Source organism: Anas platyrhynchos, chromosome 1 (assembly GCF_047663525.1).
Source record: "Anas platyrhynchos isolate ZD024472 breed Pekin duck chromosome 1, IASCAAS_PekinDuck_T2T, whole genome shotgun sequence".
NCBI classification, from domain to species: domain Eukaryota; kingdom Metazoa; phylum Chordata; class Aves; order Anseriformes; family Anatidae; genus Anas; species Anas platyrhynchos.
Window position 1 is genome coordinate 152,052,150 of NC_092587.1, and position 225,722 is coordinate 152,277,871.

Sequence of the window (225,722 nt, forward strand, 5' to 3'; positions counted from 1 at the left end):
AGAGACGGAGGGGAAACATAATAAGCGAGCAGATGGGAGGAATAAGCCGCTGCGACTCCATACGTAAAATGGCCATGGAGGCGGTGAGAAATGAAACTAAAAAACAACTGTTTTCTATTTACAAATTTAAATAAACAGAACAGCCTTCCCCGCGGTGTTTGTCTAAGTGCAGCAGCATTGCTGCTGTGTAGGTCATGAAAAGGTTGGTGCATAGTTTAAAACTTCCCATTCTGTTAATTTCTTAAAGAACAGTCGTTCATAGTCTGAGCACAAAAGCTCATGATTTAATGAGGAACAGAAACAAAATCTCTGATTGTTGGTGTTTCAAACTTCATTGGAGTCCTCTGGCAACCACAAGTTGATCCTCTGCAGCTTCAATACCCTTTAGCCCTCCATATAAGAGTACATGCTGAATAGAGGACAATGCCTGGTTGTTATGTTTATTTACCCTTACTACAAGCTGGGTTAACCTCTTCAAAACAGCTTTACTAAGCCCGTTAACCACACGGCCCACATGACCTGTAGCCGTATCCCTAATGTGATGTAAATCTGACTCGAGACCATATGCACAAGTTCTGCTGCATTGTGCCTCCGAAAACTACAAGTTTATTGCCGGCCAGCCCTGCCCGGGCTCCGCGCTTCCAGGAGGCAGCGGTCTCAATAGCCACCACTCGAAAACCAGAGGAAAGTCAAGAGTCTCTCATTGTTGGGGCAATATTTTTAATGGCTGTTGCACATATACAGAAGGGGGGCGACGAGAAGCCCGGACAGGGTAATGATTTTCATCGCAATTATTTCAGCTGGTGCATAATTATTCAGGGCTTTGCCCTTTCTGGCGGGACTTCTGCACAGGGACGGGAAGAAGCGAGGGCTGAAGAGGCGACTGACCCGGTTTCCACGTGTTATTTTAACGGAGCTCGCTGCTTACGGTGTGCTGTTATCCTTTCATGAAGTCATAATCCCAAATCTGCAGTAATTATTGTGATGTCGCTTGGTCCGTGATGTAACTTCATCGCAGGCTATGAGTACAGGAGCGAGCGGTGCTTCGAGTCGGGAATACTTTTCATAATTAGCAATTCTGGCAAGCAAATTATGACAGATCTGCAAAATGTAAATGAATTTCTGCTTAAGCGTGATGTATTTAACTTTTTTTTTTTTTTTTTTCTTCCCCCCAAGTATTATAGTCATCTTTTAAAACAGCTACTGTGGCCCCATGGTGAGAGCTTCATTTACCAGATCATTTTTTCTTGATGGCTGTGGCAAGCGTAACAATGTTCTGTGCCTGCTTCAGTAATGGCATGTCTATCATGCTCCCGTGGAAAGTAAACGCTCCCTGGAAAAGAGAGAATATAAACTTCCTGGAGGGACCTTTGGAAATCATAGCTTGTCTTTTTCTTAAAAAACACATCCGCTAGGCCAGATGCTGAGATCCCCCAGGCAGCTGGAACAAGTTTTAGGAGAGAAACTAAACACAGCGAGGCAAACGCATTTAAAAAGAAATGCGGTGGGGGCCCAATACTCTAAAGATGAAGCAGAAAAAAGGGGAGAGAGAGAAGCAAAAGCAGGGGGTGCTTCAGCCCACACAGCCTCTCCAGACTCCAGCACCACCCCGAGAGCTGGGCTGCGTGCAGGGTGCCAAGGGGGGGAAGGCACAAAATGCTCTGTGGATGGAGGGCACAGCCACGTAGTGAAGGGGAAGAACCATCATCTTCCTCAGTAAAACAGACACAGGGCTCTAGAGGGAGGTAGGGGGGGATTTCTGCATTTGGGGTGTGCGGAGGTGGTGCTGCTGTGCCTCCCTGTTAGGTCTCCCCTGCCTGTGCCCAGAGCAAGGGGCTGGGATGAAAGCTGGAAAAAAAAACAAACAACAACAATTGCAGTAATATCACAGTGAGTGCCATAATACTGCCTACATCTCCTCTGGAAACAACGGAAGGCCCACCTGAATGCTGCATGTAGGGAATTTCCCAGAACCGACCCCAGACTAGCCCGTACACCTCAGCAGCAGTGATTGGAGAGCCAGGGCAGATCTGAGCTTCACTTCATAATTCCAGGGACTTTGTATCAGTACCGTGCTGACAACTTTAACATAATTAACTATAAATTGCAGTTAAACAGAAGAACACGTATTAAGTAGGGCCAAACCTGAGTTGTTACCTTGGATGCTTTAATCTACACTTGTGTTGAAGAGACAGGACCTTGAGGGTAAAACACTGTGCATCAGGATATGCTGAAGTTCAGTGGGGAAAAAAAATCTTATTTGTAATGCTGACAGTACTTTCACACATTCTTGGAAAAATAAACCCAAAGTTATAATTCTGAAGAATTTAGGGCTGAGGGCCCGGCTCCAGCGTTGCATCCCTGTGATGTGCACAGGGTGCGCAGCTCTTGGTGTGCTGCTACCACTGACACGGGACCCCTGGCCGGTCCTAGATTTGACAGCGAGCGAGGCAAGGCAAGGAGAGGGAAGAAAGATAGCGGCGGGTGTGCATGTGCATGCCTAGGAAGAGCAATGCAGAGTGGAGCGAGTGGCTTATTGTTGTCTATTTTTCTTGGAAGGATTGATAATAATTAAATAGAGGAATCTAATAAGCAAAGTGAAAGTATTGCCCATTTACAGAAACGTTTATGAAATGCGTTGCTCCAGTGGCATATTTAGTTTGACTGAAGCAGTGTTAATTAAATACTAAATCACATTGCAGAACAACTAAAACAAAAATCCATCGTACACAGTAATCTAATACAAATCAGTATCATTGCATGTAAAGGCAGGCTGTATTAAACCCATTAACAACCTAATAGTTAAAACTCTCATTTTATTCTACATAGGATTTCATACTTCAGCTTGCAGTATTTTAGGGGGGGGTAGAGAATAATGAGACTGACAGACAGTTGGTCGTAGATGTTTCAAATTGAATTTCTTGTTTACAGAGCAACCATTCAAACCTACATTAATAACAAAACCAATATTAATATTAATAATAATAGTTATATTAGTAGTAATAATAATAATGAAAATAATCCACGTCATGCCTTTTCAACAAAGGCAACACCTCATCCATTTTCACTTACATTTTTAAACATTTGCAAAAAATGCAGCCTCAAATTGTTCCATTTATCAACGGTTGTGAAAACAAATTAGGATCTAAATAAATATTTTATGACATTATTCTCCAGAATAACTCAGGACCGTACCATGGTCTAAAACTACTGGTTGGTGCAAGATATATTTTTTCACTGCAAGAAAAATGCACTTTAATTGTGCGTATTTTTCTATGAGCATTCAGTCACATAATAGATGTTTAAGAGCAAAATTCACACGTGGGGTGATGGTGACAAGAAGAGATATGCTAAGGTCTGGAAGTGTCCTTCCTAGCCTTGTGGAATGGCCGAGTTAGGAGCACAGCTGTCCGAAGTAATGTTGCAAACCGTCTGCAGGAAGAGATGGGCACCTAGCAGTGGCACTCCTGATGGCTGGAGGACTGAACCATGCTCTGGAGGTCCTGTACACCCCCCTGCCTGTGTACAGGATGCCCCGAAGCTAGGCACCTTTGCAGGTGCCCAAGTTGAGCAAGATGAATCTAGGTCAGAGGTTTTTTTTTTTTTTTTTTTTAAGGCAGAAATTAATTAAACAATATGCCTGTCCCCTGCTCATTACAATAACCTGTTTAGAAAGGAAAATGAGATAGCAGTGTGTGGACACGTGAACACTGAACTGCTTCAGATACGTGGTGCGTTCTCTTGTCAGCGTGCAGCTGCAGTTTCGGTTTGTTACCAATCTGAATTCGCAAAGGAAAAAAAAAATGTTTATTTTCTAACAGCAACGAGCAGCACAAAGAAGTTGGCTTCTCTGCCTGTTCACTCCAAGGCTTAATTTCTCCCTGCTAATTTACAGTGTTGAGCTGAAGTCCAGAAAAAGAAACCAATTTTAATGCCATTGAATATACCCTATTCACTGCCTCTCTTTCCACCCACAGGTTTCAACAGATAGGAAATACCAGTAATTACAGCTTTGTCCCCATGCTCTCTTTTCCAGCTCTGGTAGATGAAATTTGCCCGTAACATTCTTTTGATTTTCACCCACACTAATATAAAGAAAACGAGACTTTCTATAAACACCATTTACTTTGATAGTGCCAATCTGGGGATCGATTTAGTCATAGATCTAAATTTTCTTTTTGGCTAATTTTCTCAATGGCATCACGCTTCCAGCCGGCACCTGGACTTCCACTGGTTAAACTCTTTGTTGCACCGGGCGAGGAGCTGGCGGTGTGAAATGCAGGTGCAGGACCAGGCTTCATATTGGTGTTTGCATGGCCTCAGCACCATCACTGTGTGCATCCATCAGGGAGGGCAATTGGGAAAAAGCAAGGAAGGCAAAAGTGGGCAGTCCTGGGAGCCCTTCCCAGGTGAGGAGGGTCTCACAGGTATACCCCTGTGGACAGCCCGGGGATGGTGCCCAGAAATATTATGTAGTAAAGCCCGTTCACTCCTCTTCTCCCTGCCTGCTCATCCAACAGGCCTGTTGGGGCCTCAGAGGCCTCCAAGGCCTCACTGCTCCGCCGCCATCTTTTGATGTGGCCGGTGCCACGTCACTTGCTGCATCCCATGGGGACTGCACTCTATCTGAATGCAATACGTTCGCCATAGCATCCAGCCCTCTGTTATTTCAGTAGTAACACTCTTAAAAACATTACAGCTATTTCTGCAAGGTGCCAGCAATGATAGCCTTGGAAAAAAAGTGGGCATGGTCAGCCCCCAGAGGCACAATAACCCAGCCCACAGGTGAAAGAGGTGGTAATGCAGGGTTGACAGACAACAGTCACGTTCACAGGCATAGGTTTATGAAAAGCTGAAGGTGTAGGCTTATGAAAAGGGGTTAAATTATGCATTAGGGACTAAATAATGAGATAAATTTCCAGATGACTGTGGAGAAGCTGAAGAGATTTTGAACCAAACCTTGCAACACATGGGTTTGGCAGAGCTTGTGCTTGCACCTGAAGAACCTCCTTTTGGGTTATTGTAGCCACTACCAAAACCAACTCGGGTCTAACAAAGCTCAGTGTATGACTGGGGAGCTCTTTACTGGCAACTTAGAAGACAACCCTGGCCATGCATTGCCATGAATCATGGACACAGCTCTTGAATGTGTCACATCTATACATCATTTCTAGAGATTTCCCTCACCTATTGGAAACAAGCATCACGTAGAAGAAAGAGTTTCAGCACTGATCTGCTAAATGCCATGGCCCAGGGATGAACACATCACATCAGTGCAGTGGTTCCTGAAACACAAAGACCTTCTCTTTGTGCGTGTATGTGTGTGTGTAAAGGCATCCAGGGACTTCTGCCCTGTGAAACTTTTTGGGGTAGTTAAGAGCTTGATAAATCTATACTGCCATCTTGTAAAAGTAGCATAAAGTTTATGGCAAGAAGCATTTTCTCTTCCTAGGAAATAAATGGCCAGAATTCAGAGTTAGTGATTTCTGTATCTGCTAGGGATCAACACATCCAAGGGGGACTAGGAAAGGGGAAGAAACTACAGAGCCAACTCTCTTGCTAGCATTTATCATGCATGGAAGAATTGTGCTAACTTTGTGTGGACAGGATCTCCAGTGAGAGATCCTTTCATGTTTTTTCAGGCCAGGGGAAGTAAAGTCTCATACTTCTTCACCTCTCTTGAAACCTTTTCATCTAATATGCAATGTTACGTGGCTCATGTTGTTTTGCTCCCTCCACCTTTTGCTTCCTTGGGTACCACCGGGTAAACCAGAGAAGCAAGCTGGCTAAAACTATCAGGGTACACAGCACTTCAGGGACCGCACAGCTATTTGGCACACTTGTCTCTGAGCAGTGGCTTGGATGAAAGACAATGAGTTAATTAAAGTGAAATAATAATTGTTCTGGGACATGTGGGACAGCGATCAGACAAGCAAGTCCCCCTCTGCTGACAAGATGGAAGAATTAGAGGTACTCCCACACCTGGGAATGCTTGTGGTGTTTTCCTCAGCATTTGTTCTTTCTGTGCCTCTATGCACGTCCATCTGGATGGCTGTGATGAGCTCTCTGTGAGGGCCATTGCAGACCCTCAGTTCTTACACCACTGGCAAATATTAATAACTTGCATCAGAGCTGAATGTCGGGATCAGCTTTCCTAAGGGGTAGCAAGTACAGAAATTTCAAAGTACCAAAAAAGTCCTAAAAGCTCCAGAAGGTCCACTGGCTTCCTGTTCGGTTACAGATGTGACTCCAAACGTGAGTGCTGGTTGTGAGGACTCTGTGCTCCGTTTTGTGAACCACTTCCATTGCTATTAATTACCTTGACCTTTGCTAATGAACCTGTGATTTGATGCCCTATTCTACCAGATCTCATTGTACATGTAGGTAAAGCTTTGGTATGGAGGGAACTCTGGTACTCTGGCCTGTGGAATAAAAAGGAGAAGAAGGCCAAGGCCACTTTCCATGAAATTGTACTACTGACAAGAAAGCACCAGCTGCTGAATTTTGAATTAATTGTAGGTCTAAGATGGAATTTTGAATGCCTGTGGAATTGCCAGCAGATCTCTGCATCTAGTTAGGTGACTTGCTCAGAAGACGAGCAGACCCTTGAGTGAGGGGAAGTCCTCACCCTACCTGAATGCTTCCTGAGATGATGTGCACCTAGGGCCTAGCAGAGGTGGGCAAAGGGGGACCAGGGAGCTCTGGTAACACCGGCCAGAGATTGTGTGTGAACACAGCCATTGTCCAAACAAATAATTGTGGAAGTCCCCTTCCCACCCCTGTGACCTGTGGGAGCACTTTCGGGCAGATGTCAGGCTCAGTGGAAAAGAGCAGAAAGGGCAATGCCAGGTGGCCAAACCTTGTATGCCTCTGGCAAGGGGAGATGGAGAACTCGTACAGACAAACATCCTGAAGTCCACAGATGCAAGAAACATCTCTGAACCACAGTTATCTGACAAAGATTTGCTCTTTTCCTTGTAATTCAGTGGATCTTCCACTTATAAATCCCCAAAATCTAGCTATGTCTTTTTGGAGACCACAGAAATAAGTGGAATAAGCCCACTAAAATTTACCCAGTTCTGAGGCTATTATCTCTAATCCTGCACAACGTTAAACTGTCCTAAGCAAATGAGAGTGTTGTGTTCTGGAAGAATGGCAGATTTGCTCTTCTGAGGAGGGAAGGAAGCAGGTGGATGGCAAAAGGTCCTCCTAAAAAGCATGGCATTCAGGAAGATAATTCCCCCAGGGATTAAATGAAAACACACATTCTTTAAGCGCCCCCCTGCAGAGGAAATGTGGAAATCTCTGCTTTGGGGCTTAAAAAGAAGGCTTGGGTTTGCTTACAGGTATATGAACAAAAGAAAAGGGAGCCCAGCTCGCAGCAAGTGGAGCTGGGTCTGTGCCTGGGGGAGGAGTGATTAGCCTAACCACAAAGGAATGACTTTCCCTTGAAACAGAAGGTTGAGACCATATTTTTGGGGAAGTCAAGAGTAGGAAATAAGCTAACAGCTGTGATGGTGCTGAATGCAGGTTTAATTAATTTTTTTTTTTCTTCCGCAAGTTGTAGCCAAAGAGCCATCAGAGAGAGCTGGGTCATAATTCCACCTTTTTTTTTTTTTTTTTTTTTTTTTTTGGGTGAACTTCCAAAGGTTAGTGAGCTGCTAGAAGATATTCATTGATATCTGGGTCAACTGAGCATGATTTTTAGGCTATAACAAGATAATGTCTCCCACTCCTCTCTGCTCTCTGCTGTCCTGCCTCCAAATCTGATCATCTTTTGGCCTTCTCCTAGCATTTTTGCAGTAGGTAGGAAATGGCAAAATAGTGCAGTCACACAGGACAAACAGAAGACTCCACACAAGCAGAGCTGTTCTGGTTACATATTTCCATATCCTCTCCTTTGCTCTCTTTGATGCTCACCCCTTTTCTGCCGCAACATTTTGTGAGGAAATGCACTTAGAAATAAAATATTTGGGAAAAATAAATGATCCCTGGAAAGGTTTGTCAAAAATTTCTTTTTGGCAAGAGGAAATGCTCAGGGAGTCTCTGTGACCTATTGAAGCAAGGGGTGGACGGGGAGGAAATTCTGCAATGTATGTATGTACACCAGCAAGTTTCTGCAGCCATCTTGTTGATGTGAAGAAAACTTTAAATATCACCACCTTTTGTTTCTTCTCACCTGTGCAAACTTCCACCAGAGTGGAAGCAGTTAGCTGGTTCAGAGGATGTGTTGCTTTGTAATGCCAGACACAGGCAGCAGACTGTTTGTGTGAGATAGGATTCTGCCTCTTGGAGAGGATGAAAGGACACAAAGGGTCGAGAAAAAAAGAGCAACAGCAAGATGAAATAGAGATTAATTTTTACCTCAAATAAACCCCTAGCAGCAGTACAAGAACTCTGACAGAAAAGTCCTCCCTAGAGCTCAACAGGTAGGCAGGACTTTGTGATCCCTCCAGTCCACCGTGGGGCAGGAGAGATGAAGGACAGGGACCTACAAGGTCCTTTCCTTCAGTCTTGAATCGTGTAATCTCCTTTGCCTGACATTACCGTTCCCAGCCCACAGACAAGGGTCTGCTTTGCCCTCTCTGTCTCCCCTTGTGTGAGCCAGGCAAGCTGTTTTTCCATTTTATGGCTTGGCCCAAACTGCCTGCACTACTGGGGACAGCCATTTAGGCCAGGATGGGCCAGAGGATCCTGCTCTGTCCAGCCACAGAAATTACTTCAAGGTCTCCACCTTGCACTGAGCAAACAGCCTGTTTAAGATCCCTGAACGAATGGCTGACACAAGGGTTATGTTTTCTCTAGGTTCCCTCTCGCTGTGGTTGTTGCCTTCCTGTGTGCTCCTGTAGAGTAGGAAAGAAAAAAATTAAAGAAACAGAAGAGAGTCCTAGGAATATTCGTGCTTGGTTTCCATCCTCCACCTCTGAAATGGATAGGGAATGGAAGAAGCCTAGAGAGCACACTGATGGAGATGCTGCTGCCAAGGAAATCTTTATTTTATAGCACAAAAACAGCTTGCTGGACACACATCATATCCAGACAGTGAGCAACATGGTTATTACACAGAAAAATGAAAAGTAACTAATATTAAGACTTCAGTATCCTCAGATGCCCTTAATTAAGTCATTTAAAATTAACTTGAGGCTTACAGTCATTGAAGCAATTTGTTAAATACAGCCTAGAAAATCTAATCTGGAGGTAGGTGCCTACAGGACACACGAAAAGCATTCGATCCTGAAGGGGAAGATGGCCATAAAATACAACGCAGGCAAGAAAAGTAATAACAGCGAAGCTTATCCTGTCAACAGGAACGGAATCACCATTATTTTTGTATTCTGCATTTTTTCTAATTTCAGGTTCATTTGCTGACTAGGGTTGAACAGCTATCCCGCACTGCGAGTCTCTATTTCAATTGCCTGAGCTCTTGCAGAAGGCTGCTCCAGCCCCGTGAGAGCGGCAGCCAGCACAGAGAGGAGTGGCGAGGCAGCGAGGCTGCTGCTGCTGAAATTAACCGAAACAACATTTTTGGCTGCTCAGGCCTCTGAATTCCCTCAGTAAGCCTCAGAAAGTGCCATCTGGTCTGAACATGACACCCCGTGTCAGGCCCTGCTTTGGAAACTGAGTGGGGCGGCCTGTGGGTGCTTGCTTCACCTCATAAGCACGGCCAGGGAGGGTGCCTCGTGGCCTCTGTGCTCTGCTTAGCGTTCAGCAGATTTTGGCACCGTGACAAGCTTTTGGCACCGTGACCCTCAGCAGGGTCACGTCCTGGAGGATGGGACCTGCTCCTGGATGGACAGGGATGGAGGTGCACAGCCACCGTCCTCCTGTGCCTGGCTGACGGGGAAGCGACATGGCGGAGAGCGTCGCGGCCCTTCTGCCCTGGTGTGCTGAGCACAGGTCTCTGACGGGTGGAGGAAAGCAGATTTAAGATCAACTGAAGGCAAGAAAGTGTTTTGCATGAGTTTCTGCCCTGCTTAGGAGCTTTTGTGGCCCCGCACAGTTAAAAGCTGTCTCCCGCTCACCCCACCTGGCACAACTCCCTCAGGACTGATCCAGCATAGGAACCGGTACAGCACAAGCAATTAGCTGATACGACCCCTTCTGCTCTGTGGGAAGGGCTCAAAACTTGCCCCCAGATGGGTCCTTCTGAGAGAGAAGCCTTCAGCTGCGGCACAAAGCACACTTCTAACATCTTTTTCAAATAATAATGTTGTACAGAGAAACTTTAAGCATTAATACGGGCTCTATCACTGTTTATTTATCAATTTCTCTCTGCACTTAGGAAAGGTGGCAATGTCACACAAATCACCAAATCCTCCCGTGCTGCCTGCTTTATGCAGCCGACAGCAAACCTGGAGCCAGGGACATCCATCCCCGTGCCACCAGCATTTCCCCAGCTGGGATCCCGGCCTCCCCACTTCCAGCCTGTCCTGGCTGAGGGGAGCAGGGCCGGATCCACGCAGAGCCCCCAAACACAGAGAGTTGTGTATTGAGGCGACACACCACAACGTGCCACTGGTCCCCATGGGTTTCTGGGGTCCCTGACTGCCCTGCTGGCAAGAGGGGGATGCTGTGGGGAGACAGAGACCTCCCCGGGCCCCGGTGGGAGCTGGATGCGGCCCAAGCGCGAGGGCGCATCGTCTCCAAGATACAGTGGCTTGGGGTAGCTTGTCCCAGACAAAGAGCATTATAAGGGAGCCACTGCTGGAAATTTCCATTCCTTTGTCGGGTGGATGCTGTGTAAATAAATGCATTCCTAAGATTTTTCATAATCCCGGAAAGGTCTGTAAAAGAAGCTCTGCAGCCTGTCAAATCGCTAGCGTTCATATATATTATTCCTCAGCCGCCGAGCACACGATATACAATGGCAGAGAACATAATACAAGAAACGTATGCCAAAGGCTTTCTTAGAAGAAGTCTGTGCATTCGCATACGGTGCGTTCAGATATTTCTCCTGCTTTACTCGTTGGGATCTAAAATATTCAACCCATAATATGGCTTGGGTTTGTGAATTACCGACCTTAACTCTAAATAATCCTTACCTGACAGGCAACTTTGGTGGCAGTGTTTAGCTCCCTATTCCCTGGTCTGATGTGCAGGTGCTTTGAAAACATTTATAAATTAGTACACGGTGTAAATGTGTAAGCAACCTTTTACTTGACACTTCTGTTCTTCCTTCTGTCTGAATCTTATTTTAAAAAGGGATGATTCAGCAAGATCCGGTTACAGTAATGATACTGTGCCTGATGTATTTACAAATTAAGTGGCTCAAGAATGCACTTCTAAAGTCCCACTTACTTGTCATATGCAAACAGATAGAGCAGGTATATTCATGTATCTGATGTATTGGTACTGTAAACACGGGGGCTACATACACAGTAAAGAGCAGCACTTTCACTGATAGAAGCAAGATCTTTTTCTTGAAATAAGCCAGCAGCTTCTCCCACTAACTCTGCTCCCTTGGACTCAGTTAATCTGGATTTATAAACTCAATTCTCATTTAATGCATCTCAAATACTTCAGAAATTTAGTCTTTTAGTCTACCAAAACAATGTTTATTACATTTCTTCTGCATTTTTGAACACACTCTGACATTTATGTTATACTTACATTTTCCCAACAGCTACCCCTGCTTTCTTTATGATAAAGTTTTTAGTCTTGGAAATCACATCCCCTAATAACACAATTTTACCAGAACAATACTGAAATGATACAGAAATAATACTTTTCATTTTCAGATCTCAAAGTTCCAGACAAAAAAAAAAGAACATTTAATAAGTAATTTTATAAAATACAAAATGTACTTTCTCAACTTTTGTCTTTTATTTGTCCAAAATACATCAGTACCATTCCCTTCCTGCATATGCTATTTTTCAGTTACAAAAAAAATAAATCCAAACAAAACAGCCTAGAAGCCAAACCAAAACAACCCCCCAGATAGGACTTTCTCTGTAATGTAAGCCCAAGTAATTTTGGCCAGCAAAGTCTCTAATTCCCTTCTGTTTGGACACTGTCACAGCATCTCCAATTCTGTCATGCTCATCTGAGAGTCAATTTTTTACTAACTTCAGTACTCACATTTGGGGGCTGCTCTGCCAAAGCATTTCAGCTTCCAGGATGAAGGCTTCAGCCTTCTCTCAAAGAAAGATTATTATGGTAATTGTCTCTCTCAAACTGGAACAGATTATAAAAGCTTATTACTACTGTACTTTAATATAAAATACTGTCGACCAAGGGCAACAAACTTTTAAACCAATTAACAGCAAACTGTGATCCCAGAGACTGAAGACCAGTAACGTATCTACCATGCAAACAGCCACACAAACCCCTCACATTTATTTTTTCCAGGCTTTCAACTTTGATTAATAACATGGCAGAAGCACGCAAGCCTCAACCATATTAACCGCAGCTACATTTTCAGTCTCAATGACACGAACATTTTAATAAAATAAAAGGAAAAGGAAAACAGAAGAGGTGTTTCATTAGGACACGAGGATTACTAAAACCACTGCGTGGAGTATTTGTCAGGAGGTGGCATGGGAAGAGTTATTACTTACATTTTAGCATGTCTCTAGGATGCAGAGCCAGAGGCTCCCTTAGTGAGATGTGTTTGCTTTGGAAAAATATTAAGTAATCAGCCTGCCCAAGCTCTTCTTACTGACACATTTATAATACCAAAATGCAAGCCCAGCTAAGAAGTTTGCAGGGAACACCGCAAGGAAAACTATTTTTCCAAATTTATTATGAAGCCCAGCAATACTGAAGCAATGCAATATCCAGAAGTTCACAGAGTAGCTTGCCGGTCTTTTTTTCCTGATAGATGACTACATGTAAAAATATATGAAGCATTTAACTTGGTTGGTTAAAAAAATGCTCCAAGCCACTAACCCCCACAAATCTGTACTTGTGCCCGATTGTAGACGCTTACAGCCTATTTAAAAAGAGCTTATTAAAAAACAAAAAATAAATAAATGGGTGATATAATCAAGAATTATGTTAATAAGATGACAGCTTCAAAATAAATCTAAATAATACAGAATGCTTAAATTTTAAACATCTGTGGCTTCAATACTGTGTGATACCGGGACTTGTTCAAATGATGGGGGTATTCCTTAGATGAGACTCTGGCATTAAATTCACAGTTCAGTGAAAAGTATTTAACAAATCATTGTGAAGTTGAATATTAAAGTTGAATTAAAAGTATTTTACGGGCAATAAAAAACAGCAATATTTGGCTGCGTATGTCACTTGGCTTTTTTCATTCTGCATCTACCTGCCTACACACTTGCTCTTGCAGTGCCTTTATAAGGATGCCTTTTGTAACAGATTCGAGCTTTGTAAAGCAGAATAATGTACAAAACTGGTTTTCTATTTCCAAATAACCAACAGGAAGACCTTTCGAAATTGAGATACAGAACAAAGAGATACAGGCATATAACATAATAACGGTGACCCTGAAATAACTGCTCAGGATGGCACCCAAATACGATAGTAATGGGTGTATTAGAAACACCTCGGTACCTCAGACGGACTCGCACAGAGAAGGGCAGACCCACAGCAAACACCTTGCCACACTTTTATCCCAAGATGAAAGCAACATTTCTGCTTTGACCATTTTTAGAATTTGTAGCACACAACATCTGGGGCAGCCGAGAAGCAGGGGAAGGGGGACAGGGCACGCTCCAGCCCAGTGCTACCCACCAGCAAGCAAAGAAACGCGCAGAAGACCTCTAAGCAACACTGGAGAAAGCGAGAACCTATGCACAGCTTTATGTATGAGCTTCGTAACCAAAGATAATTTTTCCCACTTGAATCACGGGCACGCACGTGTAAACCATTTCTGCTCGCCCGCGCTACCTGTTCTGACATCGGGACTTTGCTTTTTGGCTCTCCCGGGTTTGGCTGTCACTAAGACAAACATATTTCGCCACAACTTTTTTTCGCTCAAAAAGAGGCAAACTGGATTACAGCAAATAACCTTTAAGATAATTAACTGACAATGCCGCAACTAGCATAAAATCTTCCTTCAGGCGACCCCTAATTTAAGTATTACTGGCACAAAGTGGAGACAGATTGTGCATCACCACCGCAATATTTACATAGCAGAAACCCACAGAGCAGGAAACGTGAGACTCAATGATGCACTAAATTAGGAACAATCATATTCTAGTGTTAATTTGCTTTCCACTCCATCCAAATTTCAGGTCCAGCAATTGGTACAAATGCACATAAAACATTCCCATTTTTAATGATTAAAACCCCACAATCTGCAAGCAGTTCTGCTCAGAAGTAAATCCACTCGCTGCTGGGGACGTTTGCAGGATCAACCCCCCAAAAGTGAAGCAGTTTTACCAACGCAGAGATTTTCTGACAACCACGTCTTCCTCATCTGTTTCTCCCTTTCCATAAATGATGTCTGCACAAGCAGTTTGAGTCTTCTGCCAGGCTACCTGCCTCTTGCTTGCAAGTACTTTCCTTTGACTGTCAGACCGTGATTCTGCGACACATCTGAAGTAGTTTTAACTCTCTGATGCTGTAGATATATGCATGTACTCAAAAGGCTCTGTACTAAAAGAATTAGAATTAAAACGTGGAGAAAAAAGGACAGCCAGGCTATTTGTAAACACGCCGGAAAGTGTCACATTTATCATAAATATGCACTCTGTAGTCTAGATCCGGATCCAGATTTCACGAACATGACTCAAACGCAGCACGCTTTGTAAGATAAACGCAAACAGCCATCACCGATCTCTCTAAATTATAGATATTATTCAAATTTGGTTTCCACGACATTATATTAACAAAATATTTACCTTTCCTAATCGCTGATGCTCTTCAAAAGCAGAAATCAATTCCTGCGCCCACTTTACTTTTTCAGGGCTGGGAGAGAACTGTTCCTGGACAACAGCAATTTGGTTAGGGTGAATCACCTGCTTACCTACAAAGAAGATTAATAACACCAGAATCATGCATCGACAAACAGATGTTCAAACAAAATGTTCCAACCACTTGAGGCTCTCCTATGCCTCACAGACTTTCTGCTATTTAACTAATTATTTCACTCATTTTCTTTTATTATTTCACTGGACAACACGCAGATAGCCCTTTGCCAGATTTTTGAAGAAGAAAAATATCTTGAGCAATACTTGCGTTCGCTAGCGTTTAAAGGAACCCAAAACTCTTTCTCCTTCCTCCCTATTTCAGTCCATGCATCTTCCATTGCTCATCTCAGGTGGAATTGTTTGTCCGGGGCAGTCGGTAATGTCTGAGTATAACGCACCTCTGAATTTTAGCTACAGAAATAGCAGCTCCAGCCAATCATAAATAAGTTGCGTTAAAATATGTTTGGAAAATGAGATTTGCAGAACTGAAAAGTTACCGGTCACATCAGGATCGTCCTTAGCATTGGCTTAGCATCATGAAATCCCCAACACTGCTCACATTTCTGTTGTTGCAGCTGTTTGCAGGTGCAAGTAGGTCGGGATATTTGTTTAGTCACCGATATATTAAACAACTGCCAGAGGTGCCCTGAAGTGTTACGAAGCACTTTTTTTTTTTTTTTAATCCTTTCTTGTATGAACACACATTAAGAAAATAAAAATAGGTGTTGCCTTTTTTACTAGAGATTTTCAAATGTGAATAGACAGCCACATAATCCGTTCTAATCTGTTATTGTCCTTAGCTACATTAAAACAAATACATATCTAATTTGTTTGACAGTTTTAAAAGTGTGGCACTTGACATTATTAGTCCATTGCTAAGGGAATTTCACAGACGGCGTGATTGCTGCACAATTACCCGCGCCGTGCCGTAAGAGTGTTTTAATAAAGCGAGGCTGCCGTAACTCCCAGCTCCTCAAAACCTCGCCGCCACACGAATTAATCCCCTCTACGCCACACAGCAGAACTAGTCCCAGCGACGAGCCTGATCCCGTGAACCTCTCGTGCCTCCCAGCCCCACATCACCAGCCGCAGCGGTCCCACAGAGCCCGGGCACCACGGGCACGGGCGAGGGGCTGGCAGCTGCCCCTGCTCCTCCGCTGGCCCTAGCCTGGTGCCCAGGGACCCCAGGGGACCCAGGGGACCTTGCGTGGGCATATAGTGGGTGATGGGCACTCGTGGGGTGACCCAGGGTGCCCACAAGTGCCCATGGGGTGCAGCAGAGCCCGGCGAGGCTTCCTGCATGGTACAGGACGGTTTGGGATTGTACTTGTTGGGAGTAAGCTAGAAACAGGCACACTGCTACGTGTAATAGGTCTCACGCCTCGCCACACATTTGCGCCTATTTTAAACGACAGAGTGACTGGGGGAAAAAAAAATCGGTCACCGGGATTACTTTTATCGGACTGCACCAGCTCTCGGAGATAAATGTGCATTACAACGGAGTTTGTGAGCGCGGGAGCACGATCCGCTTGGTTTTGGTAAACGAATAGTAACGTTTAATGCTGCTGCATTTCTTTAAAAAAGCCCCAGACAGTTCCATTTTTTTTTTAGTTCCCATTAAGCAATTGTTCATTTATGATCTTCAGGGCACCCAGAAATTCCGTCTGAAATTTCAATGCGGAAAATACTTTAAAATAGTTTTAAAACAGCAAAAAACTTAAAACTCCATAAGATCTGTAGTTTTTCAAAGCAATTACATTCAGACAAATTCCCTTAACTAATATGTTTTACATTAATTCCAATCAAAGCTATTTTATTCAATTTTATTAAATGTCACCATTAATAAGCTTACGATGCTCCTAATTTTTAATATGACCTATTATAAACTAATACTAAAACTGAAGTACGCACAAGTAATTCCTGCAAAACCCTGTAAAGCCTGACCTTCTGGGAAAAATAAAGAATATTTTTAAAATTATACTTAATCTCTAATTATGACAAAAATAAAAATATGCATATGTGAGTTTTTAAAGTGTAAAACATTCCTGTAAAAAGATTTTCTTTTGATACAAGTATCTGTAGCTGGAAACTACACTATGTATCATTAAAACATTACTGAACAATTTACAGAGCATAAAATCGAACCTTTGATTTACGGCACTCAGTTGATTTTTGTCACAGATTATGTATCCAAATAACTGTATAATAGACGTAATGCCATGCAGGAATGAAGCAAATATTTTAAGCGGAATTGTTGTTATTGACAAGTTACTGAGAGAGTGCAAAATTGGAAGACATTAAAATTTATTACCATGAAATCCTTTTTACAGTACCACTTGATATATCGTGCTTTAAGTCAATACCTGTCAAGTCTTTTAGGTAACTGTATGACGGTGTCATTTTAGTCTTCTACAAAAGACTGCAACAAGAGAGGAAACCTATGCTGTTTCGTATTTATATCTGGCTTCCCAGCATGTAGCACAGGACTTTCTATAATGACAAAGTCAGCTGTTGAAGCTTATCGCAAGGTTTCCTAAATTTTTTACATAAATTTTCCTAAATCTGATGACCATTTACGCAGGCTGCACACTGCCTTTTAAGTTCACAGTTTATGGCATTATAAAATATCTTGCCAGGTATGCGTGTGTGCATGTGTACATGTGTATTAATATATATACAAAAGTTGAACTACTTTGGGTAAATTACATTTGAAAACATTCAGTTTTATGCAAACACACTCACCGAAGAAAAAACAGACTGTTCGAAAGGCAGCTGGGAAAGAAAACACTGACAGAGGAACCAAATAGATGGTAAATTCTGGATTACATTATTTAGCTTGTTTCAACATCAGCAAACAGACTCGATTACCTTACAGACGATTTTATTGGTCTAAGCCCAAATGCAAGAAAATCTAAGGATGTAACTTTGCTGAATACTATGGCGTTTATTATTAGTTTTGAGGGTGGTGGATTTCTCCCTACGCATGTGTGTGTTTTGCCAGTTAGCAGGGCAATTGGCCAGCCTTAGCTCATTTTAGTCCTGTTGATTTCAGTAATTTTGATTAAATTTTGATTAAAAGTAGCAAGATGTGATCTTAGATATTTTAAAATAACAAGAATCTTGCATTTACAATTTGTTATTAAGGCAAAATTGCAGGATTTTAGTATCACATTATTAGACAACTGTCAGTGACAAATAGGATCTATTTTATAGAAGGACATGGATTAAATTAGGGGCCATTCATGAATTTCTGTGATGAATATTAAATTGTAAATATTAAAATGGTTCAATTATACAGTTTTTGAACAAAATGTTTTTCCTTTAAGTTTTGAAATGGCATTTTATTTTAACTAAACCAAGAAAAAAGGAAAGATTAAGTAAATAGAAAGCAAAAAAAAAACAAAAAAAACCCAAACAAACAAACAAAAAAAAACAACAAAAAAAACAAGTGAAACATTTTGAATTGTCCTTTGGATAGACTAATATAAAACTCTGTTTTGTTTTGACTTGAACAGATTTTTTTTTTTTTTTTAATTTTTTTTTTTTGGCCACCAAATCAGAAAACTTGATGCTGACCCATCTCTAATTATGACTGGAGTGTTTGTCAGGCTGCTTGCTGCATTTCTGAGACGTGTTGATTACGGTTGCAGGGAGGCAGAAGGCAAAGAGCTGTGAGTTTGTGCTAATGCAGTCGGTAGATTTTACACATTTTTACTTCCCATACAGGCATACAGAAAGGCAAGACACCTTTATGGTCAAGTTAGAAATTAACTTGATGCCCTAAATTGCCACATGTGACCTTTTTATTTGTCTCCTACCTGGGCCCTATCCTGATGTGAAACAACTTCCTACAGAAAGTCAGTGGAGTCTGAAACACCACCGATGCTGTTTATGCTTTGCATTTCTGAATTTTCCAAACTGGCAGCCTGAGCAAAGTATCTCAATGAACATTAAGCATTCAAAAATTGTGCTCTAAAGGTGCTGGGCATCTGCAACTCCATCTTCTGTCAACAGGAGGTTCAGATGCTTAAATTTTTCAAAAATCAAGCCCTTCCTTAAGCTGGAAAATATTGGTCTCGATTACGTAGCCATCAGCAGGTGCTACCATTCAGGAGCTCCATTATTTCCCCCACTTCAATAGCGGACGAATCAAGGGTGGAAGTCCACACGGACAGAGATAATGCTCCGTAGCTGTGAGGAGCTCCCAGCTCTGCCTCTGAAACAAGATCTGCTTTTGCAACTGCTGAAGCTCAGCAGACGGGAAGGCAGAGTTTGTGCTGAGGAGAATCGATGGCTATTCTTTTACTGCCAGGTCCAGATCACGTAAAAGAACTCTTGCTGTATTTGATTACTTGACTGCTTTAAGATATCATATGCCATTAGCTGTAAAAATACAGTTTGCTAGACAACATCATCAGGACCTATTCCTTTGCTAACAAAAACCTGAGCGGCTATACCATTACTGTACATACATCCCCAACGACAGTCAGAGACAAATAATGTAAAACGTCAGTGCTGCATCCCAGAATTCTATAATGCATGTGTCAAATGGCTGATTTCTATTGCAAAAACACAATCTTTGGTGGCTGCACTATCCCACCAGGGTGTCCGAGTGATCTGGTACACCAATCACAGGGTAACAGTCCGCATTACAGGGCTCTGTTGCAAGGAGCCTGCTGGTCTTGCTGTCTGCCAATACCCGTAGGTGTCACCAGCACTTACTGGGAGGGGAGCCAGGAGATGAAAAACAAATCAAAGAAAATAATAAGAAAATAACTTTCCCGTAGCAATTAGTGTGCAAGGTTTGCTTAACAACTCCTTCACCTAAAAAGTACTTTTTAGCAACTGCTGTTTAAAAAATAGGCAAAACAGATCCAAATATTTTAAAAAGTGACTGAAGAGTGGCTGTTGCAAAGTACAGTATCACATCTCCCATGCTCAGTGATGGGAGAAATCATATCCTGCACATCCCCTGCCCCAACTTCTCTTCAAAACACATCCACACGCTTCAAGGGATGTAAGCTTTAAATAGCAGCCTGTGACTTCTCAGGCAAAATTTCCAGGCACAATGTTACAGCTGCTAATAAACGTAGGTGAGTTTGATTTTTTTTTTTCAATAACTGGCCTGAAATAAAAAAAAATCAAGTTATTTGCAAAAGTAACAGTAAGAGTAGCGATCTGCTTAAATTGAAGAATATAGGCATTATTTTGCAACATCGGCAGAAGCCCATACCGGTGAAACCCATCGAGGCACCTTCTCTTGACTGCCTGCGGAGTCCGTCTTCATCTCGGAAATCGATGTAAACAAGGTCTATTGCTTGGAGGCCAAATGCCTTTGCTGTGACTATTATCTTTTGCCTGGCATAGAGAATATCATGAGTTTCCTTACTGCTAGTTGCACCTATGAAAAGAATGAAAACAAACAGAAAAGAAATATTTTTTTTTCTTATATATTTTCTTATATACTTCCTAGTTAAAAAAAATATAGAAAGAAAGAAAGAAAGAAAGAAAGAAAGAAAGAAAGAAAGAAAGAAAGAAAGAAAGAAAAAAGTTTGAGATTTCATTTAACTGATTTAGAAAACAAAGTGGGATGCAAGGCTGTATTGTCAGAATGATACTCTTGGGAAAAAAAAATAAGCTGCTTTAGCAAAAGAAATAAATCTCTCTACGCTAGCTTATAAAATTCAGATTTTGATTCATTTCAAATCAGAAGTTGTAAGCTTGAAGTCAATGGAAGTTTTGGCTGGTAAGGACAGTTGAGTTGGGACTAACATGAAGTAATTATCTGATTGCATTATTGTATGTACAGCGAGAAACATTACAGCACGAGAAGCCTTATACAAATCGACACACTGGCTCCAACTAAATGGTTAAAAAATTCACACTGAGAGCAGAATTGCACTTTCCTTGGTTGTGATTCTTGTCACAACGGATGTCCTAAGCTGAATATTTAAGCTTTAGTATTTGGATGAAAAATGATAGTAGACAACTTCTGAGAAGAACCAAAAGTATTCACAAGACTTCATGTGTTCGCAGTGCACCAGCTAAGCTGCATTCTCACATGAAGGCTGGTGTGAAAAAATAATAATATGTTCCCTTTCCTTAGGGTCACTATTTAGACACAGATTTCCAATTTGTAAGGAATAATTTAACAAATCAATGCTAATTTTTTACATTTACATATTTATTTTTAATTTAAACGTCAATACCTCTGAACTATTATCTTTAAACTAAATCAGATTAATAAGGAGATAAATGGCTTTGAATAAAAATGATTCTGAAATACTTTTCATTTTTGAGGAAGATGAATAATGTTTTCACATGAATATATGATAGAGATTGCTGTATTGACATAAAACATATTTAAATTTATCATTGTAAAATCTGACAGGAGAGTATTTGTGGAAGATGTCAAAATCCTGAATGATAATTGATTGTAAAACAGAGATAAAGCAGACATCAGAATTTTATGAATTTATTACTTCTTAGTTCTTAGAAGTGTATTTCTTATGGGCACTACATTTTAAAATAATTTCAGTGACTCGTTTTTTTTTTTTTTTCCCCATTAATTTTTGCTACTGCATGGCAAGAAGCGTAAGAAAGCGTCAGTGCCCTGTAATACACAGGAATCACGTTTTAATTTCCCAGTCATACATCCCACGTTGAAAAATATAAGGAGAAAAGGGAACATGTAAAATGCAGAATCAGGTGTTTTCAGCACTTTACTTATAGCTGTCAGTACAGCAATGGGGATAAATCACATCAGGCTTCTCCAATGCAAATGCCATTAACCCTTATAGTAAGCAGACAGGTAACAACCTATGCTGGCACGGAAATCCTCTCCTCCAAAGACGACTGCGTCCAAATGAAAGCCAACCTGGGATCCTGCTTTCAATGCTTCTTCACAGACAGCCTTCAAATGAGAGCATATCATTAATTTCTACAGAAATGCAGGAAGCAGAGAGACTAAGAGGATATTACATCAACTCAGTACTACCCAAATCTAGCAATCCTTCAGCTAAAATTGCTCCTATTAAGCAAAGCCATTGTAGGTACTCGGCTGTGCAAAATGCTTTAAAATGACTCAGCAGAACAGCAAACGTTATCTTGCCCTGAGCACCGATATGCTTGCGCTGTGGAAACGCAGGACATCATAGCAGATTCCCTGCCTCTTGGCCAGAGCTTACCATAATGCCCTTGGTATTACTGCAATTGCTGTCTCAGATATGCATGCAACAATATGGGACAAAACACTCCTCAAATGCTGCTTGAAAGCAAACAAAAAAGTATTAGCTTTGAGTGGTTTGACATGTAGCATCCCTGCCCGAGGAAAAAAGAAAGAAGGATCAGAATCTCTGTTATTACAGTAATAATTCAAATGGTTTAAAACCATGGTGGGTACCTAACTGGATAAATTGCCAATTTAAAGCCCTCTACAACAACTAACTAAAAAGTGGGTATGGAGGTAAAAATGCAACAAGTACTGCAGATTATGATTAAAGTAAAAGCAAGCAGAATTTTGGTACCGTGGCTTTATATAATGATGTGTGTTTCCAGAATATTACTATTTTATACTGATTTTTGTAATATTAATATTTGTTGAGGAAAAGGTATGCAGAAAGGGGCAGATGTAATTACAAACTCTGCTAGTGGGTGTTCTTATGTGGCAGCCGGTGGGGCACAAAATTATTATTAAGCAGAACGCTTTAAAAGGCAACTCCGCTGCCAACATCAAGGACTGCAGCACTAAAAAAATTCCCCTATAAAATACTGCAAGCGAATAAAAACCCCAGCCAGTTGCAAAGGCAAGTTAATTCTGCGTATGCGCCCCGAACGGGAGCGTGCCTGTCTGGTGATGCTTTATTACGTGTGGAGAGGTACGTGGCTGCGCCAAACCAGCAGGCTGGGGCTGCCGGCAGCTCTCGAGTTGCTTCTGCCCCGCGTGTCCTCAGCTGGCCCCAAACCTTCCCCGTCAAGCTTTGGGGGGAGCCCCACGTCTCCCTGCGAGTGCAGGGGCTCTGCCACTTTGTCACCGTGCTGCCTGTCCTTGCTGAAAAGCCTGGGCTGGGTATGAAAGGCTGGCGGGTAATCTGTGTTAAAAAGCACCATAAAAATAAGGTTTGGTTTAAAATTACTCTGCGGATATTTGATATTTTTTAAAGTTAATTGTGCTTCTAACCTCGGCGCTAAACACCCCATCACACACACAAAAAGCCGTAACGTGAAATTTGCTGGAAGTGTTGTCGGTAGAAAACATTATAGAGATACCGCTTCAGCAGAAGTGAAAGGAGGATCGTTCTTTTTTCTAATTAAATGTTGTATCAAAGTGAAGTTCGACAGCTACTAAGTAGTCTTTTAGTGCAACAGTGTGAGTACTACAGTCCTTTAGGGAAGCAGATTTCCACTCTAAGTCTGTCAAAAATGCTGCTAGTAATGCAGAAGGGTTTCGTTAGTCAGCATGGACTATCTGGAACTGTTCTTCCACAGAAATATTTTGGATTTAGAAAGGCCTTTGCTGTACAAACATGAGAGTTAAGCATACGGATGTTTTAGGGGACTGAAAAATGTGTTCGGTATTTTTTTAATCTCTCTACCTTCAAGAAATTGTGCCAGGAGTATGGAGGGCTCAGCTTATCCCAGGTGGCTGAGGTGGGCAAAATACGAACACTTCAACCGCATCCAGACCTGCTTACCTTAAAATTGAGCAACCCCACTGCAGTTTCCACAAAAGGGATAAAATTCATTGGTTCTACAAGTGTTCGGCCTTTCAAGTGGTGCACGAATCTGTCTGCGAACTGAAACTAGACAGCATGAGGCACACGAGAAAAAAGTACACACACGCACACGCAGCACTTTAAATCTTTCACCTGGCTGCAACACTCCTCCCCCCCCAAAAAAAAAAGAAAAACAAGAAACCAAAACCAAAACAAGACAGAATAAAAAAACAGACACACACACACAAAAAAAACCCACAAAACTCGTAACTAAAAATAAGGCAGAAAGCTCTGGTGCAGGCCTGCGGCTGCGCACCTCAAGGATTCAGGGCTCGCTTGTGGATGGTGGGTGCGTGCCCCTGGCCTGGGCTGTGCTGGGTGCCCAACCTCTGTGTCCGCCTTGCCTTGGGTGGGGCACCAGTACCGGTACTGGAACCAGTACAGGCACCAGCACCAGCACCGCCACAGCGTGCCGCCGCCCAGGCATCCGCGTTACTCGTTACGGCACCGCTACCCTTTGTTCAGTAGGCTTTTCTTCATAATTTTTAGCTTACCTAGGAAGGCCTCAAAAAGGAAGTTTAATTCTTTGAAGACCAAAGCTTTCCAATTTTTTCCATGAGACCAGTTCACAGCTAGCTCTGAGCTGCCAGTGGGGTAGCCCAAATTCCAAAATCTATCATCTGGAAACATACAAAAGCTCTTGCACAGATTTTTCCCCTTTCAAAAGGGGGAAAAAAAAGGGGAAAAAAAAAACCCTCAGCCCTATATTGTAAATCTATTATGTCGGTCTAGATCTAGCAATTTGCGCGGATATAAACACATTGCAGGTATGGCAAAAATATTGTTGTAAATAAAGACAAAAATAACATATGCATATATTTTAAATTTAAGGAATATTCGACTATTAATGGATATCAAAGGAAAGGGAATTTTAATCATCTCTCCATTCAGTCTCAGTTGGGTAAATCATATCTAAGAGATTTGCATAAATATAAACCATCAAAGACTTTTCATCTTCAAAGGGGGTTTCAAGACCCTATAAGCTTTGTACTGTAATCATCGCAGGTCACAACCCTGCAGGAATAAGGCTGCTATGGCAACATAAAAAACTAATGCTTAAGGCTTAGCATAATATTCTGACTAATAGAAAGGAAACTCATTTTAAAAGCTGGCAGCCTATTTACCAGAAGCTGGATTAGAGGTGTTATTTCCCCTTTTAGCTTCCCCCCACCGCCCCTCCCCAAAAGAAGGAAAATCTAATCACTGAGATCTTTAAAAAGCTTTCGAGCAATTTGCAGTAACTTTACAATTAGGCCAAAATAAATCACAGCTTTCTCCGACGAAGAATTCTGCCCTTCCCGTCCCTGCTTTGCATCACCACCGGGGCCCTCTCTGCAACTTTTCCTTGGAGAAGAGAATTCCACCCCAAAATGTGCTAGCAAGAAAAAAATCAGTGCAATTCACACGTGCAAGTATATGGTTGGGCAGGTACCGGGACAGCACAACACAGTAAACTTTATACAGGCAAACACAGAAAATGAGGTAATAAAATTACATCAGGGTATATCCTAAAGACTCCTATCTGTTTTTTATTTTTTTTCAGTGAAAAAAAAAGTAAAAAAGTGTTACTGTGTTTATATTTTAGGTGTAAGCTAAAGCAGCGGAGCTCTTCTTTTATTTTAAAAGATTTTAAAAGTCACACTCCTGAGATTTTTGATGACTTTTGTTTTTTCATTTTTCAGGTAAACAAAAAATAAAGAAAGTTTAATTAAACATTGCCTCCCTTCCTCTTCCTTTTAAAAATTTGCAATAAGCACCGCTACAAAAGGTAACTAGTGGAGAAGTTTCAATTAATTTTTTTCAAAAGGAGACGATTAAATGTTTCCGGCCTGGTAAAGTGTTCATTTCAGGGAGAAGGGGGGAAAGAAGAAGGCGGAGGGAAGAAAACAAAGCTCGGGGAGGGGATGAAGTAGCAGGCCCCCGCAATTCTTTCAGTTCCCGTGCACACCCAATAGTGTGTTGGGAAGAATGCACACTGTTCGGGATTTGTGGGAGAATTGTCCCGCCACAAAGGAGGGAGAGTTACGCTTGTTATAGTCCAATAAGCCATGCCAGTCAAACAAGTACCCACACTAGGGACAAAAGGAGAGCAAGAGATTCTCACACAAAAGAAAACAAGTAAGCCCATCTTTTAGTTGTGCATCAGCCTCCAGGTTTTATGCTCCGCATAAATAAAAATGAGGGGGGAAAAATAAACAGCTTCTCTTAGGCTGGGAGCCTGGAAAAAAAAAAAAAAAAAAAAAAAAAAAAAGCAGGCAGGAGCGAAGCCGCGGGATTTCTGAAACGAGCCAGCGTCATTAAGCGGAGCACGCTCTTTGTGCTCGAGGGCTCGGCCGGGCGGGAGGGGAGCATGGTGCCGACAGCGGGCATTGAGCCGGCGGCAACGACGGCCGGCCCTGAGCCCCGAGGAGGGCTGGAAGGGGCTGGGGGACCCAGGGGTCCCACCTTCACCCCAGCCCAGAGCCCGCCTCATGGCAGCGAGCACCCTGCCATTTCGAGGGCCCCGCCGTTGCGAGGGCCCTGCCATTTTGGCAGCGTGAATTTTCGCGCGTGACGAGCTACACCCGAGGCTTGCAGGGCTGGTTGAGTCAAAAGTTGGGCCGTGGGGACACTGCTGATGGCGGGGCTGATGTGTTTGCCTGGGGTGCCATCGTGTATTGCCTTCAGAATGAAACAGAGGCTCAGGATCGTGCCGTGAAGAAGCCCTGATGCATCTCGCGGCCTTCCGGCTGCTCGGTCAGCGCCTGGCAAAAACAGCGGGCCCAAGCACGCGACGTTGCTCCTTTACGGGCACTGTGCAGAAATAATGGCATAGCCAAACAAATGTCCCCCTTCTTGACAATTAAAACAATTACAGCGTAATTAGGCCTATTTCAAAGTTTTCTTAAGTAATTTGACATGCCAGCCATTTACATTTCAGGTTTTTATTGGCTGAAAAGTCAGTCATGAAACACAAACACACCTGTCAGCAATTAAAAAGGAAGAAATAGAGAACTGCTCAGGAAATAATATCTGTGCTAATTAAAAACACTAGTTAAAAGCTTCCTGTTTGTTCCTCCAGTTGCCCCAAGGAGTGACCTTCCCCCCCCCAGCCCACTTTTTCACATGTTGCTAACATGTTTTCCCCGTCTCCCGCTTACCAGGCATGTGGCTAAGGCACACGGCCACAGACAAGCATTTCGCGTGGCAGAATATCTAGACAAGAGTCAAGAGACCAATGCATCCATTTTTGGTAACATAGTCTCTCATCAATATTGACTCCTCATTGACTGCAGGAGAAATAAACCCCATGTGCTTTGCGAAGGCAAGATGCTCCACAAACACTTTTTGTTATAGCACATCTTACACACATTTAAACAGATCCATTTCCCAGTTACCTTACCCAAGCAACAACGTTACAGGATATTTGAGTCGCATCAGAGTCCTCCACCTCTACACCTGGCTGAACTCAGCCCAACAGCTTCAGTAAAAAGCTACTACATTGCTGGTACACAGATATTACTCACCCATCTTATTTCTTCGACATTTTCAACCTTTGGCAGCATCATGCTTGAAGGGAGGGTCTTGGACTGCAAAAGCGTCTCTAGATCTTCCTCTGCGAGGCCACTGGACACGGAGTTTATCCTAACACACTTCTCAGCATGGCCAAAGTCAAACTCTTCAAGTGTTTTCACAACTGTCAGTCTTGCTTCTCTCTGCAGTAAATATATATATATATATATATATATAAAGGCACCAAAAAAAAAAAAAGCGTATTTTCTATCAACTGAAAAGCATGCTGAGCAGAAAACTTGTAGAAGTGATGTGGAGAAAAAGCTAGACAGCCAGTATATTTCTCTCCCCAACATGTCTGTCACTTGTGGTCTTTTATTAAAGCAGTCATCACCAGCACCTCGCAATTCTGCCTTTCTCGTTTCTTTATAACTAGCAAATAAAGTTTTCATGTCTAAATATTTCTCCACCACCACTTGTAGAAAACATGAGTTCTGTGCCCACTGCTACTGACCATGTCTAACAAACACAAATCTGTATACTAACCATAATGTGTCACACTGTCTGTACTCACAAAAATGGAATTTTAATACATTTGCATAAAGCAATTCATTTCTGTAATTCATCTTCGTATTGCCTGTGCTCAAATAGCATGGATGTCAGTCTGTATAGGTGTACATCTACTTCTCTGGCTTTGCTACATCATTTTTCTTTTTCTCCATATAGACAGAGCATATTAAAGCTCATAACAGAGTTCGCAACTTGTCTGTGAAAACAATGCCAAAATAGTTTGCAGACTTTTGTGAACCACCTAAAAAGATATTCTCCTGCTGGCACAAAATAAAATATCCAAAGATGCTTGCGTGGCCTCTCACTATTTTTTGTGAATGTAGATTTGAAAGTCTGTTGAATATTTGATTTGCATTAAGAATACCTGGGTGCTTTTCTGAAATGCAACGCTTTTATTGGCCTCAAGAAGAGGAGGGGCAGGGGCAGGAGAGCACTCGGGCTCCCCACTTCCTGCCCATTTCAGTTTCAGCAACAAATTCCTCCCACTTGCCAACAGCCCCTAACAAATTCTCATTGTCAAAATGAACACTTATCAAAAGTAATTTCATTTGTGAAGAGCTTTTATGATCCTAATAAAACTTTAAAGCTCCTGAGTCGCAAATGTTAAGAAACAACTTTAACAATATGCAGTCGCTGGAGAGAGATACTTTGCAAGAAAACAGGCAAACTCGGAGGGGAAAAAAATCATCAAAGTTAATATCCAGGCTAATACCAATCAGTGAGACAGCAGATGATGGTAGAGTTAAACCAGACGGCTACAGATCTGTGCCTGTGGAGGGGCCAAAGAGGTTTCCAGAGGTGGTGGAAGCGAGGCAGTGGGAGGAACAGTGGTGTGTGGGTGTTGGGTCAGGGACCAGTGTCAGCCTGCCCCAAGCTCGAGGGGCTTGGGCTGTCCACAGCAAGGGTATGGAGAGTCAATGGCAAGCACTGCTCTAACTGGGTAAAGGGAAGGAAAAGTCAATGAAATCTTCAGCTTGGGGCTGCTCTTCATGCTTCTCCGAAGGTTTGGCCCTCAATTGGAGACATGCAAACAGCACATGCATGTACGCATCCCCGTGCTGCCATAAAGGGTTGTGTTTGGAAGTAATTTCTGTAAAATACAGCCCAAAATGTCATAATTGCTGTGAGTGGGCCATCAGGAAATGCATATATGTGCAAAGATGCCTGCAGTTCACTGCAACCAGGTGCAGTTCATCCGAATGCCATGAACCAGCATGATGCCATTGCTGCTTAGCACAAGTCCACCTCCTTGTCCTTCTCAGGTCAGCGGTGGCTGGTTCCTAGGCTGGGCCAAAAGTTTCTGGATGTGCTGCGGAGCAGTGGCTGAAGCACTCTCTCCAAACCAATTTATGCTTTTAATTAAAGCCAGATTATCACCGTTTCAGCACACACTGATCCAATTTGCAAAATAAAGATCTCCCAAAATTATCCACTAAGGCAGCATCCAATTCCAACTGAAGGCACATCTCTAGAAAACTTGCAGTCTAATTCATTATGATTTTTTCAGATTATAATAATGAGCAGTAGACCATCTCATTAGCTATTTTTCTCCTCAGGCTGCAAACTCCCTTCCCAAAAAAGACAGATCGTGTCTTTCTAGGTATATTTCCATACAAAGCACTTATTAACAGGCTGTTGCTGTTATCAATTTACATAAACTAAATGTGCAGCCCTCTGGTACGTATCCCAAAAATAACCAACAACTTCACTGAATTTATACCAACCAACAAACATGGGGAGGGGGTTGTTGTTTTTTCCCATATTTTAATAGAAAATATGTTGCTATGTTAGTTAACACACCCATGCCATCTGTTGGGTTGAGAATTGATGCAGCTTCTTAGAGCCACTACGTTTTAGATCTGTCTGCCTAGATACCCCAGGAACGGAAACGTCTCCTTTCCATGATAAACTATTTCTAGTCGCTATAGTTTTTGAATCAGGATTCAATCGATATTTTCTAATTGTGGGACAGGCTGATAGGACCTGGTTGCCAAAGTCAGACCTCTCAAGGGGCCTGACTCTGTGCCTGTCCTTCCTACAATATAGGGAATATCCAACAATATAACAAGGAATATTCTTACAATATTGAGAATATTCAACTGATGTTAGTGTGGTATATCAGGTCCTTACCCAAGCTTCCAGTAAAACACATCATGGGTTTAAAAAAAATTACTGAAACCTCTGACTAAATTAAATAAAATAAATACATTTTCCATGGATGAAAAGGAGATACCCTTCTGCTTCATCATGCAATGAAATGTAGATGCTATTGTAATTGTAGGATGCACATGAAAGCCAGGATTTAAGGTAGTTAACCTACTTCAACACAATAGTAAAGAAAAAAGCTGTAGTTGATACAATAACATTTTTGTTGCGGTAGGCATGAGAATAAATGTATTTTCCTAACTGTGTGTAAGGTCCCTGATAAGACTGGTCAAATTTTTAAAGAACAGTAAAAGAAATAATTTACACCATTCTTCACCCTACAGCATGGGCAACACTCTGTCCTGAATGGATAAAGAAATAAGCCTGACAGACAAATGGGTCCACCCTAGGACAGTTGGGAACTGTGGCACCCCATTAGGTGCTGCAGGGGTTGGGCTCTTTATCAAGCTGAACAAGGGAGGAAGACAACTGAACTTCTATGGGAAGCAGTGATGCCATTAAATTACATTCCATTATTATATATCGTATGCTAACATTATTAAAAACTGCTAAATATGCTACTCATGCTGGAAAACCCATTGGAAACAAACATTGTTCATTGTGGCTCATTTTGTATCTCATAGGAGGATGTGGGAAGATTTTCCTTCACGCGTGCAGCTACGCCAACTGGGGAAGACAGAAGCTTTGGTGATGCAACATTGCAGACGAATCAACCACCACTAGGACACACAGACACCAAAATTAAAGATGGGAATACGTGTGTAGCCGGCTCAATTGGCACCCATTAAACCTAATCACTACCCATCCTCACGAGTTGCTAGCTTTGAATTATCAAATCTGCAAAGAAAACAACATCCGTCCACTTTTACACTCCAGTGGAAGAGGTGGTCCCTCGCGGCGGGGCTGCGCAGTCTCGCCATCTGGAGAATAAATCGAGTGTGAAGTACAGTATAGTTTGGGACCAAGCTCCGTGGCGGCAGCCCAGCAGCGAGTTCATTAGTTCCAAACTTGCAGGGATTAGTGCGGTGTCGGGGCTAGTGTCGGGTGGGAGCAGGCAGGCAGAGCGCGAGACTCGGGGAAGGAGGTGGCGACGAAGAAGGAGCCCCTCGGGCATGCTAATGAAACAACGAGGTACAAGCACACCTAAATAGGTGCCTTAGGTTACAGCATCAGTATCTTCCCCTGGCATCCGAATCAGTACCTTTCCTTCTTTTTTATTTTTCGTTCTTTAAGTTACAGTCAACACGCCGAAATTTCCGCTCTGAGACAGAAGGGATGGCACAGGAGCGGAAGCTCAGCCACCCACTCACCACGGACATGCTGCTAATAAAGAAATAGTGAAACAAAGACATTCAGAATAATACAGTTTTTGGTGCTGGAACAGCAGAGAAAAATTACATTTCCTTCTCTCTTTTCAAAGTGGTAAGACATCCCACAAAACAGTTTTTGAGCATGGTGATTCCCAGAACTGCCTGATTTTGGGGAGAGTGGGGAAGAAGCGTACACACACAAATATCCCTTCTTCCCCTTGAGTTGTATCTATTTCACTTCATGTTTCTTGCATGTTCTTACCCTTTTCTTTCTCAAGACCTCCAGGTCCTAATGTAAAGATAGTAGGTATACTTAAAGGTATGCATATGTATGGTCCTCATCCTGTTAACATCTTTTCGTAATAACTCTTCATATAGAAATGTAAATACATGATGCACTACAATGGCAGTCCAGAATATATCATCCCCATGGCCATAATAAGTTTGCATGTCTCAAATGGCAGAGGAAAAATTAATTACTATAATCACAATTCAAGTTATTTTTTGTGACAGGTCTGACATGATAAAAACATACAATTATGTGTTAATGTTACTTCCCTGGAGTGGTTTGTTTACGGAGCTTGACATGGCTGAATCTTTTGTCACTTATATTAGTGCGTACACTACAAATGCATCTCTCAAACAAGATTCTGCAAAAGTGCACATATATGCCCACAAAGGATTTTAGGGCAAAATCGAGTTTTACAGAGGGAAAACCTGGCATATATTTACATTCTTGGTCTCCATCAGTGAAGTGATGCCATACAGAATGATATTTCATTTAGTTTCAAATTCACAAATCAGTTTGGCAAGAGAAAATAAAAATTGCATTTGTTTTTAAGGAAACAAAGAAAACTGTAAATGCAGAGCAGAATGTTGCTGAGAACAGGAGGTACTTGATTCATAGCTGTTTGCTACATTATATCTATTAGGTACTTGTAAGAATAAATCTTTAAAATGGCAAATAGTTATTTCTAGCTAGTCTTGTGAGACTGGAAAAAAAAATGTTGTAAAAATATGTACATTGCAAATCCTCCAGGAAGCTGTTACTGAATCACTTCTTATGGCACCTTCCAGAATGGAGTATTAGTTGAGTTTTCAAAGAGTTAAGAAGTAAGTTTTAAAACACATTTTATTTTGGTTCAACAGGGAACACTCCAAAACCAACATGTAACCCTAAAGGAAACAAGGGGCAGGAGTGTGGGGAGGAATAAGACCCCCATGGTGTGTTTTTCCCCTCTGCAGTTTAAGCATACACACACTTTAGCACGCTGCAAGGGTCTGATTTTTCTGCTACTCTTTCCTGAAATCTTTGAATTCTTTCTTTAAAAATTATTTGGTCTATTCAAGCCTTTTCTTTTTTGCACAATCCTTTTTCACTTTTCTGAAAGAGAGACTCTTCGTAACATAATGAGTCATCTAACTCGGTGCATCTCCAGCATCTGCTGCTTTTCTCTCTGCTCTGCTAATTGTCTTTACATGCGGTACATGGTCTATCAACACTGAAATGAAGCAAACTACTTCAGCAGCCAGTGTTAGAAACCAAGCTGCAATTTAATTATGCTCTGCTGAGGAATATTAACTCCTTTCCCCGTTTTCCTAGAAGTTTTATTTAAGGTCTGGGAATGCATCACTGCACCTATCACCAAAATTTCTCCTGTATTTTCTGGAAGACAAGATCTCTTTAAGCTGTTTATGAATATCTGGGAGCTGCTTGCTGCCACACAGCCTTAGCAAGCCTCTCCCCTCCTCCCTCTACCAGCGTGGACAATGTGGATCCTTAAGATCCATCATCTGATGTCCGATGTCATCAGAGTTGGACAACTTCCACAGGCGATGACTGGGCGATGGCGTGGCTCCAGATGCCAGGAAGGTGGGGAACCAGAGGACCAGACCCTGAGCTCCCCCCAGCCAGCAGCCTCAGACCCAGGGCTGGTGACTCCCCGTAGAGCTTTACAGATGCGAGCAGTGCATTTCTGCTGCGCCGGGGTATCCGGGATGCATACGTTAGTGCAAGAGCAAGATATTTTTACAAGATGTGGCTAAGATATTTTTGGAGTTGCATGTATCTCGCAGAAGTTTAACTAGAGGCTGCTAGAATGAATTGGCGCGTAGAAATACTCATGTAATCTGAGGGCTTAGCATAAATCTGTTTGTAGTAAAAATAATACAGCATGCTGTGTGTGTATACATAGATACAGAGACAGACTTATACCTTAAGACTATGTGTACAGAGAAGGTTTTTTTAATGACAGTACCATATACAACAGCTCCAATAAAAGAAAATTTTGTGCGTGTACGTAGGCAGCTATTCTTCTGTCTGCCAACTTTTATAAACACTTACAAAAGATATGTAAACAACCTTTCAATTAAGACAAATCAAGCTAACACTAATTTAAGCTGGCTGCGAGATGTAGTCTCTTTACTTTTTTTTCCCCTGGCTTTCTGAGGATTCTTTTTGTTTTGTGACAGATTAGCATCACAAACGAAAATTCTTTAGAAGCATTAGTGTTAATTAGTCTTCCTGGACCATCCAAATGAGCTATTGCATGATGAAATGAGACCACAAAATATCCAATCTGAAGTAATCAATGAAAAAAAAAAAAAAGCTATGTGCTTCTTTCATCCAGCACATGAACTTAATTGTATGTTACAGCTATTTTTTCTTGAAAAATATTTGAGTTTAAGATGCATTTTCTTGGTAATAAATAATTGTGAAAAAATGTTTACATTTAAGTGTCAATTTTTGTAATTTTATAAATGTACCTTTTTGCTGATGCTGATAATGAAATACAAAACTGTCCACCAAAAATATGTAACTTTAGCAAATTATCAGTTCCTGTTCAGCCACTGATTTCAGGAGAGGTGATTCTAAGTGAGATATGCATCAAACGTTTTGAAGATCAACAGATGTGCACCATCAGAAGTGTCATTTAATTATGGCTACAATTATTTAATAAATTATTCTGAAAAAAAATGTTAAGCCAAATAAGGCAAATATCAAAAAAGAAGAATGTTAAAGGCAAGCTAAGGGAAAATAAAAGCTTATCAGAAAGAAAACAACTGAGAGCTTGCACCCAGAGAAAGGTGGGGAAAAGTCTTCTAGATTAAAAGGTAGTCCTCAAACTGTAGGATTATTCTTGAGCAGAAAGAAAGGAAGGCCAAAGGCTTATGCCTGCTTGGATAGAAAGAGCCAGCGTCCATCCCGAGGTGCTCAGAGCCCCTTAGGAACATAGAAGGCATTAAGAAAAAATCAGGTAAACTGCACTATGGCTTCTCCGTCCTTCCTCTCTCCGTCCTTCATCTTCTTGAAGAGACGTTAATGATCTGTCCACAGTCTCAATAAAAGGAAGGGCTTTAGAGAGAAAATATGGAACTTTTTTTTTTTTTTTTTTTTTTTTTTTTTAATGCAAATACTGATTAACAGCTCTTATCTTACTTATCTGTATTAGTAAGCTCAAAAGTTAGTATTGTTCATGTGATCAGAATCCTACAGAGCTCCTGAAGTCCAAGAGTTTACAAGTCATGACCACAGTAAAATCACGCTTCTGCAAAAAAACTGTGATCATTTTCGAATTCCACCTTAAAGTTGAAGGTTGTCACTTCGTAGATGTGTGTCCATGCAATGCATTTAGCACGGGATTTATGACACCAAATGCTCTGCAGGTGTCATACGCTATGCAACGCGCCCCCAGGAGGCCCTCCCACCAGGTGAGCTCTTGCACCATCAAAAAGATTCAAAATTGAATCTGAATTCAAAATTCAAAAGAGGAGTCTTTAAACCACATTTCACGGACAGGTTTTTAAAGCAGAGGTTACCTGCACTCCCTTGTGAGACCATGTGAATTGATTCAACTTCTGTTTATGGACACCCTGAGAAAATCGACACCATCAGGTAACTTAGCTCCCAACTCCACCTGAAGGCCTTGGGCCCCAGCTGTCTGAAAGACAGAGCTACTCGTTTATATCCATCCTCTCCTCTGGAGCAGCAAACCATGTAGTTTCTCCCAACCAAAATGTGGTTTCACAGATGGGTCTCTGCAGGGATCGTGCCCCAAAAGAAGTATGGGCAGGACTACACCAAGATCAGTTAATCCTGAGACAGTGCTCCAGCAAGGCCTGCACACCTCCAACCACTCACATGTGCCACCTTATCATGCAAGACATATCCTCAGCTAAACAATAAAATAATACCATGCTGATACGGCCCACTGCTCCTGCTATTTCAGCTGCTGGAACTGAGGGAAAAACACAGAATAGTGATTACACTGTAGGTCCCTCAAAGTCGGCCTGCTCTAGAGGGTTGTCCCTACACAAGGTGGCCCCTCAGCCCCACCAGGCGAGGGCACCGGGGATCGCTCCTCGGACCAGGTGCGTTTAGCATTGTAAAGTAGCCTGTAATTGCAGTAATTACTTCCATGGGAGAATAATGTTAGGAGAGCATGAACACAATTTTAGATGTCTTTAAGTTTAGAAGCTTGAAAGAAGTGGATGCCAGAAGCACTGAATAGATAGCTCTCCATGGGGTTGTTCAGCACAGGAAACTTTGATCTCACAAGCTTCGCACTAAATCGACACAACTCTTGCCTTCCCACAAAGCAAACCTGTTTTATACACATATTTCTCAGCCAGTACTTACCTTAACGAACACCCACCTCACTATCCTGGATTTTACCAGAGTTCCTTCCCCTTTCCCTACTCGAAGGGCTGCCTTCACTTGGACAGGTGTCCGCGGTGAGTCAAGGAGCCCCAAAAGCCCACTCCACCCCAAAGGCAGATTTTAGCACCTCCTGTAGGCAGCATTTTCTCAGATGCTCCTAATGACGTGAGGAAGCCAGTTACAGCTTGCTGTTCGCTCTTGGCAGCGTCCCCGAAGGATGGGCAGCAGTACAAAAGCAACTGCACCCCCTTCTTCTCACCCACACCCCCGAAGTGGGAGAGGGGAAGCAGCGCCAGAATGCCACATCCCGCACGTCCCTGACTCGGCAGCGACTAGCTGAGACAGAGACTGAGCCCTCGTATATAAAATCAGATTAATTCTATGACTCATGTATTCACGGCAAGGAGTGGGGACCTTTTAGGAATGACTTCAGTTGTTTTCTGTGGTCTGAACCCAATCTGAGGATGCGAATTTGTCCCTGCCTAGACCTATGATCAGTGTTAAGGAAACTGTGATTTTTTTTCTCCTGTTTGAAAGAGGCACCTGAGGAGGTGGTTATTTTCTAGGTCAAATCTCCCCTGTGCTAATCCTATGGTCACAGTATTTGTACATCACTAATAGATGAATTGTACATTACTGGTGCAATATAATACACATCTTCATAGGCACGTAGAGAAGAAACCTTAATTATTTATTGGTGTTCTTCGAAACCTTTTTAAGTTCCTCATTTAGATATTCCTGATTGCAGCGGAACAAATTACTGGAACTTGTGGCATTTCTTTTCCCTCACTGCATTTTTTTTTTTTCTCATGAAATCAATTATTTTTAATGCTGGGCTGGCTGAGAAGGTGCTCCACAGTGGGGCTTCTGGAATATCTGCAAAATTTAAAGTAAGGTTGGTGCATATTTCCCAATCAAAGTATAAGATAAATCAATTTGTGTTTACTTCTGCAAGATCTGAGCAGCCCCTACCCTCTCCTGCTTGTTCCTACCCCATGCCTCATTTGTCCCCCACACAAAAGCTTTCAATGCAGCTGCTTCTAAAACCAAGAAGCAAACGATCACAGAGCAATCACATTCAAAAAACTTGTTTTTACTTTATTTCTGGGTAGGGAAGTAGGATTTTTTTTTAAGACCAGGCAATTTCAGCATTACCACTTACAGCATGGCCATACAAACAATTGCATTGCTGCAAGCAAGGGGATTGCAAAGGATGACAATAAGCAGCCAGGAGAGGCAACATGGAAAGAGGAACTTCTGCTGTTTTTATTTTATTTATTTATTTATTTATTTTCCTGCAGCACAGCTGTCCCTGGAGAACCAGAGCCAGCCAGCTCAGCACCCACGATTTCACTTCTTTCCTGCTAATGAGGAGGGTAGCAAGTAGGATTCAAGCAAGTGTCTGCACCCCATAGCAGTCATCACTAAGAGCCCCCGTTCTTATATCCACACTTAATTATCCATACCGTTACCTCAGCAGAGCTGATGGGACCCTCTGGAAGCAGGGCACATTGATTACTTGGCTACCACAACTCTTCCCTTATGTTCGGTTGCTCCCTCCATAACCTCTTTTCCAGGCTTGAGCACGAGGGCTCCTTCACCTGTGTTTCCAACACCTACTGATAGATCCATCCAAGTCCAAGTCCCACATGGATTTAACCTACTTCAAGCGGTCTGTCAGGCTTGGAGCTCAAATCCTTGGTCTGGCTTATCACATATTTATTTTCTCACTTTTTGGACAACGATTCTGTCAAATGCAATGCCAATACAAGACTAATAAAATAGGCTCAGACCATTTTAAATACACATAATAAATGTTGGGGCCAGCCCGGACCCTGCCTTGGTACCGATTTAGCTGTGAATTTACTTAGCACCAATAACATGAAGTTAATGCAAAACTTTGGTAGGTTTCTGCAGCATGGGCACACAAACGGGCTTGTTGTCCCTCTTGAGGCCACTGGACTACTCCAAAGCTAAGGGTGCTGTACTAGGTACATCAGTACCAGGAAAGTGTTGCAAAAGGTGTGTCTCACCAAAGTCTCTTTCTTTTCTGGTTCCTCATTTGAACTATCATCCTCCCACATGGGCTTCAGACCCCTGGCATTCTCTTCAAAATGATTCACAAGGTTTTAAAGTCCCCTCTGCAATTTGTCGTAAATCTTCAGGTATATTAAAGCTTTCTACTTCCTTTTTATTTTCTTGAAAAATGTTAAGTTGCTCTATTTTAAAATTATTGGTGTTCATCACTTCATTATATTTATTAATATCATATTTTTTTAAAATCCTGTGTCACTTCATGCTCTCAGCATCACCTTTTCCAATACAATCCTCATTTCCAACTGAGTGATTTGATCTTTGCTTTAAGATAATTTTTCATCTGTTGCTTACTTGGCTTAATTTCTTCCTGACCAGGTTTCACAGCTTCAGATTCTGTGTTGGCAGTTTCTTGGCCAGTTTTCATTTCCTGTTGACCAGATAAAATCTCTGCCAGTATGGAAGCTAAGTCCTCTATCGCTGCCCAAGCAAGAATCAGGCGTGCTGAATCTACACTCAGTATACACTTAACGTAAATCTACAGTTAATACAAAGCTAATCCTCTTTGGAATTACCATCCACCCCACCATAAGCTTTGCCACATTTTGTGAGTGCTTATGAATATTAATTAATTATTCTAGCCCACTTGCATGCATGTTTGTAAATAGACAGCTATTAGGATAATTAAAATAGCAAGACAACAGTATCAAAATGGCTTCAGTCTACTTGATCACCATCAGTGATGTAAAAACGTATTTTTAAGAACACTGCTTCTGCCTGTGCTTCTCAGGACAGGTGACTGCTCAACCCCATTACACTTTCTGGCTATTAAAGCTTAACACCTATAGGCAGAATTGCCGCAGACCTTGGGCAGGTTGAGCCCCGTTGCCCTACACCCCATTCAGCTTAACACAACCCCCTGATCTATCCACAAAGTTCAGCTCAGCATTTTTATCCTGAACAATGGGGAAGCAAGGAGAATAAACGGATAGTTTTAACCTTTGTTTTGCCTACATAGTCCTCGTCCACCAGTGGTTTGCAGCATTGGAGAGAAACCTCTTGTATGCGATTGCTTTCCCAACACCGTCCCCCTGCTGACAAGGCTATGATGAGTTACGGGCACTGCTTGCTGGTATCCTAACCTGGGTTTTAAACAGAGCTTTCTCTTGGGAGATGCCCTTTCTATTATCCGTATAACTCCTTTTGCTCCATCTCTCCATGCCTTACGATGCTGTGGCACGCTCTCTGGGCTGACCACGGGACAAAATTCGTACAACGTCTTCTTCTGCAGTCCTGTCTCCCAAGGATCTCCAGCTCCCGTCAAGCTGCGGTTGCACTTTTTGCACTGCTACTAGTCAAACAAGTTATTGAAATGTTTTTGTTTGTTTTTTTGCTGTTTCCCTCCCTCGCCTTCAGTCGATGTTTGTAAAGCATTTAACACTACACCAGGCGGGTTAATTTACTGCACTGGTAAAACAGGCTATTTGGAGTGTCTTGCAACACTGACATGTTTTCAGCTTGAAAATCAGATGTCTCCATCCCAAAGGAAAGAATTCCTGCCAAAGCTTTGTTTATATCGATGCCAGGTGCAATCTGGCCCAACAGTGGTAATGACATATGAACACTAAACAGTTTGTAAAAAGCATGCTTCAAAATGAAATCTGAATCCTATATATAAAGACCCAGGTAAGGGTCTTACTATGAATTTGCCTGGTGTAGGAAAGTATTTCTTTGTAGAAACATTAATTTGGCTTCTGGGCTCCCTTTAGTGTTATTAGTGGCTTCTGATTTCAATTTTTTCATTACAGATTGTTTTTCTTTTGCTTCTGGTAGAGTTCTCAAAGCCACAGGTTTATTGTGTGGAAATATTTTAACAAAAATTACTGTAATTACTGTGTTTAATACTTTATTTTGAACATGGCTCTTGCACGTATGATTAACAAAGGAAACCTTTCCTCTTTTTGCCTCTGTAGAGAGCAACCCTGATTTGGTGCAAATTAGAAGGACTGCAAAGCAACGTGCCCTGCAGCACCTCTTGAAACAGAGTAGCCAGGACTGAATTGCATGATTTTTTCAGACCTCTCCTTTTCAGACAAAGTTCAAAATCGGCTTTCATCCCCAAAGGAGATTTTTTGGTTACTGCTGGCTCCACAGAGGGAAAAAAATTGTTAAACCTGTATGAGAGTCGCGACCCTTAGATTAAGCAACTCCCTGCCCATAACGTGAGAGCATCAGAAACCCTGGTAGGCTGTAACTTGCATATGCTCACCAGAGCTCTGTGATGGCAACATCCGCGTTGCCACTTTTAAACCTAAAAGTCAGGCAAAACTGGGGAAAACAACAGCGTGGAAGGCAGCATTTCACATGGAGGGGTTTTAAGAACATGCCCAGATTTTGTTTGCAAATATGTATAAAATCGACACTCCCAGCAAATCAGCAGCCATTTACACGAAGATCTAGCCCTTGAAATCAATGATATTTATAAGTGATCAGGTTCTTAATCCTTTCAGAGGGGCAACGCTAACCAAAACCCGTGGCTGCTGGTCAGTGCTCGTGCTGTAATGCTCATCATGGGCTACGCTTCAGATAGACACCGAGCACGTCATTTGCCCACAGAGCATCCTGTAACATCGCAGGCTATTTTAAAAATGCGTGGAGAAGGCCAACAATAAGGGACCACTTGACAAAAAGCTATTCATGTGCGCAACCCATTGCCTCACCACATACCTAAGCGGGAGCCACTCGGGTTGAGTTTTGTCTTCAGCAGAGGGAAATTTTCAGGATGCCTTTCCCATGTGTTTGGAGCGAAATCCTGAGACAAGTATGCCTTTAAAATGAGAGCTAAACCAGTGAATACTGTAACTCAAACTTCAGAAATCATGATTCTTGAATCGGTGCCTCAGCAGAAAAGGAAGGACTCAGATTTGCAGATGGCAAGTCGCTTGCTGCAATCTGAAAGGGTCTATACTATAATGGCAAAAAATATGACTATATACACTTTCTTCCTCTGTCCATCTGCCACTGTTATAGTCTAGTGTGGGGGTGATTTTATTTAAATTTGGACTGTTTGCAGGCTGATTTCTCATTTCTGCAATCATTAGGTTTGTTACAAAAAGAGTAAATAGATTTAAAAAAAAAATAAAAACAACTGCTGCCTTGGTGCTGTGTGACTTAAATAGTGAAATCATTGCAATAGACTCCCACTGAAGAAATCTACATACATCTGCTGCTGGTCTGCACGGCATCTCATCCTGTGATTGTGTATGTGCATCTATGTATGGAGTGCTTGGAAATCTTCACAATGCTTGTAGCTGTTTTCTGAAATGGGAGATGCAGAAGAGCAGTAACGACCAGAAAGACCAAGAAGAAAAGAATTAATAACAGAAAAGGAATAATGAAAATGGATATTTAATTTGTTAATATTTAAAGGTCATATGAAGAGTCATGTTGTTTTACTCTCTTATTATTCACCTTCACCCAGGCAAACTGCATCGTAGCTTGCCACGGTTTCCCCCGCACTCATTTTGCAAGAAAAAAATGTCAGTGGGCAGAGGTGTATGTTTATCAAGATGCAGAGGCATTGGAAAGTCATCAGGAACTGTGACTGCACTTCTCCCCTTACTCAAGACTTGCCAAGAACAGGACTTGTAGATGGATATTTGGTTTTGCAGAGGGATGAGAAGCCCTTGTGCCTTCCCCTTGCATGTCCCGGGTCCTGCGTGGCGAAGCCTCTGCTGGGAGCAGTGCTTCTCACAGACAAAATCTCCAGGTCCAGGCTGGTCCTGCATGCTGTCCCTGCACCTTTAGGCTCTCAGCGGCACTGAGGCACCACGGAGATGTCCCCACCACCCCACAGGGTCACCCCCTGTTGTGCCCCCTCCCCGAGGCAAGCTAGCGGCTGCGGGGAACAGCAGCAGCTGGCGAAAACAGCCAGCTCTGCCAGGCTGGCGGCAAAGGAATAAAACAGATTACAACAAATGATGGAAATTGCCTCCTTAATATTTTACATTTTTTAAAACGGCCTGTGATGTTACAGGAGGCACAGTGGTTTTAGGGCCTGTGGGCGGCTGGCTCAGGGGCTCTGAAAAATTAATAATCCGAAGGCAGACTTTTAAAGGGTTCGTTTTCAATAGCTTGTTCTGTGAAAATTAGAAGGTATCAAATAAAATTATTAGCAAACATGGATTCCTCTCTCTTTTGCTTTGTAGAGAGAGTGACAGCGTTCATGCTGGAAACTCAGGCTCACCAGGAAAACAAAGATTTTTGATCTCTGTTTTCTGCACCCTGGAAAAAAAATGAGGCAACTACCAAGCAGGTTTAATTCTGCTTTTAATTGCACAGTAACTACACTAGTGAAGGGCGAAGAAGAGTCTGGCTCATTGTTTGGCAGCAGCTTGCAAGGCATATATCTGGGTGTAAGTTATCTGCCCAGCCTAAATACTAAGCCCTAGTCACCTTCTGGATGGCCCATCTTATATATACATCTTTTTCCTTTAAAATTTAAAAGGAACTTTGATTTGTTTTTAGTTTGCATTCAGTATTTTCCCTCCCTCAAAATGTAATTGATGTAACACAGCATTCATGTTGTTCTGAAGTCAATGAAAACAGTGCTAAGGAGGGACGGAGAGCATTATTTGCTATGGATCTGTAAATATATAAATATTTATGTATTTCTTTAATTGACAAAATGAAAAGGCAGGTGATATTATGTTACATAGCTCTAGAATTAGAATCTGAGCCTAGAACTTATGTAAAAAATAAATGGGTTTTAAGCAAGATTTAAACAATCCAGCACCTTTGTCACTTTTTACTGTGTCAAGTGGGCACAGACTGCAGTGATCCCAAGAAGGAGGCTTTTCACATTCATTTCTACCAGTAGCAACCCAAGACGCGGGAGGGTGAAGAACAAGGGTCATATTTATAATCTGGAATGCTGTAAAATATCTCTCTTCAAGTTTTCAGCTGAACTGAGATATTTATCTTAACGAGATCTAATTAGACCTAATTTCCATAGCATATCAATTATTTTCCTCATTAGAGTAGCTAATGCCATGTTCAGATATCATGGCAATCAAGCTTGTGATTTCTGGAAAAACTGGTTAGAAGGCTTAGTATTAAGCGCGTTTCCAACTGTGAAATTTATCCTTCCGAGCAATGCCTCCCAGTTTACTCACTTTGTTCCAGGATTCTCCGCAGCATATGGCCACTGGAACCCATTAAATAACAAGAAGTAAGACAAAGTCAGCGATGAGTCAAAAATAGCTGCACTAGTGAATCGCCTTTCAAAATTCTGTCTTTAACAAGAAAAATAATGAAGAGTAAGACATGCAATTAGAAGAAATTAAGGTCAATTTTCAAGCCGGGTTGCCTACACGGTGGTTTCTAAATCCACGTTGGGCACCTCAAATAAAAGCAGTCTGATTGAACACCTGCAGCTCCTGGCAATGCACTCAGGCATACAAGGCAGCCAGGCAATTCTTGTACACAAAGTCTCTACTTCTCATTTTTATTTTCCCAATTACCTAAAACTCCTAAAACTCCAGGCCCTAATCACCAGATCGACATGTTCCTTTCTCCTCCTAAGGAAGACACCCAGTGCATGGCCATGTGTGTGCCATATACTTGTTGGACAAGTACCATTTGCTCAGCATGGGGTGAAAACACTTTCTTAGTACAATATATTTGGGCAAAACCCTCCTCTCTGCTTTTTACCACTGCAGACTTCCCTAGCCAAGAGGTGGGATTCCTGTCAACCAGCCTGAGTCATCTAAAAGTCAGGTGTCCACTCCACGTTTTTTCTAGGGTCTTGCCACAGTCAACAGGGATGGGTTGGTCTATCTGGAAGGAGATTTACCTTACTCTAGAACATAATTTGTTCTTTGGAGGCATCCAGCTCCCTTGGGTGCCTCAGCAGCTGGTTCAGATGAAGTGCCTTCTTCCTAGAGATGAGATGAACCTCAGCCCAGTGTGGTGCCATCTCCTGGATGAGACACATGACATTTTGCTGCTATGAAAGGCCCAACATGTGTCGCTAGAAGACTACCACGCTAACAATGAACCTGCAGGACAAGCTGAATCTGTGGATGTATGCTGCAAGAGTGAGAGCAGGAGGAAGCTTTCATTTACACCCATGCCTTAACCAAACACAAGGCAACCACATTTACCTACTCTCCTTTAAAATACACCCAAGTGCTCCAAACGGGTGCATTTCAAATGAGGCAGAGCAAACAAGCAAGCTTCTGAATAAACTGATTTTTTTATATAATGCATTTTGTAGTTTTGTTGTTATTACTTTTTTTTTTTTTTTTTTTTTTTTTACTCTTGTATCCAGCTCCCTTCATTTGCAAGTAAAAAGATGCTTCATCTGGTCATCTGAATAGTATATTCAAACAAAATATCCCAGGAAATAAACAGTTATGCTCTTCTGACCTGTGTTACAAAAAACTACATGTTACGTAGATGCCACAAGCCACAAATACTGCGATCATTTCTGCCCCTACACAGTTACCTTATACATAAAAAAAATCTTTAAATTTTCTGGACATATTCAGGTATAACACAGCTCGGAATTTGGCCACACAACTCCTAATTGCTTTAAAACTATATGGATGGTAACGGTGCCAGAAGACAATTTAGTTTGCTCTCGTTCATACTGAGCTGAAGTTGTTTGGTTTTCTTAAAAGAAATAAAACTGATAATTGTCACTACAGTAAGTAAATATGTCTGAATACACGCAGAAAGCAGATCTATTGGGTAAGAAGGTTACAGAATCTCATTTTGTGGTCCATCTGCTCCCTCTTTGCTTCCCAAGCCAACAGACACTAATCTGGGATGAAGAAACTGACAGGACATGGGGGAGGAGTAGACGGTCACGATTACGAATAATTTCAGGCTTTTTGATACACATTCTCATGCCATTATGATATTACAAAATGAAATTAATGCAATGGAGTCAGGAGGACAATTCAAACAATTACGCATTATGACAGAATTTTATTGTTCAAGGTTTCCCCTTAATTTCAGTGCAATTCATATATTTTACCTCTGATCCCAATTCAATTGAAATTGATGTTGAAGGGGAGAAAGGTACATTGCTGTAAAAGACTGTTAAGCAGACTGTGAGCAGAAATAAAAGGTAAAATAATCAGATTGAGCTAAGAGAAGTATCCAGGTTACTCCCTCCTTTTTTTTTTTTTTTTTTTTTTCCTTTTTGTTCTAATTTGCATCTGAGCTGATGGTCTTGAGGAAAATATGAGCATCACCCCAATGAAAATTTTCTAGCAACCCTAGTGTGAAAAAAAAAATCAAAAGCTGTGCAGCACTATGAGAAGTAATACAAAAGAGCTGAAGATAAAAACAAAATTCAAAGCCACAGCTCATCAGCGAGAAAGACAAAGCAGAAGCGGCAGTGTGGCTAACCAGGGATGGCAAATGGGAAAGAGATGCACGGTGTGACATAGCGCGGGTGAAGAGACAGCCAACGGAGCTCCCTGTGCGGCCCTGCCACAATGGTACTGCCAGTATCTGGTTATTTTTAATTCTGGGCTCTTTCTCATTAAAAGGACCGTAAGAAAGAGAAATATGTTTGTGTGGAAGCAAGAAGGACCAAGGTTAAAAAAAAAAAAGGAGAGGAAAAGAGATAAATGCGTATTGTTTGGCTGAACTGTGATTAAGATGTGAGGCATCTACAAATAATTTAAGCATGTTAACACTGCATTGGAAGTGGCAAATTACTGGATGCAGTAAAAAAGAAGCACCACTAGCATTTTGGATAAGTACCAGAAAGAAGTTACAAGAAGTAAAGCCATTGCCAGTGGGAGAATGTGTCCCACAGTTAAAGCACCTAATCCCAGGCTAAAATCATTTTGTCCACAGACACAGTGTAAGGTCTCTTTATCAAGGGAAAGCTGTCTGTACCTTCTGGAAGGATAACTTTAGCCTAGGTCAAAGACTGGGAACAGGCACAATAACAACTGGACTTCCCCCATGAGCTTTTTCTTGCATCTTTTCTCACCCCCTTTCCACACCCAGTGCTCCAAAGCTATGGTCCCTGGACGTCCTTTGGGCCTCATGCAGGCCCACGGTGATTCATGAGGAAATTTGCTTAGGTTTGACCCTTCCTTGCCTACCACAGAATACCTGATCTGCCTCAGTATCTCCTCAGATGCTACAGCACAGGCTGCCCACACCAAATGTTAATATGGTGCCGTGGATCACTGAGCCAGCAGCTCCAGCTGAACATGAGGGACAAGGCCTGGCAGCAGCCAGGTTCCTGGGGAACACCAGCATTTGTCCAGGGCACTGAATGCCCTTGGCTTGTGGAGGCAGTATCTACACAGGGATGACTGGGAGCAGCTCAAGGCATTGCTGTGGACGTTTCTCGGGGCTACGTTGGGACACTGGAGCAGCAGACAGTCAAGAGAAAGCTCTGAGCTAAGCCTACCAAAGGGTCAAGGGCAATGGTGGCTCCCTGACAGCCCTGGCGCAGGGTCTGAGCTTTCCTTTCCTGCTCCTGCTCCATGGTGGGCCTTTCTCCTCACTGTTTTGCCCTCCCTGGGGTTAACGGTGATGAATCATGTGGTGTTGATTTTGTGAGACCCAAGACTTCCATATCGCAAAGCACATACATGTATGTTCCCTTCCACCTGTAACTGGAAGGAGTGGCAGTATCTGCGTTTAACAGCCCTTGACTGGAATCTGTCACAAATACCACGAAGCTCTACTGCTTTTTGGACTGCTGTACATTTCCACAACAGTGTGAGGGAAAAGAACCTAGCTATGCACTGGGTGAAACAGCGCTGCTTCTGACTCGCTTGGAAGATGCCACTTGATAATTTTTCTTATTTGAAGCATCTTGGCATCTGCGGCCAAAGCCAGACAACTCAAGGACACAGCTGGTCCTACAGGCTCTAGAGAAAGCCTGGGAACAAAAACAGGGCTGCAGTGGTGAGAGAAGACTCAGCAGAGTGGATGTGCAAAATCAGACTTGGCAGAGAGAGCCACCGCAAGCATGGAGCACAGCCAGGCTTCAGTGGGCGCCTCAGTGGAAAACCTAAGTGCCTTTGTCCAGGACATGATCACCAGAGGTCAGCAGACGGATAACACAGGAACAACTTTCCCCTCCACAAAACCCCATGTCCAGCTTTTAGAGCCCACCTCGGTGCAGGAAAGCCCAACACAAGCAAAGACAGCTTTGACAACCCTTGTGCCCATCACCCATGGGATGCTTTGCTGGCTCTCACGTTGCAGCCCTGCATGGTGGCCATGGCATTCGCAGTCCCAATCTCACTTGTAGGGTCTTTGCTTTGACCAGACGTGTGCCCCACGTGGCATAAACACTGCATCATGAGCCCTGCCCTGCTTTGCAGATGTACCTGGCCTGGACCTGCTCCTGCCAAATCAGTGGCACATCTCATCAGGCAGTGCTGGCCTAGGACCAAATGGCTTGGGGAGAGCTTGCTACCCAGAGTGATGAGACCTGGCATGCAGCATGCAGATGGAAAGGGTTAAACCTCTGTCATTTGCTGTTTGCTTTCATTGACTACAAATCCCTTTATGGGGAAAATAAAAAAACATCATGTCTTGTGCTAGATCAGAGAATTGGAAGATCATGAGAAATACTTTACTCTTTAAGTCCCTATAAGCACTAAACAAAAATAAAAGTTCTGGAAAAATTCAGATTCTACTTCTCTGCACTTTCATCTCAGGACCCACCTTTTGATACAGCCACGCATTACAACTAAATATTGGGTGACTTGTGGCAATTCCTTTCCTTTCACGTTTATGCATCTACTTGTGTATCGTTGTTTAGATGCAGGCATCTATGCCAAACGTGAGATGCGTGGCTTCTAAAATCCAGGCAAGTTAACGCACGAGAAGGAATTGCTTCTCATAGTAAATTAACACATGCAGCAACTTCTCGGGAAGGACGCAATGCCAGCCAAAATAGCATAGGTGGCTGGGCTGAAGGAGCTAAGCAATCCACTGGGCAGGCCTAGAAGAAACCGCTGCCAACCATACATGTAAGAGAAAATATTCACTGTTGTGAAACACTCACTGAATACGGTAATGAGCAGAAGTAACATGCAAATACGGCTGTTCGGATTAATGAATTAAAACCAACAACAATTTCTATTGGTTCATAAAGAAGGCAAGCTAAAAAGGGGTTTTCTGCAGATAGATCAAAACACGTTTTGTAAAGGAGAAACCAGATAATATATACTTTATCGGGTCCAATGTATTCAGGGACAGTCTGATTTAGGAGATTTAATGGCACTATTCCTGCTTTGCACAAGTGTCAGAGAAGCACCAGCCCCCCTTGGTTCCAGCCCCTATGGGGCAAGTGCCGTGCCCTGCACAGCGCCAGACCCTCACCCTTCCCACCAAACCAGCGCTTGCTTCCCGATGGCTCCGTCTCCAAAAGGTGTAAACAGGCCTTCATTTGAGCTCGTCACAGATTCAGATTTATTCTTTTATCTTCGGTAATTTGGAGATTTTTTTTCCCCCCACAGATAGTTTATGTGTTCCACTCGCTGCTATTCGATAGAGAAAGTCTCTTGGGCTTTTTGCCCTTTGTATTTCCTCTCTTCTTTCATGTGGAGAAGACTGCCAACGTGGGATTTGCAAACTGCTGCCAATATGGGATTTGTGCTGCTGCGGCTGCCAATCTTTAATTTAGCATATGTATAAAGCTAATTTTTGGACACGATGCTAGTGCCTGGCATCTCTGCAGGAATCAGCCAGGTTGTAATGTTTGTATTGTACTGCACTATAAAAAACAATAAAAAGAAAATATAAAAGAGAAAGCCTTTTATCTCTAGCTTTATAGATACAGATATGGTCTAAATACTTGTATTCTCCCTCTGCATCTAAAATTCGCTTCCCCCGCTCGGTGCTGCAGTCCTTTCTTTTAGATTTGCTGTGTGTGTTGCCTGCAGTAAGAGCCAATGATAGGCTTCTGCTCCCTACTGAGCATATCTTCATATTAAAATGTATAAATGCAACTCTTTAGCAAGAGAAAAAAAAAAAAAAGACTAGTTTTCCTTTAATTATATTTAAACTGCACAGCCACATGTGCGAAGTAATACTTTCTCCTCATTTTTTTTTTTTTTTAATTTTAATGCAGAGAGTCAGAGAGAGAAATCTAATCGTTCGGGAAGCATTTTTCTTACAGAAAGCATAAGCTCGAATACCCTCCTTTGGCAAGGACATCTGCTGTTCGGGAGGAGGTTCCTGCAGTGAATCCTCTAAGATGCAGCGGGGCCCTTCTGGCCCCTGGTTGGGATCAGGAGTGAGCCGGACCCCGGCTCCGGGAGCACCCCATGCAGAGGACCCTGTGCCCAAATGGGGGAGCCCCTCGGCCGAGCCCCAGAAGAAGGGAACAGGGTGGGTGGAGGAGAAGAGCTTCACGCTGTAGCAGGACAAAGGCCACACCACCAGGAGGTCCCAGTGGTCCTAAACATAACTGGGGTTTTGGGGAGAGTCCCCAGGGCCAGCTCGTGGCTCTTCCTTATGGAGGGGATTTACCCGAGGTGGTATCTGAACCATTGCACTTGAAGGGTGGACATTCACCCGAAGAAGCACAGGCATGAGGGGAACAGTGATTTGGAAGAGGATGGAAGACCACAATAATGATGAACCGAACTAGTGGCTTAAAGCTGGGCCCGCTGAGTGCACCGAGTCTGAGCAGCTGTCCCCAGATACCAGGGAAAAAGTCACCACGGGCACAGAGAAATACCAGAATGGCACATTTGCTTTTTCCAGATATTTAATCTTCTGCCAGGCTGTGGAAACTATTTTGATTTTATTATTCTATCAATAATTTATCGGATTATTCATTTTCTTAATTTCTTTTTCCATGGTACCTATTAGGGGAAGGAGAACAGCACCGTGCTGTCCTGGCATCACCTATTTGTTTTAATTACGGCAGTGCCGTGTGCTGTAAGGAGACGGGGTTATTGTCACCACTGCTCCCGAAGGCCTCTCTCCCCAGGTGGATGATGAATGAGTGAGGCACACAGGTGATGTGTTCGCTGTAACGAGAGGGACAAAACCACGAGAGGCACAAAATCACTGCTGGGCAAAAAACAAATCGAGAGTATTTATACGTATATATTAAAAACAAATAAACAGAAAAAACAAGGGCCTAATGCTAACAGACAGCCATGCAGGAAACTCAGGGGTTGGTTTCTAACCCTGCCCCCCAGCCCCGGGCAGGATCATCACTCAGCAGCAGCCCCGGCTGCCTTGTGAAAGGCAGGGGCTGCCAGGCTCTGGCAGGAGACCCCTCCGGCCCGCCTTGGCTTAGAGGGATGACGGGCTTGGCACAGAGCATCACGCCACAGGAGGGGACCTCTTCCCAGCTTTATCCCCTCCATCCTCGAGGCCCTGAGCCGCTGCCAAGTTCTCCTGCCCACGGAGGGCTGTCTCGGGCTCCCCCCGGGGCTCATCCGCCGGGCGGAGGGGCTGTTGTTGAGAAACACAGGATGCGCTTTCGCAGAGCGTGCCGAGCCCGGACCACCCTCACTGAGCTTCCCGCTCCTGCTGGCCCGGAGAACGAGCGCCGGGGCTGGGAACGGGCTCAAGAATAGCACCATTGACGAGAGGCAGGAGCACAAAATGTATTTATCTTGCCCGAGGAGTTCATGAGGGGGGTATCGTGCAAAGCCCTCTGGAAATGAAAAATGTGCTGGCAGGCACCTTGGCAAGCTCCTCTCTTGGGGAGTGCTGAATGAAGGCTGGTGATGGCACCGGGGAGCAGCTCTTGACAGCTAAGGTCCCATTTCCACCACGAGCAGCCGCCGTGCTTGGGATCAGCCATCTGACTTGACAGCACACAGGACTGCCCTCTGCTACGAGCCAGTGGCACCCGAGGCTATTGTAGAAGCAGAGAATGCAGCTAAGGACACTTCAGACCCATCTACCAGGGTAAAACCCACTCCAGGTTTTGTTTCACCCACACTTGGCCCTACCCTTCTGATTAAACCCCATGATTCATTACTTCTTCCTGAGACAGCCAGCGCCCACGCGCCGTGTCTGCCCAAAGGAGGTACCACACAAGCTCGTGCAGGCTTCTCCATCGTGCACTTTCCATCCCTAAAACACAGGCATTACCCCTAGGATAGAAGCCCTGTCCCTGTGGGACCAGCCAAGGCCTGCCACCAAGTATCGCTGCTACCACATAGTTAAAATACTTGACAGCCCCAACCGGGAATAAATCTGAACCTCGGGACAAGCTCTGAAACCGTCCGCCATGCTACAAAACCTATTCAGCAGCCTACACAAAACCCAACCACACCAAAACAACAACAAAGAGCTTTTCGGGAGGTCTCGGTATGACCTCATCATTGACCTGCTGATTCACCATTCAGTTCGGCAAAGGATTCATACGACACTAGTCTTTCCCAATCATGTGAGAAGGGTACCAAATAAAATGGAGTCACTGGTGTGAAACATGAAATTATCCTCTCACATTTCATCTGTCAATTATTTCACATCAGCAGTCAAGGAAAACAGATGTAATGAACAGCTCATCATTCAAAACAATCACCCACTAAACCCAATTCCCTCGCTAAATACATTCAGGGAGACCTCCGAAATGGTTGGATTTACACGCAGGGAAGCTAGCTCGCTGGCCTATTTTCTATTCTGAGCTCCACCAGCCTGACCACATCCCAGCACGATATGTCCTTGAGCCGCACGCCTCTCCCCACCTCGCTCTCAGAACAAGGCACCTTGCTATTTAAGGCTGCACGTCTGTGTAGTCTTTCCCTTGGAAGAATCAGCTCCTGGCAAGGATGTCTGCCCAGAAAGGTTTGTGCTCGCTGAAGCTGCTCACCTCTGAGAGTCCACTACAGGGCTGCACCAGGAGGCAGCTGCCTGCTGTCCCCATACAGCAGCACATCCCAATTCCCCCTGCTTGCCATGGGCATCCGCCTCTCCTGGTATGCCAGCCCTCAACGAGAAGTGTGCAGGGCAAGGAAACAGCCAGGGGAGGAGACCATCACAGCACCAGGACTGCATCAAGGTAGATTCAGACCAACAGGGAAACTGAGGGCACACCAGGCTTGAATAATACAGCTTCATTTCAAAAAAGACTGGGATTCCTAAAAAAAATCCACACTTAAGAGGCAGGACACCCTATTTTTTTTCCCGTCCATTATTTTTAAGCCTTACCTCTTCACAACCTCTGCCACCCCTCCCCATGTCTGACTTTAGGACTCCTACACTGCTGCTGCTGCCTGTGTCTCAGCATAAGAAACACCACAGAAATGGACACGGATGAGATAATTATCACCGAAGGCCGCTATTTAAAAATGTGTTGCTGTGACTAACGGGGGAAGAAAAAAGGGCATTTATTATTTTGCAGAATCCGGCACACTTCTCTATAAAAGGCATCGGAGAATTAAACGCAGAGTTTTTTTTTTTTCTTTCTAGCCCTTCTCCAGTGCGGATATCAGCAGCCACATGCTCCACCGTACACGGAGGACTGCTTGGGAATGGGCAGGCACACAATGGTGACGTTTCCCATCTAATTACACAAACATGCCAACAAACTGCGGAGCCGCGGTGGTCTGATTCCTCGCTGATACTTCAGTTGTTCAGCTGCCGCAGCCAGAGCCACGGCGAATCCCGAATTAAACACCGCTTCTCAGTGATTCTGACGACCGCAGTCAAGCATATCTTGATGAAATTAGAGATGCAGAAAATATTTTCTGACAAGAGTGCACGCACAGCGCAGCCAGAAGTGCATCCAGGTCTGTGAGAACGGCTCGTGCAGCGAGAGGGAGACTGGGGAGATGTTGAAAGTTGGACTCTCCGATTTTGGCAGGAAGAGGCGAGTTTTATTAGCAATCCATGCCACAAACAGAACTTTCCAACTATTAACAGTTTTTAGTTGCCAAAAGAAAATCACCATTTCTAATTGCTTCTCAGCTTTTACATTTTATAAGGGGGGAAAAAAAAAAAAAAAAAAGAAAAAAAAAAGAGGGAAGCAAGCAAATTTACATCTCCATTATGTAAAATATTACTTAGTGGAGAACCCAGTAGCGTTCCAGTTTAACAAAATCTTCACAAATGTAAACACTTTACAGCATTCTGCCAACACCATACTAGAAACGTGCAGGGAAATTTTGCAAAACATGGATAGCTAAAAAAGAATTTGTTAAAAAAAGGCTGGTTATTCGTACTGTAGATGTGTATTGTCTGGCATGTGGGGTATTAAAAGTCTAAGGGCAGGTCATTTCCTTACAGAAACATGTTGTGTTCTGGTTTTGCTTTGAATTCAACAGAGTGTGGATTTGAAATTAACAGTGCAGGAGACAGGAGGATTAGTCCCAATGTGTCAAGCACAGAACCCACCTGATTTACTACGAGACAAGTCGCACATACCCTGGTTTCACTGGTTTTATTGTATTTCCTCCTACAGCAGAAGGAGAACACAGCCTTTCAAAGGAAAATCTGGCTCTGCGAGTGACCACAGTCACTGAGCAGAGGAAAATTTCTAGAAAGCAGTACTTGGAGTGCCTCAGACTTAGAGGTTTAGACAGGCTAAATGAGACTTTTAAAGCAGTTTGTCTAAACCCCGTTGAAAATACCCTCGTCTTTTTAGAAGATGCTCAAAGGCTCGCTATGACACAGCATTTAAAAACAAGCAGCTTGCTGCTTCGCAGGGAAATGCCCATTAGCCATAGCAGGGAGACCGGCCCCTGCGGAAGGGCCCAGATGGGGACTTGGGTCCCATGGCCAGCGATGTCACACAGCCAGAGACGCCGTGCTTGTCACTAAAACCAAGCCAGCTGTTCCCAGCCACGAGTTTATATGTCTATCCGGTGCAAAGGAGTCTTCACCCAGTGCTCTAAGCAGACCACACATTTCAGCCTTTCAGTTTCATTACAAAAGCATTGAGGAGGTGCTCCAGAGGTGAGCGGGGACGTTTCCTACCCTGGCTTGTCAGAATATGGCTAGTACATGGACCAGCCTGCAGGTGATGGGGTCTGGAAAATGACATAAAATAAATTGATATAAATATCCCTCACTGGAGCCATGGATGTTGGAGAGAAGACAACAGAGAGCTGACCAGTGCTGGATTTGTAATGGTTTGAAGCTCACACTGATGACGAAGCTAAGAGGCAACGCTGCATATGATGAGCACAAGGAGGGAAGGAAAAGCAAGGCTACAAACTCCCAGGACTACAAACCACGAGCTGAAGCACACTGCTGCAGACAGCCAAGCTTTCTTGGTTGTCTCTGTGGCTGGGCAGAGAGACACGTGTCAGTGAGGGCTACCCCACAGACCTCTTGGGGTACTGGAAGATGCCTGCAGCGTTACTACGTGGTAGCCACTGGTCTCTGTGCTCTTCCCTCTCCACAAAAGAGACCAGAAGTGAAACATGGTTCATGTGAAACAGATGAGGGGGAAGCATACTGTCCTTGTGTGAGGAGCACCAGGCCCTGGGCCGAGCAGAGGACCCAGCCTCAGGGGCAGGCCCCCTTTCCTCCGGTCCAGCACAGCTCCTGCACGCAGCCTGGGTCCCTGGAGGAGCAGGGAGGGGATGAAAACCAGCCTTTGTCTCTTCCTCCTGCGAGATGGTGGAGCTGGCCCTGCACGTGCATGAGAGCATCCTGAAGCCAGCCCGCGGGAGGTGCAGCAACCATGACAGCCTCTGCACGACGTGCACCGCCGGGCGCCCGCTGGGCCGGCGTGGCTCTGCACCCACCCCTACTGCTAGCCCCCTCGCAGTGCAACAATTTACCCTTGAATAAATTAGCAATAATTGGAAATCCACTTCACTGGACCTTACGCAGCATGACTAATGTGACTCACTTTTTAGCTCTGTTCCTTTTGTGTAGCTACTCAGCAAAGAGGGTGCCTGAGAAAAGAGAAGGACCAGTAAACTTTATGCTGTGGAAAAAGAAATGACAGTCTCTGAAGAGTGATATAAAGGTTTAATGGGTGCTTTGGATGCACAAGAAGCAACTGTTTTAAAAGTAGCATGGGGCACAATGCTTCAATTGATGGCTTTTTTGCCTTTGCATCCTTGTCTTTTTACCTTTAGCTGGTGCATGTTAATTTTGGTGGCCCAGGGATAAGGCTCAGAAAAGTACATCACTGCAACAAAGGGAACACAAATCTGCAGAGCACAAATAATTTGGAAAAAAACAACACACTTGTGCTATTTACTGGAAACATTGCAGGGATTGGATGGTCTGAGAGTCATCCGGATATCAGCCTTTGTCTTCGCCTAGATCTCTTATGAAAATGTGGTTAAGCCATTTAAATCCATCCTTTGTGGAAAAAAAAATACTAGTATTAATGGATATTTAGAATGTAAACACTTACAGCGAATTTAAAAATAAAAAGCTAACATGACAGAAATGCAATTTTTAAAAAGTGAGAGTGCAAACATCGGTAATTCTGGAGCATCACATACATTTATTTTTTTTTCATGACCCCATTCAAGCTCGCTGTATTGAGCTAATTGCCAGGCTATTTTTTTTTTTTCATAAAATAAAAGGAATACTCAGTACATAAATCCCTGCGTAAGCTCCGTAATGCAGCACAGCTACAACATTTAGACAAACTGTGCACTTACAGTAACTTGCAAACTGATAGATGAAGCAAGCCCTGTGAATTACCACGCCGAACCGTGATGCAATCAGAGTGGGTATATTAATGCCCCACGCAAACGCTATATTTAAATATTCATCTCTTGGTACCTGCCAACAGGTATTTTCCATTCTAGAGGGAGTATTTTTCTCTTGATTTATGCACATAAATCCTATAACATGAAGTCTGGATACATATGAAGAGGGAGGGAAAAGATGTAACTGATTTCTTCTAAGTCAATAGTAACACGAGTGTTTCATCATTTCTGTGCAGGATTCTTAAGCAGAAGTCATGGTGCATGAAACAATCCCAATTTCCAAGGAAAAAAAAATTATAGCCTTTCATTCTCGTAGCAGCATGTAACTAAGGTTTAGATGAGTGAACAGATGCATGCAAAAATCAGCCATGAGAATGGAAAACATTCATTTTCACAATCTGCTAAATCTGCTAGGTATGCATGAACGAGAGCCAAAGAGATCTCCAGCAGAACGCAATGTCACAGTCTTGGCACAACAGGGAACTTTCTCAGTTGCTCTTCGTGCCAATACTGGCACTTGCATTGTACAGCTGTGTTTAGAGATCACTGAAATATACTGGAATACCAAAGAGTTAATAATATGACTTCTAGTAAAATGTATTCTCTCCATTTCCCACTTTTCCAGGAAATTAGATATGATTTTTTCTCATTATTGCAACCACTGCTTTCCGTGAGCTAACAAGTTCAATGGAGAGATTTTCAGAGTGCATTTACCCCTGCTACAATGTAAGTCCCTTATCAAACCCTTTCAGTGAAAACTCCATGGTGTTGCCTTCACAGCACTTACATGACCCAAGCTCAGTGACCTCATGCAATGCTGAAAAAGATCCCAAATTTGGTATGATTTTTTAGATTACTGTTCTTCTAAACTCGAGAAGAAATGAGCACATAATTAGACTGGGTAGATTAGATTGAATTAAAGAGTATAGTCAAATCTTCTCTTAAGTAGTAGTTTGTCGGAAATAGGGCTTCTGACTTTTCAAGGGTGAATTATATGTCTTATTCTGTTGAAATGTAGATCTTATCAATTTAACTTCACAGCTGGTGCCCGGTCTCCAAAAGCCTGACTCTCTAAAGGCCAAAGAAAGCGACTGGATTGAGCACCACCCTGCCTCATTTTAGCACTTTGAATACAAGGGAGGTGGGCCAGAAAAAGATATACCAAAAAGCAGGAAGGGAGGAAACTGTTCCCTTGCACAGCAGGCTTCGTGTGGCAGCTCCTTTGTGCCTGCTCTTGGTGTGGGAGGCTCGGACCCTCCCGTTCCCCCGGGCACTGGGGAGCTCATGAGACAGGCGCTCCTCAAGCCAAAACCCGGTGCAGCAAACGAGCTCCCGGCTTTAATGTGCTGGATGGCATGCTCACTTCTCACATTTTGTGTACTGCCACGCTGCCCTGTGCCCAGGCTAGCACTTATTTCTGAAGAGAAGGCACCTTTAATCTCCTTCCCCAGATTACTTGGGAGCACTGTTTGGTTTTAGCAGCACCTTCAGGCTGGAGACTTTTTTCCTAAGCAACAGGAGAGGTTTTCTGCAGAGGTAGCACAGCTTTCTGGTCTCCCGACCGGATTCTTTTGCAAAAATCTGGCAGCTTCATAAGGGGAATTTCATAGCCTTTTGGGATCTTGGATCAATTTTAATGGGAAAAAGCACTAATGGGACTGGTCACATGGCTCCTGGAACCACATGGAGAGTCAAGGAAGTCTCTGTGCTCCAAGGCTGCCGCTCAAGCACTTGCATTTATATTTCTTGGCAAAAACCACATTTATGCACTCAGTTGATTTCCAGAACAGGGTGAATACCAGATGCCCTTCTTTGCACCATGCAGCTCACTCACTGGGATGTCTACATGAAAGACACTGTGATGATGGGGTTTATTTTAAGGAGGTGGTTGATTGGTAGCCCACAGTGTTGCCCTTTTCATGCCACACTCTGGAAGGAAGAAAAAATAACTATTAAAGGAGATGTGGAAGCGCCAAGGCGCTCTATGAAGTATACCTTCGCTGTGATCTATGACCTGGAATCGGTCCCCAGAGGCAGGGAGGTAGATGCTGCCAGGACGGCCCTCGGACTGCTTACAAACTCTGCTGGAGTCCTGACATGAGGAGGAGGGAAATGAAAGGAGTAGTTTAGAAAAAAATACTTTTGTTTAGGCCAGATCTATGACCTGTAAAGCTGTCTCAAAAGGGGTACACAGCCTCTATCCTTCCTTCAGAGGCTCCATCAAAAGGAATGCCTGGAATCTGCAGCTCCTTGCAGCGTAATGTTTCCCTGCATCCTCTTTCCTCTTTGTTAAGCTCCAGAAATGTGTGTTACAATTTTATCTTTCTCAATGATAAATTTGCCCTTTACTGGATTCTCTCTCTCTTCCCTTTTAAGAAATTTCCTGGGCACTTACTCAGCGCCAGAAGAATGGAGGATTTATGTGTAATAGGTCAGATCCAACACTAGCGTCTTCTTTTCTGGCTTGTCCTATAGTTGACAATAATGATTTTTAACAGTGCTTTGGGGAACAAGTACTCTGCATTTAGAGAATCCTAGTGATTTCTGCAAGTTTCAATATTGTAATGAAAACACAGTGCCTTATCTGATTTTCCTTCCATGGTGAATAGGATGAAAAAACACAGATAAACAATCCTGCTACATCACGGGTTACAGAAAGCCCTCCTGTAAGTGAAAAACATGTAATTCACATTCTGCGATAGCTTACTCTAGCCACCTGAAAAAAAAAAAAAAAAAAAAAAAAAAAAAAGCAAAAATTTGAACTAGTTCACTGAATTACTGCAAAGCAGGCTCTTTACTGTCCATGCTGTGACGCTACCTTGGCGTGCCTATTGGTTGCAGGCACAAGACTGACAAATGCTGGGCAGACAGTTTGCACGGTTCAGTGGGTCCGCAGGAGAGAATGTGGTGAGCAACTTGGGTAAGCTTTGAGAGCGCGAGTCAAAGAAACGTGTAAAGTGCCAAAAGGGAACCAGCAGAACATTACACTTGTGTGAAATGGGAGTAATCTCATTACCAGAGGTGATAACCATTGCACCCCTGATGGAAATGCGTAATTACTGAAAACAGCTAATCAACTGCAAGAGCAGCAGGGTAGCCAGAAGCTCCTATCTGTACCATCTACTGTGCTTAACCCAGTTGAGCTGCTCCTCCTCCTCCACCTTCTACAAAAGGATCAGTAACACACACTGCATATACAGACCCTCATATGTGGGTCAGTACAGCTAAGAAAGTTACACAATGCTTTGAAACTACAATCCCAAATAAAGGATGTATCACTTCTGGGTCTTTTCCTTCCTAATTCTATAGGATGCTCAAGCATGCCATACCCACAGCTGCTCATTTCACAGCTACATCTGTAGATAAACAAGGGTTTGGAGTAACAGTTTGACACCCAACTCCTCTTGAAAAAAAAACAACACAACACAACAGTGACAGCAAGTTCTTTACCATTAATCCCTGACTTTCAGAAACATAGCCTTTGATTCACTAACTATACATGGCTACGGGGTACAAGTTGTAAATTCCAGGCTAACAGTAAAATAAGTTGAATTGTTTATAGGAGCTGGAGCAGCTGCTGGATGGGCTACTCGAGTATGTGTGTGTGTAGGTGGCTGGCCACAAGTGTATGTATATATATGCATATGTAACTGTGCATATACACATGCCTTTGGGGAATACTTGCTCAGCCTCACCAACAGTGGAAACTGCAGATGTGGAGCCACAGCATCCTGGCTTCAATGGGCTATTGGATTTGGCAATGAACCCAGGGTTTTTTCTTGTCCCATTCTTTGCAATCTCTGAAATATCCAGGCGCTTCAAATTAAAGGAGTTCTGTTGTTTTGTTTTTTAAACTTCAACAGGTAAGGAAAGAGCAAAGAAGAAAAAAAAAAATCAAACAACTGTCATCATTATAAGTAGAATATTTAATTTTATATTTAAAACTAGAAAAAAAGTAAAAAAAAAAAAAAGAAGAAGAAGAAAAAAAAAGGATTAAAGGATTGTTTTAAGGTTTTTAAACAGACTGAGCTGGTAACAGAGGTTTCAGGTGGTTAAGGAAAATGCACAAATGCAAATTTCCCTAGTAGTGTAGCAGTACCTTCAATGGCACCAACTTCAAGCCTGTTGAGGATGTGATTTCTTGATTAGATTAGTAAACTAGGACTAGAACCACAAAGGGACACAAGCATTGTGATGTATGGGGAAAAAAAAAAAAAAAGAAAAAAGTAAAAAAAAAAGAAAAAAAAAGCCATAGGCTAAAATGTATAAGCTCTCCTTGGAGCACAGACAGAAATCTAGGTCTCTCTTCTCCTAGTTTCATGCACTAATCACTGAGCTAGAAAGTCAGCTTCAGGCCTAGATTGGCTCTCTGGCCCAGTTTATGTCTATTTATTTAAAGCAAGGTGGAATAATTTCCATAAGCAGGGTGAAGATGTCTCCACCACAGAGGTACGTGCACATAGGTGGCACATCACTGTTCTGTTGAGCAAGCAGGGACAACGTAGACCTCTGCTCCATGCTTCCTGGACAAGTTTTCTAACCTTTAGGCAAACCATGCCATCACACAGACTAATTCAGGTTGGACAACCTCGTCCAGCCACCTGCTCAAAGCAGGGCTAACTTCAGCTCTACACCACGCTGCTTAAGGCCTCATCCAGCCAAGGTGTGAAAACCCACGTGGAGGGAGGAGGCAACACTGCTGTGGAAAAACTGTCCCAGCCCAACACAGGGACTTTGATTTTACTTTGGTTCTTGCCCACTCCTTTTTCCAGACGGCTGAAGACCCTCTAAGGTGCAGTCCTACTACTTGCTTAAAGTTAAAATAAAAGGCTTCCACTGGTCTCCCTTCATCCAAACTGCCAGACATCTCTGCCAGTCATCTCAGTCTTGCTTCATTGCCTTCCTTATTTCCTTCAAGATTTTGAACTCCAGCATCCCACAGCTCCTTCAGTCAGGGCTGACATTGACTGACTGTTCATTGTTGCTCTGGAGTCCAGCAAAACATCTCCCCTAGTTAGCTTGTTCAGCACTTGCATCAAAAAATTGTTTTCCATGCGCTCCAGAAATGCATATTGCTTGTGCCCCTTGATGGTCCTCTCAGTGGCATGGTTAAAATCCTCCATGAGAATCAGAACTAATTTGAGAATTTCTTCTGTTGTTTAAAAAAATTTTTGTCCATGGCCTCTCTCCTTGACCAGGCACCACCGTGACATTCCTCCATTCTGGATTCCTCTCTGACCCTGATCTATTAGCTCCCAGTGAGACTGTTACCCACGGACATGACCATTATTTCTTCTTTCCTCCCCGAGCCATTTTTAAAATAAAAAGGTAATGGTTGCTGTGCTTTGCATGTGTCTCTTGTCAGAGTTTGCTAGGCAACTTTTGATCTCATCTACTCAGGGGCCTCAGACAGAAGGCATTTTTCTGATAGCCTTGGCATGAGAGAGGCAACAAGCTGCCAGAAGTGGAGAGAGGCATTTATGAGCATGCACAAAAGCAGACTTTTAAGCACTTAGAGCACATGCAGGGATTAGTACTGTGGCTGGGAATCACATTTTCAGACACAGGTATCTATGTTCAGCTTGAGGCAACTAAAATTTTAATGCTTGGAAAGTATAGTACACTCCTGTGCTAAGGACACTTCAGAACACCTGACACCGTGAAGCTGTATAATGAAACAAGAACAAAGTCTCTTGCTCATTAAGTCTATGGATTCTAGCTGGGTAAATGAGAAAAGAAGGCAGAACAGGCTGCAGTCATGGTATCACGATAACTACAGACAAACAAATCAAAAGAAGATGGGTAAGTGTGTGGGTTGAAGATAGGATGAGGACACCTCTGCATGACCAATGTTATGACCTTCTACGACAAAATGACTGGCTACATGGACAAAGAGAGAAAATCAGGTATAATACACTGTGACTTTAGAAGGCATGGCATTTTCATCTGGAAGCAGAGCAAATATGGACTATAAGAATGGAATATTAAATGGGTTGAAAACTGTCTGGGCAGTTGAGCTTGAAGGATAGTTACCCATGGCTCAGTGCCCGGTTGGCAGCTGGTAGCAAGTGGAGAACCCCAGGATTTGATACTGTGGCCAATTTTATTCAGCATTTTCTTCATCAACCTCAGTGATGACACAGAATGAACCCTCAGCAAATTGTCCAATGACACTGAACTAGAGGTACGTGACTGGTAGACCTTCAACCAGAGGCACCATGAGAAACCCAAAGACCGGGCCAACAGGCACTCCAGAAAGTTCAGCAAGAAAAAGTGAGAAGTTGTGCAGTGGGAGTAGGATAACCCCGTATACCTGCCTGGCTAGGGGGTGACAGGCTGCAGAGCTTGGCTACTGAAACACGCCTGGGACTTGTGTGGGTAGCGGCATGAATGAGGGCCAGCAAGGTAAGAGTCTGCTCTCACTGAAAGCAAGGCTGCAAACTGAATGCTAGACTACATTAGGAGGACCATGACCAGAAAACTAAGGAGGTTGTTGTTCCTTTATGCTCAGCCCTGCTGGGGTCACACCTGGAGTAGCATGTTCAGCTTCAGCAAACTCCTTTCAGAGAGGTGTAGGGAAAGCAGAGAGGGCTCAGCCAAGTGCTTCAAAGATGTGAGAAAGCTTTTGACACTGCTGCACGTAAAATCCTCAAAGGAAATATGCTCCTGTGGAAACCTACCTTCAGCTACCAAGCAGCTGGCCTGGTAGGGAGAATGGGCATGGTTTCACTATTTTCAATTTGAGTAGTGTAAGAGCAATTGGATTTACAGCATGTTCAGAGATCTGTAATTTGGAGGGAGATGCAAAGACATTCTCAAATTGAATAGATCATCAGACATGAAAATAAAAGAACAGTATCACATATGAAACAGAGACATAGAGACAGAAACAGCTGAAAATGCACTAGTGGGAAGTTGAAGTGAACAGGTGCCACCAACGCAGTGTTACTACATAAAAGATAAAGCTTTTTGTAGAAACATATCAGAAGAAGCATCATACAGTATAAGACAGGAAGTAATTGCTAAGTTCTATGTTGCATGTATAAGAATTCAGTTGAAATACTCAGTTTTGGGAAACAGAAATAAGAAAAGATTGGTCAGAGTACACAAACTTACAGCAAGATCAATAACACTTTCAGGCACCTCCCGTTAGAAAAAAAGATGAAGGATATTCATATATCACTTTCACTAAAAAGTAAAATATGTTATAGATATTAAAAACATTTAAATACACAGAACAATGTTTTATAGGAGAGGGTTACAGATTTCTTGTTGTCTTCCTGTATGGGGTCACGGACAACAAAATCCATCACATTTGCTGAAAACAGCATTGATGTTAAATTATTAGCAAACCTAGAACAGACATTAGAGGGACCAGAGACATCTCTGGGCAGTCTCTACAACAGGTTACAGAAGCTTCCAATGTAGTCATTTCGAAAGGTTTCATCTTGCTTCAGATCAGGGGACTGAAGTAGATGGCAAGAGCTCCTCCAGCTCAACTCCTCTGTTATTACTGAATACCCCCCATAAATGATCCCAAATGAAGGTATTAGACTCCCCTGCCAGTTATGTTTACTACTAGAAGAAAAAAGACACAGTTCAATAAATGCTCTGCCTCTCTCAAGGAATCAGGCTTGATACCACAGATTTACTACATGCCATGCCTGTAACTTTGCTAAGCATTTCCAGAATTCTGAGTCTTAAAGGGTCAGAGACTAACGAGTTGGGAACGGCATGTATGTAACCTACCCATTTATGAAGCACCATAAGTCCTCTTTTCTAGAGCATCAAGAGTCTAAAAAAGGCCCACAGCAGCCCCTTGTGAAACCCCAGGTAAGACTTCTTTGAGCTGACCTCAGAAACCACTGCTTTGTGCCACTGTCCCTCAGCAGGGCCTTGTTTGCTTCACCAGCATTTCCTCAGAGCCCTTCCTTCACTTATCAGCTCCTGGACTGCACTGGAAAAGAGCCTCCTTACCTCCAGCTCCAGCTGCAGCGTGCTACATCCAGCTTGCAGAGATGTCCTCTGTGACTACCTGGTCTTCAGCGCTCAGAGAGATGTTTTAAATTTGCACAAATACATTATTATTGTTTTTTTTACCCCAGTCGGTATGGCAGGAGGCTGCTTGCCAAGACAATATGGTCTGGAAAGGTGACCGTGTGGGTCTGCTCTCTCTTGGCAGCACTGAGAGAGCTCAGAGCTCCAACAGTGACAAGAAGGGAGGTCTCTCAGAGTCCTCTTTGACCCACTGGGTGTGCTTATGGAAAAGCATCGTCACTCTTCCTACAGGGAACATCACCCTTGGGAGGGTGTGAGCCACACAGTGCTCTGCCATTTGACACCAAGTACACTTGTATGAAGACGTGGACATAGGAAGAGGTGACACCTGCTGACCAGGGACTGAGACGGCCATCGCAGGCTAAAAGCCAGTCAATCTTTCTGCTAGTGTCTGTCAAGGCAAATCAAGTGCTACTCAGAGGTTGCTCAGCATGTCAATTCCCACCAGCTACAAAATCAAGCATGTGTGTGAAGGGAATAGAAAAATACAGCATTTCAAAAGCACCAAATTAAGGATCAACTCCTAAAACCATGTATTAGGTTTGCAAAGCCACAGTTCAATCTCAGATACTAAAAGTCCAGTCTAACAGAGACAGGTCCAGTTCTGCTTTACTTGAGCCAAGACATTTGGAGGTTGGAAGGCAAAGTTAGAACAAATTGTTTCAGTTCAGCTCTCATTAGTAATTAATGATATATATAATGATATATATATATAATGATATATATATATATTTGTTAAGGAAGAAATTTGTTAGACAAGATGACAGCCAACAGCTACTGTTACAGTAAAACCTGTACTGGATCAACAACACTGATTACGATGTGTATATCAAGTGGATTCCTCAATACCCCACTCAACAAAATACACTTTCACTATTTCTGTGCTGCAGTTGTGACTAGGGACTCAGATTCTAAACACACAGCTTTTAAAATAATGAAAAGTAGATGTGCGCTCTGTAATTCTAAGTAATTAAAAGTTTGCTCTTCTACTGTGATAGAGATTTTTAATTGAAATTTGATGTGTCATATACCATTGTCTTCAGCCTATCTAGTGCACTGATACCTAAAAAAAGATACTGCTAGACAGCAAGTTCAGTCACCCACTCCTCTTCTGCACTACCGCCTACAGCAGTTGTTCCATAACTGTCCTTCAAGGAGATCTTGTAAGGATGTAAGGAGAGCATCAGGATATCCGTGTAACAGCTTTATGGGCCTATTAAATAAAGGGATAAGTGTTTCTTCTGCGTTACTGCTGGCTCTGGGCTCTTACAGCATCCATCTGGAATGCAAAGACCTCAGGACAGGATAAAGCCTTCGTGGTTATTCCACGCTCATGTGTGATAACTGCAAGTTAGTCACAAGGCGTGTATGTATAGATCAACACGTGGGCTAACACGTGAGCTACCGATTGTAGAGCCTTTTCCTATCCAGTGTATCTCTTTGTATTTGAGGCAGAACATGGACACTCCCAGATTTCATTTCTCATGCATATTTCACTTCATTTTTTTCCCTACTGCAGTATTTGTGCCATTTATCTTGTCCTATATTCACTTTCCTTTTTTTTCCTACTTTTGGGAAAAGCATCTAATATCCCTGTAGCATTAGTTTTTCTTTGTTAATGTCAAAAAATGTTAATCCGTGAAGACTTGCTTCCTAGATAATGTTAATTCAGCTGCCAGTTTTATAATAGGATTATGCTTTCCAGGATTTAAAAATCCCACTTGTTAGCTACAAAACAGACTTCTACTAACAGCTATAAAATCTAATTTAATCCCTATTGGCATTAACTAAATAGCTGAGGTATAATTTCTGTCTAGCTACACTTAACACCCTGCTATTGCCATAAATATATAAAATTCCCTTTGAAGTTATAAAAGAAACTGTTCAGTAGGATAAACAGGGTCTCATGAGTCCAATCATATGCTATCTCCAAGGCATAACAAATGTTGTTTACATATTGTAAGGATTTTGCGGACAGTTTATTTAAATAGATTCACCCATGTTTACATGCATTAATTTGCCCTTTTTCTCAAGAAAATGCATACTAAATTATGATCTAAATTTATTCTATTAAAAAAATAATTGGTTAATGAGTGGAAGATTGGGTCCCTGTGGAATCAAAGTTTTAAATGTAACCAAATAACCTGACTAAGCTGGAAGAAAATACCAATTTGTTCAACATAACCCTTCATAATGCACAATTGTATTGTGAAACCTTAGAAGATGAAGTTATCTCAAGCTTGGCATAGGAGCAGCTATTCTGAGGCAATCTCATTAGACACTGCAAAAAGTAAGGAGGGAAGAATGAGCTAGCAGTGTTTTATAATGATCCTAAAATAACAGCCATGCTCTTCCCAACCACTTGCTCCCAAATGAGGGACAACACCAGGTTTTACGATCTTCTGGAGCCCAGTGATCAGAAATGAAGACAAATATTTGCAGTTCTTTCCCCCCAGCCTTGAAGAGACAGTAACTGGGAAGTACATTGTTCTGGAGAGGGCAGTCCTAACGCACTGCTGTGAAAAAAAGGCTGCAAAAAGTGCTATTACAATGATACACAGTAGATGTATCAAGTGATGCAGCCATTTAGGAGTTGAAACAGAAACCTCAGAGCAACCGAGCTCCTTTAAAGACAGAAATCGCCATCAAACACAGAAAACAGTAGGATTTTACTTATCCTTTCAGAAATGGTGCAAAGTGCTAATCAGACTCCACAGTCAACTTATCGCTTTGTTTATTGATAAACAAGTGAATTCGTGGTTCTGGATGCTCTCCAGTTCCAGTAAGTCAGAGGTACGGCCTCGTAGCTATTTCACGTGCCAGCCCGTGCCATGGAAGTGCATTCTTTTGCAGTATAAAACCTTCTTTAATGCAAAGTCTATTCACAATTCAAAGAAAGTCATTCACACAATATTTAAAAACCAGGGCTTTAAGCAATTGTAATCTTGTGTCGTGTTCTGCTGAACAGAGATAAGTTACCCTACTCTAAACTGAAGGGATGTCATGGCATATGCTTAGTACACAGTGGAAATAAAAGGCTGGTTCTCTGCTTATTTTGGGAGTAGACTGTCCTGCAATGAACAAAACACAAGTGCATACCAGTGCAGCAGCCCCTGGCTTTGATTTCACAGAGCATTTGAGGAATCATCAACAGCTGAAAGAAAGGGGCTAACTTTTGAAAGTTGCTTAGGAAAAGAGAAATGTGACAAGGCTAACCAAAAGCACACAGGGATACTGGGGAAGCTTAGGAGGTGGGGAGACCTTCGGCTTGATGTGTAGTGGTGTACATGAGGAAGAAGCTCAAACTCCTGAAGGGTTTAATCCTGAATTACTCATTTAGACTCAAATGTCCTTATTCATTGAGTAATATTATCTGAATAAAGACTGCCTTGACTCTGACTATATAGATACTTAGCAGAAAAATTTATGTTTTGCTTACCTCCAGTACCATTGCAGTCCTCTCAACATAACTTTATGTATACAAACAAAAGTCTGCCCAAATTTGATCCGACGGATTTCCATGTTACACATGTATACACAACCTTTTGTACTGGCTTGATTTTCTGTAGCACACTTGAAAACCAGTGGCTCCCTTTGAACAGTGCTTAGATGCTCACTGGCTGTGCAGGCAGGTCTCTCCTCTTATGAATACACATGAAATACTGCAAAACCGTCCAGAAATGCTACAGAAATATGTAGCAATACACGAGCTCCAGCCCTGCAATTAGCTAGCCTTCAGTACCCAGGTGTGCTGCTGTGCCTGAAGACACAGTACAGTACACATGAAGACTTAAAGTGCCACGAATTCCAAGTCCATGCAAGCGCTGTGTACTCTAAAACATTTTCCCAAGTCTGTTAATAAATCCCTGCCTGAAATTCCTGTTAATCCTGAGCCAAGACATTTTCCCTACGTTTATAGACACCACTGTGTCAGCAGTAATAGTTATATCAGAACGTGTCCAAGTCAGACTTAATTGGATACGTCTGAATCAGTGGAAAAGAAATAACTGGCAATTCAAAGGCTCAGCTCGAAGAGACACAGGCACCATTGAGCTCATTAAGAAGAAAATTGCTGAATATTGTGATAGTACTTATGAATCCTCATATCTTTATAGAAGGAAGATGATTGGCTTGTAGAATAAAACAATAGGAACAAGAACTTTTATTGTCAAGCTACCACTCAGGAGTGGCAGTTCTTCCAGGACCGTGGTGGGATTAATAAGGGCGTGAAAACACTTTACAACTTCCATAAAAATGTATATTCATCAGAACTCTTCAAGGATCAAAAAGGCCTTGCAGAGTTTGACTGTACAGTTCAGCTTCCCTACTATAAACCAGAGAGACTTCTGGACTCCCCAATTCCTACAGCAGAAATTTCCCATGCTACTGAGACTTTTAATAATGGCAAGCCACCAGGGAAAGCAGCATTCCCATTTTAATTTTGAGCATCTTTTGAAGACAAGTCACCCTACTATGCGCCTGTGTACATTTAATCATTCTCTACACACTTTATCAGCAAGCCTTCTCCCTGTAGGAGGAATACAATTAGGTACAGTACTAATTTATTATAAATAAAGCAAAGACCTGGTAAAATAACCTAGTTATCAATGTTTCATGCAACTGTGCCTATGAAGTACTAGCTAACATTCTCACCATGAGCCTGGAGAAATACCTGCGGCATTGATAAATCCTAACCAACTTGGCTTTATTAAAAAAAAGGAAAAAAAAAAGATTATCCTTGCATAACACAGGAAAACTGTTGATTTTAATTGAAGTAGCTAGAGATTTATGGAAGCCAACCGCAGCTTTTTTCCACTGATACTGCAAAAGCCTTCAATAAGATCAATAAGGAAACACATTTCGCTAAGGAAAGCCTAGGATTTTTTTTTTCGTGTACCATGCTGACCCACTTCATGTATTTATCTCCACCCTCAAATTTAGTTGAAGTGTTATTTTGCATGCAAGAGCCTCTTCTCATCAGTGATAAGGAATAAAAAGGTCAGAAGGCCTCAGATTAGGGGGAAAATGGTAGGCAAGGATGCTCTCTCTCCGGCGTGCTGTTTGTTCTGACCCCAGGATCAGATCTCTGGCGCGATGGAGGAGGCATTCTCATGGGGAGAAATCTCCATAAAATCAGCGTGCATGCGGATGATCTGCTCTTAACTGTAATGAACCCGGAGTCATCTCTTACGTGTGCGTTATTCATAACGGAACAGTCTGAAGAGTGGTCAGGCTTTAATGCTATTTTTAAAAACAGATGATTCAAAAGAATTAATTGTTTTTCTTTCCTTTTTTTTTTTTTTTTTTTTTCTTTTTTTTTTCTTCCATGACACAGCACAGCGATGATCTTTTAAGTGGCTGCTACAAGGTATTAACTAGGAGCAAATTTATGCTATGACCCTAAGAGGCCGTGCTGCTGATAAGCCAAAGTAGGTCCGTCCCTACCCATCTTACCAGCCAAACTGAGCTTCCCCTCACTGCTGAGGGCTGCAGGGAGAGCAGAAAGGCTCAGGGACTGCTGCTTGCCCTCTGAAGGCAGGGATGAGAGGAAAGGACAGAGCTGAGGCTTCCTCTTCCCCAGCTTCTGATGCTCAAGCGCTGGAGGAGAGAGCAGCTTCCTTCAAAAAGAGACAAAGTGAAATGATCGTGACTCACAGCAGAAAGGGCTGGAGAGCTTAAACCCTCATCAGTCCTCCATCGTTTTACCGTGCAGCCCTGAATATTAATAACTTTTATTGGATGAAGACAAACTCTTCAGCTCCAGAGGAACAACAACTTCTTAATTTTAACTGAAGTGCTTCGTGTTGGAGGACTCCGCAGCAGCTTCCCAGCCATACATATACTTCAAGGGATTGCTTTTACACCTCTGATATAAAAAAAACATGAGCAATTTAACTTTTTGAATGCCATTTTTTATTAGAGAAAAAGTGACAAATAAATGCTTGTTCATGGCTGGTAGGATTTAATTCCCTGGCATGAAGTTTAGGTGGGGCAATTAGGTCTAACACCACTACTGGGATAACATCCTGGCAAATATGAATGAAAACTAACATTGAGAGGAAAACTACTTATTAAATGATAAAGCCAGAGGCTGCTGAGCCATCACCCAGAGGCTGGAGGAAGGGAGGTCTTTGGGGCACAAAAGGCACAGGGGCACAGGCCAGGTTACAGAGAAGATGCTTTAACCAAAGGAGGGTATTTTCCTGATGGCTGCTCCCTAATCATTGAACTGCTCAGGATGCCACTGTCTCAATACGAGCAAAGACTCACATATGGCTTTACTTTCTGTGCAGATAATCAAGCTGCGATTTTGATACCCAACAGGTATGGAGAAAGAACCTGAACCCAGCAACCCAGGAACAGAAAAAAATGCCACAGTTCCCAGCACTGCTGAAACCATTAGTTTTTCTTTCCTGCAACACCTTTCTACCTGATGACGTGGAATATGCTCTCGGCTAAATACACATTCTTGGGACTCTGGGATGCCTCAGAAATGTATTTTCAGGGACCATGAGATCAAGACTGATGTTTAAACTGGTCTCATCACTTTGAGCAGAAGGACAGAGAGAGGTATTGCCTTGCTAAGGAAGAAACAGGTGTGATAGTACAGAAACATTGTAGTTCAACATATTCAGACAAGAACCCTTCAGTTCTCATTCAGAAATTACTTTTAGTTTTAAAACTTATTTGCTCTACAGTATTTTACAGAAGCCGCAATTGGAATGAAGTTTTCTGGATTTTACATAAAATAAGTATTTTGACAGACTTTAAGTAAGTATTTTGTAAGAACAATTCCCTCATAGTGAAAATTGGACATGGGGGGAAACATGGGGTTTTGTTTTGATTCCTAATCATAACACTGGCATTCCCCAGTGAAAGAAAAGTGAATTGTAGCCCCTTAAAAATTTTCCTGAGATGATTTTCAAGGGTCATTTTTGGCAGAAGGGGCTGTGCCTTGGCTGGCCTGAAGGAGCACGAGAAATAGTAAGAGTAAGCCTACAGAGTAAGGCTCTGTATATCTCAGTTATTCAATTGATCTCAGTGAAGATAAAGCCAGTAATAGCATTGGTCTAGAGGCATCAAAATGCTCCAAAACTTATCAACAGCTCAGAAAGAGCCATGAACAGTCAAGTAGCAGCTCCGACTGACCCAGCAGCTGACATTCCCTGGATGCTCTGAAGAAGAGCAGCACCAAAGACAAGATCCTGCTGAAAAAAATGCTGCTCTAGAAAACATTTGCGTAAGGGTGGCAACCTGAACCCTGCAGAACTAACAAGGAAAGGTTGGCTCACTCTGCCTTTGGAAAATTAAAGCACTGGCACGGAAATCTTCCTTTCTGCACCAGGAGGAAACTTTTCCACTTGATAACAGGTTCACCTGGCATGGAAGCACTGTGAGTAAGGCAGCTCTGCAGAGAAAGCTACACCAGGGAGTGATCACTTGGCTGAGAGCCCTCGAGATATTTTCTCACAGCTCAGCTGCTACACAGAGACCTTTCAATGGCATAACATACAATTCAACCTACTGGCTTGTATGACATGGTCAAGTACCTGATACAGCCATCTATTCTGTCTTTTTTTTTTTTTTTTTTTATTGTAACTATAATAGAAGAATATTCAGGCCTTCTCCTGCAAAGAACTAAAATGGGTATCTACCATTTTGTACCATTTCGCCATAAGTCTCTACAGTGTGATGCACTTGCAATATATCAATGCTGCAATCTGTATTATCTCTAATTTAATAGTTTTAGGGTTTGTATTTGAACTGCTCAATAATATTGCCCACTGAGCCATTTCTTTAAAATGGACAGCAACACTGGAGAAACTTTATGCACACATTAGTGGGGATGAGCTCCGATATTCAGCTGTGAACAATAGCTCAGGGACAGTAATTTCCCTTTAGCAGTATTCAAGTTATTCTCCCACCAAACTCTCAACCAAAAAACAACCATATCTTGTAGAAATTCCCAACATCCTACAAAGCCAGACACCTGGGGAGGCAGCTGCCAGTCCACACCATGTGATGTTACACATCTGAACCTCTAAAACCATTGTATGGAGCACCATGCCAGGATTTGAAGTCAACATGGGCTAAGTTTAGCAAGGCTAAAGCTAACTTTGCAAAAGAAGGCCAAAATTTTCAGCAACACTGGGATATTTTCTTATCAAGTTTCTTATTGAAAATTTTTAAGACCTCCTTACAGCCCTGTCTAGTCCAAAAGGCCTTGCAAACATCCCACATGTTCTACTCACAGCAGATCAACTCTCACTCTCCTTCCAGGCTTAGTACTCTTCACACTATAACTTTGCGTTTTAGCCATTTCTTCACCTTGTTTACCCTTAAAAGTTGACAATTTTTCTCTTTGGGAGTTTCTTGTTGCAAGATGGAAGGGTTTCTGCTGCTTGGACTTGATGCAAGTGAAGGTCTGTGTAAGCAGATAAATTTGATGCAAGATACTGTGAATCTTCAACCAGGTTCTGATTTCCCAAAAACCCAACATTTCACCAGCAAGAAAATCCATAAGTAGAATTTCTATTGATATAAAACATGGCAATAAATAGCAACATTCATCAGTAGTATTTGTTGTAAGAATAATGAATTAAAGGACAAACTCAATGTTGCTGTGTTTCCTGGTGTTTTGTCCTCAGTTTCAAATGACCCGTTTGCAATGGGCCAGTGAATACTGTATTTCAGTGCATATTCTTGACATATCTTTCACACGAAGTCTCCAAACACCTCAGAAACATTAATAAATTAAGCAGCAAGAGCAGTAATAATTTCAGCTTTACATTCACAGAACCTAATCCTCAAAGTCTTCCTGAGTATCTCTGGCAGATCTAAAAATGAAATTCAGTCTTCCAATCAGTTTGGATTATACTTTGCTACTAGATCATACAATCACACAGACTAATTCAGGCTGGAAGGGACCTCAGGAGACCACCTTGTCCATCCTCCTGCTCAAAGCAGGGCTAACTTCAGCCCTATACCAGTCTGCTTAGGGCCTTTCAACGTGTGAATACCCACACATGTGGAGGGAAGAGGCAGCACTGTTCTGGAAACCCTCTTCAAGTGTTTGACTACCTGCAGAGGGAAGAACATTTTCCTATATTTCCCCAGTTTGGTGTCATCATGAACGCGATGAGAGTGCACTCCCTCCCATCAATGAGGTTGTTAATGAAGAACATAGACAGTACTGGTCCCAGAGTGGGCAATGCAAAATACATGCAACATGCACCACCTATGTACAGCCAAACTGCCACCCACCCTACAGTGTTTCCACCCACTCCATTTCTCCTCAGGCTGACTACCAGGATATTATCATAAAACCCATCAAAAGCCTTGCTAAAGTTAAGGTAGACATCCATTTCTCTCTAATACTCAAAGATGTTAAATCATTTATTCAGAGAAAGCAATCGGGTTTGTTAAGCCATGATTTGTTCCTGATCAGTCCATTCTGGCTATGGCCTTGGGCACTCTGAAATATCTCCCATGAAAACCAGCGCTATCACTTTCCCAACCACGACTGTGAGGCTGATGGGCCTCTGGTTCCTCCTTCCTAACCTTTCTGCAGATGGCTGCAGCATTATTTGCCTTTCTCCAGGCACCAGGAACCTCCCACAGTCACCAAGGCCTTTCAAAGATGAGAGACAGCAGCTTCAGGGTGACACAAGCCAGATCCCTCAGTAGCTTCCAGTGCGGCCTGTCTGGTCCTATGGACCATCTTATTCAACTGGACACTGAATTCATCCTCCTCTATTGTGGCTCCTTTCTCCTTCCCCAAGCTTTGATTTTTGGAAATGCTCTTTGAGGCCTTGGAGCAGACTGAAGGTCTGAAGGTTTCATGGAGGAGTGGGTTCATACTATCCCAGTCTTTCTTCTCCTCTTCTCCTTTTTGCTACTTGACATAGTTGTGGTAGCCATTCTTGGTCAGGCCTCACCAGTTTAGATCCCTGCCAAGCTTTGACCTTCCTCCTTCTGTCCCTATGTGCCCATACAGCACTTCTGTGTCGCTTGTTGGTAGCCTGCCTCCACTTCTACCTCCTGTCTGCTTCTTGTTTGCATTTAAGCTCAGTCAGGGGCTCATCTGTCATCTCCAGTTTGTATTACACAATTTTCTCCTAATTTTTTTGAAATCTTATACCCAGTGGCACAACTCTCCTTCACTTCAACAGAGCTAGAATTTTAACACCCTTTACAAACTGCTACTATCAACTTTGTCACCTTGATCATAGAAATTTTGGTTTGCTGTCATCCTGTGTAACAAATAGATGCTTCTGCTTTAAATGATTTGTTTTATACAATTAAGCTGAACCTAAAAATGCGATATTTTAACACGCAATTGTGTCTTGTGTCATCTAACAGCAGCAGCCTCCCAGGTATGAACTAAACAATACTAATTCACTGTGACAGCAAATATAATTATAGTCTCCCACACAGAATTTTAGCAACTGGAAAATGTTTTCCAACTGTCTTCAACAGTATGCATGAACATTCAGCTATGCTATTTTCACTTTTCAGAACTAAAATAAATATCCGAAAACTCCATAAACTTTTTCTTTCTGACATACAAGTAAAGACCTGAAGGTTAACGAGAGCACTATTAAATAGAGTCCTTCTGGAAAGCATTAAATCCCCCCCAAAAAACAGAAAACAATAAAATTTCATACACAGTTTTGAGATTACATGGGAAAATTTTCAAACCTATTTTCATAACTTCCTGGACAACACATTCATACTCAAACCCTAAACAGTACTTGCTGTTGTTTGAGGCACTGTGAAATGAACAGGAAAGCTTATAAATATGAAGATGATGTTATGGCCAACTGATGTTCCAGTTCAGAAATATTTTTCACTATGAAACATTCAAACCAGTTTCTGGTATACATGCTTTAAGATGTGAAACATTTTAAAAAGGAAATGGTTACTCTGAGATATTAAAAACAAAAATTGCTAGCAAGCATATCTGAACACGTATTTAGTTCATTCTCTCTTTCAGAACTTAACATCAACAAAAACTTAGCACTGGTACATGTATACATCCATTTCTCACTCTGCTCTCTGACTGCTTTCTTGTGGCACCTTCAATCTAAAATGCCCTCCAAATGCTGGTGCACTTGGGTTCTAACTACTCCTTCCTTCAGAAACATCCCTACTGGCATTTCTTCTGAAAATCTCAACAAGTAAATCTTTCTAAACACCCACAGGCTCAAGCCCAAACCCATACTCTTTTGCTCACAATCTGAAGATGCTTTTGTTTCAACCACAAAATCCCAACTTGGTGACGGTGAACTAACTCCACAAAGCCTATCATTTTGACTTTACTTTGTGTATCTTAAGATTTATCTCTGTCTCTCTGGTTGCCACTTCCCCAAGGCAAAGGTGATGTTTTTCCACCCATTCTGTTTAGCGCTGATTGTATTGCACAGATAATTTTTAATTACCTTTCTGTTCAGAGCCACGCCATCTTCACAGTCCAGCACCGCACAATCGACGTTTAGCGATGGGATTTTTCGTATCTTCTTTTCATCATCCGCAGGTACGTACAGCACAGCTCGCCTGGGAACATACTTGTGAGATGATGCAAAGTGGTAACTGAGCTTGGGAACACCAGCTGGCAGAGGAGAATTCAGCCTGTGAAGGATATGGTGAAATCAGACTCTTGGCTACAGTGCTTCAAGGAATAATTGACTATATTTTAAAAAGAGAAACTTTCCTACATTACTAGTGTCAGTTTGGTTTTATTTCTCAGGAAGATCTAAGGTAGGGAGATATCAGTATTTCAGTTAATTACAGTATAAAGCCCCCAAATCACTATGTTCAACAGAAGTTGCAAACTTTAACACCCAGAACTGAAGAAATGCCAGGTCTGAGATTATCCATGTAGGCTTAATTACGCTGCCTGTTCTGTGCACTGTGACAAACACTAAATACAGAAAGGCTTTTGGTTTTTCTCCCCTTCTGTCACAACTCTTCTGTAGGCTGGAGGCTATGCTGGGGAACAGATCAGGGCTGCTTTAGCAAGGAGGCTGCTATCTGCCACGTGTGCTCCAGAAGCTAGATGGCATGCTGTGAATGAAGCAGGGGTGTTGGTTAAAACAAACACCGCTTTGCAAGGTTGGTTTTGCAACCTTAGCATTATTTCAACAGCCGTATTTGCATGCAAATTTTAAATAAGCAAAATGGTTGGAGAGGGAAACAAGAGAACAGCCAGAAATGGAAACCCCATGTAATGTGCAACCTCACTAATCCCAATGTGTCCTCTGTGAAGCCTTCAGACCCACAGCACAGCCCTTGATTGACAGAGCTCCTGAGCTCACCAGCATCATCAGCAGGCTGTTGGCCATGGCAGCTTTTAGCATTTATAAACGCTTCATGCACTACACTTGGGTGCAAGTGTGAGGCCGTGGCACCACAGGGCTTGAGTGGGTTGCATCATTATGGTCTAGAGTCATCAGGTTTGCTGAGGTCTCCACCCTGCACTGGTGGCTCCTGGCGAGGGAGCAGCCAACCCACCTCAGATGCAGGGCTGGTGGGCCGGGAGGCAGTGGGGCTGCCGGGGGAGGCTGCCCTCGAGTGCAGTAGGGAGCTCGCCTTGCTCCATAATTACAAGCACAGAGAAATAAATTGCAGACGGTGCCACTGTGTTTCTTGGCCTTCCAAAAAAAGCCCTTGCCTGTTCCTGTTCCCACCCATTTCACGGTGTACCCCCCAGGCCTATTCTGCTACTTCAAAAATGAGGACAAAATAATACAATTTTCCTTCGTATCCAGAGCACAAGTCACTTCCACCACAAAATAATCTCACCACATAACACCATTACGCATTATCATGTATATTATTCAGCACTTTGAATAATGCAAAGCTTTTCTAGCACCGCACTGAATATGTCATTATCACATCATGTCAGGGACCCATGCATTCTCCCATGCCCCTCTTAATAATATTGCCCAAGTTGCTACATTTGGATGACACACGGCTACGTGCGCACATAGCTTTCCTTCACAGTGGGCACGACTAACCCTCTCTCACGCCTGGAAACGAGTTCAGTCAATCGAAATTGGAGCCAACGTGATGTGCTGCTGACTGACCGCTTTGATACTTGCTTTTCTAAGCTAACCTCGCTGAAGCATCCGCTCTTCCCCTAGGCCTGGCACTCTGAAAGATGAGTATAGGTCTTGGGTTAAAAATTTGAAGGCATCTTTTATCACATTTTAACTCAGTAAACTAAGCAGAAAAGGACAACTATTCAACCATCTCCTGTGCCAGGTCCCTGCAATGTCCTGGGTGGACCCATTTTATGAGCCCACAAAAACCAAACACCTTTGTAGTATGTCTGGTAATGCTTAATTCACCCTAAGCAATGGTGCAGCTTTGCTGTTAAAGAGAAACGATGCACTATTTATTACAAACAGCAGTGCTACCCTTGCTAATAAATCCTCATCTCCAACTGTGGCAGCTCCAAGACTTGGGCAGTGGAGGTCCTGACACTGAATACGAGGAGCCTTGTGCTGAGTCTCTCCTAAGCACCATCCTTGCCCCTCTCCCACAAAACACTTCACGTTCCCTGCCATGTATTGAAGTGGGGATGATAACACAACTTGAGGCAACTCAAGTGGCTGCTAGTTAAATCCACTTAATCCCATTTTCTTGTAGCAGTACTCTGGGAGAGCAAGGAGGAGGTGGAAGAGTGGTTTATCTCAAATGGAAAGAGGAGGGTCTTTCTTCAGTGTGACACAGAGGTCAGCAAAGAAGTCCGCAGTCCTTCACTAAACATAGATGAGGGGACAAAAGTGATTAGTTTCCATTCTTTTTCTCTGATGGCTTCAACCCTGTAGTGCTGGAAGCACAAAGGAGCCAAAGAGCTCAGTCCATTAATAGTTAACTACGGCCTACAGACAAGCAGCCGTTGGAGCACTCTCACTGTCTGCCTCCCACCAACCCAAACTTGATGAAAGTGGCTAAAACCATCATCTCAGAGCACACCGAGGGGACATATCTCCTGTCACACACACATTTCCCAGGATTTCTGTTGGACCATCCAGTTTCCCCTTCACTGCTGCAAGCCCCATGGAGGCCACTCTGCTCTGAGCACCATGCACAATGGCACAGAGCATCACGTAGGTGAAACCCTCAGTGTCCACAGAGCAGGTTCAGTCAGGTGTCACCTTTAAGGTCTGTGATCTTCTATTTAGATGGGGCAGCAGTGTGGCCTCCCCTCAAGAACTGGTAGATTTAATCCACGATGCTACCACCTGGTGACTGCTGGTATCTCCTTCTCAGCTTTGCAGCCCCATGGGCCCAAAATTCAGGATTCTCAGGACACAGATTATTATAAAAATACGTCAATTTGTCAAATTATTAGTCTTATGAAACATTTTAGCAAAGAAGTACTAATTTTTTCAAGAGGTGTGACCAAAAATGAAGAGTACAGGAGGAATTGCTGTCAGCTGCCCAGCACAGCATCTTCTCCTTTCGAAACAAAGAGCTCTAGAAATGTGTAGTGAGTGTAAAACAAAGGCTCTTCATCAAGGATACCTAGGTGTGGCTGCAACAAACATTTTCAGGTGCTATTATTTTCCCAAATATTATTTTAAAACCCTGTTCTCACTGCACATTTGCCTTGCCTAGTCATATCTTGTGGTCTACAATGAATGAATTGTGGAATAAGAAGCACCTGTATTAAGAAGTCCATTTGCCCATGGACCTTTTGGAAACCGAGAGTGGCAAAACTCAGCATACTAACAGCTATTCTGGTAGAAAACATTATCAGGATTATTCTGACGACTTCTTTTATTTTGAAAGAGTGAAAACATCCCCAGTGTGGTTACTTTTTTTTTTTTTTTTTTGCAAGGGGGGGAGTGTCAGGGAACAGCATTGCAATCTCAGTTATATCATTAGCCCCATGCTGTAAAGAGGAAGAAAATCTTGCATATGTTTCCTGACTGCAAGTATTTTAATGATTCAAACTAGCTTGACTGTGCCTAAAACTAAACACATGGACATAAGCCAAGTGAATTTGCTAAGACAACGTTTCTTCCTTTAAGCACTGCACGTTAAAATGAGGACTAGGCTATTGGGTAATGCTCATTAAATTGTTTTACTGCAGCTTCTCATTCACAGCATCCAGCAGCATGCCGAATGTTTGTGGGTCCTGGAACTGAAAGTAAATTTCTTCAGCAAACAGAGCACTCTACTAAAGTCTTCATCAAATATGTAATAGTCGCTAGCAAATTAAAGTTACTCTCGATCCTCTGAGAACAGTTTCACCTAAGAGCAAACAGCTCATCCTCAGGAAGGAGAAAACAAAACCGTTCCGATTCCTAAGAGGTGCTGCACTTTGCAATGGCAGCCCTACAGCAGGACAGCAACCAGTGAAACTACTGAAAATTACAGAGATTTCCCTGATGCATACTGCATTTTCACATTCCAGCATTGCTCATGCTCACACATTTACTGAACTGTACGCACCTGTGCCGTCTCGTTGGAGCCAACAACCTATAGCTCAGGAAGTAAAGTGCTCCCATCAGTTATTTTCAGGATCAGCACTTTAACTTGAGCCTCTGCTCTATGTTCGTTTGCTAGATCGAGTCATCCTAGAAGAGACCCTACACCATCACGTGCCCAACACATGGAAAAATATCCGTCACTTGATAGGCCAAATCTCTACTTCTAAAACCCTTGGCACAGTGTTGCCAAAAAGTTTCTAAAGATCGTACTTAGGCATTTGAACGAAAACCATGAAAAAAGCAGGGAAATTTCCACACTGTGCATTTTTGAGCTGTAACTGGTAAGTAACTGCAATCCCAGATATCCAGCAGGGTGGGGTGGCAGAAGGACAGAAGTGACCCAAGATCTAAGACCCCACTAAACACAACACAGCTAACATTTCAAAATCTCCTCTGAGCTAATTGTCTGATGTGTGAGAAAATAAAAATAAAGATAAGAAATTAAATATAATGGCTTTACTACGTCTGATTTACTAGGGAGTAGCTCCCAAACACGCACAAATAATTGACCAAAGACAAAGGCAAGTTGTGGGGAAATTACAAAGCACCCCAATTTGCATAGTAATTCTTTCTAATTAAGGAAAGAAGCTAGAAGTTGTTTGTTATAAACATCAGCAGGCCTTGTGCAAATACGACCAGCTCACAACCGAGCTAAGCATTCGTCAAATCAAAGCGACTTTCCCGAGAGTTTTATTGGTACAGCTGCAGCGCATGCATTTTATCACACATGCTAATAATCCTGGTTATGGCACTAACATTTTAATCATTTGTTCTGTGGGCTTGTTTCTCAAACAATTAGCACTAATGAATGGCCAAAATACCTCGGATCATATATGTCTAATTGCAGTCAAGAGCAGTTATTGTCTGCATGTACATTTCAATTCACCTCTGGGGATAATGTTTGTTAATTGTATTTCTTTATATAGCAAGTGAAAAAAGGCTGTTCACTCCAAAAGGGACTAAGTGTTCTCTTCTTTCCCTTTGTTCCCACAAGAAGCTAAAGTCACTTCAAGAGGCACTTAATCCCATCATCCATGGTTACAATTGCCTTACAGCATCAATCAAAAAGAATCTGAAGTAAAATGATGCAGCTATATTGTGTAATTAAAAGCAATTCAGGTAGTTATTGCTTGGGGCATTTTCCAGGTCCAAATACTTCAAATGGCACCGCGGGGATTCTAAATACTGTAGTGTTTTAAATTTGGTCAACGACAATATCTCACAGAGAAAGGGGAGGAATATGCAAAAAAAAAATCTCCTAGTGTGTATTGTAAAGCAGAAGAAAAGAGGAGGAACAGCTAACGTTTGAAGTGACAAAATCTACAAGTCTCCATATAAAAGGGAAATAAAAATATCAAGAAGAGAGAAAAGGGGAGGAAAAAGAAAAGGACCGCACTTTTAAAGAAAAACAAATTCCCCGCAATTGTTGAAAAGTTAACATGTGAAAAAATGCTAACGTTTTCTCGGGCGGAAAACAAAAGATGGTTTCACCAGCTTTGCGGCCAGAATACGGGGCTCCGAAAGCCTGGCGCTTTCCTAGGGGAAAGAAATTCAAGGTAAACTGGTAAGTTTTGCTTTTTTTTGGGAAAAAAAAAAAAAAGGCTTATGTTGAAAAAGAAGACATATGATATTTACTTCTGAATAAAGCCAGAACTTCGCTAAGGTGCTTTACCCAACAACTGCTACTAACAGTGATCCAATTATGCTAAAATAAAAACTGCGGCTTTTCAACATATCAAATGCTCTGCTTTACATTTTGATTTCTTCCTTTGTTCCCAAACCACTAAGGTCATTTCCCTGATGCTCCAAAGAAAAGAAAAAAAAATAAAAAAATTGAGAAATCCTTCAAACCTAAAAATCCACTTTCTCCCTCCTTAGCGGCAAGGCAGCAGCCCCTTGCTCCGGCAGACTTGGGCGAGCAGGTCTCGTGGTATAGGGCTTTTGAAAAGCAGCTTTGCTGATGAGTCAAAGCGCCTTGAAAGAGGCATTGTCTGCTTTTAAAGTCCCCAACAAGGCCGATATGATCTCACAGCGATGTACCGCCGAGATTAATGCCCCTGAAGCTGATGGAGTTATACAGGTGTGAGATGCCAGGAGCCACGACGGGAGCAGGATCCCCTCTCTCAGCTCTCCAGAAGGAGAAAAAAACAAACCTGGGCATTTGCACAAAGTCATGAGGGATCCACTGATGGGGAAGGGGGGCAGAGAAGTGCTGAGAAACCCTCAGAAAGGACAAGTCGTACCCTCTGCAATGCGTGCTCCAGCTCTCCGAAGGGGCCGACTGGGTCGGGGAGCGGCTGCTGCAGGAGAGCCCAGAGCAGGCAGAGGTGCAGAGGGGGATTGCCAAGGACCCTGGGCCAGCGCTCGCTCCAGCTGGCAGGACACAGCTTTATACCCCCAAAACAGGGACAAATAACACAGGGAAGGAGAGCCCCAATGATAAAAAAAAGAACACAACTGTGACACGGAGAAGAGTCAGTAGAGGAAAGCAGTGCAGTGCTTAAACATTGAGTATCACAGCAAAAGTTGCTGGTGAGTCGTTTTAGGGAAAATGTGTGTCTTCAGCTGCTCCTTATAATTTTTCGTATCTCCAGTAAACCAATGTAAGCCCTGTAACTGGAAACCAGAGCCTTTCTGGGGCACAGATCGAGAGCAAACCAGTAACTTACTGACAAAGGCTTAAAATCACGGACCCCTAAGCCATAAAATGATGAAAGGCTATCACAGGTTAAATAGTTAACCAAACTTTCTCCTCCCACCAGCACTAAACGTAAAAAAAAAAATTAAAAAAAATGACCTTTTATTTACCCCACCGTGTTCTTTCAACCACGTTTGACCCCGTTGTTTTGGTTCACTCAGAGCTCCACCATGGCTTGAATCACTGTGACTGGAGATGGGGCTTTTCTTCTCAGTTCAGAATAGCCAAATTGGGGGGGGGGGGGGGGAGGACGGGGAGGACCTTTATCGGCTTCTCCGATTACTGGTGTCTGGCGTTTTCACAGCAGCAAACATAGTTTGGGCTTCAGGAAGATGCGAGTGTGACCGCTCTTCGATTTAATAGGGGAATTTAAAAAAAGAGATTTAAATAATGGGCCAGGGCCACGAGGGCTGCTTGCTCCTCATGGCAACAGGCTGCTGACAGCGGAAAGCCCGTCTGTGCCTGCGTGCGTTTGCCATCACCCAAGGTTAATTGGTGTCCTGTCTTGGGGAGCTTGAACACACGTGATGATGCCCCGTGCACGGCCTGCTCCCTCCTCACGGCGTGGTGGCCTCGGGGCGGCCTGTCACACCAACACGGCACAGCTGGGCCATGCCGCCAGCCCCGCTTCGACTGGGCATCAGATCTGGGCATCATCAGCCAAGTTCCCGGCTCCAGGGGACACCTAACGCTGTCCTTCCAGACCCAAACCTCGGACAGGCCATGGAAAAATTCTGTGTTTGTCCGCGACACATTCAACCAGGCCTCACTCACCAAAGGAAGGTGTAACCAAGATAACAATTCGCTTCCCTGTTTTCCTACAGATAGAGACATTCTGAAGTCTTAAAGTCTTAAATTCTATAGGTACGCTTTAAATGGTTTAATATATTTAATTAATGTTATCTCTCTCTCTCTCTCTCTTTTTTTTTTTTTTATCCACATTTTTAGTAAACAACAACACTCCAAAGAGATTTTCGAAAATTTTGTTTAGCCATATGACGTCCTGACAGAAGCTCTTGTATTACATTTTTTTAACAGAGTTGCAACTAGGAGCTGCAAAATAAAATTACAGCAATTCTTAAATAACAAAAAGATCCCACAATAAAACTGACGATTCAGTACTACACCAAGAGGCTCAGAAAGGACTGCACATAAAATTGCTCTTTTGAAGTTGCGCGTTGCAAAGTAAAAAAAGATTACTTGGGATGCATGGCGTTGATTTATGATTTGTTTTGGTTTATCGCTGGTGTGTACAAACCAAAGCACACCAAGTATGCTCAGGGCTGTGCAACATCAAGGAAAAAACACAGATTTTGAGGTTGAGCATCCTCCAGTTTAGGAGGATCACCAATAAGCTGTAAGAGGGCACACGAGGTAGAATTTTGCCTTAGGAAGTAAATACAAAAAAAGTGCAAATCAATAATGGTGGCACTTTTATATGAATCAGGTAGCCTCTGCAGAAAGGTTGAATTTTGAAGAGGTGCTCACTTTGTATGGTCACCACCGAAACACTTTTGCCTCTGAGGGAAACAATTTGAACTCTCCGCTCCAGCCCATCCTGGGCCACTTTCTTTGTCATCAGTTCTGTCAAAACGCTTCCACATGCACACGTTGTGCACCCAGCCACATCCCTGTACACACACAAATTGATACAAATGTTTGGATAGAATTTGTTTCTCCCTCGATATGCTTCTCCCCACTTTTCTCCACAGTTCCCCTCTATTCCCCCGTGCCGCCGCTGACCCAGCTGCGTGCACGTGTGGAAAGAGCTGCGTGGCCAAGAGCAAGATCAGGATTCAAGAATTAAGTGCTAATTACTCTGATTACTGTCTGAGGCCCAAACAGCTAAAGCCTCCGAACAGTAAAGGACTTGCTAACGAATTCCATGTAAAATAAGAAATATGTGCTTGACAAAATCAACCTCAACGAAGCCCAGCTCCTGCCTGGTGAGTGATGGTGCAGCTGCTCGCACCAAAGCCTGGGCAGGTCAGAAATGCATATATGCACAGTGTGAGATACAAGGAAGATCAGACCAGCCCTAAAGTTAGTTCTGATTCATGATGTACTTATGGTAAAACTACACTGAAGATGTGCCTGATATTATTTAAATGAAGCAAAGGAGTGGAGAAAAATGAGTACCGATATACTGGTGTGGACGAAGCCATAGGAAGGAAGAAAATTTCCCCTCTCTTGGTGTCTTTCAGGATTTGTGATGCTTTATTACCAGTTTTATTCTAATTTCTGCTGTGGTGGGGAGATTTTGCAAAATGAGGTTTCCTTTGTACTTCTGAGAATTTTTTGCTAAATGGGCCATATTTTATGTTGGCTTGCAATTTACGGCATTCCACACTTGCCAAACACCAACAGCTCAGTGATTCCTGTACAGTTACTTAGAAGGGTATGCAAATTACGCTACTAAATAAAGCGCAGACATTTTTACTACTTAGGGAAAACAAAACAATATTGCGGTCTTCTCTGCACTTTCGGATCGCTCCTGAAAACCTGCTCAAGCATGTGCTTCACCCAGAGAAATCAAAAGGACTAGGCAAACACCTACAATTAACCATGTGCTTAAGTGCCTGCAGGACTGGGGATTAATTCTGAAACTCTTCCATTTCCCTGTGTTCTTAGGCTACATGTAGACTAGACTCATAATTTCTTTTTTCTTTTTTTCTTTTTTTTTTTTTTTGGCTCAGAGACTTTGCAAAATTGAGACTTGCACATGCAATCCAGCTGGTGAACATCTTTTTAACAACATAAAGGCACTTGTTTTCAAATGGGGAAATAAACTGCATATTATTTTCAGAGTACGATGAGAAGCAAAAGTATGATCTATGTTTAGCCAAGCATTTCAGATTGAAGAACTATTTTCTATTAAAGTGAACTTATTTAGTGTGATTCTGTGCCAGACAGCTGAGCAGTGAAGAAAAATTCCGCAAGCAATTAGTAAATATGAAATTGCTGAAGAACAGTCTGTGTAACCATAAATCTAAAATACATCGCAGTTACATCCAAAAGAAAAAGGCAATTACATCAAAGCTGGTGTAGTATGACAGGAGAAAGAACGAACACACACTGCTGTTAGTTCAACAGCAAATGTGGCTATACTAATTGGAAAACAATCCCTGTCTGCTTTTGGATATCAGTGTGGTGCAAATTTTAAAATATTTCCAAAACAGACGATAAAGAAGAACACCTGCAAATATTGCGGTGTTCCAGGCAATACTTTAGAAATGTCTACAGGCAGAAATACCACACTGCAGTACGGCGCAGGATGGCACAAACAAGCATCTGTGTTTATTTTTTAACTAGTCAGATTTATAAGAGCAATGAAATCCCTACATAAGCATTTTATATTGACCTGATATGGACTTACTGTTTTAACCAGCTTTTTAACTAACTCCACAAGTTAATAAAGGCAACTACATGAATCCTTACGGCCTATACATTAAGATAAGAAAAACATTCATTAAGCAATATCCAGACTGTTTTAATTACAGAAATATCACTCTTATTTGTAGTATAATGTTCGTTAAGTACAGTATAACATTTTCTTAAAATGCCCCAGAGGCAGTTAAACTCTTGATTAGCTATAAAAAAAAAAAAATCTCGCTTAACTTCAATCACGGGAGTTAATGTCTACTGCAATGAAATTCCAGTACTTTTAATCATACAAAAATGTCATATGTAAATCTTATTAACCATGAAAACATTATATAAGATCAAATGAATTTTCTATGCCTCTATCACTATTAAATTAAAAAAAAATGTGGGAATCTTTCTATGACAGTTATGGTAGCAATAATAAGCCCAACCCTATTGCCTTTGAGAATGAAACCAGCTGAAAAACAGATCCTATTTTATTAATTACAAAAGATAGAAGGGGTGGCCCCAAAATTCTGACTTCTAGGTTTTCATGCCTTTAACTATGTCCCTGTTCGATTATCTAAAATTAAAATGTACAAAATTAGTAGCAGCAGTGGGACAAAGCACCCTTTCAGAGACCGCAAAACTTCTTCAATCTCCAGTAAATAAACGCCTGGCAAAGCCTTATTATCCAATGTCTTGTTCTTCTGTGTATGTTTGTACGCTACAAGAATTAAAATCGTTACTGTTTTTGTACAGATTACAACGAAAAGTCAACACCTACATTTTCTTCAGTATTTATCCCACATCTGCCCATTAATCCGTATGCCTCTTGAAAAATCCATTCATTCTTTGTTTGCTAACAACATCAAGAATTTAAAAAATCAAGAACAAAGTGATGTCACATTGTGAGACTGCGTTAAAAAACCCAACACCTTTAAAATGCACGACGAAGTATTATTTTCTGGTTCTTCTGTCCTTAGCTTTGTATTTTCAAGCTTTTCATTACCAAAGTCAAAGCCAGCTATTTCCTTTAAAAGTTAAAAAAAATAATAAACAAAGCTGGCATTTTAGGAAGTTGGGCTTGCAGGAAATATTGGGAAACTAATAATGAAAAAGTTGACTGTCACCAATTTAACTTGATCTTCCCCATAGCCAGCCGAAAGATGTTTTATTACATGTAAATAGGCACAACAACACCTAACTCAGAAGCACCCCTCCAAAATTGTCTCCTTGGTAAGGTCAGGACACTGGAGATACTAAATTTAGTGCCCACCAGTCTCTTTGGGCTCAGTCCCCTCCAGCCACTGAGCCCCCTTTCACACCAATGCCCAGAAAGGGACGAAGCCCCCTCACTCTACTGAGCTGGGGGGTTGGATCTTGCTGTCCCAAGGGATGTGTATTTGGGGTGTGTGCTCAGAGCCCTAGGTTCACCCTCTACAGGGGGATTCAGCCATAACCCCCTCCCCACCACATGTGGGTCACCAAGGGCCTTGGAGGTGACTACACTGGCATGAGATGGACCCCACTGGGGGCTGCTGACAGCAGGGAACTGGTCTGAAATAACACGTTGGTCATATCATCACAGCCTGTCTTACCAAGGATGAACGTTGCTGTGTAGGCAAGCTCAAAGGCTGTAAAAGTGCCAGGCCTAACAGGGTGGATAACATGAATGTGCGAGGGAGGAAATAGGGACCAAAAAACTAAATGCAGAAAGAAGTCTGCTCTAGAATTATATATATATATATATATATATATATATATATATATATATATATATATATATATATATATATAAGCTACTTTTATTTAATTATCTCTAAACATTTTCACAGAACTCTTCAGATAAGCTTTGCCACACCTTGGAAGACTTAAACCGGCCATAAAACCATGACCCCAGCCCCCACTGCAGATCCCCTACACGGAAACCCCATCCCATCTGATGGTCAGTCAGTCACTGGCCACAGGCCGGAGTTTAACAGATCATCATCATCAAGAGCAGAGGAGAGATGAGGTGAAAAATCAAGTTTTCTGCAGAGCACCGTGGTTTTATTTTCACAAAAGAGAAGTCCAAGGAGAAGCTAGAAGCCCCTGCCGGGGCACTGGAAGCACCTGGAGGGCCTGGCTTCGTGCGAGTGCAAGTGCAAGCGCTGACATTACAGGCTCTAGGGGGGCTTCTTATCTGTATTTCACAGGTGACATTGCTCATGAGGCCACGGTTGCCACAGCATATATTTACAGGGGTCACTGAATGCACAAAAAAGGCAGCTGAAACTTTGGCAACACTCGTGAGTCAAAGCTGCTCTCCTCCACGATGGCCTTGCCTCACCAGATGACCCTACAAAACACTGTGGCTTTGTTCTGTGTGGATTCCCTACACATTACACACCACCATCACCAGCCCCCCTGCCTTAACCTCAAACTTGAGAGAACAGCCCTGTCCCAGGCTGCTGGCTGTCAGGGGCAGAGCAGGGCCTGGCTGCAAGAAAAAGGACGGGATGGAAAGGCGAAGCCACAGCAGTGAGGATTTTGCTCCCCAAATTCATGACACAGGCTCATCAGTACTTATTTAGTGACAGGCACAGAAGAAAACCATACTGCCTGCCTTGCAGCCTGCACAAATAAAGGAAATTGCTTTTGGTTCCTAACGTTGATATATAATGGAGAAACAAAAGTCCTGGAAATAAAGCCTATAAGGAGAAACTGGATTAGGCCTACTTGCATTTAACAGTTTTTATGATGTTTTAAATGAGCAGCTCTGTTCCTCTAAGTAATGTAGCACTGAACATCTGTATAAAAACTGAACAACATACAGACTCTTTGAACTCACTGATATATAACCTCATGGAAAAACTCCCCGTGAAAACATGTAGGGGCATCACGGTGTTTTCCTTTAGAGGTCCTCTTTAATGACCTCTGTCATGAATACAGCTCAGACTTACGGAAATTAGATAATTATGTAACATATGCCTTCTATCCTGTACTGGAAAAAAAAGGAAAAAAATATTCCATTCCCAAATCTGTCAGCTTTTTTTGATTGGGCTTCATCTGAGATATACTTTACTACAAACATTTTTATATTGAAATTATATTGATATACAGTTTAATTCTGCAGATCACATCAGTTATCTGTAGTAATATTAAGAAACAAAGGAGGCAGAAAACAGTCCTACACGTACTGAAATGTGCTGTGGATCACATTGAAATGTTCTTGCTAAATATGTCTCTCAAAATTGATATTATATATATGCAATTTGGACACTTTGAAACACCAGTTTTAGTCTCATATCACCCCTTGTTTGTCATCATCTGTTTCCTTGCTGATAGGAGGAATGTCACGGAGTTTCAATTTTTATCTTCCTGAATAACATTTTAGTAGCACTAATGTCTCTGTAACAGCAAGGTTTGTTGTCAGAGATTAGCATCTGATGCACTGCAAAAAAAATTGTGGCGTATCCACTCACTTCTACAGAACACTTCCAGAAAGCAAAGGATTTCCTCCTTTTGGGGTCACTTGAGTTTAAAGGAGAAAATGCAAAATAACAATCTCACTTGCTCTGGGTGCAAGAAAAAAAAACAAAAACAAAAACAAAAAAAAACAACACACTACTTCTTAAGAGTCTTTTTAAAAAAGTATAAAGATGTAATTAACAATAAACCTAGAAACTGCATTCCTGACAATATGAGAAAGCGGAAAGACAGTATGGTATCCAGTCTTAAAGATAAGGTTGTCTTCTGGCTTGTAACCACGACAGTCAGCGTGAATATTTATTTACATGTGTGCATGCCTATGCTTATATATATGTGTGCCTTTATACATATATACACACACATACATATATGTATATATAATTTACTTATTTATGCACATATAAACCCGCACATAAGTACATACATACATATACCAAATATGACACAGTACAACAGTAGCATGTATCAATGGAAAGCGGCAAAAAGAATTCATCTTCCATAAAGCAAAGACATAATAAAAGCGATCTTCCACAGATTTTAGCCTCAAATACTCCTCACACTTTGCTGGAATAAGCTGCTTTCCCCCGCATCTCAGGCGATGTCATTAGTCTGGGAATTCTCCAAGGAAATATTCAGTCCCACCAGGCCCCCACGCCCTAGGTGGAAGGCTGTCCCACCACTAGTTAGCGATGGCAATAGCTTGTTTTCACCGTGCTTCTGCACACTGTGCATCCACACGCTGCAGGCATCCCACCTACCTTGCAAATACAGGTGTGGCCCTGCAGATCTACAGCTGCTGGGGGCTGAGGACGTGTATCAATCAGCTGAAGCAGCTCTGCCCTTAGCGTTGCTGCTTTCCATCTCTGCAAAATCCCCGCCAGAAGAAAGCAAGCAACCAGGTACTTCAAACGTGACCCTGCTTCATTTCCACCTCTCAGAGCTCAATGTTTTCAGACATAAAAAAGTAAGATGACCTCATATCCTCCCTTGTCCCTGCTCAGATCATTTTGGCAGGCAGGGAAGAAATTCAGGGGCTGTTTTAGGTGGGAAGAAAGATCACTTTTTGGCTAAAATAGCCAGATGATGGTGCTCGGGCCAAGGGAATGGGGAATTTTTGCTGGCTAAGCTCATGCTCAATGTTTGGGAAGCCCTGCTGGCAAGCTGTCCCACTCCCCATGGCGTTGGCATGTCCCTGTCCACCAGACAGAGTACTCTGTGGGACACCAAACCAGACCTGAGTCCCCTGAAGAAACAGCGAGGAGAGACATGGCCCTGGGAAGACTTCCACAAGTCTCACATACCCCTCTTAGTTACCTGAACCTGAAGAGATACACGTTAAGTGTGTGTTGTGTAGCTAAAAGGTAATTACCACCACTGCCGGTGCTACTGCTGTATTTAAATCATTTATTTCACTACCTCCTACAGCCATTACTTCCTCAGAAGTAATATATGGCTATGTCTTTGGGTCTTTTAAAGGTATGTTGCCTCCGTTCCTGCCCAAGGCAGTCATAATGTAAAGTGTTATTCCACCATGATAAGAGTCATGCTTGCTAACTTGAGTGTTTCAAGGATGCTGTTAGGTTTTGATCCACAAAAAGGATACTATAAATACTAGTTGTTAAATTTTATGCATTTTTAGATATACTAGTCTTGAAATATTCGGCCTTATTATTTTACAACCCCTGCAAAAATGCTATTTATTAAAAAAAAATAATATATATATATATATATAAAAAATAAAAAAGTGAACAGAAAACAGATTCTACACCAGGATGGACTGAATCATGGAGACTGAAGATACAGGAGTATGTTGACTACTCTGTTGTTCAACTACACATATGTATGTCCTAATTCAAAATATAATCTGCCTACTGTATACACTCTTCCTATTGCTTGCAAGCCAGCACCCAACAAACCAATGTTTAGTCCAGCACTAGGAGTATTAGGGCAGCTTTGGATGCAGGGAGGAGGAAGGGCTTTTGTAAGACTCTCCACATTTGAGAACTGGTAAGAAAGAAGATTGAAAAGCATCTACATGCTTTATTCTCTAAAAAGAGAATAAAAGGGCAATCAGAGGCTGCAGGAAGCTAGGCCAAACTCTGGCCCAAACAGTAAGGAGACAGGTGACAAATGTGTAGGCTGCCTGGGAGGTGGCCCCAGGGGTAGGGATGGGCTTTGTGAAAGAGGTGAGGTCCTAACCTAGCCACCAGGGAAGAAGACCTGGGAGGAGTGCTGCAGGAGAGACAGAGTAGGATAGGAGGTGTGACTGTGAAATGCAGAAACCAAACCATCAACCAGGGATGCAGAGAGGGAGCCAGGGTGGGCACACACTGAGAAAGCCAGAAGGAAATAAGGTCCAAAGCTTATTTAAAGGAGTAAGGTAAGGACAAAATTAAAAAAAAAAGACAAAGTCAGCAGGGATTTTGGTAAGGGGAGCATCAATGGGTCCTGAAGACCCATTGAAGACCTTCAAATCAGGTCCTGAAGAACCTCTTAACAGCACCAGAGGTAAGAGAGCATGTACAAAGTCAGGGCAGCCCTGGCACAAGTCTTTGAGGATGAAGCAGCAGAAGGGGGAGGCTAGGATGGAGGCTATACGGGAGGAGGATGAAGCAGAAAGGAGACAGCATGATCTTGGTTCGGCCAAGTAGCAGAGCACAACATGAAGGGCCTGAGCACTCCGGTAACATCACTTGACCAAGCACGTTTCCAGTCAAAGCCCGGGGACGAAGCTGTTTAAACCAGGCAGAACAAATGGCGCTTCGGCATGCAGAGTGGAAACGAGACGGGGACTTCAGCGCCGAGCCCAGAAGAAGTTCTGAAATCCTCTAGCTGTGAGCTGTCACCTCACTTCACAGAGAAAGCAGACAAACATTTTTACTTGCCATGCACGCTGATCTCCTGCAAACGAGAGATCATTTCAACTGAGGCCTCTGCGTTGTTCTGCCAGCACTTAACGTTGCATAGAAATGAAGTAACTTCATCTCCCCATGATGCAGCGCAAGTGACTGAACTTCCCTTCAGTAGCCAGAACTACATCCATTAAATGTGTGAAATGCTAAAGGTAACGGTGTCCAACAATAGACAATGAGGCAAAAGGAATTTAGACCGTCCTCAGGAACCGGTTTGCCAAAATTACGGGTGGATGATAGGGGAAAAGGACAATTAATACAGGGACAGATGGCTACGCAAAAACAAAAGCCATTATCTGAAAACCTGGCTAAGGAAAGCTTAGCAACTGATTGTTTAACAGAAGCAATTAAGGCACTCCATTAAAAATTGTAATATCAATAGTTTTTGAATTCTAGTGAATAAGAAAATGGAGGGCTTGCCGCCATTTGTGGCAGTAGCAAGTACTCGCTCTGCTCATGTTAAATAGCGAGGGCCACTTATCCTACACATTATGGGCATTTACTACCCCTGCTGGGAAGTGGGCTAAAAAACGCAAGCCAACTCCAGACCAACAATAAAAGCTGTCATTGGCAGTGCTTTCTGGAGTGACCAAACCTGTGTCACTTCGGCCACAGAGCAGGACTTGGAAGCAGGAAGGAGCCCAAGAGGCACAAGGGAGATGTGTCTGCGTCCTCTGGTGGCTCGCGGTCCCATTGCCTGGTGGCCGAACCGAGGCACAGGCTTCAAAGAAATGCCCACACCTCTGCCCCTGGCTCTCCCAAGGCAGAGTTTTGGGGAACAAAAAACCCAGCCAGCTGCAGGCAGCACAAAGCAATGTCTGGAAGTGCCTGCCGTCCCAGGACCTGAGGAGCAGCTGGACCCAACAAATCGGCTTTCCTCAAGCAACGCCGAGCTCTTCTTCCCTACGTTGCCGGTACCTCAATTATGTGAGCAAGTGGCACGCGTTGCCTCAACGCGCCGCGGCTCCGTGGTGGCACCATCGGTTTGCAATTAGGGTTTCTTTAGGAATGGAAACAGCTTCTTAATTTTTTTATTAAAAAAAAAAAAAAGTTAATAATTGCAGGAACACTGACAGTGTTGCTATAGTTACGACTATATCAGCCTTTCAGTTACAACTCCCTGTTTTCAAGGGTCAATAACTCAGTTGTCAAAAATCCCACTGGGCAGGAGCCTGACACGCATTTCAGACACACGTTAAACAAATGCACAAATAAAAATGGGCTGTTTCATACTTATGAGCGTTTTGATTTAGACCCGTAATTCCAGATGCTACGTTGGGCACCTAAGCCAGGCAGCGGGCTTTTTTCCTTTTCCCATCCTCTTTGGCAGGCCGATGGCCTTTGATGCGCCCTGTGTTTTTGGCTGCGTCCAGGGGGAAAGGCAGAAGAGCCACGGCTTCCTCCTCCAGCCACCTCACCCCCGTTAGGACGGCAGCGGTTCTGTCCGTGCCCACTGCGCTCCCAACAAAACTTCCCCAGGATTTTTTAGGCACAAAAGCTTCATGCGCATGTGCAGCAGCTGGATTACCACAATAGACCATAACGGCCCTAAGAGCCGTTACGGTATATCAAGTGAGTAAACCGAAAACTAAGAAGGATTTACACAATGACCATAGTGGCTCCCTGGGAGCCGTTACGGTCTATCAGGTCAAAAATCCACTTTTTAAAGAGCGCCTAAGTATGTGTATACCCAACAGGGCCTGGAGTCTCCGGAGCGACTATCAGACACGTTTTCAAAATGAGCCAGGAAAGAGAAAGGAGATTACACCAAACAACGTGAAGACAGAAAGTTTTACAACGAGTAAGTGACACACCACGCAAATTCTAAAGACCTGTACTTAAAGGGAAAAAACGGCATGGTTAGTTGAGAAATTGGACATAAGGCAATTTCTTAATTTTCAAATTAGATCCTTTTTTTTTTTTTTTTTTTTAATGAGAATTAAACAAAAAAAAGGATTTTTCCCACAACAACTAATCAGCGCTTTAAATAAAAGTCAGGTTTCACGCAGTACAAAAATAAGAAAATCACAGCTGGCTTCTGAGTTGCAGCTCTGCCGCACTTCAAATCTCCAGCAACAACACAAGTTGGTAATACAGCTCGGCTTTTTGCATTTCTTTACCTCTATCCCATTGCACCACAAAAGGAACGAGTTAGTCAAGCCAGCGTTTTTCTACGTAAAAGCCAACTCTATTTCCCCAAAACAAATCTGCAATAAATCATCAGCCTACTTACTTTTTTATTCTTCCCCTTCCTTTACACGCAATATTTGTTCCTGCAGCAAACCTGTAAGAGAACACTTTCTCTCTATGACCTGAGATAACGGTAATGTTGAAAGAATGGCCTCACTTGTCAAAGATTAGAGGGCTGTCTGCAGCCTACACTCCTCTTTACTAGAGCCAAATAGGCCCAATAAATGCTAATACTCAGCATGACGCATCAAGAACGTTAAGCCTCAACACTGACTAAGAAGAAAGTATCACAAATTTACTGAAATTATCTATACCACAATAGAGAAGAGAAGGAATTAATCAAAGTCTCTCTCTTAATGCAATGCTTGATTGAACTATCCCAATCCCTTTTTAAATAGGATAACCTAGTGGCAAGTGACCCCGATGACACATCCTAGAGAGGTACACAAGTACCACTTGTTCGATTTTTTTTCTTTTATGACCTCATTAAGAAGGATTTTGAAGATTGTTCCTGAATATGAGAACAAAGTGTCTGGAGATATCTCTTAGCTTTTTAGGTCTTTAGCCTTTTGCTGGCTTTTGAATGGGTGTTTTAAACTAAGTACATGCACAAGCAAAAAGCAAAAAAAAAAAAAAAAAAAAAAAAACCAAGTTAAAAATCAAATCTACTAAAGCTACCTTCTCTTAAATGCGAAGACTTGCTGAGTCTCCAAGAAACGGGAAAGTTTTGCCAAGACCAACTCATGATCGCATCTCCCCCCTCCCCGCTCCCTCGCTCCTTCCCTGTTATAGACCCCATTAATTAGATTTGGCGGCAGTTTTCCCTTCCTTATCAGGGAAGACGCAGTCTGCCAAATCTGCTAGTGTGAAAATACTCCACCGCCAGTAACATTTTTCCCTAAGTGTTTGTTGATTCCACGCTTGGATTTAATATAGAGGATTATATTTTATAACCAGAAACAAACAAACAGATTTATAACTGAAGACTGAAAGGCAAACAGCAAAAAAAAGCAAGCCAAGTACTGAACCTAAATGTAGCATTTTTATTGACTTCTTAGAAACCAAATAACCTGGCATATTAGTGTGTGCATTCTGCAACAGACATTCAGCCCCATTGTACTACTTAGAAGAGAATAAAAAGAAACCCTACTGTTTGAAATCCAGCGGAACATCCCCACAACAGAGCACAACTGTTCCCTCATGCATGAATGGGAAGGAGATGAAAGAAAAGATGGACTTCTGAGGTACAGCAAAAAACAAAGACAACAAAAGTGCTGATCATGAGGGAATGACACAACTCATTGCTGCAAAGAGGATGAGAGAAAGGAGCTCAAACAATGGTGCAGACAGCTAAGTGACATGTAGAAGAATTGAAAAATCTACAGAAGTGTCTTTTCTTTCCACACTTGACGAGAAACAATTAAATGTTGGTACATCTGTCATAAAAAAGATAATTGAAACCTGTTACCATCATTATAGACGGTAACTTAACTACCCAAACTGTAACTGTCCAATTAAATGTTGCCCCCTCTGTTATCTACACCACTTGCTAAAATGAAAAAAAAAACACAAAAAACACAAAACAACTTTAATTCCTGTGAGGGTTTACCACCGCTATATCTCTTACAAGCCTCACAGCTGAACGGGCGCATTTCCCAGGGCACCGATGTGAATTTGCACGCGCGCAGATGGGGGCAGGCACGGCCACGAGCGCGTACGCGGGCTCCCACGCGTGAGCGCCCGCATTCATGGACGCGCTCTCCAATTCACGCACGTGAATTTGGCGACCAGAAGAGGGTTTTGACAATGAATCCGAAAACCGGAGCGATTGCCAGAAGCCTCGTTAGGTGTTTGCTGCCCTGAACGTCCACCAGCCCGCAAAAATAACGCCGTGCTGAAGCGCTGTGCCGACTGCTGCTCCTTGCTTGGTAACACGCAACATCCCACAAAACCGAAAAGCAGTTATTGACCCTGTCAGAATACCTGATTAATGGATAAACGCTGTAATTGATTAGCAGAGAAGTGTGAATTAAAACAGAATACAGCATCAATAACGAGCCGCTGACAAAAGGTAGCCGACATAAAATGTAAAACGATAGCCTGCGGCAATATCTCATCAAAGACATGCATTTCTTAAAAACAGAAGAAAACACCACCCCCGAAAAAAAAAGAACAAGCGCAGTGTCCTGTTCTCCGCATTCTTTAGCCTTTTCTCTTGGTAATGATTAAACCACCAGCAAAATGTTATGGGAACTACTCGTGAAGCCACCTTCATACATCAAGCCAGGCAAGGCAGTTAAATGGCTCCATTGTGCCCCTAGGGAAACCCGCTGCTCCTCGGTCCACCCGGGAGTCGTGGCCGGTCCCAAGGCCCACAGGAGCGCCCTGTGTGGACATGGAGCAGCCCCAGCATGGCCCCACACGGGGCAGCATCCTGCGGAGGTGTCCATCGCTCTGCTCAACCCACCTTCCTTTCCCTGAAAGGCCTCGGGTGGCCAAATGGCCCTACTCCTGGTCATTCCTCGTTCTGGTTTAATCTGGTGTTATATGGAATAGGCAAACGCACGGAGATGTGCACCCAGGCGACATTTCTCCACTGTAGGAAGACAAGTTTAGCAAAGCAGGCTAGGAAGCAATAAAACACGACTTTTTGTGGCACCTGTGCTGGTCTCCCCGTTGTGTAGGCACCGCACATTGCTCTGTGCATTAGGCAAATCAACACACCTGACGTGACACCATCAGACGTATCTGAGCTGCCCCAGTGCAAGCAGAAGGAAAAATTAGCTTGAGCAGAGCACTTAATGCAATTACGCTGCTCCTACTTCCTGAGCCAGCTCACTCAGAAGTAATTCAAGTATTTCTACATGACATCGCGCTGTATCCAGCCAGCACGGCCTCCGATGAAAGTGGTTGTTGCTATAGGGTAAGTCTCTTGCAAGTCTCCCTGTGTCCTTTTCCTCCTTTACTCTGAAAAACAAAAGCTGTTACACTGAAGATACCTGCTTGTCCCTTCCATATGGAAGATACAAATCAAGAAATGCAAGAATGGCATTGCCAGCTTGTAGTAATTCTCTCCAGGTTGTCTTTTATTAGATTTTGTCAATGTGATGCTTGATCTACATTCCTCTGCAAAACACCCTGTACTTCTATTGCAGCTCTACATGCTCATGGGTATTCAGAGACACAGTCCTCTGGAAATCCACATCTTCTGGGATCATTCAATCTTCTTTTCCATCCGCTAACCATGAGATTTCTTTTGGCTGCAGAATTTTTCTGCTTTGGGACAGCTGCCATTGGCAGGTACCACTGCCTTTTCAGGGGCATCACTACTTTTTCAGGGTATAACTTCCAGGGTTATCCACTCAGAAGTAGACTACATCTCACCTCAAACTGGTAACCTAAAACAGGACTTGTGCAAGTGATACCTACTACTGACCAAGAGAAACAGATGCTTCCAAAGAACAAGTCATCTAGCAAGCAGGCTCAGTGTCTTTGGGTTGGAGGACCTGCCATCCAGATGTGTCTCTCCCATGAGAGGCTGACTCTTGAAGTTACTTAAGTAATATGAACTGTAAAAGATAAGAGCTACAACACAAGAACTATGCCCAACCAAATTAAGGTAATTGTAATTAAGGATGCTTTTAACCCTTCCTATTGTATTGCAGGGGCAAGCATAGATCTTTCAGTCTTACAAACAGCCATGGACATTTCTGTCTTGCTCAGCTTCAACAGGAGGAACAGGGGATCTCAGAGCAAATGGCTGGACAGCAAGGGCATTTTTGGAGTCGTGCATTTGATCCTGCTCAGGCTGATGGTGGGACTCAGCCCAGCTCTTGCTGGACAGGTGGGGTAGCACTAGAACATCAAATAGTTGGTGGGCACCAAAGCACTCCCATTGTAAAAAATAAACAAGGGGAGATGCTGACAGACCAGTTATTCCCTGTAAATAATAGTTTTACCTACCTGTCTTCAGAGCCTGCTGGCTGGGGGAGACCTGCCAACAGCCCCGGTACAGAAGCTTGCAAACAAGAATGGGGGAGCCCACACCATCTGCAGCTGTGTAGAAAACAGCAACTTCCTACTGCTTATTATCAAGCCATAACAGTTTTCAAAAATGAAACCTCTTCTCCTTCCCTTAGATGTTTTTTATATTGTACTGTAAAATATGAAATTTGTTTTTAACCTGAAAGCATAAAACATACTTACAGCAGCCCAACAGAGAAGCCTACCAAAAAAATAAAAAATAAAAATTGAAAAGAGACAAAGTTGCACAATTTCAATGGCAGCAGGATTAGGCCCTTTAGCTTTTTTTTTTTTTTTTTTTTTTTTTTTTTGAGGGACCAGGAGAGCCGAAGCTGTAGCAGCTGAATGTTCAGCTTGATCCCCAGAACTTTTAAAGAAGACATTCTTCTCCAAAGCTATTGTCTGAGTTGGAGACAAAACAAGTATCTGCCTTTTCAGCTGCTGAACTTAGCCAAAAAGCCATTTGTGACTCCTGCAGAGTGGTGGCTTTATAGGTCAGGGCAAACTCCATAAAGATTTCTCTCTTTTTCACTGCCTTTTGGAAGATCTGGTTTGAATCCAGAAACTTATCTCAGAAATAAGAAAAATTTACTTTGGTGTGTTACAAAACAGTCTGCAGGATCTCTCAGCCTCTTGTTTTAACCAAGCTTTCTGATTCAGAGTTATATTTTACTAGTCAGCATACACACCTACACTGGTCATTGCTTCCTCGGACACTGCTCTTCATGAATTTTTGGTTGTTCGGGTCATCAGGTTATCTTGATGTATGGGTCAAATACAAGTTTTGGTTTTCTTTCAGTCCCCTAGCGTCACGGACCTGTAGCTTTACCAAAAACATTAATACTAGTTAGGAGGTGCTAAATTCTTCTTCCTAATAAAATTCAGTCCAATTGGCCCAGATGAGAGGGGTGCAGGGAACTATAAAAGAAACAGCAGTATAAGTACTGCCTTGCTCCCTTTGTGCATCCAGCTACTGGGGCAAATTCAGTCTCCTAGAATACACATTGCGGGGTTTAACTAAAATACGCAGAGTGAAGGGTGTGTGAATGGTGACCTCAGGATCTGGGGGACTGGATCCTAATCTTAGAATACTTGCCCTCCCCCAACAAACATAACTGGAACTATTTGCTAAAAGCAAGGAAACAAGAAAGGAGTAAACTCTACATAATGAAACAGCATAAAAGGAAATGCAGTCAGATAGACACATACATAAAAAAAGGATTTGAAAATATTTATGGAAGAATACCAGAGCCATACAGCTAGTACCAGAGTGGAAAAGAAAAATGAAGACTTTAACAAAGCAGAACATTTTAGAAAGCCACATCCCAATCACTGCTGATAAAATTGAACTGCTCTCATAAAAACCTTATTTTCCAGCACTGAATAGCAAAATAACTAAATGTATAAATGCCATCAGCTAACTTTTAGTACCCATTTAAAGAGAAGCATCTTATTTGAACAAATTTTCCTCCTATGATAATACATGGCAAAATCAGTGATAATTGCAAGGCTTTAAAGTAATGGTATATCTAAAGCCTGCTAAAACCAGAAAAAATCTCTGAGGTGTGCATGAGTCGATCAGCTATTTTGGCAAGCAGAGAGTCTGGCTGTCCTATCTCCAGTATGAGTAGATTAAAAAGTTTTCTTGATTTCCTTTTTGCAAGGCAAAAAATACATGCTTTGTTTCACTCCAAGAAGCATTTTTGAGTGTATTATTTTCTGTCCAAAACTTAATAGGTTGCACTACATTTGATATATACTCTAATTTCTTTAAAACACTGAACATTACCTAAAGATGCTGTCTAACATTAATTCACACAGACAACTGATGACATGAAAGAATAGCTCCTGAGATAATGACAAGTCATCCATTTACATCCATTTACAGCCACTTCCAGCAGTAGGATGCTTCACAATTTTATTTTATTTTATTTTTTAATTTGGGGTGGGTAAATTAGGGTAGGTAAATCCTGCAAAATGAGTTCTGCTTCTTTTGAAACATCCAAAGCTCTCCATTCACCAACTGAAGTCAAGCAGAAGTGAAGATGACCTTTTGGAAGCAGGATTTTCTGTTTCTACAAGATTGCTGTGGATGAAATCTTGCCCCTGCTGAAGTTGCCAACAAAACCTTCGCTGCACCAAGGAAACCATCAGCCAGTTTAAAAAACTGATAGCATGTTCGTTAGTTAACCCAAGGTTACAGGGATCTTTTCTACGTAATATTAAGGAAATACATTCTGAAGAAGTATATATAACCTGAATGTATGAGACTAAGCTAGTAAGATTAGCTAATAAGTTTAGCTAATAAGCTAAACTGAGGAGCATGTCTACCCACAATGTTTATCCTTTGCAATTTATATGTTTCAGGTAGCATGAGCCATAGCCACTGAGCTTACTGCAGCAGTTCTAGCTTACCGATCTACACAGCTCAGCAACACCAAACACTGCTAACACAGAAATCAGTCATTCACATAATGGTGAACACAATGAACGGTTTCTTAAATAAAATCACTTTTTTACAGATCTCAGTTTTTACCATGTACCACATAATCCTAATAACATCACTAACCTTATCAAACATTGCTCTGGCACCCTCAGGCAAAGTGGCCCAGCTACAGCACAAATCTAGCTAATGAGACAAAATTAAGTTTTCTGAAACTCGTAAAACATTCCTTCTTTACCTTCAGCTCAACCAATTTCACACTATACAATTTGGTTCATGAAAAACTTTCCTCCAGTACATACACACACAAAGAATTAATACACCAGTTTCCAAAAACACTAAAAATTTGGACACAACCCAGAATAATGACCAGTATTTTTGTGGATTTTTTTTTATTATACAGATAAGATGGCGTTCTGCCCAGTGGAGTTTATAGCAAACTCAGATGTTATAATTTTATCCTGGCAAATCTCTTTAGTGTGTACTCAGTATCAACATCAGATACACTGAGTTAAGAATCTTGTCCAGAGTTGTTTATGTTTGGTTTGTGGCTTGTTTGTTTTTAACACACTGTGGGCCTTTTACTTTTGTACGACAAGATTTGTATCTGTATAAAGTTTGTTCCCAAAACAACCAAGTAGGAAACTTGATGACTTTGTTCTATTTCCCTCCAAAAAATGCTTCTAGGAGAGTTTTTCTCACTGTGTTACTTCATTCACTTTTGTCAAACTCAATTCACTTTTACTTATTTGCCTCTGAAGAAATGCCAAAGGCGAAAAAGAGTTCAAGAAGTCTTAATAATTTCCTGTTACGATTCGATTCTCAAACGATTTTCATATTTTGCTTGCAAATCAAAAATTCAAGCTTCCAGGGTGCAAGGCAACTGTTCAGTCCTCATTCAAACTCTCCTGCAGTCACAGGGTTGAGGTCGGATGGGTATTAGTGAGTGCCATATACTCCTTAACTTCCACTCAGCGTTACCAGCTTTGAGATATACAGGGGATTGCTCTTACAGACAGTTTCAAGTTAATAGTATTTTTTATCTTGTATCTTCAGGACAGCATGCTCACATTTTTTGATGACTTGTGGTCATCTATCTACTTGTCATAATTAATATGGAAGAGCTAAGTGACTGGCACATGAGCAACAGAAACCTTTCTTATGTTTCTGTAGAGAAAATGAACTACATGGTACTCCAAATATAACTGTGCTTTTTAAATTAAAGAGACATAAAAAGACATAAAAATATCAAGTTGAAAAGAAATACAAAGATTTTAGTAAAAAACAGAGGGGTTGCAGACTGCTTCCTCTAAAAAGATGTGAAATCAGGGACTCTTCACCCCTCTGAATATGCCATATACAACCTTGTGGTTCAGGAGTGATAATTTTTTTCCTACCGTTTCTACCTTTTTCTACCCCAAACGTACCAGATTATGACCTTATACCCTCATTTGTACTGGGTGCTTCCTCACAATTTCCAAGCAGTTTGGGGCAGGCACTCTCCGAGCCCCGTGCGGCATGGCCGGCCCAGGCCCTGAGGCCTGCAGCCACGCTGAGCCACTGTGGGCTGCGAGAGGCTGCCAAGGAGCCTCCCCTCCTCACATCACCCCCGATCCTGGCACTGACAGACCCCAGAGATCCTCGCCAGCATCTCCCCCGTGCCAGTGCCGGGGACCCACGGCCAGCAGATCCGGGATCTGCCGCCCCGGCAGGGATGCGGGACGCCTGCCCCGGCGCTCCGGCACGCTTATTTTCTTCCGCGTGCGTGCCTAGATGCCAGCTCCGGGATACATAAAACCGGGTTACATCAAACAGACCAACCGCCGTCGTCTCCCTGCTATTACCCCGGCACAAGTTCCTACAAAAGGCTGCTGCCGAGGGCTCGGCTGACAGGCGGAACAATAGCGGCCACAAAGGCCTTTTCTGTCCCCGCCGATGACATAAATCTGGTGCCGTGGTGCCGGCGCTGCTTCAGCTCGCTTTTTTTTATTATTATTATTATTTATTTATTTAATAAGCCACTGTCATCCATCTCTGGAAGGTGGCTTCCAAACTCCAAATTAATCAAGCCACTGAATGCGAATTTCCATATTGCTCTGCCAAAGGTCTTCTCCACATCAATTGCTATGAGAAGGCCCCCGTTGTGCTTTGGTGTATTGTGTGCGGTGCTACTGCTGCCGCTAAAAGCCACTCTGTTTTTAATAAACATGCATTGTTCTTTTTGTAGTAAATCCAGAAAATAATGCCCAACTGGGAGTTTTGGTGAAGGCTTTTTTGTAGTTTAAGTGGAGCAGCGGATGAATTTTCATGTCTGTTAGCACCGTGATGGCTCCATTTGTTACTGCTCGGAATGTGCTACATTTTTCAAAAATACAAATTAAAAAGATGCTGAGAGGATGTTTCCGTGTTTATCTTGGAAAACCCTACCCTCAGGCCACCGATGCAGGGTGCCTGCACTCTTGCTGTCGGCGTTGCTCCACCAGAGGCCGAGCTCCAGGTGCCCATGCTCAGCCATGTACCCCATGTTCACAGAGCCGTGTTTAAGAGCACTTGGGGTGAATTACCTTGCCACGACTCCACTCAGTGAAAAAAAATGTCACTTGCTTAACACAGACAGGATTTTACTGTTTGCCACTATAAATTCTGCTCCCATTGAAGCCAATGGCAATGCTTCCACTGGATTTAGTTTCAACCAAGGCTGGGAGTTTTGTGCTGCAAAATACAACCTGGTATGTCCTCAGCTCTGACACCTCTCTTCATGTTTCATGAAGGCTTATGCCAAACCACTGCTAGGGCAACATCTCTGAAGAGGTCCCTTGCCCAGGATAAATATGGGTATCTTTTATCGGGGTGGTAATTTCCATTGTTTAAGTGTCATTGACAGAACATAGGGGCCATGTCTAACTTTTTTAATATCTACACTCCATGATGGGTTTCACTTTTTTAAACTTGAGTTGCCTAAAATTCAAGTCTCAAGCCCATGCAAGTAACCCATTTCCTTTAAGCAGTCAGTGGAGACAGAGGCAGCTCCCCACAGGACAGCTCATCACAGCTGTCTAGGATCCCTGTTTTAGGGATGGGCTGAACTACCTTGTCAAGAAAAAAAAAAAAAAAAAATATTTTTAATAAATAATTACGACCCTGTGTGAACTATATCACCTCTTCCGCAGAAGAGATTCCTGTCTCTTCCAGAGAGAGGGCAAACAGAAGAGTGGCAGTCCCAAGAGGGCAGGAGAAAAATGAGAAAGATGGCTCCTGGATGAGGTGGTTACCAGAAGGACCTTCTGCACCACATGTGGATGCACTCTGGCCCCAGGGATGGGCTTGTTTCACGCTCCAGCCACCCGAGGAAAGCTCTTCAGGGGTGTAACAGGACAGGAAAACCAGAGGTAGGTCAGCATCGCCACAGGAGCAGAAGGGAGATGCTATGCTGCTTTGATCTGCTCTACTTGAACATATATTCAGTGCTTCCCAAGTCTTACAGACATGGGAACTGATCTTATCTCCCCCACAACAAGCTATTTCAGTTCTTAAAGACGGGAGGAAGTCTCCTCTATTTTACTTTAATTTTTTGATTTAAAAGTGTTTATAGGAAGTTTTCACTGAAAACTGAAGAAAATGAAGAAACACCTTTTCTTCACAATGAATGATCTTATGGAAGCAAAGCCTGTGAAAAGCTTTAAGCAGTGCAATTAAAAATTCCCTCTACACTCAGCTAGTCATCCTCCTCTTTTACATAAAGTTTTAGTAGTTTTCCACAATAAAAAGAAATCCCTGAACAGCTGGGCTGCAAGACAAACAAACAGAAAACTGATAATATGAATAGAGTTTGAGGGACAATAATAAGCACAATAAAAACCACTGGAGAACCAAGAGATGAGACAATTGCATGATCAGAACACAGAAAGGTGTGTTCACTGTGTTCTGTGCATTTCCATCACGGGAAATATCAAGGGAATTTGTCAGCCAGATATTCTTTCTTGACTAAACTTTTCAATCCAAAAATACTATAGCTCTGCTCAGAACAGAAACTACAAAGTGTCCTGCATTTGTGAACAGGAGCAGGGCTTGGAGAGGAAACACCTGGGTCACACCCTGCACTTTCAGGACTGCTTTTGCTTTTTATCCTATGACTCCTTTTCAGGGAAGAATTGACCCTTCTGTGAAAGCAGAGGGAAGGGAAACTGTCCAGCAGCCTGAGTGAATGGTCTGGAAGAAGATTCAGGACAAGCCCCAGGTGCAGGAGGCAACTCCAGGACAGAGCAAGTGTCAAAGCAGATCGCAGGACATGGAAGAAAACAATGAGCAAGGTCTTACTACTGAGTAGCATCTCCAACTTGAACAACTGAAATTACACGGCTTGTACTTTTAACATCACCCAATGCTCTCAAGATGGACACATCAAAACGTGAATAATGAGGGAAAAAAAAAAAAAAAGCAAACATGAAAAATCCCTTGGCAAAATCCCACACGAGAAAGATGATTTTATTTTTACATTTCACTGCTTCAGTAGCTTTGTGAGGAATTATTTAGCGTTCAATTCTTAATCCATATTGAAGGCGACCATAAAAATATGTGCCTGAAAATACGCTATAAATAGTTCTGGTCTTAAAATAGTAAAGTACCAAAATTAAAAAATAAATAAATAAAATTGTTAATTACTACTGCTAACTGTGCTACAGCCTTACTGATGAAGAGAAACGCGTTCCGGCTCCTAAAATGCCTGTCTCAAAGACCATCAGGGTTAGTTTCTGAGTGGCACGTTTTTAAAACATTTAATCAGTGATCTGAATATGTGTCAACACTTTCTGGTAGCGTGCTATAAAACGTGAACCTTGTCAACAGAAACATAAAAAGGCGACACACTTGGGACACGGAGCTTTTATGCTGACACACTGTAATAATATCATTTTAAAATTTATCATCTGTTTAGCCACCAGCAACAATTAATCTTTTTGACTAATCGTACAATGTTTTAAATAACACCTCCGAGAGAAAAACATGTTCCATTTTTACTTTCATTGCCTTCCCGATCTCGCCGCTTTAAAATACTTACAAAGCAACACACAATAAATTTTGCCACGAGGCTAAAAACGTTAGCAAATAACATGTTTCCCCCTCCTCAGTTAATAAAATTACTTAACACCAAGGCTGCACGTGAAAAGAAAACCCCAGGAGTAATGCGAGCATCAGCAGGTTCATTTCTGTCACATTTCTGTCACGTTAAATGACATTTTATTCCCAAATCACTTAACCTTTGACTTTTATAACTAAACATGCAGACCCTGAATTGCTACCTTGGCGGGGACCGGCGAGCGACACAGATCTGAGCGCTGACGCCAAGGCAGCAGCTGAGGGGAAGGAAAGCCTTTGGTTTGCGAGATCCAACATTTCTACACAAAACTTGTGTGGATAAAAAAAAAAAAAAAAAAGGAAAAAAAAAAAAAAGCAAAAGGGGCTGCCCTGCATTTCCTTGCCGTTTCCACCCATGTGCCCCTGGTGCAAAGCACAGCCCCACAGCTGGCAAAGAAGTTAATCACTGGGCAGAGGTGAGCCAAAGCACTTTGTAATTAAGGCTAAACTTGTATTAAGGCTAAACTTGTATCACTTCATAATTCAGGCTAAACCCTGTGAAGCCCTGCAATGAGATGGGGGAGCGAGGGGTGCAGCTGGTGGCCACCCGGCCTACTGCCATGCTGTACCAGGTGAGCCCTGGAGAACAGCCCTCCACCAGGCTTTGGCACTCCGGGCTTCTCTTCCAAAAATGCTGGGCAACATAGTTACGTGGAATTATGTTAAGGTAACTCAGGCTTTTTTGTGTCCTAAAATCATCACAGATGGTTCCACATGTGTGTCCAAGCTGGCAGTGATGACCAGCAAGGCGAAGACATCTCCTGCTTTACCTCAGAGCCTGATGCCTCTGGCTGGGCGCGGAGCAGCGGGGAGCAGCAGGGGACAGCCCAGTGGTTACCAGGTGTAAATCACTCTCACCTTCCTTGCACCCTGGCTGAGGGCTTCGTCCTGCAAAGCTCTGGTCTACATGCCCTGGTGTGAGGTGGGTGTCCACCTGAGGGCCAGGGGAGGCACCAGGATGCCAGCTGTGGCTGGGTGTAGTCTCCAAACACACTGAAGTCATATCCTGAATTAATGCCTAGCATGGAAGTCTAGGAATGGGCTAAAAACAATTCTCAGGTGCACTCGTTATCAGAAAAGGTAATGATGGTCAGCCAAGGAAACCAACTCTTAAAATCTGTTTAATGAGAGGGAGCTTTTCACGGCATGGAGTGGGGACGCAGGCTTCCTGCAAAGCAATGTTCAGTTTACAGCCTGCTTGTAATTATTTACAGCATCACTCCACATCATGGAAGTTGCAGTGTAAAAGGCAGAGACACAGGTAAGGGCATCAAAAAATGGAAATAGAAGAAAAAGCACACAGAAATGGCGAGACGGATGAATGGATGGATGGAGAATGACATTTTGCCCCCTCTTTTCATGGCTGAAGCATCAAAATACTACCGCCATCTGTTGTACTCGCAGATACCCTCACGTCTCGCTGAATAGAAAAGAGAGTGTTCAGCTGCAGTTGTGAAGAATACGCAGGGGAAGTTGACCATTTGCAACAAATACCTTCAGGAACGCTGGCCCTGGACCATAGGAAGTCATTTGTTCCCCACGCTGGACTACCGTTTGCAGTTTACTTTACAAATTGCAGAAGCATGGCAAGACTTCTGCAGCGCGGTGACTAATGTTAAAACAAATATAATTCCACTATGACAAGGAAGGTGTTCACAAGCTGCAGGAAGCAGTTTAAAATAAATTGATGTAGGTTTTGAATTGTCCACAAGTTGGGTTTAGCTTCCTTCCATTTACCTTTTACTGCATTAACATTTCTTTTGTGATGGCTGCTGCTGGGAACCTATTGTAAGTTTGGGCAATTAGGATTTTTGTTCCATCTGTCCCTCCCCTCAGTCAATACTGTAGCATCAAAAGAGGCCAATTCAGTGTAGGCTGGCTCCGGCTCTAAAGCCAACTAAAAGAGATGTTAGAAATCACTACTGCTCTGTGTGGAAAGGATGGGGGGAAAAAAAGCTATAATCATAAAAATGCTGTTTCAGGCTTGTTGAGTTCTTAAAATAATCTGACTTAAACCTCCTACACAATGCTCACAAGTCAGAGCATGGTAATATACTTCAATGTAGGTTGGCTCTCTCTCTAAATCCAAACTAAAATAGATGTTCAAAATCATTACTGCACGATGTCAAATACTGACTAGGACTGTAATCAGAGGGCTGAGGCTTCAGGTTTCAACGGTTCTTAAAATAATCAGCCTTAAACCTTCTGCATGAATCAAAGCCTGGTCATTTGTATTTTTGTAAGGCTGAGGATTCCACAGCCTCAGGCTTCTCTCTCGGATAAAAAAAAAAAAAACAGCTTTTTTTTTTTTCCCCACTGGGATAACTTGTGCATGGCAGACATCGGCAGGTAGGAAGGCGGTGGAAGCGGAGTACCTCATTTTTATCAGGAGGTTAACGCCACGCAGAGCGGGGGTATGGCCTCGGAGCACAACCAAAGTGCCTTGGCTTCGCTGGGTTTTCACCTGAGCACAGCAGATGTGTATTAGCTACCCAAATTCAGACCTGCTCTGCCAAGTGCAGGCAGTCCTTATATCACACGACAGAGCACCGTGTTAATGCAGGGAGGTGAGGTTTGCTCCTTGCCTAAAGTGTGAGCTGTTATTCCCCTATTTGCACGCGTGTAAACCATGGGCTAGATGATAAAATAAAAAACACACCGAAACAAGCAGAATGCAGGCTGCATGTGACAGGGAGCTTGCTCTTCTTCCACTCAGCCAAGAGCTCCTTCTGTGGGACCAATTAGTTCTTCCTCTCTCTAATCCCACCCTGCCTCCTTATTTAATATAGGTTTTCTGTGGGTGCAGGTTATCCAGAGACTTATTTTCATAAGTACTTTGAACAGGGAACAAGTTATCTGGGATGCAGTATAGACATGAAAATAAAGTATTCTTCCTATTCTTTTGTAAATGTCCAGGAAAGAATATGCTTGACATCATATAACACCATCCAGACAGGGGTGGGAAGAGACAGGGAGCGCTGCTGATGCTCCTGGCACGCCAACTCCTTCATTAAAGCTAAATCCATCCCATCAAAAGAAAATGGGCACCGATAACCGTACCCATAGGGGCATTTGCCTCCTCTAGTTTTGTCAACACTCGGTAAGCTAACTGTGCCCTTGGGATTTATCAGATTTATAAAATGCGGTTGGCTGTCTGTCGTATGAGCTTCATTTCTGGGAGTCCTCAAACTCCTTGCCAGTTTTTGAGAGTGTAAAACTCAAGGTGGGCTGATTGCAGAGAAAAGTGTGGAAATCTGGGAAGCCCACAGTGCAAAAGCAGAATCCTATTAGCATTATTGTTATTATACACGTTAAAGTCCAATGTTTGTTAATGTTTCAGTTGGGGATTCATTAACAGCTCCTCCAAAAAGCAGTTTACAGACCCAGATGCTCTATCAGGCGCAGGACTGGCACAGGACAACTAAGCACGGTTACAGCACCCATTAGGGCTCGCAGTCAGTGCCACGCACAGCTCGGCCCCAAACAAACTTTGCTCAGCTTTTGCATGCTGCAATCAATGTATGTACGGAGCAGAAGGCAGCATGTGGTTAGTGTTATCGGGGGGACTGAAATACAGCAGCTCTTGGGAAGTCACTGAAATTTTGAGCACGGCATTAGTGGGAGATTTGTGCAGAAGCTCCAGAGATGTGTCTGAGATGCCCAAGTTTGTCGACATTTAAGAAGAGCTGCAGGTTTCCCCCCAGCTTGTTGTGCCCCTGCGATGACAGGGCAAGGCACCTGGACAGAGGTGCTGTGAAGCCTTGCGATAGCCCCAGGCTCGCAAGGCAATAAGCAGCCTGTGGCTACCGAGCAGGGATGGGGCTGTATTAGCACAGCTGGCAGCTGGTGTAAAACCCCCGGACCATAAATTCAGCTTTGGAGAAAATATCAGAGGAAGCCTGGCTCAAGGCAAGCGTGGTCACAGGATAAAAGAGAAGAGATGGTCCTGAGCCAGTTTGCACTGGCAGCCTCTCCTGGATCAAGCCTTAGGCTGTGTCTGTTTGAAAGGGGAAAGAAAAAAAAAAAGCTATTAAAGAGTTAATCCTAAAGAAAAGGTTCCAAGTGCTAGGGGAAAGTCGCCACTGGTTACCCAAGTGATTTAAAGTACTTCAGGATATCTACAAGGGTTGATCTTTCATGTATCCATGCCACCTACTTTCCAAGTAACTTCCTAAACAAAAAGGTGGTAAGCTTGGCTCAGTAAGATAAAAGGTTTTTAAACTTTCCAAAACCCGGAGTTTTTCTGCGAGAAAGAAGCCCAGAAAGGAAACGTGCAAAGTTAAGTAGCATCCACCCACATAAAACAAGCGGGTCTGTGCAGAAGAAACCATGCCATAAACCTTGGAGTTTTACAAGCAAGTTTTATATTAATTCTTTAGAAACCCTTTGTGCTTATGGTTTCAGACAGAGTATAAAAGTACCACATAAATATCAGCACAATATAGGGGGCAGCTGTTAGGTACTTTAACCATTCCCAATCAATTATAATAAACAGGACTAGCACGCTCAATCGCATCAGAGCCCAGCGAAGTAGCCTTCCACCTCTGTCTTCTTCATGCCATATAAACCTAAATGTAGAATAAATTACGTGTAAAATGGAAGAATATGGAGTATGGGATATTCGTTCTGGGTCATTTTAGATAGGCAGGGTTGGATGGTGATACTAAAAACACTTCCTTTAAACAATGACATGAAGAGATTTTTCCTTTTTTGACTGTCTGCAGAAGAGCAGGGGAATGAACCAAAATGCTCCACTCAAAGCTGAGGGGAACCCAAAATATTTATCCCATATAAATTGTGGGAAGCTGCAGATTTGTGACTAGCAGACAAGATCTGCTTGTTTGGCTTACAGCAGCTGGAACCACAAGAAATGCAGTCCTCAGAGCCTTCTGAGATTGCAGCAGGTGACAACAAAGCCTTTTCTCTGGGCAGGACGCAGGGCACAGGCAGTGCGTTCCTAGGACAGGACAGATGGACATACAGGAATCTCCTGGTAGACATGTGCATGGCTCATTGAGCAGAAAGTTGCTTCTGAAACAGAGAAACAGGCAAGCAGCTTCTCACGTGCAGACATCAGCCACCTACCCTCGTTGCTCTGGGGATACCAGTGCTCGTGCTTTTGTCCAGACTCCCAGTGCTATTCCAAAATAACCTAAATGGTGTGAGGACCAGAGGCAATTCTCATGCTGATTGCTCATTCATATGACGGATCTGGCTGTGGACATCTGCACTCCTAGCACTCCTAGCTCTGGGGCCTTGCTGCAGTTCTTCTCCTTTGTGAATCCCACAGGCCTTGCTGCAGTCACAGTCCTGTGCCCAGGATATTCTGACTCGTGTCACAGCGTTCGAAGCCTTGGGAATGTTTTTACTTACTGCAGTAAGTAATTTCTGGGCACAGAAGTGGTAACTCAATACAGACGTCATTCCACGCATTGGAGTACTTTATACTTGGAAGAAAGAAAATCAAAAGAGATCATGGAAAAATTACTTTTCCTGTAGCTCACCTCTCTGTAGGTTAGCTTCCCCTTAGCACTGCTTTGTGGTTCCTCCTCAGAAGAGGATGCTCTACCAGAAGAGACACCAGCAGTGTCTTCTGGTATTTAACCATACAGGAACTTGACCTGTTGCTGATCCCAGCTCTACCAACGATAAGCTGAGGAAAGGGCATTTAGAAGGAGAGGACAAGATATAACACGAGGTAGAAGATAACATGGCCTATGACAATCAGGGCATTTTTGGGCCCTGGCAATGCTGTGACCACTGAGCCCTGTATTTGCCTCTCAGTGTGTCAGGGTCAAAGTGTGGGAGAGAACCTGCTCTGGCACCACGTGCTACGTGACAGAATATGATACAGAACCACAAATTTTAGGGGACAAAAAAAAGTCCTTCTGGAAGACCTTCCCTATTTTGTCAGAGGGCCGATCCTCTCCCACAGCAGCAAAACAAAGACTGCAAGATCTGGGTCTGTTTTGGAGAATTATTTCTGGTAATGGCACATCGTGAGGGAGACAAGGCATCCCAACAGATTTTACTGCTAAATACTTGTTGCATGCTTGCAATTGGCACTTAAACTCAAGGTTAGACCTGACATCCAAAAAATTAACACTCGATAAGCATTACCTGTTATTTGTATCTACCTTTATAGGTAACTACCCATTCTGTGAAATTAGTGTGTGTTAAGAGTCACATCACTCCCTGGGACAGTTTACCAAACTCATAAAATCAATAGCAGCAGATTTACCGGTGAGTTTTCTTTTTTCCACACAATATCCTGTCAGAACCTAGCAATGTGGATGTCCTTTTCCCACTGGCATTTTTCTCACAACAAACACAGCAAATGCAATCAACATAAAACATCGTTTCATAAGGCAGCTGTGAAAGGAGAGCTACAATGGAAAGCCTTAAATGACCCATGGTACTATTTCATTAGCATCTGAGCTACAATATAAAGCTACAATATATTTCCAAATCACAGTGTTTTAATAAAGTTATAAAGTTAAATGGAGGAATAAAAGCCTGAGCTTTATGAAACCCCCCAAAAGCAATGAAACGCTTGAAACAGGGACGAATCGTTCCAGAAGCAAGCAAATCCTCATCTACTGGAGTTTACAGCTGACTTCTGGTAATGCACACGTTTTACAACATACCGATATCTATCTCCAGCACTCATTTTGCTACCATTTTGCAGCACAAGGATCCACACAACCTGAAATGCTGCCACAATGTTCACAGGCAGCCTGTCATTCGTATTTTGAAGACAACGTGAGAGGAGAAGATTCCACAGATAATTTAAAACAGGGAGCAGCAGAACCAGTGGTTTCTGGTTTCCAGTTGCAAATAAAATTTTCTGGGAAAATTTACTTTAAAGCAGCCCTAAATGAAAATCTATATAATTAAGGAAAAGACCATTGCTTCAAACAGATTGACTGTCTTCAACAAATTTCTCTCTTTCTAGCTACTCAGATATGCTATATTTCCTCATTATCACCTTTTAAGGGCCATCTGGGCCCCATTCCTCACCATCAGGGGGCAATTCCATTTGCATTGTTCATAGGCTTAGTCATGATCAAGTAGTCTGGTGGTAAAGTTCATTAGAAATTAGAAGAAAAGCATTAAACCTCACACAGTAAACCAAGTATCTGATACCTACATACCCACAGGAGAGATAAGCATTTAATGCATATTCTCACACGACTTAACAAGTCTTCAATGAGCATTTTTTTCCAAACTGCTTAAAGAATCGTTTAGCTTGGTCCCTGAGCAGGTACATAATGAACATTCAATTCAGTCTCTGCACACTTCAAAATATTTCTCAGTTGAAGAGAAACAAATAATAAAATCATAACCGATTAAGCAAAATCGTAAGCCATTTACATCTTTAAATCTGAAAAAAAAAGTGTAACAATAGTGATACTATTATTTCTTTGCTTGTTCAGACATGGTTCACTAGGTATCCCATATCAAGTACAAGAGTTTTCTAGTAATTGAATTAAATACACAAATACAGACAAATAGACATACACTGTGTTGTTAAAATGACAGAAGCATCGTTGTGGATAGACATATGAGAAAAGTTGCCCTATTGCTGTATGGTGACACAGATCCTGATCCATTTTCTGACAGGTCAGTATAAACACGCATGGGGGAGCTGAGGAGAAAACCGAGCAAGTGCCTGGCCTTGTCCATGAACCCTGCAGGACAGGTCAGCGTTATAAATATGGCCTTTTTAAAAGGTTTGAAAACAGCACTCACAGGAGTCAAGGCAGCCCAGGAAATGTAATTCAGAGAAATTACGGCCCTAAGGAAGGCACTGCTATGACTTCTGGCCTATGACTACGGCTGTGACTTCCGTATGACTTGGCACGGCTACGAAGGCCCTGACTACGGCCTATGACTTCCAAACGCAGCTCGCTGCTTTAAAACGGAGGTGCAGCCAAATGCCTCTCTGATATGGACCTACCCTCCCCACAGTCTGTGCTTTGGGCCACGGAGGAGCATTTCATGTGCTGAAATATTAAAGATGAATTACCATTGCTTGTCTCTGAAAACCCTGAGTAGCGCCTGAGCTCCTGGCTAGCTGCAGAGACTCACATGAGCAAAATTTGGGGATTAAGGGTATGATCAGGCCGGGGACACTACCTGCTTTCTCTCCATGTTTTTTGATCTTGGAAAGTTTTCGATCCATTTTCAGATAGTTTGAGAAAAATGGAAACGATCAAGCTAATAACGAAACACTTGATACGCTATTACTTGAACTCTAAAAACGCTTGCCTAGCTGCATGAAGGTTGTGGCATTACTGAGGTAACGTGGCGCGTTACATGCCTGCCAGACTTCTCTTTGGTGAAAATATTTAGTGTCTGCATATCACCAACCATACCGAGAAGCTGTAGTCAGATCTTAATTGCTGAATTTATCTTCTGAGCATTGCAGGCTTCTTAGCATGTCGTGTCAGTTAGAGATGAGCTTAGGCCCCGAAATTCTGGAGTAATTCATTTTGATTTTTCAGTGATGCCCACGAAACAGTTGGGATAATTTTAAGTTTATTTCCTCAAGGAGCTTTTGTGGCAGGGCTCCTCATCAGGTGTCCAGCCCACCTTTGCCCAAGGAGGACCCCGGTAGACAGCCCCATGGAGACCAGCCAGTTCAGCAGGTGGCTCTGGGACGCCCTTGTTATATGCAAGACCTCGAAGCTTTAAATCCTCCTTTCTGATTTAAGGCAGGATGAATAGAACACCTGACTTTTTATTTTACATTGGTGTAAATAAAACTTCACAGACACTTTAACAACTTGATTTTGTTGTGACTTTTTCAGAGGATGTTTTGGTTTGGGGCAGAAGGATGCAAAGGAGACGTGCTGGCTCCAAAGGTACTTTGAATTGGACAAAGGCCAGGGTGGACAAAGCACAACTTGGAGGAGATGAATGGAGCTTTGGTTGCAAGCTCCTCTGAACACTTGCTCTTCTTGTTAAGTACTGAACAAAGGAAAGACAACTTTGTCGGGAAAATCTGCAATTGAGTTTTGCTTAAAGATTATAATGGCATCACTATCCAGTTTCTCAAACGTTGTCAGTACTCCAGAAAATTGGCAATGATTTCTAACTGGTCCCTGGTGTATGACAACCCTACAGATTTCTGCACAGAGCTCACAGACAAAAAGCACGGGCTTTTTGCATGCAAAGGGGCAATTATAGTTTAGGATCAAGCCTCTGTGCAATTAAGTGAATCTTAGGACACGACTGGATGGAGATACCATTGCACTTTCTCCTCCCTTGGTATCACATAAATCAGACTTCCTATATTATTTCAGAAAACCTGACACACAAACATTTCTGTCATCCAGAAATAAATTTATTAGATGTCTGCAGAAGACACAATCTTTTCACATTCCAGGCTACTTACTTGGTATAAATTTGGCAGGACCAGAGGTTTTCTGTAAAAAACATCTGCCCCCACTCAGATGGGTGCTACAGCCACAAAGTATCACGGGCAACAAATCTAGAAGAGCTGAAAGGTTGTTAATGAGGATGACCAGTGTCTCTGATTTTATGGGCTGCCTTTGCTACAAAAGACAAAGGGCACATTATCACGCTCCACACAAAAGAATGTGATACAGCTCTTGTGCAGGGCAAAACCTTCTGCAGCGCGGTGTGGAGTACAGTTAGAAGCTCACACACAATACACAGACATCTTTGACAGACAAAACTCAAAATCTTACTGTCCTGAACTGGAATTGGAGACGTGCTGCAGAAAACTGGTGATGATATTTGACTAAGATGTGGAGACAGGCTTCTTTGAGACCTACCCAGCACAAATCCTCAGGGAAATCCCCTAAATGCAAAGGGCTGGACTTCCCCTGGGAGGACTTGCCTTCTTGGCCCCTGGGTGCACCACCACCACCAGAGGCACTTTGCCCTCCTGGAGGTGCCCACAAACCCTCTGCCTTGGCTGGGGGAAGGTTCAAAGACTTCGTGCCCATACAGTTGCCAAATGTCGAGGTATTTCAGACTGAAATAAACTGTATTCATCAGGTCAGGCATCTCTCCTTGATCACTGTAGGCTGTCAGTCTACCCAGAAAGCGCAGACATGGGCATGTCCCCGTCCTCTGCCAGCACTGGTGGTGACCCAGGGCTGATTTTGTCCCCAGACTGAGAGAGCATGCAAAGTGTCTTCAGGTGCCTCCAACAAACACCTGCAGCATGACCAACATGCAGGCAACGAGCTTGGGCTTCGCAAAAGCGGTTTTGCCATTTTCCATTACAAATATATGCAAGGCACCAGGTTTCCCCAACAGCTGTGCTTGTTACTAGACCAGCCTACACCTGCTTTTAAATATTCCTTTACTATTTTCACTGAACAGTGAAACTCCAGTAAAAATACAAGCCCTGAATGGATCTATAAAGCCAGCAAATGCAGTAAAATGTCACTGCCATGTCACAGAATTGCTTTACTACTTAACACTGCACAAGGAGCGTGTTTTCATAGTTGTGTTGAGTTTTAGCTACCTGGCTCCTACTGACTTTAATGGGAATCACACAGCTAAAACTCCATGTACCACTTCGATACTTCAAAGTAATTTTTCAGTCCCCTGGAGAAGGTCATAGAAATATTAAAAACTAAAGCATTCTCCAAGGATCTCAGATTAAAGACTTGCATCAGACTTTATAAAAGTGATTGGTCAAATATATAATGTACTCTTAATGTTCTAGCTCCTGGTTTGTTTTCTTTATAAAAAACCTTTGTGATGCTTTCCACAAAAGGCAATATAAGCGTACAGAACAGCACAGCGAGGCATAGCATGAACAAGAGGACACACAGACAAGCTGCCTGATGTATGTTCATAGCAGTAAAGAATTATTATTATTATTATTTTTAATATTGTGAGCAAATTAAGGGTAATTTTTAATTAAGACATTAAGACAACAACTCCAACTATACCATTTAATTACAAGCAGTTCTGTGGCACAAATATTCCTACTCCCTTTGACATGATTCCTGACCTCTTTGGTCCCCGTAACATACAACCTGGCCTTAAAAATCTGTTTTCACATGATTTCCCCAAAAATGGTTGGCATAACTGCTCTCCCAGATGCAAGCAGCCATCTCCTTTCCTCTATAGCTAGCTACCAGCAATGTGCAACCTTCATGCCTCTCAGAGCTCTGACATCTTCATAACCCCACTAGTCTTGCCCCTACGCTCTCCACTATACACACTATGAGCAAAAGAGTTGAAAGAGATGATGAAGAGATGAATTAGTGAGAACCATGAATTCAGGAACTTTGTATTAAATTTGTATTTGGGTTGTCAAGGGCACAAGCAGCTGCCAATGTTATAAACTAATCGTTCTTTTGGTGGTATTACTCCCCAGAAATTGTATTTATACATAAAATAATCTAGTAATACAATAACCTTAATAAAAACAAAATGCTTAAAAGAATGCTTAAAAGAACGAGCATAATCTTGCAAGGAAACTTCATTTATGCTGACCTAGACGTCCTGTTTAAATGTTAAGTCTGCAAAAGCCAAATTAGGAAAAAGCAAATGCACATAAAAAAGGAACATTTTAAACTTGCAGCAAGTGCCTGCCATACTGCAAAGTAACACCTTCAGACTTCGCCTGAAAGCAAACTGTGAAGCTCACTAGCCACATCAATTCTCCCAAAATATTACATCCTACATAAAAGAACAGTCAAGGCATGTGGACTAAAACCATATTTTCTACCAGACAATCCCAGATACAGTCTCACAGAAGCTGCGAACCAAAATAAGTACTCTATAAGCAAGTGCAAATACACAAACACAACTAAAAATGGATGGGCATATCCCTCCAACTCATACACACACTTAAGAAGCAGAAGAGGCATGTAGATACATACAGTAGTTTTCTGTAAACCCTGGATTTTTATGTGCCTTTCCATCATGCCTGCATACTCTTGCCAAGTTACTGAACAATTCGGCCTCTCACTAAAGGCCTGAGTGCTGATGATGCTTAGTAAGTGTTACCATCGTAGCCAAATCGCATGAAGAGTGACTGTGGCAATATCATCACACGATAGGTGTCCGAAAACAAAACAGGTCGCATTTTGCTTCTTTTTCCTTTTGACACAGGAAAGGCAAATTGATGCATAATTAACAATTGGCTGATGCAAATTCTTTTACATCTTTTAATTGGTGTTAATTAGATTAGAACTAAATTTTCTTTTATCTTGCCATTCTAATGCGAACTAATCTTCTCAGCAGCATGTCAAAGTTTCCCTTTTAATTAAACTTTTCAGCTGGGAACTTCAGCAGTGCTCAGAGAGCAAAACATATTATTTAAGGAGCACGAATTGTGCTGGATTTTATGAATGGCACATCAAAAATGTAAAGCTATGATTAAAAAGCATCGACACAAGGTCAGAAATTTGATTTTTGTAAAGGCAACAGTAAGCTTTTGAGGCGGCGCTGAGCATCTGACTGTGGCAGTCTCCAGCCGCTGATCTCAACCCAAATACACACTTTTTTACAATGGAAAACTACCCCAAATGTGAAACATCTTCTGTGAATTAACCTCCCCCTTCCATACTGCTTCCCCCCAAATATTGCAGCTCCTCTAAAATTGTTAACGTGCAGAATAAACCACAAAATACATTTAATATCTTTTATGGGAAGTTGACCTGAAATAAAATTTTATGTAGTTAAGGACTTTTGATAGTTCTTTGGCCAACTTTTTTCTCTCTCTATGGGGCAACGGTGATTGAAACCTGATGTCTACTGCACAAAAAGGCTATAAAATGTTTTATGCAGAAGTAAAACAGTAGCCATTAAGTTTTGCTATGATGTTTGAGTAGATATGCAGCATGAAAACATGATAAAACAGCCATAAACTGATTGTGATCAAATGCAATTACAATGACTTGTCTCAAATGAACGACATGTACTAAATGCAGTTACAGTTTCTTGCAAAATTACTTTGGGCAAAGGCCCAAGAAAACACTATATCCTCTTTGCGAGAGGCAGTTTGCCAGAGAAATTGCAAACATGCAAGCTTTAATATCTCGGGCCAAACAGCACTTGGGAACTCATTATGAGGAGGTTAAAAAGGCTCCCTTGCGAAGGACAGCTTCTTTCTGATGGCAGCAACATCCCGAGGAGTCCAGTACTGGGGGGTAGAGAAGGCATGATCTGAGGGAATAGAAGATCCCATGATGGTCACCACCCAACTTTCCTTATCGAGTTTTGACTACGTGACAAAGGTAAGCTGCAGGAAAAAAAAAAAAAAAAGCAACTCCTTTGGCAGTCTTAAAGTTTCACATAACGCATTGGAGAGGGATGGTGAAAATGGGGACACTAGCCCAGTCACGTGCATTTTTTTGCTAAGATGGTCCTTCTGTGCTAGAAACTATTAGGCTAAAAGCTGATGTATTTCAAATCACAGAATCACAGAATCATTTGGGTTGGAAAAGACCTCTAAGATCACCTAGTCCAACCTTTAACCTAGTACTGAAGTCCATCACCAAACCATGCTACCAAGTCCTACTTCTACGTGTTTCTTGAAGACCTCCAGGGATGGTGACTCAGATGAAGTGGGATCTTTTTCAAAGGTGTGCCAGAACTGAGATTTTGGGAGTTTCACCCTTTTGATTACGTTTTCTAATTTTTCATTAGGTAACCTGTTTTAACTTCTACTCACCAAAATAATTTATGTGTTGTGCCCAGCCAGGCCAGACACCTGGATGCCATGAGACAAGACAGCCTCAGATGTCACAAGTGTGAAGAGCATCAGGTCGTCCTGCCTCTAACAAGATTTAAGGAAGATCGTATAGAGATATTCCAAGTAATCTAAGTGCCAACACCAAACACAGGATATCGAGGTGTCAATAGTGGTAATCTCCTCCTGGGTGAAACTGCCCTGAAGTCTTGTGAAAAGGAAAAACAGGGCAGCGTCACGTTCTGTGTCCACCTGGAAACCAAGGGACTCTGAATTGGGAGCTTCCAGTGGAATGAATACAAGGCATTTTGCTTTATATGCGAAGGATAAAACAGAGTTGGAGATACAGATGTAAACTGTACTTTAATTAATATAAAAGAGATTAAAAAAAAAAACAAGCTGTCACTTCCATCGTCTAAGAAACTCATTTCAGGGGGACCTTGGAGGTGCAGAAGTACCTCCTGAAGTTACTCATCAGTCCTCAAATGGGTTAGCAAAACGTAGGCGCTTGTGGACCCTGGAGCAAGGTGAGGAGAGAAGTGACCCTCCTCAGAGTAGGGGCAGGCCCACCGTAACCTTGTGATCCACTTAATGGAGGCATATGGCGCCTGCTGCTAACTGCTGACACAGCTGCTGCCAAGCAGAATTAGCTACCAGAGGAAAAACCAAAATAAAAATTGAAATTGTAACCAGACAGAAATGCCCCTTCCAAAGACAGAAAGACCCTTCCTAACTACAGCTCTCTCAGCACATCCAAAACATGTCACAGACACAAACATCACCAGAAGAAGTGATGAAACAAACAGTAACTACCTCAAGCTCCCTGCCCCAGAAAGCCAACAAATCCCCCTCCTAAAAACCAGAACCTGCTCCTGCCTTAGTAAATCATAAACCGAAATCAAACGTCGAAGCAGTGCCACGACTTCCCCAAGAGGCTGTAGGACCTCGTCAGCTGTGTTACAAGGAGGAAGGGAAACGTGAAGGTGATGGTGGTCGCATCCATCAGGTGGTGGACTGAGGGACAGTAGGACGGTGCTGAGAACTCCTCCGTGTTAGCTGCTTAATATTAATTATCTGTTTGGCCACCACCAGCACCAGTCAGTAATTGCTAACAGCAATTAAATGCAACTGAAATGTAACAAGGGAAATGCCTATGCCAAGACAGAGCACCCTCAGAATAAATGCCTTTGACAGCGATGTGCTGCACTGAAAACTACACTATACAACAAAATGGGATCATTTAGCCAGGTAATACACACATTTTTAATAGGAATACAATACATTCTCTTCATTTTAGACACAAATTTGCTTTATATGTGTCTGTCTAACCCAGTTTTTAATACCTATGTGGATCAGCACAAACTCCAGGCATGTGCTGTGCTGGAGCTAGCAAGACACCTGCTTTTGAGGAAACGACAAAATCTCTGTAAGCCTTACCCCTGCAGCATGCATTCCTCTGAACCTTGTACTTCGACTGTTTGGTCCTTGAATACTGCCCGTGTTTCACAGTCAGAGCCCTTTCATTTTAGTCGAAGGTATCCCTTAAAACCTTACACCACGCATTTGGCCAGCGGTGTCCCATTATCTGATTAGTTATTACTTATCCGATTCCATGCAGATTCCGGGGAACTAGGGAGAAGAAAAATCTCCTTTTGCTTTTCCAGAGCTGAAGTTTCCTTTGAAGTGTGCTAACATGGTGAGGCATGGTTCTCGGGGTTTTTCAGTGTAACCGAAATTCAGCACTGCCAAACTTGTGCTCCTCAGGTAAGTGCAGATCAGTCTTGAACTGAACAACCCGGGTTGTTTATTTCCCATGAACTGGTCCTCAGCGGTGGTGTGGATGGGGAATAAGGCAAAATATTCTAAGGCAAGCGTTCATGTCCATTGAGGGGCCCACAGAGAGGCAGGCTTGTCTGGTTAGATAAATATTATGCATCGCTTCATCACTTTGAGTCTCAGCAGCAGCAGCTACCACAATTCTCCAGTATTTAATGCTGGCTGAGCTCATTTGAAACCTCCCAGGACAAACACCTCCTCGCAAACTTTATGCGTAAGAGAGAGATTTCCTTTGCCACTAGAGACTCCTCAGCTTCCTACAGCATAGAAGGGAAGGCAATTTCAGCCTCAGATAGGAATAATATCTCCCTTGCAAACAGCAATATCCTTCCACTGAGACAGCATACGCTGCTATGTTTAGCATAGTGGGTTTTTTTATTCGTGGTGCTAACAGCTAGGGCTGTACAAGGCACCAGGACCACACGAAGGAGACACGGTGTTCTTCAGTAACAGAAAAAGGATTAGATGTTTGCTTTCCCAGTGTTTAACAGTGCACAAACATTACAATTCCTTCACAAAGTGGAAATAAAAAACTAGGAACCCTGTCTGACTTCAGGCTCCATACGGGAAGCTCCCACTTGTTGGGATTTTTTGCGAGCAGGGGCTCTACCTGCACAAAGCTGACGTGACCAAGCAGGCAGTATGTGGTGATGTCCAAAAATAACCCTCAGGAGGCTGGCAATCAGTGCTCAGCCGAAGGGAAGAACAGCAGCAGTTCAAGGATTTTGTTGGGCTATATGGTATCTACAGTAAACCTGTGCTACAGCATGGACCACGCAGCATCCCTTCTCCCCTGATTTCCAAAAAACGAGGAATTGGTAACAGCCTGCAGCCAACATGTAAATTAAGGCAAGTGTCAGACACATAGATGGACAATCATAGAATCACAGAATGGCTTGGGTTGGAAGGGACCTAAAAGATCATCTAACTCCAACCCCACTGACACAGAAAAGGATGCCACCCACTAGGTCAGGTTGGCCAAAGCCCCATCCAGCCTGGCCTTGAACACCTCCAGGGATGGGGCATCCACAGCTTCTCTGGGCAAAATAATAATTATATTTAAACTCTTTGAGAGGAATGATCACTTGAAAATAAAAATTGAAAAGCAATCACCAGAGAAACATCTGAATCTAGGTATAGTAATTTGATCATTTCTCTCCTGAAACCTCTGGGACAAGCTCTGCTTCTTGAAGAAAACCCGTTAGTTTTCTCTTCTTAAATAGCTGGCCATTACAATCTTGGACGTGCCGCTAAAGTCCAGATGTAAAATCTTTAAATGAAAATGTTGCCATTGTCAGGCATCAGAAACCTCCCTTGCTGTTACTCCCAGCAAACGGAAGATTTGGTGAGACTGAAACTTACAGGGCAATAGTGCAAATCCTGCGCAGAAGCTTTATAGTATCGGTGTGCACCACAATTCTGTTTTACTGAGAGAAACTTTTGCTAATCCTCTGCAGTCAGAGAAGGAAGGCACAGGCTGCTCTGCACGGACACCTCCACTACAAGGTATCTGCTGGGGAGTCTCTCAGCGCCTGCTTAGCCCTCACCAATCTAACTTCTCCAAACGAAATGATCTTTGGCACGTGCGAGTAAATTGCGGCAGCACAGACATATCTGGACAGTAATTAATCACTTAGAATGCTCAATGTGTTTGGATATAAAATTAAGAAAGTAGGGTTGTTAAAAAATGACAGATTTAAGCACCATCTGGGCTCTGTGGTCACAGTGGCGCGAATTCCAAAGGAAGGCTTAACAGTGCATGATCCGAGAATCCCATCTGTCTCAGCTGAAACGAAACAAATAAATAAATAAACCCGCATCCTCATTTGCAAGGTTTTCCCAAGTTTCCCAATTTAAAAATCGACTTGCCACGGGAAAGCATACGTAATTAAATGTGCTACATCTTCAAAACACTTCTTGCGTCTTTCTCGGTTACATAAATTATTACTGCATTATGCTCCTATGGAAAAAAAAATAATAAATTTATATAGATACATCTATATAGATAGAACACCTTTAGATGGCATTTCCTAGTAAGAGTGTGCATTCATAAAATACAGTGTTAGTATAGAATTGATGTGATACAACTCCTCACCTGCCTGGTCTGATTTGGGGAAGTCCAAACCCCTTTCTGGCACCCACAGTCTCCTTCCCCAAACCACCACTCACCTGCACTAGGGATGAAGGTCAGTCTTCTTGTGTTTGCACAGACCTCCACACAGACACCTCGCTTTGCCTCCCTCCCAGGTCAGAAGTCTGTCATAAAAAAAGTCACCTGCAACTAGTTAACCCTCAGGATATCTTCGGTAACACTTGTTTGGCACAGAATAGGTGAATAAATAAATCTTCCAAGACGAACACCAAGTGGCATATGAACACAACTAAGTCCTCTGAAAAGGTCAGCCAGGTGAGTGTTAAGTTTAGGGGTGAACCTCAGGAATACTCCGGCCAAGTCCCTAGATCTCCCACAGCCCACCCATGCCTCAGGTGGGCAGCAGGTTTGAGCACCGTGGTTGTGCAGAGGATGCCTGAAATGACCTAATGCCCCTTCAGGATGGTGCTTTGCGGGTCAAGGTGCCTTGTTTTGCTCTATGGAAAGATGGATTTTCCATCCTTTGCCCTCAGCATGTTAGTAAAAAATCCTCACCCTCCCCTGCTCTGCGTGCAGCTCACCTAAAGGAGCAGAAGACCACAGCTCAGCTCCTGTCCAAGTCCCTTGCTGTCCCGTCCTGCCCCAAAGCCACGCACTTGCTTCTCCTGCAGGTGAAGGCAATTCTTTGCATTGACTGTATCAAACATATATACATTTTTTCTGTGTTCATAACATTTATATAATCTCTCACTTACAATTGCTTTTAAACCAGTGTCTCCAAGCCTGCCTATATTCACCTTTTTTAGATCTTGTGTAGTTTGAGGGGCTTTCCCTTCAGAAAAGTCACGTAGCTCTTGCACATATTATTGAGAGCTCACCGAGAAGATGCATTTGATGAGCATCCACATAGCTCCACATACAAAACTGCCCTTGGTTAAAGTAAGTGGACTGTGCTGTTTTCCATGAAATATAAATCTTACACAGGATTTTCCTTACATAGCATAAATGATAGGGAAAAAAAAGGGGAAAAGGTGATTATTCTTAAATATTCCTTCAGTAGGGGTTTAGCAGGGATGTGGACTCTGTGTAATGATGGCAATCACAGTAGAGGTGCAGGAACCTGGAAAACTCATGTGTTAGAGCGAGTGTGTACAACATCAAACCACCTTCGGGCCAGATGCTGGCCTGGGAAGGTCTCAGCACCTCCAATGGTTGGGCTCTGGGGCCATGCGAAGCAAAGCTGGTGAGGACTGCCTACCGCTTTGCCCTCCTTATGGAGGTATTTCCACCAACAAAAATATATTTTCTTAGCAAGAGCTACACCTATTTATGAAATCCGTAGCGATTAGGCTAAAGATCTCTTCATTCTCTCAGCAGATGTTGCATAAAGATGAACGTGCTTCCCCACACCGGGCATTTCACTTTTTATCTATAAATAAAACAGCACCTAGTTAACAATTTTTCTTTGTTCCTCACTTTCATGGACTTTAAAGTAAGATGAAAATATCTCTTTTTATGCATAGGATTTCTCAGTGGTGTAAAAACTCTGCACTGTAAAAACAGGCACAAAGCTTTTAAAACAAGCTGAATTGCGGAAAATTACTGGATAGCCTATTAAGCACAACATTTTCACAACACAGTAAAATGAGCTGTACTATAACTAACACACCGTTGATCCCTCTATAATTTAGTCTTTATCAGCCTGCTTCTTTCATTATTAAGAAATGCAGACTAGATATTGAGTTTATAGTTGTAAAACCGGCACAGTTTCCCTTCAAGAGGGCTTTTGTATCTGTTGGGTGAGAAAATAATATTTTCAACCTAATCCTACTCACTGCAGACCTTCTTCAGGACGTGATCCTCAGAAAGGTAAAATGTTTCCAACTTCTGTCACTGCGGTAAGGGCAAGCAGTGCTCAGCGGTCACCAGAAGGAAGCCAAATGGCCTACAGGCCTCCTTGATTAGCCTGCACTTCTTTTTTTTTTATTATTTTATTATGCATTTGGAATATTATCTTCTAGGTTTTCAGAATAGCTGTGTAAACTGAAGTTTAAAAACAATAACTAGTGGTTATTGAGACGTATTTCTGAAGACTAATAAAACACGGGAGCTAAGTCTACAGATGACCCTGAATGCAAATGAGTGGAAGATGAGAACAAATGTCAGTGAATAAAAAAGTGCAGTGGAATGAAAGCTGTTCAGCAAGCAGCAAAAGCTGCCCATTTCTGAGCGCTGGGGGAGGCAGGTGGGTCTCCTCCAGCAGGTGGTGCCCTCATCAGGTGCTCTTGGGGCACCCTGTCCCCCCCAATTTCTGCTGCTGGCAGGGCACAGCCAGAGCAGGGTGGGATGCTGTGGTGGTGGGAAGCTCCCAGGGGCTCCCACACGTCTGAGGGATGCTGAAGGCATGCGGGAGGCAGGTTTGGGCACCGGAGGCGCTGTCCTTTCATCCACGTGCTCCTGCCTCCCACCCCACAAACACCTTCCTGCACACCTTGCGGCATCACTCATTTTCACTCCATATTTACCCCAATTTCACGGCACTGGCGGCAGGTAAAAATGAGCTTCCTGAATGCAGCACTGCTACCGATCGCATCAATGCCCAGGAAGAATTTGTTTTGTGCTTTCCCTGTGTGTCACCTCAACAAATCCGATGCGGTGGCTTGAGCACCGGCTACGAAAGGGACTCACTCCTTTTGCCATCCTTGGCTTGCCACTGTTTTGCAGTCCTTGGGCAAACTGCAGCCTGCCTGCGACTTGCAGTTTTTTGACTTACAAACGGGGATGAAATGCCTGCCTGCCTTGTGGTGTTATGCAGCTCTAGGAGGAATTGTAAATACTTTGAGACTGTTGGATGAAAGGAGTAAAAACACAATTAGCATAGCTAAAGCAAAGCACATAAATGTTTTTCTTATGGGGAATGCTTCCCATTTCACATAAATTTTATATGCAAATTAACCCAGGGTTACTCTAGCCACATGAAAAAAATCAGACCTCATTAAATGTTCCTTTTACATTTAACGCTGAGATGTGATGGGTGATGTTTCTGAAGATTTCAGCAAGGCTGTAAGAAGTGAACTTGGGAGAGGAGAACATGAAATAAAAGCCTTCCCTTTGCACGGGACCCCATTACGGTGAAATCGCATTAAAGAGCAGCACGTGCTGGTGCTAACTTCCCCTCTCAGGGGCAAATAATTTTGGAGATATCAAAACCTGGCTGCAGTGATCTGGCTGACGGTAGCTGTGTAAAATTCACCACGACGTCGTTCCGGAGGCGAACCTTCCCAGAAGCAGCGCAGCCACCGGCGGGATGAAGATGAAGAGAAACCTGACCAGAAATACATCTTAAGTAAACAAAAGCTTTTGTGGTGCCACTGAAAGGCCCATAAAAGTAAACTACAACATAGGAAAAGCCTTTTAAACCGCCAAAACAGCGAGGCAGAGGTCAGGGAGCCCGGCAGGTCAGCGGAGCCCTTCTTGCCGCTTTGGGGTCGCCCTCCCCTCGGGCCGGCCGGCCAGCCCGCCGCAGCAGCCCCGCACAAACACCCGGGCTGCCCTTCTGCCTCGACAAAACTTTGGTTTGCTGATTGGGCCCGAAACAAAAGAAAGACAGCGGGACACGATTTATAAGGGGGCAGGGTAGGCTGACATGCTATTGTGCTCCCGAGGTATCCACAAGCTGTTAATTCCATTTTAACATTGTTAATAAGACTGTTAACACATCTGACTTTGTTTCCAGACTTTGAAAACATCAACAAACTATTAAAAAAAAACAAAAAAAAAAACACAACAAGAACACAAAACCACAGCCACACGGCAGAAGCAAAACACGATCGAGTCGAACGGCATCCAACACCTTCGCGCTACGCCTCTGCCTGCTCGGAGCTGGCACCCAGGAGAGGGACGGACAGAGCGGCTGACCGACGGACGGACGGACGGACGCCTGCTGAATTCCTCACACGGCACTGTCTGGAGAATGACATTTTCCAGGTTCAACCTGAAAGTGCTCGTTTCCAGCCCTGCACGCCGCTTTTAGGAGGAAGCGAAGTGCAGCCGCCCCCCCGCCGCACACCTCTCCCTCTCGCCCGCTCGCCCCCGTGCACACGCACCGGCAAATGTGCAGATTTAATCAGTGAGGAATGTTCTAAATGAATAATTGGGTCTGACAGATTTATTGCAGTTAATTTCGCAATAGAATGGAAAAATGTTTGGATCCCAGCCTTTAAAGTATTAGGAAAACAATTAATCCATCACATAACGGAAATTCCTGTATTACACCCTCACGTCCAATTAAATAATGTCAAGTAATTTTACATTGTAAAATACTGAAAATTGAAGCTCAAAACGTTGGGGGAATATGCTTTAATTTTTCAGGAACCTCTAAAAAAATTACATCAAATTAAAATCAGATGCTTTGAGAAAAGCTCTTTTGCCTTGTTTTGTGTTAAGGAGGAGGGTTAGTAGAAAAAAAATTAAAAAAAAAAAAGCAATGACAAAAAATAGCTTCACTCCAAAACCTCGAATTCCCTTCTTCTCTCCAGCCTTCACATCCCGACCATCGTCTTAGCAAGGCTATCCCAAAGAGAATCAAAAGTGCTACGATGAAGTGTGCAACTTCAGGAAATATTTCACGCTAGATAGCAAGTCCGTGTATTTTTCACCAGGCAGAGGCTCTCATCCCGGAGTACTTACTCAGGCACAATTGTCAGAGGCTTCAAGCCGTGTTTTGCTTGAATAACGTCCTGTAGGATCAAGTCCACAGTTTATGAACAAACGACAGCAAACTTCTGAGACTGAAAGTAATCACGATTCGTTTGTCTTTGTTTACAGCCAAAAGCTGCTAATGCTGTAAAATTGCTTAATGTCACACTCCATCTCCTTTTTATTAAAGGTAAGTTAAGAAAGCCTGCAAGTCAAATAACTTTTCCAGAATAACAAAAACACCAACTTACAAATGTACTGCCTTGCCCCTGAAATTTGAGACTTGGCAAATTCATCCAGTTCAGATGTGGGACAAAAGGTTCCCGAAGCGTGTTACAGTACAGCCCCGCGCACGCTACCAAATATTTCTGCTCTTTCTAAAACAGCGCGGGTTGGGACTACAGTCTGCAGTTTAATGACCGAACTGAAAGCAGTGGCGAAATTTTACCATTGCAAAGAGTTAAGAGGAGCACACTCAGCTATTTTTGCTGCTGACAGTCCTGCAGGAGGGAAGGTGGAGAGTTCAGAGACAAAAAGGGATCTGAGCACGTGTCCACGCAGCAAAGAAGTTACAGGTTCCAAAAAAGGAGTAAATACAAAACAGTGTGAAACATCACCGTGGCAATGGCAAAAACCACAAACTTAAACCTCAGGTTGTGTGGAAGGGCAATAAATATTGCAGTGCCTTACTCACACCTTCATTATAGCACCATCGTCAGCACTGGACATACAAGAACGGGGACTGCTGTACTAATTGCAGGCAGTGCATGAGAAAAGTGGAATATGTGGCTAGCACTGCTCAGTTTGTTTTTCCAACTACAACACCGTGCTTATTTTGCTGCTTTCTTACAATCTTACGCTCTGGATACACACATCACAACCCAACTATTTCTGTTGCCATAACAACATCATAAATTTGGTCTTCGATGTCCTTTTTTAATAAAATCATTTTGGAACTGCGGCGCTTTCGAAGCTGGTACAGTTCCTCCATTTAGGCAGCTCACACCTTTCACAAGGACCCGATTTGTTTCTGTTTCCCTAAAAATCTCACAATTTGAAAACGGCGTGTCCCCCCCCCCATGCTCCTTCTTGGCATTGGAAATAGGCCTGTTGCTATAAACAGCCTTTCCTGAGGATTTTGGAGAGGATTTTAAAGAAACAGGCAACCTAAAGCAGCCAGCGGACCACCTCCTATGGCTTGCGAAAAGGAGCAAAGCGCTGTGCGTGCAGCCCCCTGTGTGAAGGACGGCAAAGTTTGCTCCACATATTCACTTGCAAAGCATCTGGGAGCAGCCGGCGTGCTTGAGGATGTCCCAAATTAAACACAACCAAAAACTAGATGCTACCTAGCTGTCTGGAGAGCCTCGTCCCTTATGAGCGGCTCGTGCAGCAATACGCGGTGGCTGCACATCGGCATCTCTGCTATTGCTGTTTCCAGTGTGCTTTCTCAGATCATCTCACCATCGCTGGAAAAAAAAAAAAAAAAAAAAAAAAAAAGCAAAATCTGGCTCTTTACCATTAAATAAATTGGATTCGCACCACAAACAGCAAAACAATGGACAACAGGATGTGACTAACGAATGCCGAGGGAAGAGTCAAGCCACACTCCCTTTGCATATGCAGTGAAACAGAAGTCATTGGGTGTTTTTTTTTGTTGTTGTTGTTGTTTTTTTTTCCTATTTAACATATCTGTGCATTTCAATAAGTTCAGAGAAACAATGAGTGGCTTTCAAAAGTTGCAAATTACTGCGAATACATCGCAAAAGGACAAAACGGGGGACGGACAGCCCATAACATTGGAAGATGTTGAAAAGTATTTATCTTTTTTTTTTCTTAAGGAAAAGATCGGTGAGAAATCACGACCCTAGGGGGCAAATGGTCCTGAGTGGGGAAGGCACCGAGCTGGTGACCCACTCAAGAAACTTCTCAAGAGAAGTGGTTGAAGTGTGTGTTTTTAGAGTGTGTTTTTAAAGTGTGTTTTTAAAGAGAATAAATCCACTCATAGCCAGGGACGTAATCCTGCCGCTGATGTTCACTGATGATACTCGGCCAAACGCCATCCAGCCAAACGTAAATATCTATTTCTTCACGGCGGACAGCACGAAGACACCTACGTGCATACAATGACAGTGAAAACGGGGAAAAGAAGAAGAAAAAATAAAACACAAATCCTGCTTTTTCCCCTTTTACCGGCGGCATTTCGATCGCGAGGGGATCGCCGCCCTCGCCCCACGGCGCCAGTCCGGGGGCTTCTCCTCCCGCCGCGTGGAAGAAAACCACAACACAACCAACCCAAAGCCATCGAACCCAACCCAGAGGAACCCAAACCCACCCCAAATAAACCCGCTGTCCCCTCCCCGCGGCGAGGAGCCCCCTCAGCCCGCTCCCGAGCGCGACGCCCCCAGGCCCCGCCGAGCCCAGCGGCGGGCGGCAGCGACACCCGCCGGCGGGCAGGGACGGGCAGGGACACCAGGGACACGGGCAGGGACAGGCAGGGGGACTGGCAGGAAGGGTTTTGGGGCCAGCAGAGGCTTTGGGGCCGTCAGGGTGCGGGATGGGGCCTGTGGGGAGGCCGTGGTCCCCTCAGGCTCTGGGTCTCATCCGTCACCCCGTTCCCCGCTGGCGGTGGCTGCCGTGAGGCGACGTCCCGCGTGAGGGAGGGCTGCAAGATGCTGTCCCTCCGGACCGGGGCTGTTATTAATATTTCAACGCTCTGTGTTTTTTTTTTTTCCTTCCTTTTTTTTTTTTTTGTCAGCCCGCTAATGAAGCTGTTGCTGCTGCTGGGGAAACGAGGAGGCGATGCGCGGCGAGGGAGGTGCGCGCACCGATAACTCCCTTCCCAATTTGTTTTCCCCCGAAGAAAACAGGAAAATATTCCTGGCGGAGGAATTGGGGAGCAGCTTTCCCCGTCCGTGCCCTCACCCCATGGGTTCCTGAGGCTGCCCAGCCCCGGGCCAGCCCGCAGCACCTTCTAGCACCTTCTGTCAGAGGATTTCAAAGGGCTGCACGAGCTCTAATTAATTACCCGTGCTCCACACGCGTGCAAACGGAGATGCGGGGATCCATTTTACAGATGGAGACCTGCTTGTACAAGGGGGCCGGGCAAGACACCCCCACCGGTGGGTGAGCCAGGAATTAAAAAATATTAATTTTCTGACTCTGGGTTCCCATGCTTTAAATACAAAACCCATCGATCACTTCCCCGTTCCATCACACCGACAGAGGCGGGCTGATCATGAAATTAATTCCCTATCGCCTCACATTCAGCCCAGAGACACGTACAGCCACACAAAGGCACGTAACACGGTGCCCTCCTCGCATTCACGTGCATACCTGTTGGTACGGTCTCCTATCCCCAGATGCTTTACAGAGTCAAAACAAGACAAAGACAGAATTAAAAAACAGTAGAGAGGGAAACTAATTTGAAAAATATGGGCAGGCTCAGAGCTGCTCGACCGAGCCTTTGAACAGATGAAGAGCCAGTTTGGTAGACAGAAAGAAGAGGGATGTCCCTGGAGTTAGGAACTACAAAGGAGGAGGCTCCGGCATCAATGCAGGCCAGAGTGCAGGAGGCAGAGACGGGAGACAAATATTTATGTGAGAGCAGGGATCACGGCGATGGATGGGGACCAGATTTTCCAGGGCAACTGAAGATACAGACAGGCACCTGGCAGGATTTTCAAGAGCAAGATAGGTACCTAAATCCCTCCAATTTCAGTGGATGCTGGGATGTCTAACCTGCTTATGCTCTTTTGAAAATCCAATTAAGTGCCAGCTGCATGTTTAGGAACCTAAACACATTTGAAAATTTATTGTAAGGCTCCAGAACAAATAAATTTGAAGAGCAAAGCACTGTCATGCCAATGTCAGGAATTACAAAACAGAGTGCGGTTCCTTCCCTGCCCAAAAATGAGTTGGTTACCCAGTGACGTTCAGAGAAACAATTTTGCATTTGCCTTCTGAGGTTTGCACATTGAGCCCTCCTTGTTTCCATCTCCTCTCCTCTTCTTTCGTAATAAACCCGTTCATGTAAAAAGGATGCCCCAGCAGGACTCCTGACCCACCTGAGCGAGTCGCCGTGCTGCCGGCGGACGGGTAGGTGCTGGAGCACGACACGAGCCAGCGGAGCTGTCTGGAGACGCTGCTGGGACGGCGATGGATGTGTGGCTGCATACGCTGGGAGGCAGGGGACAGCAGGCAGGCACCTGGGAGCCGGTCTGCCATCCTGCTCAGGTGCTAAGCGATGTGGCCAGAGGCACCAGACAGTGGCCTCTTGCTTTCAGGCGGTGCTTTGGGACAACTTGGGAAAGACAGCGTCTTGTTATGAAATAGCTGTGTATTACACACACACCATGAAGAGTTACATTAGAGAGCACTAATGACAGGGATTATTTTTTTCCCTGAATTGTCTGTTTTTTAAGGTTATTCTGCCAGCGTAGATTTGCCTGTACATTTTGATGCTTTCATTCATGTTTTTTAGAAAACTGTTAAAATAGGACTGCTGACGGAGTGCCAGACTTTCCCAGGAGTTCACTTTAAATATGTAGGTAGCAGATGTCTCTTGATCACTGATGAACTTTAAAGCCCACAGAATAAAATCTCAACAAACAACAGTGTAAAGAGAGCAAGCTTCTGAAAGGCTCTTCAGAAAATAGTATTTCTAAAGAATTTTAACGCTAACAGCTAAACTGACACAGCAAAACCATTGTGTTTCGCCAGTTTTGTTTTGCTATATACAGCTGTGTTTTCACAGATGCAAAACCATGTGTCTTCAGCAAAAGGTCTACTCTTCCCTTCAGATGTGAATGAAGATCAAAGGTTCAAACACAGAAATACAAGATCCTTTTCCCTTTGGAACATGTTTTTATTTTTTTCAGTGGCTCTAAACCAGAATTTCCATCTGTTGTCCTTATGCAACGTACAGGTTAACCTTAGCAGTAGGGTCTGCGATGCCGTTATCTCAACTGAGAAGTGCGGAGATGAATCACCCTTGCATGTATGCTCTGAACATCTCACCAAGAAGCAAAAGCGGAGCTGCATCAGACAACAAGCCGTCATTTCACGGAGACGAGGGCTGAAACAGACTCGTTTCTTCCTTCCTTTACAGCACAAAACACACGTTTCCTGAATGGTATGTGGCCACTGCCACGCTGCAAATTCTCCACTCCCATTCTCTGCTGTAACAAACTGGTGTAATTCCTTTGGAGTATATGGCTCTGGTTCAATTTACAGCATGCTTAGGCCGGCAGCTTTTAGACAGCGTTGTTTTACATTTTGTCTCCCTGTTTCTCTCCTCATCAGGCAGACAGTCCGTGCATTCATGTTTTCACAGCTGGCTGCAAAAGTGCAGGTATGGTGGTGGAGGCACCGAAGCTGGTCACTGCTAGTTATACAACCGCGATCTGTGGGTGACTCGCCCGTGTTTCGAGGCTCTTTAAAAGCGAAGTAACCGAGGCGGCTATACCAAATGCCACCCGCCTCGTGTGCCTGGCAGAAGACCCACCGTGCCCGAGAGGGCCAAAGCAGGGGCAGGGCGAGAAGTTGGGCAGGACGCCGACCACACAGAGGGTCAGGAGCCCGGTAGGGCCCAGCGCGCAGGCCGGGCCGGGTTGACTAGGCGGCCGGGGGGCGGGTTGACCAGGCGGCCGGGGCCGCGTTGACAGGGCCACCCCGGGCCCTGCCTGCTCCGCCGGGGCAGCGCTGCCACCTGGCGGCCGGCACGGAGCCGGGACCGCAGGGCAAGGGCCTGGCAAGGCGAGGCCTCGTCCTCCTGCAGGCCGCCCCGCATCCTCACGCGTTTGCTCCTTAGAGAAACAGCATAAGCGGGCAACACCAGCAATGGCACAGGGCACGGTTCAGCACCGTGTTCTCACACGACCTCTGCAAACCAGCAAGACGCAAGCCTTCGTTCTGCAGCTACAGAGTGTCGCCGTGACTTACTGCTGCTGCTCACAAGCAACCACAAAGAGCACTGCGAAGATGGCACTCACTAGAGCTGGTTGATTTTTTGTATTAAAGAGTGAATAAACAAACCATAGTCAAAGCCTTGACATTTCATTATTCCAGTCAAAATTGGAAGGCGGGGAATATGGCATAGCCTGGTCTACGGTTTTCATTTTACTGTCCCTATTTTTGCAAAAGCAAAAACAAAGGAGGAAGAGAAAGTGAGGAATGGAAGCAAAACAAAATAAAACATTGTTCATTTGTCTTTAAACGAGAAATATCAAGTGTGAAAAAAGTATTGTTTCCCAAAACTCTGGATATTTGCCTTTACATCTTGCAACCAGCTCTATGTTAACCTGAGCAGAAGCTTAGTAGAGATGTAGCCCATCAAGCAGTGGAGGAATTTACTCTTCCCAGAGAAGATAAAAATATAAAAAAAATAAAAGAACACAACACTTTTACTAAAATGATTAGGCATCTGTTGCCATTGACTGAGTACCAGTGTGGGAAGAAAGCCTTTGTAGTTTAGCGAGGGAGCACAGGAACATGAAATGCCTTCTAGGGAGCTGCGCTGAGCAGCAGCCGTGACGCCTGTGCCAGCAGGACACGCGCTGCTCCCGGTGATTTCAGGCTGCAGGCAGATGTCCTCTTCTGAACGCAACCTGTGCTGGTACCAACCTGGGGTGCTGGGGATCACCCAGCAGCCAGATGCAATCGTCTCCGCAGCCCTGCCGGTGGGAAGGGGTTGCACGAGTGCCCCCAGCCCTGTTCCAGGCAAAATGAGCCCCATTAGCGCCTATCGAGCTTCTCCGAGGCAGGCCTCTAGGAGCAATCGCCTCTCCTGGAGCGGCAGCGAGACGGGAGCAGTGCCACTGTCAGCCAGCACAGCTGGTTCCAAAATGCACATCTACGACCTTCCTCCAGCTACCCACAAGAGCTAGAGCACAGAGCCGTTTCGGGACGGCACTTCCAGCTAGCAGGCGGGAGCCACGCATCGCGCCCCCGTGCCATGCTTCTGCATTGCCCAACCACGGTTTTGTGCACTTCCTCTGTAATTAGAATTCAGCCGTGAATTCCCTTCCCTTGCACTGATTAATTTTCATTTCAGAACCAATTAGTGAAGGCTAAACTTTAGGGCTCGTCCAAGGGAAACTGTTGCACAGCCTAGCACCAGAAGGAATGACTCCATTTATTCTATTTCAAACAGAAAGCTTTAATGCCTCTTTGTTGTGCGAGCAACCCCGATCAGAGAAGTGACAACTCATCTTCACAACGACAATAATGTGCGCGCCCACTAGCTGAACACAAGGTTGTAATGTAACATGATTAAACAGCCTTTTTTTTTGCCGTAGAAAGATGTAAACAATTGCTAGAATCATGAGACCTGAGTTTTTTTGCAATTGCAGATTTCCTCTGTGCTAATTTGTTAGTCCAACACTTCTGGTGTTCCAATAGCAGGGGGTCTGCATTAGCAACGTTGGTCTTTTTGTTAACAAAACCCTCAAACCTTCACATTTGGTTCGATCTGCACCCGAGCACCGGAGGGGGATGCCTGCGTTTCACCTCTGCTTCAGGCTGAAGTCCTGGGAGCGTTCAGTAGTAAGAGGTGATTTCAGAGAACAAGGATCTCCTCCAGACTAAAACTACCAGGGCCTTTAAGGATGTTCCTCTTCACATTTCTTTAAACTTAGCAGAGAAGACCGTGAGACTTTTGTATTATGTCTCTGCCATGCTCATTGAAGTCACCCAAATTTAGGCAAGTTCAAAAACTCTGCAAAGCTGCAGTGCAACACAGGCAGGGAAGATTTGTTTCATCTTTGATGGTACTAATCTAGATGTTTTGCCGTGCTGCTCCCCCTCACAGCCCTTGTTCAGACCAGGCCACGCAGCATCCCAGACCCTCAAGGGAGCTACAGGGGGGTTTCTTGTGTGTTCCCACAAACAGTCCCCCAAAACAGAGGGTAATGAGAAGCCCTTGGGGGATAATGGGGCTGGAACAAGGCAGTGAGGACAGGACAAAGCTGTTCCCCATCTCTTCCGCTGTGAGGACAAGGCTCCCACCTGCTGCAGCGACCCAGAAGATGCCGGTAGCGCCACGCACTACCCAAATGCTTCCAAATGCCCCAAAATGCTTCCAAAAGCCCCAAATGCTTTTGGAAGTAAGAGCTTAAATACGTGACTGTAATAAAGGGCTACAAGCTCTGAATCTCAAGCACTTTCCTGAAACCCGAAGTAAGGTTCCTAAATCTAAGAAAAGCCTGTGATTTAAGGCATGATATTTTTGCAGTATTACTCCTGGTCCAGGTTTAGCTGGCTCCCTGCATCTTCCAAGTATTTCCAGCTCTCCTCGAGTGGAGCTGCAGCCCCGATGCTCTGTGGGACTCTAGGAGTTTATATTTGGCACAGAATTAAAATTACTTGGACACACAAAAGAGTGCAGGTGAAAATGACTTGCGTGCTCAAAGCTTCTGTTTTGGTTTGGTTTGGGTTTTGGTGGTGCTGTTTTTTTCCCCACATAAAAGCCGTAAGTGAAATAAATGGTATAATTATTCCTTACACTGCTCAACTCCCTAGCACTTCTAATAATAGCAGAGGAAGCCTATTTATCTAACCTAGCGTTGTTTTTCTGCTCTGATGGCCAGGTGCCTCACAGTTGAGTGCCGAAGCACAGATCTCTACTTCTTCAACCGTAAGCTGACAACTGAGCACCCGCATTTATGGGACATTCGTGATCCTCAGCTCGCTGTGCCTCAGCTCCCTGTTCGTAAAACAGCAGCAATACCAGCCCTTTTCATCGTGAGGGCTTTCTGAAGATAAATTAATTAATGTTTGTTAAGCATTCAGATATTTATAGCAATAAGTGCCATAGAAAAGCTCATGAGGAAATTAACAATTCTGTCTTCACAGCAGGGTTTCAATAGTGTGCAGTAAATAAGGCCTAGGGCTACACATTGAAAAATTAGGAGAAAACAAAATATTGAATAACTGCTCATTAACTCAGCATCGTCCATCCTGTTCAGTAGCTAAGGCAGGGGTCCTGTGAAAAAAACTGCGTATGATCCTGAAATTAAAGACGATGCCCTCATGCGAACACGTAAAGGGGCTGAACTTGGATTGCATCAGCTATCTTAATTCTGACATTTCCTAACCTGGGCATTTTGGCTTTAGTAAGGCTGCTTAGTAAGCAGCTGCCTGTCTTTGCAGTCTCCCATTATGAGAAAAGAATTATAAGAATGCAGCGTGGATGGAGATCTATAGGCTGAATGAATGTCGTTATCATAAAAGAAAACAAAGTTAATCATCAAAATAAATGAATTCAAAGAGAACTGGAGCCGAATTTTGCTCCAGTTCTTTACAGGGCAAGAAAATACCAGTGGGTCTACATTAATAATATGCAATAATATGCAACTAATGGGAATTTTCAGGGGAAGAGGGGTCAAAGAGTGTATTTACCCACTTAAACAAGATGCAGTCATCAACACACGACAATACAGCCTTCAGCTCAATTGCTCTCTCCATCACAACATTTGGATGTGCAAGCTGGAAACCCAGTGCCTTAGGAACCACAAGGTGTTAAACTCGGTTTTAAACAAACACCCAGAGTACTCAGAGCTTAACAATTCCTCATCTGCAAAATTTCATGGAGAAAGAGAGTGGAATATCAAGGATGTGTTAGGAGCAGGGCAGGAGCATTTCGAGCCTTGGTGAGCATGGGAGGATGGCACGAAAGGGGCCGCCTGGCAGCACCCCTCCAGCAGCCTTCCTCAGAGAGGGCAACTCATGGGGAGACCCAGCAGCAAAGCTCCCTGCCTGCCAGCGCAGACAGGCAGCACCAAGCCTTTTGGGTGACCGTAGCAGCATCCAAAGTGGCCATAGATTAATATGTGACACCTTTGTAGTTAAAATAAAAAAAAAAAGCATTTTTAAATAAATCAAATATATAGCCTAAAAAAAAAACCAACAACAAAACAGCTACAAAAGTAATGTGTATTCAACTACTCGCAAAGTCCTGTATACTTTTCACCCAAAATTTAATATCATGATCATCTATTTTTAAAAAATTAAAAGGGATGGTTTAGGGGGGAAAAAAAATAAAAAGAAAAATCCATCAAAATGTTAGGCGCTGAGTTGCTTAAAAAAAGGCTAGGGTAGATCACAACTTGTCTTGATACAAGAAAACAAACTCTAAAAATAAAGTTTGTAGTAACAAAGATAAGAAAAGAAGGGGCAACAGGAAACTTTTTCATTTCTCAGCCACTGAGGATCTGAATTCATTAATGGAGGTTTTATATTTTTAGTGTCTACTTCTTCCTTCCACTGCAAAACAAAAGCAAATGGTGGGGGAACCAAAAGATACTTGGCATGACTATAAAATGTTGGATCTGCCTGAAACATGCACTTTTTCTTTGAAGGGTAGCTTTCTAGCTTGAATAAATAAACCCGAGGGGAAAAATCTTGAGGCTATTTTAAAACTGTGCGGCAACATCCACACTCGGACAACAAACAACACATCCACAACAGACGACAACATTTGCCTGGTGGGGAGGTTTTCACGGTGAAAAGTTTCTCTAGAGATTATTTACCGTACTAATTTAAGGTCCTGTTTTGTGGTTCTTCCTCCTCCTCAAAGAAAAATAGAAATCCCATTGACTTCAGAGCAAGCACATGGGTTGCTAATGATGAGCCGGCTGGGATGCAGATTCAAACGATACACTTTTTCCATCCATTGTGCTCCTATTAAACTACCTCTACAGAATTACACTAATTGCGGACTTAATAAAATGCCTACTTTCAATTAATTAGCTCATATTCCTCGTTTCAGATTAGCCCTTAAAAATAATTAGGTATTAAATTCGAGACCACAAGCACCAGATTCAGAAGCCGGGCTGGAGCACGCGTTTCCTTGTGTACGCTGGCAGGCGCACGCTGGCTGCATGCGCAGTGCTGCCGTCCATGGCTTTTCAGGGGATTATTATTTTGGTGGTGTTGTCAGTAGGTTTTTTGTGGTGTGACCACAAACTTAGCAGCCGTAACTGGGCTTTGAAAGCAAAGGGGAAAATCCCGGGGCGGCTGGAGGCAATGGGAATTCTGCATTGCCTTCAGCCAGCCCACGGTTTCCCTCCAAGGCTTTTTGCTTTACGCAGCTCCTGGTGGCACCAGCCACAGTTCACGACCACCAGACCGTCACAAAAGCCAAGACAGCGAAAACCATGTTCGAGATTTGTTCAACCAGGCTGCAGCCTTAACTGGTGTGACCGGCCAGCTTTTCTCTGCCCTTGCACCCATTTGTAAGCTCGGCTCCATGCTTTACAAACCCGCACCTGGAAGCCAGCGCTTGCAGCCGGCTGCCGGGACCGCGAAGCACGACTTTCAGAGGCACAGTCAGCACCGGCACACCATTGTCTGGGGCTGGTGGCGAACTGGCAGGAGTGTCACATAAAATGCTGCGAAGAGTACGGCGTGCAAGGGGGAAAACTTGACTTAGGTTGCTTTGCAACACATGCACACGCGCGTGCGCGCGCACGCAGACACAGCCTGCTCTGCGCTCAGAAAATGGACAGACTGAGGAGCATCTGTGCTGGGGGGGGCCGTGGAACAAATAAGTAATTGCTGTTTTTACTAAGTAAAGCAGAAAATTACAGCATATCAACAGCCAAGCCTGTTTGTTGCCTGGGAAGAACCATTTGTGTTCCAGTTCGGGCTTTTTACTCATTTGAAGTCTGTGCCTCCAAAGCACATTAAAAGCATTTTAATTATTGTTATGAGTTTATGTCCTCGTATAGATTTAAAGTCTATAAACATTACAGGGGGGGCAAAATAAATAAATCCAAGCACATTTTCCGTATTTTCAACAGCGAAATCTGGAGGAAGGAGCAGCTTTAAATTATCACCTTAGAAAACCTGTAATTCTTTTCAGAGAGCCCATCCTGTATTAAAAATCCGTCTTAGTCTACCAGAAAAGCGTGTGGCTATATGCATGTTTTCCTAGCTACATTCAGCTCTCTTCAAAAAGACATCCTCCAGAATAGCACTCTTTAGGGACAGTGTTTCAGGGTTGACAAGAACATTAAACCATATTATAATTATCTCTTCAATGAAAACACGGCTTTGTAGTGGAGGCAACGCACCGTTCTCAAGGCGAGTGTTATTAGGCTGGATGTGTTTTCTTGGAAGGAGATTCATGGAAAGAAAAAAGCTTTATAATTTACTGCAAGGAAAAAAAACACAGAGTACATGTCATGCATAGCAAAAGGGATTTTACAAAGAAGCTACTAAGTTGAGTGCCTCACTTATCTTCGAGAATGCTTGTCCATAGTAAGCGTGGGGATCGGTTTAACACAAGCTACAATATACATATAACATACATTCAATTTGCTGTGACCATTCAGAGGGATAACTGCAAAAAATTGTCTTTAAAGTACGGGAAACATAAAGCAATCGCCTCCTATGCCATAAATGAGTCCTGTCTCATTCTTTCAGAGGTCACCACTGAACAGCACGCATTCTTATTGCACTACAGATAATAAAATCTTTTTCTTAACACGAACACAAAGATTTCCTAACCCTTTTTTCCACATTTTATATATACCATTATACTATTTTCTATGACGTTATTTATACTATTTTCTCAATTGAATCTGCAAATTAGAGCGCACCAGTACTGAAATGGTGAGCAAAGTTGCAAACTCCACCAAGAAAATCCTAACACCTTCTTAAACGACCATATTTAACAGGCATATGTAAACACATATTTTTCACACGTGCACATTTGATTTCTTCTTTTAAAAAATGGTATTACGGATTTACAACAATACTTGTGCAACACCCTGAATTATTTTAAAATAGGAATTTTCTCCTTGCTTGCAAAAACGAGGCTGCAACTTTTTTCTTTATGTTAGGAAATAGATGAACATTTCTGATCTGAACCTTAAAAAGGAATGAAATGCAGGAAAGAAACAAATGATGTTAGCCAACAGTTTAGGAACACTCTGGACGTGGCAAACGCTGACAATATTATGAAAAACACAGCGTGCTAATGGAAAATTGCAAAGCTGTGGCATTTCAGTTGTGCGCATGCAAGCACAGGCGCACGCAGGCGTAATCACAAAAGACAACAGCCCCAATAAACAGCTACCAAAAATATACCCCGTTGGCCTAATACTAGACACAACAGCTTGAGCATTCTTATAAAAAAAAAAAAAAAGTCAGAAACTCACCAAATCCTGGTTTTAAAAGCAATGATAGGTATCCAGAGAGAGCGCATTCTGAACAGTCAATTACTTTCACATTTTGTCCCAGGACTTTAAAAGTTAAAGGCATAGTTCTGCCAATTGTGAGATGCCCCATCCAGCACAGACCACCCACAACTACTGATTTTCCATCTGGTGAACAAAACAGACATCTCCCTAATTATTTTTAAAAAGGTTTTTTTTCCTAACATACTTCCTTTATTTGTCTGTGACCTGGAACTTAATGGAAAACCTGGTAGATGCCAACCTCATTTCTTGTAATGAAGCATCTTATTTTCCCTACTTTAAGCATGCTTATTTAGAGGCTGTTCAATAGAAACTTATTGCCTAAGCCGATCTTTGATAGGACCTAAATTGCAAAATAGTTTGAAATTAGAACAACTTTATATCTAACCCTAAATAGTCTACTTAAACATTAACCATTCGAAGTTCTTCCCTTAAACCAGTATATTAAAACAGAATGCAACTGGGTTTACAGTCTCTTACGCTGGGTTCCCATATTGCCAGTGTCAAAATTTATGCCTTTTTTCAGCAATATGGCTGCCATTGCCAGCACCACACTTATAAATGCCAACTGTAATTAAAATCTGGCACCTTATACAAGCATTAAGCTCGCTTAAAGATTTGAAAAAAAAAATCTTTATTTTAAAATATTCCTTGCAGTGTATGCAGGCGTTAAAAAAAAATAATAATAATAAAAAATTAAAAAAAAGTTCTCTGCTCTCATGGTGAAAGACGAGGGAGGCAGACGACCACAGAGGGGAACGGAGGCCAGGCTGCACCCACAGCATTTTTGTATTGATTGTGGTATTGAGGCAAGTGCCTGTCACTGGGCTTCTTCCTTCTTATGTGGCCTTTGCCCCGACATCGCCGTGCCTCCAGCAGTGGGCAGAGGCTCCCCGCTAGGAAAACCTTCTGCTGCGTACCCCAGCAGGGGAGGAGTGACCGAGGGGAGGCTGAGGACATGCAAGAAGACACGGAGTTGTCTTGGGGAAGGACTGTAGGTTCAAAGGGGGAATGGGGAGGACTGAAAATTTCATTTTCCCCACTTCCCCGAGTCCACATCTCTGGCTGAATGTCCGGATCCTTATGTCAAGCACGCACTTACGTTCATTTTCAGTCATAGGTACCTCAGTTATTGATGATTTGCAGCAGGATCAAGTCTTTTAGGCCCTTATTTCAAGATGACGAGTTAAACCACCAAGCAGGAAAGCTTGAGTTAAATAATTAATTTGAATCTTGTTTTCCCGTTTATACATTTTAGTTATTTTCTTGAAGAAAGGTTAATTCTCAGTTTGTAGCCACCAAAGTATGTTGCTTTGTAACTAAATATAGCTTTTACACTAAATTTGGCACTTCTTATTGCTAGCCAGAAGGACAGAGTAGCTCTACTGATATCTATTTAAGCTTTTCTATACCTCATTATACATTTTTTCAGATTTTTTTGTTGTTTGTTAGAAAATCATGGATGGCATGATTCCTATTTACTAGCTGATCCCTTTGTGCTCACGTATGATTTACGTTTGAATGTAAACTGGAATGCAACTTAACGTGTAGAGACAAGGTTTATCAGTTGCATTGCACTGTTGTAAACAGGTTAGCCTTAATGAGGAAAAATATATATTGTGCTTTGATTTTGCAGTCGAGCTATTAAAATAATTCAGCATTAGCTGGAATTAGCACCAATCTAGCAATTGGTCATAACATCCTTCCATACTGTAGTATTACCAAATCTAATCCTCTCATAATTACCTTTTATTCACAGATTGGTAGAGAAGAACAAGCTTTTCTGCTTCTTTCAACTCCCAGTTGGTCAAGTTTGAATGAATTAATCATTTAATTGAGCTAATTGAATATACTGGAGAAAATATTCTCTTGGTACTTGCCCAAGAGACAACGGATCTCAAAAACCACCTCAGTACTTCAAACATCTCAAGTATCCAGAGTTTAGGCAGTGACCTTTGGCAATTCAATGGCCTGACTTGGGAGCAAGAATGTACCATTTTACTTTGATTTTTTTTTAATGATTTAAGCAGATTATCATAAGCTTATGGCACCATTTTAATAGATACAGTTTTAAGAAGAATAATTTCAAAAACTGTTTTTGTTATTTATTTCTTGATTGTTAGGTTTCACCCATCTCATTGACTCCAGGCTCAGCTCTTTGCTTATCATTTAGTTCCAGATATTTTAATGGAGAAAAGTGGCAGCATCACCCCTACTACCAGCTGCAAAAACTCATCTCAAGTATTTTATATAAAACTGCCAGAAAATACATATTTTTATCAGTTGTGGAACTGGCAGAAAGTGGTCTGAAACAGCAACTGGCACTGTAGTTTTAAAATTCTCTGACGTCCTTCTCTTCTGACCTAACCTTCCTTCACGGCTGTAGAGTGCAGATGCTCCCCATGCTTTGCAATGGATGCATCAGGAAGGTGGTGAATGTTCTAGCCCCTGAAGCCCAGGCCTCCAAACATCTTTGAGGCCTACAGTACCATAGAGGCCCACGCTGTTGCTAGCCTTCTCCAGAAGTTCACATTTGGTTTGAAACTATTTAATTTTGCCACTAGTATTCCTTAATGATTAAGTGATTAAACCCCACAGCTGCCCCAAGAAATGCAGCCTATATGGTAGCGTGTTTGTTTTCTGGTTTATCTTGTTCAGAAGCATCAGTGCTGAGCTCCTGCAGGGCGATCACCAGCTAATAGCATGCCACAATACCACAATACTGACCTTAAAGACAAGTTGACTTTACTGAACTCTTTACCATTTCAGACATACTCAAAGGGAATCTTTCTTGCCTGTGTAAGTACAACAGTAACTTCAATTTTGGTTTTGGAATTCAAAATCTGGAAATGCCAAGTCACTCTCCCCACTCCTAGCATGCCTTTGTGCAAGCACTGTTTTTTTCCTTTCTTTTTGATTTTTAGTATGTGGAACAGGCTTTTTTATCCATTCCAAATGTTTTAAATCACTCAATCTGGACAAGCTTTTCTCTGTTTTAAGATTCCATATCAAAATGAAGAAATTAGGAATTTCCACACCATGTTTTGATATGTAATTTTCATTTCTTTCCAGCAGTCCTGTGAATATGGGTTATCATGAGGCAGGGCAGGAGCTCCAGGCTTGAGAACATTCAGATGGGAAGGAAGAAGCACTATGTATGCTCCTATGTATTTGTCAGAAGAAGTAAAGTATGTGGGTGGAAAGGAATGCCTTTAATTTTTAGCCCTAGAAAGCTCTACAGTGTCAAAAGCTCTGTGCAGGGTTTTGTACTTTCAGACAGACGCGATCCATTGCAACCAAACTTCTAGAGAGCTGAACAGCTTATGTGGACTCTGTCTTGGTGGGAAGAAAGAAAGTTTTCCTCTGAAAACGAGTTTCTTCCTCTGTCAGTATGGAGATGGGGGAAGAACACCAATTCCAGTGGTAACTTTTCAGAGGAGAGCCACAGCCTTCACCTTGTGACGGGCACCGTTTAGTACCCCTGTGCTCCCAAGCAGAACTTGATGTGCTACAGAAGTGAGGAAAATAATTAGTGTAAACTGGTGAGCTGACAACAGAAAAGGCAAATTCTCATTGATGCTGAAACATCTTGATGTACTTAGGGCATGACAAAAGTAAACAAACACATAGGATGAGAGGGGTTCTCAGATTAAACGAGTACCGCGGGTGAGAAAATGCAGTTAACCAGCAGCAAAAAACAAAGAGGAGGGGGGAAAAAAGCAAGAGCTGAGACCAACAGGCCACTGCAACACAGAGAAAGAGATGGTTGGAGATTTTTGCCATCAGTCTGACTTTTGCAGAGCGGTGACTGGCACCACCAAAATTTGGCTGACCAGCTTCCAAATGGCCTGTGAATGTGCCTGCACAACAGCCCCGATGGGGTGATGGATATAGAAGTGGGTGAAAGAGCTTAAGGGAAGAAGAGTCCTGAAAAAGATGAGTATTCCCCTGAAGATGAGGTTTGCTGATCCAACACCATTAGCTTTCAGAAAAATTACAAGAAACAACTGCAGAAGTCCCTTGAAAAGACAAAACTGTACTCCTAGGGAAGAACCAACTCTGGAGGGAAACACAGAATTACACTGACCAGGCTCAATTAGATGCAGTGCCCTTACTTCATCTTGGGATAACGTGTCCTGCAACAGGCCACCACAGGAGATGATTCCTGTAGTACTAGAAACAGCAGAGCCACAAAACATAAGAAAACAAAACCTCTCATCATAGATGTCATTGTATATTTTCACTATTTATGGGTACGATGAGATGTGTCTACCTCAGCAATAAGTCAAAGTACGGCACAGAAGGAACAAGCAACGGTTATGGAGAAAATCTTGCCACATGACCTCTTCAGTACGAAACCTCTGGTGAAGCACTGGGAAAGCCCAGCAGCTTGGGTCCTGGAAAGAGATGGTTGATGAGGCAGAGGGTTCATCATCCAACACTGATAAAGTGTGATGCCATGTGTCTTTTCCTGTCAGTTAAGCTGGAGTAAGATTTACTTCATATTTTGAAATCTGTTGGAGGAGAGAGGAGCTCCAGGTCACCGGCCCATACTCTGGGCTCCCTATTTCATTTGATTTTTGCAGGTAAGCAGCAACTGCGATTTCTTACCATTCAACAGATGTTTGCTGGTCACTGAAATCACCAAAAAGGTCAAAAACCTCAATGTGCTTACAAATTAAACTGCCTTCTTATACCCTTGTCTGGTTGAGATGGAGTTATGTGGAAAAACACTGAATTTCCATCGTTGCTGTAGCAGCTGTGCCACAAGCAGAAGACATCAGTCTTCGGGGTGCCCATCTGCAGCCTTTTACAAGCCCTAAAAACCTCACACTGTACATAAGCTTTAGAAAAAATGAAGATGAATTATATGTTTTATTTTGCTCAATGTCTGTTTGAGATATATTCTACTTCTAATACTACTTTAAAGCTGCTTATATGAGCTTATTCCTCTTCTCTCGGCACAGCACACCTAGAATGATTAGAATCTGAATACACCTTGTTATATTCCGTAATTTCCCTATTTATCTGAAATGATGTGTTCCTTCAGCAAGGAGAAATGCCAGCATGTCAGAACCTTCCTGCCCAAGCAAAATACGAGGTATTACATCGCATTATATCAAACTTTGGGAACTAGTGTCTTCCTTTCAGGAAAACAAATGCACGTCGCCCTCCACCGTTAAAGGGAACACATGGGTTCCAACTGGCTGCTATTAAACTTCACATCTTAAAACCTGCAACCAGACATGTGGTAGAAGCTGAATTACACGGTACTTCTGGACTTGCTGTGTGTACTCCAGGAGGACGGGCTGAAAACGCAGTCTCAACAGTTCGACTTCGAAACGAAAGAAAACTAACAAAAGACAAAAAGGGGGCACCATTGTGAGAATGAGTTTTTTGCCTGCTATATTTCATTTCTCTGTGTTTAACGACCTGTCTATAGTAAGAGCACTGAGACCAGACAAGAATATAAGTGCATCATATTAGTGAGATAAATCTCGGGACACAAACCAACACGAGCCTTTCCTTTATGTTCCGAGCAATAAAGCTGCTGCGGGGTGAGGAGGGAGCAGGCAGCAAAGTGAGGGGGCGAGAAGGGAACCAGCCATTAACTTATCAATTCCAGGCCTTGGCTTTCTAATTGACAACCTCAGGGCTACTTTCATCACTTGTCGACTTCAAACCCACACTCAATTTTTCCTTTAGATAATGATGCAACTGTAGCATAACGGTGTTTCTGACATATTGCAGCATGTAGCGCTAGGAAGATTTCCTCGGTAGCTTAGTTTAACAGGAAAGGAAAAAAAAAAAAACACACAAGAACAACTGTTAAATGTTTTTCACATCTATCAACTTCTCAAAGAATCGGTAAGAAGACAGATTTTATACTTCCAGTAGCTGAAGCGAGCATTTTGTATAGGCTCAAGCCAAAGTGCCTCAGAGAGCTTCAGTGTGTTATAGATTCAACGAGAAATAAGCTGATGCTTAATATAATAAACCACAAAGTATTTAAAGCCTGAATAAAAAAGAACCCACAAAAACTAGAAATACGCTACGGATCAGAGAGCTTAAATTAAAAATACCACAAAAATTATACCACTGTCGAAACGCCACCTAGAAATATGTTTTTCTCAAAGAAAATACAGAATTAACAGCGTTGCAGGAGTGCTGTTACAGGCATGTCCTTACAGACAGCTGGAAAACCCTGACTCGAGTCCTCCTGCAGGAATCAAAGCGGTCCACTGAAGGCAGCCAGTCCCTTTGTGAAGGGTAAGGTCCGATCCTAAGTAGGTTTCTCATATTTTGATGACAAAGAAAAAAACAAACAACAACAACTAAATTTTGTCAAGTAACAGCATGTCCACAGCCAACAAAGCCCCTGGCTCTAACATAAACAGCCACATAACTGCCTTTTAATAGTGGATATAAAGGTTTGAGTCCTGCAATCAACTCTGCAAAGGCCCCGGGGTCATACTAAACTCCGCGCAGTATCTGGGGCCCCGAGCACGTCAATCGAGGCAACAAAAGCAGCGTAAGAAAACAGAATAATACAAACACACCTCCAAATATCAGCTGCTTCTCGGGATCCCAAAAACTGGGTATGGAGGGGTGGCAGCTCGGACACGATGCCATATCGCCCCTTGCTGCTGAAAGTAACACACACAAACACGTAGATGCTGAATGTGTGCTGATTAGCAAAACAAAGGTGCTGCCGGCAGATGTGACACGCAGTCAGCTCTTGTCTTCGTTGGAATTTAGGTTCTGATTGTGCAAATTGGCACCCACATAATTGCAGTCAAGGAACTTTAATGAGGCCGTGAGTAGTTCAGCTTGCATTGGCTGGAGGAGACGAGTTCAGCCCCAGCAATTTAGGGTTATAGATATGGATGGCTAGTTCCATAGCATAGCACTTGGCAAGTTTTTAGCCTTGACCCTAACTGAGCGAACGACAAAACGAACCAACCAAAGTCCTCCGCCATCACAACCAACATCCCCAGGCATTAATTGCTCTGCTTTTGTCACACACACTTGAAGCATACCAGGGCAGCACATGGGCAAAACAGAGCCTGTTGTGAGGACCAAGATCGGGCTTCACAGTTCCCTTGGGCTGCCGCGCTAGCGCCTCTTGGGGTTTCTAGATCCATACAACGTGTTCTTCATCCTGCAGGATGCATTCATTGCCTCTTGGGCACTGTAGCGATTCATTTTGTGCAGATTTGATGTGCTGGCGTTATCAGCCGCTTTGGTGAAGACCTCCTTGCATTCCAAGTGTCGGGCACGCTGCCGCTGCTGCTCCTTGAACAATAAGGAAGTGAGAGCTCTTCCTACAAAGTGCCTGACCCACAGCATGGGCAAAGTTGACTGCCCTACAAAGTTGCAAAATATTATTAAAAAGTCAAGGGAAATGTATTTTATGGCCAAATTAGCAGCTCAGCAAAGGGTTGGCTGTAGTGGGAATGCCAGTAAGCCCAAGAGCTGGGCACAACAACCGATGGAGTTTTTACTACAATTGTTCCCCATTATATTTTGGGGCAAAAGATGTACGAACCCAACAAGTATGAAAATTCAGGTACCAACTCTTAGAGGCAGGTGTTTTTCAGTTTTTTAAAGCCAATACCAGCCACCTTTGCAATTTTGACACTACAGCCAGCAGTACTAACGGGTTACCTTTCAGAGTGTGGAGTATAAGTTTTACAAGCCTGTTTTGCCTTCCCGCAGGCGCTTTGAGCTTATAAATGGCACCTTTCAGTGTCCTGAATTATGAAGGGCAGCTAGTCCTGAATTCTCCTGTCGCTTAATGATCTCACATAAAATGAGGTCCACAAAACTTTTATTACCACTGCAGTTCAAATTCACAGGTGAAGAACCACCAGGGAAAGGATGCGGACGTGTCTCTTGCTGTTGCTCCCCTAATTTTCCAGGTGCAGGAAGGCTCCCCTCTCAGGCTTCAGCAGTCAGTTAACTCTCAAAGCGTAGCCTGACTGAAATAAAAAGCCTTGAGTCTGTTACCCCAAAAAGCACTGGAGAATACGAGGGGAAGACACTCAAGACTGAAACACACTAGCATCAAGTTTAGGTTAAACACATGGATGTAAAAACTAATCTGCCCCTCCAAAAACTATTTAAGCATTTACTTACGACCTTTTGCTTTCCACATAGTTTTATTCACTCGTTGCCATTTAGTGTATCTGACACTCAAGAACTGTAATAATATTTAATTAAAACTTGAATTGGTTCCTCCCCTGTTCTCGAATTAACACCCGACGTTTGGAAAACACGCTGGACCTCAGCAGTCAGACTGAAAATTCAAAAGAAAGCCCTTCCAAAAAAATAAAGGACTTTGTTTGCTACAAATTACTTCTGCATTTATATAAAGATTTAACGATTCATGGCATGCCAAATTCAGTGCTAATGAGTTTTGGGTTGTGTTTTTCATTTTTGTTTGAATTTTTTTTTTCTCCTGCTAAAAACAATTACTAGAGGCCATTCAAATGCCACTGCATAAACCAGGAAACCTAGTAAAACTGTAGGTAAAATTGGCATTTTGTTTCAAGCGTGGCTCAGGAGTCCAATTCGCTTGTTGGCGAGCTGCATCTTTCGAACAGCTCTGGCATCTCCTCCAAAAAAGAAGCAGGGTAAGATGCTTTTCAAAGAACACATCCGCAACACTCTTTAATTAAAAGCAAAAATTAAAGAGCGAAACCTCACCATTTAATTCCAGCATCCCAAGGATGAAGGATCTTAGCCTTTCTGCCTCCCTCTCCACTTTCCAGCGAAAAGTAGATAAATTAGCAGAAACGTAAGCTCTTCACTCTCAGTACCTCTTCAGAGAATAGACGTGCCCATGGGAGCTTAAAGGCCTTCCTGGAGAGCGTTATTAATCTTGCTCCTACCAGTGTTAGTATTTTTAAAGCCTATTACAACACTATCTAGTCATACCAGTGCAAGCCTTGCTTTTTCGTGACCTGGTTTCAAGAAACAAAAAGTCAGTGGAAATTATACCCAATTACGTTTCATCGTTCAGCATACAGACCCCTGTCCACCTGCGGTAGGAAATATATATCCGAGACGGGCATTCCCCACCAAACGGTGCCATCCACCACACGTTGGTGCTTCGGTCTAGCGGAGGTGCCGTCTTTAGCTGGCTTTGTTCAGCCCCTCTATCTCTGCCCATGGGCCTAATCACCCTTTCAGAAACCTCCAAATAATTCAAACCTGATTTCGCACGGGGTGTACCATTCCTGCCCGGCTGCGGAGGAGCTGCTCCCTGTTGACACCACTGCAAGTGAAGTCACAATCAATCCCTTTGACTTCGGCCTTCCAAGTAACACATGCACTACTCCAAAGGCTTTCCGATGACTTTTTAAGTGAAAACATCCAGGATGCTGTGGGTTTGAACACATCAGCATTGCTATTTCCTAGCAGCTGATAAGACGAACGTTAATTATTATCGCCAGGAAATAGAAAGCTTTCTGTGATGAGCCAGTCTTGTTATTCATATAGTCAATATTTCATCTCCTTTCTCTGAATAGCATTCACCAACTTAAAAAAAATCAAAACAATAAAAAAAATAACACAGAAAACCCACCCCCACCCAACAGGGTGAGCAAACGGGAGATATTCACGCTACCCAACCCCGCTCTCCAGTTCACCCCCAAAATCCCGTTGACAATTTCAAGAGCGGGGAGTGAAACCCCTTTATTGCCGAGCCCGCAGCAGATAAAGCAGTAATTGTAGTTATACAGTATTGGAAGTGTAGCTACAACATAGCGTGACAGCTTGTTAGTGTTGAAAATATATAAGCTCTTTGTAATTGTGCCTTTGGAATGCCATCTGTCTTGAATTAACATCCACCTGGGATCATGTTTCGATGACCAATATGGACAGATTACTGGAACTTTAAAACCTCGCTTTCTTTGTAATTGACATTTAAACTGTTTGAAGTTTCTCATTAAGTCCTTTTTTACAAATTAGGTGCAGATGTATAAAGCTAAATGTACAGTACTAAGGGAAATTAGGTCACCTGAAAGCTCAATAATAAAATGTATCTATTAACTGTTTAAATGCAGCGAGTACATTAAAATTTAGAGATCAGCTTTATGCTCCAAATTCTTCAAAGTTGCATCATTTCCCTTTCATCGCTGCAGAGCCCCTCATGCCAACCATTTTTAATTAAAATGGCAGAGCAGAAAGCGGGTTGGACAGCAGGTCAACCCGGGCCCACAAAACTGGGAAGGCAAGGCCGGCAGCCCCAGCGGTGCCCATTTCACGGGGACAGGTGAATCCTATTGACACCAGGGAGCCTTAAAGGGCACCGGGAGAAGCGAGGGGCGATTGGGTGTGTATGGCCAAAGGCCCGTTAGCCCCCTCTCCTAGCCAGAGGTCTCTCGGGATGAATCAGGAGGCAGCCTACATGAAATGCACAGCTGCAAACCCTCCTGGCACCACAACCAGCGCGTCCTTTCCTGATGTCATGCCAAGCGGCGTAACCTAGCTCGGCCCCCTCCTCAGGATGGAGATGTGAGGGAAGAAACCTTCTTCTTCTAAAAGCTGGTAAGCAAGGTGAGTACGCTGTGAACCAGACCCTTTATGCGTGCTTAGACTAACTTACTTCCCCTCAAGCGTACTGTCCTCAGTAACACTAGCTATTACAAGGGTTTTAAGAGCTTTTCTTCTTGCGTCCCCTTACGACCCTGCTCTGGGAAGCTACCAGAGCTCTCCACAAAGGAAGCGTGAACTTTCAGCTGGCTACATTGCTGCTGCTTCCAGTGAGCAGCCAAGCAACTTTCCTGTCATGCCGGCTGTGTACCTGCGTGAGGTGGGCAAGCGTGTTGTGAACGGTGCCAGAACAGGCCAGATCCCAGATCCCACATCCCTTATATACAGGGTCTTTCTCCGTGCTCAGCTGCACTTCTGTTCAAGGGGGGGATTCAGAGAGAAGCGATGGGCGTTTTTAAAAGGAAGAAAAATGAAACCTGCCTGTTTGCAAGCAGACCGCAACAGCTGGGAGAGAACAAACAGACCAACACGTTACAGCCAGGTGACGTCCTCCAGGAGGGGACAGCACAACTGGCTTGGAAAGGAGAACAAGACAGAGGAGTAACTCGTTTGCCACTCACACCTTAGGAGAGAGACAGAGAAGTGTCCCTGGAACTCATTCCGTTTTGCTCAGACACTTCATGACTGATGGCTTCCGTCTCACCAACACATCCCAAAGGCAGGTAGAGGGCCAGGCAGGACCTCTCTGGGCTGTGCTAGCTTTGCACCGCCTCGTTGGGGTGCCAGTGGCGATTAGCTGGATACGCTTGGCTTTGCACCCTGCTTCTCATTAGCATTAATTAGCCAGCATCATACCTCTGCTGCTGCCAGGACGAGAACTGGCTCAGGCAGCAGTTTCACAGCCCTTAATGCTGGATAAGGAATTGCCAAGGTACGCACCGGGGTGTTCACGTCAGCCCTGTGTCTTTCTGCCACCCCAAGCCTTGATGTTAGAGAGCTCCATCAGGTCTGTCCCCAGGCAGAGGATCACAACAACAGGGACTCGATTAGTGGTGTTGGAGGCGTCCCTCCCCTCCCCGATGTGAGCCACGATCAGGTTCTGCCCGGGCAGCAACAAGACAACACTGCTTTAGGTGAACCAAAGTGCCCTTGAGGTAAAGCAGATGCTGTGGATGTTTCTCAACAACTCTGCCTGACAAAGTGTTTTTACCACTAGAAAGTCATGCTTTCAAATAAAATTCACCTCAAGGCCATCCTCCTCAAAAACACACTTAAAAACGGGTAGAACATGAAGTGATATTTTTTTGGATAAAGGTTCAGGAAAGAAATCCCTCGCAGACTTAACACTTTATTGATATTCTTGGTCATAGCTCTACACACGCACAGTGCCACCAGCTGCCAGTAAGGACCCTGACTCAGGTCTTTCCATTTAAATGTTGCAACAAAGAATAAAATTATTTCACGAGTAACAAAGGGGAACCCTTTAATTTGCTAGAACAATTTCAGCTCCCATTGCATTAGCACCCTCCAGTGTCCGATCCATGAAAAGCATCATCACTGCTAATCTGCCAAGGAGCCACAAGCTTCGTCTTGTGAAACCTGGGATGAAGCAGCAGCGGGCTCCTGGGAGGCAAGGTGAGAAGACACTCCCAGTGCTGGAAATACTTTTTATTCCGAGGGTAGACCTGGTAGGTGACCAACGTACAATCCCAAAGTGATGTGGGCTTATTACTAATGCTGCATTATCTCCATGTAGGTGTTCAGTAAGCCTCACCACTCCACAGAAATCCATCACGCCCACTTTAGTGACACAGCGACTGAAGCAGCCCTCCACGAGTGGCACTCCTGAGGCTCCTGTGTTCGTAACAGCTGTGCTTGTGCCCGCATCCTTGTATGACATGCTGCACGTGTCCACGCAGGATACTCCACGCTCTGTGGCACTCCACCAAGATGTGAGCTCAGCGATGCCGCTTTCACTTGACCTCGCACAGGCACATGAACATAATTCTGCCTCAAATATGCCGTGTAAAGAAATGCACGTAAAAAAACCTCTGGTACACAGGTGAAGGATGCAGTTGGGTAGCTGAGGGCAACCAGGTGATCGTGCTTACATGCGCAGTGCTCTTCTTCCACATCGCAAGTATCAAGCACAGAGAGAACCCTTCACACGGGCCTGTGGCGAAGAAAGTTTTCATAGTCGATGCTTTACTGCAACACTGTCTGTAGAAGCACATTGAACGTCTTTAGGAAAACGAGAACAGCTGTGTTTGTTATTCCAAAACAGCTGGAAGGAGGTTTTTATTGAAGTTTTCCCCAAGAAGAAAAGGATCTTTCCAGGGCAGGGAAGCCCAACAGGCTCTGAAACATCACGGGTGAGCAAAGCCAGATCACACCAGGGTTTCATCTCCCTGACAGAGGCAGAAACGCTCCAACCGCATCCTCAGGCAGCTCAGGCTGGTGGCTTCGCAGGGACGGTGCCACCCTCGTGAAGGGAGGGAGGCGGCAGCTGGACAGGCAGCTGTCCCACGACAGAGGCACCTGCTGCGGTGAGGGCACCAAGTGCAGCAGGACGCATGTGGCAGGGTCTGCACCGTGATTTTACGGGCTGAGGCACGGCACAGCGCAGCCCAACCGCCCCGGAGCTCCTCAGGAGCACCAGCAGCCTGCCCGGCCGGCCAGCCCGCAGCTCGGCTCATCCCCACCCCTGCCATGGGCAGGGACACCTCCCCCCAGCCCAGGCTGCCCACAGCCCCATCCAGCCTGGCCTTGAGCACCTCCAGGGCTGGGGCAGCCACAGCTTCTCTGGGCAGCCTGTGCCAGGCCCTCACCGCCCCCCCGCCCCCTGCCCCATTCCCGGCCCCGCCTCACTCACAGCCGCCTCAGCGCCCGCCTCGCCGCAACCGCCGCAACCGCCGCCATCGCCGCCTGGCCCCGCCCCGCCGCCGCCCATTGGCCGGCCGGCGCCGCCGCGCCGCGCCGATTGGTCGGCGGCAGGGGGAGGAGGAGGGAGGGGGCGTGGCCAGCGCCACGTGGGGGCGGGGGGGACGCCCCCCACGTGGCGGGGACGGAGGGGGCGGGACGGGGGCGGGAGGCGCGGAGGGGGCGGGGCGCGCTCTGCGGCCGTTACTGGCCGTTGGTGGCTGTTGGGGGCCGTTAGTGACCGTTGGGGGGGCGGCTCCGGCTGCTCCCGCCCCTCAGCGACCGGGGCAGTGACTGGGAGCGGGAGGGGGCTGAGCGGGGGCTGAGCTTATGGGCTCAGCCAGTCACACAGTCAGTCAGTCGGTCACAGTCACACAGTCTGTCAGTGTCAGTCAGTCTGTCAGGCAGTCACCCGGTCACCCAGTTGGTCACCTAGTCAGTCAGTCACTCAGTTTCCCAGTCAGTCACCCAGTCTGTCACACGGTCACCCAGTCAGTCAGTCGGTCAGTCACACAGTTGGTCAGTCGGTCAGTCAGTCACCCAGTCAATAAATCAGTCTGTCAGTCAGTCACCCAGTCAGTCACCCAGTAGGTCACCCAGTCACACAGCCAGTCAGTCACCCAGTCAGTTGCTCAGTCACCCAGTAGGTCACCCAGTCGGTCACCCAGTCCCCCAGCCCATGGAGCAGCCTTTTTATTTTCCAGCATCATTCAGTTTCACCATCCAGCTTGGTTCTGTCCCTGGAGAAGCCTGGCCTGCTCATTGCCAAACGGCGTGCCCCTCAGACCTGTGGATGGCCACAGAGACAGTTAAATCTCATCGCCTCCTTTTTCACTCTGTGTTTTGGGAACGGCACTATTCACCTGTCTTGCCCTTTAGAAGTGGGAAGACTCCTAAAGATGCTCTTTTCCATGAATTGCGTTAGGAAATGGGTTGCAACGTTGTCCAAGATGCTCAGAAGGCATTTGTGAGCCTACCCACACCGACATCCTCCCGAATTAGGCATCCAAGTGCTCATGGGGACGTGGGCTGGACAGAAGCAGTACCTCTGGGGGCAAGTTTGGGAAAGACCCTGGGGCTGTAACTACATGAAGAGTACGTGAAGAAAAGTGTCCTTGAGTGCAACTGAGGCTGGCGGTCAACATTAGCATCTTCTGACAAAAATAAATAAGCTTTTATTGGAGCCTGTGTGGAGTCCAAGTAGAAAAGACTGCATGAAGGCTGCTCCCTGCCTGCGTGGCTGGCTGGGACCTGTCCCCTCTCGGGGCCACAGCACCCGTGGCTCCAAAATGTGTACGGGCACTGGCAGCTGGGGAACATCTCGCCATAGGGTACGTCTGTGCTCATCACTATTTTGAAAGGCTGAGGGATGAAGAAGCTCTGGGAGACGCAAGGGATGGAATCGGTGCGTGACACCAACAGAGGGAAGAGGAAAGTTAAGAAAGGGAGAAGCATCTGGAAAGAAAGAAGGGCCAGTAGTTGAGGTAAAGCTGCTGGGAGGTGAAGCTGCTAGAGCAGGCCCAGTGATAAGTCAATGTCCTGGTTTCAGTTAGCACAGAATTAATTTTCTTCCTAGTAGCTGGTGGAATGCTGTGTTTTGGCTTAGGATGAGAAGAGTGCTGATAACACCCCGATGCTTTAATTGTTGCAGAGCAGTGCTTATACTAAGCCAAGGACATCTCAGCCTTTTGCTCTGTCCTGCCAACGGGCAGGCTGGGGGTGCAGTAAGAGCTGGGAGGGGACAGACCCAGGACAGGTGACCCAAACTAGCCAAAGGGGTATTCCATACCATCTGACGTCATGCTAAACAATATATAGGGGTGGCTAGCTGGGGGGGAAGGGGCCGGACTGCTCGGGGTTAGGCTGGGCATCGGTCAGCGAGTGGTGAGCAATTGCATTGTGCATCACTTGTTTGTACATACTATTATTACTTTCCTATTATCATCATTGTATTATTATTGTTATTATTTTTATTATTATTTTGTTATTATTATTTTCCTGTCTTATTAAACTGTCTTTATCTCAACTCACGGGCTTCACTTTCCATTTCTCTCCCCCGTCCCAGAGAGGGAGGGGGGAGGGTGAGCGAACGGCTGCGTGGTGTTTAGCTGCCGGCCGGGTTAAACCACAACAGTCAAAGAAAACGCTAGATAAAAGCTGTCGAGGTATATTCAGAAAAGCCCAATGTTTGCATGCTAGGAAGCGGCACACACCCTACATGCTCCGTGCACTGCCTGGGAGAAAGAAACTGAGGGGAAGGGAAGGAGGAACAAGTGGAAAACAGCTCGTAGGAGTTTGCGTGGGGAAGATGTGCTTGCCTTGCAAGAAGTGACGTGGTTTCAGTGCCCATTTCCTTCTTCCTTCCTTGCACATCCCCGTGCTCTAGGACACGAGGAGGGAAGTGCGATGCGTGTATAGATGAGGAAGGAGACGAGAAAGCAGACTCTCCTTTTTAATGTTGTTATTTTGACACATTTCAAACCTCAAAACCTTCTGTGCATCTCACAGAGGATTACATGTAAATGCCTGTTGGTATTTATATGCCCCACGGCTTTATTTCGAAGTCCGTTTAATAGCGTTTTCACCTTGAAGGAGGTTCATTAAACTTGCTTTGCTGCAGTTTGCCATCCAGGAGATAATCTGCAGGCTGTTGCCACCCTAATGCTAGGATGGCTCGTGTGCCATTAAAATGGCTCAGAAGTGCCCGTCTATAGATCCTCAGCGCAATACATTGTGGCAGCGTACAGTATAGATCCCTTAATCCATAGACTATTATTAAAATAGTGGATTAAGGAGTTGGTTGGGATCAGACCCTGCTGTATATGTAACAAAACAGTTTAGCTGAGATTAGTATTTATTACTGGACAGAAAAATTGATTGAAGGATGCGTAGACGCTGATAATATCACAGCCTGGGAGACACTGATGGATTTGATTATTGTTTTTTTGCCATACGAGTCCTTGTTAAGACCTGAGAATAAAATGTTCACTTTTAGTGAAGATGTAACAATTGAATAACAGGAGTAAATCTATTATTTATTAACATATTTTTACTTCATGCTAATATAAAATGTGGTGCTTAGATGTTTTAAAACACATCGTGTGAGAACGTGCACAGAAAGGGCATTCAGTTTCTTCTGAAATAGTAACTTCAAAAACATTTTCTGAAGAGTTCACACGATGTTATGTGAATCACCGTCAACTTCATCTAACCCAAAGCGAACTGGAAAGCATGTATTTTTCCGTGCAATTTTCTCCTGTCAGCAGTCTTTCCGAATTTGTCAGAAGGGGAAGTTTTACCCAGCCATGTGTTAAAGTTTAACTGACTACGACGGTCGCAGTGCTACAGAGCTATCTGTAACGCAACAGAAGGCTGTCAACAAGCCTTTTCAGTGACATCTCCACATTAGGATGGCAAGCAGATGATTTGAGGATTACCAGGCTGCTGGACAGGTCAGCTGGGATCTTCAAAATCTCTTCTATAAAGGACCAAATCTGCAGCCAGAAGCTGTTTACTGGGGGGAAGGGGGAGGGAAACGGGGTGGGTTTAAAAGGCAGAGCCCCTTGGTTTTGTTTACGTGTCTGCCACGGATCATTGTCTCTAAAGCTCCCTCTGTATAATGGAGAGCTGAACTCTGGCTGACACTTGTTTCAAGTGAACCACTAGAAAAAGTTAAATTTCAGTAGTCAAGTGTTGAGATGAAAAAAAAGTCTATAAAACATACGGTATTCACTGGCTGGTAGGTAGAACAGCACGTTTTTTTTCTGAGGTGGAAAGCATTAGCACCAAATTTCAGTTCTACTGAATATCAGATTTAAAAAAAATTGTTTCCAGTTCCAGTTTTAGGATTTTTTTTCAACATCCTGCTGTTGTTGATGGTTCAGGTCCCTATTATACATAACAGCACAGTTTGAGTATTCCTGAAGGGATGTGAAGCACTTCCACACCAAGCAAATAAGACTCTGTCTACAATTGTGCTTGTGCTGGAGATTTCTCCTCCACGGACAACTCAGACAGTCATATCTGTTAGTTTTCAGGTCCAGCTCCTGCATCTTTGCAGCCCCTGGACATACGAGGAGATGGTTTGTAAGAAGCTTACGAAACCCCACGCAGAAGGGCACAGTGACTGGAGCTGGCACAAGGCATCACTTTGGGAGCAAGCACGAGTTGCACGTAAGGAAGACACAACGATGGTTGTGCCCAGAGGGGAACTGAAAGCCTTCATGTTCCAGAAGGTGGCACCTGAAGCCACGTGGACGAAAGGACAGACCTTCAGCAGCCTTTAAGAGCAGCTCAGAGACCTGCTGCAGTCGTGTTCAAAAAAACAGGGAATCAACCCTGGGAAACTGGAGGGAAAAATACCTAGAAAAAAAGCTGGTGTGCTTTGCTGAACCAACTTCCCCACGCTGCTCTCTGTGAGACAACGTTCAAGGAGCATCCAATGTTTATCTAACCCGAAACTGAAAGGTCTGTACACAGTAGCTGTTACTTCTCATTAATTTTATTGAAGCCCTTTATAATTTAGCCCTGTGGTACTAGCAGGTTGGATTAACTTACTGCTAGTTTCAGAAGTTACACTCCACTTTGTCATCATAAAAGAAAGAAACACTTCAAGAAGGCTTAGAGAAGTTCAATCGAGCCTACCCACAATTCTCAGACTTTCCATAATTTTTCACCATTCTGAGTCCTAACGTAAAAGGCTGCAGTAATTCATGCTTTCACTGCAAAAGGGAAAAACAAACAAACAAAAAAAATCCACAAACAAACAAACAAACAAACAAATAAAAACTACAACATACACAACCCCAAGACCTGGAAATAGAGCTTTCTCTGATTTTTACTAAGATTTTCTCAGCCAGCAAATTTGCCAGGATCAAGAAGGTAGGAATACACATTGTGAGTATAGTTCATACCCTGAATATAATCTCTGAAACTTCACTTAGATGCTGTTGGCTTCCATCATGTCAGAAAGCAGCGTATTTTAAAATAAATCAGATTTTTAGAGGTCATGAAATATCGAAAGGCTAACATCTCACTCTCATGAGGTCATTGTCTCATTTATTATGAAGAGAGGGAAAAGATTTGTCAAGTGTGACAAGATTTCATGAACAGTTTTGGTGTGAAGGAAATCTGTTCACTGCAATTTGGGCTATTTTGGGTTGTTATCCAAGGATTGAAAAACATCCTACCTTAGAGCCCAGTCATGGTGTGACCTATGACTTAAATGCAAGTAGAGGAATGCTAGCAGGTGCAGAAACACGCCAGCTAGTCATCCTCCCATACCTCAGGGCTTCTTTACAGTGAAAACAGAGTTGTGCTTTAACTAAAGCAATGCAGAGACTCAGTTTCAGGTGGGTTCATGCCTATGAATGACCTACTGCTAGCTGAAAACCTTCTGAGTTGCCCAGTGACTTGAGAAAAAGGATCACAGAATTGACCCCGTAGCTCTCCAGGGAAAAACAGCTGGTTTAAGCACGAGATCCTGGCTAACCCAGTATGTCTGAACTGCAGCGAGCTTGGGATGGCCTCGCAAAAAAGTCTGCAGATCCACCAGGAAAACAACCTCTGAGATGCCATCCTTGGGAGTGCTGCTCCACAGCCTGCTGGTAACCTCCTCACAGCCAGAACGGGAAGAGGATCCAGATTTCACACTCCAGGTAAAGCACTGGTTTTACCAACATGACAAACGGTTAAACATTCTCAAAGGGAGAGTATTTACCAACTGGACTAAAAAATAAAAAATAAAAAACTGGATCACTGATCCGTATTTCTGTCTGTGCTAAGACTCCAGCTGAATATAAAGGCAACCCAGCTACCAACATTCATTACACTTGCAGATTAAGCCCGCAGACCAGTTACGCTTGACAAAAATACTTCTGACAAGGAGGTGTAATTCATTGTTTAAAATCACTGAAATGTGTTTTATAACTGTTAGTCCCTGGCATTCATCCTAGTGGCAGCTATTGCTGCCTATCCAGCTGCTGCCGAAGCCAGAGAGCCCACTGCAAACACAGAAAGGCTGAAGGTAAGACACAAACACGTTTGTCAAATGTTTGATACAGCAAAATATTACTCAAAAGTTCCCTTCATATGTCACATTAGCCTGAAGTCCTATTTATATTTTTAGTTTCACTTTCCTAATTTCAATCCATTCAAACAACTCTGCCTCAAACATTGTTGTGTTTTTTTTTCCTTTGAAAACCCACTGCCATATGGAGGAAACATTAAAATTATTGGATCCAAAGTAAAAACAAAAGCAGCTTAGTGTTAGTGCAAGAGGCTTAAATCGAGACAATTAAACCTAAGTTAAACTGAAAGTAAAAATTGCAAATAATTTTGGCCAGCAGATAGATGTACACCACGCGTCACGTGGCGAGCCATTCTCATCGATAGGGGCTGCAAGCACTCCTCAAAAAATGGGATAATCTGGAGAGACACCCAACCAGGCTTCAGGAGAAACACCCAGCAGCAGCGTTTTTGGGCAGAGGCTGCCGTCCAGCGTCACCAGGGGGATGTGTGCTTTCTTTGGCTGCCAGTTTGTGAAGGAGGGCATGCGGTGCAGTCAGCACGGACAGGGCTCTGGGTGATCCTTCGGCAGCACAACTTTCAATTTTCATTTATTTTTTTAATATATTTTCTAAAATTTTAACGTGGGTTTATATTTAAAATAAAGTGAGTGAAGGCCGCTATGACGGCTACCCACATGAATCACAGCTGATGACACAAAAATCAGAGTTCAGCCCCTGAACCAAAACCAGTGTCTCTACCTGGTAGGAGCATCAAGCCTGCTGTGGGGGAGCCCCGGAGTTTGAGTTTTAGTGGTGGTGGGGACGGTGAGAGCAGGAAGATAGGCACTGAAAGAGAAAGGGATCTCGAAAACCTGAGGCGTTATCAGATCACAGGCTCACAGAACAGCAGAGCTTGGCGAGGCCAAGGGGAAGCTTTCCGGCTCCCCACTGTCTGCTAGGATCCGTAATTCAAGGCAGCAATTGCTGTGTAACAGCACGCCTGCGACTGGAGGTGCTGCAGGGTCAGCTCTGCACTGGAAGGTGGCCTTGCCCAAATTGGGTTACGGCAGCAGTTTTCCTTTTCTTCTTATACTCTGCCCTGGTTTTGATCCCATTAACAAGAACAAGCTTCTTTAGAATCAGTTTCTGCATCATGGCTCTTTGAAAACACCCACTTCCTTGATATTCCTAATATTTACCAATATCTTTCAATGAATTCTTTGCACCAAAATGATTTTAAATACAATTAAAGCTTTGTATTACCTTACACTTTCAATTTTTTTCCATTTTTTTTTCTCCAATTCTTTTTCCTTCCAGCCAGCCAGCTCAGACTTTCTGTTAGAGCTTGACTTCTGTAAATTAAGCTCTTCTGTAAGCTTTCTAAGAGCACATTTATTTATTCTTCCCCAACTACCTTTCAGTGCTATGAATTCCTGCAACCAACCCAGTTGTGCCACAGCCTTCTCTGTATTCACTCAGGCTGTGAGATGCAAAGTTGACCAGGAGTTGAAGAAGGAATGTTTTTCTTTGCTATCACCTACTTGCAGCCTTAGAACTCTGATGTTTTTAGTGCAATTTCCATTTTCTATTTCTCCCCTTTCCCTTTGGCAGTGTTTTCATGGAGGAGTCCAGGGCTACAATTTCTACAATATTCCCTCCCTAGCGATGGTCACACAGCCACAGTCGATGTCTGTCTGTAGGGGCTTCCACTGGATATTTGTCTGAATGTTGAGCACTGGGACTCACCTTCCACACACACAAGTATATTTCTGCATCAAATTACACAGTCAGTGGCTTACACAGGAGGAGTGATGGTTGAAAAACAAACAAGCAAAAAACCACTTAAGTAGGAGGTATGGAAATGCCCAGGAAATGGCTTTCTGTCCAACAAAACTCTGAGATTCAAGTTCTATCCTATTCTGTACAGGAACTGTCTTTGAAAACCTCACTCTGCAAAGCTGTTTCAAAGACAGAAAGAAAGACACGTTAACCCCAAAATAATCCGGTGGTCAAGAAAATCTCTGGGGATTTATGCTCACATTCCTAATCTCCCTAAATTTGTCTGTTCATCTTACTCTCTTCAGAAATTCTGTTGTGGATGGAAGAAGGCTCCTCCACCAAAAAAAAATCCCTGCTTGAAACTGGTAGCAGTCTGACAGGAAAACACTTGCCATCATGCAGCAGGAGAGCACACCTCACGTGTATCTCAGCCCCGCTGCTGTCACTGCAGCCTGGGGACAGCAGGAAAATGGTGAAAGGACACCACATCTCCTTCTTCCCTCCCATCATAGCCGAGTCCAGCTGCTCTGTGGTTGTAAGTACCTCAATTCCATGGTTAATTTCGAACGAATCAAAAGATAGTCATTGAAAGAGGAAAAATAGAGAAAATGTTTTCTCTAACAATTATTTTTTTTCCAAAACTGGAGAAAATTAGATCATCCTGACCTGATTCTGTATGATTGGAGAAAGTGGAAAAAAAGAAAGTGAACCAGAGTGAACTTTTTGCCAGCAGCAGCAAAACTACTCGTGCTGAACTGTTCAAAAACGATGACTTGACGCTACTGAAAGCATGAAGCCAGGAAACGGCAATCAGCCGGCCTCACAGCTGGTAACACCTGTGCGGGACCCCCCTCTGAAGCATCCCCTTTTTAGCGGGCTTAGAAGAGCTGCCTGAAGATATCAAAAGATATCAAAAGGTATCTGGGTGAGGTGGCCTCATCCTCACCCAGAAATGCCTGGAAAGGTGCATGAGACATCTTCAGACAACTTATTTGAATGCTTACTGTTACTGCTCTTTACCTTTCATCCAGCAACTTGGAATTAGCGTGCATAACTAAACGCATTGCAGCAAGGATAAGCCCCTATCATCCCCTTAACTCTGCTCCTACGCTGGGAAGTTGATGCGTGCGGCAGCCAGCAGGTGCTGCTAAAATACCTCGGAGGGAAGGGAGCTGCAGCTGCGTTTTCACGGGCAGTGCAGGACTCCGGTGAAGCTGCAGGAACGTGCTGTCATCCAAACACGACGGGGCACATTCGTAATCCCCTGGCACGTTTGATTTACGGGCAGTTCACGCACTAACAGCAAGCTCCAGATGTTTCAGATAACGGGAAGGAAAACCGGTGGTGGCAGCTATGGGATAATCAACCGATATATTACGTTTTCCTGTAGACCCTGCAGATTTATGCTTTCAGTGCCTGAAAACCAAAGTGTCGTGCACCCGGGTACACACATGTACCTGAAGACAACACACAAGGTAATTGGAGAAGAGTATTTCTGGAGTCGGCTTTATGTAGCTACATAGCCCATTTTTCTTAATTTATAGATTGGCATTTTTGCCCTTATAATGTTAGTAAACTGGTGTTTCTCACCCACATTTGCTTTGTATCCCATCAGTTCTGACAGAGAGAAGTTGACTTGCGTCTCCTGTGCCTTCTAACACGTTATTCAGATGATCGTAATTCTGAGCCTCAGACACCTGCCTGAATTTCATCCTGTTCTGCCTTCTCACATCTCTCCAACACTCACATTTCCTGAAGGAGATGTAGGAACCACCTACAGACAGGCTTACAGTACCCACTGACAGCATTTTTCAAGCACACAGAAGCTCCAGGGCCTCCCTTCTACCTCAATATCCAACAACCAGACAGCTCATCTGCCTCTAATCCCACATGGCTAGACTTTCTCCTCCATCCACAAGTATTAATGGACACCTGTGCGAAACCGTTGCTCTTCCCAAGTCCCAAAGGGGCAGTAAGGGGCACCACAGGAACATGGAAATGCACCTACAGCTCCCACGATGCTGCCCACATGCCTCCTCCCTGTGCTGGTCGCTACATCTGCATCACACGTTCTGGGCAGCTTTATTTTCAAACACAAAAGCACCGTGCTATTTGCAAGAGCTAATTAAGGTAATCACTGCTCTGCATTCATGGGAAGGACAGAGATGAAGCACAGGGAAGCCTGGTTCGGAGCAACCCTGAGCAAAGCTGCAAAGTGGAAGAAAGGAAGAAGAAAACAGGAGACAGCAGCAGTGGCCGCAGCCTTTCCTCTCACTGCCTTTTACCTGAACACGGCACAAAGGCTGCTAGCACGTTGCCCGTGAGTAGCTCATACTCAGCCAGTAGTTGTGGTTAGCCCATTTCAAGACCAGACTTGGACAATCACTTTAGGACTGAATTTGGCAATGATGACCAGTTTGTTCAAACTCCGAAGAACCAGCTTTTGAATAATTTACCAACCACCAAAAAATTGATGCTGATCTGAAGCATTATTCTTTGTCCAAATTTGCTGACTTCACGCAGCTCAGCACTTCGCTCCTACCTCCTAATCTTCTTATTCATTCACATTTTCTTAGGTATCTGTGCCATGAATGCACTTTCAGAGAGTGTTGGATAATAGAGAAGTGTTTTGGAAGAGGCTATTATTTTTTCAATGTTTAGACAAAGCCCAAGCCTCCCAAGAGACGTAAGGTACAGATACAGTACCCAGCAGAATATATTGGTGCCATAACATGCACCAGAAGCCTGAATACTACAAGAACTTGTAACAATCTGAGGCACAGATGGATTTCAAGGGAGGTGGCAACTTCAGAAAGGCCCTTCTGTTAAACCTTCCTGGACCTTCTCAACTACTGCACACTGAAAACAACCATTCCAAATCCCACACCAGCTACAATGATGAAAAGGCAAGGCTGCTTGGAAAAACTTGTTTGCAGCAGGTTTACATTCCAGAAGATAATGAAACAACACAGTCCATTTAAAGCTAAAAATTAGATACTTTAGAATCTGCCATGATTTGTCAACTAGTTTTTAGGGAAACAAAAGGAAAAATTCCAATCAGTTTCAAACCCATTTATGTATCGTAATGACTACATCTTACTTCTAGCCATCTGACTCTTAAACAGCAGTTGGAAGTCTCAAAAACCTGTTTTCTTACAACTACACTGAAACTCTTGAGCAATGAGTGTGTGTAGGGAGGCAGGGGCATGAAAACAATTCTGAATTCTGTCCACAGCCGGGGATGGGCAGAACATGAGAGAAGTGTGGTTCATCCAGGAGGGGTTGTGGAGCATAATAATTGAGGAAACATTACCTGAAGTACTTACATGCCAACTTCTAGGAGGTTAATAATGACAAGTTACCTTAACCAAAGATATTTTTATTGGGTTCAGTATCCAATCATCATTAGGTTAAGGTCTTTTAGAAAAGCAAACCAGTAAGGATGAGGAAAGCAACCTTATGAATGACAGGTGATACACGATGATTAATTTTAAATGGAATTGTATGAGGCTTGTGAAAAAATGCCAAAAGCCAAATTATGTTTTGAATCTAAACTACTGAACGAAGTACAAATAAAATACTCCATTTTCAAAAAATGCAAATATAGGTTTAATGATAGTCACCTGAAATTGACATTAGTCTCTTAATATAAGGCAAAAATAGTAATTTGCTTTTATTTTTTTTAACCTACATCAAGTACAATCGGCAATAGTTGCCATATAGAATATGCATCATCAAGACCCCTTGAAAGCACGACCAGCAGAGGATGCTGCCTCGTGCATTAAGATCTTCTCAACATATTGATGATTCCACAGCAGTCTCTGGACTGGGTGAAGTACCTGGGTTAAGGACCGAATTAATGCTGCAGAGGTTTTTGGCAATGCGTGTGTATGGGTTCGTTCTCACGTGCCACAATCACATTGTAGCGTTCTAGCCACGTAACACAAATAACATGTCTTGCAGACCTAAAGGTGTGTCAATATACATAAAACTGCAGAAAATGCCATAAAATACTCTATGCAATCTTTAAGCATCCCTCTTCAATATAATTGTATTTACAGATTTTTTATGAATTTATAATAGGTAATGACCCACTGAAGACATTTTTACAATATTTATTAGATTATGAATTTATAAATTCAAGGACTCAGAGGCACATAGTTTAAAAGGCCAAGAACACTGAAACTAATGAAGTCACAGAAATCAGGATATTTATGGACATAATACCAGTAAAAAATAAAAATCACATCCAAACTAAAAGCAACACTTCTTAAGAGTCATCCTTCAAAGTTAGCATAATAAAAAGTTCTCATTTCCCTCAAAGAAAAATAATTCATCCCACCTACCAAGCTAGAAAATCCTATTTACAGTTGTACTTTGATCAGAAGTATCATTAAGTTGTGTAATACAGCCACTTCTACTCTGCCATTAGAATTTAACATTTCTTTTGAAGTATAGTTGTATTTACAAATGCATAAATATTGTAACTCTGATCTTCATTAAGATCTGAATGAAAACAGGTTGTTAAGTCACAATACAAACGTGTTAGTGGAAAAAAGTGTTTGGGGGTAGCTGCATATTCAGTATCATTCTCAAAAGAATAGGAAGCCAATACTTCTGATAAAGCTCAAGTTCATCGACTAGACCAGGTCTTTAAGTTACGTTAATGAAGATTAAACCTCTTCTGTGTTAATTCTTTACATTGGTTTCTTCAGTCAACTTTCACCACACTGTAGATTTTGGTTACAAACCAAAAGCAGGCAAAGAATCCAATTGTCCCTAGAAAACAAAAACAAAAAACAAGGATACATTTTAGGAAACCTTACACAACAGATGATTTTTTATCTACAGTTTATGAATCAGGACTTGATAGACAGAACCTGGTCTTCATAGGCATCGACTACTATAACAGAAGTATTTAATTTTCACAATCAGAAATGTATAATCTGAGAGACTCATTTTAGGTTGATTTTGTGTTGTGTCATTTCTCCTCCTACCTATTTGTTTGTTGTTGCTCTTGTTACTCCCTAGTCCTACCCTCTGCATATTGCTCCATTTCACCCTTCTTCAGTGACTATTCACAAACACTTTACCTGATCTGCTTAGCTGGTTGGAATAGCGTTGTTATGTTTAATAAACCAACTAGACTGACAGCATCAAAAGAAGTTCACATATCTTAGGTGTATTTTAAGGTCTTGGAGAATTAGAGCACTACATTTATTTCTGCATAAATTAAGTTAATAAAAATTTCAGAACATGGAGCAGTTCCTAGGCAAGTTGTACTTTCTATTGGAAACATGTTACATACCTTAAACACTTTGTGAAATACATTTTCACTGCCTAATGTATAAGCGAACCTGAACTGAAATTTACTGACGAATTTCCCTGATAATTTTAGCTGAAGGAAAACTCCCTTTGAAGCTCCAACCGACAGAAGCTTTTAACAAAAATACTTTTCTGAATGCAAAATAAGTAATGCAGTTGGGCTTCGTTCATCTAACTGTATTGCTTCAAAATGCAGCCTCAGTCAGAATGATACTGGACTTAAAAGCAGCTCAGAACAGCTGTTACAGCAACCTTCACTTCCCACAAAAACTAGGGCATGAAGAAAGCATTGGAGATTACAAGAGGTAGTCAGGCAAAAATCAGATAAAGCCATCTTCCAAAAAATCACCTCTATTTAAGATTTGCTAAGAGGCACAACCCAAGTTGTGTACTAACTTATTCAGCAAACAGGCTTGTAAGGAACCACAAATGATATCACGGTGATTTTTTTTCCTTTCACGCTCGCTAAACTACTGATGTTTAACTGACTCATTTACTATGATACGTAGTTGTGGTCCCAGCTGTGAATCAAAGATTTGTCATGTAGCTCCCGGTATTTTGCCTGCTGAGTCTGATCAATGACCTGGAATGCAGGATGGAAGCAAGTGCCTGAAGCATGTGTTACACTGACATAGCAGCAGGGCACCATCAAAACCCTTCCTGATACTGACGATTTTTAACAGATGAGTAAGCAGCAGCAGAATAGATTTGATACAACAATTATGATTTTCTCTTTTTAGCTTCTTTATCATCCTGACACAGGAAGTCAGTTGCCTTTAGGAGCAGTTTTTGCTAAATTGCTAGTATGGCCTTTCGTTTAAGAATCTGGAGAACTGCCTACCCCTTTAACCTGCCTCTAACGTTTGCTATAAAACCTTATCTCAAGGCATATCAATGAATCTCAGAGAACTGAAAATATCCACCTTTAAACGCAATTAACATGCCACGCTAAATGGACAAAAATATTTTAAATGTTAAGAAATAGGGCCGTTCCCTCAAATTATGGGGTAATCTGCTCTTAATCTCATGGGAGGTTGATAAAAAAAAATCATTAAGCATACAACGCTTCAAAATTCTAACCCTATGGTTAACTTCGCATATTCTCCCCCAGTTTCAATACAAAAATGAACATTTCTAAGAGCTTAAACATACACAATATAGAAGTTTAGCTGGAGTTAGAAATCATGACCTGCATCTCCACTGTCCCAATTACATACATATTGCTACTACAGGAATCATCTGAAGAGGTCAGAGAGCAAACCGCCTCTTCTTTGCATCCTTGTGAGCCTATCCTGAAAAGGATTCCCCAAATTGACCAGCAGGCACTGCGCAGCCCATTGTTGAGAGTCAATTGAAAGTGAATGTGTGAGCAAAGGAAAAGGGAGCACACTGGACACATCTTAAAGCCTCTAGAAGATGTCATGCGACATGACTGGCTTGACAGAACAAGTGCAGTGAAACATGGAAATTACACATGTAGAAAAAATTACAGGTGCAGGAAAGCAACTAAACCTAAACCAAGCCTCAGCACAGGAAATTCCCCTATTTTGTATGCACGCACTCCACAATTACTGCATGCATCCAAGGTAGAACAGACTGAACAAAGCACTCAGGGTAAATGCAATTCTGGTTTCAGCCCGAGCTGTTCACTATTATGGTAGATATACCAAGTATCTGCTAGAAAAGCTAGCGAAATGGAATTAACTGATCTTACTCTTATATAAAGCCTGCTTATTTTTTCATGCTCCTTTGTGTTTGCATCACATTTAAAATCATCTACATAGAATCATAAAATCATTTAGGTCAGAAAAACCTTCCAGATCGTCAGGTTCAGCCATCAACCTGAGCTGCTGAGTCCCAGCGCTGAGCCACATCCCTTGATGTCACATCCACACACCTCTTAAATACGTCCAGGGATGGGGACTCTACCAAATCCCTGGGCTGCCACTTCCACAATAGTTGAGGTGCAGCCTCACCAGTACTGCATACAAGGGGCAACCATTTCTCTAGTCCTGGTGGCCACTCCATTTCTGATGCGGGCCAGGAGCATCAGCATACAGCAGTACACATTTGTTCCTAATTGAACGACCATACTGTCTTAAATTTTAAACACCGATAAGACTTTTAGAAAACCCAGGTCAGAAATAAAGGTTAAGAGAAAGTCAGAGCAAGAAATCAGAGTGAGAAAGGAAGGCAGAATCTCTGATCTCTGTGATCAAAATAGCTTGCTAATCAACACACAAAACAAAACTAGAGATGATGTGCAATTTGCAAAACTTATGCAAGCAAGGCCAAAATATGTTAGTCTAGCTTTTTAAGAAGACGCATGGATGTAAAACCACATTTGGAACACAGCTGTTCAAAAAGGTTCTGGGTTTTATAATATTGCATTCCCTACTTTTTAACAAGCAATTACCCAAGAAACACTTAATATATTCCTTTTCATCATCTACGTTCAGTTGACTAGAAACTGCTTCAGTATTTCCTAAGTTGAAGTAGCAAGGTCTCTAAGATTCCTATTTGGTTACTCATAAAATTAGCATTATTCACAAGTGCCAGTTCTCTTTTCCTACTAGACTTCTTTTTCCTTCTCCTCTGTGCTATGTGGAACTGAACAGTCTACTTACAATTAGAATGAGATCTGCATTAAAAGCTCTGAAGGAAAGCCAATTGTGTTCCAAGAGGCATCAAAACACAGCCTTTATAGCTATATATATAAATCCATATCAAAGCCTTTGGAATCATTAGATTTCTTCATAAATGTGGAGCTTGAAATCACTTAAAGCATAGCTCAGTTCAAAAATCTCAAAAATATTGTTCTGTAGGGTATGCTGGAACAGCATTTAGTATTTTGAAGTACTTTCAGGAATTGGCAGGTGCTACATTTTTGCATGACCTCAGAAGGAGACTTCTTGCATCCTCCAACCCCTCGCTTGGGGTTGGAGGATGCAAGACTAAAGATTCCCTTTTAGGACTGAAGATGACAAAGGGAAGATTTTGTCACCCCAGCTGGCATACTGAAGAGGAAATTGAAGCACAACACTTCCGAAAGGTGCTTTTCCAGAAATGTACAGTAAAGACAGTGTTCTAATAAAACTGTATCAAAAAAATGGTTGAGATCTCCTTCCACTGCCATTTCTTAAATGCAACAGGGGAAAAAAGGTAAAAAGTTGCAGAAGAGAGCAAATAGAAAAAAAAAAAAACAATCTTTATTCCTCTTTCTTTCTTTCTTCCTCCTACTCCACAAAAGCTGCATTTCTCACTTAAGTGCCACTGCAGCTTCAAGCCTGATGTATTTGAAGTGCTTCTCCAAAGACTTTAAAAAGTCGAAGTTTAATCACACAACTAACATAGAAATGAAAACTGGAGAAATGTCTATCAACTTTAAAGCTTTCATAGTTCAAAATCTAAATGTAGGCCACACCTCAACTTAGCAGTCCAGCTTTGCCTCAATCTTATTTCATCTTTCATTAGAATTTGTGATGACAGAGTTGGAGAATGAAACAAAACTAGCTCGACAAAAATCAAAGACTATATATAAATTTGATTCTGTATCAAGATAAGTTTCGCTAAGGCTTCTCCTACACAACGCTAAAGGCAGACTCAACATTTAAAGTCGAGGTTCAATATACTTACCTGTGAAGAGGAAGAAGATCAAAACCATAATCATGGTATAACCAAAATACAAAATGGTGCTAGCTGTTCCTGTGATTTGCAGTTTTGAGAAAAAATAATGTATTGCATATATTAGGAAGTAAACTGCAGTGAAACCACTCGTGAGAAATGAACGCCACTGCCAGTGATAGTCCTAGAAGTGGTGGGGAGAAAAAAAAAGTGAGTAATATTTCATATGCCTCTAGTACACTGACCCTGTTACTGAATGCAAAGCTACAAGTGAACTTGATTCCATTATCACTTTATCCAAAAGCGAGCAGTTTTTAATCTACAGAAAATACTACATTTACAATCAACACTGCTTTAACTACAAGCACATGCAAAAACTTTGATTGAGGAAAGTTAATGGATGGATGGATGGATCTTCAGAGTACAGGAAGTTAGACTCTGATGATATATCTGACTTAATGGTACTCAGTGCAGGGTTCTATTTATTTATTTTCAAGCTTTCCCCAAAGTAGCTTGCTTCACTTTCTGAAGTTGTGGTTTAAGGACATTTAGTAACTGTATTTGTGCTGAATTCTGTAATACTTATTTCCAGATTACAAAAACCTTCAATTTTTTGCAGCATCTTTAAGGCAGTATTAAGTATGAATACTGACAAATACTTCTTACCTCTGCACATAGATGGAAGTAACAGAGCAATATTGTGGCCTCAGAACATGTAATAACCAAAATAATGAATACCAGAAACAGGAAGCCAAACATGTAATACATCTGGTGAGACCTATAAAAGAGTTTTCAAAAACAATAAAAGTTTGTGATCAACTCCGTGCTAATATTATTTCTTCCTATGCAGTAATATCACCTTCATCTCACATTTTCCCTTTCTTATCAAGGTATTTAGTTGTGTGGCCCTACACAACTGACTTGCTTTCTAGCTGAAGAACAAGAGCCATCAGCTCAGCCTGAAAACAGTGAGAAAGCCAGCCCAAAGCATCCTCCTGGTGTTTGGGATTTTAGGGAAAGAACTCACTGGGTGTAATGAGTGAAATTACAATTCCAATGAAGCCAACTTGACCGTTTCCGCTGACTTCAGCGGAACTTGGATTTCACCTCACATTTCAATCAAAGGGGCAGAGCTGCAAAGTAACAAGAAATGTCAAATGCTTTAGCTGTGTGTGCCGGGTACAGGCACCTGTTCAAGGTTCAGAAACAGTTTAAAGATACACAATAACTAAATTGTGCCAGAAGGAAGATAAACTCCTCACAGCTATAAGCTCACTGCAAAATTCACTTACCCTGGACTAGTTCTTGGTGCTTTATTTTTAACATTTAATAGATTTACTCACTGATGTCTTTCGAGTTTTGTGACATCTTTTTTTTCACCCAGGAGTAGTAATGTTTTCTACACAACAACAATAAAAAAGCACCCCACACCCTCAAGTCAATTTTAATATGCTTACTCCTTTCTAGTTATATGCCATACATCAGCTTCAAGCCTCTTTCACATCAAGCCAGGGGAAAAACATGAGAAACAAACCTAGCTGTCTGAATACTGTAGGTCAGCTGTAAGCTGCTAAGAATATCACAGCCCCTTCTCTACACCCCTCAACAAACACAGGCACTGAACATCTTCTAAACCACAACGTGCTAAAAATAAGTTAACATTTAATTTTTATTGAAACAGTATTCTGGTAAGTCTGTATGCCTCAAAAATCAGTCAACACCTCTTAAAGAAAAGAAGCTTTCACAGAGAAATTACAACCTTTGATGACTGAGAAGGTTCACATAGGGTGTAGTTAACTTACCAAATACTGTTCAGAATGAAGAACAGCTGTATAAAGATACACCCAAAAGGCAGAATTCCTCCCATGATAATTCCAGGTAATGGTTTTGTATAGAATGACTGCTCAGGAATCTGACGAGGAATTTGATTTGTGCGAACGGGGTGTTCAATAGCCTTCAAATGAAAATACGAGATTGCTGAATAAGTAACAAGTCAAACCACAGCACCACCTTTTTGCTTTCTTCTGAAATGAGTGCTGGCGGAAGTTTTTTTATTTTGAGTATGCACAGCCCCATCTACCACTACGTTTGCATTTTCTACCAGTCTAGCAAACAACATTTGCAAGGCAAAACAGCTAAAAGGCTTCTTACAGAGAACACTGCAACAGATGTTTTGGACTTCCCTTTTTATGATTTTCTGTGACCTGTGACTTAGCTGGAGATCATTTCTCACTTTTCAACTTGGGAGCAGTGGCAGTGCCGACTCCTGGTTTCTCCTTTTGAAAATCTCTGTATGATGCTATTCAGGATTTGCTCCAAGAATCACATTAGGGTAAACTTACAAGGTGAGAGAATTCAATCTGATAATTAAGTCTTAATTTAAGCTACTCGCATAAGTCAACATGGCAGGAAGAAAAAAACCTGAAGGCAGACAGATGCATATTTTGCCATCTTTCCCGTTTCTTAAAGAGTACCATCAAAAGCATCAATAATTTTAGCTCAGTACTTGCTTTCTTGTTTTTATTTTAACAGACTTGTGACCCATTTCACATTGCCTTACAGCTCATCAAATCCTCCTTTGTTCAAGGAACTGTCTCTGTACAATGCAGTTGTTTGTTTTTCTCTGGAATTTTAACCTGGTTATCAGGGGAAAAACAACACTGATTGTGGTTAAGAAAAATGGGCTAACTATAACTGACTTAAAAAGCCTCCTAGCATATTTAAACATTCTCTGAAGAACGACTGTAGTTCTCTGAGAACTACAGAGAGATAGAATTCTGGCTTCCTGCATAGGAAAAAACCCCACAGACATGGCTGAACTTTAAGATCTATACGTTTGTGTGGCACAGCAAGCCACTTTTTAAGCAAAAAGGGAACCACCCATTTCAACGTTTAAAGTACCCTCATCTAAGTAAGAGAATTATTCAGTTTAGGAGGAAATCCAAATTAATTCAGTTAGTGTCTGCCAAGAAGCGATAATCATTTACAGAACACTTAGATGAACAGAATTTCACAAGTCTAGCAACTTGATCAGAAAATATCCTTCTGAAGTCTCAGCGTTGACTGGCGACAGGAATAAAAAAAACACAGGGGAAAAAACCAAACCCACACAAGTTGCTTTTCTTTATGCTTGGCTGGGTCAACAAAATTTTCTGGTAATGAAAGAAATACTAATTAAAATCAAGAATGCACAGATTGTTTTATCTGGAGCAGTTGTTCACGATCAGTTACAATGATCACTGTAATCACTAATCACTGCAGAGAAACACTCACCAGCTGAATATCAAAGTCTTGGAATCAGATTAAGTACGTAACACAGTTCTAAAGCAATGGACCAGAACTGGAGCTAACAATACCAACTAGCTTAGGTTCTACCTTAGTTATATTAAAAAAAAAAAGTCACTGTATAGGCTATATGTATATCAAGAAAAACACTTACATTTTTCTTAAAGCCAAAATAGGCACCAATAAATGTCAATGGTACAGATATGCAAAACCAGAGCGCCAGAATAGCAACCAGAGTACCAAACGGAATAGCTGCTGAAGAGCCTTCTCCCCAGAGAATGAGGTTCATGATAAAGAAATCTGCAAATACAATTCTGAAAAATACAGAACACACTTAAGGCACAGAAATACTCCTTAATATTTGCAGACATTAGCAAAACAATAGCACCGCATTACGATTTTAGTGTAAATCTCTTAAAACTAGGAGACAAAAAGAAACAAAATGAAGAGGTCAAGCTAGCAATTCTTTCATGATCTAGAGGGACTGAACTCCAGCAGGAGCTGACGTTCCAACTAAGCAGTTTCAAATATATGCTTGTCTTAACTACACTTCAGGGTAAGACTGCTTGCTGTGCTTAAGTAGAAAAATTTAACACAGTGGTTATACTGTATATGACACCGTGTAAGACCAACTACAGTGTGGTCAGGAAGATAGCCTAAAGAGTAAAAGATAACAATGCCTGTCTAAAACTTAGTAGTATTACATTGCTCTTTTTTAAAATCAACCTTTTCACATGGTGAGAGTAAATAAAAAGCTGACGTTAAAAAAAATTAAGTATGATATGCCATTAATACAGTCATCTTTGTCAAATGTGCCTTGATATTGTTAAAACCTTCTGGAACAAAAGGACAACATAATAAGATTTGCTTCTACAGCTGAAGCTTGAAAATTAGTTATGCATGTCACAGAAGCAATTTAATTCTTTTAATCGTGGTTATATTCTCAACTTACCCAGGACAAAGGAATGATGTCAGCAGGACATTTGTTTTCCATTTCTCACCTCCAAATGCTGTATTAAAACATTTGACAGTCATCAAAACATGCATTAAGCTCACAACTATTAATTTTCCAGTCCATTTAGATGTTATTTAACTTACAAGTTCTCAAATAATGTGCTATCATGCTCAAATTTCAAATACTAAACTAAATCTTTACTAATAATAAAACTAAATTCCCTCATCTTACTTCTTAATCACAGAGCTTCAAAGCAAAGAAAACACTTAGACCAATGACAGGAGAAGTATCCAAATAAATAAACTGGGCCTCTGAGCACTTTATCATAAAAGGAAGAAACAGATTTGCAGTACGTTTAAGTCTTTAAAAAAAAATGTTCTTAATCATTTCAGGCTTAAGTTTTCTAGCATTTGACTGCAGGTTTTATTAGAAAAAAAGTGAAAAGCAAGCTTTTTTTTTTTTTCTTGAAATAATTCTCATCTAAGAATCTTAAAAGAAAGTTAGGACTAATGCTTACAGGAAGCAGTGATGTTCTCTTAAGTCTTAACAGCATTAAGCAATGGTGATACCAGAAGACCAAGGACAGCTTTATTAAAAATCCTTATGAGCTTGTAGTACACTGATAAAAATTCTAGTCAGAGTACTTTAACATGAAAACATCCCACTGGAATTCAGTGAAGCTGACAATTTCATCTGAGCAGTGCCACAATGACACATTTTTTTTTATTTCAGGAATCAGAAATGATTATAGCTAGAATGATTTTAATTAAGTTTCTATTCCTTCCTAAAATCTTGGTAGAACACGGCACTGGTAATTAATATTAACCAGTTATTTTCAGCTCAGGCTCCACTTTTTAAATGCAACGTTGAAAAAAAGTTTAAAACCAGATATCTATTTCAGCTGCATTTTTGCTTTACATGTCTTTCAGCACTTTATTTACATACTGTAAGGAAAAACATTTGTGTTGATATGCTCTATACAGGGCCATAGAGTACGGCCCTCTGTACAGGCCACCATCTGTTGCAACAAGAGCATGTCTGGAGTAGTTACTTAATGTCTTAGTAGCTAAACTAAATAGTCAAGCTTCACCTAACCTCACACTAAATATAATAGGAGATAGAGCTATTGTTAACAACATCCTCTAAAAGGAACAGGACTCAGTTCACCATTAACAAACTTCAAAATATCCTTCAAAACACAAAATACCCAGCATGATATAAAGAATACCACTACTTTCATTGATGTTTTTGGTCTTAAAGTCTCCTCCCAGTTAAGTCTAATTGGCTTGAAGAGAAGTTCATTACTACATCCCTACCATTGTTGAAAAAGTTCCCTACAAAAATGAAAACCCTTTCCTCAGTGGTTGTTCACACATGAGAATTGTAGAAGCACCAGAAGAAAGTAGAGAGCTCCAATGCCTGCTGCCAGATTCAAATTCAGATATAAATTCTCTCTAGCACTATATGTTCAGTACTAAAATAGTCCAGAAGTTCCAGCTTGCTCAGTCATGAACAGTCTTGTACTTTGAGTAAGGTAATTAAGACAAGATACAGAATGGCATGTAAACCCTAAAATAAACCAGCGGGTACAGGAACAATCTATTTAAGGTTAGTGGGCAGGCCTTGAAATGATAGCTAGCTGAAATGAATTGAGGAAAACAGTATCAACCACCTACTGTCAGGTGCCCTACACCACTGGGTTGCCACAGCTACAGAATCCCTAATAATTCGTCCCCACCTCCAGACCGATAAGCACCCTTCTCCCACAAATGGCACTAACTAAACAGAGGTGGCACAAAATCTAAGGCGTGCAAGAACAGAGGTTCACCATTTGGGAAAAAAAAGTTACCAAACAACATCAACAGCTAAAGCCAAAAGCAAGTTAAGGGTCCCCATTCAAAGGAAAACTAAACGATCAGCAGTAATTAGTATTAGTAAAATTGAATTTGTTCCCAATTCCATAAATACATAGCAGCACGAGCAATTCAATGTCTCTAGGCATCACATCAAGATTGTTTTAACTATGTCAATATTCTGTATGTATTTCCTGTTAAAAGTACATTTCTCCATCTTCCCTGAGGAAAATTACAAACCATAGCATAAAACAAACAATAAAATCAGTTCTAATAATTTACTTTAAATGAATAATAATAATTTACTTTTAAATGATAATTTACTTTAATGAACTTCAGCTCTGTCATTTTAAATAACTTCTACTTACATTTGTAGAATCTGGCAGCAACATAACCTGCTGGAGTTCCAAGCAGCACCCACAAAACTACAGCACAGGTCATAAGAGCTCCCCGGTTAGCAGGTGACAAAAATCCCAGGCAAGCAAAAACTACAAAGCAGAGATGCACAATTTCAGAAATTAATTACACATTTGACTTAAAGCCAGTATAACACTCAGCATACATGGACTTTAAGATAAAAAGTTGTATAACCACTATCAGCTCGGCAATTTTTAATCTTTGACTTTTAAGATTTCTAGACAAAACCATACTGTTATTTTAATAGTAACATGTAACCAGCAGTGAAAAGCTCTCTACTAAGCTAATTCCCCCCAACTTTATTACTTACACAGTGTAACAAAAGTCATTATTAAGATCTGTGTGCCAGAGCCAAGAAAAACAGATAACAGCATTCCTTTTCTTGGGGGCCTGAAAATATCACCATGAACCAGCTTCCAGCCAAATTCTTCCTGAGCATCCTCCTGTTAAGGAAACACACCTATTTTAAGATGCTAGATTGCTAAAAAACACTACAAAAGATAGTTATAAAAATACTTTTAGCTGAAAACAACACATATTCCAAATGCATTTTAGGATGCACATATCGGACTTACGGTGGAATCCATCTGGTTGTATCTTGCAATGTCTTTATGCAGTGTCCTCAGCATAATCATAGCTACCATTCCAGACAGAAAAAGGACAATCACCAAGGAATTCATAATGCTGCATTGGTTGAAAAATAACAGTAAGTCATTATTCAAATTGCAAAGTAAAAACAGTTCATTACAGTACAATTGAAGACAGACTTTCTTCTCACCTAAACCACTGGATGTGAGTGTGAGGCATGGATTCCAAAATATAATCCCATCTTGATGCCCACCTTATATTTTTTTCTTCCTTAAAGAAAAAGCACATCAGTTTTAGACCCAACCAGCATCCAACTAAAATTTAAAGTTGATTATCATACAAAACAACCTTAAATGTCATGATCAATTAAAAAAAAATGTTGCAGTGATCAGAATACTTCAAAGTATTCTTTATTTTATTTTTTTCCCCAGAGTAAAGATGAAAAAAATAGTGCCAATCAACCTGAAAATTACTATTAAATAAACCATAAACAGCAGTGTCAACGAATAAAGATGGCCAGCTGTTTTTCTGACAGGATGTTATTTCAATATTTTATAACATACAAGAGTAAAAGCACTTTCCAGTACATTTTTTTTCCAGACAACATAGACAGACATGGAAAGAGTGATTCTTTTCAAAACCACATGTATCTTTTATGGGGTTTGTGAGGAAGTATTGAAAATTTTAAGACATATGCTTAGGTGTCAAGACATTACCAATATTCTAGTTCAAACAGATTCTAAAATACAAGTTTACTATTCTGAAATAATTTTAGCTGTCCAGCTTTAAAACTCTTATTATTAATACAAGTTTATCTTAATAGGTAACTACCACAAAAAAATTTATCACTCACTTGAAAAGAAACCGAGTACGTGTAAGCAATTTGGACTTCTCCATGTGCCTTATTACTTATATCCATAGGAACTCCTGAACAGTCAGGGTTGTCTGGATGAGTATGCTTGTAACTGTGGGAAGAAAAAACACAGGAAGAGCGCTGCTTCACTAACAACACTATTAAAGACAGCATTCATTCATCTTACACAAGTATCGGTTTCATACACAACTTTTCTCTTACTTAGCATAAGAACAATGATATATATTGTATATTAATGCCTCGTAACTGTCAGTTCATAAGGACTGTGTCACAAGCAGAGAATGTTCTGACATCTGAACTTTTTAAAACAAACATTGCCTCTTCTGAAAAAGCAACTATAGAATAATACACTCTCTAAAACAGAATACCATCAGTTAAGGAAGTGTGAATACTGCCAAGAACCTCCAAAACACAAGAAGTTACAACAGAATTGCTGACTTCTGCCAAATAGCTAGGTATCAGAAAAAAAAAAAGTACTTTGGTCACGAAGCTGGACCAACAATGCAACAAGCTCGGTTATATCAAGATGACAAGATGGTAAGAAATAATAAAAACAGACATCAGTTGTGGAAAGGCCACATAGACACGAGAACAACTGACTAGTATACTTGAGAAAACATCGCATTCAAATCCCAACTGCTGAGGACATCAAATGTTGCACTCTAATTACTCCTGCCTCAGGCACTGAAGGCTTATTCTGTCACAAGACAGAACGTTCTCCAGCAGGGAAGGGAGGGCTGCTTTACTTAACGCACACTATTTCCAGCTTTCATTTTATCTTTTTCCATCCGAATAGGAAATTGTGCACAAAGACCTACGGAACTCAGAACAAGATGACATTAGACTTCATCAATCAACAGGAAAGCTAACCCACACATCACATACCTGAAAGCATTTCTGACTAGCAACACAACTCCAAAACAAAGCAAGTATCTTGGGACAGACCACTGTTTGAGGACAAATTAGTTCTGTATACTAACCTTTTTGGTTCAAGTTTAGCAGCAACAAGTCTTGCTCCCAGAGCTTCATTTTCCACAACGTGGTAATATATTTTTATGTCAACATGATTGAAGATATAAAAGGTATCTTTTTCATGAAATTCTGACTGGAATGATTAAAAACATCAATAAGAAATATGAAAGCTTTAAGCAGAAACTTACAAAAAGAAGTTTTAGATTGCATTCAGATTTCTTGTTATGAAATTCTTTTACAAGATGACTACACAATTCTGGGAAAACAGACAGAAAAATTAATGCTAAGAACTGCATTTTAAGAATAGAACTTCACTTTGGATGACTGAGGAACCGAGGATGTTACATTTTATTCAACTGAAGTAGCAAACTGAATAGAGAGCTGTGCAACAACTTTCATAACCAGAAGTGTTTCATAAACAAACAGCTATTTTAAAACAGTGTGCATTTTCCATAGATTAACCCAAACCTTCTAAGACAAACAACGCAAATAATTGCTGTCTGTGACAAAACCGTTTCCATGTTTGAAAAACATGCAAAGATGCACCGCAAGCTGCAGCCAAAAAGCTCTGAATAGACATTTCAGGTTATGGGACATATCAGTTTGAAAACTAGCCCGTTAAACAAGCTGTTAAATCAAAAGCCTTACATCTACTGAAGCTCAGCTAGCACTTCTCCAAGGTTCTGTCCCCACCCCTTTCCACAAAAGGCCCTAACTATAAGGCTGGTTTTACAGGAAGTGTTCTTCTACAGTCCTTCAATCACTCCTTCAGAGACTATTTTCCTTTTTACTAAAAACAAATGTTTAAAGAAGGTGAAAAAATATTGACAGATTACTTTTTAGATCATAATTGTGTTTCGAGAAATATATTTATAGAGAGTATTTGAAAACAATTCATTAAGCAGGAAAGGAAACAAAAATAGAAACTGCCAGGAACTCTCATATTTGGTAAGATCTTTGGTAAGTTCCACAAAGTGGCAAATAAAACCAAAAACCCGTTTCAGGTTCTCAGTTACCTCTCCATGGAAGAGGTCTGGGGTAATCTGAAGACAGCCTAGATTTCCTAAAGCATTCTTATTTCCATAATGCTTACATTCAGCATTTAGCTGAACCTCTACCAGTTAATCCAAAAGATCTGTCTCTCCCAAGAGAGGCTTAATTCACTCACGATTCCTGCATTCTGCCTTCTTTTATTAGCCCACGTGGTTTTGGGGAAAATGCTCCTTCAAGAAGTATTAATTTCCACTCACCATAGAAATAGGACACAGAAGAAATGCAAGTTTTTAAATTAGCAAAGAGAGGATACTGAAAAAACAAACTCATGAACATACGTTAATAACACAGGCATCTTTTGGACGGCCATCCTCTGTAATGTAACAGCCAATGGGAAAACCAGGATTGCAGAACCGCTGGCCATCTTCAACATCATAGCACCAGGTCACAGGCATGTTGTCCACAATCCTGGAAATTATACAGTGACATTTCACAATCTTTTAACATGCACAGCATAATGCAAATAAAACCAGATTCACCTAACTTTACAATATTCATTATTGGAAGACTAACCATAAGATTAACATTTCTTCCAGATTTTAAACCACAGAATCTGGAATCATCAAGTTTCTTCAAGACAGAACACACACACAAAATGTGCTCATGCACCATTAATTCTCCATCTTTATCATCTCTCTTTAATTACAAAACACATTTTTATTTAGACGGTTTAAAGTTTTATTTTGCATTAAAGTATAAGTTTTGGGGTTCTGTTATATATGAATTTCTGACCACTGACCTCAATTGCTGTTCCCTGAGAGCATGTAATATTTAAACTAGATGGTTTACACAAGCAAAGAATTGTAAGCCACCACACCACTGTGTGGTGCACTGTTTATCTGCTGCATTTATCATCATCTCCAAAGATTTACATTCACATTATCTATAAGTCCTGAGCCCAGTAGGTTTACAGTTTCAACAGAAAGCTTGTAGGACTCCAAACCTCCATGAGGACTTGCAGAAATTCATAGAACAGTTTGGGTTGGAAGAAGCCTTAAAGATCAACTAGCTCCAACCCCCCTACAGTGGGCAGGGACACCTCCCACTAGAACAGGTTGCTCAAGGAAGGTCACATCCAGCCTGGCCTTGAACACCTCCAGGGATGGGGCATCCACAACCTCTCTGGGCAGCCTGTTCAGTGCCTCACCACCTTTATTGTAAAGAATTTCTTCCTAATGTCTAATCAAAATCTTTATTTATTTATTTATTTTTAAGTTTAAAGCCATTACCCCTTGTGCTATCACTTCAACTCCGTGATGAAGAGTCCCTCCCCGGCTTTCCTGTAGCCCTCTTTAGGTACTGGGAGGCCACAATAAGGTCACCTCCGTGCCTTCTCTTCTCTAAACTGAACAACCCTAGCTCTCTCTGCCTTTCTTCGTAGGAGAGGTGCTCCAGCCTTCTGATTGTCCTTGTGTCCCTTCTCTGGGCTTGTTCTAATAGGTCCATGCCCTTCTTATGTTGGTGGCCCCAGAGCTGAATGCAGTGCTCCTTATCCACTGAACAGTTCGTCCATCAAATCCACGTCTCTCCAATTTAGAGACAAGGATGTTGCACTGGACCATTACACAAATTGTGAGACAGTAAGATACAAATAGAATCCAACATGCTACGAATAGTACAAATATATAAAAGCAAAGAATTCTTCTAAACAGAGAAAGACACTCATCACGCTTACATCTCTGTAGAAAATAGTAAAAATGTGTTTGTTATGAAGTGTTTTAACTAGCTGAAAGATAAACCCAAAAAGAAAATCAGCGACTTAAAATTCAACAGCTGCCCTTAGAGCATCATTAATTGCTCCAAGATATGTTTTTACAGGCCTATGAGCAAATGATGCACATGAAGGCATGGGACAACAGCTTTCTGTGCATTGCTAAACCCAAAAAAAGACATCCCACTGAAACTTAACACTACAAGTTTTTGTAAACTCTATCAAGCTGCTATTCTTTACAATTAAATATCTCACCATTACAACCATGAGGCTACCCATGTTAACAAATACCTGAGAAAGCCTCATAGGTACTTCTTAATACCTAGTAAACCACAGAATTATTACTTCAGGCAACAACAAAGACCTCCTTAAGGAACTACTCAACATAAAGAAGCCTGCATCATCTCTACCATTAGCTAACATTCAGAAATAAATAGTAATACTGATTCATATTGACCAAATGGAAAAAAGTTAAGAAAAGTCCTTCCAAAAACACGATTTGAAGGTTCTCAGATTCCAGTCTCTCGCAGAGCTGTGAACAGCAACAACCAAATCTGATTTTACCATACTACTACGGGGCACAACAAAGATGCTGATGAGGAGCTATTTCATCTGCAGATTCATTACATTTGGTTCTTATTTGGACTCTTTCTTCCACAGTGTATGCCAGAGGTGGTTCTTGGTTTTGCTAGCACCTTCATTTCATAAATCAAAAACCAGGTAAAGCATTAACCTATTGCAAACAACTTTGGTTGGGATAAAGGTTTTCCCTTGCATCTTCTGCAAAGACATACTAAGCTGCCTTCAAGCTGCAGTGCTGGAACAAATTGATAATTTAAGAAGCAAATCATTTTTCACAGTTAATCTTCAAATTCAAAATGACGTGAAGAGATTATACACGAGGAGCAAATATGCTCTACAACAGTTCTTACACGTCTCTCAAGAACATCTGGTGATGAACACTGTCAGCCAAGATATCACTCGAGCCGTTGAGTCCAATTCAGCATGTCAATTACTAATCTTATTAAGTGGCCTTTAAAACCTTAGAAGTACTTTGCACCATCTGTGTTCCCCAGGAATTTTATGACACATGGAAGCCCAGTAATAAAACCTCTACTAAATCCTCACTTATGCTACCTTGCCAATCCCCATACATCATAACCTTATACCACACTCCTGGACTGTGCCACCATTCATCACAAAATCCAGCCACTTCCACTTTGCAGAGCTGTGGTTGAGGGGGGGAATATCATTACCATAACAGACATAAACAGGGATTCTTCATGCCACTGGTTCTGAAGTTCTAGGGCAGAGACCTAGCACTTCTTCCTTTTATTTTTTTGCAATTAAAAGAACCAAGAATCTAAGAACACGGAGTACTCTAAATTTAAAGGGAAGTTTTCCCACTAAAAATGGAACTACATCTTGTTTGAATCAAATCAGCTAGCGTGTTTACATAGACTTTTTAGCCCGTACCACTACGTATATTTGTAAACCAATGTAACCAGCAGGGGAAGAAAACATTCTAAAATAATTTTGTGTGTGATTAGCTTTTACAGTTTTGTAAAAAAAAAAAAAAAAAAGTTTCAAAGAGTGAAAGGGTCACAGCCCTGGGAAATATTTTGTTTACATGAATTTTCGTTTATACACTACAACATACACAAACTTTAAAGGTTAAGCCTTAGGCCACACCAACATACATCAGTGACATTCAAAGTGATGCAAATATTATAAGCACATGCAATATTTAAAAAGAATATAACCAAATGAAACATCTTTGAAGCTTCACTGATTTCAGCACTAGACACATACACTCCAAATCAATGCAGAAGTAGCTGCACCTTTCAGAGCTTTTATTTACTCCCTGGTTCACTCACGTAAACACACTGCTGTTATCTGCAAACCACTCTCACCTAGTCTATCGACTTCCAACTTCGATAATTTTCAAGAAGTTTCCAAAAAGATTTAATTCAGTGAGCCATCACCTATCCCTCAACATGCCCACCTCAGCTTCCAATAACAGCGGGAAAAGCACTCACTGCCTAGCCAGTGTGGGGGCTGTATTAAACATGAAGAAACTGAATGTGCAATTAGAGACACATTTAATGATGTGTCTCACATCTCACCCGCATTTTTACTAATATAGCCAGAATGTTTTCATCTAATGTCTGGGCAATATTAGGTACGTTCATGTGTTACTTCCAAAGACATGACAAAGTTAACAACTCTGACAATTTAATGCTTAAGTTGTTCCTTCTACTCTGGTACCCAAATGCTGCTCTTAGCACAGAACACTACTATACAAGTACAGATAGCCTCAACATCCAAGCAGAAACAGAGCCCCAGTGTGTTCCAAGGTAACACAGATTGTATAAAAACATTTGTTACAGAGGGACTGAGAGAACAGAAAAGGACCAAGTGTTTGCGTGTTCCTCGATTTTATCAGATCATCTTAACTGGCCACCTTTCAGTTGCATATCCTATAAGAAAGACACACTTTGCCTAAAAAACTTCCTCAGAACTGTTAATCCCATCTCCTGGACAAAACACTTCAAGGAGAGTGCAAAGCTCTCGAGGAGAACAAGGGCAACATAGCAACAGAATGGAGGCCTCTCAAGAATTTTCTCAAACTCAGGCAGGATTAACTTCTGCATCTACAGGTACAAAGAAATAGCAGTATTTTACAGTAAGCAGACAGGCAGCACAAAAATCACACAGTCCGTTTGGGAACAGATTTGTTTCCATGAGATAAGCACTCTTTCCTGGTGCTTGCTCTCTTCAAGCAAAAAAGAAACTGATATAAAGGAAACAAACAAAATAACTTTGGCAAAAACAGAAGGGTAACGGGTTAAGTGCAAACACCTACTGCTGAATCTGCATTAATATGCAAATACAAAGCAATAAACTAAATTAATTATCACCTACACAGACTAAGCTATTTATGAATCGATATCAACTTACCAATGATGTTGATAATTCAGTAGCATACTTTTTTTCAAAAAGTCTAATTTCTGCTTATCTTCTGGCTTTCTGGTATCATATGTCTTTGTACAAACAGGTTTACATGTCTCCTTCTTGTTGAATGTGAACTAAGAAAATTAAATACGTGTCAGCAAACGGATTATTAAAACGGTTGTGTAATTGCAGAATGTAACCAGTTTTCCCACATACATTTATAATTGCCTACACTAATATAAATAAAAACCACATTATCAAGACAACATACATTAGCATTCCAGAGGAGGGTTTCATATTGGCATGTACAAGATCAGAGGAGGGTTTTACAGAAGTACATTGTTAGATCCCTGCACTAAGAGTTACTTGTTATCAAATAATATCTTTTTTTTTCCTGCAACAGTTCTGCAGCCAAGTCATTTGACCTCGCAGCAGCCACACTGTCCCAGGCAGATTCAATGGAGACCTTTCCCTCCTGCAACATGTGCTGGAGAAAGTGAGTTTCAGACAAACTATCGCCCCTGCTGAGTCCTCTGCTATACAGCTGCAAAACGTGCAGACCTCCACAACACATCCGGCCAAAGCACATTGATTATGAATTTGCTTCATGATGCGAAGCATAAAGCTACAATTCAGTTAAACCGACATACTTCATTATGTGGAATTTCAGATTTTGAAGTTCTTTGGGAACTTTGAGCCCTCACGAAGGGGATCTTCACGTTTCTGATCTCCTCTGGTTACATTAGAACATAAGCATTACTAAACCCCCTTGTCAGAGAACAAACCCTGTAAGGAGACGGTTCTATCCTCTCTCCAAACAACACTTGACCAAGGTTTTCAGAGGGACGCTTCTTTCCTTCTGCTTGACAGAAATCAAACCTGAGTTAGAAAAAAAGATGCAGAAATAAAGTATTTGTAGATGCAAATGTTAAAGACCATACAGTGCCCCCAAATCAACACACTCATCGCAAGGAACTATACAGTTTTCCTTCCAGACAGCAGTTTCTTAATTGAATATACAAAGTGTAAAAACCACAGGCCCCTTTGGGGCATGGGGGATTGTTACAGGGCAGGACAACAAAAAAATCACATCTCTTTATCAGTTATTTCAGAACTCTGTTTGTATAAACAGTGTAACACACAAAAGTTTCCTTGAGTTACAAGTTTCCAATCTGTACAGGAATTTTAGCCAGGAATTAAGTCTTCACAGAGAGTTTCATGATAGTAGTGAAAGAAAAGCACACAAGCCAGATTCTTAGGGAAAAAAAAAAAAAAAGAAAAAAGTAGACAGCTGCTTTACAGTAAGTGCCATTAAATAAACAGGTCATTACACATTCATTCATCAAACCTTTTGATAGCTCATCCTCCAACTTTTTTTCCAGTCTAATTACAAATATACCATGTTTGTGTTCATTAAATCACAGATATAACCAGTGCTTGATCTCTTCAATGCTAACAATCCAAGTATTTTTCGAAGCAACGACTTTACATAGTTGTACCAGGCACTGACATGTTTTGTGCACTCACTCCTATGCCGTGTACAAAGAAAGCACTTAACAGCTCATTAAGACAATTGATGGTATGGTCACACCTCGTTACCACTTCATTCGTTTGGCTATAGGCAAACATATAGACAGCAGCAATACTTTGATCTATAAAGTGACAACTAATGCAGAAGAGTAAATAAGTATGTAAATAAGCACGTAACGTTAAGTTACTCTAAGCAGTGATTTTCGACCTACATGAGGACCTATGAACCCATGCACGATTTCTAGAGAACCTGCAAAGAAAACTGGGAAAAAGCAAAAAAAAAAAAAAAAAAAAATCACATTTATCCTCTTGTTGGAAATTCTAGAAAAGAAAAACAAATGGACATTCCTCACTGGGAAACTACCATATCGATACACTAATAACACTTGAATTTGAAATAAATTTATCTTGCTGGAAGAACTGACACCTAAAATGGTCTAAAGAGCATAATATACTTACGCAGTATATTCATAGGGAAGGACAGACTCTACGGAGTCAAGCCTGTTCACAAACAGCTCGATGCCAGACTGCAAGAACCAAGATAACCAGTGGTTATATTTCAACAGTTCTGCCATACATACACAGATATCTGTGTTTATACACGACTTGTAAAAGTAAGGTAAACAAAAGCCTCCAGCTGAACACGTAAGATTTGTGCAACTGTACGCCTTGAGATACAGAATCTTGTATAACGAATAATATCTGCTGAGACTGTAAGTTAAACTATCTAAGCATCAAAAAAAAAAAACAAAAAGCAACCATATGACAAAAACACTGTGAGGCTAACGTAAGAATTCAAATTACAAGACAGAAAGTTGATCACAGGTGCCAGTGTTTTAGTTTAACATAGTACACTGAAGCTGTATTAGCCATCATCATAACCTCAGTGTAATAAAAGGACATGGACAGAAGCATGGGTGAGATCAGTACTTCCTAGTACGCAGAGCGGTGCACAATTTTCTTTATGAGTAAACTCAACTAGGGGGATTTAAACAATGTATCCAAGTTGATGCATTATCTGAAGTTTAAAAAGAAGCTCTCTCCAAAGAGAAAGCAAGGATATCCACATTTGCCTTCTCATAAAAGATTATCAATAACTCCAACAAATTCTGAGCAAGGACCTGAAATTCAGTCTGCTGTGGATTCAGACTACAGTTTGTTAGCCTGAAAGGGAGCAAGACACTGCTCTTCCAACTGCGAGACATCTCTTTTCTCACCTAAATCAACAGGAGAGCTTTTCCTCCTTATGAAAAGTCACCCACATCTAGCCCAAACAAGAAATTTTGGAGAAATAATGTGGAATTGACCACATGTCTCCGTAGCTCAGAGACTTCAGTCAGGTGTGCCGCACCTGTCCACACGCAGATCAGGAAGCAGTTCCAGGAGAGGTAGGAAGCTCAGAGCTGTTACGTTGACTCATTAAGTAAACACACGTTACTGCTCCTCTTTTCTCTAAGCCATGCCGACTTGCTGCTCACGGTTTCTTATCGTACCTCTGTAAGCTGCTGCAACTCACTAACACTGCAGAAAACTAGCCTGGTAAAAAGTTGGATAGCCTCCTGCCACGTTAATAAGCTCACTTAAGGATTTAACAAGAAACACAACCAGAGCAATGCAGAGGAAAACACCACATTACGCTGAGAAAGACAGAGATGAAATTTCACTTCCAGCAGCAAGGAATTAGACTGCCTCTGCTGCTCACAGAACCATGGCCTTAGATTGTCTACCTGAAATTGACAGAGAATATTTACTTGAATGCTACGATTTTCCATAAGAAGTTGTATTGGTTTTAAATGGGAAGGTTTTGATAGCAGACAGGCTGCGTCCTCTGTGAGCAGAGCCCAGCAGCTGCTCCATGGCAGATCAGAGCCAGCTCCAGCCGGCTCCAAAGGGAAACACCGCTGGCCAGGAGCAGGTGGATGCGGCCTGGAGGAGGCTGCGGCCCATGGAGAGCCCCCGCAGGAGCAGGACCATTTGCAAGTCTGCTCTGGGGACCTAAATCCCCAAGTAGGGGAGAATTTCATGTTATCACCGACCTGACAATCCTAAGAACTCAGCTAAAGCATGGAAAAAAATAAGGCCACTCCAGGAAGCTTAATGTCACCCGCTTATAGGAATGTTATGCTATAGCAGTGATCCGATCGCTCATTATCTCACCCTCACCAGGCAGCCCCCCCCCCTCCCCGCTCACCTTGCACTCCGCCGTCTCCCTGTCGGCCTCGCAGAAGTTGACGGGCGCCAGGCCCGGCAGGTAGAAGGCGGCGGCCAGGGGCGGCGGCGGCAGCGCGGCGGCCGACAGCGCCACGGCGACGAGCAGCGGCCGCAGGGCCATGGCGGGGCGGCCGTTAGGGGCGGTTGGGGGCGGTGAGGCGGCCGTTAGGGGCCGTTAGGGGCCGGGGGGGGGGCGCGAGGCGCGGGGCGGGTCCCGCGGCACCAACGGGCGGCGGCGGCGGCTCCTCCGGCGTCGCCCCCCGCCCTCCGCGGCCGCCGGCTTCCGGCTTCCTCGCGCCCGCGACACGTCACCCGCACAGCGCCCCGCCGCTTCCGGGCAGCGGGAGGCCCCGCCCACAGCACCGTTACCATGGCAACGCCGGGCACGGGGCGGGGCTGCCGCCTGCCTGGGCGGGGGGGGGCACAGGGGGTTCCTTTATTTTATTTTATTTTATTTTATTTTATTTTATTTTATTTTATTTTATTTTATTTTATTTTATTTTATTTTATTTTATTTTATTTTATTTTATTTTATTTTATTTTATTTTATTTCATTTCATTTCTTTTATTTTCTTTATTTTTCTCTTATTTTCTTTCATTTTCTTTATTTTTATTTTATTTTTATTTTTTATTTTTTATTTTTTATTTTATTTTTATTCTCATTTTTTATTTATGTTTCATTTTTATTATTTTTAATTCTTATTTTGCTTCTCGACTTTATCTTGATTTTATTTTATTTACCTTGATTTTCATTTTATTTTTTTTTATTTTATTTTGATTTAATTTTAAAATAATTGCTGTTTTTATTATTTTAATATAATTGTTAAAATTGTTATTTTTCATTTCAATATTTTATTATTTATTTATTTATATTTTATTTAGGTTTTATTTATTTATATTTTATATGTTATATGTATTTATACTTTATTTATATTTTATTTTTTATTTTTATTTTTATTTTAAATTTACAATTTTAAATTTTAATTTATTTTTTGCAGTGGGTGACCCCGTTTCCCAACCCAAAGTGGGAAGCGGTGCTGGGGGCATGCGGGGTGCACAGGAGCCCTGCCCCCTTCCCACCCCAGTGCCCCTGCCTGCCTTCGTGTGGGACAAGCCACCAAAAATGCACAAGGAACACGCACAGAAACCCTACAGGAGGGGCAGGCACAGAAACACACACAGTCTGAATGCCCCAAAACAGGAGAAACAGAGAAACCCTATAGGAGGGGCAGGCATAGAAAGACGCACTGTCTGTATGTGCCCAAAACCAAGAGAAACACACACAGAAACCCTCAGAAGGGGCAGGCGTAGAAACACACAGCCTGTTTGCCCCCAAAAACAAACAAGTGAAACATACACAGTCCGTGTGCCCCCTATAGCGGGCACACAGGCTATTTATACAAAACTATTATAGATATGCTTTGATAACAGAGAAGGGATCAGATCCCTGTTTGGCCTTTCCTGCCGTCCTGTAGCACTCCACCAGTTCGGGTTATTTGTGCAGCTCTGGAAACCCCAAACAATGGCCTCTAGGGAAAGCTTGCATTTGCAAATATTGGGGTGTTTCTGCTCATTTCCTTGATTCTCAGGGTATCTCTGAGCTCCTATTTCTTGAGGGGCTTGAGGGGAGGGGAGTTGCAACCCTGTGGTTTGTAACCCAGCCTTAGTCCTTAGGCAGGTAAGGGACTGCAGTAGGGAAGGGACAGGGCTGTCTGAAGGGTGGTCTGATCTGCACTCTGCCATGAGATCCAAGGGTGCCTGGGGCAGCCATCAAGGATGGACACCCAGCAGGATGGGCCAGCAGGGGGGTGACTTCACCCAGCACCTACCAAACACAGCACTGAGCACTTAGGCCACATAATATAATCCTTAGGTAGGGCTGTTTTAATATATTTATATATTTTTTCTACATTACATAAGACGTTCCTATCTTTATATAAATATATGTTAATTCATAGCATAACTACTACATATTAGATATTTATGATCTCCATATATTTAAAATTTAAGTTGTTCATCCATCTTTCTCATTCCAAAGTCTAATTCCTACTTGTCTCATCCCGTAGATATCCTAAGAGCACAATTATAAGATCAAGGCTTGTGACAAGCACAGCTGGAGAAGAAATCCCAGTTCGCTCTTTTTATTTAAAATTACTCATGGTTAGGGTAATCAGGTTGTAAATGACCCGGGTTCAGTTTCTTTTCTGCCACAAGGGAGTTCAAACATATCTCCCATTTCCCAGGTTAATATTCCAAGCAAATTACTTTTGTGGGCCTAATTCCATTCCTTTGCATGAGAGAATATTTAAAAGCCTTTGCCCATTTAATCCTCATCTTCCCTGAGAACGCTCCAAACGCTACACGATGAGTAGGAGTCATGGTGTGCCTTGTGCTCTGTGTAAATCCCTCCTCTTACTCTGCCTTCCTGACTACAAAACCTGCTGATTCAGAGGAGTTTTAGCAGGTGCTCTGCCTGCCACTTTGTCCCAGGAACACTGAGGTGTATATGATGCTGGATTCTGTGATGCTTTCTCTTTTCAGGCTCAAAGGTGGCATGTAAAAACAATTCGCAGGCTGCATAATTCATTCACTATGGTGGCTCTTTTGGAGCAGCTAAAACCGTGGATTATAACCCAGGAATGGCCATGGTCAGTGAGATCCAACATTGGCCTGGGCACAACCTGCCTTCTCTAGTTTGATGACAACTCCGGTGGGAATTTGGTTGAGAATTTCACTTCTTGGATTCCCTTGCTGCAGGTTTTGCAGCCATAGGAAACAAAGCATTGGGTGTGTTTTTAGTACCAGAAGAACAAGTATCACAGGTTTTATCAGCAGAAATTCCAAGATTATGCAAGACACCGGAAACATGACTGTTTCAGAGATTAGTGAATCGACAGAAGCTAAAGCAAAAGAACAGCCTGTGGCTTTTTTTTTTTTTTTACTGAGAATTTATTCTGATAAGAAAACACAAAGAAAAGCATGCAGGGGTGTCACAAACTGCTGGCAAAACGTGTCACTCACTGAAAAATATTATCCCTTTTTTATCAGAAACTCTTCAGAATAACTGTTGTCATTGTTGTGGTTGTTCTCAACTTTTGCTGCTAATGATTGGCCTGGGAGAATTGCCTCCTTTCAGGGCTTCACAACTCCAATAGTTTAGTTGATAATTTTGGAAACAAACTTTTAAAAGGCTTTTATATGCTACTTGTTAGTGGCTTATGCATTCTCCCACTAGATTCCTTCTATGCCAAGCTGTAGGGAGGCTATTCCCCTTTGTGTGGAACAGGTAAATATTACTTGCTGGGGGGAGTGCAAGCACACAGTTAAGGATTACTCTCCTGCATAGTGTTCAGGGCACTAACTGGAAGTAACATACATTTTAGTGCTAATAATCGTTTTAACATTAAAAAAAAAAAAAAAAAAAAAAAAAAACTTAATATAGCATAGGCAAACAATAATTTCAGCGGAAACCCAAATCTACCTTCCTGCAGATGATCTCCCCTATATAGAAATACATGACATGTAGAAAGTGTGTTGTAAATGAATGCTCTATTTATTTATTTATTTATTTGTTTATTTTTCTCTTGATAGAATCTGCTCCAGTAATTTCATGATCAATTTCATTTTGGGGAAAAATGCCGTGCTGATAAGTAGCCCTTAGACTGGTTGTTTGGTCTTTTTCTAGAACTGAGAGGTATGTGTGAGGACCTCATCAGGCAGAGGTAGAAACTGATTAAAAGTTTTCCAGGCGAGCAGGACTAGGCAGGTGATCGTCCCCTTGTACTTTGCTCTGGTGAGGCCGCACCTTGAGTGCTGTGTTCAGCTTTGGGCTCCTCACTACGAGAAGGACACTGAGGCCCTGGAGTGTGTCCAGAACAGGGCTACGAAGCTGATGAAGGGCCTGGAGCACAAGGCCTGTGAGGAGCGGCTGAGGGAACTGGGGGTGTTTGGTCTGGAGAAGAGGAGGCTCAGGGGAGACCTCATTGCTCTCTGCAGCTACCTGAAAGGAAGGGGTGGGGAGCTGGGGGTCAGCCTCTTCTCATGGGTAGCTAATGATAGGACCAGCGGAAATGGCCTCAAGTTGCTCCAGGGGAGGTTCAGGTTGGCAATGAGGAGACATTTCTGCTCAGGAGGAGCAGTCAGGCACTGGGACAGGTTGCCCAGGGAGGTGGTGGAGTCACCGTCCCTGGGGGTGCTCAAGGAGAGGTTGGATGTGGTGCTTGGGGACATGGGTTAGTGGGTGACACTGGTGGTAGCGTGATGGCTGGACCAGATGATCTTAGAGGGCTTTTCCAGCTTTAATGATTCTGTGATTCCATAATGACCACTGGCAACCATTTGCCCCCTGCTCCCAGCAGGTGTATTAATTGTGCCTGAGCACTTCATGGAGATAAAACAGGTCAGGGATTACAGTTTGTGAAGGCTGATGCTACCTTGCTTTGAGGAGATCTGAGCAGTACAGTACTGCTGAACGTAAGGTACTTCTGTAAGTGATCGGAGGCCAGCTTTTAGGGAGCTCTGATCCCAACGATGGAGGGGTCTGTGTGCCTCCTCGATAAGATGGCAGCAGAGCAGGATTACAGCAGAAGGGGAAGGTGAGCACATCGAGTGCCTTCGTCCTTTTGTAGATCTAAAACTTCCTTGCCAACAGGGACATGTCATTGACCACATTACCTATGGGACTGGCGGGAGTGGAGGCATGGCGTGAGCTTCCCTCAGCCCATGGTGCTGCATGGCAGCAATGCCAGCAAGGTGCCAGGGCAGAGGTCCCTCTGGCTTTGTGCCCTCTTTCCTGAGGCATGGTTCTCCTGTGGCTAGATGTGGCTCAGGATCATTGCAACAGCTGCGCTGCAACCTGCAAATACACCGCGGGGCACGGTGGCGTGTGACGTGTGCCTCTCCTCCAGGTCAAAGCATGGCAGCTGTTCCAGGAAGAGCCTATCCTCTTGAACAGGAGCCAATTCACCTCCTAAGCAAACAGTGCAGTATTTGGACTAACCACACAGCACTCAGAAACTTAGCTGGTTGTGCCATCGCTGTGCTTGCTTGGTTTTATTACTTGCACATCTGCTGGTTGCTTTTTTTTATTATTATTATTTTTTGAATCTTTTCTCAGGAATTAGCTTAAGTACCTGCCGTCACTTTATGAACGACCTCAAACATTTAACACAGTTCCTTTCAGGCTTTTGGTACACTACCAAGATACCTATGTGCTTTTTCACACTATTTCAGACGGTGCTAGAAACGTGCAACAAGTCCGATAGCTGACTCACGAAAGTAAAAGGGAGTGACTGAATGACATAAAGAGAGATCTGCCAGGTGAAGACTAATACTAAACCTACAAGGAAAATGCTGGGAAGATTATACAGCTGTCACTGTGTATACAAGGCTAAATTGAGCTTAAATTGACCGCTTAGCCTAGGCAATAGGGCAGAGCCTTCAGAGAGGGAAGTGTGCCAAGGGAGAAGTGGCGATGCCTCTCAGCAAACATCAAACAGGCTCCTCGAGGAGGAAGAGTGGGCACGTGGCACCAGCCACAGCACAGACCAAGCAGTAATGGCCTTGGGAGAAGCTGAATTTATGACCGTTTTCAGCAGTTGCTATAGGTAAGGTTGCTGTGGGGTCCCTGGTGAGTTTTAAACCGGCACAAGAGAAAGCGTGGGAGGATTGCTGCCTGCCTGGCCCACCTCTGCCGTGTTGGGAGCAGGCCTGGTTCAGGCCGCACCAATTAGTCTGCTCAGCCCTCGGGGCGTAATCATGCAATCATTGCTACCATTAGTACCAATTACAGGAATTAGAAAGAAACAAACCTTTATATTAGGAAAAAGTGGAATATGTTTGTGGATAAAACAAAGGAGAGTGCTTTATTTTTTTTCATAGCTCTATGACCCCCAAATCCATTCAGCTGGTTACTAGTTCAGCAGTCAGCATGGTTAGTAATTAGTAGCATCACTGTAGTTCCAAGCGTAAATGGCACTCTTGGTGGTCACTGTTTTTTGAGAGCTTTCAGATCAAGCTAATCTGGGTACCGACCCATTCTAGACGCATCCTGGAGTAGACTTAAATCAGTCAGTAGAGGAAGTTTAGTTCTGTCCAGAGGGTATCTATGAGCTGGCCAAAGAATATGAATATCTATCTATCTATCTATCTATCTATCTATCTATCTATCTATATTTTGTCCTGAACAGTCTTTTCTTGGATCTTAGATAAGAGTTAAAGTAGAGTTTAAAATAATAATAATAATAAAAAAAGCTGAAATATATGTATATATATATATATATAATATACATTATATATATATATATTAATATATATATCTATATTAAACCGATTCTATTCTGTAAGTGGAAACACACAGACAACTGGCACCATTTGGTTACTACGAATTAATCTGTGGTCAAATTTCTCAAGTATTCTTGCCCAATATCCTGTGGCAACTCATGCAGAAATCTGCACTCATGGACAAAGATTTCCCCAAGTCTAATTCCTGATGGTGAATTTTGTGCCATTGTAAGACAAATCACGTTTATGAAATTCAGATTATGAGGAGCCTTCTGGAATGATGCTGTAAAAGCTGTAGAGCCAATTTGGGATGTGGCTGGTGGAAATCTACACAAGATCTGTGAAGGAATTCAGGCAGTTAAATACTTTTGAGGCTTCCATTTTTCCATGGATTTAAATTGGGAATTATGTGCCAAATTAGGAGCAAAGCATTCAGATGTATTGAGCGTGCATTATGTTTCTTAGGTCTTAATTTCAGTCCTTAAATTTTGTAAGTGGGTATTTCTTGACTCATAGAAATAATATTTATGGTAACATTTCTCCCAGCTAGTACTATAGGGATTGCTCTACCAGATGTCTGACGCTGTCCAGGCTTCCTATGGATCAAGCTCCATAGGAAGTGCTGCTTAGAAAGGGAGTTTCTCAGGAATCTCTTCACTTCTGGAATTTTGTGCCCTGGAGTATGAGATAACTTACCTGTGTTAGCAATGTGATCTAATTGCAATGACTGTTTACCGTAAAGGATTAAGCCTTCCTCGATTTCAAAATACTTTGGTGTTGGGTATGAAATGGTGCATCTTAGCTTGACAAATACATTATGAATTGTTTGAAAAAAAAAATCTGATTATTTATTTTAAATATGGAGATTTTAATTTTCATCCTCTGCTTCCAGTATTGAAAACAGGAGATGTCAGAGTGCAGTTTCCCTGCTCTGCATTGCCACGTTTCTCTCATGACTACTTACACTAACCAGTCTGAGGGAAAAATCTCAGCCCCCAGTGCCAATCAAGCTCACAGACCCTACTTCTGGGAAATATTCCCATCAAAATAAATAAAATCCCAAGCTGGTGAAAAGTTGTTCTCTCATATGCTGGCTTTTCAAGCATCAGAGGAAGTGGGATTGTGCAAAGTGATGCCTGAGCATGTTGTGTTGCCCCTACTTACCCCTTGGGACCTAACCTGTGCTGAAATAGCACTTGGGGAGCCACCAGCTAAAATGATGCATAGGTTGTCTTAAATTACACCAGGCATCAGGCTGACACCCTCATCAGATGCTACAGAAACAGCTGCAAGTCATCTTTGTCCCATCAAAGTGCTCTGTGGCACTCTTGTAGCACCCAGAGAGGCTGTAGGACCGTGGGCGTCCTCCTCAGGATGACGATGGGAGGTGGCCTGCAGAGGGCTATGGCACGTGGCTGGTTCGTGCCTCTTGCTCTGGGGTCAGAACAACCAGGGCCCGGCAGGAAATGGGTGAAAAGATTGCGAAAGGAGGAGATATCAGCTGGTGATTTGTGCTGGAAGGTGGCAAGCGAGTAACCTTGCCCCATTTTATGGCGGTGCTTCACCTGCAAGTGCCCGCTGTGAGTGAAATTGCCTGGGCTGGTGCTGCACTTTATCAATTTCACTCTCAGCAGGTTCCGCAGGTGAAGCATTTCATTGCGGGGGTCGGACTCTGCTCTCCCCTTGGCAGCCTGAAATGGAAAGTGGGGAAAGGAAAGAAGGCAATAAATAGCCTGAGAAAAGCAAAAGCGGGACAGAGAGTGGCAAGAAACAGAACGCGTGTTAAATGGTAGCGGCGATTCAGTGCGCCTAGCCCCCTAATTCTGGGGGAACCCGACACCTGAAAGAGCTTTACTTGGCTGTTTTAAACTTTACACTTGGAAATAAAAGCAATAAAAGTGCTTTATGGCTTGAAGTGAAAATAAAGGTGAATGTTATATTGCCATGTTGTAAATACTGTGTAAGATGCTGTTGGTAAAACTAGAAGATAATTCTTTCAGTATTCACCCTAACAGACAAATATAGTCTCTGTTTCTGGGAGAAATCCAAAAAATAATAATAAAAAAAAAATCCTGTTTTTCTAAATTCTGCATTTTGGAATTTATATGCCTTGATTTTTTTTTTTTAATATATTTTTTTTTAATTGTTGTTGCCCTTTCTTAAGAAAACCTGTGTGTGACTTTCAGTGTTGGCTGGTTCCACTTCCCTTGGCTTCAGGGAGAAGTTCAGCATCCAAGATCAGAACCAAGCAAAATTGGTAACCACATCTGAACATTTGACTTCTGGTAACCGGGGAAATAGTCCCTGGACAGGGACGTCAGTGCAGCGTTAAAGTTCACAGACAAGTCTGTTTCCAGTCAGTTACATCCTACAGCTTACAGGAACGAGGGACAGCTCAGAGCTGAAGCCTTTGAGCTGGCTTCCAGCTCCTGTGGGAGCTTTCTGCTTGGAGCTCATTGCAGAGCTGCAAGCCCAGCGCTTCAGCTGCAGTGAGCTGATTCCCTGAACCAGATCCCGGCACGCAGCAGATTTGCACTCTGTGGCTGGGGAAGTGATGCACGTCACCTCCTGTAGGATCCATCTGACAGCATCAGAAATTCTGTCCTAATTATGTGTCCGGGGGGGGGGCGACTGCACCATGCAGCCTGTTCCTGAAGTTCTGGGGTTAAAGAGTGGCTTTTTGTTTCAGTGCCTGCCCGGTGGCAGGAGGCTGTACCTGCTTGCTTTAGCTTTGCTGCTGTAAGGTGGGAAAAGTGGCTGAAAGGAAGGCGACCTGGGTGGAAACGATCACAAATCAGCACAGCTCTTGAGCTTCAGGAGAGACGGGAGTGGAAGCAATGGAATAATGAACTTAAAACAGAAGACTTCAACCCACTCAAAGAATTGGTAAATGCAGTCTTGTGGAAAGGAATTTTAATGGGAAAGGGCACCCTGGAGGACTGTCAGTTCCTAAAAGGTTCCTAAAAGAGGCGCTGAAGATCCGATGAAAAACTGCGGTGGTGCAGGAGACTCACAGCAAGGACGGGGAAGAGACCGCTTTGGCCACAAAAGAAGGGCTTTAATGACCTGCCGATAAAAAAAGATGGTGCAAAAGGTGGCTTCGTTTTTTGTAGGCAGGCAACACAAGTAAAGCTTTAAGGCTGTCCCACGTGATGCCCTTATGGGCGCACCGGGGAAACGCGTTCTTCATTAAACTGCTGTGAGGTCGGAAAGAGGAAGCAAGGGATCGGGCAAGCGTGTGGAAGACAGACGAGGAAGAAAGAGGGGTGGAGAGGGAGGACAGCACAAAACAGAGTAGATTTTTTTTTTTTTTTTTTTTTTTTTTTTAACTCTGAGAATATCAGAATGGTCCAAAGTTTAAAAAAAAAATAAACTGCAACTGCTCCGACAAAGAAGTCCTTTTGCTTTCTAAAGGGCATCTGAGTATCGAAATTTGAAGGATGAAAAAAAATCACAAGGTGCAATGTTATAATGGGTAGACTGTAGGGACTCTGCAATATGTAGTTTTGTCAGCTCACACCCACAGACTGGTTTAATAATGTTATTTGCCCTTGTTTGCAGCCAAAGCTCTTTCATAGGTGCCGCCGCTGCCCTTTGCAAAGCTGGGAGTGCTGAAATGACTCAGGGGAAGGGGAGCACCGGGAGTGGGTGGTCTTCCTATTCACTTTTGTGTAAGATCTCCTTTCGGAACTTGGCGCAGGCATTATTTCACATGCTTTTAGTATTTTTATCAATACGTCCCAATCAGTAACAAAATGGAGGCTACTCTAAGATTTAATTAAAATAACAATCAGTGGGATTAGGACGTCAAAAATTGATATAAAACGTCAGCCAGGGGAGTTATCATCTCTGTTATTGTTTGTAACAAATACGTTATAAATCCGAGGAATCTGGAAATTTCAGATTACATCCTGATTCATATCTTCCATACCCACCAAAGCCAGTAAGGTTATGTGAATTACAGATAAACACAACATTGCTGCTTCGGTTTAAGACTGGTGGGAGGACGGTTGCTCAGATGTGAAAATATCAGTGCGTGTAATTTACATAGGGAAGAGACACAAATGCTCAGAAAGTTTTGGCAAAAAGATAAAGGTGTTCTCAGTGACCTTTTCTCTGGAAATCGCGGTACACTGCACACACACCATCAGCATGCAGACGTGTAGGAGCTGAAAATAGTGGCTGTCGAGAAAAGAATCTCACTTGAGGTGTTATTTTGCTAACAAGGCAAACCTCAGCCATGAGATTCTTACCAGGAAAATCATCTGTAAACACTCCCACGTGGCGGGTAGGTCTGTAATGCTTGCTTTGGACTGCTCAGGAAGAGATCTTTTTGTTTTCCATGTTTAGATTTGAACACGAAGAAATATGGTGCAGTGCCACCATGATGAAGAAAGGCAGCACAACCCCAAATCTGCCAGGGACAAGATTCTCACAAGTCAGCTTTTTTTGCAGATTAAGTGGTCTCCTACTAGAGTGGCTTTGCAATGTGCAGAATACTTGAATTAAAAATAGAATTAAAACAGTAGAAAATTTAAGTGTGGAAGGTGTGGTTATTATTCTGGCGTTATACAATGCTGGCGCCTGCCGTGCTGTATTCAGAGATACCCAAACTGGATACGTATGGTATGTTTGAGGATGCTTTTTCATCATGGATGAGAATTTTATACAGTTCCCTCTTCACGTAGATGAATGGGTGTAGAAGGGTAGTCTGGTAGGCTGACAGTGCACCCAGTCTGTGGGTTCACGTGGACCACAGTGCCTCTGAGTGCTGTGTTTGTGACTGGAGCACACTGTATGCTCCAGGAGCTTTGCAAGCCAAAAGAAGAGCAACCCCTGGTAGCTCGGCCTGCCAAGATTTGGGAATCTGGAAGTGATTACAGACAATCCACAGATGAGTCCGCTAGTGCCTCAGCACCTCTGATGCAGTGGGAAAGACTTAATAAAGGACATCTGTATGTTTGTGGGATCAGGCTGAATGAAAAATGCATGCAGCTGAGTACGCAACCCATGCATTCATTGCTCTGAGTTGTGTGATAAATTTGGGTTGTAGCAAGTCCTATATCTTGTGCTGGTGGCTGCCATTGTGTTGATTGTTTGTAGCTTCTCTCAGATTTCATCTGTGCTAGCAAAGTAGGACAGTATGTAAATTGTTAAGTTTTATGGAAAGAAATAAGATTATAGAATCACAGAAATGTTGTTTGGAAGGGACCCTGGAGATGGCCTCACTCAAAGCAGGACTATCACAGAATGGTTTGGGTTGGAAGGGGCCTTAAAGCCCACCCAGTCCCACCCCCCTGCCATGGGCAGGGACACCTCCCCCCAGCCCAGGCTGCCCACAGCCCCATCCAGCCTGGCCTTGAGCACCTCCAGGGATGGGGCACCCACAGCTTCTCTGGGCAGCCTGTGCCAGGGCCTCACCACCCTCACAGTGAAGAATTTCTTCCTTATAGATATAAGGAAGATATAGACATAGATATATCTATAAGGAAGAAATTCTTCACTGTGAGGGTGGTGAGGCCCTGATGATATAAGGAAGAAATTTTTCTTCCTTATATCATAAATCTCTCCTCTTTTAGTTCAAAGCCATTCCCCCTTTTCCTATCCCTACACTCCCTGACAAAGGGTCCCTCCCCAGCTTTCCTGTAGCCTTCTTTGTAAGGCCACTAGAAGGTCTCCCCAGAGCCTCCTCTTCTCCAGGCTGAACAACCCCAATGGGACTTTACCCAAGGACCTCCAAGGAAGGAGCCTCTGTCACCTCCCTGGGGCACCAGGTGGAGAAGGTTTCCCTAGTGTACAGCCTGAGCCTCCCCACCCACCATGTGTGGCTGTTGCCCCTTGTTACATCCTCTGGCACCACCAAGAAGAGCGTGGCTCTGTCAGCTTTGATCAGGCTTGAATCCCCAAGCCTGTATCTCTTGACAGGACGTGCCTTGATCTCCCAGGGACACCAGAAATCTTTATCCTTCTCCCTTGATTCCCCACACCCACCTTTGTTTTTCACAAGCCTCACGTATCCATCTTCTTCCATTTCTCTTCTATCCACACGTTCTTCCCTGAATGGTGCTCTCTTTATGCACCGCTGCTGGCAAGCCAGCCCTGGCCCTCTCCCTGTCACTAACACGGAGCATTGGGGCTGGAAGTTTCAGGAAAAAGCAGCTTCTGTGGGTGGAGAAACACCAACGAGAGGGCATGGCCATGGCCCACTGCCCTCTCCGCTGCTCTTTGCTACCGCACTGAGCCAAATAACGAAGCATTTGTTCCTGACAGCAGATGGGGAGGAATTGGCAAGGAGCCCGGATTCGTATATCTTAATCTCTGTCTACTCAGCTGTAAGGAAAGAGAATTTATCTCAAAAGAACATCATTCATTTGACTTTGCCACCAAATATTTGCTCACTGATAGCTTTTTTTTTTTTTTTTTTCTCACACCGTTCTCCTAAGGGAACAAATGGAGTGTTATATTTCCAGCTACAGAGAAAAAAAAAATTATCTGGGGGCAAATTATCTGAGTATGGAAGTAAGGCCATTCACTGAAAGGCAGATTACTTCTGACGAGGGTGTCGTGCCCCGTACAAGCTTTTATGTCTCTATAAAATGCTGTGCTGCTTCACGTATTGTAATAGAAGGGAAGCCAGGCATTCGAGGCATAGGAAGTGTTGTCTTGGGTTTGCTCCGAGGAAGCCACACTGAGGTGGATGAGCTGAGGAGTTCCTGGGTAGATTACAAACTCACATGGGAGGCTGCTCCTCTGAGGAGTCCTGGAGACTGTCCTGGGCTTTCATTGCACTGGAAGCCTGTTCTGTTATGGATGGACAAAAAAAGGAAATCAGTAATAAGCTGGCAAGTAACGTATTTCAACATGTGAGAGATCACAACCATATTCCTGTATGTAGAGTATGACAACAAACCTTTAAACACCCATAACCTTGTTATTTTTAATCCTTTTAAGCTTCATGCAGCACCGTGTAACAGCAAATGTGCATTTAATTTTTCTCCCTTGTCCACCTTTTCCAACCCTTGTGTAACTGGGAAGAGGGGTGGACAGGGGAAACTCCTGCAGAAGTTTGGATGGGATATAGGCTAAAATCCCCACCGTGGAGCTGTGCTCCTTCCCTCCTTGGTGCTTGCCCACTCTTTTGAATAAATTGCTGAGTGAGGGAGGGACTGCTGGCTGGGGACCAGTGGGACCCATCCTGGGCAATGACTGAGTGACTCCTGCTAAAGGGGCCAGGCTTTAAAGTCCTGAGTTTACCCACGTCTGCCAGCGCTTGTCGGGGCTATATTTAGACTATAGCCTTAGTGAGTAAAAGACACATCAGGAAATAGCAGCTAGTGCTGTGTGCTGTGCCTCAGGCTCCCCCAAAACCACAGTTTTCCCACTCCCATGCCGCCCCGAGCGGAGCAGCCACACACGTCTGCACCGTGCCACCGGGGCAGAGGCTGCAAACCCGCTTAGGACCTGGTGCTCCCGAGGAGGGCTGCCAAGCTCTCCCCGGCTGTCTGCTGATAAGCTTTGGTGCTTTGCAATTCCCCTTTCCAATTACCGGCCCTGCTCCCTGCGCCGGCCGGGCCTGCCGCGTGCTGCTGGCTCCGCAGCTACCTGGGGGCTCTCGGACGGAGGGGTGGAGGTGATGGGAGGCACGGGGTGCAGAGCGGGGAGGTGTCCAGGTGCTCTCACCTCACGGATGTCTTCTGCAGAAGGCCTTGGAGTCGTGCTCATGGCTGGGGGTTGAGTGACCTTGCTGAACGACACAAACACGGTCTTTCCGTGGGCCCCCTGTTGGAAAAGTCCTCGTTGCTGGCAGGAGGGTGACTCACGGGAGCGCCCGGGTGAGGGGTGTTGTGGTGTGACCCCCGTCACTGGAGGCCAAATGGCAGAAACAACCTTTTGAAGCGGCTTGGGTATGACTGACCCGTTTGGGTACCCTTAGGTTCCTACAGGCAACCCCCCAAGCTTCATTTTACAACAACACAACCAAAATTCAATACCAAACCCATGCTTCCGGCTACGGTGGGCTCGATGCTTCCCCTTACCATAGGCACATCCCATTTTTGATAACATCCCCCTAAAATTATTCACAGCCCCAGTAATGGCCCCTCTGGTCTCCCAGCCACCCAGCAGCCATCCTGCAGCCACCGGTGGGCTGCTGCCTCACCTCGCTGCTGCACCGCATCCCCTGGGGGAAACCCCAGCTTGTTTCCCCCTTCCCTAAATTCTCTCTTCCCAGGGGCTGGGCTCCTGACCCAGGTTGGTACCGAGGTTTTATTGGTGTGAGACTGGAGTCAGTCTCAGGCTGCCACTGCAGGGAACACGCTCCGCAATTAGCTTGGAAAAGAGGTCTCCAGGGGGACAAAGGGTTTCTCACCAGGAGAAAGAGCTCTCTATTAAAGTGTCAGCTCAGAAGCAAACCTTATCTGAGTTGAGAACAAAGAGGCTGCGGGCTGGGTTACGATTTTTAATATTTTAAGGAGCTGCTGTTTTGAAAATGCTTTATTTATTTATTTATTTATTTATTTATTTATGTATTTCTCCTAAAAGCATCAGAATGAATGTGTGTGAATTGCGACGATCTAGCCTCAGCCTTGAAAGAAAAGAGGCAACAAGCATGGCTCGGCAACTATCCTGAGACCCCTGTGGAAAGCAATAATCTTGAAAAAGCCAGTGCAAGCTATGTTTTCAATTTATAAATTAAATGTATTTAAAATTTATGAACTTTGACTGCATGAGTAACTACTTCATTAGACTTTAAGGCTGCATGTTTCCTTGGCTTTTTTCATGGTAAAGTAAAACACATTTCTAATAAACATGGAAAGAGATTCCAAGATAGAGTCACTACTTTTATGTAAAGGACCCTCCAGACTCATTAAAAAAGTTTACCACCTAAATAAAGCAAGCACGTTGTAATTCTTGAACCCATAAAATTGGTAATATATACATAATATTAGCCTTTTCTTGCATGTACACCGCTTGATATCGATGAACGACATATAGTAAGGGTTTTACTGTAAGGAAATTAGCATATAAAACCGTGTTTTGGTACGTCCTAGGCTGTAACATGAACTCGAGAAACAAGAGAACGTAAGGCGGGCGCTGCTCGAATTTACTCAGCAAGTACGGCTAATTGTATGCACGGCCTTGGGGAGAGCGCTGTGGTGCTTTGACACCCAAGCTCCAGCTGTAACTGGAGCTGCCCTGCTTCTCCTACAAGTCCTATTGGGCATTCAGACCCCCTTCCACAGCCAGGGGACGTGGGTGTGAAACCCACCTGTGGGGCCGTGGGTGGTGAGCACCATGCATGGGCCTGCAAGACGAGGCTGAGGCCCAGAGAGCTTTCCCTGTACTTTCACCGTGTACTTTTCCCTTCCCTGGCACTGGCATGCCCACAGCTGGAGTACAATGTCCTCTTTTGGGACCCCACTTCAAGGGGGATGAGGAGAACTGGAGGGGTCCATGGCCTGGGGCCTGGTGTCTTAAAGCCTGCAGTGTCTGACTTGCACATGGCTGGGCCTTGTGGTGGTCACGGCTCAAGCTACCAGGACATCACAAGGCAGTGTAAGAGCAGTAACCCCCCAAACCCTTACACACGTTGTGGGCAAAGGCATAGGAGAATCTACACGAGGCTGAAGGTTGAACCTTCGTTTTCAAACCTTTATCTTTTCCTTGGAAATCATTTATTTTTTCTCTCTGACTCCAGGAGTAGCCAATACCAGCCATCTTCTGGCAACAAAACCTAGTTTTGTGACAGCCTGAACTCGCTTGGATCCCAATGATGGAGCTCTTTCAGTAAGGTGCATCTTTTTTTTAGGGGGGGCAGAAGTTATCCACACACTGTAGTAAGACACCAAACCCATTTCTGAGGAACAACTCTCTTGAGTTTACCACCTTTCCCTTCCTTTTCCAGCCCTTTCTTCCCTAAATCCCTGCTCCAGCTCACACTGCTTCCTCCGGACACCCACTGGACTCCCACACCCCCTTCAGCGCCCACCTCAGGGCTAGAAGAGCTCCTGGCCTGCCCTCAGCCAGAGCCAAATTCATCATTGGCTTGACCACACGGCACTTTTAGCTTGGATGAAACAAAAATTCCAGGGGCAAGTGGGCTGTCGTGGCTGTGACTGCCTCCATGCTGCTGTATGGTGTGGTACATGAGACACTTCACCTCGTTTTCAAGCCTTGTGGTGACAAATCCCTCTTCCTTTTCTTCTTCAGACCTCACCTCTACTTCAGAGCGGTCAGAGTGAGCCAGACTGCGTGCAGGAACTTTTACTCTGCCCTAGCAAAGCTGTCTGTTGGAGGATAATCCCTACCTTGGTTTTTACATGAAGTCTTGTTTGTGTGATTTGCAGCTGGAGCTAAATTTGCATTCTGTTCTTCTGCCTCAGGATTAGTGGCACAAATATCACAGGATTTGCTTTTTCCAGCAGAAACTCTCCTCTGCACAAACCCTTTCCTCAGACAAGTGTCCCCAGCCTTCCCACAGCCCCAGGGCTGACACAGCCAGTCCTGTCCCAGCCTCCCAGCTCCTGGCCTTTGGGGCCACTTTGGGGCCATTGGGGTGCTCCAAATACCACGGGAAATCTCACTTCACGGGTTCTTGCCTGACAACAAGCCACACAAACCACCCAAAAGAGAACTTTTCCCGAGCCAACTCTCGCACATTTGCAAAAAGGATGGGGTTGCTGAGCAAACAGACCTGCTCCATCTCCGAGTTCTGTGATACGGACACCATATGGGCCACCAAGCTGGTCCCCGCTACCCGGAGCTTTTGTTTGTGTATATTGCAAGCTCCTTAAAAAATATAAAAATAACGAAAGCCCCCAGTGAGTTCACTAAGTGAAACAAGCAGGTAAGGTAGTGCTGCATATGGTGCTAGTAAAACTGTAATAGTGAGAGTTGGCAAGAGCCAAGCGGCCTTTGTATTAATTCTCTGGAGCTTCAGGTATAGCCTAATGTAATTACTTGCCCTACTTTGTAGCATTTTAAGAGAAAAGTGTGTGTTTTAAAAAGTTATATTTCCAAATAAAACAGTCAGGTCTGAAGCAGACAAAGTGCCTGATTCTGGTTCCTCTGAAGTCAATAGCAAAACTCCCGTTGACTTAAATCAGAGCAGGATTATGTCCCAAATCTCAGAAATAACAGCAAACAGAGCTGCACTCTTTTTAAATTCACTTACCAGGCTACCAGATTGTAACCAATATTGCTCTCTGATTCACTTTTTTCTCTACTTTTTTCTCTGGAAGGTCCCAGCTCCACTGTTCGGGTCTCCATAGACATCTCTACAGCTTAAATTTGTTTCTCACATGAAGACACCTGCTTTGCAGACATGAAGTGTAGGTGGGTGAATCCAAAAATCGAGTTTCACTGTATAAATACAATGGTTTCATTCAAGAAACGTTCATCCTGTACTTCTGTATTTCAAAGCAGTCTATCAAAATGTCATCTATTTCATTTTCCTGGGTACTGTAGCTACAGAAGCCCTGAATGCTGAAGCCATTTACATCTCTGTGAGCAGAAGAATTCAGGGTGGTTGGAGGATTATTAGGAGGAGCTTGTGTTTCTTTCTGATGATGTATTTTTGCAATTGATTAATGTGTTTACTCTGCTAACTTCCCTGTTAAGGGGAAGTCAGTGATACGTAAAACCCACCTCTAATTGTTTGAATGCTTTCCACACTGTTTGTAAACTCTTATCAAAAGTCACCTGAGGCTGTAATATATCTAACCAGCAGCTCCTTTCAAACATGCAGCTGATAATATCACTAAAGCCTAACCATTTAATCACCAATTTAAATAAGAATATGTATCTGATTGCTTGTATTTCTTGGGTTTGCTATCTAATGGATAAAGATAGTGCTCATGGGAACTATTTTTTTCCCTTGGATGTCTGAAATCATCTCACCATACCTATTTTCTTTAACAATTTTGTCATCTCAAAGTTTCTTGAAATTCTCAGAAATTCTTTCTGGATAGAAATGTGTCTTCTAGATTGCCATTGATGCCTGAATAACAAGGACAAGAAGCTGTGCTGTCTTTTTGTCTTTTCCTGGCTTTGATCTTGCCATGCTGGTTGTCAACAGAGCAGCCAGAAGTGATGCAGAGCTGAAACGCATCAAGACCCTTGCGCTGCATGAACATTGGCTTTTGAATTACTCCCCAGACCTCACCGTGTGCCAAGCAGCACGTGAAAAAGCCCTGCCGTGGCCACCTGGTGCCGGAAGCAGCCTTGTATCAGCTTGCAGTTCACCTTCTCGTATGGTTCCTAAGAGCAAGGCGCTTTCCACCGCCTCGGCTCGCCCCATTATTTCACCTCAGGTGTTTATGGTCTCTAATCAGCACCTACCTCCCCGTACTGGAGTTTGTCCTATACCTGCAGTGGGTTTTTCATTCGGGCTTCTCCTGGCCTGCTTTCAATCACGCTGGTCACGTGCCTCCAGAGGTAGATGGAAAGCAGATTTTATTAAATTGGCATGAAATGCAGTAAAGCTGCACTGACTTTTTGATAACTTCAGTCCTGCGGCTCGCAGCGTTTATTATCAAGGTTTTCCCATCGGTTCTCCACAGCCGCTGTAGGAGATCTCCCCACAAGTGCAGTGAGGGGAATAATGTGCCTCCCGGCTCCTACAGCCCCGTGTGGGGCAGGGGGCACCAGTGGGAACCGGCCCTATGCTGGATTGCAGAGGCAAGATTGAGGAGCAAGAGGGACTGCTGTGTTCACACCCAGCTGGGAAGAGGGACACACAGACAGGCTCTGGCTCCGGAGCTGCATCTCTCTGCTTCACGTTCCCCACCTGCCAAGAGGAAAGGCATCAGTGTTTTCTCTGGCTGTGAGCCTCAGGCTTTCAGGTGCTGCACGGGCTTCCTCCTCGTGGCACCTTTCCCCCTGCCTTCTGCCCGTGCCCACGCCTGCGTAACGAGGACTATCCCTGGCCATAAATCCACCTGCACCGGCGCCTTTTTACCTACCAGGAAGTGCCGCTCACTCCCTCGATGAGTGACGCTCGGCGAGGTGAAGAGAGACAAGTGCAGGCACACGCACCATGCTCTCGGTGCCCACAAGTACGCACACGAGTAGAGAGCTGATTAAATATTTAATGAGGGAATATTGTAAGAAGATAGGACAGGCTGTGGTGGTCAGCCAGACAAGCACAGCAACCTGCCACATTTTACACACAATCAGCCCTTTTATGCCCTTTTTTACGTACCTCACCCCCCTTGTTCCCCTTGTTCCTCCTGCTCCTCCTTCTCCTCGCACACCCCATGGGTGTGCAGGGCTTTGCAGTTTATTTTTCACCCTCCTTGTCCGTGTCCCCCAGTTGATAATCTTACCAGCTGCGAGGTTCGTCCTTCCTGGAAGTGGCTCCTGGAGCTCGTTAGCTCACCAATTAGCGTGGCTGGGAGGCCTGTTTCTGGTCATCGCCTCCCGGCTTAGAAGTCCTCCACCAGACAACCCTGCAGGATCAAACATTCCCACACGTTCCTAAATCAGCGTGACTGAGCAGGCTTGGTTCCCATCACCTCCTCCCTTCCCTCCGATCCCATATTGCCTTGAAAGGGGCCCTTGACCCCTTAAGGCAGCAGGTGCTCTCCTTCTACCCACCCCTACAGCTGACGAGGTGCCTGCGGCCTCCTGTATGGACCCAGGGCCTTCAGGTGTGCCTGCAGAGCTCGTGAGGGCGATGCTGTGGGGACATGGAAGAGCCCTCTGGACCCTGGGTTGGGCAGGGGGACATCAGGGTCCCTGCAGAGCGGTGTCCTCTCCTGGCTGCATCTCCTTGAGTTGCCTCAACCTCCTCCACCTTCTCCTCGTCCTCCTCCTCCTCCAGCAGGCCCCAGCAGACGGGAGCAGCTGGAAACCCATCAGGGGTCTGTGGCACAAGGACCCCCCAAACCTCCCGGCCTTACACGGGGTCCTGCTCCCCGAAAAGCGGCGTGGCGAGGGCTGCGGGAGGCGCTGGTGTGGAAAGCGAGAGTGGGTTTGCTCGATGTCGGCGGTGATCGCCGCCGGCGTTTCCGCCAGCTAAATAAGGAGCCAGCCACGAAAAAACAAATCCTGCTCTCGGTTTCGCCGCTGCGATCGGGGGCGTCTCATCTGGTTTCTTAGGGGAGCGATGGCTGGGTGAAAGGGCTGTGAATAATTTCGCTCTAGCAGCTCGTGGAGACGCGTGACAGTCCGAGGTTTGAGATCGTGTGAGCTAGCCCAGGGCTCTGTCTCAGTTTTGCTTTGAGGTAACCCAGATATTCAAAGCGAAACCTGGCTAAAACCACGGTGGGGACTTACTTTTGAATTTCACCCTACCCGGAGACATTTGAGGCATGCAAATGAGAGCCCTCCATCCCCAAAGAGGCTGAGGCCTGAACTTGAGGGCAAGTGAAAGCATCAGACATCAGACGGGGGAGGTTGGGGAAGCCCTGGGGGGGGAGACAAATTGCCCTCTGACTGTGGCCGCTCCCCTCGGGCACCCCAACTCCTGCATGAGGACGGGCAGAGGTTGGGAAGCACTGAGGGGCTTTTGCTTCTAAAGTCTTTATCCAGGTAGGTAGAACCAGATTTTATCACCACCTTTAATTATTAGACAAATGACGAGATGGTACCTCAAGATCTCCACAAAGCGAGTCGGGAATCACTGCTCTCCGAGCACAGACCCCTGATTTTCCCCCCCCTCGCAGCAATTTCATCCCTGGGAACCCCTCCCGGAGCTGTTTTCCAAGGCAGGGAATTTGTGCAGGCTCCATCTGCGGTGGCTCCAGCTCTCGCCCTGCATCCCAGCCGGGTAAGTTGTTGAAAGGATGACCTCTAGTGGCACCGGGGAAGCTGCTCTGCCCAGCCGGCTGCTCCCCTCCCACCCTGACACTCCCAAAACTGGGGAAATTGGGGCTCGCCAGCACCTCTGGTAGAGCGAAGGGGAGAAATGTTGCGGCGAGGTGGGCACCCCCATCTCCCTCTGTGCCCTCGCCATGCTGCTGGTGTGTTCAGGAGGAGGGAGAGGAGGAAGAGGAGGGAGAGGAGGAAGAGGAGGGAGAGGAGGATGCCTCCTCCTTCTCCTGCACTCCTTCCTGCTGCCTTCCAGCACCCTGCTCACACAAGACCAGCCCCCAGGGCAGAGCCAAGCCCCTCAGCCAACAGGGGCTGATGTTCTCCATCTCCTCAGCCTTTCTGGGCCTTGTCCCAGGTCCTTTGGTTTGGGCGAGGTGAGGAGGTGCACGCTCGGGATGCGGCTCGGTCGGGAAGGCTGAAAAAGGGCCGAAAAGGGGATTTGTGTGGGGCCAGCCCCTGCGGCACATTGCCCATGGTGTGACAGCAAGCGTGGTCCCTGCTTGGGGATGTTCATTTCTGAATTTAATCCTTGGTACTGCTTGCTCAGCGGACCTTGCTAAGGGACCGCAGTGCGGTCTCTTTCTTTTACCTCAGACTGATTTCTGAAGAACAACTGGGTCATCCCAGTGGAAGTACCCTTCCCGTGTACAGCTTGGTAGCTTTTCATCGATTTTCTCCTTTCACAGCCTTGTCTGAGTGTACACAAGCTTCTAGACCCAGCTAGCAGCGTGCAGTCCACCCCCAGACGCTCTGTACCTAGCTTAGGATGAAAATGTTCACATCTCAATCAAGAATAAAACGTGTTTCTGGACATAAAATCACCATCACCCCCATCCCTATCCCACTCTACACCCCACTACAAATGCTAATCCCACTGTCAATGCACATCGCACCAGACAAAAAGTGTTCAGGGTTTTTAATTCATACGTCAGGTGTGCAAAACAAGGGAGTTGAGAACAACTCTCTGCAAAATAAAAAACACGAAATTAGGAAAATCTGGGGCACAGGAGTTTAACCCAGCGGCGTGCAGCCTCCCGATGAGCATCCACCCATCCCTGCGGGTCTGGCGCTGGTCTCTGATAATGTGCATGGAGCCCAGCAGCGAAACGTGGCCACAAAATGGTGAAACACAGCCAGATCACAGGAGCCGGGGACAAATTTACAGCCACAGGGGTCCGCAGGGTCTGCCCAGCCCCTGGGGAGGGCGGTGGGACCCACAGGCATCCCGCCCTGCTGGCAGTGGCCGGGGTGTCCCGGAGGACCCCGATCTTTTGCTCCCTGTCACGAGCAGGAGTACAAACCCAGGTTTTTCATCGAGGCATTCAGTCTGACAGCCACGGCCAGGCCATTAATATGTGAACCCGGTGTGGGTGGGGAGACGGCGCGCATCCTTATCTGCGCCTTCCGAAGAGCGAGGCTCGCTGCTGAAATGACACAGCCCTCACTTCTAGTAAATACTAATTTTGCCCTTCTTAGGAGCTGCTGCTTGAATCAGATTAGGAGGATGACTCTGTTGTCACAGCCTGACTGAGCGTAGTTTTTTTTTTTTGTGTTTTTATAAAGGGCAATATAGTAAGTATCAAGGCCACGGCAAAGAGGTGATTTCATGTGAAATTCTGTGTTTAGTAATCAATGGCCAAGGCCAGCCGAAGCAATCTGGTGACTGTCAGGGTGGAGAGATGGGAAACTACTGCCTCCCTCAAATTTCCCTCAGCTGTAGACAAAAATAAAACAAAATAAAATAAAATGCCACCCTTCATTTCTCGGCCTTTTAAAACCACTCAGCGTTATTCCCACTTTCTGTCAGAGAAGCCGTGACTCAGCCTGACGCCGCCCATCCGAGCAACCCCACCGAGGTTTAGCAGACCCAAGGCATTTAGGGTGAGCCTAAGCATCCAGGGGCAGGACAGCAAAACCCTCGAGGATGCTGCACGACAAGGGCAGGGGATTGCACCAAAGAACTGGTGGGACCCTATAAAAGCGCAGGACGCTTTTTTTTTTGAGGACGGGGACCTGTTCCTTGCACTTGAACGCTCTTTCAATGCGATCATGATTTTAAACAGCCCCGAAGCCAGGCTTTGATCGGGGCTGTGGAGAACAAAACGCTCCCCTCCGACCAAACATCTCAAATTTACGCGTTTCAACAGCTCACGGCTGCGCTGGTTGCTGCAGACAACTAAGGCTGGCAGGCAGCCAGGCCAAAAGAAAAGAAAAAAAGAAGAAACAAAGACAAAAAGAAGCTAACTTCCACAACATGCTAAGCCACACGGTACTTTGTCACAGGCAAAATATTCACCGAATAGCAATCACGAAAGCAAATTCACGATTTTAAGAACCTCTGAAAATTTCCAGCGTGGCTCACGGGGCAGGGTCCCTCTTCGAGCCTTCCGGCCGCGCGGTGCTGAGCCACCAAACCCCGGCTGGCAGAGCAGTCAGATCCCTACCTGAGAGGTGCAAATCACTCGGTATCTCCTTCAGCATCTCGTGACAGAGCCGCGGCCCGTGCGGATGCCGTGGGAGGCACATCCCCACCCCTAAAACCCTGCACCGAGGTTTCTGGCATTCCCACCTGCGTAAAGCCTCGCCAGAGGGAAAGGGGCTTTGGCCTGAATACGCCAGTGGTGAGTGGACCCCAGGAGGCAAAATTTCCACTAGGAAGAAAAAAATTGGCCACCACACTCCTGGGAGCACAGAGAGGAGACCAGCCACAGCTTGGACTCAGGAGACAAGCATCAAGAAGAAAAGACATGTAACAAAATGCATTGCAAAAATGTTGAGCCAACAAGCCCCAAAAACTGTGGTCCTTCAAGGTGGTAGGGTTTAAGATCTGTCTGTCTGGTTTTTCAGGAAAGCCCTAAAAAGAAAAATTTGCCAACTGGAAAAGAAATCCTGATGGATATATGGAGATGGATAAATCTGGATATAAGCCAGACATTTAAAGCATCACCAAAAATCGATCTGATGAAATGTACAGGTTTTAAATCGCTGTAGTTTACGTGGGGCATTTTCTTGAGCTGATGTGCAGAGCCACGAGACAGCCCTTACTGAAAGGAAGGGACAATGAAGCACATCACCCACCTGAAGTGGTCTTCAGGTCTAAAGCCCGGTCAGGAAAGTGAGCTGCAGAGAGATGCAGGACCCACGCAGGGTTTGGTGCCATTTTATCGGGGTAGGACTCTGAGACCGTCACGTCATTTCTCCATGCAAGGGAAGAGCGCCAGAACATCTCCCTTCCCTACCCCAGTGACCTTCAGCCTTTTGAGGTTATGCAGTAGCGCAGGTAAGGAGGACAACCTTGCAAAACCCTTGAGCCCATGAGAAGCAACAGCCAATTAATCCTGCAGCCTTGAACAAAGTGTTACTCGCATGAAAACGGTCCTCCACGGGGAAACTGCAAAGCAAAGCTGAGGACGTGCCCGGAGATGTTGCTCTCAGCTTATTGTTCAGCTCCCAAGGTGTTTCTTCTCTGTTCCCAGTTTCCCAAATTCTTGTGAAACCCTCTGCTACTTGGAGATCTCAGCATCACAGGATGGCTGAGGCTGGAAGGCACCTCTGGAGGCCACCTGGTCCAACCCCTGCTCCAGCAGGGCCACCCAGCGCAGGCTGCTCAGGGCCATGTCCAGGTGGCTTCTGAAGGTCTCCAAGGAGGAGACCCCACAGCCTCTCAGGGCAGCCTGTGCCAGGGCTCCCACACCCGCACAGCACAGCAGTGCTGCCTGGGGCTCAGAGGGAGCCTCCTGGGGGCCAGTTTGTGCCCCCTGCCTCTTGTCCTGGCACTGGGCACCACCAGAAAGAGCCTGGCTCCATCCTCCCTGCAGCATCCCTTTAGGTGTTAATCATTAAAAATTATTATTGTTAATAATTAATACCAGTTATCATAATTCATAAAAAATAATTAATAAAAAGCCCCCTGAGCCTCCTCTTCTGCAGGCTGAACCATCTCAGCCTTTCCCCGTGCTCCAGCCCCTTCATCACCCTCACAGCCCTTCACCAGACTCCCTCCAGTAGCTCCAGGCCTCTCCTGTACCGGGGAGCCCAGGGCTGGACACGGGTGCACGGGAGCACTGCGTGCACGTGGAGGAGCATCCTCTGTCTCTCTGCGAAGTTACATCCCCCCAGCACTTTCTGTGCCGTGACAGCTTTTGCCCAGCAGGTACTGTTTGGGTTGGAGCTGTTGTGGAAACACTGCCTCAGGGGCGAATGCTGCTGGAAAATTCCACCTGACAACAGATGAGCAGTTTCTGCGAGTAAAATTCACCAGAAACATTCTGTTTTCGTAGATGAAAACAATAAGGGCTGTGGGTGTCCCCATCTGCGGGGGGCACAGAGAGCAGCAGCAGCACGAAGGAGCCACGTTAAGGCTGCACTGGGCGTCTTGCAAACGAGGAGAGGGCTGGAGCACACCACTTACAAGACGTGGCGTCCCGCCAAAATAAACTGTAGTGTGAGCTCATGGTGACCCAGGCTGAATCAAGGTGTCTTTTTGGCACCTTCGATGCCACAAATTCTCAGCTCAGCACCTCCTGAATGCCCACTGCTCCTGCCCGGGCCGCGGCTGCACGTTATGAGCAGCGTGTGCAGCCCCGAGGTAACAAAAACAGGTAAAAATAGGACCTCTGTTCTCCAAACCTGCCTTCTGATTGTCTTTTTTTTTTTTTTTTTTTAACAAGTGTTTAAACATTGTTTTTAACCACAGAAATCAGATACTCAGACAACTTTCATCTCATTCCTGCAGAATCAAAATGGAGCTTCTCGCGGGGCGGCGGGGCGCCGGTGATGCTCACGCTCAGCAGAGGAAGTCACCTCGTAACGCGAATTTCCCGGGTATTTCTCCTGCCAGGCACTGTCCCAGCCCCTGCGGCTGGGTGGCCCAGACCATCACCACCTGGAAGCCCTACAGGCCCCGCAGCCCACCCAGACCCATATTTGCCCCTTGGTCCTGACCATGAAGGCCTCAGAGCTGTGTGGGTCTTCGTGGCCAGGGTCAGGGCAAGACCCCATCTCCTGAGACATCACCCCCAGACCAAACCAGGGCATTGCGTTCAGAAACAGATTTCAACCGTGGATTACTCAGTGTTTTTCCCGATGCAGATGTCGGGCCAGATTAAGTTTCTAGTGCTCCAAAGCTCTGGTAATGACTTTCTTGAGATTTTGGTCACCAACTGGCAAGAATCTCAGCACAGGTTTTGCTCTTTCTGCACCTTTTTCAGTCACCTTGAGCTGAAGCCTCCCCAGCATCATCCTCCCCCCATAGCTGCTGCTGTCAATGGGCAAGAAAAGTTGACATTGAAGCCAGATGTCCTCCTAATCTTGGTTCTGCTCCCCTGCCAGGTGAACAGCAGAGGTGTGGAAAATCCCTGCCTGTCGTCTTGAAACCGAAAGCACCTGGATCGGAGATTTTGTGTCTGCACCCGAGGCTTCCTGAAAATGTTTTGCACCTGAAGACAGAAACAGCAGCTGAAGCCAGAGGGGGGGAGGAAGCCAGGAGAGGCGATGAGGCAATGGAAAGAGAGCACAGAAGCTTCCTGCCGCCCCTGGCAAGGAGGGGATGCTGCCACCGCCGCCTCACGGCGCCAGCTCCATCGCACCTGAGGCAACCCAGCGGGGCTTGGGCAGCAGCCCAGAGCTGGGGCTGGAGACCAGGCTTGGAGCAAGTGTGGTGCCAGCACATGCAAGGCTCCTGGAGACCCTTCGCAAGCTCTCCCCACCGATCCTGTGAGCCGTGGGTCTGGGGGAGCGAGACCCATCGGCCTGCGGGACGGGAGGGGAAGGCGGCCATCGCAGGGCCTGTGGCAGCGGGGCAGCAGGACGTGGCCTGTCCTGATAGTGGTGCCTCTTCCTAGGCCAGCACGGGGGATGTGGTGTGAAGAGTCAGTGACTGAGAGCCAAATTTGAGGGGTCCTTCAGCTCCAAGGGGCTGAAGGGTGGTGGTGGGTGTGATGGTGGCCTGAAGGACCAGCCCCAGAGGAGCCACGGGGGGGGGTTCTTCTGGACAATGCAAAGCCTGCGTGAAAAGGCCTCCAGAAGCCAAAGGGGGCTGCAGGGAGTCCTGGAAATATCTGGGCCAGCTGCTGGCATCCAGGGCTTCGCAGGAAAGGGTGGGGAGGGTTTGCAGGTCCCTGTTTTTGGGTGGGGACTGAAGCGGGGCTGGAAGAGCATGGAGTGAAGAAGAGGGGTGGGGGAGCAGCTTCTGCAAGGTGCTGTGAAAACACAGCGCGGGTGCGGCCAGGACGGAGCAGGAGCACCCCGAGGAGGGGCGGCCTGGTGCCAAGAGGGGTGCGGCGGGAGCAGACCTGTACCCAAGGGAGGGTCCCGGCCTGTGGCGGGGCCGTGCAGCGGGTGGAGCTGGGCTGCACGCCTGTAGCGCAGCAGCACCTGCTGCACGCAGGGCAGGAGCGTGTTTTGCACAGAAGAAGAACCCACTTCCTTTCTTCTGCCTTGCAAAACTAAAAAAATATAAAATAAAATTGGGCAGAGAGCACGTTGCTTCCCACCCCCTCCTTATTTCCAAGCTGTTCCCAGACAGGGCTGGCACCCGGACCCGTGGGCTCCTCCATGTCCCGCTGGGGCTGGCGCTGCCTCATGGGGCTCGTCCCTCCTCCGGCCTCCCCGGCTCCACAGAGATGCTTCGACCTCTAGTCAGGGTTGAGACCCCCAGAGCCCCTCTACGTGGCCCTCCCTGGCAGTGTGGTGCCTTCCTGTGCCCACAGCGATGGGACGGGACACGACAGGGCCTGGGGGTGATGCTTTTGGGTTTTCCACATGAAACCCTCTTGCCACGAGCGCCAGGGAGGGAGGGAGCGAGGCCAGGAGCCTCCCGGGATAACGCAACCCCTTGCCCACCCTCCGTGCTGAAGTGACCCCCGCCTGGGTGTGAGCGGTGGGTGCCTGAGCCTTCACCTCATTTTGGCAAAGCGTGAGGTGAAGGACGGTCCCGAACCCACTCCCGGCGGTGTGCTCAGGATCAGGCCTTCCGCAGGGATAACCCTGTGCCGTGGCACGTCCTCCGTGCTCCGTCGTGACCGAGCAGCTCGAGAACATCTGAGCCCGGCACAAGTTTGGGTGGCTTAGCTATGAGCATCCGTGTGCGTAGAAAATCCCCATCTCACGAGGGAATATCTTCTGTAATTCACTCAGCAGCTATTGTCCCACCAGCAGACCTCTCCCCCCAGGCCGTGCAAACCCCTGAGCACCAGAAGCGTCTCCGTGAACAGATGATTGTGAGCAAATTTTCATTATTAGTCTTGCAGTCGTAGAAGTCGATGCCAATATCATTCAGTGTGTAATCTCTGTACAGATGACTCACTGCACACGGGTACACAGATTAGTGCTGAGCTTACTGTCGCGATGCTCTAAACGATTATAAATATTATGCAATTAAAGAATTGGTTGAGCTTCGCCAGCATAAAGGGAAGTTTAAGCTTAGCTTAACTGTAATCTTAACCTTGACATTTCTTAGCCTCAGTGCTTTCCAGTACTGCCCTAAAGGTCCCCTGCTGGGAATTTCCTAGCTTTACTGGGAGTTTTTGGAAGGAGAAAAAAAATAAATAATAATAATAATAAAAAAAGAAAACAAGTGAGGTCATCACCACCAAGAAGAAAAAAACCCCAACCACCAAGCAGAGTCTGAAATCCTCCTGGGATCTGAAAACCCCCCCAGCCCCTCCAGGACACAGAGGCTGTGGGGAAGGCTGCCCTGCTGTGGGGGCTGTGGGGCAGGCTGCGCTTCTGCAAATGTTTTGGGAAGTGCCAAAAGCTCGAGGAAAGCACTCAGCCCTGCTGCGGGACACAAACCGTCTGACCCCACAAGAATGGTTTGCGCCCACCGGGCTCTCCATCCCTCCTCGGATGGAGGTTTAATGGCACGTGGGGTGTGATAAGTGTGCTAAGTGTTGTCCTGGACTTTTGGGAAAAGGTGAAGTGGTCCCATCAGGCTGCCTGGGCAAGGGGCTGAGCCCCAGGGTTGGAGCTGTTGGCTTTAATCTGGTGCATTTTGCATTCTGGTAGAAGTTGTCAGAGTAAAACCCAAAGTCGGCTGCGATGGCAGGAGCGATTGCTGCGCAGGTACAGTCATTTGTCTTCCCCGGCGCTGCCACTACTGAGAATAACCCCGTGGCTGACAAATGCCTCTCACACACCGAGAAAAGAAAAAAAAAAAAAAAAAAAAGCCCAGCGAGAACACACGGTTTTACTAAACCTAAGAGAGAAAAAAAAAAAAAAAAGCCCAAAACTCCCGGTGCTTTTATAACGTGAGCCAGTACCCAGAGGCGCGCAGACACAGCCGGGAGCACGGCGCTGGAGGGTCCTGCGCTGGGGCGGGAGGAAGAGGAGGAAGGAGAGGAGGAGGAGGAGGAGGAGGAGAAAGGAGAAGAGGAGGAGGAAAAGGAAGGCAACCAGGCAACCGCGAGGTGGGTGTGTGTCCGTGCATCTGTCACAGTGCCTGTGTCGGTGTGCCCGTGTGCACCTTGGCTGCTGGGCGCTGCGGGACCGTGGAGCGGGGAGCAGCAGCGGGACACAGCCACAGCCTGCGGTGAGGGGACGGACAGATGGACAGGATGGGGATGGACAGGGATGGACAGGGTGGGGTGGGGATGGACAGGATGAGGATGAGGATGGGATGGATGGGATGGGGTAGATGGGATGGATGGGATGGGGATGGACGGGATAGGGATGGATGGGATGGGGATGGATGGAGGGTGCTGGATGGGACAGGGCAGGCACAGACCCCATGTCCCAAAGCACGTCGAGGAGCAGAGCACACAGATTTGGTAGAGGGACGTGTCCCACTCCTCTCTTTGCATGGGCAGGGGGCACCACCAGCACAGGGATTTTTCCTTTCTTTCTTTATTTTTTTTTTTAATTTTGTTTCTGCCCTCCAGACCCCTCTCTGCCCCAGCCCCGCCTCTGTCTGGGCATTTTTTCATTGAGTGCCCCCATTCCCCCCCGCAGCGATGAATAAATTATGCCACTGCCACGAGACGAGTTTGGGACCTTGTTTGTGTGACACGCAATTCTCTCTCCCCCTCTCCCTCCCACCCTTCCCCCTCCACATCCTTTCTGCTATTGCTTGGATGTGCAAAAACACAACAAAAAAAAAAAGAAATAAAAAAAAAAATAAAAATAAGAGGAGCTGGTGACGAGAAGCAGAACGAAGACAATGAGTCACAGCCTTTGTTTCTCCCCGAAATCACCAGGGCTGCGTTTTTCCAAATGACTGGGGCTGAGCGCTGCTGGGGGGCGGCAGGGAGCGGAGGGGACGGGCCCCCGGCTTCCTGGTAAGGGGCAGCCCGGGGCTGTGGGTTTCACCTCTCTTCTCCTCCCAGGGGAGGAGGAACTGGCTGGCAATGGCTGCTGTGGAGGCCGCCTTCCCCCCTGCCAACCTCACCGCCGTCAACCAGAGCGGCTGCGACGTGCACAACCACCAGGTCTCGGCCAAAGTCACCTTCTCGCTCTTCTACACCGCCCTGCTGGTGTTCGGCGCCTGCGGGAACATCCTGGCCCTCTGCATCACCTTCCAGCGCAGGAAGAAGAAGCTCAACTCCACCGACCTCTACCTGGTCAACCTGGCCCTGTCGGACGCCCTCTTCACGCTGGCGCTGCCGGGCAGGATCGCCTACTACGTGCTGGAGTTCAACTGGCCCTTCGGGGACTGGTTCTGCCGGGCCACCGCCTTCATTTTCTACATGAACACCTACGTGGGCATCTACTTCATGACCTGCGTCAGCGTGGACCGCTACATCGCCGTGGTGCGCAGCAGGCACCCCGGCAGGCTGCGGAGGATGAGCCGCGCCAGGGCCGTCTGCGTCCTCATCTGGTTCCTGGTGTTCCTGCAGACGGCGCCGCTGCTGCTGCGGCCCATGACGCGGCGGATGGGGGACAGGCTGACCTGCATGGAGTACTTCAACTTCGAGGAGGTCCCCAAGCTGCCCTACCTGCTGCTGGCCGCCTGCGTGCTCGGCTTCTTCCTGCCCGTGGGCATCATCCTGGTGTGCTACGTGCGGATCAACCTCAAGCTCTGCCAGACCGCCAAGGAGAACCCGCTGACGGTCAAGAACGGGCACCACCGCCGGGCCTTCACCGTCATCCTGGTGGTGCTGCTGGCCGTCCTGCTCTGCTTCAGCCCCTACCACCTCAACATCGTCCAGTTCATGGTCAGGAAGATCCTCTACCAGCCGTCCTGCCGCGAGCAGCAAGCCTTCAAGATGTCCCTGCAGGTCACCGTGGCCTTCATGAACCTCAACTGCTGCATTGACCCCATCATCTACTTCTTCGCCTTCCGGGGCTACAAGCGGAGGCTGCTGCGCATCTTCAGGAACAGCGGCTCCATGGCCACCTCCTCCACCGCCAAGACCCCCTCCGAGAGCAACAGCAACAGCCAGCCCCAGGGCTCCAGCTCCGTCTAGAGGCACGGCCCCTCCTTTTCTCTCCGGCCGGCAGCGTACGGACCGTGCCCCGCAGCAGGACCCGCCCTGGCCGAGCCCCACCAGCTCTGCAGGGCACGGGGCCACCAACCCCACCTGCGGCTGCTGGCCTGGAGCAGAAGGGCCCCGTTCCCACCTCCGCCCCAGAGCACGCAGCCCGTGGTGGCCACGGGCAACGCGCCCGTCCCTGCTTTTCTGCGTCCCTCTGTGGTGGGTGTGCTCTGGGGAGGGGGTGCAGGGTCCCTCGCAGCGCCCTCCAGGAAACCTTCACCCCCGTGCTCCCCGCAGCCTGACGGGAACGGGGGACCGGGGCCTCATGGGGCCTTCCCTTGGACCTGAGGGCCCTGCAGGCTGGCCGAGAGGGGCGCATGAAGTAGCTGAGGTTGGGAAGTGTCTCCAGTGGGACCTTCCCGGTCACCTGGGCCCTACTCAGAGCAGGTGGGACTGCAGGGCTGGCCTGAAGGGAGCCTGTGCCTGTAGGGCACGCCACAATGGCCGAGGAAGAGCTGGCGTGCAGAAATTGAGGAGTAGCAGTGGTCTGAATGTTGCCAGGGAGCCTGGTGAGGGCCACCAGTCCAGCAGCCTGCTTGGAGCACCACCACCTCGAGCACCAGGCCCGTGGTGCTAGACATCATCCCTGCCACCAAAGACGGACTTCTGAGGACACCAGGCTGGGGACAGCAGGACACAGAAGGGACGGGGAGGGAAGGGCTCGTTTGATGGAGAAAGGAGGTGTTTGATGGCCCGTGTCACCTGAACACGCTCTCCAACCCGTGCGTGCTCCCCAGCTGCTGGTGCAGGAGCGTGAGCAGGGGGCATTTCCCCAAAACCGTGTGTTCATTGAAGAGAAATGGGCGCAGCAGCGCACGTTCTCCACTCTTCATTCATCCCCCGACCCGAACTCCTCGCAGGATGGCCCCCGGCACCCTGCACGTTTCCTGCGGCTCCGCCTCGCGAGCGGCCTCGATGAGAACATCTCTCATCCCTCCCCTTATCAGCTCCTATCGCTAACTGCACCGCTGCTGCCGCTGCTGCTCCCTTCCTGGCGTTCTCCCCGCTGCACAGGCGGCTGCAATCAGCGCCGCGCTGCTGCCATCAGATGTGGGATTCCTGCAGAGGAGCGCGAGCAGACACCTGTGCAGGGGCCAGATAACATCTGGGGAGCGGCGACCGCAGCTGGCGGGCAGGGAGCTGTTGTCGCTGCAGGGACGGGGACACCGCGGCCGCGCCCCGGCAGCGCATCCTCTGCAACGCTGGGGCTCGCCGAAAGAGGGAGAGCCGAGACCTCGTCCAGGGCGAGCGGTATTAATATTTCTGTATTCATATTCTGAAGTCACCTGGAGCTGCTCCTGCTCATCGCACGCTGTGCCAGAGTCTGCTTGATGTAATAAATGCGGTGGTTGGGAAGGCTGGGGCAGCTGTGCAGCCTTCATCAGCATCACGGATGGTTTTCCAAGCACAGTTCCTGCTGCGCCGTCTCGATCCAGCCCAGGCTGCAGCCTTGTGACCTGGAGAGAAGGGAAAGTTGCTGGGTTTATCCCGAGGCAGGGAGCACGCTCATTTTGTGGTCGCATGGCAGTGGTGGATCTGCGCGGAGCTGTGCAGCCGGCAGGCCTACGTGATGCAAAGTGAAATTCCCTTTGTGTGCTGTGAGCCTGGCGGTTCAAAACCCCTCGTGAGTCAAAATCCTCGCTGTGCCTGCTGGTGTGCCGTCCCTCTGCCCCATCTCCGCAGGCCTCTCCTTCCTCCCCGGTGCGCTCCATGTTCTGTGCTTCTGAACCCATTGCTGAACCCTCTCCTTCCTCTCAGCTCCCCCTCTCCTTCGCTGAGCTCAGAAGCCCTTTACAGTCTCTGCTTATTTCTGTTAAAGGCCAAATCCTGCCTTCAGTTCAGCCACGATCCCCGAATTCTCCTCCTACTTCCGAAGCACCAATATTGCTGCTTTCTCCAACGCTGCCACTCAGGCTTGGCTACAGCCTCCTTAAAACAAGCGCAAGCCCCAAAAACTTCCAGTTTCCTCTTGGAAAGTCCTTTGCAAACAATCACACGCCAGCTGCTGGACGGCCACCTTGTGGAGATTGCCACCACCTGCACCCCTTCTCCAGGTCACCGTCGTCTGCTTCGTGCCCTGTGCTTGCACTGGAAGCTCTCGGTAGCGCGTAAGCTCTTTGAATGTCCATGAAAGGCTGTGTGTGCTTCCCCAAAGCATCCTTTTGTAGGGCGGGAGGAGTGTAATCCTCCTGAAAGTTAAAGCAAGCACAGCATGCTCTGCATAAGCACGTTTACCTGGATAATAAAACAGGCTCATGCGTCTGCACATAAACACATACGGCGTTTGCGTGTTCGTGTGGCCCTCCTGGTAAAACAGTATTTATACCCAGTCATATAAAATGCTTATTTCTGTGGCTGCCCAATGAAAGAAAGCTAATTTCATTTAGGTTTTCCTTGTGGAAGAACACGTACAAGAGATTAAACACGCTCACATACAGAAGCAAGAAGCAGTTCAGATGAATGCTGCGCATTTATTTACCTTCAGTTTATTTACCTGCAACAGCCCAGCTGTGGTCCTGAGTGCTTCCAAACGTGGACGCCCTCATGACTGCGCACACACTCCACATGCCCGTGGTGAAGGAGCTGGGTCCCAATCCTTGCACACCGGCTTCTGATTTTCTGGAACGAACGCTTAGCTGCAGTTCAATTAGTCAAAGCGATAAATAAACATTTTCTCTTGCTCTCTCTCTGTATATATCCATCCATCCACCCACCCACACCTATATACGCATACACTCATAACCAGAAAAGCCACAGTTTGTGCCATATGTCCAGTTCCCTGCCGTATGTTTTGCTTGCTTGGTTTTTGGTTTCAGCCGAAAGTAACGGGACCTCTTCAGCAGGCGTTCACAAGGGCAGGTGCTGTGGATAGGACGGGGAGGTACAAGCACCACTCGCTCAGGTGAGGAGTACCTGTAGTGACCTTTAGCACTCGTTTGGGGACAGGAAGATGTGTTAGGTGCAGAGCCCAATCGCTCTGCATCTTAGCAAAACGTTCAGGCTTGAGAAGCTGGCAGCTTATCACGCATGTTTCCACAAAGACAAAGCTCCCCGTGGGTGTTTCTCAAAGTATCACAACCATCTAGGAAAGTCCCCGGTAAACGATTCCGATGTTGTCTCAGCAGATAACATTCCCAGCCCGTCAGAGAAATCAGAAAAGCAGCTGCTGTTACTTCAAAACACCACCTCGTGGCTTTACTAAAGTCAGCCCGAGTCTCCTACGGGCTTAAAATTCTCTCAGCAGAAGTGTTTTGTGTCCTCTTGCTGCCTACACATGGGTTTGTGTCACACATCAACAAGGAACGAGGTGTTTCAAGTCGTGCTGGACACAGCACCATGTCAGCTGGAAGGAGCACACTCCTCACACCCACAGAAATGATCCACCAAAGCTTCACAAGCAAGTGGAAACCGACTTCTTCTCCAGCTCTAGTGCACGAGGCTTTTTCTGCATTCTCCTACGAAACAGGAACTCTGCTCAACTGCATCGCACCCCTCCTTTTACCACTTCTATTTTTTTTTTTCTCTTTGGAAATCACAACCCGGGAAGTATTTTGAGCACAATCTGCTCTCGCAGATATCGAGGGGGGTTTTCAGCCGACATCACTGAGACCTGAGTTGTGCTCCCCACGTCTGACCACGCTTTGGGAATCGCTCAGCAAAAAGGGGCTTTCCGCACAACTTGTGGATACCTCCGTACAGGTCAGGGGGGGAAAGGATTTAGACTTGGAGAACATCCACCACCGTGTCCTGGATGCCTCTTTACATAGTTTAAAGTCACAAGGGAGAAAGGCAATGTCTGAAAGGGCATGTGTCCTGTTTAGCTTACCCTGGGATGGACCTAAATTTCCTGAAGACAAAATTTCCCTTCCGAAGCCGTTATTGCTACTTACAAAAAACACTTGTAGAGGAAGAATCTGTATGTTTCACAATTAAAACATGTATTCGTTTAAAAATATTTAATGGATTTCCCTATCCAGATCATTGTAGGTTTCTCTAGTAGGTATTCTTACATTTAACCTTTTTAAGGCAGCCAGGTTCCAGCTGTCTGGGTAGAGAGATGTGCCCAGGCTACACACGAAAAGTGCCACTCAGCTTCACAAAACCAAACTCTCCCACTTAAAAAGCAAACCCCGCCTAAAAAATGTGATCACGGCAGCAAGCCCAGCCCTGAAGTGGGTTAATCAAAGCCCTGGAAAACACACAGTAACTCCAAAAAACTTCTTAATTCCCCCACTGGAAAGTACTGAAAGATATGTAAATGACTTGGACGTAACTACAGAAGAATGCCACGCACGTACAGACGAATAAACTTGGTGCCATTTCTGTATAAGCACTTGGCTGCCCGAAGGACTTTTTTCAGTTTTATCAGTCAGTTACAAAAATAAGAAAGGTATCTCCCTCTCTATGAATCTCGTCCTGTGGTTTCCCATTGTATTTTCCAGGCCAAGTATGACCGCAGAGACCTGTGCTTTGGCACACACACGTTCGTTTGGATTTTCAAAATGCTCTTCTCTCTCCTCTGTTCTTTCACCTCATTCCCAAACAGTACCACTCCTGCCTGGTTTTATGGAGGTGTTCACCTCCCTCCAGCCCACCTCCCGAAACTCCTCAGCTGCTCATACCAAGCATGTCTGAGAGTACAGCCAAGTAAGTTTAATAATGAATTTAAACTTCAAAATCATTGTACTACCTTGGCGTTACGTCCTGTCAGCTCCTGTGCTGCTCTGAACCACCCTTAAGGTTGGTA

At 43.9% G+C, this 225,722-nt stretch overlaps 3 protein-coding genes and 1 long non-coding RNA gene across 10 annotated transcripts; 1 reads left to right on the plus strand and 3 right to left on the minus strand.

The window, feature by feature from the left end:
* Positions 1–700: 700 nt before the first annotated feature.
* On the minus strand, positions 701–154,332 carry CLYBL (citramalyl-CoA lyase). Of its 6 annotated transcripts, XM_038173442.2 has the most exons (10): positions 154,221–154,235; positions 128,996–129,115; positions 75,033–75,222; positions 27,163–27,351; positions 23,576–23,677; positions 21,702–21,795; positions 20,116–20,283; positions 14,814–14,938; positions 1,234–1,333; positions 701–1,101 (listed from the first exon to the last, which is right to left on the minus strand). In XM_038173442.2, the coding sequence occupies exons 2-9, from the start codon at positions 129,064–129,066 to the stop codon at positions 1,238–1,240; spliced, it is 1,035 nt and encodes a 344-aa protein (XP_038029370.1). In that variant the 5' UTR covers positions 129,067–129,115; positions 154,221–154,235; the 3' UTR covers positions 701–1,101; positions 1,234–1,237. The 6 variants fall into 6 exon arrangements, with proteins under 6 accessions (XP_038029370.1, XP_071888529.1, XP_038029372.1 ...); XM_072032428.1 differs by lacking the exon at positions 128,996–129,115 and having other exon boundaries at positions 154,221–154,332; XM_038173444.2 differs by lacking the exon at positions 14,814–14,938 and having other exon boundaries at positions 154,221–154,238.
* Positions 154,333–166,153: 11,821 nt separating this feature from the next.
* TM9SF2 (transmembrane 9 superfamily member 2) lies at positions 166,154–189,610 on the minus strand. The gene is made up of 17 exons (XM_027443618.3): positions 189,388–189,610; positions 187,656–187,723; positions 186,452–186,545; positions 185,673–185,800; positions 181,279–181,408; positions 179,956–180,080; positions 178,955–179,066; positions 178,292–178,371; positions 178,089–178,197; positions 177,824–177,956; positions 177,465–177,584; positions 175,241–175,298; positions 174,443–174,602; positions 172,806–172,957; positions 171,670–171,781; positions 171,016–171,187; positions 166,154–166,833 (listed from the first exon to the last, which is right to left on the minus strand). The coding sequence occupies exons 1-17, from the start codon at positions 189,526–189,528 to the stop codon at positions 166,766–166,768; spliced, it is 1,962 nt and encodes a 653-aa protein (XP_027299419.1). The 5' UTR covers positions 189,529–189,610; the 3' UTR covers positions 166,154–166,765.
* Positions 189,611–208,124: 18,514 nt separating this feature from the next.
* On the minus strand, positions 208,125–209,214 carry LOC106017312 (uncharacterized). Its single transcript, XR_002402521.4, has 2 exons — positions 209,015–209,214; positions 208,125–208,476 (listed from the first exon to the last, which is right to left on the minus strand). It is a non-coding gene; the product is annotated as an uncharacterized lncRNA (long non-coding RNA).
* Positions 209,215–218,761: 9,547 nt separating this feature from the next.
* On the plus strand, positions 218,762–222,365 carry LOC101789851 (G-protein coupled receptor 183-like). Of its 2 annotated transcripts, none has more exons than XM_027443565.3 (2): positions 218,762–218,911; positions 219,827–222,365. In XM_027443565.3, exon 2 carries the CDS (start codon positions 219,848–219,850, stop codon positions 220,904–220,906), a length of 1,059 nt encoding a protein of 352 aa, XP_027299366.2. In that variant the 5' UTR covers positions 218,762–218,911; positions 219,827–219,847; the 3' UTR covers positions 220,907–222,365. The 2 variants fall into 2 exon arrangements, with proteins under 2 accessions (XP_027299366.2, XP_027299375.2); XM_027443574.3 differs by having other exon boundaries at positions 218,907–219,033.
* Positions 222,366–225,722: the final 3,357 nt, after the last annotated feature.

Excerpts from the sequence above, each read along its gene's own strand:
- TM9SF2 (XM_027443618.3), bottom strand. The coding sequence starts at position 189,528 with ATGGCCCTGCGGCCGCTGCTCGTCGCCGTGGCGCTGTCGGCCGCCGCG. Across the intron at positions 187,724-189,387 it reads GGGAGACGGCGGAGTGCAAG|TCTGGCATCGAGCTGTTTGT; the intron begins GTGAGCGGGGAG and ends TGGTTCTTGCAG. Across the intron at positions 181,409-185,672 it reads CTGAATTATCAACATCATTG|GATTGTGGACAACATGCCTG; the intron begins GTAAGTTGATAT and ends TATAATTTCCAG.
- CLYBL (XM_027443653.3), bottom strand. The coding sequence starts at position 129,066 with ATGCCGATGTGCAGCCACCGCGTATTGCTGCACGAGCCGCTCATAAGG. Across the intron at positions 20,284-21,701 it reads GGATTTCCGTGCCAGCATAG|GTGCAACTAGCAGTAAGGAA; the intron begins GTTGTTACCTGT and ends TTCTTTTCATAG. Across the intron at positions 3,780-14,813 it reads AGCATCAGCGATTAGGAAAG|ATTGGTAACAAACCGAAACT; the intron begins GTAAATATTTTG and ends TTGCGAATTCAG.
- LOC101789851 (XM_027443565.3), top strand. The coding sequence starts at position 219,848 with ATGGCTGCTGTGGAGGCCGCCTTCCCCCCTGCCAACCTCACCGCCGTC.